Below are 288,358 nucleotides of genomic sequence, written 5' to 3' on the forward strand. Positions count from 1 at the left end.
TATATTACTTAAACAACACATAATTTCATAATAGGAGAGTAAGAAATCTTACCTTTCTTACTGGCTTCTTATCTCCTACGAAATAAACAGCTTACTTGCATGTGTAGAAGACTGATCCGTTTCTCTACGGGAAGGTTTGTCACTTGCGGAATGATGTCCTTCTTTGATCCACATGGTAGCATACTTTGTAGCCGGAAAATCTTCCAAAGCGGGGTCATTAATAGAGATGAACATTAGGGACGACAGAGTTCCTATATACATTCTGTTCCTTAATTTCGTTAAGATAAGTTTCATCTGACTAAAGCCACGCTCACACTCTGCTGACGATACAGGCACAACATCAATTCTTGACATCAACTCTTTCAACAAAGCACCAACCGACAATATATATATTTTTGTTTTCTTTGTATTCCCTGAAGTCCTTCATCACTACCCACAAAAAATTGCTACTATCAGATAGGTCCATTTTCACAAAATCACATAGAGTTTGTATTTGTTCATCACCAAATAAGATTAGTTCGTTCTCATTGCTTGGCCACTTCTTTTGGTTCAACACTTCACAAGCTTTTATGAAGTTGTTGGAGTCACTGAATCGCGCAACAATATTGTCAACAAGTCCCTGCAATAACTGTTTCCGAAACGATACAAAATTCTGTATTTCACTGGCTGAGGGAGACTTAATTTCCAAGTCCTTAAACGTCATTTTTGCTTCGTATTCCTGTGTGGCAGATTTAAGATATGGTCCAGGTAAGTCTTTCATTGCACTTAGGGCACGAATGGTACGCTGAACTTCAGAATTTACAGTAATTGCGTTTGATGACCTCATTTGTAAGTATAATGATAATTGTTTGATAGTATCTAGGATGTCTTTGAACAAACAAATCTGCATGACAAAAGACCATTTTGACATTACTTCATACATTCCATGCAACTTAGCTCGAGTTTTTGACGAATATGTATCATCCGTACTACATTCATTAAGAAAGTGAATAAGAGCAGAATAATCTCTCAATACAGCCGTGACTGTAGAACAGGACGAGGCTACCCACCGGATATCAAAACTACGACCAATTTTTTGTAATTCAAAATGAAGTTTCTCTGCAACAACTTCTAAACGCCGTTGATTCTTTGGACTTGCTGAGAAAAGGGTGTATAATGAATTCATAAAGGACTTAAAATGAAGAGAAGTTGATTGTTCGTTCATTACGTCATGAATAGCGAGCTCTAATTTGTGATTTAGGCAGTGTATTACAATTAAATTAGAATTAAATCTGTTCTTGAGAACTGATGCAGCGCCCTTATAGTGTCCCTGAAGATTTGCTGCACCATCAGAAACAAAAGCAACTAACTGTTTTTTTAAGATTTCTTCAGAAAGTCCATGTCGCCCTAAGCACAAAATGATAGCATCTGCTATTCAACTACCTGTAAGAGAGGGTAGTTCCAATATATTGAAGAAGTAATTGCATGCTTGTCCGTTAAACTGAGTACGAACATACATTATTAGGCAAGATTTGTTTGAGATTGTAGTGCTTTCGTCTACTAAAATGCTAAAAATATTGCCTGAGTGTACAATATGGTAAATTTAAAATTTCTGCATTTTCTTAGCCGTGAAATTAATTACATTTGCGCAAGAATGTTCTGAATGTAGCATTTGTCCCATATTAGCCCCGTTAAGGCGTTGTAAAGTGTACACACATCTTTAAAGAGTTTAAAAGGTTCATTTCGCTTACACAACAAATAGGCAGTGCGGAAATTATGTGAAGTCACTTCCACCTTCGATTTATTTTGCTGCTCCCACAAAGACATACTGTTAGACAACGATGATTTTAGCGTATCCCTTTGTCTCTTTTCCAAAACACTCGCGCAATCTATGCGATAGTTAAATTTTGCATGGTCTGATATTTTATCATTTAATTTTTTACTGTTTTTTGCAACAACTCCGTTCACAAATGCAAGTTCTACTCGCGTATTGCTGTTCTTGAGAACTCCAAGTTTTTGCACATCACTACAATACAAACAAATCACTTCCCCACTATGTTTTGCACTCAACCAGGGTTGACTTTGCTTCCATTTTTCAAATCTTTGCTTCTCAACACAACCACCAATAACTGTACAAGTTTCATTTTTATCTTCACTTAAATTAACACTTCTGAATTAATCGCACACTCATCACCTTGGGTCGGTACAGCCACACTTTTCGCTTTCATTTTCCGGTTACTACTTTCTGAATTATTTGAAAAATCGATTTTGAGAACAAAAATTTCCAAGCAAAAAACTTCAAACTAATATTTTGAAACAAATATTTTACAAAAAATTTTGAAACGAGAAATTTTTCAAACAAAAAATTTCAAACGATTTTGAAATGAAAAATTCTTCAAACAAAATTTCAAACTAAAATTTTACAAGCAAAAGTTTGAAGCGAAAATTTTTTCAAAATTTCGAAACAAAAAATTTTCAAAAATACAAAAATTTTGAAACGATAAAATTTCACAAAAAATTTCAAAAAAAAATTTGATTTTTTTTTAAAAATTACAAAAAATATTGAAGTGGAAAATTTTTTCAAAACAAATTTTCAATTAAAATAATTTTATGTTTCACGGTTAACCGTCAAACTTTATCCGGTAGCATATCAGATATCATATTGCCTTTATATTATGAGTCATAAGATTCAATAAGGTTACCTATCAGATTTCTAAAGCTCAAGGTAGAAAATCAATCACCACCAATGATCTTAGACTATGAGCTGCGACTAAAGTTCAAAGTGTTGTAGCATATCAGGTATCAGATTGCCTTTAGACTATGAGTCATAAGATTCAATAAGGGTACCTATCAGATTTTTGAAAGCTCAAAGTAAAAATCAACCACCACCAAAGATCTTAGACTATGAGTTGTGACTAATATTCAAAGTATTGTTTCGTATTAATCAGACGCCTCGTGCTAAAATTTTGTTTATCACAATTCCCAAATTTAAAGAATGGTCCTACGTGCCTCTCTCAATATACCTGTCTTACAAGGTACATTCGCGAAGTGCCCCTCGGATTCATGTAAAACTGATTTAAATACAAAGTTCTCCATGGCTCAATGTGTATTGTACTAATTTTAGCAGCCCATATGGGTAATTTGCATATTTATGAGCCTTCATATACCCGGAATTCAATCATACAATACTATAACGCTCGGTCCCTAAATTGCTTTTAGTTTCTTTAGACGTAAATGAACATGAATGTGGGCATATGCAAAACAAATTGGATCAAGTACTGCTTCTCTGACACATGTTATCCACACTGGCCGCCATCTTGGGTCTGCCATATTTGGTTCAACTTTCGGTTTTTCAAATGTGAATAGGTGCATGTGATGCATCAAATGCATATAAAATTTTCTCGGAAATTCATTGGTGTAGTGAGTTTTACGGTAGCTTGTACCATTTGCGAGATATATGTTAAACCCCTCTAGCCACTTCGCGAATAGACATTGCAGAGTAATATCAGTTACGCTTACGTTTTTGATGTTGGCAAATCAAAACAATTTTTAACTGGAAAAGTACTGTAGGCATAAACGAACTCTCTACAACATTGGTGTCATAATCTTACTACATTTTTGTGTGATTGTTATTATTTTCATGTTATACTATAACAAGGAAGTATTGAATTACGAAGAGAATGCCTAATGTAAGTCTAGATACGACCATATTTTGGTGAAAATCTACCATATCCTATATACGTCTGTGTGTCTGTATATGTATGTACGTTCAGAAAACATTTCGCCAACAATAAATCACGTAAGAGATCACATATACATACGGGGCCCTGCACAACTTTTCAAATGGTTGGATTTGTGAAGTGCCTCACATTTAACATGCAATATCTTGCAAATGGTACAAGCTATCGTAAAATTTACTACACCAATGAATTTTTGAGAAAATTTTGTATGAATCTGATAAATAACATGCACCTATTCCAATTTGGAAAACCGAAAGTTGAATTCAATATGACGGATCCAAGATGGCGGCTGGTGTGGATAATACGTGTCAGGGAAGCAGTACTTGATCCAATTTATTTTGCATATGCCCACATTCATGTTCAGTTACATCTAAAGAAACTAAAAGCAATTTTGTGACCAAGCGTTATAGTAGTGTATCAATTCCGGATATATGAAGGCCCATAAATATGCAAATTACCCGTATGGGCTGCTAAAATTACTACAATAGACTTTGAGCCGCGGAGAACTTTGCATTTAAATCAATTATAGACGAATCCCGAGGGGACACTTCGCGAATGCACCTTGTTAGAATTAACCACATACTTATATGTTCAATTAGGTCAATAACCTCCGGCAACTGTTTACTTTAGAAAGAAGTAAGCAGAACCAGCTGAGGTCTAGAAACGTGTACCCAAACTTAAGAAGTACCATAACAAATTTTGAAAAGGAAATGAATCCCTGTACACTACCGCACCCAGGTCAATACCGTCCACGTGGTACAACGTATTGCTTCCGTTTATATTTTGGCCCATAAGAGGGAATAATCAAGACCAAAAATGTATATTAATTTTATTTTAAGAATTTTGAAATTTAAGCAGAGTGATCCTACAAAGTTTAAGAAGAACGCACCAAGGCACTATTGTCCTGGACCCATAATCCCATCATAGGTCAATAACTGTGTACGTGACCATACTAATATTTGACAATGATTTACCCAAGCTGGATCACCCAATTTTTATATTCACATTCTACGAACAATTACCAATTATTGATTTGACACTAAGAAATGTACTCCTCTCAAAATTGAAGATTGTTGCACAAATATACCTGTGTAGTGTATTACAAAAAAAGTAATAAATCCTGTACTCATTCAATAATAAAGCCGTATGAATGAAGGTAAAATAGTTCAATAACCTTCGAAATTTGAATATTTGGCCATAAAAGGGACACCAACATTTGCAATGGGTCCTAGAGAACGTTTACCGAATTTTGTTATTTGATAATTCCCAAATTTAAGGAATGGTCCTATAAAGGGCTGGATTTAGAGGAGGTGCACCGGAGCAAGTGCACCCCACCTCCGTTCTGAATATAAACTATCTAAAGTGAGAAACTGGCAGTGGAAATAGCAATTCTTTCCTAAAATTTCATGTTATGTTTCTGTTTCGGAGGTTTATCGGGTTAAGCGGCGGTTTATTCTTTAAACCCTCATTTAAAGAATAAATTGGGTCAATAACCTCCGAAATTTAAATTTTTGGCAAAGAAAGCGGTTTTGCTAAACACAATAGTTAAGTCATTTCCTCATACACATCACAGATGCCCAAAGACATTTTAAAAAAATAAATTTGATTCAAATGTACTGATAGTTATTGGTGCACCCCCCTCAGAATATCCTGGATCCGGTCCTGGTCCTATGTACACCAAACAAACGATAAAAGGGATGATCAAAGTATAAAGGTAATGGACTCCTGTACATACACATATAATGTGCTAAATCCTTATGAAAGGGAATAAATTAAGTCAATAATCTAGCAGTCTGGTCATACTAAAAATAATCGAGCACGTGGTCATACTAATTTCTTGTAATTTCTACCCATAAAACAGAACGAGATGAAGCCCCCAAAACTTATAAAGGTATATATTAATAACTTATGCTACTACACCAAATTCTTAAATTTGGTAATTTCCAGACTTTAAGGGGTGGGCTAATGTACCTCTGCCAAATTTTAAAAGAAAAGCATCGATGTACTCATGCCTTATGAAAGAAAATAGACCCCTGAACACATTCATATGTTCATATAAATAATAAAATCCTCATTTAAAGAATAAATTGGGTCAATAACCTCCGAAACTTAATTTTTTGGAAAATTTTTTATGCATAAAAGGAAACGAGATGGAACACCCACATTTATGGCGATACATATTAGGCTTCTATAATACAATATTAAATGTTTAAATTGGGTAACATCCAAAATATAAGATAATAAAACCTCATCAAAGGGGGGTCAATAACTTTCGAAATTAGATTTTTGGTAATTTTTTACCCATGAAAGGGAATGAGGTGGACCATTAAAATTTATAGTGATATTTATTAGAAACGTGTACTATTATACCACACTTTTAAATTCGTCAATTTCCAAAATTTAAGGGGTGGGCCAATGTACTCCTCCCAAATTTTAAGAAGGATGCACCATTGTACCTGCCTTATGAAAGAAATGGACCTCTGTGCACACCCATATAAGCATATAACATAATAGGACTCATCAAAGGGGATAAATCGGGTCAATAACCGAACATGTAAAACGTATTGCTTACGTTTATATTTTGGCAATTTTTTACCCCTAAAAGGGAACGAGGTGGACCACCCAAATTTATAGTGGTACACATTAAGGTCCTATACTATTATTCCAAATGTCTAATTTTGGCAATTTCCAAAATTTAAATAATGGACCAAGGTTCCTCACCCAAAATTTTAAAGAAGTGCATCATAGTACCCATGTCTTGTGATAGGGAATGAACCCCTGAATACAACCATATAACCATATAAGGTAATAAGACCTCATCATAGGGGATAAATTAGGTCAACCACCTCCGAAATTGGAATTTTTGGCAATTTTTACCCATGAAAGGGAACGAGATGGACCCCCAATACTAATAGAGGTACATACCCTGGTCCTGGGCTACCATACCAAATTTTTAGATTTGTCAATTTCCAAAATTTAAGGGAGGGTCCTATGTATCCCTGCCAAAATTTAGGGAGTGGGCCAGGTAGCCGTGGCATAATCTAGAGGGGGTGGTCCTAAGTAGCCCTAGATCGTTGATACTGGACCTTGGGGCCCCTCATTGAGGATAATAAATAATGCGATAGGGTGACCCCCTTACTACTAAAACAAACATCGATATTTGGCATAAAATCTTTCGTTTCCTTTTAACACACCACGGCGATACAATCGGATCAGATATGCTGGGGAAAATGCTACGAAATAGAGCATTTTTTATCGACAAGAAATGCCATAGGATACGCCATGGCATGGAAAATGCTATAGCATTTGCTACTTTACACGGTAGGATGTCGATGATACGATTTTTGCTACGAGAAATACTGTGATAAATGCTTCCGTCTAAAACTAGCCTAATAAAAGTCTACAATCTTTTCAGCATAGGAATATTTAACAATGACGATCGAGTTGCGACAATTTACATTGCTTAGGTATTGTCATTTATTTAGTCTTCGTAAAATTCTACTTATAGGAAGCAATTGCGAAAACTGCAGAAGTAAATTGCAACTTTTGCGGTGAGGGTTAGTACAATGGTATGAAATATGCCCATTATTTTCACATGGGCCCAATGCCGTAACTATATGCGTGAAAGCAGCGCGAAATTTGCTTCCAGTTTGTAATAATTTGTGTAATAGTTACAATTTTTTCTGCGAAGGTTTGTATGCGTTGCGAATGCGTTGTCTGAGAATTATGCGTTGCTTCAAACTTCGATTACTTTTTTTTTTTTTTTTTTTTAACGGAAGTTTGTCTGTAATAAACCCTATAGAATCAAAGAAGAAAAAAGTACCTTATTTTTTGGTTCAACATAACCTTTGCTTGTTAAACTTTTCCGCAAATGATCTGATACCCTTGCTTAGGTGGATGCGCAATGCGCATCCGTCATAATTTTGCCGCCATAACGCTGGGAATTTGTGTACTGAAGATTTTCTACTGGTGGAGTTTGTTTTGTATATCTTCAGGAGCTGTAATAAGACAGGAAGTTGCTGAGTATATATTGCAGCGCTCTCTTAGGTGTTCTTTAGAGCAGTTTTGTGATGTGAAGTGTTACAAGTGTTTTTTGTCTATGTTAGAGGTATAAATGAAAATACAATATAATAATAGAAAGAACAATGGACGACACTATTTCACGAGCATGTCGATTGTGTTTAGCTGTGGATGGCGTGAAATTACCAATTTTCAGTGGCGAAGGCGAAAGAAGACAATTTGCTGAAAAGATTAGGTCATGCTTGTCATTAGAGGTATATAATTGCACATATCTTAATACTGTGTGTAAAGCGTTACGCAGTGTTAAATGTATTTGGTTGATTTTGAAATTGAGGAATAGGCGGAAGTTTTTGAATGTGACAAGAGACTAATTTTGACCAAGACTGCTTGTGTCATATTTGTAACAAAGCTATGGTCTTGTCTGGCACCTCAACATTAGTTCGATTCATCATTTAACAATAATTCGGTTTTGATGTCTGTTTTTTTAATTCACGGAGTTCCAGTTCAGGGAGGCAAGGTTCAAAAATACAGGTCCCCCCATCCTATGTAGCTGTAATAAAGCCAGAAAATAACGTGTCCTGCGGGGCTCTAACCCGCCTTCCCTCGCTATCGTTCGCTCGGCAATACTATGTGAATTAAATATTAAGGTTTAGAGATGCAAGGGCTCGGAAAAAACGCTTTTTTGGAAAAAAAAATTTCTGCTTCGCTTTTTTGCTTGGGAAATTTTGGGGTTTTTTGAAAATTTTGCTTTAAACTGATAAAGCGGACTTTGTTTCGCTTCTCTATAACAAAAATACTAATTTAATTAGTGGTTGATGCAGATAATGATATGAAACCGAAATTAAACCATGAATTTCAAAAAGATTTTTTAAAATTCTTAACATATTTACATTATAAATTCCAAAGGATTAATCAATTTATGTAATAATATTTTAACTTCTTATATACAATAAGTACTTTAAAAACACACAAATAACTAGCAAAATTGTATGTAGTATTTTTACTTCAAAATATCACACCCCCTCTTTTTGAAGCAAAATAAAGAAAAACATGAGAGAAATCTGCACATCAAGAGCTTCGTTTCGGGTGATTCTGTACATTCTTGAAATTTTTCAGTTAAGTTTTAACTTTCATATACATTGTATGAATATTTCGAACAAATTTAGGTCTATGTTTAGCAGAAGGGGTCCAGCTCTCTTCTCTAAAAAAAAGTTACAATTTTGGTAATTTCTGTTCACATTCGGTTAGATTAGAGTAGGTTAGGTTAGGTTAGTTTTAATTTGTTATATTAGTGTAGTGGTCCCGCATAATTTTCAAAAAAAAAAAAAAAAAGATAGAATTTCGTTTATTTATACTAATATTACGTTAGTTCAGGTTAGCTTAGGTGAGGTTAGATTTGGTTACGTTATGTTACGTCTAAGTACTTGCATCATCCATTTCTCCTGTAAATTTTGTTTTTTACGTGCTTCTGGACCCCTTGTACTAAACATACTCCCAAATTTTTCACTGATTGATCACATACGTAATAATATGTTACCACCTATCAGGTGCTTCGGATCTGCAAAAGCGGTAAAGCTCCAAATTTTGTAATGCACTGACTGTTCCTTAAGCTTGTTCACAATCGGGAAAGTATCGAATTTTCTGTTTATGGATCATATACGTAATAGACGGTTCATCTGAACGTATGGTTTCCTAGGCTATATAATATATAACCACTACCACGGTTTACCCAGTCCTGAAGGTTTTGTGAATTTTTAATAAGAAAATTCAACATATTGTTACGAAACTTTTTTTTTTAACAAAAAAACTAATGAATACATTAAAAAGTGTGGAAGAATCAGTCACTGTTCCAATTCACAAGAAAGACGACAAAATTAATTGTAATAATTATCGAGGCATTTCTCTTAACATTCTGTTAATAAGATTGACCCCATACGCAGATGAAATTATTGGAGATTACTAGTGTGGATTTATTCGAAATCGATCAGATTTTTACCATTCGATAAATACTTGAAAAGAAATGGAAATATAATACCCAGTACATCAACTGTTTTATTGATTTTAGAAAGGCTTACAACTCGGTTAGGAGGGAAACGTACAACATTTTTACAGAATTTGAAATACCGAAAAGCGCTAGATTTAAGTGTTTATATGAATCCCAGAGTAAAGTCTAAGTAGAAAAATGCGAGCTTCACGTTGAGATTGGCCTGAAACAAGGATATGCGTTATCGCCGTTATTATTCAGCTTTGTTCCGGAGTACGCTATAAGAAAATTCAAAGATAGGAACCAGGGCCTAGAGTTGAATGGTATTCACCAGGTTATGGTGTATACTGATGATGTAAATCTGATAGGAGAACAATGGAAAGAAATGCAGAGACCTTATTAAACGCTTGCAGGGACATGAGTAGATGCAGAGAAATCTTAATACAAGGAAGTTCACAAGGATCGTAATACGGCAAATTATGAATGCGTTAAAATATCAATTAATAGTTTCGACACAGTGGATACTTTCAAATATCTTGGATCAGTATTACCAGACCAAAATCATACCCACAAAGAAATTAAATGTCGACTGAAATCAGGAAATTCTTGTTATTATTCAGTTCAAAATATTTTGTCGTCACGAATTCTGTCAAGGAATTTAAAGCTTAAAATATATAAAATGATAATCATGCCTGTTATGCTTTATGGTTGCGAAACACGGTCGTTTAGGCTGAGGGAAGAACGCAGATTGAAATTATTTGAGAATAAAATTCTGAGACGAATATTTGGACCCAAGAGGAACGGGAACGGCGGAAACTTCATAAGGAGGAAATACATAATTTATACGGTTTACCAAATATCGTTAGAGTAATCAAGTCTAGGAGGCTCAGGTGGGCAGTCATGTAGCCAGAATAGAAGAAAGTAGGAACGCTTTCAAAGTTTTAACTGGAAATGCAATCGGGAAACGTCTATTAGGAAAACCTAGGCCCAGATGGGAGAACAATATTAAGATGGATCTAGCAGAAATAGGAATACAGAGTAGAAACTGGATTAAATTCGATAATGACAGAAGTCAATGGAGAGCTTTTGTGGCCTGAGAGAGAGAGAGAGAATACATTTAAGTTAAGCACAAATGCACAACAAATATGAGTGAGTGGTTAGCTTTCGCGCTTCTATCGTGAAGTCCGGGATTCAACCACGCATTCGACCATTTTGACAAAAGTTTTTCTTAATTCCATCTGTGAATGTAGAGATAGTGCGTGTACTGTGAGTCCTGGCCGACTTACTTTCTAATCGTTTTTAAATCTTTGTTATTATTAATTACCAGCAGTGATGGATTTGCGAAGAGGGTTAGGGTGGGGATGTCTTTCGGATTGAAGCCTCTACCCCGAAATTACGGAATTTCTAAAACAAACTAAATATTAGTTTTGCCTTTACTCATAAACTTCAAGCTGTCCTCAAAAAAAAAAAAAAAAAAAAAAAAAAAAAAAAAAAAAAAAAAAAAAAAGGGATTTTTATAAAAACTAAGCATTAATAATAAAAGCCCGTCCCAAAATACTTTTCTAAATCCGCCACAGATTATCAGTATAAAATGGTCTTCAAGGTTTCATCTGGAAGATCATAGCTGATATACAAACGAAACGAAATATTCGTTATGCCTGTACTTATAAACTTAAACTCCTCTTAAATAAAAGCTATGAATTTTTAGAAAAAACAGACATTATTCAGAAAAAAACACTCCCAAGTATTTTTCTAAATCCGATATTGATTATTTCTATCAAATGGTATTTAAGGTTGTGTCCGGAAGATTATTGTTAAATCATTGCACAGCTACAGTATAATGGAAATGTGGAAGTACGCTCTGACATATATATTGAAAAACGTACGCTCTGATGGATATATTGAAAAACATAAGTTTAATTATGTGCTAGAAGCTACACTACTAAGCTCTTAGAAGTTAAACACGGATGACTAAAAAGAAATGATCTAGAAAAGAAAAAAAATGTCGATAATTCAGAAGTTAAAATAAAGTTAAATAGCTTCTAAAATTGCCCTCAAATACTACGTACTTTTATGTTTACTTTAATTCATAAGCCATGTGCTCCATCCATCATGATGGTGAATTTCAGAGCGAAATATGGCATTTAGGTCATGGAATCTTATTTAACTTTAGCGTATACTATAAGAAAGCTATTTAAACAGAAAAATCATGAAAATGAAAAAAGCCAAAATTTCCAAAATTCTCGTTTTTTTTCAAAAATGCCAGCTTTTTATGTGCAAAAAACCATCGATTCAAAAAAGCCGGCTTTTTTGCATCTCTATTAAGGTTTGGTACAGAAAGGAACCAACCTAGCTACTAATCTGTATAAGGGGACTTGTGTTCTAGAACGTTCCCGTTCAGGGATATCACTTGAAATAATTGTTGGAAAGTCGTATTTTTTAAATAAGAATACCATCTTGCCCTTCCAGAAGCTATAGAATGACATTTATTATTTCCCCCAAATCCATTGACAGCTTCGGATTCTGTACTGTAATTTGTAGCGAACCGTTGTGAACGTCCTCGTTTATGCGTATAAGTACTGTCGCTGATGCGCCTGCTCCCTACGAATGCAGCATATCTTTAGCGCTCGGGATTCCTGCTACGCTTCTGCCCTGACTGTTTATTAGATAGCATTCGTGCATGTTACTGGCCACCTAGCACAAGTTGGTTAGTGCTTTGTTCTGTAGTTTATATGTCTTACGTTCACACTGTAACGAATCGTAATCACTACCATGTCAGTCACAGTCACTAACTAATTTAGGAGAGAAACTAGGGTAGCTCTTAGTTTCTCCCCCAATCTTTCACATATAAGATCCAATGTTACTTCACAAAATATAGCTGAGCGAAAGAAGCGGATTAGAAGCCTCGCAAGGTTCCTTGTTTTCTACTTCATTACAATTTAGATAAAAATTATGTACTCGGTTCTGGAGCCATGAAAAAAGTTTAAAGAGATTCTAAATGCCATCCGAGAAGCTAAATAATGCCCAAGTTTTTTGCTGGGCGACATAATGATACCCCAGTTATTATAGATTCATTTCAGGGGGCTAGAAGCAAATAACGTATATCAGAGGCTGACTGAGCATACAAGGACCCACCCGGAGAGTGATGCTTAAGAGCCCTGATGAAGGAAAGAAGGGACCCGACCATATACTTCCGAGGCCCAATATCGACCCCGGGCTCGATTTGTGACACCACTGCTGTATTCAGGGAACCACGACTTCTTCATTGCCACTTCCCACGTCCAAGAACTACATATTTCTTTTGTGAATATAAGGGACCCAAGCTCGAAACTTCGGGGCCCCATTTCTGGGGCCTCGGGCCTGTTTTCAGGGGACAATTATTTATCGTCACCACTCGCGATCAACAATTCCATGTCTATCACTGTTTCCTTACCGTAGGAGAATCAGCTCCGTGCCCTTTATATATAGTTATCTATTGCACATCACATTATTGAATACATAAATTATAGACGAGATTACATTTTCGAGTTAATAACTTACATGTATTTTTCAGACTTTTGATTGTTAATTTTCAACGTACAAGGCTACGGGTTGGGCAGGAGACCTGTTAGTTACATTACTGGTTACTATGAACGAGAACGGAGTTTCTAATTAGTTATAACTAATCGAACAAAATCTTAAGTGATTTTGCAGAGGACAGGGCCCATCCGGAAATTTCTGGGGGGCCAGGCCGCCTCTGACGTATATCACAAATTGGGTACTAGAACAGCGTCCTTACTTCTGCCATAAAAACTACAGTACGTACAAAAGGTACATGTAAGTAGGAGATATGAGTACCACTTCATAAAATGACTTTACTTGAAATAATGCCGTAATACCATGTTCTAGTGTTATTTTCTTAGTGCATATGCAAAATCTGCATGCAGATTAATAATGTGTCGGCAGATGGTAGACATCTAGAAGAGTTCTTGCAGATCTACTATTAACGAAATGCATGTAATACTAAGTTTTCACAATGTTAATTACTTTTATTTATTTATTTATTTTATTTTATTTTATTTATTACAGGAAAAGAATATTCCCATTTACAATAGGCTTACATAATTACAAACTTTAGAAATATTGAAACACACAACAAAAAGAGAAATAAAATAAACATGCAATTAACATCACGAACATGAGAAAACACAAGTAAGAGATATATTTGTATTAATTCCTCCAATAAGAAATGCAAATATACAAATTAGAGATGCAAAAAAGCCGGCTGTTTTGGGAAAAAACGAGAATTTTGGAAATTTTGGCTTTTTTCATTTTCATGATTTTTCTGTTTAAATAGCTTTCTTATAGTATACTCTAAAGTTAAATAAGATTCCATGACCTAAATGCCATATTTCGTTCTGGAATTCACCATCATGATGGTTGGAGCACATGGTTGATGAATTAAAGTAAACGTAAAGTACGTAGTATTTGAGGGCAATTTTAGAAGCTATTTAACTTTATTTTAACTTCTGAATTATCGACATTTTTTTTCTTTTCTAGATCATTTCTTTTTAGTCATCTGTGTTTCACTTCTTAGAGCTTAGTAGTGTAGCTTCTAGCACATAATTAAACTTATATTTTCAATATATCCATCAGAGCGTACGTTTTTCAATATATCTGTCAGAACGTACTTCCACATTTCCATTATACTGTAGCTGTGCAATGATTTAACAATAATCTTCCGGACACAAACTTGAATACTGTTTGATAGAAATAATCAGTATCGGATTTAGTAAAATATTTGGGAGGGGTTTTTCTGAATAATGTTTGGTTTTTCTAAAAATTCCTAACTTTTATTTAAGAGGAGCTTAAGTCTATGAGTACAGGCATAACAAATATTTCGTTTCGTTTGTATATTCAGCTATGATCTTCCAGATGAAACCTTGAAGACCATTTTATACTGATAATCAGTGGCGGATTTAGAAAAGTATTTTGGGAGGGGCTTTTCTCATTAATGCTTAGTTTTTCTAAAAATTCCTAATTTTTTATTTGAGGACAGCTTGAAGTTTATGAGTAAAGGCAAAACTAATATTTAGTTTGTTTTAGAAATTCCATAATTTCGGGGTAGAGGATTTAATCCGAAAGACATCCCCACCCTAACCCTCTTCGCAAATCCATCACTGCTGGTAATTAATAATAACGAAGATTTAAAAACAATTAGAAAGGAAGTCGACCAGGACTCACAGTACACGCATAATCTCTACATTTACAAATGGAATTAAGAAAAACTTTTGTCAAAATGGTCAAATGCGTGGTTGAATCCCGGACTTCACGATAGAAGCGCGAAAGCTAACCACTCACTCATATTTGTTGTGCATTTGTGCTTAACTTAAATGTATTCTTTCTCTTTCTTTCTCTATGGCCACAAAAGCTCTCCATTAACTTCTGTCCTTATCCAATTCAATCCAGTTTCTACTCTGTATTCCTATTTCTGCTAGATCCATCTTAATATTGTCCTCCCATCTGGGCGTAGGTTTTCCTAATGGACGTTTCCCGATTGGATATCCAGTTAAAACTTTGAAAGCGTTCCTACTTTCTTCCATTCTGGCCACATGACCTGCCCACCTGAGCCTCCTAGATTTGATGACTCTAACGATGTTTGGTAAACCGTATAAATTATGTATTTCCTCCTTATGAAGTTTCCGCCGTTCCCGTTCCTCTTGGGTCCAAATATTCGTCTCAGAATTTTATTCTAAAATAATTTCAGTCTGCGTTCTTCCCTCAGCGTAAGCGACCATGTTTCACAACCATAAAGCATAACAGGCATGATTATCATTTTATATATTTTAAGCGTTAAATTCCTTAACAGAATTCGCGACGACAAAATATTTTGAATTGAATAATAATAATAATAAGAATTTCCTGATTTTAGTCGACATTTAATTTCTTTGTGGGTATGATTTTGGTCTGGTAATACTGATCCAAGATATTTGAAAGTATCCACTGTGTCGAAAGTATTAATTGATATTTTAACGCATTTATAATTTGCCGTATTACGATCCTTGTAAATTTCCTTGTAGTTAGATTTTTCTGCATTTACTAATGTCTCTGCAAGCTTTTAGTAAGGCCTCTGCATTTGTTTCGATTGTTCTATCAGATTTACATCATCAGCATACACAATAACCTGGTGCAGTGGCGTAGGGAAAGAGGCCGGAGGGGCCGCCCCCCAAAAGAAGGTCCGACAATTGTACTTTGATGTTTGTATTTTTTATATATTTTTATGTTTATATATTTTTTGTTTGCAATTTTTCTATATGTATCTATAACAGCACTTGCTCCCCCCCCCCCCCCCCCAACACACATCCTGGCTACGCTACTGACCTGGTGAATACCATTCAGCTCTAGGCTCCATTTAACTCTGGTTCCTATCTTTGATTTTTCTTATAGCGTACTCGGAAACAAAGCTGAATAATAACGGCGACAACGCATATACTTGTTTCAGGCCACTCTCGACGTGGAAGCTCGCATTTTTCTACTCGGACTTCACTCTGGGATTCATTTAAGGTTAGTCTAAAGGGATGAAATAGTGTCGTCAGAAAGAAGTACAATTTTACGTTCGCAGGGGGCATAGCTTTCAGTTTTTACGAAACTTACAAAAATAGATGGCAGTGTTGTCGAACCCAATTTGGAAGATTAGTTAGAAGTTTACCTCCCCTTCTTTATTTTTTTCCCTCGCGAAGGATGGGGCAGAGGGTGTGGGATGTCGTTTGTCTGCGACCTTCGTAGGAATTTTCTTTTTCGATACTTCCATCCCTCTAAGTAACCTGACACCACTGACCACTGTCTAGTAAACTGCAGCTTGTACGGAAGAGGAGTTTGAAGCTAATCGTTCCATTTCTGGTAAAGAACGCTGAATAGCGAAAATGCCGATTGCTGAGAACACTTTTTTTTTCGGTATTTGCAGTATATTGCTTGTCTTTTTTCTTCTGGCGTATTAATAGTTTTCCGAAAACGTTTATTATGATTTTGTTCATATTTTGTACGTAACATTCCAGTATTAAATGCAGCATGTCATTTAATTTTAAAAATCGGTTTGGGTTTGAAGTTTTGTGTTTTTCGTTCTTATGCAACAATGCAACTTAGAAATTATAAAGGACGGAACCAACTATTAATTTCGAACCACGAGCGGGGCTTGAGTGTTGCGTGATTGGCTAGTGCAGTAGTTCTCAAAGTGGGGTCCACGGATCCCTGGGGGTCATGGGATCTAGCCAGGGGGTCCGCGACGCCTAAAAATTGAAATGTGTTGTAATAAAATGGAACTCACACCTGTTAGGCAAGAAGTATTTTTTTCAGTTACTAAAACAGTTACTAAAAAGAAAGCAATTAGAAATTATACCTACGTGTGTAAATTTAAATGTTTTCCTACTTTACTAAATTTCTGCCCTGAGGCTGGTCAACGGTTATATAGGACTACTTCAAGTGAGAGAAATTTCTTCTTTGTTAGGGCACTTTTTCAAGAGCAGTTGTACATTAACTGTACGATGCCTCGGAATTTCATGGATTTCATCTTCAAGTGGCAGAAAGCTCGCAAAGTAAATGTTAGTCATTTCTATGCTTATAAACATCAATCCTCCCCCAATTCAGGTATTAAAAAAAAACTACGAGAAACCTCTCCCAAAATATGTTCCTACGTCCGCCACTGCGAGTAACTTTTGACTCAAATTGGTTTGTGTGTGTGCTGTCAGTATGAAGAGTTGTCTGAAAAGGCATTGCAACCTTTGATGCCTTTCCCTAACACTTACTTACGCAAGCAGACCTTTTAACTTATTTGCAGTATTAAAACTTTAAAGCGAAATCGTTTTAATGTGGAATCGGACCTAAGATTGGTGGTGACAAAAATCATTCCACATAGTGATGTGAGGTGGAAAATTTTCTGCTATATTTTTCCGGAAAATTTGCCGTTTGAAAAAAAATCAGTACCAAGTAACAATTCCTCAGCAATCATAAAATTGGTTGAATTCATGTATAGAAACGTTGAAAAGTGAAAGATCCTTTAAAGAATTTGAAAATTTTCATGGCTCAGACAATTTTCAGTACTATGTAGGAACAAGTGAAACAATTTTTCATGAATCGAAATATTTTCTGTCTTATATTGAAAAATTGAAGAACTTTTTATGTCGGAAAATTTTCATCATTTTGAAGCAAAAAGTAAAACAACTTTTTGTCAATCGGAAAGTTTTATTGCTCTGTAGAAACAAGTGAAAGGAATTTTCATAGATCGGAAAATTTTCATCACGATGTAGAAACAAGTGGAAAAAACTTTTCTTAACCCAGACAATTTTGGATATTATGTATAGTGATGTTAGGTGGAAAACTTTCCACTATATTTAACTGCACATAGAGCTACAAAATTGAATTTCTGTAGAGGAAAGGTAGTCAGCAACAAATTATAATTTTAAAATTAGCTTTTGGGAACCGGAAAATTTGCTAATATTTCAAGTTGGAAGTAAAATTTTACACACTGTTTCTCTCTCTCTCTCTCTCTCTTCCTCTGCGAGCTAATTCGTTTAGCATACACGACTTTGGCTTGGAAGATCTGGCTTCGATTCCCAGCGGGAGCTCATGTAGTTCGTATTCTACGTTAGTCAGTTGGTCTCGTCTTATATAGTCTCCCTGCTGAAAGGGACGTTAAACTCAAAATCAACTCAATTCAACTCCTCTCTCTCTCTCTCTCTCTCTCTCTCTCTTTGTGTGTGTGTGTGTGTGTGTGTATGTGTGAGTGTGTGTGTGTGTGTGTGTGTGTGCGAAGTGCAGAGAACATACATCGAGTTCGTAGAGTACATATATCCCATTTTATTATTTAAAATTCCAATTTATTAAAAGTCATAAATATTTTCCGATTCATAAAAATATACTGCACTTATTCCTACTTCGTTGTTTAGCCGTAAAATTTATTAGTAATAAATAGAGACCGGATGTTTAGGCACTAAAAACCTGGAAAATAGGCAGGCAAATAGGCACTAAAAATTTAAAAAATAGGCAGTAAAATAGGCACTAAAATGTAACTCGAAATAATGAAGATAAATACTCAATATAATTAAAAAATAGATTCAAGTCATAGATAATGTTCAAAGACTATAGAAACATACTTTTTTCTTAATATCTTCTTTTATATATAAAAACGAAGCTTGTTATGCATTCCATATGTACTGGGAGAACCTGAAAGATGTGCACATACGTCAAGAGGTGATTCATGACATCAAAAGAAGACAAAAAGTCCTTTTGCATGTTGTCGAATTCCACGTCGTGTAGGAGTGACAAGGTGGCGAACTTGGAATCCAAAATCAAATTCTGACAATTGGAACGAGACATAAAGGTGTGCACATACTTCGGGAGGTGATTCGTGACATTCAAGAGGACTTTTTGTCTTCTTTTCATGTCACGAATCACCTCTCGAAGTATGCGCACATCTTTCGGTTTCGTTCCAATTGTCAGGATTCGATTTTCGATTCCAAGTTGACACTCTGTCACTTGTACATGACACGGAATTAGACAAAATATATGAGGACTGTTTGTCTTCTTTTGATATAACTAATCACTTCCCGAAGTATATGCACATCTTTGAAGTTCACTCTGTATATATATTGCAACGTACCACGTGCTTGTGTTTACACTTAATATACATATATATATGTGTGTATTATTTATGTTATATAAATTACATTTTTCCCAATGAAGGCTTAATTTGAAGAAAATGCATAGAATAGGCAACATTAGGCACTAAAGCAATTATTTAGGCAGTAAAGGTCGAAATAGGCAAAATAGGCAAAATAAAATTAGCTTAAATCGAAACTATAATCCTCCATATAAACTTTAAAACGTTATTTTTGATCATATCTTTAATATTAAAGAATAGGCATTTTGCCTAACATCCGGTCTCTAGTATAAATATTGTCTTAAAAAGTTTCATGAAGTGAAAATCTAACGATTTTTCATTTCAAGAATGTTTCAAAAACTTCAATGCGTTCTTCCCTCCAAATCCACCTTTGATCTTACAATATTAGATTTCGTCAGTTTAATACTCATAAGACGGTATTCTCATAGCTTTACTACTGTTATAGATCTACATACTGCAACATTTAGAAATAAGTAGAAATAATATAAAGTGCCTATTGTAAATTTTTGACTACCGAAATTCGAGTATAAGTAACTCATGAAAGCAAATACTGACCATTTTCTGGAAATAAACATTTATTTATTCATATATTCATTCAGAACAGAAAGTGAAATATAACTAATAAGGAAGCTGATTTGTGTAGATGTTCTTCCAATAAAATAATAAAAGAAACATGAAAAGCTGCACTATTAGTGCTGCGTTCCAAAAGCGATATAGTGGAAAATTTTCCACCAAACATCACTTACATAATATCCAAAATTGTCCCGATTATGAAAAGTTTTTTCACTTGTTTCTACAGAACAATAAAACTTTCCGATTCACAAAAAGTTATTTTACTTTTTGCTTCAAAATTATGAAAATTTTCTGACTCATAAAAAGTTCTTCAATTTTTCCATACAAGACAAAAAATATTTCGATTCATGAAAAATTTTCACTTGTTCCTACATAGTACTGAAAATTGTCTAAGCCATAAAAATTATCAGATTCTTTAAACAATCTTTCGCTTTTTAACATTTCTATACATGAATTCAATAAATACTGAGGAATTGTTACTTGATCACTGACATTTGTTAAGAACGGAAAATTTTCCGGAAAAATATAGAAGAAAAATTTCCATCTCACATCACGGCTAAACAACGATGTAGGAATAAGTGGAGTATGTTTTTATGAATCGGAAAATTTATCACTGATTTCACATTTCAATGCAATTACGGAAGAAAAAAAAAACAAAGAATTTCATTTCTCACATTAGTGACCCCAAAGATTTGAGAACGTTGTTTATCAAGTGAATTCCCTTTTTTAAAAAAAATGATTTTTAGTCTTGAAAGTTAGTGTATTTTCAATTGAAATTTCCTTCACTAGGAAACAATCTTGTATCTTTAGAATAAATTACTTATTGCATTATTTTTCTTGATCTTTTTCTTGTCAGTAATAATTCTAATTAGTATATTTTTAATAGCATGTGAAATTTCAAATTAGCATTGCAAGGGGGTCCGCGTTATCGGAAAGTTTGAGATTCTGGGCTAGTGCATATTAAACATGAAAGATCGATCCTCACAGTGTATTCCATTACCCAACAAATACAGAACATCTGCCTCTCATATGGGAATTCAAAAGAGTTGAGTTGATTTTAGTTTAGCGTCCCTTTCAGCAGCGAGGCTATATGAGACGTGGACCTATTGATTAACGTGGAATCCGAACCACATGAGCTCCCGCCGGGAATCGAACCCGGGTCTCCCACGCCAAAGGCGCGTACGCTAACCGCTTAACCACGAGGAGCTCTGGAATTCGAAAGAGTTAAGAAAAATAACAAAAGTGTATTTTTCGTGGCCAAGATACGCAGGTAAATTTATCATTATCATCATAGGGTAAACATTGGTTCAGTGTGGCGAACTTCCAAAATAGACAGGTGGCCAACTTATAGAGTAGTAAGTAACGAATATCTTATGAGAAAATGCAGGTTCAAGACGAACTAGGCCAAGATAAGCAGGTGGCCAAGTTGACAGGTTTCACTGTAGTTAGTTTGGAAAATGTGAGAACGAGTCTATATGAGACGTGTGGCTACATGCTTATCTGCATCCTAACTAGGGCTGTGCGATATTTCGATATATTGATCCATCCATAAGATATTTTCGAATATCTAAACATCAATACCGAAATATTTACGAATCGATGTTTTCGGTATTTCATATTTTCAATATTCAGTTTTCGATATTTTTTTTTTTTTTTTTTTTTTGATATTTCAATATCTTTCCATATTTCTGTTTTTCGTTTTTCTTATAACATGTTTGATGTTACCATATAGATAGTCTACCACTGATGGAATAGGTCACGAATTTCGTGTAACATGACTCGGAAGACACACTGCAATCAGACCCAGAAAGACCCATGACTGAGAAACCACAACCAATCATCCGGAGTGACCCGATGATTCGATAGAACCCAGAGATGGAACGTTGTCATATACATGAGAAGTGTGTGTGAGGCTACTGATGCAGTTCTAACAAATCTGATTCTCTCCTCTCTTATCGCCTTTTCACTAAATATAATTTTATTTTTCGCTTGTTTGCTTCCTTGTGTCAAGCGTTGCACTGAAAGATAACTACAATGCTTATAAGGGTACCAACATTGAAAATCGCAAAGAAAAGTCACATGTTTCTCTTATGAGAGATCGTTAATGATTAATCGACCTGTAAAGCTTCTTGTTTAGAACATAAAAAATACCGCTGAGGTTAATCGGTTTTTGTTAATTCTTTTTTTTTTTTTTTTTGTATAGGCTATAATCAAAAACCACATGCTTGAAGACGAATAAACATGAAATTATATTTGAAATATTCAAAACATGGTATATTGATTAAGAAATGACACATCAAGAATCGGGCAAATGAATGTTCTAGCCCAAGCAGTGAGCATCATTAATGAAGTATAAATAAAATTTTTGCAGTAATTCTGCAGAGCTATTTCGGTTGATTCTCAGTCACCAGGTGTATCCCAGTTTCCGGATATGATTGGGTCTCCGGGTTCGTTCAGTCACCGAATCAGACCGAGTCTGAGAAGCGAACCCGGACGACTCAGACAAAAGTCGAGACCCAAGTGGCCCATGTCCCATTCCATCACTGCTATATGCATAATCGAACAGTCCGATTTCTCAGTAATGCTTTAATTCAAGGTTTGGTTGCTTTCTGGATAATTTTTACTTTCCAGTAACGATAAGAGAAGAAAACATGGTGACTGTAATGGAAGTAAATGATCACGATAGAATTGGCGGAATGAGAATGCTTTTGGAAATGGAAAAGCCCCGAGAAAAATGCGGCTACAGTGTTTTCCACCACAAATTTGCGTTGGCGGGATCAAACCAGGGATGCCTGACACTAGAGGTGAGCGCTCTACCAGTGACCCATCGTATCGTCCTCCAAGCGACAAAGATTGATTGAAATTGGAGGTGATTACTTATCTTATTAAAATTTTATGATCTCAGTCTCTAAGCGTCTATATAGCTGGGAAAGTGTACAGATTCTTATACGAACAATACTCGAACAAAGAAAGGGCTTGGAAATTCAAAAGGGGAGAAGAGTAAAACATTTATTTTAGTTTGTCTTTTGATAGTAAATGCACAAATTTGTCATGTGTCCTCAAACGAGCACATACAGCGCACAAAGGGACTACAATAAAAAGAGCCGATTAAAAAAAAAAAAAAAAAAAGTTGATGAGGCTAAGTGCACTTCGAGAAATAAATGCATTTCATTCATTGTTAATTGCGAGTAATCTTGGGAAGATTAATAAATTAACTGATGAGGCTTTTGAATACAAATAATCGTGTTTGAGGAAATTTCAGAAATATAATTAATAACTTTTTTAATTAAAGATAACAAGCAAGTGTAAACAATCCTTGGTTTAGTTTTATGTATTTATTTAGTTAAATATTTTTACATAATTTCATAAGATCAGTATAGTGGTGTAAAGACAAAATAACTCTAAGGTTTTTTTGCTGTCAGCGGTGAGCGGTTTATCCAATCTAATCCAGTCCATTTACATGAGTTTTATGGATGCAGTAATAAGACATTGAAACAATATTGTTTCCCCTCAATAACACGGCTCGCTTCAAAACCGTATTGATTGTATTTATCAAATTTGAAACTAAAGTTTTCTAATCGCAGTTTCAGAGTTACATAATTATTCTAAATTGTTCATAAATGTTCCTGAGAAACCTTTGAGTGGTTGGTATTTGTTTCCGCATATAATGTGTAACAGAAAGATGTGTGTGATTGTATAGTTAGTTACATTGTGTGTGTGTGTGTGTGTGTGTGTGTGTGTGTGTGTGTGTTTGGTGTTTAGAGAGAAACTCACAAGACGGTCGTGTCCAGTGTCTTCAGAAGGATGTTATCCCTCCCCTCAAGGACAGTGAAACGAATTAGAGGGAGAAACGAAATTGGACACTTGGAAAGAAAACAGATGTGAAAGAAAGCGGGGGAAAACTGTGGGTTCGGTTAAACTGAATATGTCCATTATTATAATAGCCAGAATAAACAAAACATTTTGCATAAATTAAGTTGGTTCACAACAATGGTTGGTTTACAAACTTACAACAATGGAAAGAATAAATTGTAGTAAAATTTCCATTTAAAAACTCATAGAACACTTGGTCCTGTACTAAATGACAGAATTTCAGAGACTTAGAACAACCGATGACGCGAGAGGTATCTAATTCTTCTACAACAATTAAAAGCTTACAACAATGGAAAGAACAAAATATCGAAAAATGATTACCTTATGAATCATACACTACATTACGATATAACAAATGCCGAAATTTCAGAATCTTAGAATAAACGATAACGGGAAAAGCATTGGATTCCTTCAACAATCAAAAGCTTACAACAATGGAAAGAACAAAATGCTGTAAAATTTTCGCCTTGAGGTTCATATATTACTTCATTGTGTACTCAGTGACAGAATTTCATTGTCCTTGTGCAAACAATAACGGGAAAGGGATCAGATTTCTCCACAACAATTAAAAGGTTACAACAATGGGAACGAAAATACATAATAAAATTTTCGCCTTCATATTCATACATTACTACATTCTTTGCTAAATGCCAGAATTTCAAAGTCCTAGAACAAGCAGTAACTCGAGAAGCATTGGATTACTCTCCAACAATTAAAAGTTTACAACAATGGAAAGAACAAAATTTTAAAAAAATGTCAACTTGTGATTCATACATTACATCACGCTATACTAAATGCCAGAATTTCAGTGTCCTAGAACAAATGATAACGGGAGAAATAAAGGATTTCTCTGCAACAATTAAAAGCTTGCAACAATGGAAAGAACAAAATGTCGAAAAATTGTCACCATGGAACCTATAGACTACATCATGCTGTACTAAATACCAAAATTCTAGAGTCTTAGAACAAATGGTAAGGGGAGAGGCATTGAATTTCTCTGCAACAATTAGTTGAACTCAACAATGAACGAGTCAACAATTCGAAAATCTGCACGGAACAATTGCTGCGTATAGTCATTATCTTCAAACAGACTGACAGTGAAGAACATAGTTCAGTATTTGTAAAAGTTATTAGACATTTTTGTGAATATTAATTAACATTGAAAAGATAGGGCGATAGTAACGCCATCTCTTATCACAGAAACAAACTTTTTGTGGCTTTAGACCATCCTTAAACAGTTAATAAATCTAGCTTTTTCGGTATTCCAAATTCTGTAAGAATGTTGTACAGTGTTTCCCTCCTAACCGAGTTGTAAGCCTTTCTAAAATCAATAAACAGTTGATGTACTGGGTATTATATTTCCATTTCTTTTCGAGTATTTGTCGAATGGTAAATATCAGGTCGATTTCGAATGAATCCACACTGATAATCTCCAATAATTTCATCTGCGTATGGGGTCAGTCTTATTAATAGTATGTTAAAAGAAATGCCTCGATAATTATTACAATAATTTTGTCGTCTTTCTTGTGAATTGGAACAGTGATTGATTTTTCCACTCTTTTTAAATGTATTCCATAGTTTTCCTTTTTTGCTTAAAAAAAAAAAAAAAAAAAAAAAAAAAGTTTCGTAACGATGTATTGAATTTTCTTGTTAAAAATTCAGAAACCTTCAGGACTGGGTAAACCATGATGGTGGTTATATATTCTACAGCCTAGGAAACCATACGCTCAGATGAACCGTGTATTACGTATATGATCCATGAACAGAAAATTCGGTACTTTCCCGATTCTGAACAAGCTTAAGGAACAGTCACTGCATTACAGAATTTGGAGCTTTACCGATTTTGCAGATCCGAATCACCTTATAGGTGGTAACAGATTATTACGTATGTGTTCAATCAGTGAAAAATTTGTTCGAAATATTCATACAATGTATATGAAAGTTAAAACCTAACTGAAAAATTTCAAGAATGTACAGAATCACCCGAAACGAAGCTCTTGATGTGCAGATTTCTCTCATGTTTTTCTTTATTTTGCTTCAAAAAGAGGGGGTGTGATATTTTGAAGTAAAAATACTACATACAATTTTGCTAGTTATTTGTGCACTCATGTTGTTAGGTAATTTTAGTATGGGAGGGAAGAAAGGGGAAGAGGTAGGGGTCTCTTTACCTGACACGATTATGGGATAAGAAGTCGTATATTAGATGGCCTAACTGCACTGAGTTAGCTGTCGCAATTTTTTTGATGCGGAGTGTACAAGTTAATTTATCTTCATAAAAATTTTAAAACCTCGTGATATTGATTATAGATATTTTTTATTTATTTTCTTTTCTTTCTTTCTTTCTTTATTTGTTAATTAATTAATTAATTTATTCTTTTTTTTAGGAAGGTAGATGTTCTAATCTGAACATGGAGTTTTAACAACGAAAGCGTGTCTACTAGTAGTTTTGCTTTGCAGTTTTTTTTACATATCAACAAAATGTTTTGGAGATGACACTACTTCAAAGTTCGGTAAAGACATAAACTTCACGGGTTGAATATTCGTTTTCTCTCGTTTCATTGATATTTAATGGGATAGTGCATTCACTCAACAGAAATGCAGTTTCAAGTTCCTATACTGATTTTTACAACAGAATCCCTTCATCCCTCTTTCGACCGCATTTGCGAGATTGCAGCCTTTAAACACCCATTGTATATGTACTTTCTTACCAATATGAAACAGATGTGAGGCATTGTAATTACAAGGAAGCTCGCTTTGGGAGCAGGGAATCGAACACTAACTTAAAGGACAACATTTGGACTGTAGTAAAGGCCCGCGGGCCGGACTCGGGCTAACAAAGCATAAATCACTGCGGGCTCGGGCCTGGCTCGACATGTAAATTTTTAAATATAAAATCCTATTTTTCCTAAATCCTATCTTAAGTGATTTTGCAGAGGACAGGGCCCATCCGGAAATTTCTGGGGGGCCAGGCCGCCTCTGACGTATATCACAAATTGGGTACTAGAACAGCGTCCTTACTTCTGCCATAAAAACTACAGTACGTACAAAAGGTACATGTAAGTAGGAGATATGAGTACCACTTCATAAAATGACTTTACTTGAAATAATGCCGTAATACCATGTTCTAGTGTTATTTTCTTAGTGCATATGCAAAATCTGCATGCAGATTAATAATGTGTCGGCAGATGGTAGACATCTAGAAGAGTTCTTGCAGATCTACTATTAACGAAATGCATGTAATACTAAGTTTTCACAATGTTAATTACTTTTATTTATTTATTTATTTATTTTATTTTATTTTATTTATTACAGGAAAAGAATATTCCCATTTACAATAGGCTTACATAATTACAAACTTTAGAAATATTGAAACACACAACAAAAAGAGAAATAAAATAAACATGCAATTAACATCACGAACATGAGAAAACACAAGTAAGAGATATATTTGTATTAATTCCTCCAATAAGAAATGCAAATATACAAATTAGAGATGCAAAAAAGCCGGCTGTTTTGGGAAAAAACGAGAATTTTGGAAATTTTGGCTTTTTTCATTTTCATGATTTTTCTGTTTAAATAGCTTTCTTATAGTATACTCTAAAGTTAAATAAGATTCCATGACCTAAATGCCATATTTCGTTCTGGAATTCACCATCATGATGGTTGGAGCACATGGTTGATGAATTAAAGTAAACGTAAAGTACGTAGTATTTGAGGGCAATTTTAGAAGCTATTTAACTTTATTTTAACTTCTGAATTATCGACATTTTTTTTCTTTTCTAGATCATTTCTTTTTAGTCATCTGTGTTTCACTTCTTAGAGCTTAGTAGTGTAGCTTCTAGCACATAATTAAACTTATATTTTCAATATATCCATCAGAGCGTACGTTTTTCAATATATCTGTCAGAACGTACTTCCACATTTCCATTATACTGTAGCTGTGCAATGATTTAACAATAATCTTCCGGACACAAACTTGAATACTGTTTGATAGAAATAATCAGTATCGGATTTAGTAAAATATTTGGGAGGGGTTTTTCTGAATAATGTTTGGTTTTTCTAAAAATTCCTAACTTTTATTTAAGAGGAGCTTAAGTCTATGAGTACAGGCATAACAAATATTTCGTTTCGTTTGTATATTCAGCTATGATCTTCCAGATGAAACCTTGAAGACCATTTTATACTGATAATCAGTGGCGGATTTAGAAAAGTATTTTGGGAGGGGCTTTTCTCATTAATGCTTAGTTTTTCTAAAAATTCCTAATTTTTTATTTGAGGACAGCTTGAAGTTTATGAGTAAAGGCAAAACTAATATTTAGTTTGTTTTAGAAATTCCATAATTTCGGGGTAGAGGATTTAATCCGAAAGACATCCCCACCCTAACCCTCTTCGCAAATCCATCACTGCTGGTAATTAATAATAACGAAGATTTAAAAACAATTAGAAAGGAAGTCGACCAGGACTCACAGTACACGCATAATCTCTACATTTACAAATGGAATTAAGAAAAACTTTTGTCAAAATGGTCAAATGCGTGGTTGAATCCCGGACTTCACGATAGAAGCGCGAAAGCTAACCACTCACTCATATTTGTTGTGCATTTGTGCTTAACTTAAATGTATTCTTTCTCTTTCTTTCTCTATGGCCACAAAAGCTCTCCATTAACTTCTGTCCTTATCCAATTCAATCCAGTTTCTACTCTGTATTCCTATTTCTGCTAGATCCATCTTAATATTGTCCTCCCATCTGGGCGTAGGTTTTCCTAATGGACGTTTCCCGATTGGATATCCAGTTAAAACTTTGAAAGCGTTCCTACTTTCTTCCATTCTGGCCACATGACCTGCCCACCTGAGCCTCCTAGATTTGATGACTCTAACGATGTTTGGTAAACCGTATAAATTATGTATTTCCTCCTTATGAAGTTTCCGCCGTTCCCGTTCCTCTTGGGTCCAAATATTCGTCTCAGAATTTTATTCTAAAATAATTTCAGTCTGCGTTCTTCCCTCAGCGTAAGCGACCATGTTTCACAACCATAAAGCATAACAGGCATGATTATCATTTTATATATTTTAAGCGTTAAATTCCTTAACAGAATTCGCGACGACAAAATATTTTGAATTGAATAATAATAATAATAAGAATTTCCTGATTTTAGTCGACATTTAATTTCTTTGTGGGTATGATTTTGGTCTGGTAATACTGATCCAAGATATTTGAAAGTATCCACTGTGTCGAAAGTATTAATTGATATTTTAACGCATTTATAATTTGCCGTATTACGATCCTTGTAAATTTCCTTGTAGTTAGATTTTTCTGCATTTACTAATGTCTCTGCAAGCTTTTAGTAAGGCCTCTGCATTTGTTTCGATTGTTCTATCAGATTTACATCATCAGCATACACAATAACCTGGTGCAGTGGCGTAGGGAAAGAGGCCGGAGGGGCCGCCCCCCAAAAGAAGGTCCGACAATTGTACTTTGATGTTTGTATTTTTTATATATTTTTATGTTTATATATTTTTTGTTTGCAATTTTTCTATATGTATCTATAACAGCACTTGCTCCCCCCCCCCCCCCCAACACACATCCTGGCTACGCTACTGACCTGGTGAATACCATTCAGCTCTAGGCTCCATTTAACTCTGGTTCCTATCTTTGATTTTTCTTATAGCGTACTCGGAAACAAAGCTGAATAATAACGGCGACAACGCATATACTTGTTTCAGGCCACTCTCGACGTGGAAGCTCGCATTTTTCTACTCGGACTTCACTCTGGGATTCATTTAAACAGTTAATAAATCTAGCTTTTTCGGTATTCCAAATTCTGTAAGAATGTTGTACAGTGTTTCCCTCCTAACCGAGTTGTAAGCCTTTCTAAAATCAATAAACAGTTGATGTACTGGGTATTATATTTCCATTTCTTTTCGAGTATTTGTCGAATGGTAAATATCAGGTCGATTTCGAATAAATCCACACTGATAATCTCCAATAATTTCATCTGCGTATGGGGTCAGTCTTATTAATAGTATGTTAAAAGAAATGCCTCGATAATTATTACAATAATTTTGTCGTCTTTCTTGTGAATTGGAACAGTGATTGATTTTTCCACTCTTTTTAAATGTATTCCATAGTTTTCCTTTTTTGTTTAAAAAAAAAAAAAAAGAAAAAAAAAAAGTTTCGTAACGATGTATTGAATTTTCTTGTTAAAAATTCAGAAACCTTCAGGACTGGGTAAACCATGATGGTGGTTATATATTCTACAGCCTAGGAAACCATACGCTCAGATGAACCGTGTATTACGTATATGATCCATGAACAGAAAATTCGGTACTTTCCCGATTCTGAACAAGCTTAAGGAACAGTCACTGCATTACAGAATTTGGAGCTTTACCGATTTTGCAGATCCGAAGCACCTTATAGGTGGTAACAGATTATTACGTATGTGTTCAATCAGTGAAAAATTTGTTCGAAATATTCATACAATGTATATGAAAGTTAAAACCTAACTGAAAAATTTCAAGAATGTACAGAATCACCCGAAACGAAGCTCTTGATGTGCAGATTTCTCTCATGTTTTTCTTTATTTTGCTTCAAAAAGAGGGGGTGTGATATTTTGAAGTAAAAATACTACATACAATTTTGCTAGTTATTTGTGCACTCATGTTGTTAGGTAATTTTAGTATGGGAGGGAAGAAAGGGGAAGAGGTAGGGGTCTCTTTACCTGACACGATTATGGGATAAGAAGTCGTATATTAGATGGCCTAACTGCACTGAGTTAGCTGTCGCAATTTTTTTGATGCGGAGTGTACAAGTTAATTTATCTTCATAAAAATTTTAAAACCTCGTGATATTGATTATAGATATTTTTTTATTTATTTTCTTTTCTTTCTTTCTTTCTTTATTTGTTAATTAATTAATTTATTCTTTTTTTTAGGAAGGTAGATGTTCTAATCTGAACATGGAGTTTTAACAACGAAAGCGTGTCTACTAGTAGTTTTGCTTTGCAGTTTTTTTTACATATCAACAAAATGTTTTGGAGATGACACTACTTCAAAGTTCGGTAAAGACATAAACTTCACGGGTTGAATATTCGTTTTCTCTCGTTTCATTGATATTTAATGGGATAGTGCATTCACTCAACAGAAATGCAGTTTCAAGTTCCTATACTGATTTTTACAACAGAATCCCTTCATCCCTCTTTCGACCGCATTTGCGAGATTGCAGCCTTTAAACACCCATTGTATATGTACTTTCTTACCAATATGAAACAGATGTGAGGCATTGTAATTACAAGGAAGCTCGCTTTGGGAGCAGGGAATCGAACACTAACTTAAAGGACAACATTTGGACTGTAGTAAAGGCCCGCGGGCCGGACTCGGGCTAACAAAGCATAAATCACTGCGGGCTCGGGCCTGGCTCGACATGTAAATTTTTAAATATAAAATCCTATTTTTCGAGCCTAACTTTGTAAATATACCGTATAATGATATTTATCGGAACCTTCTTTCTGGAGAACTTTTAAAGCACAACTGCAAAATTAAACCTCTGCTTGCTGTAAATAAAAATACAGTTTTTCGTTAATTATTTAACTTTCTGTAATTCGGGCTAATGGCTAAAACATATTTCGGACTCGGGTCGGGCTTTACATTCTAATTCACGGGGCGGGCCGGGCCCGGGCTAAAACTTCCGGCCCGTGCAGACCTCTAGTCTGTCGCAACATGGAGTTGATAAGCGACTTTCAATTAGTTATTTGCGGCACGAGCCACCACACGTAGAAGGCGGCATTCTTTATGTACGAACGGCACTTCGGTTGAAAAAGCAAACTATAACTTACGTATGTGCTATTTACAAATTTTCTTCCTTAGTTTGCAGGATAACAGACTAAGACATCACATAGAGAAATCTGCACCTGTATCTACTAGACATTTTACGTGTTTAATATAAGGCATATTCTTCTGTAGTAGCATGTACACTCATGTCCAAAATTATTATCGCATGTCTATAAATATGTTGTTGAAGGAATATAATTTGATAACGAATTCGCCCGGTATTTCTTACAACGCTGGAATGTGTATAATCGACAAAGACATGTATGTGGAAAATTTAATGCCAAAAGAGCAGTAAATAAGAACAATAAAACGAAAATAAAACTTTCTTGTTCATTTAGCAACATTTTGTTTTACTCATTCTAATTTTCGTAGTTATAATTCTTTTCCTATGAAATTTACTACATATACCTTTCCCGATTATACACATAGTATCAGTATTAAAAGTACCCTGCAAAATCATTATCAAATTATATTCTTACAAAAAGAGAGCTATAGATATGCGATAATCATTTTGGACATGAGTGTATATCGACTCCAGCCCAAATTTATGTGGTGTTCACATTCTTTTTCTTGGCGAGGCCGTAAACGGTAATTTGATGTTCGGTTGCAACAGTTACATCCTGATGTAGTTTTTCGGCGTAAGTAACCCCACTTTGTTTGTCATTCAGGATATTGCCTTTCTTCCTTCTATGGGACCACCATGCCTCTGAAATGGCCGTAATATGTTCGTCTCGTTTATTTTATTTGGCACCGGTTTTCCATGTCCAACAAAATCTGACGCCCTTTTCTATGACGACCTTTCTGTCCTGAGAACCCTCTTGCCCCTCGAGTCTTTCCTTCGACTCACTAAACTTGGAGGACACTGTACCATTGTGCACTAGGTATGCCTATTTCATATATCTTTGGGGGTTCCTCGTTCGGCACACTATGTTGTTTCTAGTCAAACAACTACCATAATTCTCTTCAGGTGGCGGTTTGCTAACTTTATTAGAGCAATAGCACTGAGCGTAATCTGTTTTCCGCAGTCGTAGGAACCGAACGACAAGAATTTACTGTTTTGTTACGAGAGTCCGTTGTTCATTTAGAATTTGCAGTTTATAGACTTACATCCGTTAGCTCGACAACAGAAACAGTATGTTTTAAGATTTTTCAGGTGAATTTTGTTATTGGTCAGTTTTCCATTTTATCTACGTTGCGATAACACTTCAGATTCTTCCTGCAAGGACAGCTCAACTGTTGTATGTACCTAACAAATATCATCTGACTTCTGATTGTCATCTGTAACATATCACTCTTTAACCCTTGTGAATAACTAGCCTTAGCCATTATTTCTATTAATTTCATTACTCCTGGAAGCAAGTCAGCATCCATTATACGAGCCATTGCTTCTCGTAATTGACTCAAGTTTGTCAGTTTTACTTGCACAGTTGGCAACACTTTCGGAGTTCTTTTGTCTAGCATTAAACAGCTTACAAGTACGATGAATGCTCACTGAATTGCGACCACTTACTTAATACTTTCTTGATCCATCTTTTGTTCGAAAGATAGCCTGGACACAGCGTGCTAGGTATACTGCAAGTTGCTGACATGTTTCCACAGGGATTTGGCACTATGTAATCCCGCAATGAATTCACAGATGTCAGTGCAGAAGTTCTGGCGCGAAGAGCTCGTTCTACAACATCCCGTAGATAGTTTATAGGAGTAAGATCCGGGGAGTTAGGAGGCCACTTCATATGCTGCAGCTCTGCGGAATGTTCCTCAAGCCAAGCAAGTGCAGGTGTGGCTTGGTGGAACCGTGCATTGTCATGCTGGGAAATGCTGTCTCCGTGTGGGTAGAAGTGTTGCATTGTAGGATGTGCTTGTTCCGCTAACATCTCCAGATCCATAACGGGAGTGACGTTGTAGTCCATGCACACCAACCGTCTCAGTCAATACCAAGAGAAGCATGCCGAAACCATACAACCGCCCTTACCTGCCTGTACAGTACTCACCATGTACGACAAATGTATCTTCGTGTTGTTGGCACCACACACGCACGCGCCCGTACGAGTAGTGTAGCACAAACCATGATTCATTGCACCAACAAACCCTTGTCAAATCATCTGCGGTCCAGATAGCATGCTTCTATGCCCAAGCGCGGTACGCTTCATAATTGCGTGGAATATGTACCATGTGTAGCTGTCAGAAACTTTTGAGTGTTCAAAGCTCAAATCGTGGGACGTAAAACTCAAAGATTTCGTTTCATTTCTAGAAGTTGTCTATCAGTGTATATTATTACCTTTGTGATCTACACCCTGTAGAAGCATAAATTCTGTATTATCCAGTAAAGCAGATTTAATTTCGTTTCTTTCTCTCTTTTTTTTTTTTTTTTTTTTTTTTTTAAAGGGGGGTGTCATATTTTATGACGGTTTCGTATATGAGAATTACATATTTAAATGACTGCAGCGTTCAGATAGTCAGTATATCTCCTCCAAATGGTTGTTACTCTGTAGCAGAATGGAAGGAAAATAATTCCCTGTAAGCACAAATGTGAGAGACGTAAGGATCTAGGATATTGTTTTCGAACTTAGTTTTGTTTCACCTTCTAGGTTTTCATGGCCAGAAGTGTACAACTGTGCGAGTCACGTGTAAGGCCTTGTTGACTATTTCTAACCGGTATTTTCTAAAATTTCTTTTATATCCGGTTCTGAAACTTATGACATTGTATTACCCTTGAGTTTCTTCCACCCCACATATTATCACTTGAGTCTGTTCCTTCATTGACATATACCAACATTAAGCAGACTAAATTAAAGAACATAATATTTTCCATTGTATAAGCATGGCTTTCAGTAGACTTCAATTTGATTTAAACAACTCGCTCAGCAAAACAGCTCAATAATTTTTACAATAAACGAATTGTTTTGCTTAGCTAATAGTTTTAAAGATAAAGAACATAAATATTTACAACTGATAACCACAATTAGGAGGAGAGACTTTTCATACGAGCTTCTGCCAATAATATTACAATAAAATCGCAATGATTAACTATATCCCATCATAAAAAATGAACATAATAAATATGTGTAATAAATAATAAATAAATAAATTTTGTCTGTTACAGAATAGACTTTTAGATTTTTGAAACGGGATTGAAGGATAAAATTAAAATTAATAATTACGTATTAGTAGTAACAGGCGTGAATATAAAAATTATTACATTTTCATTAATGAAACAAAAGAAGGCCCATAACATCTGATCTTTCGAGAATATGTTGAAAATGTCTGCCTTCTTTTTGTAGGCAAAATTGAACACACCGTTTCATATTGACGGCTGTCAAATGTAATTTTAGTTGTGATGCACTACTTTATCTCCAGTTTGGTTGGGTTTGTGTACACTTTCTTTCTGGTAGCCCCATAGAAGCAAGTGTTAGGTAGAGACGTGTTCGGAAACCTCGAAGGTCACAATCCCTTTGAAATAATCTTTTTAAAAAAATCATTGTCATGTATGGTATGTGGCCCCATCCTCTTGATGATAACCCTGTGAGTTCAGTTTCATTCAACCTGTCAACAACTTGGGGGCGCGGTGGCTCAGTGGTAGAGCGTTCACCTCCGGTGCTTGGGGTTCCTGGTTCGATCCCAGCTCGCGCCGTGTGGACTTTGTGGTGGACAAACACCGTGCTCGTGGGTTTTCTCGGGGTTTTCCCGTTTCCTCCCACTTCATTCCACCATTTCATTCATTTCTCATCATCACCGTCTCCTTTAGCCTAACCGGCTTAACCGTGGGACGTAAAACTCAAAGATTTCATTTTTTTCAACCTGTCAACAAATTCATCTACCGGGGAAAGCTTAAATTAACACACTGCATCAACGCGTAAGGTACACTGATGGGTATATACTGTTTTTCTTGAAGCGTTACCTGTTATTCGGAATGATTTTAAACCAGGATGAAAACAAAAACTTTAAATCGTGTGAACTGCATGGTGACATTTCCACATATCAAACCATCTGCATTATTTTTATCTCCTTCTCACCTTTTATCAAGGCGTCTCATGTTCAATTCTCGGTCGAACCACGACGCTTCTTAACCAAGTAGCTGTTCGGATGTCTCTTTAAGCGAGTTTTCTCCTTGATAACCTCGGTATTACATAATGATGTTAAGCCTCTACATACGAAATGAAACCAAATTGTATATTTCTGCTTGCCTGAATGCTTACTGTTTTATAAAGAAGCCAAGGTTGCTTACATATATTGATAGAAATTGGGAAAATATATCGACTGCCTACGTAGCTTCTTAGCTTGAATTGGAGTTTGTTTTATTTTTATTGAATGATATCTACATACTAAATTTGTAATTTAATACCTCAGTTTTAGCGTATTGCTTATGATACGTTGACCGTAAAATTTTACGTGCAAAGCAATAACGGGAGTATCCCGATTTAAGAAATTTACTGACCGGACCACCCACCTTTTACAATGAAACGGAACAGTCCTGATTTCCGAATAAGCGAAGCGGAATGAAGTGGTCGGAATTTCCCTTCTGCTGCTCCAAGTCCAAAAGGAGGACAATTTCTCTCTGATGTAAGCCGAAAAGTGGTTTGGATTCAGCTTCAAACTTATGAGACCCCTTCCAGCATATCCCCCTTGTTGCATAATAACACCAAGGCGAAACAAGCTTATTTCTGTCCATATGTAATATAAATACACACAACAAGTTTTTTCTTCTTAAATCATGTTTAAACTAAAAAAAAATTTTTTTTTAAGAAAACAGTTTTTGCCAACCTTGTTTTAAACTAACAAATGTAGTCTCATAAATCTATCATTACTTGGTTATTTGCCACAAACTGCATGAAAATTGAACTTAGAGGTTCTATATAAACAAATGTAAGCCGTTACTTATTAAAAAAAAAAAATCATCGTGTATATAATGTGCGTAAATTTCAAGTGTTGACTAGCAGTGCCATTAACTTTCAGAAAATTATAGTAGTAATAATAATAGGAAAACAATTACGTTACTCTATTCGTCATTTGCGTCTTTTTCATTCCTTTGAACTGTGATTTCTAAATATATTAAACTGGCCATCATCCCATGCAAAATCTTTACAGCATCAAGTCGGTGGGGAAAGCTGGAAGATCCGCTCAGGTCGCATCTTTATGAACCACTGAACAAACAACGAGTACTGGCATCGAGATGCAATCTGAGTTCCGTACACAAGCTACTCCATGAGGCCGTTGAAAACCTATACTTGAGAACAACTTGAAACGATTTTTATCCTCTGTTATTGAGAAACAGCAGCTCTCTCAAACACAAACTACAAATAGCCACAACACTTGCCACCAAATACTGGGGGACTATTCTATCATTTACTTGCTTTTTTTTTTTTTTTTTTTTTTTATTTCTCCCTTTAAGGCTGTAAAGGAAAAGTATTGGCCATTAAAGTACTTGGTACAATCTTATGAGTATTTGAAGTTGAGATGCTTCGTTATTTCTAATTCATAGACGACACCATGTAGTAGTAGGTTGCTTTTATTTACACTTAGTTTGCTTTTGTAAGTAACTACTAATATGCCAATAGGTTTTCTTTACTTTTCAGGCTGAAGAAGATGATCCTTTACCACATATCATATGCCATAAGTGTGTGTATAAATTGGATACGTTACATGAGTTCCGCGAAACATCACGAAATTGTGATACATACCTTCGTGAGCATCTCATTAACACAACTCGTCAGTCATCATCTGTAGGAGGACTTGTTCCGGTTAGTAACCCAGATCTCTGTAGTGTTACTATTAATGTTTGACAAGAATTACAAATAGTTATTATTTTTTTTTTTTTTTTGTCTTGTAATGTAGTTGATAATTAGGGTAGCATTATTTTGAAACTTGGTTTCTCATTACCACACAAGAGCTTATTTCAAGATCAAGTTTGTTAAAGTAAAAATAACATAATTTAAGTAACTGATTTATATATATAATATAATATAAGAACCTTACTGTTTACAAAAGGATGGTCTTGAAATTAGTAGTTAATACGGAGACAGGCACAGTGTATATCAGCTTTGTCGATCCAGCTAGTTTTTTACATAATCATCACCTAAGCTGACACACTTTCTCCAATGATGGATCGCTTTTCGGGTATCTTGATCGGCATTTTCGAAAGAAAGAAGGAAAAATAACTTTCATCTCCGAAATCACATCTCGAATACACGAAGCACAAAGTTTATTTTGGGAAAGAAAGAAGTCGTTGAGTATCAAGTCGGAGAATGTGCCAAGTCAAGCAGATATTCGTAACGCAAAGAGCTAGCTAATATCAATGTCTCTGCGGGATAAAATGGAGACAGTTGTATTTCGGAGATGGAATGGAGATGGCTGTACTTTTGCTTACTATAGGAATGGAAAAGGTACGTGTTTCCATTGTACTTCTGTCCTAGTCATTGCCTGTATTTTTTCTTTTCTTTATTTCTGCGTAGATAGAGTTACCTTGGATTTCTCTTTCTAGCAGGGTCGGACTGAGAAGCTGTTGGGGGCGCAGACCTTAAATCATCAGGAGGGCGCACTGCCTCTAACATAGAGACATGTAATAATACTCTATGTAGATTAACTGACTCATCAGCAGTAGTATGTAAAGTTCTAGTACAAAAATATCCTCGCAGACCATTTAAACGCTCAAAGTGTAAGTTTCAAACCCACTTCGTTTTATTCCGTTACACTCAATAAAACATCTACAGCAAACGTCAAGTGAGGACCTTGTAGGTCAAGGGGTCTGACTTTTAGTCTAAAGTTTATTTATGCCGAGGAAATGGACTCTCCACTGAAGACGAACGTATTATTGAGCGCAGTTACATCGTTTCCCTGGAAATGGATTTTGGCTTGAATCGCCAATTTTTGAGACGCTCCTTTTTACGTTATAAAAGAAAATGACAACGTACTGGGCCGTCTTAGGTTGGAGACGCCAATTTTGTAACAGATCTTTTCCAGGAATGAGAACAATCTCGAAAAACACATCGAAATCCTGGATGGTATGACCAATTTTGTAACGACTTACTATTGATTAAAAAAAAAAAAAAAAAGTCAATTTTGTAACGTCTTAAGATTTAATAAACATAATCCCAAATTCTAGAGATAGAAAGAAAGAAAAAAATTTCTAGTTTACATACGCAACGGAATTTAACAATCTCAGGTTCTTGCTAAAGTAGTAGACCAACAATGAGACTTTAGTCAACGTTCCATCTAGCACACGTTCGTCACTTAATCTATAATTAAATGCTAGTAAGACTTCCTCAACTCAAATCATAAATTCAGATTGTAATTATTATTTATTTATTCAGACTTTGAATCAATTACAATTCAGAAGTGTTGAAGGAAAGATAAATTTTGTTCCAAATGTTGAGCCTTTACCCTGCACTACCTCAATTATATATTTTATCATTCCATAGCTCATTGCAAACATATTATTATTATAGCAACTATTTATATAATCAATAAATTTTCAATATGTGTTATTTGACTTTGCTACTTATCTTCAACATATATTTACGAAGTATATGTCAGTAGCTTCCCGGTACAAAGAAAAGAAACGATAAACACATAGTTGACACGTATACATTGTAACTAGCCTTGTTCGGAAGGTCAAGTAAGGCACTCTTCACCAAACTATATTCACAATTATACAACATTTCATATATTAACGATCATCACAATTATAAATTGATCCATCAATCTTTCGTTAAGAACCAGGAGAGGCAAAAGATTAAAAAAAAAAAAAAAAAAAAAAAAAAAATCAATATTTCATTCACTATAACATAATCGCTTCTCTCACATCTTACTTATTTGTCCCAATTACATAATACATTATCATCTTATTCAAAAAATGTGAATTTTATATCTGTAGCATATCATTCACTTGACCTACATGCTTAGCCGTGGGGCAACACTTTCAATATAACAATTATTACTAACGATGAACATGAATTATGTACAAAATGATTAAAAAAAAAAAAAAAAAAAAACTATGCAACGTGACAGGGCTAGCACTTTCCTTATTATAGCTTGAACATTTCATGGATCAATCCAGTGAAAACGAAATATTGATTATGTGCACTACTCAATGAAGAGTGACAAGTTGACCTGAACTAACCTTTCAAATTATGAACTTCCATGAATTAAGTAAAATCGCTATAAAACCGGAAGCATTTTCTGAGACTTATTTTACAGTTGTACAGGAATAAATATATTATAATCAAGATGTTGCATTGTGCTGGAATATACATATTAAATTTCGGTATTAGCGTTAGCGAAAAACCTACGGTGAAACTATGAGAAGCGTGACACAACACAAGTTCCTATTTGCACATGTTCGTCATGATATTCTTAAATTGTGCTATAAAGGAAAATTTTGTAAACAGTTAATATTTATCAATGTTTTTAAATTCACCAGACAAATGGTACCATAGATTTTGTCATCATCAGTCCGAATGGTTCGATAAGAAGAAAAATGAACCTTGGTTTACCTTATTATGGGTTGTTTACCGCATCCGGACTCCTCTGCCCATCACCTCTTCAGATGGATGTAGGGGTACGATCCAAAGCGTGTCCTGATGTGATCTACAACAATTTAATCATCTGCTCCGATCTCCACGTCGAAGCTATAGATGACTATTCATTGTGACGCTTATCCGAAAAATGTTAAATTTTTAATTTTGACTTCAGAGCCTCCAAATTTTCTGTTCAAATAAATGTAGGTTGGGCCTAAACTTAATTTGGAAATCTTTTTCGCCTAATGCAGCAATTTATGCTGGTTAAATTTCTAATATTTTGTGCAAGGCTCTGAATGCGTCACATCACTATACACCAACAGAGAAGATAGTGCGTCATTCAATACCTGGCCACTACACACCCCAGGCCAAATACGACATCCCACATTGCAAACTGAAAAATTCAATTGTAATTACTTCCTTTAATTTCAAAAACCTATCGAATTATCAATAAATACGAGCCATTCAACTATTTTTATAGTTCCCCCAAACTTTGAACAAAATAATTTTACATCTCTCTTACTTCTGTCAGCCATTTCCGTGTGGGATCATCCAATCATACACGCACGCCTAGCCTCCTACTAAATCTAAAATTCGCCATTTTGGAAATTATTCAACTTGACAAGTAACAAGTGAAGAACGCCACTCGACACTAAGAGTGGTTGTTGCAGCGTAAAATATATATGTATAGAAATTATGGGTGAGTTTAAATAAATAATAGTATTTTTGCAAAGTTATAATTATATTAATAACACGAATGAATAATAGGTTTTATGCCGAAATCGAAGGTTTGATATAGGTTTTAAAATATGAAATCACGTTTATAATTATTTTTGATTTAAGCGTAGCCTTACTTTAAATTATGATACGGTGCAGATATAGTATAATCTTACCATTTAGAGGTTTTCATTATATTATTAACATATCATAAGTAAACATTAAGAATTAACATTTACAAACAAATCAAATTAAACAAGTATTTGAATGAATGTCATGATTTTACCAAATGGGAATCATTCAAACAAATAATGGAAAAATAATAACAAAAATAACAATAATGTACGTTACCGGTAAACGGTACGTTACACTACAACTGGGAGGTAAACCACGACGCAATCCATTCATCGGTAAACCCTCGAATGGACTGCGATGTAGTTCACCTTCTAGTTCGATATTATGCTGCGGAGGGTCCTTTTCTGAACATAAACCTTATTGAAAAAGTCATAAAGCTTAGATCCCTTGTATTCTGGGGCCCTCAATTGAGCCGTCGGAAATCAGTGAACTATCAGAAGCAACTCGGAGCTACGAATGAACTGTGTAGTTCTTCATGACTTGTGATAAATTAGCACTTTTTGGAACAGTGGTAGAAAATATCACATGAAAAGATGTAAAAATATCATAATCTACTTTTTTGTAGCACCTGATATGCTGGGTTTTCTAAGTTCTACACATAGTTGTTGATATATTGAAAATACATCACTGTAGTTCACTTTGGTTTCAGACAGCTTAATTAGAGTGTACTATTGATGCAATGCCATATTATACATAACATTCAACTTTCATCGGTTTGATCTGTTTACATGACAAGACATCTTACATCAGGAGTTTTTTCAATTCTTCACTGTCAAGACAGTTGTTAATTGTGGCATCATTATTCACTTGAGTAAGTATATCCCTTTCACACTGCATTAACAGAAACAATTCAAGGTTATCTTGACCGAAATTCACCCTTAGTCCATATTTAATAATGTTGAGTTTGGAAAACACTCGTTCACAACCTACTTGTGTAAGTGGTATCATAGAGGAATTTGTACACTTTAAAGAGCTCTGTATAACATAATGAATAATGTGATATTCATATGTAATTCTAAAGGCACACATAGAGTAAGACAAGATTTCTTTAATTTGATTTCCTGCATCGCTGGTTCAGTATTATCCCACTGTTTCTTCTCCATACTCACTAGTTAATTCTTCACTATCGTACTCACTCTGAACACCTGGCGATATCTTGGACCAAACCTCTGCAAATGATTCTAGTTTCTCGATAAATTTCTCTGTTTCTATTCTGGGAATTAACCCACAGATTTTCTTCATTGCATTTGTGGGTGGTTCGTTTTTTAAATCAGAAAAACGCCTTGGATTAAAACACTAGTCTAGATAAAGGTTTTTGTGTTTCGAAAACCGGTTGTCCATACTTTGATTTTTATCAAGGACAGCATTGAAACACACTATCTGAAGCTTTTTTCTTCTGTATTCCCTATGATTTCGTGAGATTCCAATTCACCAGTCATTTTCTTTACCTTAGGTAGGCTACTCTTATTTTTGGGAGCTCTGTTTCAATCCAAAGATCTTCAAATGAAGGACACTTTCCTACTCTATCACTATTTTTTTTTTTCTGGCACCACTCTTACAAAAATCTTTGCTGCCAGACTAACTTCATCAAATTTATTCCTTGCTTTATTTAAACCATCCCGTGTAGCGGAAATGAACCTTCAACTTTGGGCATAATCAAGAGTCTTGGTTTGAAGGTAATCTGAGAACGAACTAGAAATTTGAAATATTAGTAAAAACATCATGGCCAGTAAGATTGTTCCGTAGGAGACGAACTTCTTCAACAATGAAAGAGCATCATTGCAAAATTTTTGACTGAATTCATTGGAGTTACCAATAAGGAAGAGTGTAATCACAAGTTCAACGAAGATTAGCTCCGATATCCTCTCAGTAGTAGCTTTATCTTCTGCCAAATAATGGATACGACCAAATATACGTACAATAGCGTGACTTTTAGTGTTCCACCTAACTGTTCCAACAGCTACAAGACTTGCACAGGGCTCTGTTGTGTATATACATATTAAGGTGTTTGTGCGAGTCTTTCAGAAATGTCTGTGTTTCCTGCAATAATCCGGAGAAGGATATGGAAGCTGGAAGGCATTGCGTCGTAACACAAATTACAAGGTTGAAAACATGGGCATATAACACCACGTGTAAATACGGTGGGGGATTAACTCCTAAAGTCTTCTCGTGACGCTGTTATATTGACCACTTATATTCGAAGCTCCTTCAAATGAATTGGCAATGCAATTTGTTACATCTAGTTCAGCTTCGTTCAATGTATCGGTCAAGATTTGGAAGAGACTGTCTGTAGTTACATAATTTATACGTTTTAGTCCTTTTACTCTTTTCTTCACTTCTGCTTCCAAAATATACCTATATCGAATTACTATTGCACATTGGTCAGAACTAGACACATCCATTGTCGTATCCATTAGTACGCAAAAGTGGTTAGCTTTCCTAATTTCATTGCAAAAATGTCCTGCATCTCTTTCTTAACAATGCAGATATTTTTTTCTATTGTACTCTTGCTTAAAAATGTTATTTGTTTTCCCTTTCCACTTCCTTTACCATCCTCTTTTATTCTAGATTCATGAAAAGATTTGCTTTGCCCAATAACTTTCTTCAGATAATTGCTCAAAGTATGATCGTAGAAAGTTCAAAGTATGATCGTAGATTTCTAGAAAGTTCCTATGGTTGATATCTAGATCATCTAAGCTGTGTGCTCCCTCTTCTTTCCCTCGGGAAAACAAGACCTTGTTTTCTTATTAACCCCTTTCTGCATGTTTTTTTTTTTTTTTTTTTTTTTCCTTAGCGAAAGAATAATCAGTATTGGAAATCCTCACATGGGAACTTGATAAATAAATTAAAACTTGAATTTTAGATTTTTCACTTAATTCCGAAGATAAATAAGTACTATGCAGAAAGGTAAATTTTCTTAGAAGTGTGCAGGGAATGGATGTTGCCATATATATCACATCATGCAGTAATATCTATACTATACTATAGGGCTACTTTTTCTATACTATACTCCCAGTTCCTTGGGAAAAGTGCGCACAATGTTTTGCCAAAAAAATGTTTTCACTGATAAAAATCCACTGCTTCACAAAAACCACATGTCAACGTTTAACCGCCTAATACAACTCACAAAGAACATGCCAGATGACACAAAAATCTCTTATTTATACTCGTCAATATCTCACACACCAGACGAAGCAATCATTTGGCGCCTTTGATAAATCACTAGATCACACAAAAGTTTAAGTGAAAAAAGGGGGTGTGCCATATATTGCACGGCATGCGGTAAGGGGTTAATTTAATCGCATTAATTATCGCTGAAACCTATTAAAAGAATGATAAGTTCCTCTAATTTGAAATGTGCAGAACATCACTATAGAACGAAATATGTAAAAATATAAAATTTGGGCGTGGAATCCAAATTAAATACGGTAGTTGAATATGATAAAATCACAGAGATAGTACTCACAGGGATAGGTTAATTTCTCTTTGTGGATTCACTGTTCAGAAAAAACGATCAAATGGCACTACGATTCAAAAGCCGTCGTGGTAGGGGCGTAAACAGGGTGTCTGTTGGTCACGAAAATAATGAAAAAGTCACGAAGTCAGAAAACGGTCATGAAAGTCAAGAAATTTAGCTTTTGGGTCACGATTTTTTTGTCTGTAGAAATATAAGTACAGACTGAAAAATTTTATTCTATAAAACTTCAAAATTCACGAACAAAGGTATCTATGGTCGGCTTTAGACGGTACCAAATCGCAAGAAAAGCAAACTTCTATCGCAGGCATGAAAATTCGGCTTAATTCGCACCCTAGTTAACTCTTGAAAATGTTACAACGTTTTATGGTTTGCTAAAGAAAAAGTCACGTAATTTCATTTTGAAATTTTAGTAGACACCCTGGTAAACCATTCATTGAGGAGGGTGTACGGGCCGGTGGGCCAGCAGATCAGTCCGACGCTGCTTTCTAGGGGTGCTCGGTGGCACTACATGAGATCATTTTCATTATGTATGAAAACTTGATAGAGACAGAAATTGAAGGATTAGTGAAGTTCAGTGCTACGGCTCTGTGTTTGAGGGAACGTTTGAGGAAACTTTTATGACTACCTTCATGTACGTGTGGTATATATATACCGGGTGCAACATTTATGAGGTTCCACATTTATAACAGAGAAACCAAGAGAGGGAGAGAAGCTAAACATTACACAAAGCAACTATAGGAAGGGGGACATCTAATTCATACATTTGGTAACATCACCAGGTGAACAGTGTTGCCAGCCCAATATAAAGTTATGATTTTTTAAATGGAATGACCTAAATTTAGTTTCATAATTCGAATCAGCGATGAAAACAAAGACAAAAGAGATTATACTCGCAGATCAGTGTTGCATACTTTTTGAGAAATAACGTTAAACATGTGTTAAATTTAAACGCCTTTAACATACACAAGGAATGAAGTAGTAACTATTTGTGCACATTAAATTAAATACTTGGAAGAACTCTTTAAGATAACTTCAAGTTTAAGAGGATCAGTTAAACAGAGTTGCCACAGCAGAAGGTAGTTGAGTTTGGAAATAGTGAAATAACTTGGAAAAGGTCCCTTGTACAGTATGGTTTAAAATTCATTGAGCAAATCGGTATGTTATAAGGAGCATTGTCACGTTTGAGATTGATAAGTCAAGTACTTACCGAGATATTCGGTACTTTCTAAAGGCTGAGAATCTTGTGATGTACAAGATGGTAACGCTGTTTCAAAGTTCATTGTTTTTCCTCTTCGTTGGAGAAATATTAAAGTAGTAATCGTTGACATTCATTATATTCCGTGACATGCCAAACTAAAGCAAAACATTTAAAATAAGGCAACAATATTTTTTCTGTTTCATGAATTTTGTAATGTGTGCCACGAATAATTATTTCGTGATCATTATAAACGTATATTTCTTTAATGTCTTTCTCCTGAACATAAATTTGAAAAGACAAATAAAACGCAGATATTAATAGTTCTCAAATTTTAATTAAAAATACATAGGCTAAGTTCTGTTAAATAGCAGCAAAATTTTTCAGATCATCACATATTTATACGTACTGTCCAATTTTAGGAGAACATACACAACTTATTTTGTATTTTATTTACCACGCAATTAACTACAAATAATTTACAAATGTTTTTTTAAGAAGTGAGTTGCATTTATGAGTTCATAGGTGTCGTTCCCTTATGAGGACTTAAACGTTATGAGTAAAAATACAGCACGTAGATATATGCCATAAAAGCTATAGTGGAACAAACACCAAACAACCTGTGTTAGGTGTCCATTAAAAACAAGAAATGTGTCTGGTCGGTTAAGAAACGGAGAACCTTGTGGGTCCATGAACGGATGCATCCGTAGTGAGCTGGCGCGTAAACGAGTATAGTGTAAAAAAAAAAAAAAATAAACCTTGTGCTGGATGGCCACAAAAAGCAAGGAAGTATTTAACCAACTCAGGGCAGGGCGAAATTAGTGGAAACTCAAACTCAAGGCAAAGGTGGGTATGCTTGTAAACAAAATAGTGTAAACATACTTGTGTAAAGAATATTCCATAGTTCTTTTGCAAATTATATGCGACATCGTGTTCCTTAGCGCAGCTTAATTTCTTTATAACTTCCCACGATTATGCCATTTAGGCTAAGGGGAACAAGGATTAAGGCAAGTGACTGATGATGGAAAAATTATTGGTATGAGAATGTGAAAGAAAGCGAGAGTACTAGACAATCCCATGGACACGATGTTATCCACCACATACTTAATGGACCGGAAATGGTATCTGGGACCCCACGCACCAGAGGTAAGCACTCTGCCACCGTGCCCTCGCAGCTTAACTTTAAGAAAGCGATTATTCTCGGAAAAATACGTACATACCATCTACAAATACGTAAAAATCATCTATTTGAACAGAACGAAGTTGGAAACTCTCATGGGCTTTTGTTCGTGTGGAGGAGGCATGCCGACGACTGTGTGTGTGCGCGTAAAGGAAGACAAGGGCGAGAAACGGGCACCAACCTGTGCTACGTATTCATTATGATGCAACACTCTCTTGGAGTTCAGTATAAACAAACGTAGGACTGTGTCCGTAGAGAATAAACACATCAGCACGTGAAAGTAAAACCGAAAGGCTTATATTCGCTTTGTGTTGACGCAAACAGTTACAAAATAAAAGGGTTCAGGTATAAGTACGTAGGTCATTTCAAAAGTCTTTCGCACAACCCATGTACGACCGTTTGAGTGGTTTGATCAAATTCATCTTTAGGTTAGTTGTGGGTCAGAGTTTGGGCTTGATTATTGTTTCTGTGTTTTCTGTTTTGCATAGCTGTATTGTGAGATATTCGGTGGTGATCCCGACTTGAGTTGGGTTACACATGACAACCGTTCCTATATCAAAATCGAAATTCTATGTGGAAAGAATCCAATCGAAATTTACAATGCTTTGCGAGAAGTTTGTGGAAATACTGTAGTGAATTATAGCACTGTATTACGGTGCTCAGCTCGTTTCAGTTAAGGTCTTGTAAGCACTGTGGACAGCCCAAGAAGTGGAAGATAATCAACTGCGACAGACTACACCTCCGAGATTATCGTGAATGACATTTTGAGATAGGATCGATGAAAACATGTAAGAAAATTGCATATGAGGCCAAAATATCAGTCACTTCAGTTTACAGAATCATTGCTGAGAAGCCGAAGATGAAGATGAGATGGGACTGTTGCAATTGATGAATCCTAGATACGAGTTTTTGAACCAGAACTGAAGTTTTCATCTTCACAATAAAACAGTTCAGACTCCACGCCCGAAGAAATTCCGCCGCCAACAATCAAAGGTTAAACTCACGATCATCTTCGCGTATGATACGAATGGAGAGATGGCTACAATATAGTGCCACAGGGGACGTCTATACCAGGCGTATACTACAAGCTGTTTCTGCAAAATGTTTTGTGCCCGAAAATTTGTGAAAGAAATCAGGACATGCTTGCAGCTGGTGTCCATTTTGAACGGTAATGCAAGGCCGCATACTGCTCTACAATTAAGGGTGACACTTGATAAGTATGGATGGGAAATAACTTCCCTTCCCAATATAGTCCTGATTTGAGCCCACCAGACTCCAAATTAAAGAAACTCTGCTGAAAACGTTTTGATTCAATTGAAGCATTCAGTGAGGTGACTCGAGTGATCAGACACCTCAACAATTGAAGGTGCCGTATCCAGAACACAGAATGTACCAAATGTTAGGAAGCTGTCATTAACAAGTATGGAGATTATATTGAAGGTCTGTAAAGGTATTTTGTACAATAAATTATTTACTTCCATAACATCTTTCAGTGTGCAGAGCTTTTGAAATGACCGTCGTACAATATATTGCAAAAAATATTCCGAACAGTTGTTAGGACATAACATTGTACGTAAGGGTACATTTAAACACTAGAAGGAAACATTAGAAACTATTGGTACCATAAGAAATAAGTCTATGTGCACGCTAAATAACAGTATATGAGTCTAATTTCTTAATAATGTTCACAAAATTTGCGGATCACAAACGAACGCAAGTAATGAAATAAATACAGTGAAACCTCTACTAACGGACACCTCTATAAAGCGGACACCTCTCATAACGGACATATTTTGTAATCCCCAAACACTGTAATAGGAAAAACCATGTTGACAAACCTCTCTAAAGCGGACACTCTCTAGTACGGACACGGACAGTCTTTTCTGTCTCTTATAGGTATTATTTACCTCCATATTACGGACACTTTCTCTAGAAACAAGTTGAAAAATACAGAAAAAATACATTTTCAAAAATGCATACATATATCACCAAGGAAACATTGTAATAACATTTTTCCTTGTCAACTGGCTGTTCAGAAACTCAGATGAAGGGTCTTTGTTTAACAACACCTTCATATCCTTTGCTTGCATTCCACTCCCACCCAACCTGTTTTAGAATCAAGTGATTGACAATTGCCTGCCATTTGGGATGACACGTCATTTTACTGTTTTGCTGGAATCAAGCAGAAGACATGTTTGGTAATTTTTGTTCACGTATTCGCATATTGTCTTAGTGCCTCTATTTGTAGACGGAAGCAATAAGGTGTAAGTTGTTGTGAGCTTTCGAAATGCCACGAGAAGCGCTAATGTTAAAATCGAATTTATTGAATTTTCGAAGAATACTGAGATGTGCGAAGGATAGCTGAAAATTTTTGTATCGGTAAAACTCAAGCACCTGAGATCATATAAACCTAGACAAGTTAATAAAGTTGTGGTGTGAAAATGACAATGAAAATTGTGTCTCATTGCTTTGAACAAAGTTGGTGTGCAAGTGAATGTTTTTATAGAGTGCGGAATGAAAAAAAATCCTGTGTTAGAGTCGATGCTAAAAGCTAAGAATTCAGAGGTAGCAACAGAAATGAATGTTTCAGATTTCAAGGTCTCGAACGAGTGGTTAGAGAAGTTTCGGATTAGACAAAATTTCTTTCAAAGCGATTTGTGGAGAATCCGCAGATATCGACATGCCCACAGTCATAGAACGGTTTGATAAATTACCTTCAATAGTTTGTAATTACATATCACCTTATTTACTAATTTACGTAAGAAAATATCGAAACCTCTCTAAGACGGACACCTCTCTATAGCGGACAATTTTTGATTCCCCACGGCTGTCCGCTTTAGAGAGGTTTCACTGTAATTATAATTGCATACCAAGTATCGCAAAAGAGCCAAACCTTACATTTCGTTAACACAATTCACTGCAGAATGAAGCCGTATAAAACATTTTAAGACATTAGGTACAACCCAGCTGTTGCGTATGTAAAAGAAAACTTGAGCCTGTGATTTTTGTGATATCAATGCACAATTCACATATTTTTACGTTTGGTGAAGTATCATAGAAGGAGTTTACCAAATGTATACTTTACTAAGCTAAAAAAAGCCAACCTATCTATCCTAACTAATGTTCAAGAAAAAAAAAAAAAAAAAAAAACTTAGTAAAACTTTACTGAACCCCTCAGTACTATATTACAGAAGTTAAACATATCACACATTGTTGTGCGTGAGCCTGTGTATAGTGCATTACGTCAGTGTTACTACTTGCATTTTGATCGATTTATTTACCTTTGAATTTATAATATGGTGCTGGTTTACTTTTATCGCGCCTAATTTCAAAAGATTTACAGGTAAAATTCAATACTTCGCATGAAAAGACATATTTATAAAGAACAAATTTTTGCATGCGATAGAATTACATACAAAGTAATACACCTGTGTAACTAGTGTAGGGTTACTAGTATACAATCCTTACAAGTATTTTACTACGGATAAAATAAGTGAGTGCATTTGAAAGATGGTTGTAGTAGAAACAATTTTACACCATGCTGTATTTGTGCACAATGTAAAGAAGTTGTATTTTATGTTTAGAACTGGAACGCTACTATTATGAAACCGTGACAAGTATTATTTATTGACACTCATATCATTGCCAAAATCCATTCGTTTTCATTATCCTCATTCTTGCATATACCAACTTTCGCTGACGCACCTGCTCCCTCCGGACGCACCCCCTCGCTAGATCTTGGGCCCTCCAGCTTCGCACTGCCTTGACTCGGTTAGATAGCATTCGTGCTTTTAGTGACCTCGTAGCAGAGGTTGTTTCGTATTTTTTGCATTGCAGTTTTACATTGCAGCATACATACGTATTTACACGCAAATCCTAGAAGAATTTTCATTTTTCACCAGTTGATTATGATCATCCCCTTGAAATTTAACTATGCCATTTGAGGTATTTTCGTATCGCCCAGCGCAAATCATTTAATAAATAAGAAGGAATTTATTAAAAACAATAAGAAGAAATTTATTAAATACAGAAGATAATGTGCAGTTTGATAAGCTGACGACAAAGTAGAAATGTAAACAATACATGAATTTTATGGTAAACTAGCAGCGTTCACCCCGCTTCGCTGGGGTCACCCCGGAACGCAATAAACTTTGTTACTTAGATAATTTTTACTTTTTCGCTTTCAAGTGATATGATAAAAACCATAGAAGATTGCAGTAAATGTTAACATTATATCGCCTGTCATTTATGTTAACCCGCCGAGTGACACGGTCATGTGGGTTGCATATAAATACGGTTAGATTTAGCTATGATGAGCTAACAAAGGATTTCTACGTTATGGACACTTGAATGGTCAATTATCTCAAGACACTGGTAATTGAAAATTAAAGTGATATGATAAAAACCATCTAGGGTCCAAATCTTAATAACCCCCCAAAAATGAAAGAAATTGGTTCAGCCGTATTAGCGTGATGAGCTAACAAAGGATTTGTACGTTCTCTTTTATATATATAGATATAATTATGTATATCTAGAATAATGCCTATTTCATTGGTGCATATAGGCTACAACTCATACACCTAACCTCCGCAGAGATTTATAATATGGTAGTAAAATGATAATAAATAAATAAAAAATTACTCAGTTAGGGCCAATGGCTAAAATTTTAGGTTCCTATGTGAGAGTTCATCTGTACTAAGTACACTACACAAAGAAATTTGTTTCGTGACCTGATGGGTAATGGGAGTGACTTGGGGGACCATTCCGATATGGATTGCGTCAGCGCAAAGCAATGTTTACTATTTTGTTAGTAATCTTCAGCATAGCAGTTATAATGACTTCTTGCATTTCTTGTATGTAGAATTTCTTGGTAATTGCTTCCGAATGATCCCCTTAGACGTGTGGTAGCGAACGAACGAAGTGAGTAATTATCATGCTTACGCCCACCAGCTACCATACAGTCAAAGAAATTGTGTTTGCAAACCATCCTTTGTATTGCTTCAATTCAAACAAAACGTATTTCATTCGTACGTGTTTAGAAAAGAAATGTTAACAAGTCGGTAATATTTACACATAGTATTGAATTGTTTCGATATCTCCCCTAAAGTTGCACGAGAATAAGTATATTCACCGCAAGAAAGTAGCTATTAGGTAACTCTCGTAAACGTATTTACATCATCTTGTTGAAATGTGAATTCGTATTACTAACTCAAGAACAATTTATATCCACAATATTACGTTTAATTAATCCCTTCAAGAACTCAAATGGGTTTAATTTCATCCAATAATGTTTTATTTCGTTGTAATCATTTCTTCACAATTTCTCTAACGCTGAGGGGGAAAAAAAAGGGAATTTTTGAAACAGCATTACCATCTTGTACAGCACAAAATTCTCAGCTTTTAGAAAGTACCGAATATCTCGGTAAATACTTGACTTACCGATCTCAAATAAAAGTGACAATGCTCCTTACGACATACTGATTTGCTCTGAATTTTAAACCATGCTGTACAAGGGACCTTTTCCAAGGCATTTAAATTTGACACATGTTTAACATTTTTTCTCAAAAAGTATGCAACACTGATCTGCGAGTGCCACCTCTTTTGTATTTGTTTTTATTGCTGATTCGAATTGTGAAATTAAATTTAGGTCATTCCATTTAAAAAATCATAACTTTATATTGGGCTGGCAACACTGCTCACGTGGTGATGTTAGCAAGTAGATGGATAGATGTCTCCGTTCCTGTAGTTGCATTGTGCATAGTTTCGCTTCTCTCCTTCTCTTTGTTCCTCTGTTTTAAAGGTGAGACATTTTAAATGGTGCACCCGGTATATATATATATATATATATATATATATATATATATATATACTAGCAGCGTTCACCCCGCTTCGCTGCGGTCACCCCGGAACGCAATAAACTTTGTTACTTAGATAATTTTTACTTTTTCGCTTTCAAATTGCAGTAAATTTTAACATTATAGCGCGCCTGTCATTTATGTTAACCCGCCGAGTGACACGGTCATGCGGGTTGCATATACATACGTTTATTTTTTATACCTATGATCAACTAACAAAGGATTTGTACGTATGGACACTTGAATGGTCACTTATCTCAAGACACTGGTAATTAAAAATTAAAGTGATATGATAAAAACCATCTAGGGTCCAAATCCTAATAACCCCCCAAAAATAAAAGAAATTGGTTCAGCCGTATTAGCGTTATGAGGGAACAAAGGATTTGTACGTTCTCTTTTATAATATAGATATATATATATATAGATATATAGATATATAGATATAGATATATATATATATATATAGATAGATATATATAGATATATATATAGATAGATACGAGGGCCATCTAGAAAATAAAGACTTTAGTTATACGAAATGTAAAACACAATATTTATTGGAAAAGACTATTTTTAAATGCCTGAAGTTTCCCTCACTTCTCTCCGCAATCACCACCTTCATTTAAACATTTGCCGCATCTGCTCACGAGCTTAAGCTTTCCTATGTTATACTCCTCTGCGGGCAGTTCATTAAGCTAGGTGGTCACTTCATTCCCCAATTCTTCAGCATTTCCAAAAATTTTACCACCTAGAAATTCTTTCAGTTTAGTGAAAAGCATTCCTTGTCTCTTGTTTTGGACGGCTCGCCGTAGTTTTCTTACTCTCACAATAATGATTTGCATTGATCTTCGTGCCTTTTGGCATAAAATCAACCAAAAGAAGACATTTACAATCCCAAAAGACGGTTGCATGTCCTTTCATATTGAGAGGATCTGAATTATCTCGATTTTTGGGGTGATGGATGATGCCACTCAAGTGATTGGCGCTTCCTCTCAGGGCTGATGTGACACACCCAGGTCTCATCATCGAGTTCCATCGTGTACACTTTTCGGTCATTGTTGAACATTTCACACCGTTTTGTCACATTTCTTTCGTTCGTTGCATTATCACCACACACTGCTTTCAGTTGCCGGTAAATTTATTTTCTGCGTTCAATCACGCAGTTCATTTCTTCCACACCAGCTGCAGAAGCGAAACTTCTTTCAGCCTCCACTACCAGCGTTATGAATACAGCTGTTACGGAAGCACAAGAGACAATATAAACTCCAGCTAACACTGAAAAGGAAAAAACGAATAAGCTGCGTAGCGGAATGTAAGCTGTCACCCTCTCCAGTGCTCGAAAGCGTGACAGCAGAAATTATTTTATCACTTATGCATGACAAATCTGCTTGCTTTCTTAAATTTTCCATACCATTCTCAGGAAGTTGAAAGATGTGTCAAACTTGTCACAGACTGCAGGAAAAGTGTGCGGACAAGAAAACTGAGATGGCTACATTAGATCTACTTTGCTCTCAAGACTCGTAATGCCAAAATTTAATAAAAAATCTGACTTTAAGTCAATGTCCTTGACTAAATTAACATAATTGAGCACACCGTAATTGGTAGGATGGTTGGGTAGGGTGTGAGTGGAACTCGAATTGCAGCCACCTCCTCGTGGTGAGTTCTGGGCTATTTCATGAAAAGAAAGCGCTGAGAAATGGGCGAAGAGCTGCAAAATCATTAAAAAACAAAATCACTCACATTAACGAATTATTAACAAACATGACCCCACACAACTAAAAGTACTTAGACGCTATAGAAATAAAAAGTATAGGTATATTTCTTGCTAAAGGTAAATTTTGGTGTTTATCGTAGAGATGCAAAAAGTCGGCTTGTTTGAATCTTTTTTTTTTCACATAAAAAGCTTGCTTTTTGGGAAAAAACTGAAATTATGGAAATTTTGGCTTTTGTCATTTTCATGATCTTTCTATCTAAATAGTTTTCTTATAGTATATTCTATAGTTAAGTAAGGTTTTATGCCATATTTCGCTTTGAAATTCACCATCATGATGGATGGAGCATATGTTCTATGAATTGAAGTACATATAAAATACGTAGTATTTCAGGGTGTCGGGGAGGGGTATCGGTCACGAAAGCCATGAAATTTAGCTTTTGGGTAACGATTTTTTTTTATTTGTACAAATATAAGTATCTATAGACTGGAAAAATTCTATAAAACGTCAAAATTCACCACCAAAAATGTCTATGGTTGGGTTTAGACGGTACCAAATCTCAAGCAAAGTACGCTTCTATCGCATACATGAAAATTCGGCCCGATTGGCAACCAAGTTCGCTCTTAAGAATATTCCTAAATTTTATGGTTTGGAAAAGAAAAAGTCACGAAATTTCATTTTGGAATTTTAGTAGACACCCTGTATTTTAAAGCAAGTTTAGAGACTATTTAACTTCTGAGTTATCGACATTTTTTTTCTTCTCTACATCATTTAATTTTTAATCATCAGTGTTTCACTTCTTAGAGCTTAGTACTTTAGCTTCTAGCACATAACTTACTTTTGTTTCAATGTATCCGTCAGAGCATAGATTTTTCAAGATATCCATCAGAGCGTACTTCCAATCTGTTATACTGTAGCTGTGCAATGATTTAACAATAATCTTCCAGATACAACCTGGACTACCATTTTATACAAATAATAAGTAGCGTATTGAGAAAAGTATTTTAGGAGGAGTGTCTGATTAAAAATCCCTTTTTTTATTAGGGATGAGTTTGAAGTTGATGAGTTCAGGGATCACTAATATTTCGTTTCTCTTGTATATTCAGCAATAACACTGCCCAACAAATAAAAACTTTTTTTTTTATACCTCCACGAGTAAAATAGGTGATTCTTAAGGAAACGGTCACGCAGATGTCGAAAATCACCATAAGAACGCTGTCACGTCAGGTTCAAAAGATACGAACAGATTTATTATTCGCATTATATACAGTACAAATTCTATTATTCGATACAGTTTTTGGGATATTTCTCAGCCCCTATTTAACCGATTTACAGAACATATTAAGGGTAATCTTCTAGGGCTATCTAGTTATGTCTCCCAAAATTTAAAACAGATTGGTTGAATAGAGACTGAGAAATAGCCCGGAAACTTTGTCGGATAATCTAGGTCCTGCTGTATTATATGTACATTAAAACATCTCGATACAGGTTGTTACATGATCACACCTATTACACTAGTTAACAAATTTAAACTTTTTGTTTGTTACATGAGAAAAATCACCTGATCTTAAAGGAACTTTTTGCGCTGAATTCGAATATGCACTCGGTTTCTCTCCATCACGTACAGTTTTCCCTAACAGAGGGATTTTCGGGAAATTCCCTCAAAAATTTCCCTTTTTCAGATATTTTATTCCCCTTGCTCCTGTCCCCTTACATATAGTAACATAGAAATTATACCTAAGTATACCTTGATTTATATTTAATAAACCCTAAAAGTTTCGTAAAAATCGCTTTGTTCTTTCTAGAGAAATAAATATATTTGTATGTATACTGTGTGCACTGTTTATTGCACCTGATAGTAATGCTTTCAGATCTCCTGAGTTGGGGTAAAAACGATTTGCTTTATTACTACAAACACAGACATAAAAATGAATATTTACAATAGTCAACAACACACTTGTATTGCTCTCTGTAAATTAGAAACGTGTATAAAAATAGAATGTACTTCCCACATAACTTGGGCACCCAACATAATTTGTGCGTCGTGCTACGTCACTTTACTTGCATGGGCCAAAGGGAAACGGAGGTTCATGAAATTTGCTGTACCAATGGTGTGGAGAGAACCCACCAACCATCTGGATGATTGTTATTTTTGTCTCACAGTAGTTAAGGGACATTCTAAAAAAAGCAAATACACAATAAGTTATCCCAACATTAAATCCGCAATTAGACCTATTCAGCACGGGGATGAACTTCCACTTCCCGAGCCCCCTACCAACTGGGAAGAGATATGGCCAAAAGACTCTGATGATGATCATGACCTTGATGAACCATCGACATCAACATGTACATCCAAGGATCCAACGTTCATCCCTGACTGTGTTCGCGAGCCACATTTCATCCGGCAATGTGAACTTAATGACCTAGTCCGTGATTTGCACCTGACAAAACAAGAGGCGGAACTTCTGGGATCAAGGTTCCAGCAGTGGAACTTATTGGATGCAGAAACGAACATATCAGTGTACAGGAAAACGCATGTTCAATTTTCAAGCTATTTCTCAATGCAAGATAATGTGTGCGTATGTACGGATATAAATGGGTTGATGGCGGAGCTAGGAATTCCTTACGTTCCAGAAGAATGGAGGTTATTTATCGACGCGTCAAAGGTCAGCCTTAAAGCTGTCCTTTTACATAATGGAAATAAAAAACCTTCTATACCACTTGCGCACTCAGTGAAGATTAAGGAATCCTATGACACCATGTCAACTTTGCTAAATCTTATAAATTACAAGGACCATTGTTGGCAAATATGTTGTGATCTCAAGGTAGTTGGTATTTTATTAGGACTGCAGTGCGGTTACACGAAGTACCAATGTTTTTTTATGTTTATGGGATAGCCGAGCTGATGACAAACATTATGAAGTGAAGGAATGGGAACCTAGAGTGAATTACGTACCTGGAGAATGCAACGTCAAATACGCTCCTTTGGTAGATCCTAATAATATATTACTACCGCCACTTCATATCAAGTTAGGACTTATGAAAAACTTTGTCAAAGCCATGGACACATCTGGTGAAGGTTTCAAGTATTTGCGAGATAAGTTCCCTAACCTGAGTGATGCTAAGATTTCAGCGGGAGTGTTTATTGGTCCCCAAATTAGGAAATTAATGCTTGATGATAGCTTTGACAGCAAGTTAAACAGTGCTGAGCTAGCTGCCTGGACAGCATTTAAGTGTGTTGTGCGCAACTTTCTGGGCAATAACAAAGCTGAGAGTTACACAGAAATCGTACAGGACATGATACAGAAATACAAAGAGTTGGGTTGTAGGATGTCTTTAAAAATCCACTTTTTGCACTCCCACCTCAGCTTCTTTCCTGCTAACCTAGGTGCTCTCAGCGACGAACAGGGGGAAAGATTCCACCAAGATATAATGGCAATGGAGAAAAGGTACCAGGGACGATGGGATCCTTCAATGATGGGGGACTATTGTTGGGGTCTTGTTAGAGAATGCAACATTTCTTACAAAAGAAGGAAGTAGTGTACGTTTTTGTAACCCAATGGAAGTTTCATATATTGTGATAGTTTTGATTGTCTTTTCATGACCTTTTGGTACATTTGTATTATTGTTTATTGTAAATTGTCACACTTGTAAATTATATTGTATTATATTTTATATATGTGTTTGTGGTAATAAAGCAAAACGTTTTACCTCAACTTAAGAGATCTGAAAGCATTACTTTAAGGTGCAATAAACAGTACACACAGTATACATACAAACATATTTATTTCTCTAGAAAGAATAAAGCGGTTATTACGAAACTTGGAGGGTTTGTTAAATATGAATCAAAGTATACTTAGGTATAACTTCTATGTTAGTATATGCAAGGGGACAAGATCTTGGGGTGTAAAATAAACGAAAAGGGAAATTTTTGAGGGATTTTCCCGAAAATCCCTCTGTTACGGGAAAATCGTACGTGATGGAGAAAAACCGAGTGCATATTCGAATTCAGCGCAAAAAGTTCCTTTAAGAACAGGTATTTCCGTTTATGTAACAAAACCTTTGTTAACTAGTGTTATTCATGAAACAATAACGTCTGTACACAAACACATATTCTCCTACATAGCAAAATAATGTGCAAAGGATTGAAAAAAATAAAATGAAATCTTTAAGTTTTACGTCCCACGGTTATGCTGGTTAAGCTAAAGGAGACGGTGATTATGAGAAATGAATGAAATGGTGGAATGAAGAAAGTGGGAGGAAACGGGAGAACCCCGAGAAAACCCGCGCACACGGTGCTTGTCCACCACAAAGTTCACTTGGCGGGGGCTGGGATCGAACCTAGGACCCCAAGCACCAGAGGTGAACGCTCTACCACTGAGCCACCGCGGCCCCTGCAAAGGATTGATGTCTGTGTCGAAACTCAGAAATTCTTGTACCAGGAGTAATTAATATCCATTGCTGTAGTCTAGAACAGAAGTTCGGATGCTTCTTTCGACAAACTTGAGTCGTGCTAAAGTCTTCCTGCTCTATTAAATGTATATCACTGTCAGCATGTATTGGTTTATAGTTCGGATCTTTTGACGTTGAAGTCACTGGCTCGGGTGAAACGTCAGGTTCATTCCAGTCATCATCTTCCATTGTCCATGTACAAAGTTGAGTTGATTTTGAGTTTAACGTTCCGTTCAGCAGCGAGACTATGAGACGTGGACCTACTGATTAACGTGGAATCCGAACCACATGAGCAGGGGGTACAGATACTGGTATATCGTCACTGTGAGGCACAGTCGTATGCCGAAGGTATATCAGGATACTGGATGACGTGTTTACTTTTTCTAAACATGCCGGAGATCTTAGTCATGCAGAAGTAATAGTCATTATGGTGGTTTGTTCGTATCCTCCACACTATCGGTACAACAAACGGCAAGGCCTTTACTTACCCATTAATCACAACCTAAGATTTGTTGTACAAGTTATGCAACATTAAAAAGGAGCCCATGGTTTGTCCTGGTCACCAATTCGACACCCAAAGTAAAAAAAATAAGCAATGTTATGTATTTTCTTCCTTTATGGTTTGGGTGTAAATCTATCACACACACAACAAAAATTATCCAGATCTGCGTACGGCGTGAAACAACTCGTTTCATTTTGTCCCAATAACTCACTTGATACAGAACACTCGAGATCTAAAACAATATGCTTCAAACACGCCTAAACAATACAGGCGCGAAAACATCTTGTCAGCAATACACTGCCGCGGATTAAACAGATCTTGTCAAATCTTGGATATTTGACATCTCACACAGGGATTTATTTTTCTTTGCAAGGGAAGGAGAACGCGATAAGACAGTATGGCTTAGGTTTTCTCACTTTGAATCATCGATGGACCATACGAACGAAAATTCATAGTGATATGCGGAGCGAGTGACGAAATAAATGAAATTTTTATAACCTAAAAGGGCTTACAATTAGTGTTGCCAATTTATGGATTTTGTCGCTAAATCTTGCTATTTGATCATATATTTTAAAGATTTGCTTCGATTACCACTGATAACTAGGGATTTAGCAACTTCTGAAATGTCGTACAGCGAATAAACTAGCATTATTTTCATTACAATTAAGTCCTCTAACGACTTTTTGCAGTATGTTTAGTGACATTATTGTTAACATCGTTGGCAACACTGCTTACAATTGTTGTCTGTTTAAGAGAAAAGAGGGCTTTGAGAAGCACAATGTCCTTATGGCAAAGTATTTTAAAGTTCCACTCTTCGATTCTTGACGGTTAACTGGGCTTCCTATACGTTCTTCATTTCGATAAATTACATGTATGAGCGAAATCTATCTCGTGTAATATCTCAACTTTGACGTGATGTGCAAAAATTATCATCAGTTTCCTTTTCTACGCGCCAAAATCATACAGAATCACTAATTTTCTCGGAAGTAAAAATCGTGTTGGGTAGTGTAAACTTCCGAATACAACCTTGAAGACTATTTTATACTGATAATCAATGGCGGATTTAGAAAAGTATTTTGAGAGGGATTTTTTTCTTATTAATGTTTAGTTTTTCTAAAAATTCCTAATTTTTATTTGAGGGGAGCTTGAAGTTTATGAGAAGGCATAACTAATATTTTGTTTGTTTTAGAAATTCCGTAATTTCGTGGAACATGCTTTAGTCCGAACCCCCTCACCCTAACCACCTTCGCAAATCGTCACTACTGGTAATTAGTAATAACAACGATTTAACTCTTTGAGGTTTCCACTTTTTGAGGTAAATTTTACTTTCACTCAAACAGCTACTGCTTCCTTACTATTTATCATAGAACCATGGTTCATACCTCTTTTTCAGAATAGGGCATTTTTTCCATCGGTACCACTCACTTGTCCGTATTATACACCAGAAATGGGAAAATCGGGGAAAACGGGATTTTTTCGATTTTTAAAAAGATTTTGCGCCTTTTTGCCCCGGGCCTGGGTTCACGTAGAAATCTGAGAATCTCTTGAAAAATACTAGTTAGGTACACAATGCGTGTATAAAATTTCAGTCTTGTATATTATAAACAAAGGGTAGAAAAACATTTTGAAAGTCTAAAGGTAGTCCATTTTTTAATATATATATATATATATATATATATATATATATATATATATATATATACATACTGGGCGCAAAATTTCAGGTTGCCATTGGCGACTAGAATTTCTTTAGAGCTGGCGATAGTGTTCAGTAGAAATAGTCCTAAATTCACAAGATGCACAGTTTCTGTTTCGCACCAAAATAATTATCACTGAGTGAGAGAAAACACAGAATGCGAAGTCTTCAGAACTTTCTAATTCTCCCCTCAGAGTGTCTTGGCAGAGTGGATAAAATATAAAGTTTTCTCTTCACTGACGTTGAATTTCACTGAAAAAGATTTACAGTGAAAACTTAACAATGAGATTCCCAAATCTGCTTCCAATTGTCACATTTTGTGCAGTTTTACGTGTGAATACGGTTTCATGTGAGAGAGGCTTCAGCAGTCGCAACAAAGTTCAGACTGCCTACGGGAATTCACGGAAGACTGACACACTAGACGATTTGCTGACAATTTTCATCAATGGCCCTTCACTTACGACTTTGATTCAAAACTCAATCGACAACTGGTACTTCAGTGCAGTGAGAGCGCTATACAAATGTAATACTTAATCTACTTGTCTGGTTTTGAACTTTTTATGCCCTGCTGTAAATCTCTTTCTTTGTCAAACCAAAGGCCTTGGGAAGGGGGACTCATAATTTGTGCGTAAAAAAGATTGACGACCATCATTTTTGAATTGGCTAGCGTGTCTGACTTTGAAATTTTGCGCCCTGAACACACACACACACACACCACTAAAAACCCACTATGTCATTACTATTAGGCCTAGCGTCAGGATTCAAACGCCATTTTCTTCAGTATTATGAGCCCTTTCCAACGGTACTACTCACATGTCCGTATCATATAACTGAACAGGGAAATTCGGAAAACCCGGATTTTTTTGAAAATCACTCCCTCGGAACATTTCCCCCTCTGGCCCGACCTGGGTTCACGTAGGGGTCTGAAAAATCTCTTAAAAAATACGTTGTTATGCATACAATACGTGTGCAGAATTTCCGTCCCCCATAGCAGAACATGCCGCGATCTGCCATGTGATCGCAGAAAATTTGCCACGCCCTTGCAGAAAAATTGTCAGAGGAATCATTAATGGACCAACCCATCAGTTCAAAAATTCGGAAATCTGTTTTTTTTTTTTTTTTTAAAAAAAGAAAAAGAACGGTCTAATATAATGACTAAATACCACGCGTTTCTGAAGAATACAAACAGTTTTAAATTCTTTTCTGGAACAATTTAAAGTTTGTACACGAGTCTGATGCTGACGCAAGCTTCTTGAAACATAGTATCTAGGTCAGAATTCTTGTTTAATTTGGATATTTTAACTTCTTCAAGAAATAATGTTTCTGTTGACAGGGTGGCCACTCACCTGGAAAACCTGGAAAACCGGGAAAAGTCAGGGAATTTTTTAATTCTGGAAAAGTCAGGGAATTTCGATGAAAAACATGGAATTTTTACTCGGGAGAAAATTTATGTTCTGCTGTATTCCTAGCCATTTAGCCGGTTTATTTATATACAAAATAGCTTTGGTCGCTGGGGGCTTCGCCCCCAGATTTCTCCTTCCTTCCAGGTTTCGTTTATCTAGCTCTGCTGGTTTGGGCTGCTCATACTTTCTTCATATTCTTTTGTCATTTAGTGCTGCCCATGAATTGAGCTGGAGCGAAATCGGGACCATTTTGTAATTAACACACTTGTTTAGTTCGATGGCTGCTTGATTTCCAGAATTCGCTCGGGGCTGCGCCCCTGCATCCCGTTTTGGTGGTCACGTGATTAATATTCTGCCGGAAATATTCAGTTGAGTATTTCTGCCGGAAGAGTTCCGAATGTGTGTCGAATTCCACAAAATGTGTGGAATTTTGGTTAATGCGTGTATTTCTATGTGGAATCAAAAACTGTTTGGATTCCACATGCATTTGTACTCAGTGGCGGCAGTACTTTTTGCGCCACACTATTAATTGGCCATGCTTTTTTACAGATATTTGACCTTTTGACCACCAATTTGAAGTATTGGCATTCCCCTCCCCCTAGTTTTTACACCCAATTCCGCTACTGCATGTACTAAAAAAAATCAGCTTCAAACAAATTTTTCTGATTTCTTAAAAGCACATTTTAATAGTGCTCATTTACTTCAGTTCCGTTGTTTTGTTACACAATATTTCCCATCTATGTCGACCTGTTCCCCGGTTGCATAACCACCGCACGCCACTGCTGGCACGACAAAACCTTTGGGACCCGGGCCTACCTAAAGTTGTTAATGCCGGCTTTCTAGACCGAAGTCCGCTACTTCTTAATACAGGTAGCTCCATAATGTCCTCTCCATTCATTTGTGACGTCAAAGAACGATAGCATAACCTTGTACTGCAATATGACAGTGGTTGCTAATAAGCACACCTGGTGAAGGTATTTATTTGTTGTTAAATCCGGAGAAATATTTGATTGCAAATTAACGAATAATAAGTAGATAATGAGTAGAACACTTTCTTGATTTGAATTTTGCAATTTTAAACCGATTTTATGTAAATTCTGTAATGGTGTTTTTCCAAGAAAATAAATTTAAGAATTATTGACTACTTATTTTTTAAACATATATTTGTTTAAAAAAGAAATCAAAATTTCAGTCAAGGGAGTTGAGGATTGTCGCAGGGTGCGGGCTCCACCTCCATTGGCCATTTCCTAGCTATGGGCCTGGATCAAAATACCATGTTTTCGAGTAATTCTTTTTCTTAACACATGGACTTCTTTGCCGTATAACTCACATGATTTGTGTTTAATAATGGTTTACGGGTTTGCAGGGCCGGCGACAGGGGAGGGGGAATAGGGGACAAATGCCCGGGGGCCTGGAACCACAAAAGAATAATTAAAAGCAATAATTTTACTGGAATTTAGGGGTTCGTGTCCCTGAGTTGCCCAAGGTTCCTATATATACCAATTTTAGATCTCTCTAGAAATTTTTCTGGAAAACCGGGAAAATTTCTGGAAAAGTCAGGGAATTTTGAAATTCCAAATGAGTGGCCACCCTGGTTGAGCAAGCAGAGAAGGACTTTCCGTCTCCATCAAACTTCTTTCAGTTTGTGAGTACATTCCCATTTTAGGTTTTGATAGATATAAATTAGGATAGATTATTTTTGAATACAAGCTTTTCATTAAATCTATGCAGGATTTAGTAACCAGCTCAAAAAATGAAGGAAAGTTTTTTGAATTATACTCTCTTTAAAGTTGCAGTAACAGATTTCCGAGACAAGTACTCTATTGCAGTAAAGCTAATGATGTTTTGTTTGGGTATACCATTATCTGAAGCCATATGTGAAAGCTGGGGTTCAATGTTTACTGATATGATGGAGGAAAGGCCAGCAGGAAAGGATGGATTTAGGGATGATATTGGAACAACAGACCAGCTTACATACATTATCCTAAATGGACTCTCATCAGGATATATATATATATATATATAAATAAAAGAAAATTCCTTTTACGGATACGCTGAAAACTGTTTACCATGCTTCATGTAACGCTGTAATAAAAACATGATAGTATCATCTTGATTTTTTTTTTTATTTATTTATTTTGGAATTCCTGCAGAAAATTTTTGACTTACAAAAGCTCATCGCAGAAAGACGAAGAAAGTTCTGCCATCGGGTTTCTCTGATATCTTGAAAACAAAGGCCAGAAAAAAATTCTGAAAATCTGAACGTGACACACATATATGTACAAACGTGGATAAATTATTAGCAATTTTTTAAACTTTATTTGTGGATTTATTATATTTCCTAAATTTTGTTGAAGAGAGCTAGTCATTTGTGAGACACCACATGACGATGTTATCACTGAGGAACATTTATAAGTTGTGTACCAATTCTTAAGTAATAATTGATAAAGTAATCTGACGCAACATGAGGACACGTGGTTTCGAGACTAGGATGTTTGAATGGAGGAAAAGCCCAGGGGGTAAGTAAACTCGTCTTCGGAGATAAAATCTCTGATAATGTTCAGTTAAAAGCCTTTCTTGATAGGAAAAAGACTTGCTGGAACATAACTACTGGTTCATGGAATATTTTGTATACATGTATGGTGTTCAAGTGCGATTTTGTGTGTTTGCGTGAAGAGGACTCTTGGAATTGTTGTGAACTGTGGTTTTGGAGCAATGGGTAAGAGAAAAGATATGTTGCCAAAGAAACGAGCGACAATTCTTACTCTGTTGAACTTGAAAAGCATGTCCAAGTTAGAGATTAGCAGAAATGTAGGGGTAAATGCATCTTATGTTACAAGATTTGCACAAAACTTAAACCGTGGGAATGAACTGTCACTAAAACGTAATGGTGCCTGCGGCCGAAAATCACTGCTCTCAGCCTATGCAGACGGACTGCTGGTAAGGAAATCAAGAAAAATCATCGAGCAACTTCTACACAACTACGAGGAATGCTCGCAAATGCTGGTGTCCATGTTTCATCGAGAATTGTTCGTCGCCGATTGTTTGAGAAAGATTGAAACCTAGGCGTCCCAGCAAGAAAAAAAATCTGACTTCGGCGATAGTGAAGAAACAGTATCAGTGAGCCAGAGATCATCAGGATTGGACTGTAGATGATTGGGGAAAGATAGGTTGATATTTTATTTGAGTGTAATAATACATCATTTAAGTGTAATTTGATAGATTGCAAATGTACAGGTTGTCTGTATTGTTGGTTAGTGAACAAACTTTAATGTGATTCATGTGAACTTCAGTAATATTAGTCATTAAAACGTGGTCATTTGTCCACACGTTGTATTCAGAGATGAGACCGTAATTCCTGTAGAAGAGAACTCCCAGTATGTGAGGAAATCCAAGGGCGAAGCCTTTAGGGCAGATTGTGTAAGACAAAGTGTGAAATATCCAACATGAGTGATGGTATGGAGCTGCATTAGTGTGAAAAGAATGGAACGTTTCTATGTAGTAGAAGAAAACATAAACGCAGGGCAATATCAAAAAGTCATCACAGAACATCTTTTGCCCCAGTTGCGTCAATGGTTTCCATCGGGGGAACCGAGTTTTATGCATGATGGTGCGCCGTGCCATCCAGCTAAGGCTGTTTCCAAGACGTTGGAACAGAAAGGTTTCACAGTACTTCCGTGGCCAGGAAACAACCCAAAGAGTCTCTGTAGGCCTTCCTGAAGAAAAAAGTTACGGAGCAGCATCCAACTTCAAGAAACCAGCTGATAGAAGTGGTGAATAATGTATGGCACGGTGATCCAGAAATGAAGAACTTCTGCTGTACTTTAATAAACCAAGTGCCAAAACGAATCCAGACATTACGTCGAGTCCAGGGTTTCCATACAATGTACTAAAATACTGTACGTAGAACGTAATGAAATACAAAATTATTCATATATTAGAACGTTCACACACACATTCTTTCTTTAATTTGTAATTTTCTTCAATTTTCATGTGAAAATCCTAAAATTGCTAATAATTTCTCCACGTAATATATATATATATATATATATATATATATATATATATATATATATATATATATAGGGTGTATCAGACCACTCGTCCCAGGCATTTTTCCCAGCTCGTACTGCACGTAGACATTTCAAACGAAAAAAAAAAAAAAAAGAATTACCAAATCGTATGTGAAGAATCAAATGATCATGCTTCCATATCCAGTGGCGTAGGGTTAATATCTACGGGGGATCAGCTCGAAAATTTCAAATGGAAAGTGTTGTCAATTTCGATTTCTTTGGAAGCAGTATTGAAAAAGAAACAACTTTTACAGGAAACACTTTTCTTTAAATTCTATGGTTTGGGATCTACGTCTGCTATTTGTTGTAGAATTTCTACTATCAGACCACCCGTTCCAGGCATTTTCCTCAGCTAATAGTGCACGTAGGCACTTCTAACAAACAGATTTGGTGCAAGACAGACCGTCACAGTGAAAGCAAAGAATAAAATTACGTGTTTCACGTAAGTTAGGAGATTCGAAAATAATATTCTCGATATGTATGAAGAGAGAGAGAGAGCAGAAATGGCATGTGAAACAGTTAAATGATAGCATAATGCCATTATCACGAAAAGAATACTTGAAGCTAGTTTGACTTAACCGAAGAACAGGAAATGAATCACACAGGTTCAGCAAAGATAAACAGAGTTCTGTGAAAAATTTTTGCTACGAGTCTATGAAGTGACATCCCGATTTTTGTTTCGTAGAACTCCTGTGTCTACAAGTATATTGAGAACAACAACTTTCAATAAGGAAGAAGTTGCAAAGTTCTTTTCGAATTAGTGCGCACTGATGGAGAAATATTCTTTTCCACCATCACAAGTATTGAAACGTGGATGAGACTGGCGTATCGTCATATCATCCGAAAGTGATACGTGAAAAAGGGAAAAGAGTTGTGAGAAAGTTGACGTCGGGCGAAAGAGGTAGAAATATAACGTTCAGGTTCTACGTGAGTGCTACTGAACAGTTTGTACAACCCCTCTTCATATTTCCGCATCAGAAAATGTTTGAGAAACAGATGGTTGATTCTCCACCCGAGAGCATTGCTGTAGCAGAAAGTGCTGGTGATACTTTTTTAACTTGGTTGAAACGCTTGTGAAATTCAGTCATCCTTTCTCTCAGAACTCAGTTCTGCTAATTCATTATGAACATGGCAGCTATAAAGAACTGAAAGTAATTCAATATGCGAGGGATAACAGTATTCACTGCTCAGTACTCCTCCACATACCATTCATAGGACTCAGCCCATTGACAGGCGTTTTATGAAACCGTTTAAAGGCGCATATAATTAAGCTTGTTCACTATGGATGCGCAAGAATGCTGGAGTAAGGATAACAGAATACGATGTAGCGCAACTTGTTTCAGAGACATACCGAAAGATGTGTCGCATGGACATGACACTCAAGTGATTTTGCGTGCACTGGGATATATTTACTCACTGAACCCTCAGATATTCACAGACACCGACTATTTGTCTGCAAACGTGATTTGTGTTGCAATATGTTACATTAGGTCTACCTGTGAAGACCCACAACTTTCAACTTAGGCAGCGGTTGAGGAAAAGGGGGCTACTTCCTGCTCGTCGTCTGCAGCGGATCCACGTTTTTCACATATGACCGAGGAATCAGAATCTTCTCGTCCATCAACTAGTAAAGAGCTCTTCATTAGTGAACAGTTATCATTACTACCGGAAAATCGCAAGAGATGTCTAGCGTCACGAACCAGAAGAACTGGATGGTGTGCGACACTAATATCTTCACCATATAAGACGCAAATTGAAATTAAAAAGTGACTTCAGCACACGAACTACCAAAGGAAAGTAGCAAGAAGCTAATAAACCACCACACCGACAAAGAGAAAATACGACCACACGAACACGAAAGCACCACTGAATGCATAATTTGTGGTGAAACCTTCGTGGTTTTCAGTCTATTTCAGCTCATTTAAGGTATGATGCTTAATTTCACATGTTGTATACTTTTTTTCTTTCTTTTACACAGAACGATTCATTCATTGAAAATATGTTCTGGCGGAGTTTCTTATAATTCCTTGTAAGCAAACTATAATATTCTCTTCTTTTCTTCTTCGCTGAAGTCCGGGACATTTAATCATCCCGATAAATATTTTCGGGACGCCGGGATAAAGATCTCTATTTCGTGACGATCTCGGATTTTCCGGGACGAATGGCTACCCTTACCAAAGTGGAAGACGAAGATAAAAAGATAAAATGTAAAAACTATAATCTCCAAAGTTGAAATGAAGTTCTAAACTCAAAAATTTTAGTCCATAAGAAGATAAACAAACAGTGTCACTGTTCTATTAACTTAAGAAAAAAAGAAAGAAAAAAAAAGAAGAAAAACTGCACCAATATTACATGGAACATGAGACACAAATGAAAACATCTTTTTCTTTTGCAGTCAGTCCTGCACAAGCCCTGGCGTATTTCTCTGCACCATGCTTGGTATTTATTTAGTAACCATGGAGTCACACATACTGAAATTACACTTACAAAACAAAATGTTCGTAGACGGACACGAAATAAAGCGTACATTGCTGCAAACAATCGGCAATCTTCTGAGTTAGCACGGTACTAATAATGGATTCTTACTTCTAGTGAAATAACATCCTTCCACGGAACCTTCCCGAAGCAAACAACACTGCACATTGCGTTGTGGTGGTCTCAGCGCTGTCTCCCGGAGTATTCGTCAAATCGGACTTGTATCGTGGCGGACATGTCTTTGACCAGGTAATGGCAACTGCGTTGAAATGCAGAGTATGAGAATTAAATCTGTCATATCTGTAGTTTCGTGTGGAGAAGAAACAAACTTGTGAAACAGAAGTTTAAGAACTTATGTTATTAATATAAACTTTGCCGAAGATTATTAACTTATATCATCATAAAAGAAATACGAAAAACTTTTTGAAAAGAAGAAAAATTACACACAACTTTGCAAGCGGAAGCGAAGAAACCTAACGCAACCAGACTAAAGATGAATCATTTACAGCATAGTGATCATGGTTCAGTGGTCAAGGCGCTTGAGCAGTAATCTGGAGGTTCTTGGATCGAATCCACGTCGGGCAATTCTTTTTTACTTAAGGAATTTTGATGATGATTGATCGGCGATGACGCACGTTTTATTATATTAAGATATTTGAAAACTTGGATGTTTCAATACTTGAACTATCAAATTTTTAGGAATAATAATAGTAATAATAATAATAATTATCTCGTAGAAGATTAAAAATTAGAAACTTACTATCGCTCAGGTCATACTATTACAAGCAGAAATGTGGTATTAGGCAAAAAATATTTCGGTTTTGTTTAATGTTGCCAATGAGAAGAGGAATTTCTCATCTCGATTCTAAAACAAACCAAACAAAGTCGGGATGAGACTTAACATTTTACATTCGAGAAGGGACAAGGCTAACTCAAATTATCGTCTCGCTTTGGAGATGAGAATTGAGACGAGGCGAAAAGTATCATAAATATTTCTCGTCTTATCTCGATTCTCGAAATAGTGTATGCCACTCTTTAAGTAACAGTTGCTCTGTAGACTGAATCTTAAACGTTATTTTGTTACTTTGTACTTCAGAGCTCACTGAATTATGGTCTGTGTATATATTTTTGTAGGAAAGCTTTTATAATTACATCTGCATATTCTACAAGTTAGTTTATTATTAATTTAAAACTTTTAATACCATTATTATTATTATTATTATTATTATTATTATTATTATTATTATTATTATTATTACTTGAGTGTTGTTAGTTTAATGGTTCACCCTGTCCCGCCTAGTGGGCATTGTGCTGAACAAACACCGTGTGTCTACGTTTTCTCCGGATTCCGCTTCCTGCCACTTTCTTCATTCCAAAATTTCTTTCATTCTCATCATCGACGTCTTCTGTAGCTTAACCGGGATAACCATTACTTAAAAACAAATTTCTTACGGCTCTTCTGAGTTCAGTATCCCTACTTTCTACATGAAATTTGCCTGGAAACTTTCCGTTTAACATTTAGCTAGTTGTAGGGACGTATGCAGCGGGTATGTCCTGATAGTCCTGAAACTTCTCTCCAATCCCGACAATTTTGTAACTTTTGCCTAAGGCTAGGGGCGATTTTACAGATTTTAATACAATGTGTCCTCACATAAAATTTGTCTTCTATGTTATTATTATTATTGCCAGGGACTCTGATAATAGAAATTCTACAACAAATAACAGACGTAGATACCAAACCATAGAATTTAAAGAAAAATGTTTCCTGTGAAAGTTGTTTCTTTTTCAATAGTGCTTCCAAAAGAAATCGAAATTGATAAAACTTTCCATTTGAAATTTTGGAGTTGACCATCCGTGGTAGTATTGCCTTACGCCACTGGATATGGAAGTATCACCATTTGATTTTTCACATACGATTTGGTAATTCAAGTTTTAGTTTGAAATGTCTACGTGCATTACGAGCTGAGAAAAATTTGTGGGACGGGTGGTCTGATAAAAGCAATTCTACAACATGCCAAACCGTAGAATTTAACGAAAAGTGTTTTCTGTAAAAGTTATTTCTTTTTCAATAGTGCTTCCAATGAAATCTAAATTGATAAAATTTTCCATTTGAAATTTTGGAGTTGATCCCCCGTGGTAGTATTGCTGCTACGCCACTGGATATGGAAGTATCACCATTTGATTCTTCACATACGATTTGGTAATTCAGTTTTTTGTTTGAAATGTCTACGTGCACTACGAGCTGAGAAAAATGCCTGGGGCGGGTGGTCTGATACACCCTGTATTCACATGTCCTTATACACCTGAAACCAGAAATTCGGGGAAACCGGATTTTTTTCTAAAAAAAAATCTCTCGTAACATTTGCGCCCCTCGAGCCTGGACCCTGATTCACTTAGAGATCTGCAAAAAGATTGAGAAATACTCAAAGGTGCACACAATCCGTATGCAAAATTTCAATCGTGATATCTTGAAAACTAAAGGTGGGAAAAATTTTTGGAATTTGCCTTAAGAAAAAAAGTCACGCCCATTAGGCCCCACTTGACGCTGCCAAGTTGACCATCTGGGTCCAAAGCGCATCTGGGGCGTAATTCTTTTTTGTCTAATAGATAATTGTGTGTAGTTTGTGATATCTGAAGGTAATTCTCATGTCTTGTATACAAGTTGTCCAAAAATTATGGCAACTTTAGAAAAAATTTCGAAAATTACACGATTTTGAAATTTTCCCCCTCTTTTCCGTAACAATATTATACATATATATATATATATATATATATATATATATATATATATATATATATATATATATATATATATATATATATATATAAAATATGCTGCTTACAACTGAGTAGGCATGGCTAGGTTCTTTAACGCAAAAATACTTTAGAGGTGTTGTGAATTATTTTAGCTGTAACAACAACGAAAAGTTGGTCGTTTTCGCAAAGTCCGCCATATTTGGTCGCAGTTTTCTTAGAAAACGTATATTAAAAAAAAAAAAATAATAATTTTTCAGTATAAATGAGCTATATATGTGCTGTAAAGGCTCACCAAGTTTTATGTTCAACCACGCACTGGTTTAGATTTTATGGCTAAAAGTTTCCTCCGAAAAATTGTGTTCACGAGGCAAGTCGCGGGATATTAAAATTTGACGGAAGACGATGCTTCGGTCGCCAATAATTCACACCTGAACCCGGAAATTCGGGGAAACCGGATTTTTTTCTGAAAAAAATCACTCGTAACATTTGCGCCCCTCGAGCCTGGACCCTGATTCAATTAGGGATCTCCAAAAAGATTGAGAAATACTCAAAGGTACACACAATCCGTATGCAAAATTTCAATCTGATACCTTGAAAACCAAAGGGCGGAAAAATTTTTGGGATCTGCCGTAAGAAAAAAAGTCACGCCCGTTCGCCTCCACTTGACACCGCCAAGTTGACCATCCGGGTCCAAAGCGCACCTGGGGTGTTCTTTCGTCCTTGCTTGACTTGATCAATAAAAAACACTTTCAATACGTGACGCGTTCCCAATCAATTCAGGCAGGTAAAGAAAAAATGTACCGGTGAAGTCATGGATTTTGGTAATTATTTGTTTGTGATTTCCTTGTGGAAAATTAAGAAACCCGAATTTTTTGTTTTCTCGATAAAAATTTTTTTACTGAGATATTGTCGCCTCAAGTTCATTGTCTGTAATTGCCGAAGACCATAAAGTAGTATTTTGTACTACTTTCGACGAAGCATATCGTCAGCAACAAATTAACAAAGAAGTAATTCTTTTTTGTCTAATAGAAAATTGTGTGTAGTTTGTGATATCGGAAGGTTATTCTCATGCCTTGTATACAAGTTGTCCAAAAAATTTCGAAAATTATACGATTTCGAAATTTTTACCCTCTTTTCCGTAACAATATTATATATATATATATATATATATATATATATATATATAATATGTTGTTTACAACTGAGTAGGTGTGGCTAGGCTCTTTAACGCAAAAATACTTTAGAGAGGTTGTGACTTATTTTAGCTGTAACAACAACGAAAAGTTGGTCGTTTTCGCAAAGTCCGCCATATTTGGTCGCCATTTTCTTAGAAAACGTATTTTCAAAAAAATATAATTTTTCAGTATAAATGAGCTATGTATGTGTTCTAAAGGCTCACCAAGTTTTATGTTCAACCACGCACTGGTTTAGATTTTATGGCTAAAAGTTTCCTCCGAAAAATTGTGTTCACGAGGCAAGTCGCGGGATGTTGAAATTTGACGGAAGACGATGCTTCGGTCGCCAATAATTCATTTTTCACCTTTGCGAAGTTCGCAGAACATATGCTGATACAGTACATTAGTTACCATATATTGATCGAAACCAGAAAAGGACAACATTGATTCGCAAAATGAGATCGACTATGAACACTGCTGCATAGTCAAAATCTGTTACCCAAGCACTAATAACGCAATGGAACAATTTGTGTATAATGGAATAATATGCTAGCATGCTTAGAAACACAAATGTTTATATGCAAATATAAATACTTACCACTAGTGTGTCCTCCATGAAAAGCGATGAATGGTTTCCTCAGTATCAAAAACACTTATTTTGTGTGACCCTTCCTGTGCTGTCTACCGGTGCAGGTGTATTAACGATTTTTAAAATGTTTGTTAATGGGATAGAACATGTATTTTCTTTCTTCCTGTGCTCAGGGGGAAATCTATAACCTCCAGAAGGCCCATGCGGTAACATAAACATGACAGTTACATAACGAAACTCATAGTTTACCGTTAAAACTTCTGCCACCCACCATTCATTGTCATAAAGACAAGTAACAAAGCAACCAGACTTAATATCATTCAACTGCACAAAGCCATCCCCAACATACTTTGTCCCAATGTTCTCTGGTTCGTGGAGATCATGATTGACTGTGCGAGATAAGTACATTTTGTCGTTCTGGGAAAGCAAACTATGATATTTCTGAATACCTATAATAGGACGAACCATTTGCCACGCCGACACTTTCTGTTTTCAAAAATCTTCCACATCCAAATCTTCGTAATAATATAATTTTAATTAAAGGTACATAATCTTCCACAGTTAATGCAAAATCTTGTGCAAAATGTTTTACAATTCCCCCAATGCCATCACGCGGTCCTTTTCCATGTCCAGCTGCCGTGAAAGGCCATTGTTTAAATTTATACGAGTGATTTTTCAGTTCCAGAAACTGAAATTGGTTCCTGAAGTGGCTAGCTGCTTCACCGGACACAACTGTCAACTTCATTATTTCTGCTTGGCTTGCCAATTTAACGTGCTCCTCATTTTTTTTTTCATAGCGTATATAGCATGGGCGGTGTCATGTACTTTATCGTCACTAACAACAGTGTAGGATCGGGTTTCATTGCCACTGTATGTAACTGAAGTGAAAATTGAGATTTGGTTAGATTTCCAGTGGTAACTTTGTATTTCCCCAGGCAGTATTACAGACCAATTTTCTGCAAAATCAACGTGCATTACTAAATAACTACTATCGTTACGCACCGTAAGTTTTTCAGTAGCTACAGCTTTCCTTTGAATTTCCTTCACTTTCCTATACACAAGAACTTTAACTGTGACTGCACCAATGTACGCGACGAAACTTTGCAGAGGAACGGTTTTCGTTATAATATTATTGTTTTCCCAAATTGCATAAGAAACCCTTCTGTTAGGTATTCTTCCAATTCCAGAGAAGCGATGTGTATTCCTTCTATGCCAGACCAATCGGCATATTCTTGTAGCTTGCAACTTTGACTGTCAATTGGGCATACCACAAGTGAAAAGAGCTCCTGGAACACTTCTTTACTAGTTTTTTTGTTTCTCAGATTATTTAAAGCAATAACGGCAAGTTCGAAGTTCGCACAGTAGACACAAACACAAAAGTCTCTACAGGGTTGGGGTACAATCTATTTCGGCCGCAGGCTATAAAATTTTGAGTGGCTCATTTTCAATTCTGGATTTTCTCTTGTAAAGACTTCATATATTTCCTTAATTGACCGGGTTAGGTATCGCGTAACTTTCTTTGTCTTACCATCTTCTACCACAGTGACAACATCGCTTTTGTTTGGGCTTTGACGGGAGCAGTCAAATTCGTCACATAGATAATACTTCAAAGCTCTTTCAACTGTGTTCTCATCAATTAAATGGCCACAGTATGGGTCGGGATTTCTGTAAATTCCTTTGGATTTTATTACTGTTCTTGACTTGTCAATTAGGTATTTTGTCACGGAAGGGAATAATTCTAGTGCCTTTGACCTGGAAATGGAAGTTGGTATTATCGTAGCCAATCGTACCTTTTCATTGTAAGATGTTATTGCGCTAAAGGCTTTAGTGATATTTTCTTCCCATGCTACACATAAAGAACAGTTACCGGGACTGAGTGGGGTGGTTTTAGTTGGTGTAAGATCGACGTTGTGCACTGAACCTACTGTTTTCGCTACAACTTTTTCAAATTCTTGAGACAGTTTGCGACGTATTTTTTTTATTTTTTTAATTTTTTTATTTTATTTTTTTTACGCACATGAAATTCGTTGGTGACTTTTGAGACTTGTCGGTGACACAAGTTGACTAATGTCTCCCTATTTCCATTACTTGTACGGCCAAATTTAAAGAATGTGTGAGAGTTGCAGGATCTTCATACCTCTGCTCATCAGTACCAGGTGATATTACCGTCGGAGTACTAGGCTGAATATTTGATATGGATGGTTCAGAAAGGTCTTCTCTTGCACTTACATAATACTCAACACACCGCGAACACGAAGTATCAGCATCCGAAATAAGAAGATGATTACAGCGTTGAAGTACACTAACCAGTCCTAACTCGCCAACAGAACGAAATTTTCTTGACTTTGGTTGATAAATCACTTTTTTGTGCCGTTTTGCATAGTCCGCATACTTAACACGGTGTTCAGTAAACGTACTCATTATAAAGAATTACGATAAAAATAGGACCGGTTAACAGCTTAAAAACGATTGTCTATAACATATATTTGTGAAAGTATACAAGCTGTTTAGTCACTCACACAACGCACCGAATATTTTCATTGATACGGTCATTTTTTTTTTTTTTTAAAGCAATGACGTAGTTTTACAGGCCAAGAACGCCCAAGTATTTTTCCTTTCAAGATTTATCTGTAAATTCTTCCTCCAGAAAATTATTAACCACGAAGAACTGAAAATTACACAATCATATAGACGAGAGAGACTGAAATTATAATTCTACAAAGCACTTCAACAACTTTGCGTACATACTTTGTCTTAGCCACAATGTATATATTTACAACATGTTCTCACGATTACGTAAATTAATGAAAATTCCAGTCTTTGTTTAAATTTTAAGAGCCCGTATAGTCGAAAACACAAGTTCTTCAAAATGCGAACCTTAAGAACGTATTCAGTTAACATTCGAAGGCACTACAAAAATTACAATAAGAAGCGAATGAGCAGCAAAACTAACCACCCACAACACACTCCACGACATTTACACTTGAAATGATCTTATGAGCAAATGCAAGACCAAGATCAAGACCGGGGTGGTCTTGGTCTTGGTCTTGCGCATCCAGTCTTTGTCTTGCTTGCACAAGCCTTGCATGTCTTGCACTTAAGAAATCTTAATCTTTTCATAGGTAAATTTTACTCTGGATATAAGGATAATAAACTTATACAATGTGCCAATACTAACGGAAATACAATATATGTTTCCAAATGTAATATAGTTTTAAATTCGTGTATGATGATAGTGTACAACATAGGTGATGGATGACCTTATTTTTTTTTTTTAATGTGCCCATGCCTCACTATTTATAAGATAAATCACAACGTTTCGTAACCTGTTCATATTTTTTAACAGATCCAGCACTCCACTAGTTTCCAAACTGAGAAGGCTACCCGTGAGACGCAAGAAAGAAAATCAAGACGGCAGAGATTATTGAAATACCATGAATTGCAAAATTATTTTTACATACTAAAGGCGTCAGATTTTTCTCTTCAACCACGATTAGCTAATCTTTGTATTAAACAAATTTCAAATTAAATATTGGGATTTTGTTTTACTGGTTCCAATACGTACTCTATGGGGCAGAAACATGGACATTACGCAAAAGCAATAAAAAAAAATTGCAGGCTTTCGGAACATGGGCATGAAAAAAAAAAAAGAAGAGAATTAGCTGTGTTGAACGGAAGACTAATGAGGTGTTAGCAATATTAGCGGTAGGAGAAAGAAAAATTTTAGATATTGTTAAGAGGAACTGGTTAGGATATTGGCTGAGGAGGAACTATCATGAGGGACGTGCTAGAGGGTATTGTGGAAGGAAAGAGAGGGGTAGAGCGAAGGAGAGTAGTTGAAGAAAAATATAAACAGAAAATTGTTACATCAAGACGAAGAGACTAGCTGAGGACCACCGTACGTCGAACCTTCTCAGTTGCAGCAAGTAACCTGCTAATAATAGCAGAAGAGTTATGATGATGATGTTGGTATGTTCAGCAATATTGACAAAACCAGAGAGAAAGTTAAAATAATAATGATTATAATAAAATCTCTTAATATTTTGGAATAATTTGTGTGAAACCTGAGAACGACTCAACTGTCTGTCTTTTGTGTAAACTCAATTTATATAAATACTTTTGACCTGTATTAGAAACACTAAATTACGGCATCAAACTCAAAGTTATTTGAAGTCTCACATGTGAGTATGGATTACTAGCATCAATTATCCACTTCGTTCGATTAAACTAAACAATAATAATAATAATATATTTCGTTAGTCAGTTACTTTTTACTTGAACGATTCCATTTCAAATCGTCCAGGCAAACCACAATTGGTCCCCATTATAGTCTCAGATTTCATTTATTTTTTTTATATCGGATCTACATGCAATATTATTAGACCCATATTTTTTCTTTTTGCTGAAAAAAGTTTTTCCTTCGATATACAGCCTTCCAAAATAGCTGCCCTCCTCTCGGATTCCTCGAAAAAGTGAAAAACATGTCAAATTAAAAGTTTTATTGTAGAGAAAGAGTGTACTTAGTAACATAATCGCAATATCAGGAAGAGTATAAAGTTGTATGTTTCGGTGGAGGGCCAAAATTCGTCAATTGGTCCAATAGGAACCGCGCAATTCACTCGCAGTGTTGCCAAGTTTGGTGAATTTTTTTTTGCTAATTTTAAACATTTTTTTTTTCTCCTCACGAGCAATATCAACCTCCGCTTTTAGCATCGAATTCTATTCCATAAGGTCTCGTGAAAATGTAAAGGACTTACGTTTCTGATTATTACATCCCACGTTATAGCATGACGAAAAGCTGAAAATTTCAATAAGACAATATGTTTGGACGCCATTTTCTCAAAAACTCCACCTTTTAAAATCTGTTTTTTTTTTTTTATTTTTTTTTTTTTTTTACATGTATTGGAGAAGTACCTAAGTATTTAATATCCGTTAACCGTTCATGTGGCTGCGGCCCCTAACATTCGCAATTAATTATTGAAATTTCGATTTTTGTACTTGGAATATACATATTTCCTATGGGCATTTAGGTCCTATACACAAGGCGATTTGAAAGGGAGTATGAAAATTTTGAGAGATGAATCCTGACATCAAATCCAGTAGAAAAGTTCCTATAAACATGAGTCGAATTCCGCTTCGTTTTCGAGTTACAGGGTTTCCAGCTCGGGACCGAAAATCAGACCGTGACAATGGAAAATAAAATATAAAGTTTCGCGTTAAATCAGAACTGTGTGTTAAAGTTATGATAAAGTTCAGAAAATTGATTTGTATCAATATGATAATTTTTACGTGCAATTTGGTTGGCAGTGCTGCCAACTTGGTGAACTTTTATTTGTTTCCAAATGACACTACGTGGTTTTTATTTGATATTTGGTATTCATTAATGATTGTAAACATCACATGAAGCACAATTTTCCCCACATCACCACAGTTTTCGAAAACTTACAAGGGAACCTTCCGAAAATGATAGTTGCAGTGAGAGATGTGACCTATGCGAATTGAAAGAGCTGTATCAGAGATGAGCATTCCCAAAATATTAGCTGCCCATAGTAATAGGTTCAAGAAATATAAGGAGTGGAAGTTCGGGAAACAGCAAGGTTGGACAAGGGGGGAAAAGTGCAAATTCTGCAAAAAGGGGGCACGGCAAAATACAATGCTGGCAAGTGATAAATAGAAAGAGACTTGCCACAATAGGGAACAAATGAAAGCCACCAGTGGGGTTAACAGTGTTGCCAACTGCAATGAAAAGTACATGTTTTGCAAAGAGCATTATATGAAGTTAGTGCAATATTCAGTGTCAACCTGTCATGTAGAACATATGATATGACGTGTATAATCAGTGATACAATCCAACAAAAGAAATAGATAAAAACAGAAGTACGAAAAATACGGAAAAGACGGAGTTGGCCATAATGCGCAACATTTGATCACGAGCTGTACATATTAGAATGAACAAAACAAGAAAGCACCAACTATGCAGGAAACCGACGTACCTAGAATCGAAAAGAAAAACGAGTTCGAAAGTTGGCAACACTGGTCATGAAAATTCAGACAATTCTAATATAGTTAGGCCACTCCCTTCGCAAAAAGAAAATTCCGGCAACAGGCATTAGCCTTCGCATCATTTGTGCATGCTCGTCAACATTGTACGTGCAATTGTTCTATGAGACAATGGTCCAAACAGAAGATACATTTGCAGTGAGCACAGCGGAATACTGCCAATCCGTCATATATGGTACAACGATAGCCTGTGAATGTCTCGAAACAGTACACTAGAGGTGTCGGAATCTTTGGTGGTCTTTCTATCACATATCCACATCTGTAGAAAGCATACATAATCAAAGGCTTGAATAAACATGCCGTAAACTGGTAATGGGTTAAGGCTTGAAGTTTCAGAAAATTCTCGCAGGACCAAATGTTAAAGTGAGTATCTGATAACACAAGCTCTGTAACGTAGCGCACAAAGTTCTTGTATGGCCTAAAAAAATAAACATCAAGTGGTTGTATCAGACCCGTACAACCAGGAGGGATCAGCTCAACTTTGAAATTCACTCCGGATGGTACATGCTCGTAGAGCAAGTTGGTGTCTTTGTTCGCTGTTCAAGAATCAACAAGTAGCACAACATCAGTTAGGTTTCTTTCTGCCGAACTTGGCCAAAACACGTTGGAATAAAACACGCTTAAATCACTCTTCCGCATGTTTGCGATTGTATTTGGGAAGGCCTTAATATTCAGAAGAGTTGACAAAAAGTCAAAATGGCCGCCAAAAATATCTGCTCGGTGGCAAGAACAACGTGCATTTTAGGCGGCCATTTGGAAACCCGTGCTTCATATAAAAATGTTTCTTATAGGCGGTGTTGCATCTATCCAAAGAAATATCATCCGCTTCCTGTTCCCATTTGAAATGTTACGTTTGACCCCTCGAGCCTTATGATGGGGGTCCCTGGGGGACTTGCTTCTTACAAACTTGGCCCTTGACATGAGTAAATTTCTGTGCAATTGGATTTGCAACATCTCTTTTCGCTTCGCAGCAATTTGAGATCACACTGTTCGATGCCATGTTAAGACACAACATATATTTGTGGCGGCAATTTTGAAAACCATGCTTCATATAGCAAATGTTTCCGATAGGTATTGTTGCACATTCCATGATCTATCGAAAGAGGTACCACTCGGTCCCTGTTGCCATTTGAAAGTTTGAAGGTGGCTCCTGGGCTCTATGATGGTGATCCTGTGGGCACTTGCTTCTTACAGACTTTTATCACCCCCTGACATTGGTACATTCCTGCACAACTGGATCCGTCACATTTTTGTTCGTTTCACAAATCTTTCAGGTCACAAAGTTTGGTGGGACACCCTGTATATTCCCACATACGACCCGACCATGACATAATGTTCACTACTTCTATTATCGATTGTTGGCTCAACCCAACCATTTCATGTTCCCCGACTTCACATTGCCTCAATCACTCCATCATTGATGCATTCCGAGTGATGCCTGTTGCCGGAATTTTCTTTTTGTGAATCGAGTGGCCCAACTATATTAAAATTGTCTGGATTTTCATGACCAGTGTTGCCAACTTTAGAACTCGTTTTTCTTTTCGATTCTATGTACGTCGGTTTCCTGCATAGTTGGTGCTTTCTTGTTTTGTTCATTCTAATATGTACAGCTCGTGATCAAATGTTGCGCATTATGGCCAACTCCGTCTTTTCCGTATTTTTCGTACTTCTGTTTTTTCTCTTTTCTTTTGTTAGATTGTACCACTGATTATACACATCATATCTTATGTTCTACATGACAGGTTGACACTGAATATTGCACTCACTTCATATAGTGCTCTTTGCAAAACATGTACTTTTCATTGCAGTTGGCAACACTGTTAACCCCACTGGTGGCTTTCATTTGTTCCCTATTGTGGCAAGTCTCTTTCTATACATCACTTGCCAGCATTATATTTTGCCGTGTCCCCCTTTTTCGCGGAATTTGCACTCCCCTTCCTTGTCCAACCTTGCTGTTTCCCAAACTTCCACTCCTTATATTTCTTGAACCTATTGCTATGGGCAGCTAATATTTTGGGAATGCTCATCTCTGATACAGCTCTTTCAATTGGCATAGGTCACATCTTTCACTGCAACTATCATTTTCGGAAGGTTCCCTTGTTAGATGTATTTCATTAAAAAGTTTTATCTCGTGCCTTATTGATAGTTCGCAACATTAGGTGTGAATTTCACTTGATGTTTGCCATCATTAGTAAAATCAAAATGTCGAATGAAAACTACGTCTAGTAAGTTATAATAATAATAATAAGAAGAAGAAGAAAATTTATTTTTTATTATTGCAAAACATCTCGTAACTCCACGCATGAAGTTCAAACTTGTTCAAAAAATTCTGCTGCAACCACGAAACAGTTCATTACATGATTCGGTGTCGTGAACATCGTCCTAGTGTTCTCTAGAACCATGAAAATTGTTTTCACTGGTAACATGACATTGTAGTGCACTAGTTAGTGTTTGTGTGAATAACGATGAGAAGTCCTATTACAGTAAGAACCTATTAAATGTTTTGATTATTCTAAAAGGCATTAGAGGATTGTGTACATAAAGATTTCTAAAAAAAAAAAAAAAAAAAAAAAATATCTTGCGGTAAAATATATGTATTGCGTACAGCGCGTCTGCCAAAACGTAGTATTAGGAGAGGAGGATTATTTGTGTAAAGGGTGCTTTGAATATTTACCGTGAACAAAGTGAATGTTGAGTTGAGTTGATTTTGAGTTTAACGTCCCGTTCAGCAGCGAGGCTATATGAGACGTGGACCTACTGATTAACGTGGAATCCGAACCACATGAGCTCCCGCCGGGAATCGAACCCGGGTCTCCCACGCCAAAGGCGCGTACGCTAACCGCTTAGCCACGGAGGAGCTCCAAAGTGAATGTGTGTGATATATTTGTGACCACGGAAGAAGCTGTAAATATGAAATTATGTGCCAGCAAGATAAAGAATTGGTTCCTCTGAATGTATATTTGGAAACCATTAACCAGACAGTTAACATGCTAAACATGAATGTGTCGCCATTAAAACGGCCGTTATCTGTGAAACCGTGTCTACGGTGAAGGATTCACCTCAAAATTTTTCATACTGCCTTTCAAATCGCGTTGTGTACAGGACAAATAATCACCCTCCCCTAATAGTACGTTTGGGCAGACACGCTGTATGCAATCCATATATTTTACCGCAAAATAAAATTTTTGTCTAGAATTCTTTGCACAATCCTCTTATGGCTTTTAGCATAACCAACACATTTAATACGGTCCTTACTGTAATAGGACTTCTCCATTATTATTCACACAAACACCGTAAATAGGTGTTGCTTGTTGCTTCAATGCTTGTTCGGCGCACTCTTGCTACCAGCTCCCCCCTCCCCCCGTAGCTACGGCTCTGGGTGTGGGATCTTTTCCGTCGCGATGTAGGTTTTGTACATTTGCTAATCTTACGCATAAATATCATTCTCTGAAGAACAGTTGCACTAAGTTGAACTTCATGCGTGGAGTTACGAGAGGTTTTGCAATAATAAAAAATTAAATTTTCTTCTTCTTCTTCTTCTTCTTCTTCTTATTATTATTATTATTATTATTATTATTATTATTATTATTATTATTATTATTATTATCATAACTTACACAGACGTAGTTTTTATTCGACATTTTGGTTTTACTAATGATGGCAAACATCAAGTGAAATTCACACCTAATGTTGCGAACTATCAATAGGACACGAGATAAAACTTTTTAATGAAATACATCTGAGTTTTCGAAACTGGTGATGTGGGGGAAAATTGTGCTTCATGTGATGTTTACAATCATTAATGAATACCAAATATCAAATAAAAACCACGTAGTGTCATTTGCAAACAAATAAAAGTTCTACCAAGCTGGCAACACTGCCAACCAAATTGCAAAGCACGTAAAAATCATCATATTGATACAAATCAACTTTCTGAACTTCATCATAACTTTAACACATAGTTCTGATTTAACGCGAAACTTATATTTTATTTTCCATTGTCACGGTCTGATTTTCGGTCCCGAGCTGGAAACCCTGTAACTCGAAAACGAAGCGGAATTCGATTCATGTCTATAGGAACTTTTCTACTGGATTTGATGTCAGGATTCATCTCTCAAAATTTTCATACTCCCTTTCAAATCGCCTTGTGTATAGGACCTAAATGCTCATAGGAAATATTTATATTCCAAGTACAAAAATCGAAATTTCAATAATTAATTGCGAATGTTAGGTGCCGCAGCCACATGAACGGTTAACGGATATTAAATACTTAGGTACTTCTCCAATACATGTAAAAAAAAAAAAAAAAATAAATAAATAAAAAAATAAATAAATAAATAAATTTTAAATGGTGGAGTTTTTGAGAAAATGGCGTCCAAACACATCGTCTTAATGAAATTTTCAGCTTTTCATTATGCTATAACGTGGGATGTAATAATCAGAAACGTAAGTCCTTTACATTTTCACGAGACCTTATGGAATAGAATTCGATGCTAAAAGCGGAGGTTGATATTGCTCGTGAGGACAGAAAAAAATGTTTGAAGTTAGCAAAAAATTCACCAAACTTGGCAACATTGCGAGTGAATTGCGCCATTCCTATTGGACCAATTGACGAATTTTGGCCCTCCACCGAAACACAACTTTATACTCTTCGTGCTATTGCGATTATGTTACTAAGTACACTCTTTCTCTACAATAAAACTTAATTTGACATGTTTTTCTCTTTTTCGAGGAATCCGAGAGGAGGGCAGCTATTTTGGAAGGCTATATATCGAAGGAAAATTTTTTTTTCAGCAAAAAGAAAAAATATGGGTCTAATAATATTGCATGTAGATCCCATATAAAAAAAAAATAAATGAAATCTGACACTATGATGGGGACCAATTGTGGTTTGCCTGGACGATTTGAAATGGAATTGTTCAAAGTAAAAAGTAACTGACTAACGAAATATATTATTATTATTATTATTATTATTGTTTAGTTTAATCCAACGAAGTGGATAATTGATGCTAGTAATCCATACTCAAAAGTGAGACTTCAAATAACTTTGAGTTTGATGCCGTTATTTAGTGTTTCTAATACAGGTCAAAAGTATTTATATAAATTGAGTTTACACAAAAGACAGACAGTTGAGTCATTTTCAGCTTTCGCTCAAATTATTCCAAAATATTAAGAGATTTTATTATAATCATTATTATTTTAACTTTCTCTCTGGTTTTGTCAATATTGCTGAACATACCAACATCATCATCATAACTCTTCTGCTATTATTAGCAGGTTACTTGCTGCAACTGAGAAGGTTCGACGTACGGTGGTCCTCAGCTAGTCTCTTCGTCTTGATGTAACAATTTTCTGTTTATATTTTTCTTCAACTACTCTCCTTCGCTCTACCCCTCTCTTTCCTTCCACAATACCCTCTAGCACGTCCCTCATGATAGTTCCTCCTCAGCCAATATCCTAACCAGTTCCTCTTAACAATATCTAAAATTTTTCTTTCTCCTACCGCTAATATTGCTAACACCTCATTAGTCTTCCGTTCAACACAGCTAATTCTCTTCTTTTTTTTTTTTCATGCCCATGTTCCGAAAGCCTGCAATTTTTTTTTATTGCTTTTGCGTAATGTCCATGTTTCTGCCCCATAGAGTACGTATTGGAACCAGTAAAACAAAATCCCAATATTTAATTTGAAATTTGTTTAATACAAAGATTAGCTAATCGTGGTTGAAGAGAAAAATCTGACGCCTTTAGTATGTAAAAATAATTTTGCAATTCATGGTATTTCAATAATCTCTGCCGTCTTGATTTTCTTTCTTGCGTCTCACGGGTAGCCTTCTCAGTTTGGAAACTAGTGGAGTGCTGGATCTGTTAAAAAATATGAACAGGTTACGAAACGTTGTGATTTATCTTATAAATAGTGAGGCATGGGCACATTAAAAAAAAAAATAAGGTCATCCATCACCTATGTTGTACACTATCATCATACACGAATTTAAAACTATTACATTTGGAAACATATATTGTATTTCCGTTAGTATTGGCACATTGTATAAGTTTATTATCCTTATATCCAGAGTAAAATTTACCTATGAAAAGATTAAGATTTCTTAAGTGCAAGACATGCAAGGCTTGTGCGAGCAAGACAAAGACTGGATGCGCAAGACCAAGACCAAGACCACCCCGGTCTTGATCTTGGTCTTGCATTTGCTCATAAGATCATTTCAAGTGTAAATGTCGTGGAGTGTGTTGTGGGTGGTTAGTTTTGCTGCTCATTCGCTTCTTATTGTAATTTTTGTAGTGCCTTCGAATGTTAACTGAATACGTTCTTAAGGTTCGCATTTTGAAGAACTTGTGTTTTCGACTATACGGGCTCTTAAAATTTAAACAAAGACTGGAATTTTCATTAATTTACGTAATCGTGAGAACATGTTGTAAATATATACATTGTGGCTAAGACAAAGTATGTACGCAAAGTTGTTGAAGTGCTTTGTAGAATTATAATTTCAGTCTCTCTCGTCTATATGATTGTGTAATTTTCAGTTCTTCGTGGTTAATAATTTTCTGGAGGAAGAATTTACAGATAAATCTTGAAAGGAAAAATACTTGGGCGTTCTTGGCCTGTAAAACTACGTCATTGCTTTAAAAAAAAAAAAAAAAATGACCGTATCAATGAAAATATTCGGTGCGTTGTGTGAGTGACTAAACAGCTTGTATACTTTCACAAATATATGTTATAGACAATCGTTTTTAAGCTGTTAACCGGTCCTATTTTTATCGTAATTCTTTATAATGAGTACGTTTACTGAACACCGTGTTAAGTATGCGGACTATGCAAAACGGCACAAAAAAGTGATTTATCAACCAAAGTCAAGAAAATTTCGTTCTGTTGGCGAGTTAGGACTGGTTAGTGTACTTCAACGCTGTAATCATCTTCTTATTTCGGATGCTGATACTTCGTGTTCGCGGTGTGTTGAGTATTATGTAAGTGCAAGAGAAGACCTTTCTGAACCATCCATATCAAATATTCAGCCTAGTACTCCGACGGTAATATCACCTGGTACTGATGAGCAGAGGTATGAAGATCCTGCAACTCTCACACATTCTTTAAATTTGGCCGTACAAGTAATGGAAATAGGGAGACATTAGTCAACTTGTGTCACCGACAAGTCTCAAAAGTCACCAACGAATTTCATGTGCGTAAAAAAAATAAAATAAAAAAATTAAAAAAATAAAAAAAATACGTCGCAAACTGTCTCAAGAATTTGAAAAAGTTGTAGCGAAAACAGTAGGTTCAGTGCACAACGTCGATCTTACACCAACTAAAACCACCCCACTCAGTCCCGGTAACTGTTCTTTATGTGTAGCATGGGAAGAAAATATCACTAAAGCCTTTAGCGCAATAACATCTTACAATGAAAAGGTACGATTGGCTACGATAATACCAACTTCCATTTCCAGGTCAAAGGCACTAGAATTATTCCCTTCCGTGACAAAATACCTAATTGACAAGTCAAGAACAGTAATAAAATCCAAAGGAATTTACAGAAATCCCGACCCATACTGTGGCCATTTAATTGATGAGAACACAGTTGAAAGAGCTTTGAAGTATTATCTATGTGACGAATTTGACTGCTCCCGTCAAAGCCCAAACAAAAGCGATGTTGTCACTGTGGTAGAAGATGGTAAGACAAAGAAAGTTACGCGATACCTAACCCGGTCAATTAAGGAAATATATGAAGTCTTTACAAGAGAAAATCCAGAATTGAAAATGAGCCACTCAAAATTTTATAGCCTGCGGCCGAAATAGATTGTACCCCAACCCTGTAGAGACTTTTGTGTTTGTGTCTACTGTGCGAACTTCGAACTTGCCGTTATTGCTTTAAATAATCTGAGAAACAAAAAAACTAGTAAAGAAGTGTTCCAGGAGCTCTTTTCACTTGTGGTATGCCCAATTGACAGTCAAAGTTGCAAGCTACAAGAATATGCCGATTGGTCTGGCATAGAAGGAATACACATCGCTTCTCTGGAATTGGAAGAATACCTAACAGAAGGGTTTCTTATGCAATTTGGGAAAACAATAATATTATAACGAAAACCGTTCCTCTGTAAAGTTTCGTCGCGTACATTGGTGCAGTCACAGTTAAAGTTCTTGTGTATAGGAAAGTGAAGGAAATTCAAAGGAAAGCTGTAGCTACTGAAAAACTTACGGTGCGTAACGATAGTAGTTATTTAGTAATGCACGTTGATTTTGCAGAAAATTGGTCTGTAATACTGCCTGGGGAAATACAAAGTTACCACTGGCAATCTAACCAAATCTCAATTTTCACTTCAGTTACATACAGTGGCAATGAAACCCGATCCTACACTGTTGTTAGTGACGATAAAGTACATGACACCGCCCATGCTATATACGCTATGAAAAAAAAAATGAGGAGCACGTTAAATTGGCAAGCCAAGCAGAAATAATGAAGTTGACAGTTGTGTCCGGTGAAGCAGCTAGCCACTTCAGGAACCAATTTCAGTTTCTGGAACTGAAAAATTACTCGTATAAATTTAAACAATGGCCTTTCACGGCAGCTGGACATGGAAAAGGACCGCGTGATGGCATTGGGGGAATTGTAAAACATTTTGCACAAGATTTTGCATTAACTGTGGAAGATTATGTACCTTTAATTAAAATTATATTATTACGAAGATTTGGATGTGGAAGATTTTTGAAAACAGAAAGTGTCGGCGTGGCAAATGGTTCGTCCTATTATAGGTATTCAGAAATATAGTTTGCTTTCCCAGAACGACAAAATGTACTTATCTCGCACAGTCAATCATGATCTCCACGAACCAGAGAACATTGGGACAAAGTATGTTGGGGATGGCTTTGTGCAGTTGAATGATATTAAGTCTGGTTGCTTTGTTACTTGTCTTTATGACAATGAATGGTGGGTGGCAGAAGTTTTAACGGTAAACTATGAGTTTCGTTATGTAACTGTCATGTTTATGTTACCGCATGGGCCTTCTGGAGGTTATAGATTTCCCCCTGAGCACAGGAAGAAAGAAAATACATGTTCTATCCCATTAACAAACATTTTAAAAATCGTTAATACACCTGCACCGGTAGACAGCACAGGAAGGGTCACACAAAATAAGTGTTTTTGATACTGAGGAAACCATTCATCGCTTTTCATGGAGGACACACTAGTGGTAAGTATTTATATTTGCATATAAACATTTGTGTTTCTAAGCATGCTAGCATATTATTCCATTATACACAAATTGTTCCATTGCGTTATTAGTGCTTGGGTAACAGATTTTGACTATGCAGCAGTGTTCATAGTCGATCTCATTTTGCGAATCAATGTTGTCCTTTTCTGGTTTCGATCAATATATGGTAACTAATGTACTGTATCAGCATATGTTCTGCGAACTTCGCAAAGGTGAAAAATGAATTATTGGCGACCGAAGCATCGTCTTCCGTCAAATTTCAATATCCCGCGACTTGCCTCGTGAACACAATTTTTCGGAGGAAACTTTTAGCCATAAAATCTAAACCAGTGCGTGGTTGAACATAAAACTTGGTGAGCCTTTAGAACACATACATAGCTCATTTATACTGAAAAATTATATTTTTTTGAAAATACGTTTTCTAAGAAAATGGCGACCAAATATGGCGGACTTTGCGAAAACGACCAACTTTTCGTTGTTGTTACAGCTAAAATAAGTCACAACCTCTCTAAAGTATTTTTGCGTTAAAGAGCCTAGCCACACCTACTCAGTTGTAAACAACATATTATATACATATATATATATATATATATATATATATATATATATATATATAATATTGTTACGGAAAAGAGGGTAAAAATTTCGAAATCGTATAATTTTCGAAATTTTTTGGACAACTTGTATACAAGACATGAGAATAACCTTCCGATATCACAAACTACACACAATTTTCTATTAGACAAAAAAGAATTACTTCTTTGTTAATTTGTTGCTGACGATATGCTTCGTCGAAAGTAGTACAAAATACTACTTTATGGTCTTCGGCAATTACAGACAATGAACTTGAGGCGACAATATCTCAGTAAAAAAATTTTTATCGAGAAAACAAAAAATTCGGGTTTCTTAATTTTCCACAAGGAAATCACAAACAAATAATTACCAAAATCCATGACTTCACCGGTACATTTTTTCTTTACCTGCCTGAATTGATTGGGAACGCGTCACGTATTGAAAGTGTTTTTTATTGATCAAGTCAAGCAAGGACGAAAGAACACCCCAGGTGCGCTTTGGACCCGGATGGTCAACTTGGCGGCGTCAAGTGGAGGCGAACGGGCGTGACTTTTTTTCTTACGGCAGATCCCAAAAATTTTTCCGCCCTTTGGTTTTCAAGGTATCAGATTGAAATTTTGCATACGGATTGTGTGTACCTTTGAGTATTTCTCAATCTTTTTGGAGATCCCTAAGTGAATCAGGGTCCAGGCTCGAGGGGCGCAAATGTTACGAGTGATTTTTTTCAGAAAAAAATTCGGTTTCCCCGAATTTCCGGGTTCAGGTGTATCATAAGGACATGTGAATACAGGGTATATCAGACCACCCGTCCCAGGCATCTTTCTTATCTCGTAGTGCACGTAGACATTTCAAACAAAAAACTGAATTACCAAATCGTATGTGAAAAATCAAATGGTGATGCTCCCATATCCAGTGGCGTAGCGGGAATATTACTACTGGAGGTCAACTCCAAAATTTGAAATGGAAAGTGTTATCAATTTCGATTTCATTGCAAGCGCTATTGAAAAAGAAACAACTTTTATAGGAAACCTTTTTCGTTAAATTGTATGGTTTGGCATTTACTTCTGTTATTTGTTGTAGAATTGCTAATATCAGACCACTTGTCCCAGGCATTTTTCTCAGCTCGTAATGCACGTAGACATTTCAAACTAAAAATTGAATTACCAAATCGTATGTAAAGAATCAAATGATGATGCTTCCATATCCAGTGGCATAGGGTTAATATCTCTACGGGGGGTCAGCTCGAAAATTTCAAATGAAAAGTATTATCAATTTCGATTTCTTTAGAAGCAGTATTGAAAAAGAAACAACTTCTACAGGAAACACTTTTCTTTAAATTCTATGGTTTATTAAAATGGTATCTACGTCTGTTATTTGTTGTAGAATTTCTATTATCAGAGTACCCGTCCCTGGCAATTATAATAATAATAATAATAATATAATAATAATAATAATAATAATAACATAGAAGACAAATTTTATGTGAGGACACATTGTATTATCTGTAAAATCGCCCCTAGCCTTAGGCAAAAGTTACAAAATTGTCGGGATTGGAGAGAAGTTTCAGGATCATCAGGACATACCTTCTGCATACGTCCCTACAACTAGCTAAATGTCAAACGGGAAGTTTCCAGGCAAATTTCATGTAGAAAGTAGGGATACTGAACTCACAAGAGCCGTAAGAAAATTTGTTTTTAAGTAATGGTTATGCCGGCTAAGCCACAGAAGACGTCGATGATAAGAATGAAAGAAATTTTGGAATGAAGAAAGTGGCAGGAAGCGGAACTCGGAGAAAACGTAGACACACGGTGTTTGTTCAGCACAATGCCCACTAAGCGGGACAGGGTGAACCATTAAATTAACAACACTTAAGTTAATAATAATGGTTAATAATAATAATAATAATACACTACCAAATTCTACCATGTAGTTGATTGGATTCCTCAGGGGCACACCAAGATAAGAATTTACAAGGTAGAATGAATAATTATTTTCCGTCAAGGTAATAGAAGGAAATTTAGTGTAAGTAGAAAGAAAATTATGGTGAGTAAGTAGGAAATCTGACTGTATTACTTAATAAATATCAAATTCATTCTTTAATTACTAGAAAAAAATGATTAATTAGATGGTTATTTAGTGCTCCTGTTGCAGGTGATACAAATAACCATTATATTCTTCATTGTCAACGATAAAATCCATTTATTGCTAATTGAAACATAAAATACCCACTAAAATACCCATTTTGGGTAAATACACGGGTATGTACCCAGAGTATTTACCCGCTGAAATAAATACCCAGGTATTTTACATCCCTAGACATGGACGTTCAGCGTTTTCACTATTGTTGTCTTCGCGCATAGGATACCCCACAGTTCCTGTATACCACTTCCTGACATACTGTATCAATCGTGCCTAGAAATGACATAAGTGGAAACCTCCTAATCACACTACAACTTTGGACAATTCAGAAATTTCTTCAGTTGCAGATACGATCTCAACAGCTTTCCAGTATAATGACTGGTCGAATATTAAAACACATGTGCATTGTTCACGTTTCTTGCACTCTTTTACTGCATACAGAAGAATAGAGTAGATAGTATTAATATCTGATGCTAAATTACAGAAGAAAGGGAAAGGCACTACACTGCTTATATCAAAAGTATTATCTTGATTCGTGTAAACGGCGTGCATGGCACCATTTCACAGTGGTTGTGGCGTAACTTTCGCAAGATGCATGGCTATCCAAAGATTGTTCGAGAATTCTGCCAACTTGAGAGAGACTGAGACTGACTGAGACTGAGAGACTGACTGGATTTCGATTCTCGACAAGCCGATGCTTGTTTTCTCCTTGTAAGGAACTATTTCTTGTTTGCCCAAGGAGGACACAATTTCTGCTGCTGGAATTTGCAGATGAGGGGCCAGAATACCAGTTACCGATTCTTCAGGAGGCGTACTTATTGAGATACTGCCCATGCTGTGGAAGGTTCCATGGCCATCAAGAATTCTTGTGTTAAAATCAACGTTGTCTAAAACAAATTGCGTGAAATGACAAGTGGGTTGTGGATCAAAATTTATATAAACTAACTTCTGTGTAGCTAACACACATACCAAGACAGTAAAGAATATCTACTAATTTGCGGGAACTGAAATGTCGTAAGCAGTAGACTCCTACAGCTAAGTGAATAGGAGACGTAAATGTTCTACAGTGACACATTGAAATAATACTGTGACAGACCATGTCCTGTTTTCTGGCCAAAATCTTTGATCACGTTTCTTGCTTGCAGTTATTCCCTCAACTAAGAGTTTCAGAGTTGGTGGGACACATTGATTCTTGTGAACCAACAGGTGATCTGCCTGGGAATAAGGTGAGTTGTCATGTATCTTCGATTGAATGTCTTCTCTGATAATTTTCGCTACCATTGAAACGATCCGAGCTCTTTCTTGTTCCTCGTCGGTATCTCTCATCTCATACCAAACCTATGCAATAGCTTCTTTCCTTCATCTTTAAACGTTAGAACAGTGTTTCTACCATAACCGTGGAGCCAAATCTTTCCATGAGTAGACTTTTCATTTATATTGTTGTATGGCAATCACTTTTGACTGAATAATTTTGAAGCGTTGTATGGAGCTCTGTTACTGAAAATTGGCATTCATCATCACTTTTTATATAGTCAGACAGTTTTTTTTAAAAAAATGTTTCTCTCTTTTCCACAGATTTGCCGGTTTTATTTAAAGTTATAAGTTTAAAAAAACCGCTAAAGCAATCTCTACGATATTTAACTTCTGCTGCAACTAGTTCGACCATACTAAACGAAATCTTTAAGTTTTACGTCTCACGTTTATGCCGGTTAGGCTAAAGGAGACGGTGATAATGAGAGGTGAGTGAAATGGTGGAATGAAGAAAGTGGGAGGAAACTGAAGAACCCCGAGAAAACCCACGAGCAGTGTTTGTCCATCACAAAAATTCGACCACACTATTCACCCTAGCTCACACAATTTCACTTAGTTCATTCCTTCGTTTCAATCCTTGTTCAATTATGCTTCAGCGAACTTATGTTGTTGTCACCTCATGGATTGATTTTCGGTACTTTCGAGGCTTTCTCGTTTCCGTTCGAAAAGAAGCGTCTTTCCACAAAATAAGCAATGTTGTTTGAAATCAAAAGTCGAAGTAGATGCTTTCCTATTTTTTTCTCGAAGTATTTTGTACGTTAGCTTCATTACTTGAGGAGTTCTCTCTGCAGTATTTGATTATCTGATTCTCATTAATAAAGTTCTTTCGGCAAGTGACATGTAAACGAATATTTTCAGCACTACGAAAAGAAGTTTCTAGTTCATCATTGTGGGTCACACTAGCTTTGATAATATTTGGGAGACCGTTAGCAATGGTCACAACCTGTACTTCGTTGAGTGCTGTATTGTAGATTACACATTCTCCGGACTGCATAGCCTTTCCGTCCAGTGACCCCGTTAGGATCTCTACAATGACTGGGAGACAAACCGAAGCCCGAGAAAACTGAACTTGATTGGGGAAAAATATTTATATCAGGGGCGGATCCAGAGGGGAATCTTATTTTATATAACTTTCTTATTTTATATATAAACAGGGTGGAAAAAAATCATGAATTTTTTCAAAAAAATCATTTTTGTTGATTTTTTTGATTTAAATCGATTTTTTTGATTTAAATCAAATCTTTTTCTTCGTATAATACAAGTCGCGAACTGAAGAAAAAACATTATGAATTAGTATTAAATGTTAATTATGTCATTTAAGTGAAAGTATTGGGTTTTAATTTTGAATTAATTCCCAATCGTTAACCTATTTCAATCCCAAACAATGTTTCTTAAGCATTAAGGAAAAAGTACAGCAATGTATATCAACATGACACTTTTCTTTTCACGAAAGTTACTGATATTTGGCAGGGGCATATTCTTAAACAATTGGAACTAGCTAGCGGCACGAAATACATATAAAGTACATAAATTTCGCCTAAAATTCGCCTAGTTTTGAACAGTGACATTTCCAGCCGTTTAAATCCAAATTCAGCCCCCAGGGGGCGCGGAGGCTCAGTGGTAGGGCGTTCACCTCCGGTGCTTGGGGTTCCTGGTTCGATCCCAGCTCGCGCCGTGTGGACTTTGTGGTGGACAAACATCGTGCTCGTGGGTTTTCTCGGGGTTGTCCCGTTTTCTCCCACTCTTCATTCCACCATTTCACTCATTTGTCATTATCACCGTCTCCTTTAGCCTAACCGGCATATCCATGGGACGTTAAACTTATCCAAATTCAGCCCCGCAACTTGGGGGAGAGAAGGGGATATATATATATATATATATATATATAAATGATCGGAAATGGCAGTTATTAGTGTCGAATCCATAGTTTTCTGTGTCGCTGAGATGAACAGCCAATGCCGTTTAAATACAAATTCAGCCCTATTAGTACTCCTAAGGGAGGATGGTGACATGTAAAGATAATTGAAAATGACAGATATTAATGTCGAATGCATAGTTTTTGAGTCCATAAGGTGGCAGTTTTGGTGCCCTTTATGTCTAAAATGAAACGTACTCTCCCCATGGAAAGAACGAGCATTCTGCTAGTCTTTAATAACGAACGGAAGTTTCCACATATTCAGTCCTTTAATATGTTTCTCGTTGCTCAAATTTACTCACTTGTGTGGTGTGTGTGTATGTGTGTGTGTGTGTGTGTGTGTGTGTGTATGTGTATGTGTAAATAAGATCCTCTCTCTTTTTGAGTTATTCTAAAAGTATACAAATAATAAAAGGGATTTTACCAGAAAGCAGAAAACTGAAGTGGAAAATTAAAATCTGTTGCTTTAAGTATTTTTCCTGTTGGCGAAATACATTGTATATATGCTGCAGACACATGTTACAGCAAGCAGGATTAGAGCCTTTCTATCTAAAAAAAAAAACTTCGGCCTCACCCCGGTCGACCTCCTACGGAGGAAACCTTCCCTTTGTTTTGGGGAAAGAATCCTGTCCACATCCAACTATTAAAAGGATGTTGGCTGCAGCAACTTGTCCCTCCTATTTTCCGGTTTTTGCCAATATTTCCGAACAAATATTTTTTTTCTAATGGGTTCAAATTTCCGGAAATTTTACATACCACAAGGAAGATATCTCTATAAAATATCTTTGATTTAATATATTAACTAAAATGGATCTGACCCCGGTATTTTAACACTTCCCTTCCATCAAGTGGTAACTTCATACATTGCTTAAGATAATTTTAATGCTTCTATATTAATTAAGCTAACTAGGATTATAATTTAGTTTCTTTTGTAGTCATAACTTCATTCCATCATGATGCTAACTTTAAAGTGTTTGGATGAGTGGTGCACATATATTTGCCACAAAATTTTCCTATTCTAATACAACAAACATAAGTACTCAGTTATCTTTTTCAAACACAAATTTTCCCAAACTTTCCGGTTTTTTTTTCAAGCTCGGGATAAACCGTAAAAAACTTTAAAAAAAAGAATTACCAGTTTTTTTTTTTTTTCAGACCTGAAGACTTGATGCCCTTTGTAAAGTGGTTCTTGTCGAATGTTGTCTGACTTACGCCACTTTGCCGTGCAAGGTAATCGAGAATTCGAATTTACGACGTTCTTGGTGCTGCCATCTCTTGCCCTGCCATCCAACTGGTTATGGTTTCAAGTTCACGGAAATGAAAAAATAAATAAATAAAATAAAATAAAAAGTTACGGCACTTTGCCATCCAACTCCTCAATTGAAGTATAGATACAGCTTCGTTCAGATTGCAGTTCAGTGGGCTTTCCTTTGCTGTATGTCTAGTTTGAACACTCCCAAAAATATTGAAGTAACAGAGGGTAAGAGAAGTAAATATCAAAGCTTTCCGAGAACTTCTTGCCTCTTCACTTCATTCGCATATTACTTGAGGTAGTGTGTACTTGCCTAATAACTGCGCAAATGTTACGTTTTATTGTTGATACAAACCATTCCATTTCAGTCTACTGCCTTTGCTTACTCTATCCGGGAATTTGCACGAAAATACCAATGTAATGGAACCATTCCATGCTTTTCAGGTTCTATTGGTGCTGTCAACACTTAAACTTAAAGGATACCTTTGCGGTATTATAGGATATGGCCGAATATTTTTGTGTTTCAGACAGGGCTTCCGAGTAATAACCGAATGAACTATGAACGCGAAAAGTTCTAAGGAAAATGTCAGAATACATGTTATTTCCCATATCCGAATATAAAATGTAATTGCAATTCAAACGAGATGTAGACTATTTACACTCATATTAGAACGCATGTATGTGAACAAACATTTTCTACTTTGCTAAATTCAATTTTCTACTTTTTCATTATTATGAGTGAGAACATATTTTTTTCTTAGTTACTTGTGGCCCAGACAGAAAATACAGGTGGTTTACAGGCGCCTGTGAAACATGCATAAACGGGCATATTTTTACAGACGCCTGTACATGCGCCTGAAAATAGAACACTTTTAAACGCATGAGACAGGAATCGATTTTTTTCACGATCATTGCATGTTCATTTCACGGAAACAGGTAGTTTTCATGTTGATAGGGTTGCAATCTTGCAACGTGAAAAATGCCTGTAAACAACATGTAGAAAATGGAAAGACATACGTAATCGGCATATTCCATGTAGTTGACATATACGTTTACCTCATGAGGATCTGACGACAGCTGCCTTTTATTTGATAAATGTAATTGACATGTTAAATACATGTGTTAGCGAATTAGTGAGCGTGTTAGCGGAATATATATGTAAAGTACACCGCATTAAGTAATATACATGTATCAGGACCTTGCATATGTGCATGACAAACTGAAGACTTGTTGCCTGAATATTACATGTTTCCTACACCTGTAACATTAATGATTCACTCCAATCCACCTTATTTACCACACGTATCTGTTTAATCCATTTATTGGCAATCATGATCATTGCATGTTCCCGTTCACCTGTACATTGCCTGTACGCTGCACGTAGGGGAGTTACACACTTCGCATGTACACGAAAATGATAAATGCAAAATAACGTATTCTACATTATGCGTTTTCCGTGCTATACGCTAATACATGGTATTTACATGTAATGCGAATGTCACACATGTATATTACATGTTGTTAAACAGGTACCTTCCTTGTACTTTTCATTCTTACTGTATTACGTATGTTATCAACAATCCATTCAAGGTACTTTATATGCACATATTTCCTCCATTTACTTGCATATGAGTGGCTACGTGTACATTGCATGTTCTCATTTTAATGTACAGGCTTTGTACAACGCGTGTTTCCGTGCAAAATTTCCAACAGAAGTTTAATACTTTTTCGACATGCATATCACCTGAAGACAATGTGCCTGTAATATTTTTTCTTTACATGTGTTTTTCGCCGAAACAGGTGCCTGCATAATGCCTGTCAAAATCTGACAGGCTTTTACAGGCAGTTCCATGTGCAAAACATTGTATGTTTCCTCAAAAAATTTCATAATAGGGAGTAATGAACAGTCTTCACACAGTACCTTAGGAATGCAACAGGGCATGCCTCTGTTGTTTTCTTGCTGCATTCTGCGAGGCATTGCTCCCAAATGATAAGCGAATAAAACAAGAGAATTAACATTTTTATCGGGAAATTTTCGAAATATCTCTGGTATTTCTCTTTTTAGGAATATTTAAATTAGACTTCTACCGAAGGAGAGGTCACTAATAACAACTCAAATGAGATATAAATTGTCTTTCTACTTTAATTAAAAGTTACATGCGTCTTATTGAAAGTATAAGATTTATCTAAATGATGAAAATCTTGTTAAGGGTGGAATTTTAAAATGCATTTTTCTGCCATCCAATGGCGGTCGAGATGAGAAAATTTCCTTCAGGACTTATTTTGATGTACTGGATACAGTTAAGGAAAACAAATATTTTCCTGACCCGTTCGGACGTTTGCGTATGTGAGACACCAATGAATATTTACATTAGAACTTTTACCTATACTTTTGATATAGTTCACTGTGATCTTTTCCAATTTTGGATTGCTACCATATATTAAGTAAATGATTGTAAAATGTCTCCATATATTTTGAAACTCTTGATATGGAGGAGCAATTTGTTCAACGACTTTGTTAATAATTCAAATTTAGACAGAGCTCTCATGCGAATTTTGTAGCTCAAGAAAGTGTAAATCTCCGCAAATGAATAACATGTTAGTTGCAGGTTTTGGTACAGGAATTTTTTTCATTTATAAGCAGGGTTGATATGTTTAAAACAAAATGTTTAAAACAAGTGTTTAAAACATGTTTAAAACAAGTGTTTAAAACATGTTTAAAACGAGGGCTGTTGTTTTATTCAGTTTGTTTTAAACGTTTTAAACAAATTGTTTTAAACGTGTTTGTTTCGATGCTGGTTGGACATGTTTAAAACAACTAAAATATCAGATTGAAGAAGCTAATTTAATTTTCTAACAAACAACCCATCCTCCGCAGGATTTGTGCATGGAGTAAATTACAAGCAGAGTTATATTCTTATTATAACAGCAATTACTGAACGAAATTCTGCACATCAATGTGTGTATAACTAAACCAACAGAAATTCAAGTGAAGTATTTGAACATTTCTTAATTTCCAAGAATAATGGAGGTTAAACACACTATACACTATTTTAAGATCCAAATTCACAAATTCAAAACTTTTTTTTTTTTTTTTTTAAATACCACTATCACTTCCATAATAATGAACATTTCTCACATCATTAGTTAGAAGAAATACTCTGACACATACAATACAACTCATAGAAAAGAGCAGTGACTAGCCTACAAGGAGCAAATGCATTTTAACTAAACAGTTTTCAAAATACATCTCTATCTGCAACATGGGTAGTTAATAATGATTAGTGTCTACGGCATAAAAACACAATTAACTCTAGACACCCGCCAAGGATTTTAACAAAACGGTAGACTCTCATGTTCGGGGCTCTGGTGACCCCCTAATTATCACCGAGTCATGAGTTATACACCATTGGAAAGCTTATAGACCACAAATTCCAACGAGGTAACATTCGTGAAATTCCCGCCGTATTCGTAGAAAAAGAACAGATATAAAAAAAAATCATTAAAAATATGAAAATATTGACTTTGCGGGGCCCTGGCAACCCTTGCAGTCTCCCTACACTGACAAAATGATGCTAATGTGTAGGCCACGTACTTGTGACAATAATACAAGAAATGGTAGCCATTGCTGAAATTGCGTAATGAATTCGTTTTATGTTGGAAATATTAAAAAGAATATACGCAGAAAAACATTCATTGAATTAGACATTCTCTCCCCTCCCCCACTATAGTACCACGTCCATATGCAAATCATTTTTGCTGCACACATCATGTATACGAACAAGAATTATGCTTCTAGACCACTTCAGTGAAATATATCTTGTGTTATATGGGACAGTCCCGAAAATAAATGTAAATTAACCGAATTTGACCCCCTCTTCCTCTATAAACAACAAGTACCGTACACATACAGGTTACTATCATGTAGGGGACTACTTCATTGCTTCACATACTAATTTTTAGGGATGTACCACAAAGGGGGGAGAAATACCCGCCAAAACCTGATGAAAAATTAAAAAAAAAAAAAAAAATTCATCCTCCCTCTCTTGGCCATACATACGTACCCTTGTATACATAAAACGCAACTGACGGAAAGCTTCATCCCTCAAAAATACTTTGGTACCAAATCATCTTTCTAGCTTAATTAGGGACTGAGCTAAATGTAATTTACGTTAAAAAAAAAAAAAAAGGTTAACTTTGCCCATAAAAAAAAAAATGGCTAACTTTGTCCCCTTCTCGCTTCCCCATATACGTAAGAAGTCCAAATACACGATATTACCATGTAGTGGCTTACTTCATTGCTTCACGTAACAATTTTTATGAATCTATCCCCCAAGAGGGGGAATGGCCCCCAAAAAACTGTTGAAAAAAAAAACACGATATTTACCTCCTTCCACATACATAAAATGCACATCAGCAAAGCCGCATCTTGCAGGAATTAATTGGTACCAAAACCATCTTCCAGCCTTAATTTGAGGTTTAAGACTGAGCCATTGAGGTTTAAAGCCCTGATAGAACGTAACACAAAGAAACTAAACTACATATTCTGTGAACGGAGATCGGGAAAATCCCGATTTCTTTCTCCGGAATTGAACATTTGGGCGGATGGAAATTAGGGAAGTTCCCGAAATTTGATCTAGCGGTTGAATATAATGACAAGCAATACCTAAGAGTGTAAAAATGTAATATATATGCCTATTTAGATTATTGTTTTAAACAAAATAAACATTTTAAACATTTTTTTTTGTTTAAAACAAAGTACTTTGTTTTAAACGTTAAAAACGTTTTAAACAAAAAAAAACATGTTTTAAACAAAAAACGTTCTTTTTTTTTTAAATCATGTTCTTTTTTCAACTTTGTTTATAAGCACTTTCGGATAAGTAACTTTTTGATCTAGAAAAAGTGTGTGTTACTGTCTCATGAGTCGTGTTGTCATTCTGTTGTTGCTGATGTGTTGATGTCATTTTTTATTTTATTTTATTTATTTATTTATTTGTTTATTTTTTATACAGATTGTGAAGACAGAAGCAGATGAATGTAATACTAACAATGAACATTCCAAGGAATACAACACTCCAGAATCTGGGGAAAGCAGGTTAGTGTTACAAATAAAGAAATGATTTTGGAAGTCCTGTAAACAAAACATGTAGTGTGACAAATCGAACAGTTCGGTCAGTATTTAGAAAGAATTCAGATGGAAGTAGACTCCTCGGAGGAATAAGCGGTTGGGTCACATTGGCTGGAACATGATACATTATCTTCACTCATAACTATTTATTTATTTAAAGGAGGTATCAAAATGTAATTTTTCTTTGAACGGTATTAACCTAATTGTAGTGCAACTCGAGCTTTAATACTTACAAATTTCAAATTCATCATCAAACACGAACTGAATCCCATTGTTTAGTAACCTTGTTCTACGAGAAGAGTTGCCTACTCACGGTTTTCTGTATCCAGCAGAGAAACACTTAATGACTCATGAAGTGGCGTCATTTGTTCATCCTTTTAGAAAAAGTTATTGCTTAATATAAGGAATCAGTCCTAGAAGATCGGCAAACTAACTGATTTAAATGCAGATTAATTAAATTAACAGTTAGGGTAATGATTTAAAACTGAGTTTAGTTACACCTTGAAACCAACCTTTAAGCACAACTCTAATGATGCACGAAAACATTCACACTGCAAGCATTCTTTTACTATTTCCGCTAATTAATAATTTAATTGTAGAATTAATTTCTTCCATATTTATAGTATCACAAATGCTTATTTAATTCACTTTTCAACTTTCTAAACTAAGCTCCACATTTTCATTTAGATCGTATCAGAAACACAGTAGGCAGCGAGAGCTGTCAAAGTCGATGCATGCACCCATCTGTTAACCAGAAGAGTTCAAACTTCCAGATCTTGAATGCTGCAAATAACCAGACGGCAACCTGTGGTGTCATTTGTTATCTTAATTATGCAAATATAATATTTGATTCATACTATACTATATACAGTGTGTCCATAAAAATCCTATCATACTTTTACGTCGCTTTGGATAATCGTATTTAAATGAGATTGATCACATTTGAAAGAAAAACTTAAATATTTTTTACTGTACCTCATAGACATTGAATGTGAGCCCCACGAGTGGCGATGTAGACATAGACGATGTTCGTATTCACCCCACACACACTCCAACATATTTGATGAAATGGACTGAATGGCGGCACTGATACGAACTTGCATTTCTTGCAGGTTTTGAGGCAGTAGGGGTATATAGACACAATCCTTTACGTAACCCCATAATAAGTCACAGACCGCCAAGTTAGGCGACCTCAGCGGCCACTTGTAGAATACATTATCATTATTTCCGGCACATCCAATCCAGCTTCCTAGAAGCCACTCACTCAGATGTTCTTGAACATGGAACTGCTAGTGAGGAGGTGCTCCATCTTGTTGGAAAATACTCATTGCCTTCTTCCAGTTGTGGAAATAACCAATTAGTGAGTACCTCACTAGCAGTTCTGTCACAGTGGCCTCTCGAAAGGAAAATGAGTCTTAGACTTGACGTTTCAATACGACACAAAAGACATTTGCTTTAGGGAAATTATTTTCAACTTCCGAAATGGTATGTAGATTCTCTCTCCCCCAAATCCTAACATTATGCCTGTTCACTTTTCCACTAACGTGGAATTTAGCCTCATCACTGAAAATTGTTTTCGCTGGCATTTCTTCATTATCCTCGATCTGTACCATAACATTTCTGTGTTTGATCCCGTTTATTATTAACATCATTGTCCATTGTTGACATGCACAAGAATATTTGAGTTTTTCTTTCAAATGTGACCAATTTCATTTAAATATGATTACCGAAAGTAACGTAATACCACTTTAAAGTACGATAGTATTTTTATGGACACGCTGTACTATAAAACTAAACATCAAAACTAGAGATGCAAGGGTTCGGAAAAAACCCGGCTTGTTTGAAAAAAAAAAAAGTTTTTTCTGCTTCGATTTTTTGCTTGGGAAATTTTGGGCTTTTTTCAAAATTTTGCTTTATATTGATAAAGCATACTTTGTTTTGCTTCTCTATAGCACAAGAACTCATTTGATTAGTGGTTGATGTAGATAATAATGTAGAACCTCTAAAATAAACCATGAATTTCGAAAAGATTTTTTTTTTTTTTTTTTTTTAAATTAACATATTTACATTATGAATTCCAAAGGATTAACGAATACATATATATAATAATTTTTAACTTCTTACACACAAAAATAAGTCCTTTTTTTACAATTGTATGTAGGATTTTTACTTCAAAATATCACACACCCTCTTTTTGAAACAAAAAGCAAAATATGAGAGAAATACATTTATATGATAATCTTAAAAGCTGCACATCAAGAGCTTGTTTCGGCTGGTTCTGTACATTCTTGAAATTTTTAGGTTTTAACTTTCATATACATTGTATGAATATTTCGAACAAAGTTGTCATTCATTGATCACATACGTAATAATGTTACCACCTATCAGGTGCATGGAATCTGCAAAATCGGTAAAATCCCGAATTCTATAATGCACTGACTGTTTCTTAAGCTTGCTCAGAATCGGGAAAGTACCAAATTTTCTGTTAATGGATCATATGCCTAATAGATTGTTCATCTGATCGTGCGGTTTCCTAGACTTATAACCACCATCACGGTTTACCCAGTCCTGAAGGTTTCTGAATTTTTAACAACAGGAATTCAACATATCATTACGGAAAAAAAAAAAACAAAAAAACTATGGAATACATTTAAGAAGAGTGGAGAGAATCAATCACTGTTCCATTTCAGAAGGCAACAAAACTGACCGTAATTATCGAGGCAATTCTCTTAACATTCTATTAACAAGATTGATTCCATACGCAGATGAAATTATTGGAGATTATTAGTGTGGATTTAGGGAAATCGATCAACTATCGACCAGTTATTTACTATTCGGTAAATACTCGAAAAGAAATGGGAATATATTACCCAGTGCATCAACTGTTTATTGGTTTTAAAAAGGCTTACGACTCGGGTAGGGTACATTGCTCAATATTCTTACACAGGGTGTCTACTAAAATTCCAAAATGAAATTTCGTGACCTTTTCTTTACCAAATCATAAAATTTACTAACATTTTCAAGAGCGAATTTGCGCGCGAATTAGGCCGAATTTTCATCCATGCGATAGAAACGTACTTTGCTTGCGATTTGGTAGCGTCTAAAGCCGACCATAGACATTTTTGGTGGTGAATTTTGACGTTTTATAGAACAAAAATTTCCAATCTGTACTTACATTTGTACAGTTTAAAAAAGTGTGACCCAGAAACTAAATTTCGTGACTTTCATGACCGTTTTCTGATTTCGTGACATTCTTGACTTTCGTGACCGATAGACACCCTGTTACAGAATTAGGAATACCGAAAAAGCTAGTTAGATTGATTAAAATATGTTTAAATGAATCTCAAAGTAAAGTCCGAGCAGAAAAATTCTTATCCATTAGCTTCCACGTCGAGAATGGCTGAAACAAGGAGATGCGCTATCGCCATTATTGTTCAGCTTTGTTCCGGAGTATACTATAAGGAAATTTAAAGATAGCAACCAGGCCCTACAGCTGAATTGTATTCGCCAGGTTACGGCGTATGCTGATGATGTAAATTTAATAGGGGACGATAGGAGAACAATAGAAAGAAATGCAGAGTCTTTATTAAACGCTTGCAGCGACATTGGTTTAGAAGTAAATGCAGAGAAAACTAAATACATGGAAGTTCACCGGGATCGTAATATGGCAAATTATGGATGCGTTAAAATATCAAATAATACTTTCGACAAAGTGGATACTTTCAAATATCTGGGATCAATATCACCAGACCAAAATCATACTCACAAAGAAATTAATCGACTGAAATCAGGAAATTCGTGTTATTATTCAGTTCAAAGTATTTTGTCGTCGCGAATTCTGTCGAGGAATTTAAAGCTTAAATATATAAAACGATAATTATGCCTGTTGTGTTTTATGGTTGTGAAACATGGTCGCTTGAGGAAAAAACGCAGACAAAGTATTTGAGAATAAAATCTTGAAACGAATATTCGGACCCAAGAGGAACGGAAATGAGGGAAACTTCACAACGAAGAACTGCATAATTTATACGGTTTACCAAATATTGTTACGATCATCAAGTCTAGGAGGCTCAGGTGGGCAGGTCATGCAGCCAGAATGGAAGAAGGTAGGAACGCTTTCAAAGTTTTAACTGGAAATCCAATCGGAAAACGTCCATTAGGAAGATTTAGGCGCAGATAGGAGGTCAATATTAAAATGAATCTCGCAGAAATAGGAATACAAAGTAAAAACTGGATCCAGTTGGCTAAGGATTGAAGTCAGTGGAGAGCTTTTGTAAACGCGGCATTGAACCTTCGGATTCCATAGGCAGAGAGAATATATTTAAGTTAAGCACAACTGCACAACAATCATGAGTGAGTGGTTAGCTTTTGCGCTTCTATCGGGAAGTCCGGGATTCAACCCCGCATTCGACCATTTTGACAAAAGTTTTTCTTAATTGTATCTGTGAATGTAGAGATAATGCATGTAATGTGAGTTCTGGCCGAATTCCTTCCTTATTGTTTTAAATCGTTGTTATTACTAATTACCAGCAATGACGGATTTGCGAAGGGGGTTAGGTGGGGATGTTTTACGGGTGAAGCTTGTACCCCGAAATTACAGAATTTCTAAAACAAATGAAATATTTGTTATGTCTTTTCTGATAAACTTCAAGCTCTTCTGAAATAAGAATTAGATATTTTCAGAAAAACTAAACATTAATAAGAAAAACCCCTCCCCAAATACTTTTCTAAATGCACCAGTGATTATCAGTATAAAATGGTCTTCAAGATTGTATCCGGAAGGTTATTGCTGAATATACAAACAAAACGAAATATTAGTTATGCTTGTACTCATAAACACCCAAATAAAAATTAGGAAATTTTAGAAAAACCAAACATTAAGCAGAGAAACACTTCCCAAAATATTTTTCTAAATCTGTAAAACACGTTTTTATTTTTATTTTTTTTTTTTTTTTAGGAATGAGAAAATCTCGAAAATAAATCAAAAATCCTGAATTGGATTACCACTTCGTTAAAAATTCTTAAAATCCAATAAAAACAGAGTGATGAGTATTTCTAAATATTATACACTATGATAATTTACAAATTTTTGAATAGGTAATAAAGAAAGGAAAAAAAAAAAACTAAGTTCTGTAATACTGCTTTGTTCCAATGAGATAACGCACAACTGACTCGGTTCTCGAAAATGACATTTAGGTTCTTGCTTAAGCAGTAAACCAACAGTAAGATTCCGTATTATTACAATCTCTATATGTATCACTGTTCACATTGCTATTTAACAAATTAGTTTATTCGAAATCATAAGCTCAAGTTAGGATAACAATTTTATTATCTTAGGTCGGTTTATCATTACAAAACGGAGACAAGTTTGAAAAAAAAAAAAATCTAGTTTGATTAATAACTTAAAACAATTGTATCTCATAACAATTTCGTAAAGTTGCATATTCATACTTCAATTGATATATTTGATAATCACAAGACAGTTTCAGCGAATCGGTACATTAGTTACAATACATCAGACAAGGATTGATCTTAAGTAGCCAACTACGGAACTTTACAATAATTGCTCTTCGACTAAATTCGTATCATGAATGGTTTCACAGACAAGAAAAGAAAAAAAAATCTACCAAATACTGATCCATCCCCTTTTTAATTATCTATGAAAAAAAAACTGAACGTTCCATTTCTGAAGACATAATTATCTAACTGTCACTCATATTCTACAATGTCCTCCAATCTGTGTTGCTACTGTATAACTCCAACTGAGTTCTAAAACTGTAGCATATATCAGATATGGCTTAAGCATTTAGCCCGCCCTCGGACAACACATTAAATATTTTATTTATGCACTACAAAGAAAAGAAAGGAAAAGAAAGAAAAAAAATAATGGACAGCGAATTATGTACATATGGTATGATTGATGATAAGAAACGTAAGTACGTGACAGGATATTCTCAATACTAGTATGGAACGTTATTGTTTTATTTATTTACTTTTTCTTTTTACAACATGCAAGAAAATTCATACTAATGTGGTGGATCAATTCATTAGTTTGTCAGTCATATAAATCTAAGAGCCACAAGGTGAAATCAACCTTCATAAAATATTCCGGAGCTAAACTAATCATACCGTGAGTTTACAGTAACTAAGAACATGTACCGAATACGCAATAAGGGTAAATTCGCTTATATTTAAATGCATTCCGTATTAAGATTCATTCTATCATGCAAAATTTTGAATTGACTGTAAAGATTAATAGTAACGTGGAGACATTTATGGCAGATAAGCGAGATGCGTAACGCAAATGAAATTTAGCTATCCATAGTACTCATATTGATCATTTTCGCAAGATTACTTCCAAGAGTTATTAGTTTTTTTTTTTTTTTTTATAAAAAAAATTTTCAAACTGTTGAATTTCACAATACACTCCTACGTCACCGACGCCATCTTGGAAGACGAACTTTTATCTCCATAAAGATGTTATTGTTCAAAATAAGAAAAATCTGGTTACCTGGAAGTCAGGTACAATTACTTACAGTCTTAAGGACTCATAAGATGAACAACTTTCCAGTCCGGGATGGCAGGGAATCTTGGTCATCTGCTGGTTCCTCAAACTGGTTTTTATGTGCATTCCTGATCAGAAGGCGATGTCACAATGGAGTTATACTTCTCTACAATATGCCGAACGAATCCCAACAAGGAAGAGTGTTTACTTTTGTCATACCGCAACGAATAGAGATGGCGCTTTTGTGCTCTCTCCATTCGCTCCGATATGTACTGTAATTTGAATAATCTGACAAAATCTTGAAATGTTTTGATTTGATTTACTACGCTTCTATACCAAATCTTAGCTGACTTTTCTAAACATCTTGCAATTATATATAGGCGGTCCCTATCGGTTAGCACATACATATTCATTGTCTGCATCAAATCATCTAAAAAAATTTGTGCCACTCCCTGAGTTAGCTGTCCATCGAATCGTGGAAAATGATGTAATTCGCGCAGGTAAGATCCCGCACCCATCTTGTATGAGGGACTGTTTTCCCATTGTTTACTTGTCTTTTCTAGGTCTGAAGTGTCCATTCCTACATTATCATTTACAACTATGTCTGCCTTTTTACATTGCATGACGCACGGTTCGCGACACGACGTCCTCTTTCTACCGGTTTTATTCCTAAGCCGTTTATTTTTATTTTTATACTTATTTCTCTCTTCATCCGAGTCAGATGATGAAGATAGATTTATGTGTACGACGTTTTCTTCTCGGTTAATTCGCGTCCCATCTAACATGAATACCGGAGTCTCATTGTTTTCATTAGACATGTTATTCTCGGTTCTAACAGGCTTCGATGTTTTTCCAATCAAATTTTGGTCAATGGGGCTCGACTGATCTGAATTATTTTTATTTAGGTGATCATATACTAAGGTCTTTAAACTTTCAGTGTTTTGTTTGCATAAATCGCGCCCATGTCGATATGCATCAACTACGTCCTTTTCTAACACTTTCACCATGTTCGTTGTTCTCTCATTTAATTCATACAACTTCCGGGTTTCTTCAGCTTGTTGCTCTTTCACAAATTTTGTTTCTGTTTCTACAGTTACACTAACTTTACTAATTTCAACTTTCAATGCAGATATTTCTTTGGTAACAGTTTCTAATTTACAATCCATATCTTCAGTCGATTCTTTAAGATCTAATTTTAAAATACCTACATCAGACTTAACCTTATCCATATCTTTAGTAATATCAGTTATTTCCCTAGAAAATTTCTCCTGAACCTCGACTACAGATTCTCCAAACTTAATTTTTGTTTCTTCAATTTCAGATTTAAGCTGCGATACTTCATTTCTTAACTCCCCTTTCATGGACGAAAAAGATTCCTTCAGAAATACAATGTCATTACCCATCTTTGACATTTCTGATTTTAATTCACCTATATTAGTTGTCATTTCATTACTAATTTCCGTTCTGATAGATGACATTTCTGTTTTTAAGTCACTTATATTTGTTGCTATTTCTGCTCTAAATGAGGACATATCTAATCTCAACCCTGCAATAATCGTTGTTAACTTATCTAAAAGAGGACCACCCCCTATTTCGATTTCTGGAACAGATTTCTTTGGCTTTTCTTTTCTACCAGTAACAACAATGTCATCCTGACCTACAACAGCATTGATTTCAGCTTGTACATTCATTTCAGTATTTACTTCTCTATTTCCTTGCACTTTACATGTAACACAATACCATTTGTCCTCCGATTGTCTTAGAATCTCTAATTCAGCTGATGACATATTCAAACATTTTATATGGAACCATTGATCACAGCTTTCACAACAAATAGCTACATTGTCTTTAGCACTACTGCTATCACAACAACTGTACTTTTCTGGTTCGTGTCGTCTCACTGATACTTCACTCATTTTTCTACATAGTAATTGGGTCACGCATCTCCAATATCTACCATAATTATCCCCACTATAATTACAGAATCTCACACCAGTATTACATACTACAGCGAAGTTAATAATCATCCTTGGTTTTGGGTCGCCACTTTGTAAAACACGTTTTTATTTTTTTATTTATTTTTTTTTTTTTTTAGGATTGAGAAAATCTCGAAAATAAATCAAAAATCCTGAATTGGATTACCACTTCGTTAAAAATTCTTAAAATCCAATAAAAACAGAGTGATGAGTATTTCTAAATATTATACACTATGATAATTTACAAATTTTTGAATAGGTAATAAAGAAAGGAAAAAAAAAAAACTAAGTTCTGTAATACTGCTTTGTTCCAATGAGATAACGCACAACTGACTCGGTTCTCGAAAATGACATTTAGGTTCTTGCTTAAGCAGTAAACCAGCAGTAAGATTCCGTATTATTACAATCTCTATATGTATCACTGTTCACATTGCTATTTAACAAATTAGTTTATTCGAAATCATAAGCTCAAGTTAGGATAACAATTTTATTATCTTAGGTCGGTTTATCATTACAAAACGGAGACAAGTTTGAAAAAAAAAAAAAATCTAGTTTGATTAATAACTTAAAACAATTGTATCTCATAACAATTTCGTAAAGTTGCATATTCATACTTCAATTGATATATTTGATAATCACAAGACAGTTTCAGCGAATCGGTACATTAGTTACAATACATCAGACAAGGATTGATCTTAAGTAGCCAACTACGGAACTTTACAATAATTGCTCTTCGACTAAATTCGTATCATGAATGGTTTCACAGACAAGAAAAGAAAAAAAAATCTACCAAATACTGATCCATCCCCTTTTTAATTATCTATGAAAAAAAAAACTGAACGTTCCATTTCTGAAGACATAATTATCTAACTGTCACTCATATTCTACAATGTCCTCCAATCTGTGTTGCTACTGTATAACTCCAACTGAGTTCTAAAACTGTAGCATATATCAGATATGGCTTAAGCATTTAGCCCGCCCTCGGACAACACATTAAATATTTTATTTATGCACTACAAAGAAAAGAAAGGAAAAGAAAGAAAAAAAAATAATGGACAGCGAATTATGTACATATGGTATGATTGATGATAAGAAACGTAAGTACGTGACAGGATATTCTCAATACTAGTATGGAACGTTATTGTTTTATTTATTTACTTTTTCTTTTTACAACATGCAAGAAAATTCATACTAATGTGGTGGATCAATTCATTAGTTTGTCAGTCATATAAATCTAAGAGCCACAAGGTGAAATCAACCTTCATAAAATATTCCGGAGCTAAACTAATCATACCGTGAGTTTACAGTAACTAAGAACATGTACCGAATACGCAATAAGGGTAAATTCGCTTATATTTAAATGCATTCCGTATTAAGATTCATTCTATCATGCAAAATTTTGAATTGACTGTAAAGATTAATAGTAACGTGGAGACATTTATGGCAGATAAGCGAGATGCGTAACGCAAATGAAATTTAGCTATCCATAGTACTCATATTGATCATTTTCGCAAGATTACTTCCAAGAGTTATTAGTTTTTGTTTTTTTTTATAAAAAAAATTTTCAAACTGTTGAATTTCACAATACACTCCTACGTCACCGACGCCATCTTGGAAGACGAACTTTTATCTCCATAAAGATGTTATTGTTCAAAATAAGAAAAATCTGGTTACCTGGAAGTCAGGTACAATTACTTACAGTCTTAAGGACTCATAAGATGAACAACTTTCCAGTCCGGGATGGCAGGGAATCTTGGTCATCTGCTGGTTCCTCAAACTGGTTTTTATGTGCTGGTTGCTATCATGGCTTCCAGCAACTATTGACCAGCGGGGGTGGAATCAGAAGAGGTTGAATTTAATTTTGTGAGAACTCGGCAATCTAAAGAAACTATTTAAGGTATTCCTAAATCACATTTTTTTTATAGGTTAATATCACAAATCAAATAATTTCAGAATATAATAAATTTCGACTTCGAGTTCTCTCACCCCCTTTGCTGCTGGTTTGTATTTGTTTCTTCTTCTTCTTCTTCTATACCTAACTACTCGTGCATATCCTATTTTATGTATAATTATTAATTCACACTATAGTTAATTGCATTAATTTAGAAAAATCAGTATATCAACAACTATCATTAAAATCATATTTGCTTTATCCCAATTTAGTGATTTTACTGTTTATAAATATAATCCTAATACGTCTAATATTATTAATCAATTGAGTTTGGTAGTACCCAGCAGAAAACTTCACTAAAGCTTCACTGAATTGTCATTATTATTAGGCCTAACGCTAGGCCTAATGCTCTATTGATAATTAAGTATAAAAATACAATTTTGGATTGAAAATCTTGGTGAGTAATAATAATACCATTTCCAAATTAATAAAGTGTGTAATACAAATCCCCCTTCTTCTATTCAACAATTTAATATGATTTTGAAATGTACTGGTAATGTTTCATTATTATTATCGTAATTATATTTGTATTACCGTAATGTAGTTCTTCGTCAGCACCACACACATTGTGACACCGGTTAATTTATTTATACATAATTATATTCCGCCTAACAATATAGGTTTTACAAGTCAAACGTGTGCTCAGATATAGAATAATAGCCTAAATCTATATAATTACGAAATATCAGGGAAAGCAAAGGTTTGCCAAGGTGTGCCAAACCGACCTAACAACAACTAACCTATGTAATTAACACAAACACACGAACATAACAATAATAAAATAAAATTGGCACAGATACACAATACGGGAGCCATCAAACATGTAACGAGTAAACGAGTATCAACATGCATACCGGTATTAATATAATGTAATCGCTACCGGTAAACCGGTACGTTACAAATCCGCTACTGATTATTTGTATAAAATGGTATTCAAGTTTATGTCCAGAAGATTATTGCTAAATCATAGCACAGCTACAGTATAACAAGAATGTGGAAGTACGCTTTGACAGATACACTGACAAACGTACGCTCTAACGGATATATTGAAAAACAATATTTTAACTTATGTGCTAGAAGCTAGAGTAGGCCTACTAATCTCTAGGAATTGAAACACGGATGACTAAAAAGAAATGATGTAGAAAAGAAAAAAAAAAATGTCGATAACTCAGAAGTTAAAGTAAAGTTAAATATCTTCTACAGCTGCCCTCAAATACTACATATTTTGTTTACTGTAGTTCATAAAACTTGTTCCATCCATCATGGTGGTGAATTCCAGAGCGAAATATAGGAAAGGTAAGGTCATGAAATCTTATTTAACTTTAGAGTATACTATAAGAAAGCTATCTAAATAGAAAAATCATGAAAATGAAAAAAAAAAAAAAAAATCCAAAATTCTCGTTTTTTTCCCAAAAAAGGCGGCTTTTTGCATCTCTAATCAAAACTTACTATAATAAAACTATTTTTTTTTCTTTATAAAAAAATTACACCACCATATTTTTCAAATCAATTCGTTCGGTTAAAACATCTTTCTTAGGTATCCTAGGGCAGTGGTTTTCAGCCGCCGGTCCGCTGAATCTTAGTAGTCAGCTTTTTCGTTTATAGCAACATTTCTATATATCTTTAATATCAAATTGAATATTACCTGAGTTTCTCACTATTTCAAATTTTTAAGTATATCCAGATTATCATATTGTCTATGTAAAATAGTACTGGACTGCTCGATGGTTTTAAAAATATAATGAGTGTATGAAATCAGGGAGAAGAGTGGTGAAATAACCTCGTTCGTCCACTTCCAGTCAATCCAATATGAACACATTTCGTGTTTTGTTTCTTACGCTTGTGATCGCTGTTAGACTTTTGATTTTTTTGTTTTAATTGTTGTAAATACGTGAAAAATGTGCAATTATATTGATTGGGCAGCCCGGTATATGCATAACTCAATATTTAAATTTAAAAAAAGAATGAACCGCACACTGACAACAAGCGTATAATTCTGAGCTAGAATTGAAAGTTAGTCAAACCGAAAATATACGAAGGGATTAAATGTTTGCTCTGACGTCTACTTGGGTTCTAATATAACACTCCAATATCGCTACGTACAGCTCAGAAAGCAAATTCAAAACCGCATGGTACAATCTCTCGGCGAAACTACCAACAAATGGAAAACCGATCGCCATCTCTTGTCATTTGTAAATTTTTAACCGCATGGAGGAAGAAAGAGAGAAAAAAGGCCAAAATCGGGAAATTTTATTGAACCTATGGAACTCTTATACTTCAAAAAGAAAAAGTTTTTAAATCAAGAAAATGTTTTGTTGGCTATTATACTGTATTCTATATCCTTTAAAATTATCGTAGAATATGCACGCTCGCATTAGAATGTTATTCATATAGCGCTTTCTCACCGTTCTGATTCATTGTAAATGAGTACTCCTTTATTGTTGCGACAAGCTTGACGGGTTAACTTGGACGTGATCAGATAGATACCTGTCGTTGTTTCTTTATACACTTACTGTTTTTTTGTCTCTCGGTTAAAAGAAACGTTGTTCAACAATTAAAAAAATTGATTTTAAAAAGAAACTCAAAATTGTATCCGTAAACTATTAAAATATTTCAATAAGAAACCCGTGTCTACAGTAGATTAATATCGCTATAACAAATATTTTTTTTAATCCTTCAACAATACATCAAATGGTCCAAAAATACTGTTGAGTGCAAAATTGCATTGATGAAAAAAAAATACAAAGTTAGCATGCCGTTATGACAACCTGTTATGTAGAAAGTAAATTCAGCACGCGGAAATTTGTTTTAAAAAATCGGGAATTTTAAAGCATTTTGTGAGGGATTAGTAACGAGAACCTGACAACATTGATCGTTACTTACTGTCCAATAAGTGAGAAGGGAGGAGCGAATGAATACAGTTGTTTGAAATTGTTTCAGTTATTGAAAATTTGTGTTCATGCATAAGCCAATAGCAGAAAATGGATGGCAAAAGAGCCGAACAACGTACTATTGTGAGCTTTTTCTAAAGGGTATGCGATACAAAGAAGAAAACTGGTGATGGAAGTATATCTGCGTCGACTTCAAAAACTCACGAAGAGCGCCCATGTGATTAAATAAACCCACGAGAGTGAAAAGAAAACTAAAGGGAACTTTATTAGGCCCTATGAGAAGGATTATTTGAAGTTTGGGTTCATTATGGTACCTGACAGTGAACAATTACTACATCGTCCTTATGTGTTGGGTGTTTCGAGACACTTTCTAATGATGCTATGAAACCTTCAAAACTTGTTCGACATTTTAATTCTAAGCATGGCCACCTCAAAAACAAACCATTAAACTTCTCTGAAAGAATACGTTCTGAAATGTTACATGAGAAAAGTTACAACAGAAAAATCTCTTGTGAAGTCATTCTATTATGTTGCCCTTCGAATAGCGAAAACGAAAAAGCCATTCACAGTTGGTGAGGAGTTGATAAAGCCTTGTATTGTAGATATCACTAGGGAAATTTTGGAACCTCAGGCTGCTGAAAAACTGAAACAGATTCCTTTTTCGGACAACTCTATACAGCGAAGAATTGTTGAAATGGCTGCCGATGTTGAAGAGCAGGTGATAGAACGCGTAAAAAAGTCACGATTTTTTGCTATTCTAACTTGATGAATCAACTGACATCAGCACCATGCTATTTTGCTCTGCTTCATAAGATATGCAGGCCTCCCGGCTATCCTATCTTCCTATTTTTTCGTATATTTTGGAAATTTTTGTATATTTGTCCTATATGTGTCCCATATTTTAATCTTATCCTATATTTCCTCTATTTTTCAGTCATTGAATTATTAAAAATACAAGCCAAGGGCAGTTCCAGTGATGATTTAAATTGCTACAAATTAGCAATATGCTAAATGTGTCTTAGCATTTTTTTCCTGAGGATTAGTCACTAATTCTCAGTATTATTTTTTTAATTTCCTTTTTCCTATCCTCCCATGTCCATTCTTTTTTTTTTTTTTCTTTGTTTCCTATGTGCTTGTTCCCCAGCGAAGCTTAACTGAGAAACCTTGCCATGCTCCAGTTTCTTATAACGCAAGCTGTATCAGCGTTTTCTTTCAGTAGTGTTTGCAGCAGTATTGGCTGGCCATTGAGGTGTGTTGGTATTCACCAACTTTCCCAGCGCCTTCCAATATTGCTGTACATAATATGCAGGGTTCCCACGCGTCCTGGAAAACCTGGAAATAAAAGTGTGTTGTGAAAACACCCGGGAAAAGTCATGGAAAGCAGAAAAAGGGTGAAAATCCTGGAAATTATTTATGAACTGGAAAAGACCTGAAATTTATTTTGTATAACAGTTGTTAGAAGTTTATATATAATTTGCAAAGCTACGATGAATGAAATTCATTTACATTGTTTATTTGAGAGGGAAATATGTTGATCATTTTTGTTTAATCAGTAAATCGTCATTTATTTCAATCAATTTCTTTTTTCCAAAACAATACAGCAGGTCTATTAAGTTTTTAAAAAGCAAAACGTTATATACACTCTTATTCTGTATTAATCTAAATCTTGTTTCCAGTTGCCTATTGGGGTGAAGGGTTGCCTTTTCTTACAGTACATTTATTTATTTATTTGTGCTTCAGAGCATAATATTCTATTGTATAAACTAAACTGCACTATATTTTTTCAATGTCCTGCTGGGAGTCCTGGATATGAAGTCGGTGAAGATTTGAGAGAAGAACTATGCTACCTTGACTTGCCTGGCGTACCATCAATTCAGAAACATTCAATGCTGTCAATAATTACGTAAACACACATGGATTAGATTGGGGCAGATGTGTTGGTGTGTGTACGGATGATGCAGCATGCATGACTGTGTACCACTTAGGTGTAGTAGCGAAGATAAAAGTGTTGCACATCCAGACATCTTATACACGCACTGCATGATTCACAGGGAACAGCTAGCAGAAAAAAAAAAAAAAAAAAAAAAAAAAAAAACAACTGCTGACTTGAACGTAGTCCTGAACGACGCGATCAATCGTAAATGAAATTTGTGGTCGTGCCCTGCTTTCCAGACTCTCTGAGTCGCTTTGTCTGACAACAGACTCGCAACATAGCATTTACTATTTCATGCTGAAGTGAAATGGTTAGCGAGAAGAAAAGTCCTGTCTCGCCTTTTCAAATTGCGAGAAGAGGTGAAGCAATTTCTTCGCGATCAAAAGTCAATCTCGGCAAATCGCTTCCTTGATCAAGAATGATTAGCCAAACTCGCGTACTCTCTGGAATAAAATAGATGCATAGTGTCTCTTTGGAGACAACGTTTGCAAGAAAATATCTTGGAGGTATTCCCTCCTCAAGAATTCCTGAATGCCACTGCCATGAATGAAGAAAGTATATTGACTTCATACGCCAACATCTCAGCACGTTGATTGAAAGCTTCAATCACTACCATCCTAAGAGTTAGAAAGAGGATCCTCGGCAAGGGAATATTTGGATAATTGATCCTTTTACGGTAGGCGTGGACTGCCAGAGGCTCACTCCTAAGAAGGAAAGTTTAGCTGAACAATTTTCTCTCAACTCTCGACTCCAGATTCAAAAACCAATAGCTGAATCAGTTTTGGTTATCTGTGAGTGAAGAATATTCAGATCTCAGCAGATAAACTTTGAAATTATTTATTACTTCCTCTACGACATATTTGTGAATCAACTTTCTCTACTTGTATGTGTAGAGACGAAACGTTTTCACTAATGCGATATATGCAAAACGTTAAAAAAAAGAAAAAAAAAAATTGGTTTGTTTCAGGAAACCTCAAACTTTTCGTTTATTATCACGTTTTTGCGAAATTAGACTTTACTTGCGATAAATGCGAATAAAAGCGAAAAATTGGAATTATTGCTAATAATAACTAAAAAGCGCATTTCCAATATTATTTAACTTAAAAACGGTTGCATTTTACGGAAAACGTGCACGACGCTAAATTAAGTTCTCCATAAAATCCGTAAGCTTCCATGGCGTGATGTCACTTTCTGGGATTTTCACTTTCTATCCTCTTTGTGTATCACTAAGGCCAGCCGGGACCCTTATGCTCACGTTATTGTCGGGAAAACGAAAAACTTGCAAAATAAATAAGCTCAAGCAGGAAAATTTAGGTCTGCTACTGGAGAGTTAATTAAAAAAGGATATTGCTTTTCACCAAGCTGAAGTTGAAGTAAATTTGAAAACCTGGGCGTCGATAGTATTGATGAAGCTGTAAAATTACACACAAGCAACTGACGACAATTCTGTGTGGAGGGTACGAAAAGCTCTGCGAGTTACTTGATTCAGAAACTGTTTTACTTCATAAAGATGTAGACATCAACAAAACTGAATTGTTGTTTAAATTGTTTACTGTGTTTTGTGGTGAAAATGTTCATGATCTGTTGGTTGCTTACGGTGAATTTAAAAGTAAGATTATTGAAGTTCTCAACAGTGAAGATAAGGAAGTTGGCATTATATCATTGTTAAACAGCTTAAAAGTTAACCACAGGTCATTTACTGTCAGCTCGTTACATTCAATATGGTTGTCAGTCTCGAGTGGTGATGCCGAGAGACCCTTTTCCAAGTATAATATGATTGTTATAATATGATTGACATGAGAACAAACTTAAAAGAAGAATTGGTAATGTCTTGCTGCATGTCATCCTTTAAGTAAGGATGAGGTTAGAGGTAGTGTTTAAAATTTTGCCTCAATTTCTATATTTTAATGAATACATTAGCTAGAATGTGCACATAACTAAGGTATTTTCTCATTTTTGCATTAGATACCTTACTACCAAAAATATGCTGTTTCCAAGTAATATATATATATTAGGGATGGCCAAAAATTTTCGGATCCGGATATCCCGGATCCAGTGAGATCCGGATCCGGATCTTGCCGGATCCGGACCTAGATCCGGATCTCGGATCCGAATCTCAGATCCGGATCTCGGATCCGAATCTCAGATCCGGATCTCGGATCCGAATCTCAGATCCGGATCTCGGATCCGAATCTCAGATCCGGATCTCGGATCCGAACCTCAGATCCGGATCTCGGATCCGGATCCGAAATTCGGATCTCGGATCTGGATCCGAAACTCGGATCTCGGATCTGGGTCCGGATCTCGGATCTGGATCCGAAACTCGGATCTCGGATCTGGATCCGAAACTCGGATCTCGGATCTGGGTCCGGATCTCGGATCTGGATCCGAAATTCGAATCTCAGATCTTGATTCGTATCCAAACCTGCATCTGAAATTGTGATGATAAAATTGAATATCTAAAATTCGTCAAAACTTTTTTCAGATTCACTAATATAGTAGATTGCTGTGCTTTTAAATGTTTCCATAACACGTTTGTGCTACCTTTGTTCTTTATTTCATTTTGACCTTGCAATATTTACATCGAAGTCTCTTTAGTAAAATATTTCCAAGTTTGCCTTCTTCCCATTTGAGAGTATACTGAATTGTCTGAAAACTGATCTAAATGGTAACAAATTCTTCTGTTTAGCTCCTCTTCGAAACTTAATGTTAACTTCACATTGAAAATATTTATTTTATTCTTCGAAAATAAACTTTCTTATTTTCTCATATACAAATGAAATATCTTTTAGATAGACCCTTCTAATCGCAGGAATACTGGACAAAACAAACTCTTTATTAATAGTAGTTTCTGACTCACTAGAGTCCAACCATCAACAAATGTAATAATGAATATCTTTCACTTCGAAGGTACAGCAAAAAATATAGACTGGTTGGCGTGGAACAACAGTAGATTTGTAAACATACACACAAGAATTTCAGAAGAGCGATATGGTTGTGTAGTATTATTAGTATTAATAAAACTGTTCGTTGTATGACTTTATTACCTAACTTATGGCTTGCCCTTCTGAGGTCAGGAGTTTGTTGAATGAGTAAATATAAAAGAGATTTCTGTTATTTTTTCTTCACCCTCCAGGTTTCTTTAATCATACATTGCAGGACGTAACCAAAACATATCCATGCATCGTATCATTGAAGCGTTTTGTGTTTTGTATATTAAAGTGTTCAAAAATATTTAACATATTCTCATTTCTTCATGTGATCTCAGGTTTAATTCTCGGTGGAACATACATGAGAAAATTGAAAGCTGAAACAATATGAAAATAGTATTTAAAAGTCAGGAAATTGATATTAAAACTTTAGCTATCTATTGGGATTGTAAGGCTGTAGTTAAATTAACCACACGTTTCGTGAAGATATATTACGTCGTTATTGTTTATTTACTATAAGCTACCAGATACATCCTCAGAGGCCACTTTACACTGTAGTAATCAACAGATGAAAACATTGGAAAAGGAATGGAAGGAAGGTCTCCAGAGCCTTAGATCAAGGTACTAACCTAGCATTTGCCCAGTATAACTGAGGAACAACCCTGGAAAATCCTCAGTCAGGATGGCTGGTCTCCGAATTCGAACCCGGTATTATCCAATTGCGAAGCAAGAATCCTAACAAGTAGCCTGAGCTCACTCCGTATTGTGCTACGATCTTGGTACTAGCATATGTTTTGGTTTCCAGATCTCAAATATTTATATTTCAGCCTGATTCTATGTCTGAATCCGAAATTTCAAATCTAGATAAGGGGCACCAAAATTCATAGTTTATTCTCGGTGCTCATATTGTGATTTACTAAATAATTATTAAATCTAATTGTAAAATATACATTTGATATTTTGAGCAGACTGAGCAAGATAAATATACGTAAAAACTAGTCAATACTTGTCTTAACTGTTTATATTTTCTTAACTGTCAATGAAATAGGTGTATTGAGGAATATTAAATATTCGAGTTTTGTACTCCGGTTTCAAATATATATATATATATATATATATATATATATATATATATATATATATATATATATATGCATGTATTCCATCTCGGTCCTGCAACAGAGTGGACCTAGATTCGACATTCGAACTCTCATCTGGATCATTTTTTTTTTTTTTTAAAGTAAGCCAAGCATTTGATCTTTAGAGTAGAATGAAGGAAACAAATAGACTTGCCAATATTCGTCTTAATTTTCTATTCTCTTCTTTACTGTGAAGACTTCGTGAAATTACTTTCGGCGAATTTTAGATATTCAAGTTTATCATAATTTGGGTGGGATGTGGGTTTGGATAAGAATCAAAATCTGAGATCCGGATTTCGGATCCAGATCCGAATTTCGAATCCAGATCCGAGATCCGAATCCAGATTCGAGATTAGAGATCCGGATCCAGATCCGAGATCCGGATCCAGATCCGAGATCCGGATCCAGATCCGAGATTCGAGATCCGGATCCAGATCCGAAATCCGAGATCCGGATCCAGATCCGAAATCCGAGATCCGGATCCAGATCCGAAATCTGAGATCCGGATCCAGATCCGAGATCCGGATCCAGATCCGAAATCCGGATCCAAAGGATCCGGACCCAATCAGATCCGGATCTTCGGATCCGGCCATCCCTAATATATATATATATATATATATATATATATATATATATATATATATAAACAAACTTGTGCAACATTAAAAAAAATAAATGCAAAAATTGTGATAATTCTTGCGAGAAAGTTTCGTCTCTATGTATGTGTAATTAAGACAAAATATAGGAACCGAATGGACGTTGAAGCCTCTTCGTCTTGCAGTATCTACATTGGACCTACGGATCGACAAGATTTTGGTAAATAAACAGCAACAAATGTCGGATTAAGTCCACGAGAATGACATTTGAGAGGAGAGAGATTAAATTGATATGAGTACAAAATGTCACATTTAACAGTAAAATGCAGATCTGAGTGTACAACATAAAATTTTCAGGATCATAATTTTAATAATAAATGATAAAAATAAAACCTAAGTTTAAAAGAAGTGGCGGACCAGAATAGTAGAAAACTATAAAATTTTCCCTGTCTTTTGCCGGTCCGCAAGTGTCAGAAAGATGAAAACCACTGTCCTAGGGATGCGTGTGTCACAATACAAAGTAGTGGCTTTTATTATTAATTATGATTCGAAGTAATGCCAGATTGTACCAATTTGAATATACATTGAAGTAGTCCTCGTATTATACTCAGTAACTTCTTGGACACAGTTCACTTTACATTTCCACAATTGAGACTAATGCTACGTTGCGGAATATTCCAAAGTAATAACAGGGCGCCTAGGTCATTTCAACCAAATAACTAAGTCCGAAGTATGCGGTAAAATATTGTAAACATAATTAACAATCTGTCGTTAAAATGTTTATTGTAAGTACTTATTTTACTAAATGTTCGAAGCCAAAATATTCTTACTGAAACTTAAGACACTTAAAAAATTGACATAGTCTTGTTCATGGCAGTTGCTTCCTTCATACACCTCGCGAGAGTCGCACAAAACGCTTAGCAAACCAAAGATTACGTAATACTGTAGTGCAAATACTGTGGTTGGCTAGTCCGTACTGAGAATTTGGCTGATTTCTACTGTTTACAGCTAATGAGAATTTAGCTTTCTTAGAGCATAGGAAAACTGCCAAACGAAGGAATGTAAGGGAAATGTGACCAAGTAATGTAATATACAACTGCAAGTTCATAGTTTCCCATAATTCCTTCACAAATGATTCTGTTGTCTTGAAAAATGTGCTGGAGCTTTGGCTTCTTGGGTTTAAGAAAGGAATTGGAGTCCTAGCTAACGTTACAAATTGTATATCAATAACTAAATGAATAGAAATTAATAAAAACGTTGAAAAATAAATATTTAATTGTGAAGAATAATAAATATTTAATTTCATTGGTAATAGAGTTAATCTGAAAATCATGTTGGTTGGTCGCCACGGAGCTCAAGTATCACCGGAACAAAGTGTGACAAACCAACGGAGAATGGCTCAAATGCACTGTTAATGTTCTCTGCGGTATACTTTGCAGATCCAGTTTGAATTCGTAAAAAAAAAAAAGGATTGCCTCCTAATTGAGTGTCCCAGCCTGTTTGCGACGTTAGAATTTTGTGGTCTTACTTATCTCTTTCTTGTGTTCCTGCGGTTAGATTTCCACTAGACGTCAGAGCGGATACTTCATTTGCACCAGCCTAATAGTATAAAGAAATTCTTCTTTGAAAGTATCATTTGTAGAAGATCTATAGGCATGGACAGATCATTAGCAACTTGGCATTGAAACATATGTTTAGAAATAAATTTCTGCTTCTTTAAGTTTAAGTACATACAGAACTAGTTATTCATAGTTATACATTAGTACTTTGTACAATCCGCAGAAAAAAAAAAAACCCTGCAACATGAGCATGTAAATTTCTTGTGAAACGACGAAGTCTCTTGCTCCAAAATAAGTGTGCAGGGGAGGACGCCGAGGTTTCTCCTAGCGTGGTTCGTGCCACTTAGACGTTATGTTGATTCCCTGCGCTGTTACGCGTAGTTTCACAATTAACTTACATGCTTATGTTGCAGGTTTCTTGCTGCGAACTGTACAACCCACTTTCGTCTACAATTAAGACTATAGTTTGTTTTGATATACTTCCAATATTTTGCATAAATCTGAATTTTCAACGCCTTCTAAATATTAAGGATTCGTTCTTTCAGTTTGGTTTTTGTCGTAAAACATTTAGCTTTGGCTCTGATTTCACCACGTATCGCGACGACTCGATAAGGTTCATGTCTGGACTATTTCTCTGTCGTTAGTATTCATGTCTAGGCTGTTGCCCTGTTGTTGATCTCAGAAATATCTTACGAAGTAAGTTCCTCACTCGCAGTTTTTGATCGACGACAAGGTGTGCCATCTTACATAGATATTTCATCACGAGACGGAAACCACTCCATTATTGATCTCATACAGTTTGTGATGACATCCTTATGTTTTTTACCGTTCGCTTTTACAATGCATTTTCAAAGCTTCTACTGAAGTTCATCTTAAATAATGAAGTGTTTTTTTCTCTCTCTCTCTCTCTCTCTCTCTCTGCCTAAACGATAGTCGTCACTGAACACAGCCTAAGAAAGATACTTACTTGTTATATTCATTTGTGAAACAAATTAAAAATGAAGGATTATCTGGAATACGTGTTTCCAGTGAATTACTTCCTATTGTTTTGTTTTTAAATTTAGTATTTCAATTTTAAAATTAATGTACTATATTTTTCTTCATTTTAGAATGGTCTAATCCCAGTATAAGTTGGCCCAGCAAAGCCGTTTCTTTGTCATAGTTGTTATAAATTTTTGTCCGTTACGGGACCGCCGTGCCCTAAGACCACCTTCAGCTATTTTTCTTTGCGTAATCCTTAATGAAATTTTTGTGTCATACTTATCTACGATCATTTTTGTTTAGTTTGATACCTGGTTCTGAAGTGTTTTTTTCCTTAACAAAAGTCGACCATAGACGTCTGTTGTAACTTGCTTTAAGATCCATTTTTTCTTCTGCCGAGTGTGGATGCTCTTTGATATTTTTAGTTCCTTCGCAGCACGATTAACACACGACACACTTATCTTCAAAAATTTACTTACTAGGATCAGAGAAATGGGACTTATAATCTTGTAATGTTAGTACATCTCTACGTACGTTACCCCACATGATAACTTTTGAACGGAAGCGAATGTTTTATTATTATTATTATTATTATTATTATTATTATTATTATTATTCGCAATGATCTCGATCAAGTTCGTTAATAGACCTATGTTAACGTCTTCACGGGTAACTGACTTTCTCGCTAGCTATCCATATCTCATCTTCTGCTATGGAAACAAAAGTAGCAGATGTTACAGACCTTGGCGTTACATGGCAACATATCCTCCAGTGGTTGACATCTACCTGACAAAATTGAAACTTCTACTGTTTACCAGGGTTTATTTCAATCTGAATTTCATTTGTGGACGTATCACCTTAACCTTTGCCTTATCTAAAAAGGGTGGTTCGAAACGGCACTTTCAAACTTTGTTTTGAAAATCGCAAACAGCCTAGTGTGGAAAAAATTGTGTACAGATGTGTATGTTAAACGTACTAAATTTGGGTCAAATCGGACATTTTGAGTTGCCATTGCGTCATCTTTCTGCACTCATACAAAACTAGGCATTTTTACGTTTTACAAGGGAATTTCCTTCTTATTTTCGATAAACGAAGTTACAACCATAAGCATTATACTAAAGTTTTCCTTCTCTGATTCTAAATATTTGGTTATATAAAATTTTCAAAAATATTGCCTCTTACTGATTTCCATCATCCTAAACAGCGACCATTTTACAACTGGTTCTACATTAAAATCAAATTTCTGCATTAATAATTTCTCTCTTTTACTTTTATTGTTAGAATAAGTGCAATACTTAAACAACATTATTCTTCAAGTACGTACTCATCCATTATTGCGTTATTTTAGTGCAACATTTCATCTTGACATTTTAGGAAAATTTCTCTATGCTTGTCGCGTGTAAGGTTGTTTTGGTTGGTTCATTTGGAGTATAGCGCTCCGTTGACATGAACGTCCACCAGGAATCAAACTCGGATCCTCCGCGCCAGAGACGGTACGGTAACCTCATAAACACGAGAGTTCTTGCCTCCTTGGACGGGACATAATATATGAGCAACCCACTAGTCGAGAAAAATAAGTCGCTTTCTTAGATTATATATTGAGTTAGTATTTGTTAATGATCCGAAAATCCTGGAGAGGTCAGGGAATTCGTGCTCCCCAAATAAGTAGAAACCCTGTTTTAGAAGCGGGAAAAAATGTTATGCATGGGCGTCGAAAAATTTATAACTCTAATGTATACTCAGCTATATAACTGAAATAACTATCAAACTTGTAAATTTTTGAAAGTACTTGCACGTCATCTTGGCAGCTCCCAATATGTAACAGGTTACAAATAAGAAAATAAATTTAAACAGGTGTAAGTATATTCAGGATGTCACCACACTTTCTTCCTTCGATCCTGACACAAAAATTCTTGATAAATTTGAAAGTAGTATGTAGATATGTATAAATTAGGAAATGTTTGCAAAAATGTCGTAGAATGCCTTATTTTATTTACAATATCTACACGCAATTTCATTCGCTTCGGTCTACCAGACAGTTTTTTTTTTGGGGGGGGGGGAATACGAATCACGTACTCCCTAATCTTACGTCCAGAATATCTGTGTACAATTTCATTCACTTTGGTCTACTACTTGCCTTTCGGGCGTCAAGTTTCAAAATTTTGAGTGGGTGCTTTTGCCCCTAAAACAGTTTTTCCGAAGAAAATTAAAAAAGAAAAAAGTGTTTATTTTTTGCTTATTGTCCGTACACAAAGTTTCGTTGCAGTTCATGTCCTTTAGGCACTTCTGACATACTGTTATTAGCATTTTTGATATTTCGTAATCAAAGGTTTGGAGAGGTCCGTGCCCCACCCAACCGTTTTTTCTAAGAAAATACGAAACACGTATTCCCTCATTTTACGTCTACAATATCTGTGTACAATTTCATTCACTTCGTTTCGCTTTTGACCATTGACAATCTGTGGATCTTACAAAGTCGAATCCACGTCCCCCCCCCTTCGCAATCATGACGCTGTATAAGGACGCAAAACTCAAACAAACAAACAAACAAACAAACAAAAAAAGATGGTTCGTACTTTAATACATCAGCTCCCCAACAATGGTTGCGGCATTGATTAAACGTAATGTGCTTGAATTAAATAAATTTAACTTGAATATATCTAAGTTTCTCAGCAATTTCAATTAAGTTGCTTTTCAACGATTCTCTAAAATTTCATTGGCGCACTATGGGCTATAAGCCATTAACTTCCGGCCACCCCTGCTACAAACTACAGACTTAAATATTCGATAAAGCATTTCGCTAATAAGTAGTTGCCACAGTACTATTATGAATGTATTTAATTCCAACGGTAATAGCTATCTTAGTAATACTAAAATTATTATTAATAATGATAACGAGTAAGTAGTAGTTAATTACGAGTATGAGAACTATTTGCTACAGAAAGATTTGAATACAATAAATATACAGATGGTGATCAGAAAAATGGAAACCTGAACGAAATTGCAACTTACCAGATTAATATGGTGTCGGGCCACCTTTCGCCTTCAGAACAGCCTTGATGCGACGTGGGATGGAGGCATAGAGGTCGTGAATGGTAGCAAATGGAATTTTACACTATTCCTCGTGCAGGGCATCGGCCAGTTCTGTGAGAGAGGATGGAGGTGGAAATCATCGCCGGAGTCGTGTTTCCAAGACGGACCACAGATGTTCAATTATGTTGAGATCTGGGGATTGGGCGGGCCAGGGGAGGTGTTGAACTTCATCCCGATGTTCCTCAAACCACGCTGCAACAACGCCAGCTGTGTGAATGGGTGTATTATCATCCTGGAAGATGGCGTCATTGTCCGGGAACAACATGCGGAACATAGGATGCAAGTGGTCTCCTAAAATTGCGACATAATCGTTAACAGTGATTCGTCCGCTAAGTGTGACCACACGACCCAATGAAAACCATGATATGGCGGCCCACAGCATCACCGAGCCGCCGCCATGTTTCACAGTTGGGCGGAGACACTGCAGATCATAATCTTCTTTGGGCGTTCTCCACATATAAACATGGCCCGTGGTTGGGAATAGGGTGAAGGATGACTCATCCGACCATATCACACGTTTCCAGTCCTCAACGGTCCAAGTTGCATGGTCGCGGCACCATTTGCGGCGTGCGAAAGCGTTATGGTCCCTGATGAGCGGTTTGGCCCGTGCAACACGACCCCGTAAGTTCATGTCATGTAATTCGCGGCGGACTGTGATTGTCGAAACAGGGTGGGGGAGGTGCTGATTGAGTTCCTCCGTCACTTGCTCCGCAGTGGCACGACGGTTCTGCGTGACAATGCGCTTTAATACCCGGCGTGACCTGTCACTCATGATTTTCTTCCGCCCACTGTTCCGCTTCCCCGATGTGGTTTTCCCGTGTGTTGTGTAGGCCGTCATCATTTTCGACACTGTCCCACGCGACACACTTAACACAGTAGCCACTGCCGTCACACTCACTCCACATAACCGCGCACCAACAATTTGCTCTCTTTGAAAATCTGAGAGGTCTCCCATTTTACACTACCTCCGTCTGCTGCAGCCACAGGAAACTGCTGTTCCACTGCGCCTGACGTAGTATGGAGACCGACCTAACACACCACCACCAGCGGTCCGGCGCTGCGGGCGCCACGACACCACTGCCAACCCATACATCTGACGTGTTGCCAACTACAGGTGTTTCCATTTTTCTGGTCACCATCTGTATGTGCAAAATAATTTACTTCAAAATAACACAAGGAAAGCAAAATTTATGACGTACATAACTAAAACAGAATATTATGTTACTACTATGAGATCAGTGGTGTAGAAATAGAGAAAAACAGACATGAAAGATCTGGGAATCACATTTGGTAGGAAGTTAAAATTTTGTCACCATAGAAATACATATATCATGGAAAGAGCAAGAAAGGACAATAGGCTTTATTTATTTATTATTTCAGAACGATGGAATATGTATTTATACAAATTACTTGTAAGAACTAACAAGTAGATCTCAGCACTTCGCCGTTGCGTTAGCAAAAGAAAACAACTACTGTCCTAATGTAGGGTTGAATATAAGACACTGACAAAAATTTTAGCTGCTAATGAGCACTAGACATATGGGAAAAACGAAATAGAAGCATGAATGTGGGAAAAACAAGTACAATATAATTTGATAGTTGCAAGACCGATATTTTTTCGAAATAGATGGAGGAACAATAGTTATGACTTCAACTATGTAAATCGAATTAGGAGGGATGTTGTTATGGCATTCCGGATCATGACCACCATCTTGAAATCCGCCATATTGGATCGACGTCAACTTTTTCAAATGGAAAGCGGGCCATGTGAGGTATCAAACAACAATGATTTTTTCCACCCAATCTCATACACTAATTAGTTTGTCCATATCTAGAACGGCTTACAACTTACAGTTCTTTGAATGATGAAAAAATCGTTGTTTGTAACAGATAACATAACTACAGTGGCAATGAACATAACCTCAGAGACAGCATTCTTACAGAACAAAATTACGGCAATGCAAGAAATGAAAGTCCTCAGCATTCATAAAGTGGTTTTGACCTCGCCATTTCGTGTGTGCGTTGATACATTCAAACTGAAACTATAAGCAATAGGGGCAGCACGATGAAGAGAATAGCAATATTTTTTGTCAATGGCATTCCTGGTCGTAGCAGCTACGGTATAAGGTAGGAGCTTACGTGCATCGTGTACCATTCTACAGCGACAAACTCTTTGTAAGGAGACAAGTGCAGGAAATATATTATTCTCACTGTCAGTTTTACCCGTGAACTTGGAAGTGTTTGAAAAATAGTTACTTCGTTTATTGCATTGTGTCTGTAATTCTGTAAGGTGCGTGCGTGTGTGTGTGTTAGGGAGAGTGTGTGCAGGCAACAAATATAGACTAAAAAACGACACACCATGGCGTTAAATAAGGCAAACATTGCCATGTACCTCTTAGAGCAGTTGCAGACATTACGGTTCAAGCACAAAGCAACAGATATATCAGAACAGGAAAGAGTAATAGCAGGTGACATAATTGGATTCCTATCGGATGAAGAACTGGAATTCGAAATGGAATACACTCTGGATATTCTAGAGGAGGCACATCATGAGATAAACAATCAAACAACAGATTCCGAAGATGGCGACAGAACACCAAGTGTCGTAGAAACTACGTCTGACGCATCACTGCCATCACCTTCGAAATGAAAGAAAGGCGTTTCAATCTCGGTTGAGAAGACGAAACAAATGATTAACTACATGACACAACATCCAAACCACGGTAAAAAGACAGTATGTAACCAATTTCGCATTAGCGAGTGGACCTACGATCGTGTTGTTTAGAATAATAATAATAATAATAATAACAATAATAATAATCATAATAATAAAGGACTATCACGCGAAGTCAAGCGTTCCCTTTTACAGGAGGCATTATACGTGCAGTAGTTTTCCAAACTGTATCAAACAGTGATCTTCAGCGAATGACATGCCACGTTACGCATGATATTTGGTATTAACAGTTTAAAGCCTCGGAGGCCTCGCTACTGAACTTCAAACGACATTATAATATCGGGCTACGGAAAGTGACAATCTTTAAAACGAGACTTCAACATGAGCGCCAGCCTCACTTAATGCAGACTGCTAAAGAGTACGTTCACAGCATCAAACAGACGTTACCTAATTTTGAATTTAAATATGTCTGTAATGCTGACCAAAGTGGTTTTCAATTTGAAATGCATCGCCCGAGAACTTTGGATATAAAAGGCAAAAGGAAAATTGAGGCTCTTGCAATAAGTGTAAATGCTATGACACATTCCTACACAATCATGCCTTTAATTAATTTAAAGAGAGAGTTAGTTGGTAAGCTGTTCATTGTTCTCCAGGAAAAGAACGGACTAGTGCCTGTAACATTGCAAACTGTATTTAATAGGTTAGTGCAGAAACTTGGCAATATACATGTGACAGCATCAACATCTGGTAAAATGAGATTACATGAATTGCGAGAATGGTATGTGAATTGCTATTGGCCGAATACAGGGAGCAGGAATTCACTTATGCTGGATAGCTGAGAATTATTTAATAATGAAGAGGTGCGAAGTACAATAGCTCCACCTGGAAAATCAGTGGGAGTGCGACAAATTCCAAAAGGTACCACCGGCAATTTATATATATATATATATAGACAATACAAAACATTGGCGTACCATATGTGATTATGCAATAAAGGACGAACATTTCCATTCAAAACTGCATGACAGAGATACTATTGTCACTCTGCATTCCCTTGTGTACAATCAATTTCAGTCTCCTCGCTTCAGAGGAAGCATTCAATAACCATTTTGTAAATCAGTATATATTGATGAGCCTATCGAATGGTTCGAGGTGGCGAAGAAGCACGCTTTCAATATTCCCGGCATTAACTTTTGTGATATTTGTGACGTTTCATTTTTTATTAGGTGCTCATGGTGCCCTGCAAAATTCTGTTTTGACCATTTTATGAATGCCGAGGACTTGCATTTTTTTGCATTGCCGTAATTTTATCCAGTAAGAATGCTATATCTGGAGCTATGTTCATTGTCACTATAGTCATCTGTTATCTGCTACAAACAACGAATTTTTCAACATTCAAAGAACTGTAAATTGTAAACCGTTCTAGATATGGACAACTAATTAGTGTATGAGATTGGGTGGAAAAAATCATTGTTGTTTGATACCTCACATGGCCCGCTTTCTACTTGAAAAAGTTGACGTCGATCCAATATGGCGGATTTCAAGATGGCGGCCATGATCTGGAATGCCATAAAAACATCCCTCATTCGATTTACATAGTTGAAGTCATAACTATTGTTCCTCCATCTATTTCGAAAAAATATCGGTCTTGCAACTATCAAATTATATTGTACTTGGCTTTCTCACATTCATGTTTCTATTTCGTTTTCCCATATTTCTAGTGCTCATTAGCAGCTAAAATTTTTGTCAATATCTTATATTCAACCCTACATTAGGACAGTAGTTGTTTCCTTTTGCTAACGCAATGGCGAAGTGGTGAGGTCTACTTGTAAGGTTCTGTAATATGAAACAGTATATCTAAAACTATGACTAACAGATTGACAGTATTCTTGGCACGGACACGATGGTAGCTCCACAAGAAAATTTTAGGTCCAGTGCCGTTTAGGAATTGTGCCGCGAAATGATTTTTAGGACTTCTGCCGTTTAGGTCGTGTTGTGCCGTTTAGGACTTGTGCTGCGACCCCTTTCAATTTAGTTATTCACTAACAATTTTAGAAATGTTGCGACTAAGCTGGATACGGGAGTATTTTTTTTAATTACATGAGGCCAGCAGCGAAAGGTATGAAATTCAGTATATAGTTCATATGAAGAAATTAAATATATTTCTAATCTACAAAATGAAGTTCCTAACAGCGTTAAGATTTTTTTTTTTTTTTTTTTAAAGAAAATAACTAATTGTCCACATTCTGCTTGAGTCGAATGTATTACAGACGTTACCAGCAAGCAATGGAAAGTGTTAAAAAGTTTTCAAAGACACGTTTGGTTCAAGACTGGCATCATGAAACAACCCTGTGTTGAGTTTTATGTACGAATTCTGTCACCTCCGATACTTCAGCTGGTTTTGCGTTTGGCAATGAACATTTCGTAAGGCGTAGAAAACTGCTGCATTAAAGAAAGAAAACGAAAATTTTACTTTAACGGGACTCGAAACTCCGTCCGTCAGACCACAAGTATTATGCCTTAAACACCTGCGCTATTTTGCTCACCTAACAGTTCACATGAACCGTGAAGTATTGGACAGTTCTTTTACCTTGTGGAAAATCTTTGATAATACGAGTAATTTATTCTCGTTGCTGTCAATACTTTGATTGAATGGGAAATGTATTCATATACAATAAAATTTCCTGACGAGTAAATAATGTTTTCGTGTTTTAATTGTTATTTCTTTCTTTTCTATATTTATTTTCGTTCTTTTTCCAAATACATTTATTTTTGTTCTTTGAATTTACCGGAAGAACATCGAATGTTAATCATCACAGAAGCAGAACCTCTAGTGAAATGTGTTCTACTTAAAAGGTATTCATTTTGAAATGATTATGCATCAACCCGTCATGATACACAGTATATTCTTACGTTACCCCTTTGTCAATTTCTGCGAAGAGGAAAGCGAAAATTCTTTCTCCCTACGAATCCTAAAGTAAAATTTCACAAATCATGACTCGCCTCATACAGCTTCACTGTTGCAAGGAGATACGAATACATGGAAAATAAAATAGAAGTAATTTATTCCTGTCTATATCTCCCATACGACTAACGTTTGGGAAACCAAACAAATACGGTGAAACTGCTCCAAGCAATGCGACACGACTGAAACAGAATTATCACTCGATTGATCTTGAGAGTAGATATACATCGCTCAAGGACACATATAAACGTGAGTGCACCAAACGATTCTGTGGTGTTCTATTCAGTATTACTATTAGCCAATCTACAGGAGCTGATATTTTTCATGTATACATAATATTTTTGCTTTTGCTTTATTAAGTTGCGCTCCAAAGGCGTTTTGATATAGGGTTAATAGGTGCTGTACACATTCCAGATCTGCTTCACTGCGCAATAGTATCATCTATCTACGATTGCACTGCAATACTTATTATACACAGAAATATCAAGGAGTAGGCAGTGTGCTACATATAAAAGTGATACTAATGATAAACTGAACAAAATACTAAACATTGTGTCTCCTTGAAGAATACCATTACAAACTGAGATGGGAGAATCTAAACCAATATTTAGCTTCTACGTTGTAATTCATTTCGAATATACCCCTTTGATAAGAGAAATGAAAATGTCATCAATTCCGTATTTAGTTAAAACTTGGAAGAGATAATTGTGATTAATTCTGTCAAAGGCCTTGGAATAATTCGTGGATAAAATTGCTAGATTCATGAAAAGAAATAAAATTCTGACAAGTAAGGGACCATATGGTTGTCGCGCAAATCAGATGCAGACATACGCCATCTGATTGAGCATGAAAAGATATGGAGAACACAGAAATTTAAGGTGCTAAGGGCCATAGGGAGCGGAGCAAGGAAAGAGGAAACATTGAATGTCGGCAAAATTGAAGAAAGTCAGGAATGACGGGAAAAGTTAATTTCTTGCAAACAGGGAAAGAAAGTGAACCAAAAGAACGAAACTAAACATAACAAGGAAGGTATAGCACAGTATAGCAATTCATGCACAAGGAAGAATATTAGTAACACAAAGGACAATTGAAAAGATTCTGTACACGTGCGTAAAAAGGTTTAACGATAGTCGTGAGTGAATAATGTACATGAGGGAGGACAAATATAGATATGAAAGTGAAGGGGGTACACATGATAACACAGAAACGAAAGTGTTTGGGAGCATCGTTCCATGATGATGATGATGATGATCGGTGTTCTGCCCGAAGGCAGGTTTTGACCTGAAGGTCCCTGGGCTCGATGAACCCATGGTGGTTTGCTATTGCCTTCCATGGGATGATAATGACGTATAAAGGACGGGAGCTACAGTTTAACGAGGGATCCGAACCTTTTGTGTCCCCACCGGAAATCGAACCCGGAACCCCTTGAATATAAAGAAGCGTGTGACCAGCTTGCTTTCATCCGCTGTGCTCACTGCGAGAAATGTTTGTGTGTTGACCACGCATTCATTCGTGATCTTCACGTCAACTGCAATTAAAGTACAAATGGTGCGTACTGTTCTCTATTTTCTTCCATTTGTATTCACGCAGGTGTAATATTCACTCACGACTACGTTAAACCTTTTTACGCACGTGTACAGAGTCTTTTCAATTGTTTTTTGTGTTACTAATATTTTTCCTTGTGCATGAATTGCTATACTGTGCTATATCTTTCATATTAATGTTATGCAGCGCTGGCATGGCAATCCGCTGGCGGTCCGGATGGCAACCCTGATTATGATCTTTCTTCGTCCTTGATGCCCTTGTTATGTTTACTTTCTTTCTTTTGGTTGACTTTCTTTCCTTGTTTGCACGAAATTAACTTTTCCCGTCATTCCTGACTTTCTTTAATTTTGCCGACATTCAATGTTTCCTCTTTCCTCGTTCCGCTCCCTATGGCCCTTAGCACCTTAAATTTCTGTGTTCTCCATATCTTTTCATGCTCAATCAGATGGCGTATGTCTGCATCTGATTTGCGCGACAACCATATGGTCCCTTACTTGTGAGATTTGAAAAGAAATTATATCTGAGTTTTACGTCCCACTTTTATGCCGGTTAGGTTAAAGGAGACGGTGACGATGAGAAATGAATGAAATGGAATGAAAAAGTGAGGAAACGCGAGAAAACTCACATGCACGGTGTTTGTCCACCAAAAAGTTCATTTGGCGCGAGCTGGGATCGAAGCAGGGACCCAGTGCAGCAGAGGTGAACGTTCTACCACTGAGCCACCGCTGCCCCGAGATTTGACAAGGTCTTATAAACAGGGTTATTGTGTCCAAGATCATATTCGTAAGGACTTAACAGCTTTTCAAGATGTTTTCACTCTGATCGTGAGACAACTACTTAATAGTTTTAAGTCCGTGCACAAGAGGCTTATAGGCCGAAAACTGCTAACAATATCTGCTAATGAATATTTGAGGACTAAAACAGTAATGCCCGTTCTGAGAGAGTCCTAAAATAAAATGTCTGCCGTATTCATTAAAAAAGACAGCGAGGAAGGGAGCTAAAATAACCATAAATGTAACACAAGATTCTAACGGTAAATAATCAATGCCTGTGGATTTTCCAAGCTTGTATAATCATATGGACAGTTTGACATAGTCTGTTGTGAACGGACCTGAAAGACGCTCTCGATCATGATCCGCTAAAATAGATGGAATATACTACTAATAACCAAAGCAGTATATGTATTTTAAGTTTGTGTTAGTTTCGGTTATGTAACACAAATATATAATCTTAAAATATGTATACTGCTTTTTCAGTTGGAGTTTTATTAGTAATCTTGAATTTTCCAAAGCTATAATAAATAATTTACAAATGGAATATACTCTAAAATAAAAAAAAGAAAAATCAGTACATAAGTAGTAGGTGGAGCATAGAATTATTTATGAGTCAAAAAAACGTGATGACTTACACCCTAGGCATGTTTACCCTTAAGGTTAATTTTTGCCGACTGTCGTTACCGATTTTGTACACACTAAATGTCTGTTCTGCTAGAAGACATGATTTTCGTTATTATCGTGTTCCAGTTCGTCCCTTTTGATAGATAATTTTCACTGTATGCTTTATTTATATTTAGTCTGAAGATATAAGAATTGTTAGAAATATTTGATTAAATGTTTTATTCCTGTGATGATTAGGTAGACAACTTTAGAGTTCGTTCATAGAATGAGAAAAATATTATAGTTATTTAATTCTATATTTTTTCTTTAGCTTTAATGTCCCATGATTATACTCTGATGTAAGGGAGACGATGATAATGAGATGCATGATAATGATGGAATGCAAAAATGGAGAAAACGGATGAACTCTAGAAGACCCACTCTTTTTGTAAAATTTTTGATCATTGGAATATTCTTTGAAGACAATTTTGAATTATGTGGAAATATTAGAAAACTTGGAGAATAATACTAAGAAACATTATCAGAACAAAACATTATGGTTTAATGATATGACAGAATCTAGCTTTTCTTTTTTTAAAAAAAAAAAAAAAAAAAAGTTACTGTCGCGCATGGAATTTGAATTGACGGTTAGTGATGAGCGCAAGAGTCTTGGTCTTGCAGTTTTTGCAAGTCTTGCATGCAAGACCAAGACCAAGACTTGCGCAAGAGTCTTGCACAAGTACCGGCACTACTTGATTTTTTTATATATAGAATGTAAAAAAGAAGGAGATGGATTTCTTGGCTTCAGTAAAAATGCTGCTGGAGTGAATGTGTTCCCAGTAGTTTATGCAATCCGTGTGATTCGATCTGCCCCTGTAGCTATTACTCGTTTTCAAGCCACACAGGTGTCATCTCGCACCATGTGAGCTTTTTAGGTGGACAAACACTGTGTGGTGGGTTTTCTCGGTATTTTTTCGTTTCCTCCTACTTTCTTCATTCCACCATTTCAGTCGTTTCTCATCATTACTGTCTCCCTTACCCTTGGTGCACAACCGTGGGACGTTAATCTAGATACTTCATTTCATTTCAAAGCATATTAGAGGTGTTCTTCTTCCTAAACTAAAGAGAAATGTACTATTGAACATCGGTAATACCGTACACCATAGGTGTCGACTACATAGGTATGGCCTTGACTCCGAGACTTTAAGAATCTGTTTGAAATTTTCAATGTGTACTCTTAAAACTCATATCGAAACTACATTTTGATGACATTGACAAAAAACTTAGTGCATGTGACCGCAAGTTTGATTTCATGGGCGGATGCTTATACATTGAATAACTGTTTATTAATATAACGTTTAGCCTCCTTAGGTATACGGCACATCGAGGATTGAACGATATAACATTATACTACAACAATATATTATATAATTGAAAGTGACTATTTTTGTGACTCCTAATATCTTGAACCAGCCGACCGATCTCGATCAAATTTTTAACATAGATGAGGTTTGGGTTTAGGAGTGTTTTCACCATTTCACTTTGATGGTAAAACTTAGGGGAGGGGAAAGGTGCAGTTATAAAATAATAAATAAAACTTAACTCTTGAACCAAACGACCAATCTCGATCAAATTTTTAACATGTATGAGGTTCGATCTTGGAAAGTTTTTTTACAGTCTGTTTGACTTTGATGATAGAACTTAGGGGAGGAGAAAGGAAGGGATATATATATATATATATATATATATATACCGATCTTGATCAAATTTTCAACATAGATAAGGTTCTGACTTGCGGTGTTTTATTTATCAAATCACTTTGACGGTAGAACTTAGGGTAGGAGGTGGGGATGGAAAATGTACAAAAATAAATAAAATTTAATAACTCTTAAACCATCGTACAGTACTCTATCTCATTTCCAACATAGATGAGGATCGGACCTGAGGTGGTTTCTGTCATATCACTTTGACGGTGCAGTTTAGGGAAGGGGGATGAAAGATATTTAAAAATGATCGAAAATTACCGATATTAAAATGAAGTCTATAGTTTTAGGAGTCGCTGAGATAAACAGTGATACTTCCGATGCTATTTAAATCCAAGTTCATCCCCGTAGCTTGGCGGAGGGAAGAGAAGATATATAAAAACGATCGAAAATGACAAATATTATTGTCGAATCCATAGTTTTTCAGTTCGCTTAGTTGAAAACTGACACTTCCGATACCGTTTACAACCAAATTCAGCCTCGTAACTTGGGGAGAGGGAGATACATAATAATCATCAAAAGTGACCAAATATTAGTGTCGAATCCATAGTTTTCGGCGTCGCTAAGGTGAACAGTGATACTTCCGATCCCGTTTAAATGCAAATTCAGCACCGTAACTTGGTGGAGGAACAAGATATATAAAATTATCAAAAATTACCATTATCAGTGGCGAACTCATGGTTTTTGAGGTCATTCAGATGAACAATGACACTTTCGATGCCGTACCTCGCAACGTGGGGGAAAGGAAATATATAAGTTTATTGAAAATGACCGATATTAGTGTCGAATCCTTAGTTTTTTGGATCTGAGACGAACAGTGACACTTCTGATGGCGTTTAAGTTCAAATTCAGCCCCGCAACTTGGGGAGGAGGAGGGGAGAGAAATATAAAAATAATCGAAAATAACGGATATCAGAGAGCGCTTTACTAATAGTAACAAGTGACAGAGTAACAAAATATAATAATAATTATTATTATTATTAACTTTAACCCAACGAAGTGGGTAATTGATGCTAGTAATCAATGTTCACAAGTGAGACTTCAAATAACTTGGAGTTTCATGAATTTATTTTGTATTTCCAATACACGTCAAAAGTATTTATATAGATTGAATTTTCACAAAAGACATAGACAGTTGGATCGTTTTCAGTTTTCACTGAAATTATTCTCAAATATTAAGAGGTTTGATTATAATAATTATTATTTTAATTTTCTCTCTTTTTTAGTCAATATTGCTAAATATATCATCATCATAATAGCTATTATGCTATTATTGGCAGGTTACTTGCTGCAACTGAGAAGCTTCGACGTTCGGTGGTTCTCAGCTAGTCTCTTCGTCTTGACGTAGCAATTTTCTGTTTTAATACCTTCCTTCAACTAGTCTCCTTCTCTTCCTTCCACATTACCCTCCAGCACGTCCCTCATAATACAGTTCCTCCTCAGCCAATATCCTAACCAGTTCCTCTTTCTCCTCTTAACAATATCTAAAATTCTTTTTTTTCCCTACTGCTTTTTTTTTTTGACCTTCTCAACCTTCTCATTCGTTGTCCGTTCAACACAGCTAATTCTCTCCTTTTTTCTCCATGCCCATGTATCGAAAACCTGTTAATTTTTTCATCACTTTCGCTCAATGTCAATATTTCTGCCCCATAGAGTACATTAAAACAAAATCTCAATATTTAGTTGGAAGTTTGATTAATACAAGGATTAGCTAATCGTGGTTGAAAAGAAAAATCTGACGCCTTTAGAGTGTAAAAGTAATTTTGCAGTTCATGGTATTTCAATAATCTGTGCCGTCTTGATTTTCTTTCATGCGTCTCAGGGGTAGTCTCCCAGTGACGACACCAGCTTTAAGTTCTTAGGGGAGCAAAGGAGGGGCAGATACATTTTCGGGGAGGCGGCTATTTGCCATACCAAAAATGACATATTTATTACGTTTGACTTATTTTACATTACATTGTGTATTTCGTGGCTGTTTTCATATTAGACCTAATATGATTATAAATTAAACTTATTTCAAGTAAAATTTGTAACTAACAAATAAGTAACGTCTGCACATGAAATATTTTTCAATGAAACTTTTGAAGCGTAAGCATAAATTGAATTACTTTCGCGTATGCTACAAGTAACACATTCGTCTAATACTATATGCTACGTCTCTCTCTCTCTCTCTCTCTCTCTCTCTCTCTCTCTCTCTCTCTCTCTCTCTCTCTCTGTATATATATATATATATATATATATATATATAATATGGGTGATTCCACGAAAAAGGGAAATTTTCTGTCACGGGCATTTCTTCAAACTACTACTAAAAAGAATCACCTCACTTTTATTTTGTTTGGTAGTAACCGTCACAAAGTAGGTATGCCATGTATAACAGTTTGCAAATATAACACGAAACATACGTAAAAAATTAATTATTACCCAATTTCTCAACACCGTGGGCTGTCACAGACTACAGTTGACTGATTTTACTCAATAAATTACAACTGAAGTCGCAAATCAAACATCATTTAATGGTAATTAAATGGAAGAGAACACTTCAATGTTTCGGTTTTGTGGAAAGTAAACCTTTATAACGATTATTTTTGAAAGCTTGACTATGCGTCGTTTCTGTCACCTCTATTTGGTCTCAACTCCATGGCATGAAAAAAAATTGTCATTGCTCTCAACAGATAGCATGGTCGTCCACATTGACAACACCCACAAGAAGACAAGGCAGATATGTTTAACTGAAGAACAGAAAAAGTTGTGTGCATGTGTTAAAAGCTATAGGAAAAATATTTTTGTGTGTGGAAAGCAGGTGCGTATATTAATTGATACTCAACACCATGGTATTTATTACTGAATGTATTTGTATGGTATATACCTTCTTTCCCTTGAGGAACCTGCGCCTTAAGGTAGGAAATTCGTACACAATTACTCACATGTACTGGTTAAAAAGTGGGCTGGTAAAGATAAATTATATTCGATTTTCTCAACTCCATGGTTCTCAACTCCGTGTCCATCTGAAAACTAAGGAATCCACGGTGTTGAGACAAGTTCACGGAGTTGATAATCCTATAGTGTTTGTTATGCTCATGCTCTTCCAAATATTTGTTCTTTCAATATATTGATAGAAATAAAGCTCGTTCATGGTCTAGTGACTAGTATGCTCGCCTTTCGTGCGTGGTTCTGGGTTTGTTTCCCGGTGGAAGCTCAAAAATTAGTGGAGTTTACTTCGCACAGTGAGGCAATTGAAAAACTCATTTGAGTAGAGATGTACTGAAACCTGATCGCGCAGACCATCGCAACGGTCGTAGGAGCCGACACGCTGACCACGTGTTATTCACACTCAAAGGCCGGCTGGTGGGTCCTAGCCCATTTAAGGAGTGTTTCGCGGAAGTTCAGATTTGGTGCTGTAAGGTAACCGGAGGTAAAACTTCAGTCAAGTCAAGATGGATGGTATCTGTTTTTAACTTATTGACGTCTCAATCTTATGATCAGCTAATTGTTTTCTTTTCAGGGATTGTCGAAGAGTCTGAGAGCAATGTAATGTACGGACAGTCAATTTTATGACGCGGATCGGGAGGAATTTCTCCTGGCCTACTAAACCTGACGTTTAAAAAGCGTTGGCAGTTGTCATTCTGTGTAGACTAGAACAGCCCCTCCCTGTTTCCTCAAGACATTTCCTTCATTGGAGTGGAAAATGAGGGCTACTTAACAAAGAACATCGAATTATCCAAAGAAAACAGAAATGATGAGTGCCTTACACTGTCATTTAGTGTGCATTATACAGGGCGTTTCAAAACAATACCGACAACGTTTGGGAGGTAATTCCTAACACCAACTGCACGGTGATTCCTAAAACCAACGGTATTGCACTTTCGACGTGTTGACTTGATCACACAGAGAAGACAGACGGTTTACATAAGCTCAGAAAGCAAATGAAGTAGACAATAGACAGGTTTAATGACTACTTCATCTGTTTCGTAAGCTTATGTGAAAAGTTTGTCCTCTCCATATGATAGTCAACATATTGAAAGCGCAATAATTTTTCAATATTCGATAAGTGTATGTGTATTCCTTTTTTTCTTATTTACGTCCCATATTCATATATATATATATATATATATATATATATATATATATATATATATATATATATATATATATATGTATACATACTCAATTTTGGAACCTTCATTAGATATATTTTCATATGTTTGCAGTATTTTCTGGAGTATTTTTGTATAACAAATTACGTGTCATCTAGTTTGTTAGAATTTTATTCAACATAAGGAGAATAATTCTAACTTACAAAAACTATTGGAAAATTATTTAAATTTTTATGTAAATTATAAGCTTAATCACTTATAAACCAAAACTTATCACCCAGATGTATCACGTTTCTCAATTCCATAGCAATTTTCAACTCCGTGTTAACTAATCTCAACTCCGTGACCTATGGTCTCAACTCCGTGGGTGCTGAAAAGTTTATTATTTTTTATTTACTACACCAATAACGATTCAGCTCTGCTGAACACCTAATTAACATGGACTTAGTAGTAGTAAGTGCATGTGATATTTTTATCGAAATAGGCTACCATCAACGGAACAAAAATTTTCCAAGTGAAAATTTCCCTTTTTCGTGGAATCACCCATATATATATATATATATATATATATATATATATATATATATATATATGAGAATGAATTTACGAGGAGCTGCTGAAAATGTCGTAGTCCAGTCCAGAAGGGGTGTAGGTATAAGGTACAAAAATGAAACCGTAGTTTAGAAAAACATCTCTCTGTATGTACAAATACAAATTTTCATGTTAAGAGTCGGCGGGACTCAAGTGACCTTGACAAATCGAAGATATCAGCCTTCCTCAGTTTCTCCTTGCAATGCAAAATGTTTCCTTATTTTGGCAACAGATGGGGTTGCTGAAATGCCGTCAAAGCAAATGGCACCCCTCCTTTTCCTTCGTTTTCCCCTGCATGTGGTCAAAGTTGAACAGCGCAGGAGGGGGATGGTTACGGCTGTAAATGGGACAAAAAAGTGAAATTCTTTTCTTTTGGCTAAAAGAGAAACAGAACTGAGGGACCAACATGATATCAGCCGTCGGCTCCGTGTCTAGATAGCCACTGAAATATCTACAACGGTCACAAACATATCATAGAGAACTAAAGCACTTGTCACCTGTCTCTTTCTCAAAGGATTCTACCTATGGTAAATAACAATAGTGCGGGAAGAGTCTGATATAAAATGAAGAACCATGCCAATATTAAAAAAAAAAAAAAAAAAAAAAAACACGGGAAAGTCGATATTCTAATTTATTTAGAGCCTTCGTTTTTTTTTTTTTTTTTTTAGCTTGGAATTGAAAGGAGAAAACCCAGACAATGATCTGAAATGTATTGACAATGTGACTCTTTTTTTTTAGTGGAATCCATTTTCTTATTTTCTTTTCAAATTATGACCACCAGATTTACCCTCTCTCTCGTCTTCACATTCGAATGGTCCTGGGTTCGATACCAGTGGCTGACCATCCTGAGGGTTTCCTATTACAACAGGAAAGGGCCGCAATGTTACATTCAGCCTTGGGGACCGGCTTAGAAGGACAGGAAGGAGCATATTGCCCTGCTTGATGTTGGTTTTTATTTGGGGAAATAGACCACTTCATTAACAATAGAATCAAAAGACGTGTCACCTTCTTCAGATGTGTCACTCATGTCCAAAATTATTGTCGCATGTGTATAAATATGTTGTTGTAGGAATATAATTTGATAACGAATTCACCGGTATTTCTTATAATGTTAGTGTGTGTACAATCGGCAAAGACATGTGTGGGGCAAATTTCATGTCAAAAGAACAGTAAATAAGAAAAATAAAAGGAAAATAAAACTTTCGTGTCCATTTAGCAACATTTTGTTTTACTCATTCTAATTTTCGTATTTATAATTATTTTCCTATGAAATTTACCACACATACATTTCCCGATTGTACACATAGTATCAGTATTAAAAGGTACCCAGCAAAATCATTATTACATTATATTCTTACAAGAAGACAGTTATAGATATGCGACAATCATTTTGGACACGAGTGTACAAGGACGTAACAGGTGTTTGTTTCAAACATTAAATGTATTCGTGTAAATTGAACTTATTTCCTGACGTCATAGAACTAAGAACTGTTGCAGAGCGACGTAAGTCCGGTGACAATACAATATTCCATTGTTACTTTCATATTTTGTAATATATCTATTTATTTTAAAAGCAAATTTTAATATGTTTTTATTTTCAACTTCCTTATCCTAAAATAAATACAGTACTAGCCTTTAACCAGCCCTGGTTTCCCTGGTTGCATATCACTTTAGGATTTGGAAAATGTGTCCAACGAATAAAAAAAATGATAAAACACCTTTTAAAGACATTCTTTTGTTAATCAATTCCCACTAAAAAGTTAAAAATAATTTTATTTATGCAAGACTAAATAAAAAGAATGGGGCGCATCATTTTAAGAATTTATAAAGTAATTGTAAGCCTATATTACTGATGAGCAACATCTACATTTGAATTTGAATGTTTTATGGGCTTTAGACAATTGATTCAGACCGGGATACATGGGGGACAGAATGTTGGAAGCAAGTAGTCCAGTCCCTAGTTTGAATGCCTGGAATGAGTAAGGAGTCTTCTCCCCTTGGTAAAACCTGCCGGAATAGGAAGCAATATCAAAGAAACACTGCTTCGAAAAGAGAGGAAGCGAACATGCATAAATAGATAGTCAGAGTCGGATTTAGGTTTAGTGGGGCCCCAAGCTCTTGAAGGTAATGGGGCCCTTTATGTGTCCAGATGAATATAGGCACCGTACATACAGCAATGAAGAAACTAGAGATAATTTAGGAAGCAGACTAGCAGAAGGAGCCCCATTAATTACATGAACGTAGGCTACACAGCAGGAAGCACTGTTGCTACGTATATATAAATTTTACTAGCAGCGTTCACCCCGCTTCGCTGCGGTCACCCCGGAACGCAATAAACTTTGTTACTTAGATAATTTTTACTTTTTCGCTTTCAAGTGATATGATAAAAACCATAGAAGATTGCACTAATGTTAACATTATATCGCCTGTCATTTATGTTAACCCGCCCCGCTTCGCTGCGGTCACCCCAACCCGCCCCGCTTCGCTGCGGTCATCCCGGAACGCAATAAACTTTGTTACTTAGATAATTTTTACTTTTTCGCTTTCAAGTGATTTATAGCGCCTGTCAGTTATGTTAACCCGCCGAGTCACAGGGTCATGCGGGTTGCATATAAATACGTTTATTTTTATACCTATGATGAACTAATAACAAAGGATTTGTACGTATGGACACCTGAATGGTCAATTATCTCAAGACACTGGTAATTGAAAATTAAAGTGATATGATAAAAATCATCTAGGGTCCACATCCTAACAACCTCCCAAAAATGAAAGAAATCGGTTCAGCCGTATTAGCGTGATGAGCGGACAAAGGATTTTTTGTACGTATGGACACCTGATTGGTCAATTATCTCAAGACACTGTTAATTGAAAATTAAAGTGATATGATAAAAACCATCTAGGGTCCAAATCCTAACAACCCCCCAAAAATGAAAGAAATCGGTTCAGCCGTATTAGCGTGATGAGCGGACAAAGGATTTTGTGCGTTCTCTTTTATATATATAGATTTTTTTTTTTTAAATTTTCTTATATTTTAGAAATGCATATCCAGTTTTTCTTTAGATTTTGGGGTCCCCAAGAGAGCGGAGCCCTAAGCTATAGCTTGTTTAGCTTATACGTAAATCCGGCACTGTAAATAGTATACATATACAGGCGCGGATCCAAGGGTGGCTATAGAGGCTATAGGTCCCCCTTGACGCTCAGGTATACACTGGATAAAATGGGCTTCAATCCTGTTTATTCTGGATAAAGAGGCAAACTATGGTTTAGCTCCTTCCTTGATCATATCCTGGATACGCCACTGTATATATATATATATATATATATATATATATATATATATATATATATATATATTGTGTGTGTGTGTGTGTGTGTGTGCAGTGGCGGCGGTTTTACGTTAAAACTGGGGGGCAACACATGATCTGAATATTTGTTTATAACTGTTAGTTTTCCTGGTTGTTTCTAAAACTTTAACGAAAGGATACCATCTTTTTGAGTTAAAATATCGTATACCGTATTTCATATTTTATTAAGTAAATTGACAAGAACGACGCAAGTAGATACTAGCCCTTTTTACTCTTCAACAACGAAAGTGTAAGAAGAGATTTGATTTCTTGCTCATGAACACCTTAAAATTCTGTCTGGAAAATTGTGTGATCAGATTATTTAATAACAAATTTGCAAAACAAATAAGTAGAAAGGATAATATTAATCATAGTAGTGAATAATGAGGCTTGTTTTGTAGAAGTTATATTGAAACTGGGGATTAATAAACAACTTATAGTTTTAATTCCAGACATGCTATTAAATGTAGGTTATTACTCTTAGAAAATGAAAGACAGTAAATACTACAACCAGATGCTACGACATTTAAATAAATATTTGCTTTTGCAACTTCCCGAAACATGTTCGTTGCTATTAGGTGCAATTTTCACTTTCTTGGAACACACCAAAACATAATACTTAGAATCACTTCATACTCCAGTTATACAAAATAATCCTAAAACCTAGAATTATGTTGAATTCACTAAATTTAATTGTATGTACACTCGTACACCCCTAAACACACCACTTCACTTGTATATTACACTACAAAACAATGGAAAAGGTAGAAGTTGTTTCTTATTACGCTCTTTTTAATCAATATTCGTTATTTTAGGAATAAGAAAACACATTTTAGGATCTAAATGTTTGTGCAATTAAAGTTTTTTTAATTTATTTTTTTTTTTAGCGAAATGTTCTCTCAATTAGTTTCAAACGTCTAACATATCGAGCCCTTGTAAGAAGTAAAAGTATGCTGGAATTGTTGTGCTCCAATAGGTTGATTTTGGGGTTATTTTCTGTGGTAATTAAAATGCAATTCCTGTAGTTTCCTTTACTCCACGGGAAGACAACCAATACTTACTCACTCAACGGCAATTATGTAGTACTATTTTATCTATGAACCAGTAATACGTACAAAAACTTTACATTTCCAAATGAAACTATATACATTACTGGGTTACTTAAAAAAAGTGCGGGGGCAACTGCCTCCCTTTGCCCCCCCTAATCGCCGCCCATGTGTGTGTGTCTAGTATGTTGTACGATGGAAACTGATGAAAGAGCTTTACACCATATTATTCTTGATTTTTTGACAGGTAAACAAAGCATATTTCGGGGATTAATCTATCCTAACGATTATAATAATGTATCTTATTTTACTCTTGCATGTATATTCTCAGTCCTGCAGGAAGTTTTCATTTCTTTCTTGGAATAGATAAACGAAGACTTTGGTTCTGTTTCTCCTTCACAAATCTTTATCGAAAGGTTGACTTTATCGCTACAAACACAAATTACTTCTTATAAAAACCACCTACAAATGCACTGTACTGCTGAAACAGAAACCATCAGCCAAAGGGGTCATAAATTTTGCCATTCCTCGTGTTTGAAGTTTCCGTTCTTCACAATGATTTCCTTCCTCCCGCCCCTGTTAAGAAGTTCAAAGTAGGTTTTCAAAAGGACTGGCTCCCGCAGAGAAGGAAAGTGGGATGAGGAATGACTATAGTGCCATCTAGCGGTTAGACGACCAAGTACGTGAACACGAAAAAATCTGATTTCTGATTTCTGTAGATTCAATGATGAAGGATATAATTTCTCATCGATTGTGAAATGGATGTCTTTGAAAACAGCGAAAAAATAGTACACTAGCGCACAAATACAAAGATAGTACTGCATTCTCAAAAAAGTCCGAAGTTTTTAGCTCTTTTCCTTACTGTACAAAAACAGAAGACTTTTCCCTCTAATTTTGATCATTTTCTTATGGGAATTTGGATTCTAATTATCTGTATTTATAAGAAGAAAATATCACACACAGCGTTCAAATTGCACCTTTAAAATGAGATGCATCATATTGAGTGAGCTATTGAGACATTTTTGCGAAAGAACGAAATGAAAACATGATTTGCCTATAAAATGGTTGAGATCCCATGTTAAATTGAACACCAATATTCCGGCCGCTGTGGCGCACTCCTTCTCCCTCTTAATAATGAAATTCTTATTGTTTCTCAGGGCTCTGAAGTGATTGTGTGCGCTCAAACAGCAAAATTTCACGAACATCCAGATCCTAACTGCTATAACATTTTTGTTCCACCAAGGAAAGTCACCGAAGTAAATTAATTGGAAAATCAGTGAAGCACCACGGGACTCTCCTCTGTTATATACAGTAGTGAAGAAGTAAGTGGCTTAGTATAAACGTGGCGATTTCTCAACAAATTATCCTTTACATCCAGGATGATTAAAAGCAATGTCTCTTCCCGAAATCATGGATGCAATTTGTGACATTATTCTTGAAAATTGCAGCATTTCAGCCAGTAGTGGATATAGCTCGGGGCCGGAGGGCCTAGGCCACCCCAGTTTTTAACTGACAACAATAATTTAAGCTATTATTTATATAGTTTTTATATATAGTAAACTCACGATATACTTATTATAGTCTGAGGTCTGGCTCCACCCCGCTTTCTCAGTTTTTATCTTCTCAGCAACCCTTGTGTCAAGAGATTCTTAGCATTTCTTTGGAACTCGTCGGTAGCATAATTCAGAATGGTTTCTGTATGCGCAAGTTCTCGGCATAATGGGTTCCCAAAAAATCTGTCAGAAGAATAAAAGAGTGACGGCATTAAGAGAAGTCTTCTTCCAGTTTCACCGTGATGCTGATCAATTTCGCTCACGAGTAGTAACCATAGATGAAATATGGTTCTACCACTATGATCCTGAATCGAAACAACAGTCAATGGAGTAGTAGCACTCATTTCTCCATCGCCGCAAGAAGTTCAAGACACAGAAGTAGGGTGAGAAACTGTTCGCAACATTCTTCTGGGATAAGTATAGAGTCGTAGTCATAGACTACCTCCGCAACAGTCAAATATTTAATCCAGAATCTCTACATTACTGACAAAACTCAAAGTTCAACGCCGCGGAAAATGAAAAGAAGGGAATTCTGTTTCTTCAGGAGAATACACTTGTCCACCAAGCCCTTGCGAACACAACTGACATTGCATAATCTAGGATTTCAATGTCTAGATCATCATTCTTATTCCGCAGATTTAGCTCCGTCTAACTATTAGTGTACTTATTTCCCAAACTTAAATAACACTTGGGGGGTGCGGTGGCTCAGTGGTAGAGCGTTCACCTCTGGTGCTTGGGGTCCCGGGTTCGATCCCAGCCCCCGCCAAGTGAACTTTGTGGTGGACACCGTGCTCGTGGGTTTTCTCGGGGTTCTCCCGTTTCCTCCCACTTTCTTCATTCCACCATTTGTGGTGGACACCGTGCTCGTGGGTTTTCTCGGGGTTCCCCCGTTTCCTCCCACTTTCTTCATTCCACCATTTCACTCATCTCTCATCATCACCGTCTCCTTTAGCCTAACCGGCATATCCGTGGGACGTAAAACTTAAAGATTTCATTTCATTTTTAAATAACACTTGAAAGGACGCCATTTTAGATCTGATATAATGCTACGAACAGTGCTGCGAGGAAATTTCAGATTTTTAAACTTTTCTGCAAAAACTGGAGCACTGTACGAGGTAGTATATTGACTCTTGGGGGGAAGTGTAGAAGTAAAACTTCACCATTCCACGTGCTCTCCTGGGTTGGGCTACGAATTTTTCAGCAGTTCCTTGTCAACATGGCAGACGTCACGTCGGTATATACCAATTACTAACGAACAGGGTGGATTGATTTAAATCAGTCTGATTTAAATCACGATTTTAATCAAGATTTAAATCACTTGATTTTTTAAATAAAAATCGTTGATTTAAATCAAATTCCGAAATGAATTAATTTAAAGTGAAAGTAAGTAAAATCCCGTTTCTGTTCTGTTATTTTGATTATGGAAGATAATAATCATAATACAATGAGACTCGGTGTATGCAAGCACAGTATAAAAACGAGTATCATATAGAGAACGATCAGGGAAAATCCCATTTGAACGGGTAACGGGTGAACCCTGCTTTCTTCGCTTTGTAACACAGGGTTTTAAAAATTCTATTTCAACGGAGAAATCATCATGGACATTTGAGATGAAAACTCAAAACTCTTTTGTGTCCACGTCTATTTGTTTGTTTCCAGATAATAGGGGCATATTTAGAGGGGTCTGATCTCCTCTCCGAAACAAAATAATAATAATAATAATTTTAAAATTTTGGGCGAAATTTATGTACTAAATACATAGAAGTTCCTCGGGATCGTAATACGAGAAATTTTGGATGCGTTAAAATATCGAATAATACTTTTGATAAAGTGGACACTTGACTCCATTGCAGAACATGCCGCGATCTGCGATGTGATCGCAGAAAATTTGCCGCGCCTGTGCTGGAAAAATTGTCAGAGGAAATAAAATAGCCAACAGAAAAGTATAAAAACGTGCGTGCTATGTATAGATGTCTTAAATGCACGGACAACTCGCATTTGAATTGTTTTTCACGTCGTATAAAGCATATTTTTAACAATCACAAGTGTTTCTTCTGCTGGAACTGATCATCTTGATTTTTTTTATTTTAATTTTGGAATTCCTGCAGAAGATTTTCGACTTACAAAAGCTCATCGCATAAAGACAAAGAAAGTTCTGCCATCGTCTAATATATAGGATCAGAAAACGATATTCACGAAGAAATTAAATACCGACTAAAAGCAGGGAATTCGTGTTATTATTCAGTTCAAAATCTCTTATCGTCGCGAATTCTGTCGAGGAATTTGAAGCTTTAAGATATATAAATCGATAATTATGCCTGTTGTGCTGTATAGTTGTGAAACATGGTCACTTACGCTGAGGGAAGAACGCAGACTGAAAGTATTTGAGAATAAAATCCTGAAACGAATATTCGGAACCAAAAGAAACGGAAATGAGGAATGGCGAAAACTTCATGATGAGGAACTGCATAATTTATATCATTCACCAAACGTTGTTAGGGTCATCAAATCTTGGAGGCTCAGGTGGGCAGGACATGTAGCGAGAATGGAAGAAAGTAGGAACGCTTTCTAAGTTTTAACTGGAAGTCCAATCGGAAAACGACCATTAGGAAGACCAATGCGCAGATGGGAGGACAATATTAAGATGTTTCTCGCAGAGGTTGGAATACAAAATAGAAACTGGATTCAGTTGACTAAGGATAGAAGTCAAGAAGCTTTTGTGAACATGGCATTGAACCTGCGGGTTCCATAGGTCATAGAGTTAGTTAATTTCAGGCGAAATTTATATGTACTTTATATGTATTTCGTGCCGCTAGCTAGTTCCAATTGTTTAAAAATATGCCCCTGCCAAATATCAGTAACTTTCGTGAAAAGAAAAGTGTCATGTTGATATACATTGCTGTACTTTTTCCTTAATGCTTAAGAAATATTGTTTGGGATTGAAATAGGTTAAAATTAAAACCCAATTCAAAATTAAAACCCAATACTTTCACTTAAATGGCATAATGAACATGTAATACTAATTCCTAATGTTTTTTCTTTAGTTTGCGACTTGTATTATACGAAGAAAAAGATTTGATTTAAATCAAAAAAATCGATTTAAATAAAAAAAATCAACAAAAATGATTTTTTTGAAAAAAAATCATTTTTTTCCACCCTGCTAACGAAAGATCAGCACTCTGACAATACGTTTTATTGGGAATCAATTTAATTCCATAAATTTATTATTATCATTTGCAGGAAGGGAAAAGACAACTCTTTTTATCCCCTTCAAAATATTAAGCCCTGGTAGTTGCAAACTAAGCTCTTAAAAGCACATCCTCTGAATATTGAAAGCCGAGAATAATGTTTCAGAAAAAAAGAAGTATAGAACCTTTAAATAAAACAAAATATGAAACTGAAAACTTCAAACCTGGATAAATACAAACAAGTTACTTAACTGGTTTTACCTTTCTGTTGTTTCCAATCGAAGTTGATCCAATGAGAAGAAAAAAGTCGACCAAATCTACTATTGTTCGCTAGGCACAATAATTAAAATCATAAGAAAGAAGTATAACTAAAATTTACCCCAAATGGCGCTAAATTAGAAAACAGAAATATGCGTGCATACCCAGACGCTCAAAGAAGAACGCTTGAGGACTAATCTGCCACATAGTAAATGAATGGAAAGTAGACTACAATTTGACAATGAGATTGGTTATGATACTCATATAAAATACTACATGAGGAATGTTTAAAGATTGTAGGAGTCTGGGGGTGGGCAATCTAGGTGGCAGTCAGGGGACAGAAGTAGCTACTAGGGGGGCGCTCGCCCCCCCCCCTTGCTCTCCCTCTGGCGTCGTCACTGTAGCCTCCCCAGTTTAGGAACCAGTGAAGTCTTGGATCTGTTAAAAAACATAAACAGATTACGAAACGTTGATTTAGGCATATCTTACAACTAGTGAAGCGTGGGCACCTATTAAAAAAAAGAAAGGTCATCACCTATGTTGTACACTACCATGATACTTACACAAAGATAAACTATATTACATTTAGATGCATTATATTTCCGTTACTATTGGCGCATTGTAGAGTTTATTATCCCTTATGTCCATAGTAAACTTTACCTATGAAAAGGTTGAGATTTCTTAAATGCAAGACTTGCAAGAATCTTGCATGGAAGACCAAGACCAAGAGTTCCAGTGCAAGACCACCCCGGTCTTGGTCTTGGTCTTGCATTTGCTCATCACTACTGACGATCGTGGGGAGACGAACCTCTGACGGACACGCGTTAACCAACTGTTCCACGAAAGCAACTTAACATCCATTCAGTTGGTAGATACAAGGAAACCACTGAGACAAAATGCCTCATCGTTTAGCATAATTTGTGTCTTATTTCTACAGGGTGCGGCACGTAAAACCGGCCCGTAAAGTGAACACATAAAATGAAATGTAATGTATTGAATATGATTAACTACAACACATAAATGAAATGTAATGTATTGAATATGACTACTCACCTTCACAGCAGGTGCTGAAAGTGTCCTCCGCCCACTTCAACACACATGTGAGCACGATTGAGGAGATTCATATATACCCTTGTCAGTTCTTGTGTTGTAATGCTATTGGTGACATCCTGGATCCTGGTCTTGAGTTCTTCAATTGTGTGTGGATTTGTTTCGTATACTCTTCCCTTTAACAGTCCCCATAAGTAAAAGTCACACGTGGACAAGTCTGGTGACCGAGGAGGCCACAAGCCTTTGCTGATTGTCCTCTCTGGTGTAAATATCTCATGCACAAGGGACAATGATGCAGCTGATGTGTGGCATGTTGCACCGTCCTGCTGATGGGCCCAATAACGCGTGTGGCGGAAATGGCACACCAAACACCAATCTTCTCATCATGCAAGGGTACCTGGTGGATTGCGTGTGGATTTTCTGTCGACCAATACCGGTTTTGGGAATTTACGTACCCAGACAGGTGGAACCACGCCTCGTCACTCATGATGAGCATTAGTGGATCCAAGAAACCACTGGCAACATTGCTCAACAGAAATGCACCCTCTTCTGCAGGTCAGGCTCCTTCAGTTCTTGCACAACACTTATCCAGTACGGTTTTAACTTCAGTCCCCTTAAAACACGTCTGCAACTTCTCTCACTCGCATGAACCTGTTGACTCAATCTCCTGGTTGACTTTCGAGGACTTCTTGTCATTATCTCCTCCACCTGCATCTTTAATTCAGGTGTGCAGACAGATGGTCGTCTGTTCCTGGGAGCATTTTGAACCGATCCTGTACGCTGCCATTTTTCAATCAATTCCTGAATGGTGCTTTTTGCTGGCACAGAACGTCCTGGAAATTTCCCCCGAAACAAATTCTTTGTTTTCACAAAAGATCCAGTGAGAATGAACCCTTCAACAATGGCAACACGCTCGGGTATCGAATACGGCATTATCACACACTGACACTCACCCGGCTTAACACAACGAGGCCTTTTTCTCAACTGGTTTCGACAAGTTTCACTGGCTGAGGCTGCACGTGACTGCTACAGGTCACGTAAGTCGACCCGACCTCGACACGCCATCTCTTGGTAGGAAGGTAGATTATTTAAGTGTTGCCAAAAACACAATATACCAGAATATTACGACGGGCCGGTTTTACGTGCCGCACCCTGTATTTAATCCTTTGTTTACGTGTAAAATCTTTTAATACCTATGATAGAGCTATGCTATATATATAGTAACTAACATTATGAACAATTTACGTTATATTTCTAACAGAGCATAAAATCCCTCTTTCTTTGCAAATTTATCTGCGCGTTTACCATATTTACGAATATGGAACTTTGAATTTGGCCATCAAAGTTTCGGAGATTACTTTTTTAGTTATAACTTGCTTATTTCTTAATTTTCTATTGAAATATATATATTTGGGAATGTGTTTCTGCATATTTCCAAGAAAACTTATCAATTTTGATCATAAGAAAGACAGTTATTGCCATTTATATAATTTCTAAAGTAATGGACAAAAATTTACTTGTGACGTAGTTAGTGATATGAGGTGGAAATTTTCCGTTCTAAAAAAATATCAGTAATTAAGTAACAATTTCTCAGCAATCATAAAATTAATTGAATTCATGTATTGAAGTGTTAAAAAGTGAAAGATCGTTTAAAGAATCTGAAAATTTTCATGAGTCAGACAATTTTCAGTACTACACCCTCCATTCCAAAAGAAACCGAACTTTTGAAAACAAATAGTACCACTAGTGCCATCTGTTGTAATATTTCACCGGTAGATGGCGTAGTCCCTCATTGACAACTGGTATAAATGTCATGACATTTGGATGCACGGCAACAAAGTTATTGCGTTTCAACTGTCAGTGTGTTGTGTACATCGGTCGGAAAATGAGTTTCAAACAACGAGCTTCAATTGAGTTTTGTGTTAACCTGGGTAAAACTTTTAGTGAAACGCACCAAATGCTACAAAATGCATATGGTGATGAGTGTCTATCCCGTACGCAAGTTTACGAGTGGTTCAGGCGATTCAAATCGGGTAGAGAGACGCTGGATGATGACGAAAGATCAGGCCGTCCCAGAACCGGATTATCGGAAGAAAACATCGAAAAAGTGCGTGAATTCATCAAACATAACAAAAAATCGTCGGTGAAAGTTATTGAAATGGAATTAGGAATTCCTCAAACAACCGCATACCGCATTTTGACCGAAGTTTTGGGCCTTAAGAAGGTTAATTCGCGGTTTGTACCACACAAACTCACCGAAGACCAAAAGGTTGATCGAATTGCACATTGCAAAGACATCGTTAAAAGTGCTCGGCAGGATCGAAACTTCTTGAAATCGATTGTAACTGGTGACGAGACGTGGTGTTTTGAATATAAGCCCGAAACAAAGCGGCAAAGTGCTGAATGGAGAGCACCGGATGAAGGAACACCCAAAAAAAGTCGCTTGGTGAAGTCAAAAGTTAAGGTGATGCTGATTTGTTTTTACGATTCAAAAGGAATTATCCACAAAGAATTTGTTCAGCCCGGCCAGACAGTCACTGGAGAGTTTTACTTGGGCGTCATGAAGCGTTTGCTGGCAAGAATTCGTCGTATTCGGCCCGAATATCGCGAAATCGGCAGTTGGACTCTTTTGGACGATAATACACCATCACATCGTTCGCGACTTGTAACTGAATTTTTGGTCAAAAATCACATTATTCGGTTGCATCATCCTCCCTATTCACCAGATCTCGCTCCGTGCGATTTCTATCTGTTCCCGAAACTGCATTTGGCGATGAAAGGAAAGTGGCACGCATCGATTGATGCCATTGAGAAGGCGACGACCGCCGTCCTAAAGACCATTCCAATAAAGGACATGGAGAAGTCGTTTGACAACTTGTTGGAGCGTGCAAATATGTGTATCGATGCAGAAGGGGAATACATTGATTAATAAAAATGATTTGTTCCAAAATGTACATTGCTTTTTTGTTTTTTTTAATACGTTCGGTTTCTTTTGGAATGGAGGGTGTATGTAGGAACAAGTTAATTTTTCATGAATCGAAATATTTTCTGTCTTACATGGAAAAATTGAAGAACTTTTTATGAGTTGGAAAGTTTTCATCACTTTGAAGCAAAAAGTAAAACAACTTTTTGTGAATTGGAAAGTTTTATTCTTCTGTAGAAACAAGTGAGAGGAATTTTCATAGGTCGGAAAATTTTTATCACGATGTAGAAACAAGTGGAAAAAAACTTCATAATCCGGACAATTTAGGATATTACGTTTAGTGATGTTAGATGGAAAATTTTCCACTATATTTAACTGCACATAGAGCTACAAAATTGAATTTCTGTAGAGGAAAGTTAGTCAGCAACAAATTTTAATTTTCCAATTAGCTTTCGGGAACCGGTAAATTTTCTAGTATTTCAAGTTAGGAAGTAAACTTTTATACAGTGTTTCACTCTCTTTTCCTCTGCGAGCTCCTTCGTTGCTAACTGGTTAGCATACGCGCCTTTGGCATGGGAAACCTGGTTTCGATTCCAAGCGGGAGCTCATGTAGTTCAGTTTTCACGTTAATCAGTTGGTCCCGTCTTATATAGTCTCGCTGCTGAAAGGGACGTTAAACTCAAAATCGACTCAATTCAACTCCTCTCTCTCTCTCTCTCTCTCTCTCTCTCTCTCTCTCTCTCTCTCTCTCTCTGTGTGTGTGTGGGTGTGTGTGTGTGTGTGTGTGTGTGTATGTATGTATGTATGTATGTATGTATGTATGTGAAGTGCAGAGAACATGAGTTCGTAGAGTACAAATATCCAATTCTATTATTTAAAATTTCAATTTATTAAGTGTCATGAATAGTTTCCGATTCATAAAATCATACTCCACTTATGCCTACATCGTTGTTTAGCCGTAGAATTTATTGGTAATAAATATTATCTTAAAAAGTTTCATGAAGTGAAAATCTAACGATTCTTCATTTCAAAAATGTTTCAAAAACTTAAATGCGTTCTTCCCTCAGAATCCACCTTTGATCTTAATATTAGATTTCGTCAGTTTAATATGCATAAGACGGTTCTCTCATAGCTTTACTACTTTTATAGATTCACATACTGCAACATTTATAAATAAGTAGATATAATATAAAGTGCCTACTGTAAATTTTTGACTACCCAAAATTCGAGTTTAAGTAAGTCATGAAAGCAAATACTGACCATTTTCTGGAAATAAATATTTATTTATTCATATATTGGAATAGTGGAATATATTGGAATATATGAATAGATTTATTCATATATTCAAATAGTGGAATTTTCTGTTTCTGAAATTGATAAATTTACATTTTAAATATTAGAATGGGATATTTGTTCTCTACGAACTTGTATGTTTCCTGCACTTTACACGCACACACACACTCTCTCTCTCTCTCTCTCTCTCTCTCTCTCTCTCTCTCTCTCTCTCTCTCTCTCTCTCTGTATATTTTTACTTCCCAACTTGAAATATTAGAAACCTAATTGGAAAATGAAAATTTGTTTCTGTCTAACTTTCCTTTACAGGAATTGAATTTTATACCTGAATCTGCAGTTAAATATATTGGAAAATTTTCCACCTAACATCACACACAATATCCAAAATTGTCCGATTTATGAAAAGTTTTTTCACTTGTTTCTACATCGTAATGAAAATTTTCCGATTCATGAAAATTTCTTTCACTTGTTTCTACAGAGGAATAAAACTTTCCGATTCACAAAAACTTGTTTTACTTTTTCCTTCAAAATGAAGAAACTTTTCCGACTCATAAGACTTCAATTTTTCCATATAAGACAGAAAATATTTCGATTCATGAAAAATTGTTTCACTTGTTCCTACATAGTACTGAAAATTGTGTGAGCCATGAAAATTTTCAGATTCTTTAAACGATCTTTCACTTTTTAACATTTCTATACATGAATTCAATCAATTTTAGGAATACTGAGGAATTGTTACTTGATCACTGATATTTGTTAAGAACGGAAAATTTTCCGGAAAAATATAGAAGAAAATTTTCCACCTCACATCACGGCTAAAGAATGATGTAGGAATAAGTGGAGTATGTTTTTATGAATCGAAAAATTTTCCGGAAAATTTTCATCACTGGACGTAGTGTTATTAGCACTTTTGATATTTCGTGATCAAAAGTTTGGAGAGCTCTCTGCCTCACCCAACCGTTTTTTCTAGGAGTGTATGAAACACGTATTCCCTCATTTTATGCCTACAGTACACTTTCATTTACTTCGTTCCACTTCGTCTTGCCTTTCGGCCGTCAACTTTCAATTCAGAAAACTGTGGCCATTGAAGAAAGCAGTGCTGTTCAATAGTAATAGACCGTGTTTTCTAGTAGAAAATTACAAGACAAATTGTAAAGGCACAAAACGACTGCCAAGAGGAGAGTGCACACTTGTTTCACAGCAACAACTATAAATATCCATGTTCTCATACCTTTCGGGTCCTGTAATACAGCATCTCAACATTCAATGCAAATGAGACCAGTTTCACTAATAGTAAATTTTCTCTTCTGGTGCAGGTGTCAATGGGTGATCGTCACCGGGTAAGAAGATTAGAATTCACCCAGCAACACGTCCAAGAAACCACCAGGATTACTGGAACAATTTTTTTTGGAGTGACGAAAAATATTCTGCAAGGACGAAAGAGATTCGCGTTTCGTCTTGCGACCAGGCAACACAAGATTATCCCCTGGACATGTTTTGCAACAACATAGACAACGAAGTATATCCGTGCCCGTTTGGGTTTGGATGAGTGCATATCGAGTCGGAGAATTGATCGTGACAACTCCAAGGGTGAATGCCGAGAAATACACATCAATCCTGGAAATACATTTACTTCATAGTTTTAGGGCAATATATCCCCTAGAACTACTATCTACATTTCGTGTTCATGACAACTTCAGTGTGCATACTCCGCATCACACTAGCAATTAATTATTACAATATCCAGAAATCGAAGGTTTGCAGTGGCCATCAAAATCACCTGACCTCAACCCCATTGAAAACTTTTGAGCCATAATGGTTAGAGATTGGAATCCAGGTCAAAGACAGGCGGCATTGATAGACATGTCTTTGACGTTTGGGAATCGCTGCGACGACGTCGCCCCGAAATATGCAGCAGGCTAGTTGGCAACATGCGTCAACGACTGCAAGACGTTTTGGACAACGATGGGTGATAAACATATTATTAAGAAGGGTACGTATGAAACATCTTTGTTAGTCTTTTCATCTGTAGAAAGTAAACATTCAATCTCCCGACGTCTGTACACAAACTGAAAACAAAGGAAAATCAATTGAAAATAAGTATGTATTTCGTAGAAATTAGAACATTTCTTTCATTATGCATAGCATGTGATATTTATACAAATGTACAGAAAATCTCATAGTTTCTATTTGGTCTAGGAATTAATTCGTGCGGGTGGACAAGAGATGGCGCAACGAACGGAGCGTCCCACAGTTCCGTGTATCCACACATGTGTTGCAAACCCCTGTCATCGCGTACCGTTCGTAGTATAGGGCAGTGGATTAAAGCGTCAACAACACCAGTTTGTAGTTAAGTGAACATGGCGCAATTTGTGCCTGATAAAGTGTTTTTGCGGGGTGTCCTGCTGCATTACTTTAACATGCAGAAAAGTGCGACTGAAAGTCATCGTATTTTGGTGGAAGTGTATGGTGACCATGCTCTAGCTGAGCGAACGTGTCAGAAGTGGTTTGCACGGTTTAGAAGTGGTGATTTCGGCTTGGCAGACCAAGAGCGAGCTGGACAGCCAAAAAAATTTCAAGACGAAGAATTGACAGCATTGCTCGAGCAGGATTCGTGTCAAACGCAGGAACAACTTGCAGCAGCATTAGACGTTGATCAAACAACAGTCTCCAAACGCTTGAAAGCCATGGGAATGATTCAAAAGATGTCACATTGGGTTCCACATGAATTGAAAGACAGAGACGTTGAAAGACGAAAAACCATTTGCGAATTGCTGGTGCAACGACAGAGCAGAAAGGGGTTTCTGCATCGAATTATTACGGGTGATGAGAAGTGGATCCATTATGAGAACCCTAAACGAAAAAAGGCCTGGGTGAAACCAGGTGAACCAGGTCCATCACAACCAAAACGAGATATTCACTGTGCAAAGGTTATGCTGTGCATATGGTGGGATATGAAAGGTGTGGTGTACTATGAGCTGCTGCAACCGAATGAAACTATGAATGGAGAACGTTATCGACGACAATTAATGCGTTTGAAGCAAGCTCTGGCCAGAACACGACCAGAATGGGAGAACAGACATGATAAACTTATTTTTCAACATGATAACGCTCGCCCACATGTCGCAAAACCGGTCAAAACCTATTTAGAAAATGTCGGATGGGAAGTTTAACCCCACCCGCCGTATTCACCAGACGTTGTTCCTTCGGACTACTACTTGTTCGATTGCATGAACAACGATTTGATTGGACAGCGGTTTACTTCTTCAGAAGATATCGAAACATGGGTCTCTGACTGGATCGCTTCCAAGGATGAGGACTTCTTTCGCCACGGAATCCGTACATTGCCTGACAGATGGGCGAAAGTGGTGGCTAGCGATGGACAATATTTTTCTTAAGGTATTTATGTATTTTGTGTTTGTACTAAAGCTTCAATGTGTGCGTACCAACCGCACGAATTAATTCCTAGACCAAATACTTTTAATAGTTTTTTTTAATTTCACGCCGTATTTGTTAAATAGTGGAAGTTAGGTTGATCAGAGAATTATGGTGATTGATGGAAATAACTAGATTGATGTGGAAATGTATAATAAAAAAAATAACTACAACAAATTATTTCCCTGTCATATATTTCTACTGCTCCAATGAACTATTTAATAATGTCTTGAGTGGACAATTATTCAATTATTATAAGGTACTACGGAAAGGCGCCCCAAGACAAAAAACAGTTAAGGTATTATTATACGCTCGAGACCACTCGGCTATTGCCACCGGCATCCACTAAACCAATCAGTAGTTTTATAGTGAAGCAGAATGAGATGGAACCCAAAGCATTTCACGTCATCTTATATTTTTCTTTGGAATCCATGCATATATACAGGATACACGAATTCACACAGCACTGCAAGTCTAATTACATCGTTGTGAATGCATAACATTACTCTTTATTTTAAATACAGAAGATTGTTTACATCGAACAATTTGTGATGTAGTGCTTCAACGTGGCGTTTCATGCTGGAACTATGTGTTTGTTGGTGAGAGCACTGCTGTGTTTGACCTTGTAGGTGCGTGATTGTTAGTAGTGAGTGTTACCAAATGGCGACGAAAAGCAACCGGTGCTGGGAGGGTTATGTTATTGCCCTTTTCCATGTTTTCGTGCATACATATTGTGAAAATGTATCGGAAGAATGGGGTTAGACAACTGCGAAATCTATTGTGGTTCGTTACACACAACAGGAATCCCTTGCGAAACATTCACACATGAAAACCATCAAGAGAAGGGCTGCAGACAGAGTGACATCCATAGTGTTAAGCGGGATCCATCGATTTTCGTGCCAAGGGAATTCCCTAACTCAACGTGATAGAGGTCAAGAACTTCACCTCGCGCCGTCAACTTGGAACAAAACAGTTTCCAAGTGACTCCGGTTGAAGTGTGCGGAAGGCCCAGGTATAACACACCTTCTACCGCGTTACATTGTCGAACGGAAGACTAACTGCATGAAACTGTATAAACAAGTACATGACTGGTTTCAAATGGAAGAAAGTGGTCACAATGGATGAATCTTTTGTCCATCTCACTGCTGGTGGTCACATGCTGTTATATGGACTGCAAATGGTGCATCGGAATTTTTCGTCCGCGCAGGGAAAGTTTTCTTTGCGGTCGTTACGGGATTCGGATATGAGGGTAAGTTGATGATAGTCAAGGTGGACAAAAACGTGAAGGTGAATGCCCGATACTTCCAAGACTCCATTCGGACACCTATCTACCGGAGAGTCATCCCACAATTGTTGTTGTTGTTGTTGATTTTAGTTTAGCGTCCCTTTCAGCAGCGAGGCTATATGAGACGTGGACCTACTGATTAACGTGGAATCCGAACCACATGAGAATCCCACAATTGTATGGAATGGAAGCAGACCAGGTGATGAGTCATATGAACAAAACGTCGAGTCATACCACCAAAATATTACTACGTGTTATCAGAAAATAGAGGACTCAGGAATTCATCATTCAGTTTGGAGACATTTCTATGAAGAGCCCAGATACCAGCCCGATGGATTTTATGCGCCTTTGGACTGTTGAAACGACGTCTTCAACATAGCCGTCTGCACACCTGGATGATTTATGGAATTCTTGTGCGAAGGAGTGGGGCAAAATACCCATGCTTGTACTGGGCCGGAGGTAGTTGCAGTGAAAACTGAGATGTCTTGCGATAGTCCACAATGCTAGGGGTCCAATAGAACAAGAGGGGCTGTGGCAGCGGTGTATATCTAAGGGTGAGTACCTGTCAAAATGGTCGGATAGAAAGCGAACGACCTTCTGTACTATACTCGTTTCAAGGGCGTTTGATCAATGTTTCAAACGTAGAGATAATGACCTGGCCGAATCGAGGTAGATTTGCTGTTTTCTTATTCTAAAACAATACTTAGCAAATTGTAGGTTGCTCAAATCGTATGCCAGATAATTGTCTTGTGGTTGTGAACTGAGATATGAAGCAGTGGTATAACCAGGTACTGGGCAGTAAGAGAGAGAGAGAGAGAGAGTTTTCTTTTTTATGAATCCGACGTTATTCAAATTGGAACCTAGCCTGAAAAAGACCTGAACATGGTTACAAGAGTGCAGCCAATATATATTTCATTTACTGTACTTACATACTTGCATAATGCGAACATTGACGAATGTTGGAAGCCAATTTGTGAATCCAAAATGCACCATCACCCCTTACACGTTCGCAATGCAAATTTACTACAATGACGGACCGATCAAATTATTTTAAACTATAATGTCTGAAATGCCTGGTAATTGAACTCGGCTTGCACACTATCGTTGTTGAATAGGACACTTTTGAATCCCACGTTATTTCCCTGCATGGAACTGACGGATTTCCTCATTACGTTGCAGTTATTTTCAAGAACGATGCCTTTTTGTTGAGGAAAATTCAATCTACACTACTGTGGATTCGAACCAGTCAGCCCAACCGGAGTCATGTGGTTTAACCACTACACTATGCACATGTTGTGTTGAGTTGCGAGAAGATACGTTGCTATATTATGAACTTACGAAGCTTTTTCATCATGATATGTATATTGTGATTGATGACAATTCTATTTCTTTACTACTGTTTCGTTTTTTTCTCTCGCAGCAGAGTTCAGACTGTTTTAACAGAACGCGTGTATAGTATGATAAAATAGCTAACATAAAATTGCTAACAAGGTGATTGTATTACATTTTGTGACTGTAAGTGCCCAATAAACAAAATGATCCATCGCTGTTTGTTACGTGTAATAGATAATTTTGTGGTTGGAAATAATTGAATAAGGACACTTCGAAGTAGTTGTTTCGTAGTCTTGTGGTTAGTGGCTGTCTAAAGTTCCGAAGGTGCTAGGTTCGATTCTCGTTTTATTTCTGCTTTTTTCCTAATCAGACGTTTCTGACATTGTTCATGTTTGTGAGAAAAAATATACGTTTCTACGTGAATTGCAATTTGGAGGCAAGAAATCATGTGATGTTTATGGGAAAGTAGTACGCTATTTTTATTAAATTATAAGGAATATAAGTTAAATGTGTCGCGGAGTGTCGTAATGACATATTGGAAAACTCCTTGCTTTCCACGCAAGTCCCGCGTTCGAGTTTCTATTATTTTATCCTTTTTGCAATTGAGTGGTGAAATTTCACTTGGTTTTACTGTGATGCATATTTCTGTCACATGAAACTCAATGAAGACATGTATTAGGAAGTATGGTCGCTGAAAATGCTTTTTGAGAAACGTGCCGTAAACTAAGTTGCGAATACACCGGCCTTGAATCACATAATACCTAATGTAAAATGAAATCTTGCAGGTTTACGTCCCACGACTATGCTCAGTAGGCTAACAAGCAATGTACAGAACTAGGCACGAGCAGATCCGACTCAAACTTCGCCCAGAGAACACATAATAGAATAGAAGAAAAAATGCCAAATTGGAGCTGCCCCCATCCAGAAACACCGGAGATATGCTCCGCAACATAACGCACCACAAGACAATATAAGGTAAACATCGCAAGATACCAGTTTATGTTGGAAACGGAAAGGATGGGCAGCACCAGGATATCAAGATTTTTGATATCCTATAACACTGACTTGGCGGTCATCTTGAAAGCCGCCATCTTGTATATAGCGTAAGGTATTGAAATGAGAAGCGGGGTGTATGATATATCAATGTAACTTCCATGCACAGACACTGTTGCAGTTACTTGTCGCGTACCATTTATCGTGGAGTCTTGCCCTATCATTCTGCCCTTCGAATACACGTTTGTTTTGCCCGAGTCTTCTACAATTCGTCCCGTCCATACCATCATACATGTTTTTCGCGGTTACATCATTGGTTTTCCTTTTGCATTTTACCTTACGTTGATATATCATACACCCCGCTTCTCATTTCAATACCTTACGCTATATACAAGATGGCGGTTTTCAAGATGGCCTCCAAGTCAGTGTTATAGCATATCAAATATCTTGATATCCTGGTGCTGCCCATCCTTTCCGTTTCCGACATGAACGGGTATCTTGCGACGTTTACCTTATATCATATTGTCGCGTGGTGCGTTATGTTGCGGATCATATCTCCGGTGTTTCTGGATGGGGGCAGCTCTAATTTGGCATTTTTTCTTCTTTTCTATGTTCTCTGGGCGAAGTTTGAGTCGGATCTGATCGTGCCTTGTTCTGTACGTTGCTTGTAAGGGAGACTGATGATGAAAATAATGATATGGTGGAATCAAAAGGGCGGGAGGAAACGAGAGAACCCTAAGAAAACCCACCACACCGTGTTTGTCTACTACAGAGACCACTTGGCGCGAGATGGGATCGAACTAGGGTCCCCACTTACAAGAGGTGATAGGTCTATCATTGTGTCATAGCGGCCCCGCAATACTTACTGTAAAGCAGCTATTATTTACGCACATTGCATAACTACAGTAAATTCGTTCAATACTATAGTATGTAAGTAAATCTAATGTATTTGGACACTTATCTGGAAGGAACCGAAATTTTTTTGCAAATCCAGAGTTGCGGAACTTCGACCCCTTGCCCTTACTGTGGGAAGCCATTGTCCCACTTTCCCCCCTTTATTTCCGTATGTTAATTCCGTACGCAGGCCTAAGCTATTCAAGGGCTGTTGCTTCACAGATTCTTATTATTGATTATAGTATTAATTCAATACCAATTTGGCACTTTTTGGCAACAATACAAAGTATTTGTTGTAAACGTGCCCCCTCGGAATGTGTAAAGTTTAATCCATTTGTCTCGCAACTATTCTCAGGACAGAAAGTGCAACAAAACCTTACCTCAATTCTTATAAATATTTTTACAAAGTTTGAGGTCCACACAGCGCGAACCCTTTGCCTGGTTATCCCCTGCTCCCAGTGATGCTTTTTGTGTCTTACCCTTACAGTAATTTTTCCGTTGGTAATATATACGTATGCTAAATTTGTATGAAATTCCTCCAGGGGTCTGTGGTGTATCGTACGAGCTACCAAAAATTTTATTTTCCGCAATATTTTTAAACATTATGATAGTACCACTCGACTGTCGTCGCTGTGCAAAATTTCATCATAATCTGACGTAGGACAATGAGTGGAATTAACGTTGTAAGATTTGAAATCAAATTTGCAATATTGCAAGTAAAAGAACATGTAATAAGTCTCATATTTGAAAATAAATTCGGCTCAAACTGCCAAGGACTACATATAAGTCTCAACAGAACTTGTGGAATGCTTACCATAAATGTTGCTTAAAAAAGTGTGCTTTGCGTGTACTCGAACTCGAGACCGTAGACGTAGAAGTCCAATATACTAACCACTTACCTAAGAAACCTAACAGAAAGCATTCCTTTGTTTAAATTTATAACCGAGGGACACTATTATGTGCAAATTAATTTTTTTCTCTGTCTCTTATGTTTCACAAATATCACATGTTTCGGACATTTTTGAGTATTAACTATGCTTTATGTCTGATTATCCAGAAGTAGTTTTTAGCTGACTGTTCTTCCAAATAAAACTTAACTAATACAGTAGTAACCAAGTGTGGCGCCGTGGATGAGTGAGTAGAGTCGTTGCTTGGTAATCTTGAGGTTCATGGTTCGAATCCCATCCAGGGCTGTTAAATTTTTTTCATTCTTTGTTTCCCATTAAGATGTTTCTCCCCCTCGGTAATCATCTGATGCTCCCAACTGAGTTCTCCACTTGAATTCAACAATTGGTAGTGGAATGCTCTCAGGTTCTGGTGATCTTTTACATGTCTACTTAGAACATCAAAATTTCGGACAAAATATGGATGCTATCTGATCATTTTGTCTCAAATTCTAAATTCGCACATGTGACTTCATCTCTCTTTCATCATGTTTGCATCTATCATTCTCTAATGTCGCCAGCTGTGACATATTATGAATTAGGAGCAAAACTTCAAATCATAAAAGCACTATGCCAATGGGCTCACTCTCACTAAGCATTTGATTAAATGTATGTTTTCACACTGAAGGAGGGGGGGGGATTCGCTCTTCCTACGCTCCTAAAGTGACAGACCATTTATTCAGGCTCTGCAAAGTCATTTCAGATCAAACGACTGAAAGAGTGTTCATTTCAACAGCAGCAGGATTGGACTGGAAATTTTTGTTACACTTTGTCTTCGGGAATCGGACAAATATCAAGTATTATGTTTGCCATAAGAACTACACGTCTGAGATTCATCTTATTTTGGAGAAATGATGCTGTAGACGGTAGTGGGAATTTCGCCCAAGTGTACGTGAATTTTCAGTGCCTGTCGATTATGCCACCCACGTTCATTAAAAGGTAATTCTGTTGGCAATACTTCCCGAAAAATGCTTTGGACTCAACTGGTGGAACACTTTGGCGCAAATCTCCATATGGCTCTCCGTATGGCTTACTGTACAAAACATTTTCATCGGTTTAACGAGGACTGCGTTCTTCATCCAGACTATCCGTATTTTGTGTGTCAACAATGTGAAATCTCATCCAAATATGAGTACAATGTTTGCTCTGTCCTGTATATGAAGCTAACACTAATATTTTAATCTATAACCACACTTTTGGTAACACATTATTAACATAAATTAACAAATACTTTATCATGAAGTACAGAATTTTTCTGTTCTCTGCACTAGCTCGCATTTAGTACATTATTTTTTAAAAAGGATTCTTGTTTCATATATTTGTCACTGAGCAAATTTTATTATTCTTCTTTCCCACATTTGTAACTCAGTGACATTTTTTAATATTTTCCGGAACTGTAAATAAAGGCATTCTACATTCCTAAATTTAAAGTCCATGATCTACTTTACGAACAGTAATGTGCGTTGTGGAATTGTTAGTGACACTATCATAGTACGTAAGGTTTTAATGTAGATGTCGGTATTACCCCAACAACCGACCGATACTTGGGGAAGACATCGTTCATTTTAGTTTTGCCTCCGCAGCCACATATTGCTTTCGTGTAACATGTATTGTATCTGTCAACTAGCTGAAATAATATACTTAATCATTTGCTATAATTCGTTTCTTTAATAGTTCATTACAATCTTGTAGTAGCGTTAATGTCCTTAGGGTGTCGGTAGTGCCCCAAATGACCATTCATTAAAAATAATGTAGGGTAACTACACACACACACACACACACACACACAATTCCATTATTATATTAAGGTTCTCTAGCATGGGGAAGATCTAGTAATGACGTCACCGATCCAGAAACTAGAGGTAGTTCGATAACTTATCATTATGCAAGCAGCTATCCATTCATAAAAGAGTACAATGCACATACAAGCAGGGTTACATGCAGGCCAAAGAGGCAAAGTCTATGCGTAATGAAAGGCCAGTTAAAAGGGCACAGTATAATGAGAGGTGACTGGAAGGGCTCAATACAGTTACATACCATGCACTTACATATGTATATAATATTTGCGTCAAAATATACTCCATGCACAATGTGATGGCAGTTCAAAAGTAATTGAAGTAATAAAAGTGGAGAAAATGAGGATGTCCGCCATTCCTGCTCATTATTTTGAAATTTGGGAACATTGATGCGAATTTGGTTTGAAATCGAAAGATGTTTCCCCAAAATTGATAATTATCTTGAGTATGTTTGGTATGTTTGGCTTTCAAGAGAAGAGCACATCGATGTAATCCTGATATAATATTTTCGTTTAGATACCACAGTCATAAATTCCTTGCGAAATAAATTAGAAATAGTAGCATACTAAAAGGACTGTGTATTCTAAGGTCAATAACATTTCTTGATAGGAGAAACTGGTTTTAAAAATACGAAACTTTCAACAAAGGTGGCGGAATATAATTATTCTAGTGATACTTTTTGTCTCGAAAGTTAGGATAACAGAACGTAGCAATATGAAATTGAACTTTTTCAATACACAAGCATATAATAAGGGAGAAAACTACAAGACGTATGTAACTGTTTTGAGACTGGCTGGATGAATTATTGATGTATCCGCGAGTAGAATGAGATTCAATAAATTAGAAAGTGAAATTACTTTATTGTTATGATAATGATAACGTTCTACTGAAAAGAAAAGATCAAAATAGTTCCCTCTTTAAAAAATGGAATGAATTTTATTGCAGCTTTTTACAGGAAATAGAACTTGTTGCGACAGAACTTAAGGAAAAAGAAAAAAATATTCTAGAATCAGTTACATATGCTCCTGGTTGTTCAGGTTTTTGAAACAACTTTATCTCAGTTCACTCAGTCTGAGGAAACAACTAAATTCACATTCAAACTCAATTTTTACTGTAAAATAAATTCACTTCTTATTTCAGTTACGCTCAGCTTGACGTTCAGTATCGAAAAAATTACAACTTCAGAGGTATTTCAAATCTGTAGTGACGATTTGCACAAGCAGTTGTAGCAAAATGTGAATGACATTTCCGGTTGTATAGATACAGTGAACTTCAGTTTATCCGTGACGGGCGTGCCAAATTTCATGTTAACGGAATGCTACGAGAGATCTACACCTGTTGGCATAGCTACACAATGCGTTTTACGATACAGTGACAGTGCCATAATCAAGATGAGCAGGAAACGTGAATCCACTGTGTCGAAGAATGACATACCACGTATATTAAGAGAGAGAGGAAAGTAGGGAAGTGCGGTGATTCCTATGGGGCAAAAGCAGTCTCTGTCCTGCTACGAGCCGTACACCAAGTACTATACGGAAAGTGCAGGTTCTCACCTCTAGACCCCAGGCCTAAAGAGATGTATTCTTGCAGTCTTGGAAAATTGCCTACGACATTTCACAATAACTTACAGTGATATTGGTCCACCGAGATTTGACAAAAGGATGTGTTGGAAAGCTCTTGCGAAAACTCTTTATAAGCACTATCTAGCGGGCAACGGGTGGAAATACATTGTCACTCTGAACGAGACATAGGTGTACCTCGTTGACTGTACGGGACTGTGCAACTTTGTACTGAACGTGTTGGTAAAGACTTGTGGAGATGGTACCAGTAAATGCAGAGAAAATTTTGGTAAGGGATTCGTGATGATTGTTGGTTTCCGTTGGGAAGCTAAAGGTACTCTGTTGCCAAAAATGCCAAGGTTAAACTCAATTTTTATTAGACCGATTTTGTGATACCAATTTAGCGTTATGACATTCCTCTTCTGTGTGGCTGCATCAAGAAAAATCATCCAGCCATTCCTCTCATTCGACGGTTCTCTTCCTTCAACGAATGGGAGAATAAACTGGCATTCGTGCCATTTTCTTCATCAACATTCCAGTGACATCTCCTGATATCTCACCGATTATTTTATTAGTCTCCTCAAACGAGCGTTGTCACAGCAGAGACCACCGTAGCATTGACTGTCTGTGGAAAGTGTGTGAAGAGGAGTGGTTGCGACTGGACATGTCTACATTGCGCGTCAGCCTCCTGCAGTGGAAACTAGGATGCCCGGCCATGGCCAGAATGCAGGGCCACGTCATCGGTGTTGGCGTCATGGGATTATGTAAGGTAGGTGCATCTCGAATTCGTCACTATAGATCGGAAACTACCTCTATATACTTTAGCTTGAAATTTTAATAGTAATGAAATCTCTATATATGAAGAAATTTAAACACTGAGTATTTGTTTATTGACGGTTTTACACAACCGAAAAACACTTCAAGAATCAGAATGAAGTTTCAATAGGCAACATTGAAAGATTAATTTTCTGTTTACTAGCACTCAATGTAAATTGTTGGGCATGTTGATAGTCATCATATCCTGATACTTTTCATATAGATATGTCATTCCTGAATTTCATAATCCAGTTCTACTGTGAACTTCCAATCTATTAGTGTGTTAGTCCACTCTGAATCATGAATTAAATGTTGATCATGCTATTTCTTTATTGTCAGCAGAATGCATCAGTTCTCTTGTACTTCATTTACTTTTCATTTCGGTTGCTGCCAGTACTGCTTTTTTCCTGTCCATTGTATGACGAACATTCTTCTGTAAAAGAACAACCGCGAACATCTCTGATTTTGTTGATTTAGAAGTGTCCAAGTTTCTAATTCATAAAGTCATATTTCATTCAAAGTTCCTAATAAACTTTTTCTTTCTGTCGGTATACCCTTCGATGTGGACATTTTTTTCTGTTAGAAGTCTGCCGTGTCTTTTCTTAGTCCCAGCCTTTTTTTCACTTCTTCCGTCGTGTGGTATCGTTATATATAGGTACTTCAGTGTACTTACTTTTCAATTTTCTTATCGTAGAGGAAAATCTTCCTTTCTGTATTCTTCGGAATTTTTATTTCGTTCGTTTTCCATCGAACTTCAAGAGATGATTCGTTACATTAACAGGGTTCTTACAAATCTGGAGAACTAGGAAAACAGGGAAAATGAAACGAAGGTCAAAATGTCATGGAAAATGGTGCATAACCTGGAAATCAGGGAAAATTGGGGATTTTTCTCAGAGAATGAAACCACTGCCCGTCTTACCTATTTTTTAAGATAAACCAATAATTCAGACATTGTTATAAGAAGCACTACAAATAAATGATTTTCGTTGAGTTTTAGGAGTTGCATTTATAGTATGTAAACTTAAGCAAAGTCGTTACTACTTGATGTACAGTTGTACACAACATTATTTCTAATATTTAGAATGTAATGTATGAAGATATTTTGATTTGTTACACTTCACGTTATAAATGGTGGCATTTCTTTGTGTTGGGAATATAATAGTGTAGAAGTACTGTTAAGTAAATGAGGGTAATTTGCTGCTACTCAATGCTTTTTCACACCATAATAGACTAAACATTTTTTAATATATGATAAAATTTAAATGCAGATGTCCAATGAAAAAAACTGAGGACAAGCTCTAGAAGTTATCTTTAAAAATTGTGTGGTCCCTGATCCAAAAAAAAAAAAAAAAAAATCCAATATATTTCATTCAATCAAAAATTTTCCTGTACGCCTTATATCTGGAGAACTACATATAGTGTAGCCAACCCAAACTATCACTTAACTTAGTATGATATGCTTATTCCGTAAAAAATACGAAAACTCGATTTATTAGCCGTTCAAAACCTTTGTAGCTCCTGATCCAAAAACTAATTATTGGCCAAGATCACAATCTTTTTGATTTTTTGTCCTAAAATTCTTGTTACCTTTTAATATGTTGTATAATATGTATAACATAATCAATTTAAGTTTTATTGTGATAACAATTAGGATCTATTGCAATAACTGAAAAAAAAAATCGGTACAAAAAAATAGAAGTTAGGGAATTTGCATGGGCAGCTGTAATGTTTGCTCCCCATAACTTTCATTATGTTAAACTTTCAAATATTTTTCGCGTTTGAGGGAAGGAAAATCACAATTTGTATTCCCACAGTTGTATATACATTTACACATTATTTTGAAAAGTTTCTCATTTTATTGAATTCGAAGAAATATTAAGAAATTCCATTTAAGTATTGTTTTTTCTGGTCGTATACTAAATTTTTAGGAACGCGTCTTATTATTATTTTTTTTTTTTTTTTCGAAATTAATAGAAGCAGTTTGTTAACATTTTTTGACCTGAGCGAAGCGAAGCTCTTATACTCGGGTTAGCCGTTTGGTTGTCCGCGAACTCCTCCTAGACCGTTTGGCCGATCTCAACCAAACTTAGCACGCTGATAGAGTATGTCGTGCTGAGTGACAACATAGGTCGAAATCAAAAATCCGATGTACCATCGAGGAATAATCACCGAAAAACGCTTCCTCCTAGACCGTTTGGCCGATCTCAACCAAACTTAGCACGCTGATAGAGTATGTCGTGCTGAGTGATAACATAGGTCGAAATCAAAAATCCGATGTACCATCGAGGAATAATCACCGAAAAACGCTTCCTGATTACGTAGTTTAAGCTCGCTCAGCTCATTTCATTGCAATCGGGTATATCCATTGCATTCCTAGTTTTAAGAATTCTTAAGTTACAGGTGCTCATTGGGAAGAAGGGTGGCCAATTTCTTAGTTTCTTCTTTCTTTTTTCTTTTCTTTTTCTTAAGAAATTTAATGTTAATGTGTAATATTATTTGAAGATGTCTTACAAAGTTTCTGCACTAGCTCAAATAGCAATTCTTTGGTTAGTTTACACTGGTTTGCTTGTCTATTATTAGCCTTTTGTATGGCTCTGTGTCAACTGTATAGTGTTTCAAACGGAAAGGTACTGGTCTTTGCAGCACACAGGTTGAGGATCAGTGGTCCAAGTCTTTATTTAGCTTTTACAGGCATTCATCATCAGTACACTATTACCTTATCAAATGTCGCGGGTCAGGGAAAATGGCTGGTCTTGCACCTGGAAATCAAGAAAAAGTCAGGGAAAATGATAAAAGTAATTTTGTAAGATCCCACGTGGGGAGAAAATTTTCTTGCTTCCAGACCTGATAGGGTTGTTAGAAAACTATGGTATTTTGAAAATAGTTTGAGAAATTATACAGATAGTATCATTTATTTTCAGTTGCTGTGAACAAAGGAGAAAATTTTAAAGCGAAAGTCAGGCACAGTTAACTTTGAGATAGCAAATAATGTTTAGTAATATCTTCGAATTTCAGATATCGCAACACGGCTTTCTTTAGAGTAAGAAGAATATTTTCAACAATATTCTATGTAAGATAACCATAATTTTTATATAAGCAGCCATTTTAGATCATATTGTCTAGATTTTTTTCTTTTAATTGCACGTTAAATCCTTAACCCTTTGGAATTCTCTTCATTATTCGATTAAAAAGGGACTAATAAAGCTTTTTACTTAGCTTCTTTTTTGCTCTTTCAAGTCTAGAAGCATTGTAGAACACGTTACATATGGTTTCACGCGTTTCTGCGGCGAGACATGAGAGGTGATGACGTCATAACTTTTAAAAATATTTCTTTGTTAAACCTATTTTCGTTATTTTTTGGTGGGCTTACTTTTGCACCTGGAAGATTGAAATTTCACACAAGCATTCAGTCCAGCGAGTAGTATTTATCAGATTTTTTTTTCAGATCTCTGTGTTATCTCAGGGGGTCCACAGGGATAAAAAGATTTTTAAAAGGGGATATTTTTCTTACCAAAAAATCCCTTTTTCGCTATTTTCACGCCTTAGATACATGATGGAGACATGTGAATGGTACGGTTTGAAAGGCAGTTCTTTTCTGAAGAGAATGATGTATGAACCATGATCCTAGGATAAATAGGAATGTCTCAGGAAATTTTTACCTGAGATCCTGTTTTATACGGGAATCTGGGGTATTGGGAGGTGTATTATTATTATTATTATTATTATTATTATTATTATTTTGGTGAGCTTACTTTTGCACCTAGAAGATTGAAATTTTGCACAAACATTCAGTTCACCGAGTAGTATTTATCAGATTTGTTTCAGGTCCCTGCGTTAGCACAGGGAGGATACAGGGGGGCAAAAAGTTTAAAAAAGGGATATTTTAACCAAAAAATCCCTTTCTTTGTGATTTGTCCGCCTCAGATACATGATGGAGACATGTGAATGGCACCGGTTGAAAGGAAGTTTTATTCTGAAGAGAATGATGGGCGAACCAATGTCCTAGGGTAAATAGGATGTCTTAGGAAATTTTTACCTGAGATCCTAATATTTGTGTGTGTGGGGGGGGTGGGGGGTAGGACTATTTTTATAATTTTATGGCAGGCTTAGTTTTGCACCTAGAAGAGTAAACTTTTGCACAAGCATTCACTCTACCGAGTAGTATTTATCATATTTTTTCCAAATCTGCGTTAGCACAGGGAGGATACAGAGGGGCAAAAAGTTTAGAAAAGGGATATTTTAACCAAAAAATCCTTTTCTTTGTGATTTTCCCGCCTCAGATACATGATGGGGACATGTAGATGGTACCGTATGAAAGTCAGTTCTATTCTGGATGGGCGAACCATGATCCTAGGGTAAATGGGGATGACTCAATAATTTGTTTTACCTGAGATCAGGGTTTTTTGCGGTAATCTGGGACATTGTGGATTATTGATAAATAATTTCCGCCCTTACTATTCAAGATAGAAGCTTGAAATTTTGTACACCCCACACTATTTTTCAGGTGATTTTCAGGTCTCTGCGTTAATACATGGGTGGTCCAGAGGGGCTCAAATTTTTTAAAAAAATATTTTCAGAGGAAAATCCCGATTTCTCTCAAAATTTCCCGCCTCAGGGACATGATAGGGAAGTGTAAATGGTATAATTTGAAAGGTTGCTCAATTGTGAAGAAACGAGGTATGAACCATGATCCTACAATAAATAGGGATGATACTGTAGCCGCTTGACTGAAAGTCTGTAATTTACCTTTAAAAAGCCGGAATTTAAAAAGGTTAAAGAGAAAACTGGTAACCGTCTCGGCAGTACTGAGAATCAGGTTCGGCGCTATGTAAGGGATGTATAGGTATTCTTGCACTATGACTCATTAAGAGAGTGTTTATGTCCGGTTTTCAGTGTAGTGTGATCCAGCAGTGAGGTACTCCCATTCAAATGCGCTTTTATCATTTTACGAATTACGCAGTCATCGTTTACTCATAATCTACTTCAGTTCGGGCTACTTGACTAGTTTCAGTATAGGAATGATGACAGTGTTACAGTGCAGATCACCGAAATTTTTGGTTCGATTGTAGACCATGATATTTTTTGTAGGTCTAAAATTTACCATTGCTTTTCAGCACAGACTATATTATATGATCGTGAATTCACACACTCATCTTGAAATTCATTTTAAGGTATTTGTGTTTGCGTCGCGTTTACTATATTCCGTCGTCTTTATATATTTGATTTTTATTTCATTAATTGTAATAATAATTACATTAGGTTACAATGAGTCATTATGTTTCCTGGACAGCTATCATTTACTTCTTACTTCAGTTCGTTTTGCCCGACTCTTGTCTTTTTCTGTGCACAGTCACTTCTTTTTGCTTGCGGAAAATTAGTATCCTTTCACAAGTTTTTTCCTTGTTACTCATAGTCTTCATTCGTCCTAGTCCGAAATTTCCAAAGACGATGTCGTCCTTTCCCGATGACTCCTTTCTAGTGTTCTTTGTCAATTGACGTACGCTTTTTATTTAACTTGAATATTACTTTTTATTAATATATTTTGCCTATCTAGTTAACTTCGTACCTAAAATTGGCATGCATAATTTTGCTATGGTTTTATTTTTTTTTATTTTATTTATTTTTTTTAATCCTGCTACAAATCGTTACTACTATTATTCGTTTCTTTTATCTTCAAGTTCACACTATTTTCCCATTTCCTTATTCAGGACAATTACTCGACTACTCTATACGTTAATCATATATACAGGGTATCTCAAAAGCCCCCTGACATAGGGTAACTCTGTTATTAACAGTTACAAAATGTAAGAGTGAAAACCTCCAAATATGATGTTTTCAATCCAGGGCCGGCGCTAGCAGTTTTGCCGCCCTGGACGGTACTTTCACATGCCACCGCTTTAATCTACAAACCGTCTTGACAAAAGACGTTCAAGTGTCACGTAAAAATAAGATGCCCCATTTAAAAGCATGTATAAAATGGAAAAGTAAAGTTTTTTAAAAATTCCCCTCTCAAATGCTTACGTAATATTTAAACGGCTCCTTATGTTTTAGTCACGACTAAGAATTTTAATTTTTAAGCTTTATATCAAAAGGTGTTTCCAATGGAGTATGAAGATAATGTGGTGAATCAGATATTACGGAAAAACTAAGTGATTAGCCTAAGCCTTATAATGTACTAAAATACAATAGAGATACATAAATTTAACATATCATAATTAAAAGAAACTTCTCTTGCTTTGATATAAGTAAATTCCTTTATCACCTTTCGCATAGTCCAATGTTTCTACTGATATCGCTAGACAACTCAAGTGTGTTTCAGACATCCGGAAAGGTCAACACTGATATTGGAAGCAAAATCATGTTCCTTCATTAATTTTAAAGTCTCTTTTGATGAACTTTTAGGCTTAACTATAGCGGATAACACTTTCAGTTTGTCTTTCAAATCACTAGGGTTAATATAATCCTATTCTTTGAGTGTAAAAATGCTGGCAAGTTTAGTACACTTTTCAGTCAGAAATTCAGGTGGCATATCTTTAAGATTACTTATATTGTAAAGAAAATCGAAATACTGGCTGTGATGTTGCTCAAACCTTTCTCTTAATGCTAACACAATCACCCCTAGAATTTTGTAATAAAAATCGATCTTGTTTGTGGATCTTCAAGAGCTTCATTCTCTGCCTTGTACTGAAACTCTCTCTTCATTCGACTTCGAGCTTGCACTGTATTACCTATTCGTGTATCATCCATATCTAATGCTGATGCCAACTCCATCACATCAACTAAGTAAGATTGAAACTTTGCACCATTTCTGTTCATGTCAAAGTACTCAGATATATTTTCAAGAAACCCGATTGCATCCAACACATGAAAATCAGTGCTTTGGAGACTTTTGCTTACTATGTTTATGTGGAGTAAACCAGATAACGAGTGAGCAAAGGAAAGGAAAGTCACGCAGCTGGTTTGCTATACACAGAGCATCTTTGGCGACCATTCTATCTGTTCTATTGTCGTAGCTTATTTGAAGTAAAGCATCATAAACCTTCCCTCTTTGATATCTAAGTAAAGTCAGAGCATCAATTCGGCTCTCCCACCTTGTTGTGCTTTATGGTTTTAAAGTGAAACTGCCAATACGTTCCTTTGGTATAGCCCAACGTTGAACTGACGTAGTAAAGTCATTAACTATACAAAGAAAAAAAGAAAGAAAAGAAAGAAACGGCATATTGGGATGCTGTTGCTGCTTGGTTAACGACAATGTTTAGTGAATTACTACTGCAAGGAACATAGTAGGTTCGGGATTTTTTCTAAAATTCCCTTCTGAATACCTGAATGCCTTTTATATTGGAATCATTGTTTTATCCTTGGCTTCTCATGTCTTCGATAGGAATGTTAATTTCCTTTAGCTGTTTAATTATTACTTTTGTCAGTCCTAGACCAGTGGTGTCTGTTCCCGGTACGAAACCAAGAAAATGTTAGCAAATTTTTGCAAGGCATTTTCCATTACTGTATGTAATTTGTACAAAAGTATCGAGTATTGTCATTTGCTGTGTCAGAAATATCTGGTGTGCAGTCTAGTATTATACTATAACATTTTGTATCTCTCAAAAGACAGGATTTTACTTTTAATTTGTTCACTAAGAATTTGAATAATTTCGTTTAGGACATCTTTTCCTAAGTAATAGTGGTATTTATTTTGTCCTCCCATGGTTCTCTTAATGTCTTCGACCATGACGCTGTCAAACTTTGCAAAGGAAAGCAACCAGCGAAAAGCCAGTTTCGGAAAACTACCATTATTACTTGTGTTAAGTTTACCTGATGTTCCGCATACCGGTAGACATTGCTCACCTAAAAACTGTAATATTGCAACTACTCGTTCTATTACGTTCTTTCAATGTTGTGCTTCGATATTTAACATTTTCTGGTGTTCTGCATCAATTGAGTTGATTTTTAGCTTAACGTCCCGTTCAGCAGCGGGGCTGTATGAGACTTGGACCTACTGACTGACGTGGAATTCGAACCACATGAGCTCCCGCCGGGAATCGAACCCGAGTCTCCCATGCCTGAGACGCGTACGCTAACCACTTAGCCTCCAAGGAGCTCTGCATCAATTGTAAGACCACTCTTCAGTCTTATCGAAAGCTCCATCCACCTTACTTGCGCTTCAAACTGAATAGAAACCTATTATGACTAGCCAAAGCTTCAGAAATGTGGTGCCAATTATTATAGTCATCAACTATGAAAGATATTTTACTTGTGGAAAATAATTTGCAACAAAAACCGAAAACAGCATTCTTACTTTCTGAATAAACTAACCACTTTCTGAACACACATTCGCTATTACATAATCTGTACTTGTGACAGCTATCTGCGAACCGACGGTTGAAATTATCTCTGGGACAGTTGTCAAACTTTGTTAATTGCCTTGGAGGACCTTTGTTGATTAGGGTGGTTCTAATATTCGGAATGAACAGTTTGTAAATTGGTTAAAAACTCGATGCTAGAGCCTAAATGTCTCTAGATGTTGTAGGCTAGAATAGCCTGTCTCAAGTGGAAGTGTATCTTTTGCATACTTGAAGTGAAGCGTTAGAACATTGTTGAATAGAAAAAAAATATAAAAGACACCTTGATAACCTTATCCACCCTAGTTGAAAATCTTATCTACGCCACTGCAAGGGAAATATTGAACGAGATACCTGTGGCTAGTAGTTTGACAATTGAAAATGAGGGGGGAATGCTCTGAATTTCCTGCGTATTTTCCTGAATGTGAATGAAGTAAGTTCAGTTATATTTCCAGGTGAAGACAATTTTATTTTTCCATGTTCCTATTACGAAGCATTATATTTTGATAATATTCTTTTCTTTTTCAAATTTTGCCGTCCATTAGACTTGCCGCTCTGGGCGGTGGCACGGCTCCACCCTTCCCCCTCGCGCCGGCCCTGTTTCAATCTAAATTGAAGGAATTTTTCAAATCAGACGAGCCGTTTGGGTTGTACACTCTTAACGCGCGCAATGTTAAATGAAACTGCAACGTTGCCATTTACCTGGACCTATAACATAAGTGAATGAAGTTACTGTCTTTTATGTTAGGGTGTCGATGGCAAGCTCACACTTCAAACAGTAACTTCATTCACTTATGTTGTGAGAAGTGCATAAATAGTGTATAGCCCAAACGGCTCGTCCGATTTGAAAAAAATCTTCACTTTAGCTTGAAAACTTCATATTTGGAGACTGTTTTTCTTGTTATATTTTGTTGTAACTCTGATAATAACAGTTACTCTATATCAGGGGACGTTTGAGACTAGTTCCCTTTCACACGAAATGTTATATACGTATATTAATACACATTTGTGTTCTAAGGTTATGAACGTTATTATAAATAGCACATATAGGTAACTTCATTACACACTTGCTATAGGAATATTGCAAGAGAATAATAATTTTGTTTCAGTTTCGCATTTTCATACAGAAATAGTTACTGTAGAATAGATCTTCCTTAAGAAATCAACATAATCAATTTTATTCAGTACCTCGTACAAGAATGTAAAATATCGTGATAAGTATCGTTCGTAAGACTGTAGGTTAAAGCTTGTAATTAGGAAGTTCAGTCATGTTTTAGATAGTCGAAGTTAATTTCCAGTGAAGGTTGAGTTTCTTAGATATGCGTTCTCTTACAAAGAAACGTTTGTCTCCTTCGGAAACCTACTCATTTGAATCATCGTCATATTTATTTATTAAACTTGCTTTTATTTTACTTTAAATGTTAGATGCAAATACGAACAAGTTACAGATCTCTTTTCGCCTATCAAAGATCAGAAAATCACTAGTACACCTACCAAAACAAACAAACAAACAAACAAACAAACAAACACACACACACACACACACACACACACACACACACAGAGAGAGAGAGAGAGAGAGAGAGATACAGGTACGAGCTACCTTAATTTTGCGTCACATGTCACTGTTAGAATATGTTTATCTGTCTATTCTCAGATTTCCAAATTAGCAAATACGCAAATTCACATTTAGTTGTTCATATAAAAATAGATTCAACGAGATTGTGGTTCAAGTTCATTGTAAATTTTCTTTATTTCTATCTAAAGTGAGCTCACGCTCACCTCTTCTATCTTGAGATAAAACTCTCGAAAAAGAGCGCACTCGTTCTCGTTCTTGTGAACAGGTAATGAGAAATTATTAAAAAGATCAGAATGACAGTCTTTTATATATTCCATTACTTGTTTGGATGTTCAATATTAGAGTAGGAATGATTTAGAAATGATGATAATGAGCTTGGCATGTTCCATATTAAGTCGAAGGTATGTCTCATAATGCCCCAGTGTTGAAAAAAATCAAATCCCAACCAACTAGCTAGAAATTAAGAAGTTACGTAACCGTGTGTCAGTTGCAACATTGATAATTTTTCACAGTGTTGTGACTCACGGCATGCTTATTACTGTTTTTGGCCAAAATTAAGCAAAACCATATACGGATACTTGTCAATTTAATGTAAACACCTGAAGTTAAGAGCATACCAATATCTGGATTAGTAACGGTCAGGCGGCGACTATAGCGTCGGGCTTGTTAGTGATTGTGTTAGGGCAAACGCCATACTACATGAGGAGCAATAGAACAGTAGTGTGCAGTGATCTGAGGTGGCGGTGATGATGTAAAATGGGCTCAATGAACATCTCCCACATCATGTTCTACAATTTTAGTCCACCGCGAGTTACATGACAGCTATATGCGGTCGGGTTGCACAGTCGAAACCGTTGATAAGGAACCATAACGCTTTAGCACATCAGTGGTGCCAGGAACATGCAACCATAAACCGTAGAGATCCGTTTTGAAGAAATGCTGGATTCATATGCGTAATTTTCCGAAATTCATAGAACTGGGTGATGCACTGTACGTGAAATAGTACTATTTCACGTAATATTCCATTCACGACCTCTGTGACTCCATTTCGCATCATTCTGAGGGCGAAAGGTGGTCCAACGCTATATTAATCTGGTAAGTATAATTTTCTTCAGGTGTTTGCATTAAATTGACATGTATCTGGATTTCCTCAATTATTTTTGTGCTGGATACCAGTTAGGATTCTCTCGTGCAATTTTTAAAGAATTTTGAAGTTAATGGTTTAGTGTAAAAGAATGATTTGTTTGCCGTATATAATTTCTGTAGTTGATATTAAGTATATGCGATATATTCAAAAGTTCTAGGACAACTTTCTCCAAAAAGATGGTGGTTTCGACTTTTCCAGTATACTCCTGTACATTGAGACCTTTGCGTTGAAGGTACTACCCGTTCATGACTATCGTCGTGAAATTCACAGTATTGAATATAGTTTAATCTTTTCAAATGGGAAGAGTATCAAATAACAATGGAAAACTCCTGAATGTATTTATATAGTCAGATTTTATGTATCTTTAGTCATTTGAGAATTGTTACCGTTATTGTTCATATAACCAACGCAGAGTTTGATCCAATTGAATTGCATTCGTAGGAAATAGCGGAATGCAGGATCTTGTAGTCTAAACTTCCTGTTTCCGCCACCTTGCGTGAATTGCATAGTAAGCGGGATTTGATTTTCTGCTCTCATACTTTTGCATACGTACTTTGCTTTCTGCTGCCTACAAACTATACTTAGTTTGCATTTTGAAAACATTTTCACAAAATAATTTACGCATACGTCTTGATGGCATATAATGTTACTTAATGTATCAAAAATTTAGTTCGATAGATAGGCAGCCTTTATTAGGGACACTAAGTACGCGAGAACAGACTAATTATGCTTTTGCTGTAGACACAGTCATTTGAATACTCCTACTAATATTCCTCTGAGCTAGGTTTTATGAATGACGACAGACAGTAGTAATATATTTATAATAACTTTGATCAAAATATCAAAACCTGAATTACCAGTTTGGAAAAGGAAAATAGCAAGTGTTGTCTAGTACCTGTACGTTCATCTAGCTGTGTTGGCCTAAGTGGGCTACAATCTGTAGTACATTCGGAGAGAGAAAAAACGTTATTAATACTACGGTGAAATTTGTTCAAAGTGGAACGAAGATTTGGTGGAATCCTCCTATTGTGTACAAATTTCATACATAATATTGTTTATTTTTGCATAATATGGAGTCTGTCCAACTCGAAAACGGAAAGCAATAATTGAAGAATTCAATAGAAACTGTGTATACTAACAAAATAATTTCAGACTCCACGATAGAGAAGTCTATTTTAATATACTACTGCATTTTCACTATTTTCATCTTGTTCGTCTGTTTCGCGCTGTGTACGGGTAACTCAGTACACATTTTTTGGGAAGAGTTCGAATAACCCAGGCCCCGGCAAGTAGTGAAAAGATATGAGAATGTCCAAACAGCATTCCTGTTAGCTTTGTCAGTGCTAAGTACCTTTGCGTATAATACTCCAAACCTAGAGAGTGGGAAAGAATGGAAAGGTGTAAATTCTACGAAAATATTCTAGTTAGGCCTTCTGACTCAACAACGCAATCAGTAGACGTTTTTATACCTTACAGAAGCTGAAAAATGACATGAAATCTTTTGAGTTTTACGTCTTACGGTTATGCCGGCTATGCTAAAGGAGACGATGATGATGACAAATGAATGAAGGTGGGAGGAAACGGGAGAACCCGGAGGAAGCCCACGTACACGGTGTTTGTCCACCACAAAGTTCACTTGTGAGCGGGGTTTGAACCCGGAACCCCATTGCACCAGAGGTGAACACACTACTACTGAACCACCAGGTTCCCTCCAGAAGCTGAAAAGAAAGACAAATTAATAATGACGCTACTTAAATATGGGAAAAAATGCAGTTTCATGCATTGAAACGGAAAGATAAAATGATGGATGAATGGAAGCAGAAAAAATTTCCTTGTTACACCTTGAGAAAAAAAGCTAAATATTAAGTAAACCTTGTTCTTAGTTTTCAGATGTATAAAATCTAAATAAATATACTGCCATCTAGTTTAGTGTAATATAGGGTAGTGCAATGCAGTATCAGATCTAGTGTACAAGATTAATAAATAATCATGTGATCGGTAAATGTATAATGTGATTTTACAACACACATCAGTGTAAGAATAAAATTCGCGATAGTCTGCTCTCCTAAACAGTAGATATACCTATATGTATGTACTTAAAAAAGTCTTCATCATCTTATTCACTGCCGTTATTAATACTACGGTGAAGGTGAAATTTGTTCAAAGCGGAACGAAGATATGGCGGAATCCTATCTATTGTGAACAAATTTCATACATAATGTTTATATTTGACAGGTCACTTACCGCAACTGCCATGCTCTACGGTCTTCAGTTAACCTGTTCGTCTTCACATACGATTTTTCTGCGTTCATACCGTCCATCAATTGTAGCCTCATTCGCGCCCTCCGTCTCTTTTCTGCTATCATACCCTCTGGCATGATGCAGTTGCTTCTTAGCCAGTGTCCCAGCCGGTTTCTTAGTAGTATAATTTATTTGATTTATTGCAATCGCTGAATGTAATTTTGTATAATGAGGAAACTTGTCCGATATGGAAAAGAATAATTCGGTCTCTTGCGATTCCACTTTGATCAAGTATTATTGTATTTTATCATTTATTATTATTAGATATTGGTTTCCCTGTTAAGTAAGGAAGATTTCTGACTCGTTATGCATATACAAGGTGATTTTAAAGATCGTTTACAACACTTTGCAACACTTGAAAGACAATTCTACTCATAGAAACAAGAGAAGTTTCAGTAGACATGCGCTCAAAGTCGCTTCGTTTCAAAGGTGCAGACTGTCAAAATAAACTTTAGAGCTGAATATATACAAAACTATTAGCTGTGGAGCTGAGGCGGCATTTACCATCTTAGATTCTAATCTGCTGTATCAGAAAAGGAATAAATCAAAATAATTTAGTGGCGGCACAAAGTCACCAGAGGAAGTTAAATTTTACCGGATATTCCGTTAAGGAAAATTGGATCTAAACGCTTATATGCGGAACAGCGCATCCATGTAAAAAAAAAAAAAAAAAAAAGGCTCCAAGAGCATTCTAAAGGTAAGAGTTAATTTTATTTAACTTCTACAGGCATTATATCAATTGTTTTATGTACTTTATTATTATACTCATTACACAATTCTTGTAATATATCAATCAATTTATAATTTCCTTGAGTACTAAATTTTTTCCATATGATTTGTTTAAGAGTTCTATGAAAACGTTCTACGATATGTTGTTTTACGAAAGACACATGCTGAAAATGGAAAGCTCAAAATTGAAAAATTCACAAACGATCACCTCTCTCTGACTTACGGTTCCCGAGATAGAGATACAGCACCTTCAATCTCCCGAAATCCGAACTTTTTGGCCAATAGCTGGGTAACGGTGGCCAGTTAGCCAGTGGCCACCGGTTATTATTTGATACCAAAATGTTCACCATCCTCTTAGGTATTGATCAACACCAACCAATATGATCTCACTCTGACTTATGGTTCCCGAGATATGGCTCCTTAAATCTCCCACTTTCAGATAGTTGTTGATGTTCTGTCGAATGGAGGGCTCAAAATTGAAAAATTCGCAAATAACAGACACACACACACACGCACACACACAGAGACATACATAATTCAGTAACGAAGTTAGTTGAAAATCCGTGGCAGAGCATCAGTATCTCGGAAAAAAAAACTCAATATGGCGACAATTTTTTTGCGTATTTGCATGATTACATAACAATAATAGTGAATGCGTGTAGTGCACAAAATAAAAGAAATTTATAATTTAACGTTCTGCAGTTACGTCCTGTGGATTAAAAGAGACAGGTAGCCAATGAAAGTGAATCTTTATAATTATAGAAGGATTGGTGGAATAAGATGGGGGGAAAAATGGAAGGTAAAGAGTACTAACATGACACTGTTTCCGACCATTAACTCAACCTAGGATAGAACCCGGGACCATGGTATATTTGAGATGTAAATGTGAGCGCTCTTTCACTGAGACACTGTAGGTCTCTACCTTGGCGAGCAACATGATTTAGTTTGATTTATTCCTGTGGGGTAAGGTGAAACGTTTGGTACTCGAAACCTCTGTCGTAACAGTCGAGGACTTACTTTCCCGTAGTATTACATCTGGGGCGGTATCTCAAATATGCCAGGCGTGTTTGACCTTACCAGGGGACACAAGATTCGCCAATGTTACCTGCGTAATGATGTCAGTATCGGACAGTTTCAACGCCATCTGAAATTTTCTTCATTTCGCCTTTTTCGTACAGGCTAGTGACTACAGTATCATTCAAATATACAGTATATTCAGATGGAAGTTCCAGGGAATCTACCCTTTACGGTCACAACGCTGGTACGAGAGAGAGAACTGATTTTACGTGACTTCTGATCTATTCTTCGTACAGTCCGTGTTATATTTTTTCTTGGGCAAGCTGCTACCACTTTTTTTGTGGTATTGTCATTTTGGCAGTGTTCGCCTCGAAAGTTTCTGCCCCATATTTTCAGAAGTGTCAACTACCTTCACCCAGATGTATTATTATTCATATAGCTACTTTTCTTTGCTTTCGTAAGCAATTACCTCCCAGTTGTTGTGAACGATCTCCTATTGGCGGCACAATGTTTCCATGTTAGAGCGCTCAACCCTGGTGCAAAAGTTTACAGGTTGGATGTAGTGATGTGAGGTGGAAAATTTTCCATTTCGGAAGATTTTCCGGAAAATTTCCCGTTCTAAAAAAAAAAAAAAAATATCAGTACTCAAGTAACAGTTCCTCAGCAATCATAAAATTGGGTGTATTCATGTACAGAAACGTAAAAAAGTGAAAGATCGTTTAAAGAATCTGAAAATTTTCATGAGTCGAACAATTTTCAGTACTATGTAGGAATAAGTTGAACAATTTTTCATGAATCGAAATATTTTCTGTCTTAAATGGAAAAATTGAACTTTTTATGAGTCGGAAAATTTTCATCATTTTGAAGCAAAAAGTAAAACAACTTTTTTTGAATCGGAAAATTTTATTGCTCTGTAGAAACAAGTGAAAGGAATTTTCATAGATCGGAAAATTCTCATCACGATGTGGAAACAAGTGGAAAAAATTTTCATAAGCCGGACAATTTAGGATATTACGTATAGTGATGTTAGGTGGAAAATTTTCCACTATATTTAACTGCACATAGAGCTACAAAATTGAATTTCTGTAAAGGAAAGTTAGTCAGCAACAAATTATAATTTTCCAATTAGCTTTCGGGAACCGGTAAATTTTCTAATATTTCAAGTTGGAAAGTAAACTTTTACACAGTGTTTCACTCTCTCTCTTCATCTGCGAGCTCCTTCGTTCCTAAGCAGTTAGCATACGCGTCTTTGGCATGGAAGACCTGGCTTCAATTTCCAGCGGGAGCTCATGTAGTTCGGATTTCACGTTAATCAGTTGGTCCCGTCTTATATAGTCTCGCTGCTGAAAGGGACGTTAAACTCAAAATCAACTCCTCTCTCTCTGTCTGTATGTGTAATATATATATGTGTGAAGTGCAGAGAACATGAGTTCGTAGAGTACAAATATCCAATTCTATTATTTAAAATTTCAATTTATTAAGTGTCATGAATATTTTCCGATTCATAAAATCATACTCCACTTATGCCTACATCGTTGTTTAGCCGTAGAATTTATTGGTAATAAATATTATCTTAAAAAGTTTCATGAAGTGAAAATCTAACGATTCTTCATTTCAAGAATGTTTCAAAAACTTCAATGCGTTCTTCCCTCAGAATCCACCTTTGATTTTACAATATTAGATTTCGTCAGTTTTCTCATAGCTTTACTAATTTTATGGATTTACAGACTGCAACATTTATAAATAAGTAGATATAATAGAGAGAGAGAGATTATGTAAATTTTTACTTCCCAACTTGAAATATTAGAAAATTTTCTGATTCACGAAATCTAATTGGAAAATTATAATTTGTTGCTGCCTAATTTTCCTCTACAGGAATTGTATATCTCAATGCGCAGTTAAATATAGTGGAAAATTTTCCACCTGACATCACTATACATAATATCCAAAACTGTCCCGATTACGAAAAGTGTTTTCACTTATTTCTACATCGTGATGAAAATTTTCCGACTCAAAAAGTTCTTCAATTCTTGCATACAAGACACAAAATATTTCGATTTATGAATCATTGTTTCACTTGTTCCTACATAGTACTGAAAATTGTGTGAGCCATGAAAATTTTCAGATTCTTTAGACGATCTTTCACTTTTTAACATTCTTATACATGATTTCAATCAATTTTATGAATACTGAGGAACTGCTACTTGATCACTGATATTTGTTAAGAACTGAAAATTTTCCGGAAAAATATAGAAGAAAATTTTCCACCTCACATCACGCTATACAACGATGTAGGAATAAGTGGAGTATGTTTTTATGAATCGGTAAATTTTCCGGAAAATTTTCGTCACTGGTTGGATGCTAGGACAAATGATTTGACTGTAGACAACATCGTTTATTCCTTTTCTTTCTTTTTATTTTTTGTAGGGTTATCCCGTTTTCTTTCACATTCTAATTCCACTGGCTCTTCTATTATAATAATTACTTTCCATAACCACTTGCCTCCACGAATGTGCAGAGTTTCTATGAAAATATCCATAGACGATTATATTAGATATTTTCATTAATTTTGTCCTTATGTTCATTTACCACTGTAGTTACTCACACATCATACAAAATATTCGCCACAATCTTGATTTTTTTTTTTTTTTCGGGATGCCGAATATTCGTTACTTGCTTAGACATCGTTCCATACGTCATCAATCGCACCAACTGTTCCTAAGGAAATATCCAGAAATCTCACATTTTCTTTGGTGAATACCGTTAGCCGCCATTAAGTTACTGTGCATCGTCTGTTTTCGAATAGAGAAGTCACAGCTGTCAGACTAACTTTCCGCTGAGCTCTACAGCTAGTACTTTCGAATATATTCAGCTCCAAAGTCTATTTCCCCTGCTTATGTCAGGATGTATCTCTGAAACAAAGCGATTTCAAAGATAGGTTTGCTGAAACTTTTTTTTCTTCTAGAATCGAATCACCTTGCAAGCGTTGTAAACTATCTTTAGAAACACCATATGCAGTAAAACCTCTGAATAACGGAAACTGAGGGGACTGTCCATAAATAAGAAGTGTCTGTATCAAAGTTTGTTTTTCAAATTTAGATTATTACTCACAGTTCATGCGGTAATTGTATGCAATATACGGATAGGTACACTATAAATGTAAGTATAGGTTAATTGCGAAATACTATACTCAATGTTATAATTACTGCAGATGAGGGGGTACCTCTTTACAAAGAAATAAAAGTATTACTAAGTATTGCTAATTTATATGGGCGTGTAGTGCAAAATATGCTGTATATGGGGTAATTTTTTCAAGGGAAAGAAGAATGAATTTGTTTGGAAGGGAAGAAGTTTTGCCTTAATATCTTGTCCATACGACTGGCTTTGCAAATTTGTGTTCATTGACGGTCGTATAGGATTTATTGTGAACAGAGAAAACAGTTACTTCAAGTACAGTTCATCAATTTACTGCACTTTGACAAAGACGTTTAATTTCGTGTATTTATTTATTTATTTATATATATATATATATATATATATATATATATATATATATATATATATATATATTATTTTTTTTTTTTTTTTTTTTTTTTGTTCGTAACCTGATGATATAGCATAACTCATTTGCCCTGAAAAAATCTTCGAGGGTAGTTTATTATTGGCAGAGTTTCCTTTGGACGATTTTCTTAAATGACACATGTTATTCTGTTCATATTTCATTAATCTGTCAGTGTTAATCAAACATTTCAGTAATAAACTTAATATGAGGCTTAAAAAAAAAGTACCGTTTTGAAATTCGGTCACTGCAGGTGTGCGGTCCGCATCCCTCGCATGCGTGCTGTATATGCAAGCCATAGACGCCATTATGAAAACATTCGACCGTGTTTACGTTTGTTGTGAGTAATTAAAGTGTCTCTACCAATTGAGAATCCCGCCGACTATGAAATACGCGCTGTGATAACTTTCCTTAGAGCTGAATGCGTGAAAGCGACCGAAATTCATCGCCACATTAATTAAGTGTATTTTTTTAAAAAAATATGTTGAGCGATGTAATGGTACGGAAATAGATTAGAACTTTTAAAGATGGCCGCACGAATGTTCATGATATGACAAAATGGGCAACCTTATGTCATCAGTAAAGACTAGGTGCAGAAAGTTCACGAGAAAGTGAAAGGGAACAGACACTTTATGATTTCATCGTTATCTGATAAGTCAAGAAATGTTCTATGAAATTGTGACTCAACACTTAAATTATCGAAAGTTGTGCTCACGCGGGGTACCGAAAAAGTTGACTGAGTTGCACAAAATCAAACATTTAACCAGTGCGTTGAATTTCCATGAGCGGTGCAGTGAGGAGGAGGAGGATTTTTTAAGCGTAAATGTCAAGAATACGACACATGGGTGGATTATGTTACACAGAAATCGAAGCAGCAATCCTAACTGAAGCGTATGCGCCTTTGGTGTAAGAGACCCGGGTTCAGTTCCCGGCTGGAGCTCATGTAGTTCAAATTCCATGTTAATCAGTAGGTCTACGTCTCATATAGTCTCGTTGTTGAACGAGACAAACTCGACAACACCAACAAAGCAACAATCCATGGAATGGCGACATTCAACACCACTCCGAAAGTGAAGTAAGTTCAAGCAAACAGTTTCAGTCGGAATGTGTACTGTTTTTTGGTCACGAAGAAGGTATTGCTTGTGGATTTTTGTCTCGTGGTGACAAAATAAATGTGAACGACGTATCATGAGACCTAAAAACTGCGCCGCGCAGTCCAAAACAAAAGGCGTGGCACACTGAGTAAGGGGATCGTTTAGCTTCATGACTGCCCGTCCACACGCGGCAATCCAAGCTCAAAATCTCATCGCATCATTTGACTAGAAATAACGTGATCACACTCCGTATAGTCCCAGTCTAGCGCCCAACGACTACATGTTCCTGCAGCACCACGACGGCGATGAGGAGGGTTTTGCAGTGGCTCGCAAATCAGGCGGTAGATTTCTATGAGAATGTTATTTAAAAGCTTGTAGTAGGATACGAGAAGTGCTTTAATATTGGTGGAAACTATGTAGAAAAGTAGATTAAGGTACAGGCTTTTAGGTAACAATAAAATATTATTTATTTATTTCAAAACAGCACTTAACCTAAAAAGGACTCCCGTATATGGTATACCGGTAATTCAACTTTGTGAAAATCCACAAGGGATAGTTTACTTTTGGGGGTGACTTTTCTTTGGGTGACTCTTCCGAAAGACATAATTTTATATCGTTTTCCACAAGATGTTTCAGTACTAACTGCAACATAACATGATTTAGTTTTAAGGAATTGGAGCGATAAAGTTCGGTGCGGTGGCCCATACCTTTTCTTTCAAATGGCAGTACAGAATTATATTCCAGCTGAATATGTTAACGATAACTTACAATACCACATTTATTCACTTGTGCAAACTAAGGGCGCTACAGTTTCAGAAACATCCAAATTTTTAGGGGCCTGTACAACATTGTTAGCAGAAGTGAGACCAACGAAGCAGCGCGCATCCGATGTACCTTAGTGTCCAATATTGTGATTATGATACGACGTGTTTCAAATGAATAGGAACAAAGTTGCAAGGAATTGAAAATGAGATTGAACGATTTTTATTTCAAAAAAGTGATACATAACTATCACATCTAAGGACTTGGATATTGTTCAATAGACTAAATAATTATAATGGCATTTATAGCAATTTGGTATCTCAAACTGTTTCGGAGATAAGATAAACGTCGGTCAAGTTAGTTACAGTCCTTAAAATTACGCAGTATAACCTTCATTTTCAGACACTCATAACTTTGCACTCGTTTATTCGAAATGCGTCATATAAATTCATATAAATATACTTTGGAGTGTGCATTTCCTCGTCCGCCTCACGTTCGATATTATTATTATTATTATTATTATTATTATTATTATTATAAACACCTCTAAATGGATATTCATGATACTTTATCGTCCTTAGTTTAAAACATTGAATAATAAATGTGGTGTAGCAATATTTTTATTAGTATGTAGATTCCAAATGATTAATAACCTAAAGTGGTATTTGAAAATACAAATTTTTATGTTTTAATACCACTGTTAATCTGAACACAGTATGTCAAATAATGTCTGCCTGTCGATATTTGAATCGTACAAAATTTCAGCATTTTTAACTACTAGTTTAAAAGATACAAGGGTGTTTCAAACTTAATGGTTTGGAAACACCCGAATAAAATGCAACATATCTTATTGAGACCGCCGGTAACGTGCTAACCAGCTTTGATTTGTTGTGACGAAGGTATATAACGCACTGAGTTCCGTCAGCGAAAATGGGTTCTGTTTTTTAAAGTCTTGAGTTCGAGAACTGAACACAGGTATTTAATAATCTTAAGGTTTGAGCCAGGGAAAATGTAGTTCATTCCAGTGTTCATGAAATTAGGCCTTAACATCTCCAGTAATGTAAATTGGCACACTGTCTTCTTAGAAAATGTTTTATTAATATGGCCAATAAAACTAAAGTTTAAAGTATATTACCAGTAGCAGAACTAACTGTAAAATTTTCCCTATAGAAAGCCCGAAGAGATTTGATCTGCATAGGAGCTACATATACGAAACGGGATAAGTTCTAGATTGCAATGAGGTTTCGCCCACAACTCAAGTTTTTCCACGTCTCTTTGCTAAGGTTACGCTGCAACTTTTTCAGATACACACAGTTTGGGCGAGATGTTACAGGTCTACAGAATGGCTTGCTCAAGATGTCTGTCCCGAATTTTTACATATGATCTTGCTTTGACCTACGCGATAAACAACACTTTTACGAAGACACTTATATGTCGGATGGGGAGGATTGCTTGCTACAGTGAAATTTAGAACTATGTCGGTAGTAATTCACTACAAGAAGGGCCACCTCTACCGAATTGATCTAAATGGAATAGCCAGATGAAGAGTGTTCTGGGAGAAGGCAACAATTCTCCAGTAGTGAAGTTGCCGTACTAGTGATTAGTACGGCAACTTGGACTAAGTTCCGGGAGTGGTCAGAGTGACTTTAACGGCTGGAATACTGCGGTATGGAAAACAGTGGCAAAGCACCACTCTATTTTCCCCTAGTTTGCTGACAGCAGAAAGAAAACATACGTACAATGGTCTTTCACAGTCAAAATATAGTTCCGGAGGTAAAATATCCCCCCCCTCCTATCGGATCTCCGGAAGGGAAACGGCTTGGGAAGGACTATTGGGCGAGAAAGTGAAAATGTAGGGCAGATAGGTAGGAAAAGAAAGACATGGAAGAGCATAAGAATTAGGATAGGGACATGGAACGTGCGTACCATGTTGCAGGGAGGGAAGTTATTAAACCTTAAAGAAGAAATAAAATAAAATAATGTTGATTTGGTAGGAGTTTGTGAAGGTAGAGGTGAAATTGAACAGAACAGGGTATAGAATGTTTTACTCAGGTAGTGAAAAGGGCGGTCATAATAGTGTAGGAATAATTATTCCTAATCGCTTTAAAGAGAGGGTAGTGAAAGTAGAATATGTTGATAGAGCTAGCGGTGATACTGACATACGCACCGACCTTTCACATACAATTGAAGAAGTAGAGGAAAATGATGAGGAAATAGAAGAAATTATAGACAGGGAGAAGAGTGGCGCATGTGTAATTGTAATAGGGAATTACAATGCAGTTGTGGGAGAAAAACAAAAATGTAGTGTCGCAGGCAAATTGGTTTAGGCAAAAGAAATGAAAAGGGGGAGGAACTGGTCAATTTCTGTGGACAGAATTCACTAGTAATTGAAAAGCATGGTTCAGCAGCATCAGCACAAAAGAACATAAACATGGAAATCCTCAACAGACGGCGAAATATATCAGATAGACTATGTTTTGATTCAGGACAGATATCGGAATAGCTTGAAGAATGGGAAGACCCTTCCCGGGACTAACATTTTCTCTGATCATATCTCGCTGGTCGAAGTGGAAATTCAGCTGACAAATGTAGGCAGAAGAAAAGTAGGTAAGATGATGTTGAATACTGAAACGTTGAAAAACGAGGAAGTAAGAAATCTTTTCGTTGAGAAATTCGAAAAAAAAAAAAAAAAAAATACTCGTAAAGGATAGGTGCAGGCAGTAACAGATGGTAGGAACATTAAACTTTGCATACAGCAGGCTGCAGAAGTAGTAGATTACCGCGAACACGAAACTGTTGAGAGACCGTGGGTTACAAAACAAATGTTGCAGAAAATGAGGGAACGGAAGACGTGGAAACAAGTTCAGAGAGAAAAGGGCAGAAAGATGTACAGTAACCTACACAGCGAGTTGCGAAGGGGAACAGACAGAGCAAGGAAGGAGTTTTTGAGGAAATGTACAAGGAGGTGAAATCTATGAAACTTCGGAGGAAACAAGGGGTATTATGGTGGCAATAGAAAATAGTGGGAAGGTAGTCAGCGAGAAAAATGAAATATTAGGAAGATGGAGGAAATATGTTGAAAACTTACGAGAGTAGGAATAGACCATTTGGCCTTGATGTTGAAGTAGAAAATGAAGCTCGCGAGGATGATAAAGGGTAGAGTATTTTTCTTGATGAATTAAAAAAAAAAATAAAGCTATATACCAGATTAGGAATGGAAAGACAACTGGGATAAATAAGTCAAGTTCGTTAACAATGTGGACACATGGACAAGAAAGAATTATTCCGACTGTGCAGTGAAATATATGAAACTGGAGAGTGGACAAAAGACTTTTCTGAAGATGATCATGATACCCAATGGCTAAGAAGTCTAACCCGAAGAGATGACAGGATTATAAAACTATTATTCTTATCTCATACAGCAAAAATTTTGCTTCGAATTGTGAACAGAAGGTTATATGGGAAAACAAATGACAAAGTTGAGGGGAAAGAGTTCGAATTCAGGGGAAGTAAGGCAGAGATGCAATGCCATTATTGAAGGTGATCGGTGAAAGTTTTACAGAAAAAGAGAAAGAAGTGTTATGTGATATTTATTGATCTAAAAAAGGCTTTTGGCCGCATGTTGTTGGGAATTGTTGTTGGAAGTTCTAACGAAGGTTAGGTTGGAATGGAAAGATCGCACTCATAAACTTACACATGAACCAACAAGTGTGTTTTAAAATAGGGGAGGAAATAGCAGAGCAGAGTGCAATTAAAAGGGAAGTTTGGACGCGTGTATTACTTTATCTAGAAGAGATTGTGAGAAAGAGCCTATAAAATGAAGACGGCATTTCATTAGGAGGCAGAATGATTAGGTTTATACGGTTTGCAGATGATATGGCTCTTGTTGCAGAATCTAAAGAGAAAATCAATAAATCTTAGAAAACTTGAGGAAGGACTGTGAACAATGTGGGATGAAAATAAATATTAGAAAGATAAAAGCCATGGTGATAGGAACGAAAGGGTCAGTGTCAAATATAGATTAGTTACGATATGAAGTGTGAACGTGGAATAAAAGCAAGGATAGGAATGGCAAAAGAAGCCTTTAAGAGGAAGAAAATACTATTTTGTGGAACCTCGAATAAAAATTTAAGAAAAAGACTGATAAAATGCTTCGTGTTTAGTACTGTGCTGTATGGGTCAGGAAAATGGACATTACGCGAAAATGAAGAAAAATGACTGGAAGCTTTCGAAACGTTGGTGTAGGGATGAATGGAGAGAATTAGGTGGGTCGAGCGGAAAACTAACGAGAGGGTGTTAGAAATTGTGTGTGAGAGAGAAAAGAACAATTTTAGGTATTAAGAAGAGGAAGAGAAACTGGTTAGGAGGAGGGGGCCGATGCAGACTACAATCAATGATGCTATTAAAATAAAGAAATAGTACGTGAAGACGAAGAGGTTAGCTGAGGACAATGGAGCATGGAAGTTTCTCAGTTGAAGCAAATGACCTGCCAATACTGGCAAAATACCTATGATGATAATCATCATCTTCCTCTTCTTGCTTTGAGGTTGCTCCAAAGTGAAAGGATGTGATGCAAGATGATCTAGGTGATCATTACACTGAAGTTCAGCACTCAACCCAATCCAGTGATCCAAATGTATATTGAAGCATTCAGGAACTCTATAGGGTCGGACCCCATATGTTGGATGTTCCGTGGAAGCTTTCCTCGTTATTTAAGGGGGAAAGAAACTTCTTTCTAGCGCAGCCATTCTCAAATTCTTTGCCAGAAGAAAGTTAGGATATTACGAAATGTAATACATGTTTTATGGAAAAATTATTGTTTTTTCGGTGTGCCGCAGAATTTAAAATTACATTTAGTGTGAAAAACTTGAGAAAAATTTACAACCACTATTGTAGCCCTTCCAAATATTACTTAGGTATGAAGGTGGCATTGGTAAGATCGGATCCAGTAAGACGGACTCTCGTATTCAACGCCATACCATAACAATCTCTGTAGCGTCCGTCCAGTGATTATTACGGTCACTTCTGATTTATGATTCTGATGGTTAACTCTTTCTAAAGAAACGAAGAGAGACCTCATCACTGAAAAAAGAATGCCCTTAGAAACACAGGCGTCTTCCTGTACGGAGGATACCTTCTCCCGCCGGTCTATCCTGTGCTAAGATCCTTGCACAGAATAAGGGAAGGAATAGGAAGAATGAACGGGTGTTACATGTCCTTTTATATAATAATATATATGTTATTGCATAATGTAACTATACATGAAACAAAATTAGAAGTTACTTGACAGTTCAAAAGCATGTGGAAGTATGTGTGGGAGGGAAACTACATCACCAAGTTGTTGAGCTCACCGAGAGAAGGATCAATAACAAACGTTTTGGTGGTAGTTACTGGTAGAGGGTTTCTGTAGAAATGAACAGTACATTGTTGCCGCCTTGTAATGCGTCTTCAGGAGTATTTGTCAACCGAGATAGAAGCTCAGAGGAGGCGTTAGTGAAATACTCACTGCGTGCCAACAGGGCAACGTGTGCTCCTCCAAATTCCAGTTCTTGTCTTGTTTTGTTCCAAGTATAAATGAGAGTTCATTTGTATTAAAGATAATAAGGTTTAAAAATGTAATCTTCCTAATCCAAGTCTCTTTCTTTCCTTCTTCTTCAAGGTGACTACACTATTCTTTTTTAACTTTGTATGTAAAACATACCTACTTTCATGTTGGTAACAATGCAATATACACTGCTTAATACAAATAATTTATTTTTCCCATCTATTTACTTACACTACATAAGAACTTTCAACCATAATCTTCAATAAAATAGATCAAATCATAGAATAAGAAGGACTGTTGCTAATTTTAATGGGCGATATTGAATGTTTTTGTAAGGAAAGAACAGGAAGGTATGTAGTAGGTAAAGAAATTAGAATTTGTGGATAAACTTTTGCCGATAGAACTCGTTGATGCTAGGAAATACTGTTCAATCAAGGAAAGAAGAAAGATTTCGAAGTTCCATTCCATAAACTGATGTATCAGATAACGATACTTGATAATTTTTGGAACATTTAAAGGTAGCTGAGGTTTTCAATGTGGCCGATGTATTCTCAAATGAGGATTTAATTGCTGTGCAGAAAAAAAAATAGGATTTGTGCTGTGCAGGAAAAAATACAATCAGAAAGAAAATGTAAAATATAAGTAGATATGTAGTGAAAAATTTGAAAGATTCGTTCGAACTTTGGAAAAAATGTATTTGAAAAAGAAAAAGGAGTTAGCTAATTAGGATTAGGAATTAGATGTCTGGACTTTCGGCATTTATGGCCATGTTACCCCTTTACATATAAAAGATACGTCCGTTGGCAATAACACTAGCTGCGGAATTGCGAAGGAAGAAAGAAATATGGAAGCGGCATGGCACCATTATGTTAGGTACCATTCCGACATTTGTTTGGTGTGAATGAGTAAAACTTTACTCAGGATGGCTGGCCTGAAGAAGCTTGTACACTTTTTCGGTCAAGTGTCCCCACAGGGTATCAAACCAGAACCACTGGCACCAAAGGCGAGAGCGTTAGCAACTACGCTAGGCGGGACCACAGGAGGTAGCTAGTAATGGAAACATTTAGAATCTCTCGGACGTCACAGATAGCACGATCTTGAAGGGAGCAGAACAAAAAGCCTGGGCTACTCATGGAATCTCAAGGAAAATGAAGGAAGCAAAGTTAATAGTGAAAAAGGATAAAGAGTGCATGGAAGATTAAAGAGTGAATTAAGAGAAACCAGTAAAACCAAAAGAAGCATATAATTAGACACACTCGCAAAAATCCCGGGAGGATGAGGGGGACATGTACCCCCAATCTTGGACATGGCGGAACTGTCCCCCCAATAATCTGACATGAAAAGTGCTTTTTGCAGATAAGTGTGATGATTTGTGTCCGACTGCCACAAAGGAAAGTGAGATGTAATTGATTTCCCTTGGCTTTTTCATTTTTATTGAAAATGAAGGTGTGCGACTGTACGTGACGTAACCTGATGTGAAATCTTATCTTCTCTCCCCTTGACCTTAGCACACGAAGAGTATATAGAGTAGTATATCTACCCTATGTCAAGTAGAACCCATCTTTCAGTAAATGCGCATTTCATATATTTGTAGTATCAGCCTAGGCATCTACTCATGCTTCGTAAGCAAAGAAAAGAATTTAATTGCTGGAATACTTTTCTCCGTAATCTTAAGGTTACATGTGTTAACTAAAGTGTATATGACATGCGTCAGACTTCTGTAACGATTCCTGTAATGCTATTGAGATCATTTTGCTCAAATAAGAGTATTGTTGCGTCATACATAATTGATTTTCTTTCTTCATAGTTTTGGGGAAGTCATTATTGATATTATTATAAAACAAGTGTCCAAAATTTTAAGGTGGATCATTGTGGATGCCTAATTAGAAACATACTAATTATAAATATGCATGTATTCAGATTTCAGAATGTGTTCACGGCAGTGATTTGTAATACGGATATGAACTGCTACCAATGGCGAAGGGTACTATGAGGCTCTGAGGCCGGGCCTACCCTGTTTTCTACCATTTTCTTTATCTTTGATTTCTTATAAAAATAGTCAATACTTCAGTATTTCGGTATTTTCAGTAAAAATATAGTAGGTGGAAACACTTGGAGACCCTTTGGTCTGAGCCTCAGCAGATTGCTAGAAAGGTTACGGGCTATGCTGCTCGGGGAGCGAAGCTATTATCGCTGGTGATTGCGCGTATTCTTGGAAGGAGCGGAGGCTTGCCACTAGGAGTTTAATTTTAGCGTTGAAGGCATCTTTCAATGCTAGTATGTTATTAAATTATTTCTTTAACATAGAATAAGAAGTTTCTGTGTAGAAGTATGTATTTCTATTAGCGATAACTTGTCTAATTTAGGTATATAATCTCAGGAATTATTCAGAATAGCTGCTAGTTTTTTCCTACATGGGGCCTCTTCCATAATAGTTAAACATATATATACACATTTACCAAACGCTACAGTACAGGATAAAATAATATTTGTGTGTAATTTTAATTGAGTTTTCCATTTCATAGAATCAGTGGGATATTTACGATTTTGTTTCTAAGGGTTTTGCTGTTTCGGAAGGACTTTGCTAACTTTATCCCTGGAAATGTGAAAATTCTGCAATATATAAAAAACAAAAGATTGCGATAAAATTTCAGTGGATGCTTAAACCCTGAAGCCACCCTCTTAAATATGTCATTGCATAGAATACAATATTAAATATCTTGTGTTTATCCAAATGAAAGTCCTTCTGAGCATTAACATTTGTAGTGAAGTCATTATCACGTTATGCATTAATTCAATTCTGTATTGTACTTACTTTGGGAGATGCAAATACCAAACGCTTATCCAAGAAATTTGACAGCTAACAGTAAGAATTTTTTTTTCTTTAGCTCTCCCTCCATGCAGGAAATGAAAACAGCAAGTGAGGAAGAAATTCCCTTCATCCCCTCCTGCAAATCCCAGACAGAAGAAAATATGAACTGCACTTCAAAATATTTATAGTGGAGCTAAGTGGGAATATTAGTTTATCTGGCCTACCCTACTTGTGGGGTTACGCTTTGCCACTGACTACTACTTCACCTCCATCGTGCAATATATACTACAACGGTTCACCTCAGAAATCAGATTTATCTACCATAGTATGAAAATCTTTGAGTTTTACGTCCCACGGTTATGCTGGCTGGGCTAAAGAAGACAATGATAATGAGAAATGGATGAAATAGTGGAACGAAGAAAGTAGGAGGGAACGGGGAACCCCAAATAAACCAACGCACATGGCGTGTGTCCATCACTAAGTTCACTTGGGGAGAGCAGGGTTTGAACCCGGGACCTCACGCACCAGAGGTAAACGATACCACTGAGCCACCGCAGACCCTTACCGTAATATGGGCTTCATATCCCTTCCCTAGAATGTCTCAAATCTGGCCACCTCCCAGTGTTGAAGACAACCAGTGGCGCATTTAGGATTTTGTTTCGAGGGGCTATGCCCAGCACAGGGAAGGAGTGGGCAGTTGCCCCCTGAGTTTGAGAATTAAATGTATTTTAATTTGTGCATAAATTGAAGTTTTAATGGCAAGAATTGCAGACCGATAAATTCTATATGGTGTAATACAAAAATTTAAGAGTAAATCTAACCTTTTATTCTATTCATAGAAGTAAAAGGAAGTATCCTCTTGGCCTACCTTATTTTCCGGGCTAATTATTCCTCCGTTTTGATTTTCCTTAATTCAAACATTTCCTTCTTTTTAAAATAACAAAACGATATAATTTTTCCTTTGCTATAATAACTAAAGTCTCGTTTATGTTGATATCCGCGCAAGTTGGTGTGGAACGTCAGTTTCGCTTATCAACTCTTAGTTTTGGTGTTACTGATGACGGCGGACTTGAATCACAACTGACAACGATGGAAAGTATGATAGGAGAAACGAAAGAAGATAACATCAAGAAAGAAAGAAGAAACAGAAAAGTAGAAAGGACGAAAGAAAGAAAGAGAGGACGCAATTCTTACATGGAATGAAATTTGACAAATACAGCATTATTTCTGAACAAAGAGCATAAGGAAATGGAAAGTCAATGAATTTTTTAGAAATGGTAAGAAGGATTATTGTTGTAAATGGATTACGAAAAACTGACAAATGTATTTCGCGGGGAGCTTGATCCCGATAGCCCCCTAAATATGCCACTGAAAACAACTCTGCTCCCCTGATCCTCTACAGCATTGTTTTTGGACATGGCATATATATATATATATATATATATATATATATATATATATATATATATATATATATATGGGAATGGTCTTACCCCCCATCCCACCCCACCAATGTTGAAGACAGATTTGCGCCGATGATTAGATAGCAGGGTGCTGAGTAGAGAGACAAAGGATAAAGTACAGAGTGAAAAAGTTTAAAATCAGTCTGAAATATTATACGCATATAATATATTTTCTAAAAGATGAACTCATACGCATATATTACCTTACGTTTATGTCACGTATTCATTAAAATTTTTAGAAGATAGCAGACATAGGTTTACACAATTATCTCGTCATCGCTCAGGCTATTATACTACAGTAAACCCTCGTTAACACGAATTCCAACGGACTGAAAAATCAGGAGTTCGTGTTAAAAGAATTCGTGTTAACCGGGGTCCCAAAATTTATTATTCGAATACATTTTCTCCATACATTCACACTACAGTATACAGACTATACATACCACTACAGTATATTATGTATGTCATAGAAAACACTAGAGATGGTATCGAGACGAGACTGTAGCCTCGGTCTCGTCTCGGTTTCAAATTCGAGACGAGACCAAGACTATTCTCTGTCTTGATACCATCCAAAGAATTGTATCGAGACGAGACTGAGAGTTTCGGTCTCGTCTCGATTTCGAAAAGCACTTCTCGGTCTCAAATTCGAGTTAAGATCGAGATCGAGACTAGTTTCAGTCACGGTACCATCCTCTGAAAAGTGAAAAGACTACAGTAAGTTTATTATCACATCTTCGAAGATTAAAAAGAAAAGTTTCCACGCAGAAAATCCAGGTCAAGTTATAAAATTGATAACTCCGCTAGCAGGGTGAGTACCGCTAGTAACGGAAAGGTATTTATGATTGCTGTCACCAGTTTGGAGTTAAAGGGGAGAGAAGAAGTTTTGTCTCGAGCTGTCGCCAGCTCGTCTGCCAAGCACCTGCATGTTCAGCGCTTGACGGAAAACAGAATCAACACCTCATAAGAGAGGAAAGATACCTGTTTCTGGTTTTTCTCTTATTTACAAGGCAATTTTCGTCTGTATAAATAGTGTATGCCAAAAACTGATCTGGAGTGAAATCTGAAATAAGAAAAATGATCTAAAAAAAAGGATTGAAAGTTCGTGTTAAATGAAAACCTTTACTGATTCGAGGGACTAAAAATTAGTTCGTAATTCGTGCTAACCAAAATTCGTGTTAACCGATAAAACTTCCTATAAGATAACGTACAGCGATGCCGGGACCGAAATTTTGTTCGTCCTAACCGAGTGTTCGGCTTAAGCGAGTTCGTGTTAACGAGGTTATACTGTATAACTAGAATTGTGACATTTGAATATAAACTCCTTTTGCCACGGAGGCAAGAGATAAGAAAAAAATCTTTTAAAACGCTGGCAAATGGATGGTTCAAATTTTCTGCGAAGAATTGAGTATCTCACAAATCCCTTAAGGTAGAGAGATGCCGTATCTATAAACTCATCAAAAATAAAAGAATACTTGTTTAATGTTTTCCAAAGTTTTTCACAAAAGGGAGGAGCAGAGGGAACATTTCTACCCAGTTATATCATAAATACTGTCACAAGTTTGAATGTGAATAACAGAGTATTAACACCAAGGCAATTTATTTTGGTCATGTTTTACATTGATATGTTGTACACCTGACGCACGAATCATTTTTCGAAATGTCCCCCTTTGGCCTTGATGCAGGCATGTAGTCTGTCCGGCCACTGGTCAATGGCATTACACACCACGTCCATGGGAAAATTGTTCACTGCTCTTGTCAAGGATTGTTTGACTGTCGACAGATGGATGCTGTTTATGGCAGACCTTTGCCTGAAGGACTGCCCAAAGTTTGTAGTCCAATGGTTACGGTCCGGGCTGGTAGAAGGCTAATCAGCGGTAGAAATGAAGTCGGAACGTTCCGTGCCAGCCAGTCCTGGGTTGTTTTCGCATTGTGGCCTGGAGCGTAATCCTGCTGGAAGGTCCACCTTTCTCTAGGGAACATGGTAGCAGACAGTGGGTTTCACTACAGGTGTTAACACTGTGTCCTGGTACACCTTGGCAGATGTTTGACACCTTGTTCGCAAAAATGCAACTGGGTTGTGCCTGAGTAGCTCACTCCCCACCAAACCATTAGTGAAGCAGGATGATGTGCCCTCTGAACCCTTGGAACTGCCTCAGCTGCAGTAGATGACGTTCCATACACACAGCCATTTTGGGCGTTGTAGGCCTGCTCAATTGTGAACACCTTTTCGTTACTGAACAGAATCTTCCTGTGCAGATTGTTGGCGTAACGCCGCAACAGTCTCTTTGATTTAAGGACCCTCTGTGACATTAATGTTTGGGTCAGAAAGTGACCAGTCCGCCTCTTATACTCCCGTAGATGTAGGTCACTCCTGAGCACACGAGACATGGAATTTCTGTTGATGTTCTTCTCAGCAGCCATCACACTTTGCGTTCGAACAGGATTTCTTCGAATTCTTGGTGCGACTGCTTTCTGGACCTGCGGGGTTCGTACCGTTCGTGGTCTGCCACTCCTTGCGCGATCAGCTGCCGTTCCAGTCTCGGTGTATCGCTGTATGGCTCGATACACGAATCTCTTTCTGATTTTGTAGGGGTTTCAGGAAGTTGAAAATCTCACCTGCTGTCTTCCCGAGCTTGTGTAGTGCAGTTACTGCTACACGATTTTCGTAATCGTCCCACTCCATCAGAACTCAGTACAATATCAATGTATGTCATGAACAATCACACACACACTACATGCATCTTTCGCTTTATACATATATGGCAGCACTGTGCCACTCCAAACTTTGTGACAGTATTTATAACTAAGTATAATACTAAATTTTCTTTTTATGATTATTTATAGTGTGTCGAATGTGATGGTCAGAAATGTGAAATTCGGTATAAGAAAATTTTGTACTACAGTATTTTCAAAAATTCTCTTCATAAGAAGGAAACGAGGATGGACCATTTCTGTAGTACTCAAATTCATTTTAATTATTATTAGCCAAATGCTGATGATTCTCTTAAGTTAGAATTGTGAAATTCCACATAATACGACATTTAATTGAAAATATGGTAATATATGTTTCAGTTTTAAAAGAATTCCCTCTTAAGGGGAAATCTGGGGATCCTTTTTATAATATACAAATTTCCTTATTTTATTCAGTTAGTAGCGAATGTCAAGATTTACTGAGATTTGAAATTTCTGTTCAGTGAGATTCTCTCACTTGAAGATAAGAGAAATTTTGTTTTTTCGAAAATTCGCTTCCTAAAGGGACAACGGGGAAATTTTTAATATTGAAGTTGCCGTTTTTCATTCTGTGAATCACAAGTGCAGTAATTTGCTTAAGATCAAGGAATCGGTATATAATATCTAATTAAAAATAAGGGAATACGTGTTGCAGTGGTTTCGAAAACTCAATTCTTAAGAGGAAAAAAGTAGAATTTCTCTTCCTTTATTCAGTAAATGTCCTATATATATATATATATATATATATATATATATATATAAGAGAGAGAGAGAGATGAGTTGATTTTTAGTTTAGCGTCCCTTTCAGCAGCGAGGCTATATGAGACGTGGACCTACTGATTAACGTGGAATCCGAACCACATGAGCTCCCGCCGGGAATCGAACCCGGGTCTCCCACGCCAAAGGCGCGTATGCTAACCGCTTAGCCACAGAGGAGCTCGAGAGAGAGAGAGAGAGTCGTTGAAGGTATGAAATTTCGTACAAAATAACTTCATTAAAAATGACCGAAAATATGTTTCACCATTCTCGGAAATTCCACTTTAAAGTGGAAAACGTGCATTTCCTATTCTTCCCATGTGAAAGAGGGCACACTTCTGGTAGTTTAAATAATGAAAGCTTGCTTGTAACAATATTGTTTATGTGGCCCATTTTAATCTTTCCACGGAAATATCTCGAAAACAATTGAACATAAATGAACTAAACAAAAACTCAAATAGGAAATACCATGGGGCAAATCGAATGGTAATATTGCGGTGCCACCCAGGGCTGTCATTCATGGGGGCCCGGAGCTCATCTTTAAAATTTTAAATGAAAACAAGGGGCGAGTGATACCTCGTTCGATAGATCTTGTAAAACTAAAAAGCGTTGTGGCAAAAGATATTTCATATCGGTCACAGTATTCAAAATAGCTGCCAAGATATGTCGCCTGTATCAGGTGAAATGTCCAGTACCACTAATATGAAAACTGTTGAACATAAATGAACCGAACAGAAATTCAAATGGAAGATGTGATGGGACACACAGATTGGTTTTGTCACCACCCTTCATGAGGACCCGAGGCCCAACTTGAAAATTGTAAGTGGAAACATGGGGTGAGTGATAAATCATTCGACATATCTTTAAAAACTAAAGAGCGCTGTTACAAAAGATTGTTCATATGGGTCACGGTTTTCGAAACGACCACCAAGACATGATGCCTATATCAGATAAAACGTCCAGTACCACTAATAGGAAAACACCAGAACAAAAATTCGAATAGAAAATTACAGAGGGTATTTATCATTCAATGTCTCGAGAATGTTGCAACAGAGGAAAAGATTATTAGAGTGAATGTAAAATAATGCAAAGGAGAAAATCTAATTTCTAGAAAATAATACCTCCAACCTCCCTCCGTAAGTGGGTGAAGTAGGAAGGAACGGTGAAATTGCAAATGAGAACCTTAGCTTTTGCAAATTGTATCTAAAGCAAAGTTATCTGAAATGTGTTTTTATAAGAGACAGATATCTCTGTAATCGGATAAAGTATGTACAATTCTTGTTAAATGTTACCTTTCATTTTGATTTGATGCAAAAATGAATCAGCTGAAATGCGAAACAAATTTGTCGAACAATGCAATTTTAGAACAATGTGTACAAACGTTTGGTTTGTTCAACATTTGTCTGCACGATATTGGTTTGATTCTTTTCCTTCTTTGTCTTCTTGCATGTGATAGAATATGAGCTTCACTGAAATGTTGTCCACAGTTACATCCGGAATAACTTTCAGCATTAATCTCAGATGGGATCCTCAGTAACGAAACAGTACATACTGATACAGTTGCTTCTCAAACATCTTGCACGCATTGAGTTAAATTATCAGGGGCGGGCAAAATGTTTGGAAGTTCCTTAGTAAAACCTTTGCTTCTCATTTCAGTTGCTTTTTTCCAATCACACTTTGCAGTACAAATGGGTATTAAACTTGAATTTCACCTTATTTTACCTTATTTTTTATTCATTACGGTACCAGTCACTTGTACACACAAGTGTTTCAGACAAACCATACCTACTGTAAGTAAAAGTGGAGTTCCCATTGGAGATCTTATCATTCATTCCCGCTTAACCTACTTACGGAGGGAGATCGAAAAGATACTTTTCTAAGAATTACATTTCCTCTTTTGTATTATGTCAATTATACTTTAATAATCTTATCCCTTGCATTCTCGAGCCATGCAATGATAAATACCCTCTGTGATTTCCTATATGTGTTTACTCTGTTCATTTATCTCAAACTGTTTCCATATTAGTGATACTGGACGTTTTACCTGATACAGGCACCACATCTTCGCGGCCATCTTGAATACGGTGACCGATATGAGAAGTCTTTTGCCACAACGTTTTTTAGTTTCTAAAGATCTATCGAACGAGGCATCAGTCTCCCCTTGTTTTCATTTGAAATTTTAAGATGGGTTCCGGGCCCTCATGAAGGACGGTCCTGGGTGGCACCCCAATATTACCATTCGATTTGCCCCATGGTATTTCCTATTTGAGTTTTTGTTTAGTTCATTTATGTTCAATCGTTTTCGAGATATTTCCGTGGAAAGATTAAAAATCCACCCTATATATATATATATATTTAATAAAGATTAAAGGGAAGCTAGAGAAAACAAGCATGACAACACATAAACTAAGGTTGGAAAGGCGTTTCGAGAGCGTAATTAAGTTGTAGGTAGGAGAAACGAATGCATTGAGATGATGAAATCATGAAATTAATCTGTATATTATATATTGTAGAAGAAAAGTGAGAGTGTCATGGATTTGCAGTATTGAAAGATTAGTTCGACAGAGCTCTTAGCGAAATGAAGTAGCAAAAGAAAGGGGTGGTAAATACAGAAGATTATTCACTTTATATCCGATCATTTTCTTTTAGGGGTACTCCCTTAAGAGATACCGCGCCGCCACCACCGATCATGTTCTATTGGACCCTCAACATTGTGGATTATCACACGGCACCGCAATTTCCATTGCAGCAAGCTCCGGTGCGGTCTGCAGACTTTCCATAGACTATCCAGGGTGCACGGGCGTCGATGTTGAAGATGTCGTTTCAACAATTCAAATCCACAAAAAGCTATTAGACTGCCATCTGGACTTTTCATGGAAATGTTGTCAAACGGAATGACACGAATTCCTAATTCCTCTGCCATTTCTTGATAAAAACGTAGTGATGTTCTGGCGGTATGACTCGAAGCCTTATTCATATGGATCATCACCTGGTTCGCGTCCATTCCACACAATTGTGGAATGATAGATAGGTGTCAGAATGGATTCGTGGAAGTATCTTGCATTCGCCTCCACGTTTTTGTCCACCTTGCGTATTATCAACTTACCCTCATATCCGAATTCCGTAATAACCATAAAGGCACGCGGGAAACGGTCTTTGCACTGACTAGCAAAATTGCTGCGTCCCTTGCTGTCAATATTAGTGTATGTGATCATCCGAATGTAACTACCAGCAGTGAGATGGGCATATGATTTACGATTTCAACTGTCTTCCGTTTGAAGCCCGCCAGGTACTTTTCAGACAGTTTCCTGCAGTTCGTCTTACGTTCGGCAATGTGATGCGCTAACAGGTGATGTACAAGGGCCTTCCGCACACTGTTTAACTGAGGCGATTGCGAATATTGTTCATAGCTGACGATGCGAGGTCAGCTCCGTTGAATTGGGGGATTATCATGGCACACCAATCGGCGGATCCTCTTAGCACTACGGGTGTCACTTTGCTTGCAGCCCTTTGCCTGTTGGTTTTCATGAGTGAATGTTTCGCTGGGGGAGCCTGTTGTGTGTAACGGACCACAATAGCTTTCGCAGTGGTCATTCCGAGTGTTAACTCATTCTCCCGACACTGTTTCACAATTCGTACGTACGGAAACTTAGCACGGAAAAGGCCATTACGTAACTCTTCCAATACCGGTTGATTTTCGGCGCCATTTGGGTAACACTCATGTGCCCGCCCACAAGGTTAGACACAACACTGCTCCCGCCAGCAAACCCATAGTCCCAGGATGATACTCAAAGTGGCAGCACCGAATCGAAAATGGTCGGACATACAGCGATTAGCCTTCTGTACACATACAAAGTTCATTTAAAATTTGGGAATAAGGGGAAAAAGAATTATTCTGAATTTGTTATCCATTATACGAAATAAGAGTGATACCATAAGATTGTTTTTAAAATGCAGTTAAGATTCCATTAGTAAAGAAATAAATACAAAAGTATGTGGAAACTGCAAAACATAAGCAAATGTACGAATAAACTCGTAATATACGAATAAACCACTAAGCAAATCGAAAAACACTGTGGAATGAAATTTTAAATTTAATGTTACGGGTTTCTTCAAAGCATGGGTGGCCAACCTTCTTAGGTTTGGGGCTACTTTTCATTTGAAGAATTACTGGTGGTCTACTTAATTCTCACTACCCCGATAGAGAGAATTATGAAACGATAAAAATGCTCGTATGGACAATGTGACAAAGATCGTCACAGGCTGCCTCCCAAGACTTGCCGATCGACAAGTAGATCGCGGGCGACGCGATGGTAGTCCCTGCTATAGGTTGAAGGAAACTGATGATTAATAAATTGAATGATTATGGAGTGAAGCATGGAAGAGAACGGAAAAACTTCGACAGAACTCATGGACACGGTGCTCTTTATTATTCAGATGACTTTCGACTAACGACACCCCTCTATAAGAGGTGAACGCTCTACCAAGAGAAAAAGTCTTGCTATAGGAGGTAGGAGGGTACTAAAAGTGCAGTTAGCTTGAATTGAGCATAGATGAAACATTTTTAATCAGAAGAGATAAATGTGTGTAAATTGTTGATTTACATTTACTAGAAAATGCTCATAACTGCTTGAAGTGGGCATTTCTGATGTAGACATAAAGGATGTTTTGAATAAATTTGAAAGATCACAGACTTGAAAGAAACTTCCATATAAGCCTATGATTAGAATTTAAAATAGAAAAAAGATATCACGTTTATGGCATATCTTTAGTTCGGCTTCCGATCATTTTATGCTTTTCATGTGCTCCTCAACTTTAATATGCTAGAGACGCCTATGCTTAAGGAACAAATCCCTTTAATATTAATCCAAATCCCAGGTGTAGAATTCTAAACTTCAATCAGGATCGTTGTTGTAAATTTTCTGCTGCAATTTGTTTTAAGTAGCTATTACTTACTTGCATGCTGGATGCGGAGGCTTCATGTCCGATTGGTTCCTTATTGTGCCCGTAAGATTATTGTTGATATTTCCGCGTCAGTATTACTTTTTAAACGTATTACTATGAAGTTTGTCACTACAACACTCCTTTTCGGGGAATTTGGCTTCAGGATGCAAGCATGTTACGTAGAATTGACCTACTTGGATGAAAGGCGATTGTTGAAGGCAATACTTATAACACGGCAGCTGTTTAGCAGATAAGATCATTTGTTTCGTGTTGTTAGTGTCATCATCATTTTCCTGGAAGAAAGCAATGTTCTTTTGAAGTTGATGCACTTCTCTCTCAAATAACAACAGATATGTAAAATTTGATCACACAAATGGATTTAACGAACTTCTTACTGACACATTACAGTCCAAAAATCCCCATTTCTATTTTTAAACATTTGTTCTCTATCCAGTAAGGTAGATTTAAAATTTACTTCCATGACCCATAAGCACGCTAAAACACATGGAGCCACGGAGACCGTATTCTGATATACAGTGGTGAACTTAGAATGGGTGGCACTACCTTCGTTTCGAAGATAGGTATCCTGAGACTTCTGAATTACTCTGTATATTAAGCTCATGTATTCTTTTCTAATAATAATAATAATAATAATAAATTAATGGTCTTAGACTGTAATTTCTTACCTTAAAAATATAGTAACAGTTTATTGATACATGTTATGTATTACTTGATGCTTCATAAAGTATACTGCTAATGTTTTGTTTGTACTAATTATATTGACATTCGTATTCGTATAAGTGAATTAGTTAATTCTATGTATAATTTAGTTATTAATGATACTTGAACATTTCAGGTATCAAGAATTCTTTGAAGATGGAAGCCAAGGACGGAATTCATTATTACAGCAGAACACACACATTCCGTTCGCCTTCGTTAACGTACAGAAGAGTATCAGGAATACTGAGGAAACTTGTATCGAGGAAGATACGGTGATTTTTGGAAATTCAAGTGAAGAAGTTGCATTTAATGATAGTGCTGTGGTTCAGTATTTCCAAGACTTTTCTGAATATCGTGATGACTTACAGAGACATGAACGTCCTACGCTGCCATGCAAATTCTCAATTACAAACGGAATTATTATTAAAATACCTGTGTTTGTTGAAAGAGCTGTTCAGACAGACTGTTGGTATGATGCTTTAAATCAGCAATCAGTTGAAATTAAACCCTATGAGGAATTGAATCGTGCTGTTCATGATGACACAAATTCTAGGAAATTAAGCACAGTCGTTGAAACAAGGAAATTAGTGGAGACAAAACACTCACAGCTTAAGACACACAGAAAAGACAAAGCAACTGTTCAGTGCAAAATATGTTCGAAATTATTCCCAACACGAGCACGAATGTTACTTCATCATTGCTCCTCATCTCATACGTGCAGTATTTGCAAGAAGCAGTGCCGTTCGGATATACTTCTGCAGGTCCACATGAGGTCCCATGATGGCGTTATGAGCTATTCGTGTAAAATCTGTAGTGAGAGCTTCAACAAAGCTCAGGATTTTGAAGATCATGTAAAACTTCACCCAAACTCAAAGCCATACTGGTGTATGAAATGTGATCTTAGTTACAAGAGTATTCATCATTTACGAATGCACCATGCTCGCATACATAGAATTGAAGTAGAAAATGATTATTCTGAACACTGTTTTAGTGATGCTGAGGGTGGGAATGCAATGGAAAGAGAAACTAGGAGAATTACTGCTGAAATCAAAAGCGATTTTAGATGTAAATATTGTTCTAAATTATTTTCTAATGAGCATAATTTAACCAGACATAAATGTTCAAGTGTATTTAATTGCAGCATTTGTGGAGATTCTTTTAATTCTATATTTTTTCTCAGAATGCACCGAAAAAAGCATGATGGAATGATGATATATCCGTGTAAAACTTGTAAGGAAACGTTCACAAGTAACAGTGAATTCCACTCTCATCTAAATGTCCATCCGAGTCCCAAGCCTTATTGTTGTAGTGTCTGTGGTAATTCATATGAAGGAGAGTTTAATTTACTGTGGCATGTAGCATCTAAACATTCAGACAAGGACGCTGACGATGTACCTAACATTACAGGTAGTAAAGGCTTGGATATTCATGAAGGAAATCAGGATGAATCATCTATTCTAAGTACAGTCTCGAATGACCAGGATGATGATTACATTTGTAAATGCGGGAAAACATTTCCTTTGAAAGAGTCATTGATAAGGCACAAAGAATTATGTCCAATTGGCCGTAGTTCAAACAAAGTTGGACATGAGTCGCACGTGGGTAAACTTTCATGCCAGTTGTGCGAACAGTTTTTTGCCGATAACACTCAGTTACAAAATCACATGAAGTATCACCTTCTAGGAAGAACCGATAAAAATGTATCACATACAGAACTTCAGAGTAGCAATCAGATTGAAAAGACAGATGCCGATGACATTGATGATGATTATGAACCCGAATTTAATATTGAGGATCAGTGTCAAGGTGATTTTGATGATGGTACCGAATCAAGTACAGGTGAAGCAGATCGTGAAACCTTGGAAGAAAACAAAAAGATTCTAGATTGCAAATTATGTGGTAAGATATTTAATTCCGGTCGTCATTTAGGAGGGCATATGTCTGCTCATAGGTTTAAGTCTTTTGAAGATACAACTAGAGATGTTGCAGAATCTGGCACTAACAATACAAAGGAACGCTCTTTTCAAGGGGGAACTTCTCCAGGAAAACAGTGGTATTGTGAGTTTTGCAGAAAAGCATTTAGTACGAACGCTGCATTGAGGTTGCACTTAATAGATCATACATCAGCCAAAGAATCTTGCATCAATGTTCCTATGCGTTCTAAAGATGGTACTGATATGGATGTCGGCGAACCTGTAGATGAAACAGTGCAAAGTAATGGTGGCATATATAAATGCAAAATTTGCGCACAGAAGTTCAAATCAGGCCGTCATCTGGGAGGACACATGAAAATGCATTCGAAACGAGTATCTAATATTTCAATTAAAACTCGAAATAAAAAGTATGCAGACAAAACCATAGCGCTTAAAAAGCGTTTGGATAGAAAACAGTACATTTGTCGAATATGTGGTAAGGATTTTGCTAAAATCAACCACCTTGCAAGTCACTTCAAAGTACACGGCTCGGACAGGAGGATCACAGAGAAGGATTATCAAAACAGTGTTAAAGGAAAGGACAGAAGCCCTGGTGACAAAGATACTTCTTCATTTTTTGAACCTGGTCTTATTAAAACAGAATCTACTAGTGCAGATGGGGAATTTAGGTGTGTGTTTTGCCAGTGTAAGTTCTCAACTAAAGAGGAGTGTGAATTACATGAAAACGAACATAAAAATAAACCTTTCGGGTGCAATGTTTGCGGAAAAATATTTAAAACGGAACGATCTGCATCACAACATAAAATGAGTCATTCAAGTAAAAAAATATTTCCATGTGAAACATGCGGGAAGTTGTTTACGAGACAACCAAGCTTATATATGCATACTGTTAGGAATCACAATAGAAAGCAAAATCGAAGAATATTGAGTTCTGGTGCTGCGGCAGCTCGGAAATTACTTTCAAAGGCGAAATCACTTGAGAAACGACAACCATCAAGAAAGAAATTGGGACCAGGTACTGTCGTTGGAGGTAAGGAGCAAGAGAAAATACTAGAATATAATATTGAAAAAGAATCTTCATTAATGGACAGGGATAACAATTTACTTCGCTCACCACAAACTCAATGCAAGGTATTTGATCGTTTTAGTATTGTAAAAGATGGAGCAGGACGTTTTATGTGTGAATTATGCCACCAATCATTTACAGCAAAGTCATCTGTGCAGAGACATTGGGCTGCTAATCATACAGCAAAGCGAGAGCGCTTCGTGAAGGTGGCAGACAAATTATATTACTGTAAAAACTGCCGAAAACCGTTCACGAACTTCAAGAAATTCAGTTTTCACGTTAAGAAACTTCATCATAAAGCTGTTAAAGATGAACTCACAACTCTTTTGAAAGAAAATCAAGTTGTAACTGAGTACATAAAAGAAGAATCTGTATATGATCGGGTGTTCCGGTGTGAGAAATGTCCGTTGAAGTTCGATACATCAAATGAACTGGAGGATCATATGAAAGACCATGAGCAGGTATTATCTGTTTCAGATATAAACCAATCATTAGAACAATCTTCAAATGAACGTAATAGAATAGAAATTCAAGGAAGTACAAATATGTCTGAAATCAAAAGAGTAGGCAACCAGCATGTCTGTTGTCTTTGTGATAAAGGATTTGGACAGAATGAAGACTTAGCAGAACATATGAAGGTTCATGGTATAAAAAATTTCAGTAATTGGATGGCTAGACAGATAAAGCTGCTTAAGAATTCAGCCCGTTCAGTTTCAAGTCGATCTAATTCTATTGAATCAGAAACAAGCGGAAAAGAAACCGATGCACGTATATCAAACAGAAATGAAGATTCCTCAGTTCAAGGATGTGTAACTAGCTATGAAAGTGGAGAAAAGACGTCTTTTTTGTGCACTGAATGTAAAATCACATTTGAGTCATCCGAGAAACTGGAAGAACATGCAAAGGAACATGAAGGAGTTCATACGTGTGATATTTGTCAACGAGTTTTTCGTAATAAAGTTTATTTAAAAGAGCATCGTGTTGCTATTCATGGTAAGGATAAATTGTTCTCATGTGATACTTGTACCAAATACTTCGATAATTCTGAATCCCTTATCGAGCACGAGAAACAACATAGTTCCAGTTCTCGTGATAAAATCAAAAGTGAAGAAATGAGTAATCATTATACAAGATCTTTCGAGGTATATGATAGTATTAAAGATGATTTAACATCTGCAGCTCAATCAGATAACCAGACGTGTAGTAGTAAAACCAATAAAGATACAACGGGAAAGCAATGTAGAGATGATGGCAATGTTGAAGGTCAATCAGAAAAACAAAATAAAGGGAACTTCTCATGTGAATATTGTGAAATGCGATTCAATCGAAGAGAGAACTGGGAAAAGCATCGACAAATTCATACTGCTGAGAAACCATATTTTTGTGAAATATGTGGCAAGTCGTTCCGCATGGAATCATCTCGATACGTTCATATGAAGCAGGTACATAAGCGGAAACCGATAAATTATGATGATTTGCGGTCTCCGAGACTCGGTGTGGTAGTAGAAACGCGAGAGAAACATACGAAACATAAGTCCCAAACAGAAAGTAGAAGTCTCAAATCACCAGTGGACGTGAAACAGAAGAAAGTTGGTGGGAAATACCGCATTTGTAATTTATGTGGCAAAAAGCTGTCTATATTCACAAATTTAAGGAGGCATATTGATTCAGTTCACAAAAATACTAAAGTCCACAGACGCATTAGACCCGTGCAAGGATCGGGGAAGGATAAGGTAACCAGGAAAAAACCACCTTATGTGTGTGATATTTGTAAAAAGGGCTTTTTCTTAAAGTCTAAATTAACTCGTCATAAAAGTCATGATCATTCCAGATGTAAATCCAAATCTTCACATTCTGTAGTCGAATCCTACAAGGGTCAAGAGGAGAACTGTTCCATCAAAGAAGAAAAAATGTCTGTAGACGAGCAGACTTGTGATACTGATCATGGGAATAGTTCATCAGAATGTAAGGTAAATTTGAATGTGGATAATGAATCCTCAGTGATCACCATAGTTGGTACAGAACATCTAGCGTCCTGTCAGGATGGTGCTTTAACTCCTGTATCTTACATTGTTGACGAGGGTAATATGCAACAGTTTGTTATGCCCCCAAACCAAGTTATACTTTACCAGCCTGATTCACAGAATGTATCGTATATTCCAGAGGAAAGCGTGAGTGAAATCATTACAGAAGGTACCGAACAAAACAGTGAGTCAGTTGAAGTGGGAGCTGAACAGCAAGTTTACCAGGAATATCTTGCAGATGTAAATGAAAGGGTGGAAGATTATAATGAGAGTGGCAAAGATTCGTCAAAGAAAGATAGAAATGGAAGTAGTATAGGTAGTTCCCAATTCTTAGTAAGTGAAACTGAAAGTTACAACCAAGTATCAGGTGACCTTTTGTGGCCAGAGCAAGTTGTAGATGGGAGGGACAGTACTGAAGGTATCATTATTACTAGTGATGAACCGCACGATATAATGATAAGTCAAGAATTGATTTTAGATGGTTGAATTGAAGCAGAAGAGTGAGTTAGTATTATGTTACACATAACTATAAGTTGATGCATTTCTTCACTAACTCGATTACTTTCAATGTCTTCATAGTATAAGAGTGAAATAATAATAATAATAATAGTAAAAATAATACTTAAGGAAGTGCAGATATATTAAACAGATATTTGATATGGAAATAATTATATCGTTCTTCAGTTACAAATACGTTTACTTTAGTTTCCAGTTATTTTGCTTCAGCGTAACAGTGCAACCTAGTGAATCTTTTTTTTTTTTTCTTTCTTTTAAAGAATTGATGTAATGAAAATCTCTGCATTTTCTGAAGCACTTAATATTTTTAAAAAAGCGAAGAGTTGCATTTTTATAGATGGTATTTTGTGAGGTTTTGATGCTTTCCTTGTATATATTAATTTCCTAAAATGTGGATTTTTGTAATTGTTTATTGACGATTCTGTGTGTGATAAGCAGTGAAGAAATAATCAATTGTAATATGTACGATCGGCTTACGAAATTAGTGGATTAAGCTGAAGTTACATCATCAGTAATAATATATTTTGCATCTTCCGAACAATTGTATATTCTTGATATAATTTTTCAAAGTAATATATTCTTTCATAAACCACACAAGTAGAAGTTAATTCTATCAATACATACAGAGGTTTTTTTCTTTAAATAAAGATTTTTTAAGTAAAAGAAATCGACTAAGCTCTTGGAGCCGATTGTACATTGAACAAATATTATATACATAGAATTCAAAATTTAATTTTTTATGTATCAGTGTTGTATATTTTGACATGCTTTATCTTGTGTCTGTAAATATTTTGTTGCATTGCTTTTTGTTTAATATATTTTAAATCAGTTGCTTTAGAAGTATTAAAAATTTCGTTAATTTTTCCTCCAAAATACGAGAAGTAAATTGCAAGAAAAACGGTGTCTTCATTTGTAAGACATCTAATTTATTGTACTGATTTCGCTACCTTAAATTACTGCAAAACCCCAAATTAAATTGTAGAATCATATAATATATTATTTTAACACATTCTGTTTGGCACATTTTGTTAGATACTAACACTTGAGACCCTAAAAGGATTGTTGTATTCCTAGTGTAAAGACTTAACATTATACATTGTTTTAAGATTACTATGCCGCTAAGTAGTGGGTTAATATGTGTAATTGTAATCAACATTTTAATAACTTACTACTGATTTTAGTGTTACGTGGAAAAAAACGATCAAACTGCATGAAATGTAAAAAATATTTGTGAAGCCGAAGTTCCTCATTACTGTCTATTATCTTCAAAAACAACAGGATTGGTTTCCGAAATGATACTAGGAATGTAACAATTCTTCTAGGATTCTCGCTGTTCATTATAGGTGCACAGCAATAAAGAATTCTTGTTTTAAAAAAGAGTTTTTACATTACTCTCGGTCTCACCCTAGGAAGATTGTAAAACGGAAATGACGTTAAACGAGACGTCTTGAGCGCGACGTTGCCACTTATTATGAGTAGAAAGCGTGGAGACAAACGCTCAAACCTTTACTCCACACAAGTTCAGTGGGAGAGAGTTCGCAGTGATAAGGGGGGATTAAGAATTTCATGTCTGGCTTTTTGCAATGCGGTCTATTCTGTAGGAGACTTTTATGTTATAAGCAACTTTATTTAACATTTCTGTTACTTCAGATTTGTTCTAGCTTGAATCACGTTCAACACCTTTATTTTGTAACCACTGTACAATTTGTTTTTTTAGTACATGATTTCATAGGGATTTTTTCGTCTTTACTGGGGTCATTATCAATAACAATCACCAAAATTTGGTGGTACATTCGGAAGTTTTTCTTGGAAATGTTGTTCATATTTTGCTGCATCTGCGCGATAATAACTTTTTTTTTCTCGCGGAAAACGAGGTCAGCTCTAGGAATTAACCCACTCTGTCATGCTAGGAATCACTATTGCCCCCCCCCCCCCCCCCGTTTTTTCAGAGGTACCTTGACGCCTAAGGACAAACCTTCTCTCCAGCTTCACTGCCTGGTTTCGAAAATATGAATAAACGTTTAATAACATGGTATTTTTCACCAGTAGAAAGAGGTTTCACTTTCTTTGTTTCGTATAACAATGTGGGAATTTTCAGCCACTGTCTCCAAAAATAGCACTATAGCAGATAAACACAAAATTAACTAATAACAACACTAATAATAACACAACTCATGGAATAACTATAACAAGAAAATAACAAAATGAAACAAAACAGAAGAAACGCGCACAACAAAATTTACTGAACTATCACAGAACACAGTGAATCAAAACTGTCATCCCGCTTTCGCCGACGTGGCAGCAACTGAGCTCATGTTGCCAAACTTAACTTATAAGGTTAACTAATAAAGAATGAGTTTGCATACCTCTATTTTTATTCTAACAGTCAGTCCTACTTTCTTTGTGTATCTTTTGCAAAAGTAGATACATTTAAAAAAAAAAAAATCGATACCCTGATATTTGAGTGAGAGTAAATCTGACAATTTTACTTGTCATTCTTGTCCTTTTGTCGTCGGATACAGTTAGGGTTGCAAGCTAGCTGATGTGCAATATACTAGCTGAACGTGCCAGCTACGCTGGACACATGAACAATTATAAAGTGCCGCGCAAGTCAATTCTTAAGTTTAATTTCTTTTTACCACAATCTTCAAAAGCATTTTAAATTCTGTCACTAACCGAATTCATCAAAGCCGTTTTTGGTTTTAAACCGGTTCGTTTTTCTACTTAAAAAACAGTTCGATTTTCTATTAAAAATCGGCTTCAGTTACAAACGTAACAGTTTTTAAATTCGAAACAATTTTCTCTGAAAATCGGAACTGTTTTATAATCTTCCCGGTTTTTGAAAAATCTGTCGATTCTTTTAAAAACCGTTATTTCTTTTCGCACCAGTAGTATGGAATACCACACAGCACATGGATGGTCCGGGAACCCTCCCCCGTAAGTCTCGTTTTAGGCTTCATTTTTTACAAATTTTGGCCTTTATATTCCCCCACCGCTTCAATGACTTGCTCAAGCAAATTTTGTTTTGCTTAAAGACTTTCAATAGAGAAAGGGCAAGAGCATGTAAGCAGGTTTGACATCATAAATAACAATAGAATACATAAAAAGTACAGTGTACTGAAAATAGGAATAGCATAGGCTATTGGCTAGGTATATAATGAAAAAATAATAATGCAGGATTTAAAAAACAAAAAATTCGGGTGGTGTGTATCCCCGGATCCTCCTTGGCCACACTACTGCTACAAAAATTAACATAGTTTAAATTTTTGTTATACACCTTTCGCAAACCTCTCGTGATGAGGAAGGAATCTCATAAATTGTGGATGAAATTAAAAAGTATTAGGACAAATAAATTTACAAGACAATCCGAGTAAATTTTGAGATGAGAACTAATCCTTCCATAATCGAGACGAGACGAGAAAACCTTATTTCTCGTGTCATGAGCAACACTATTCATCTAGCGACCCCGAAAACGATGAGTTCTACACTAATCTTAGTGAATTTGGACATTTTAATTTTCATCACCACCCTGTCGATGAGGGCTAAGCTTAGACTTGAACAGCTTCGGGAAATTTACTATTCATGTCAGTGACCCCCAAACTATGGATTCGATACAAATATCAATCATTTTCGATTCTTTTTACATATCAACCCATACCAACTCGTCATATACTAAAAGCGCGCCCTCCCACTAAGAAGAAAATCAATACGTACGCCAGGAACTTTTACGTAGGGGGATGATCAAAATAAAAGGAGGTGTATTTACAACGCAACATATTCTGTAACGCAACTATTAGTGGTAATAAGTGGTTTAATGGTCTTCTTCCTCTTAACCTTCATTTATATGTATCAATTTGCTTTAAAAAAATATATAAAAAAATGTATTTATTTCTCGGAAGGGACTGCGGCGCCCAGAAGAGAAGGATTAGGTATGTCTATTTTGTTAATTGTCTTGATCGAAACTCCGAAACAATGAAATCATGTGTTTTACAAAACCAGACATGAGAATGTGTTTACTTCGTATTTTAAAAGGGAACAAATAAATCAGCAAGCCTTTTTTTTAATTCATGAAATAAACATATAATATTGATTGATAGAATTGGATTCCTTTTCTATCTAGGCGTGTGTGTAAGAAAATTGAATGTTAGAAGGGTCTAGAATCTGAAGGGAATTATCAAAAACGCTAAAATTGCTAGGCTGTCTGCTTATTCTTAAAAAAGTTGAATTTCAGCTTTCTAAGTTGAGCGGCTGGTGAGATACTTCTTTTTTTTTCCCTCCAAAAATTCGGACTCCTTCCTACTCCTTCTTGGTATACTATTATAGGGTCATTCCATAGTAACGGACGGGACATTCATAGATATTTCAAGTACAATGAAGTTTAATTTTGTAGTTGTCCTTAATAATTATAAATGTAATATACACAACAGGGAAAACGTAAGTAAAATAGGCTTTCTGTAGCTTAATTTCAGAATATTGTCAGAGATATGAACTGAGTTGTTAATATTTTTATGGAGCGTAACGGACGGGACACACATTGGACGTGGTTCGCAACTGTCAAATAGGTAGTGTAAATTTCTGCGAATTGTTAAGAAGTTTGCAAATATTAAGTATAGTACGAGGCGTCTTGATCTTTCAACTACTGCTACACAACATATTGTGTCAATTTGGTTTGTTGGACATGAGTTCTGCTTGAATGATTAACCATAGTATAGCGAACGGACGGGACAATTTGTCCTATGTTTCAAAAGCCATATTTTATACATACTACGTTATAATTTCTAATACACGTTTTACAATATGTGTGATATGAACATAGTTTTACTGATGTAACGTTATTTGTAACTAATAGGATTATCTATTACACAACAACTTTGGCAACATAAAGACCATAGACGTATTCTGTAAAAAAAAAAAAAAAAAAAAAAAATCAGTTTTCATCGTCAGAGTACACATCAGAAAAAGACAGTTTCTGTTCTACTGCTTCTTTTGTATTAAACATACTCAAATCCAAATCAGAACTACTGCTGCTACTACTACTATCGTCCTCGTCTAACACTGTATATGCATGGAGCTCTGATAAAGCTGTTCGTCCAGCTACAACCTGAAATGGATTGATGCCCCTAAAGTAATGTTTGGTTTGAATGTGTGGTATAGCCTTAACAGTTTTCCACCTGTTTTGTAGGACAGATTTCTGCATGTCTATTGTTCGAGTGTCAACAAAATAGAGTTTTATCCCTTTACAATAAGAAGAAGCAACATGAAAAAACTCTTTGGCTGAGCTGACCAGCACCGTTCTTTCTTTAACCCTCTGCCAGACCGTTCTTTTTAAAGTCCCACCAACACCATCTACAGCTCCTTTACCGTGAGATGTTGCAAAGAAATTCCATTCCCCCTGTACTCCGAAATCGTTTTCCATGCAACACATGTTTGCAATGTTAAACTTGTTTTTAAACTGCGCGGCACAGCCATCAGAAAATATAGACACTTCAGAAACATTGAAATTTGATCGAAGATCGTCAATAATTATCTTCAGAAAACACCACACACTAACCTTATCATGAAACACATGATCACTCACAATACCGTAAGAGATTGTATGATTTTTAACCCATGCAACACATGTGAAAATTGTAACTTGTTCATGATTCCAATGTGCACTTTATACTACTCTAACCCAAGATGAAATACAATTCTCTGCGAAGTCCACTTGTAACACTGCTTCACATTCTTCCACGCTTCTTTTTTAATATTCAAAATGTTGTTCTTGTGTCTTTTTCACAAAATAATGAGTCTTGAAATTTGTCAGTTGACCCTGAAGTTCATTTATAGCATCAACTACGGACCCCTCGACAAATACTTGCTTTAGGCGGCCATCTATATCCTCCCATTGCTTCCATTTTATTCTGTCACCTAAGTTAAAGTCATCGGGTTCGGGCAATAAGGAAATGATTTACTTACAGCTTTCGCATAATCCTGTCATGCACTTTTCGGATCCCACATTGCAGCATATTTCTTGCATAAGGTCACTGCTGGTGGAAGGAAAGCAAGGTATCTTCTTCGCCAAAGCTTCAATAATGAAGGTAAAATTTGAATGATATTTACACACACAAATATTATGAGGCATTTCCGATTATGGTAACACAAACTTCGGTCGTAGTTCATAAAATTTGCTGAGTTTAATCTTAACCGCAGGGTTTTCAATTGTAAACAGACGGTAAAGCTTCTTTAACTGTCATCATCATGTGACGTTTCTGTAACTTCATTCTACCACCATCACTGCACTTAACACTTTTAAAGTCCTTTTTCCCAGGGGACTGACGGCTTACATCATCTCTGCAGTAAAATGCTTCAACCGTACGTACATCTTCAGCAGACATTCTTTTCCCAGATGGTTTTATTGTTTTGGTCAACGAATTCACGGATGAATCGCAATTTCGAAGAGTATCCGAAAGCAGTTTCTTGAATACAGCTCTTTTCTTTCGTGGGCTTTGTGGCAGAGCCTTCCTAACTCTTTGGATTGCCTTTCCAAGAGATTGTGGACACGAGAAGGAGCCTAGGTCACTTAACACACTAATATGTTCTTTCTCTAAACTTTCCTTTTGTCTTGCTCTGTATTTCTGTTTTCTTACCCTTTCCATAGACCTCTTTGCATTCAATAGTCTCTTATTTCCTGCCATTCTCGCCTTCTCCTTAGCACGGGCTTCTCTCTTTCTCTGAGCTTCCTTCCTTAGATGCGTTTGCCATTCTTGACTGTTTGTCTTCAGCTTCTCCCTGTATTTTCTCATTCTTAATCTAGCCTTCTCAGCTTCTTTCTTTCTATCCATTTTTACCTTGAAAAGAATAGCAGCAAGTTGTAGTATCATCTTCCATGAACTCCTTTAATACACATCATTAAATGTAAAGCAAATGAATTATAAATAAAGAAAACAAATTAAATTACATTTATTATCTCTCCACCTCTCTCTCTCTCTCTCTCTCTCTCTCTCTCTCTCTCTCTCTCTCTGGAAACTGTGAATGAATAAAGACTTTTTTGCTTTTTTTTTTGTTTTACGTACAACGGTTATGCCCGCAAGGCTAAAGGAGATAGTGATGATTAGAAATGAATGAAATTCCAGAATGAACAGTGAGGAAACGGGAGAGCCCCGAGGAAACCCACACACACGGTGTTCATCCACCACAAAGTTCACTTGGCGGGGGCTGGGATCGAACCCAAAACTCCAAGCACCAGAGGTGAACGCTCGACCACTGAGCTACCGCGGCCCCCTGAATAAAGAATAGGGTCCCTAAAGCACATTTGAAAAAGAAATATGACATATACTTTTTAAGATAGCCAATAGAGGGGCCATTACGTGGTTGAACTATTTCAGTCCGCGTGATTTACTAACCTTACTAATGCATAATAAAAGAGCGTTTATTAAAACGCACGTTCAGAAATGTAGTCGTTGGTTTAATTCTATTTATCTCTCTCTTTCTCTGTCTTTATCGCTCTCTATATATTCATAACAGTTCCAGTACAAACCACATAATTACAGTACGAACTGAAGTATTGTAAGCACAACTATACTTTTATATTCATCAGATTAGTAAACATTAAATGAAATGCTGATATTCTTTTCTTTCTTTTCAAGAACTTATAATATAATTTACATTAATGTAAACCAAGAATAACCTTGACCCTACGTCTGTACGAAAGGGAACAATGAGAATGCACTCAGTCTGAAATCCGTAACGGACGGGACATTTTTTTTAGTAGAACAATACGTGAACTTCAATAGCACATGATCACACAACAGTTAGTAATTTATAACTTTCTACCTGAATACTCTTTAATACCAGCAGCACAAATATTAATTTTACGAACGTCAACATAATAATAAACTTTCTTACCTTTCAGCGTAACTGACGGGACACAACACAATCGATATTTCGTTCACACTTTCCTAACAGCTCCAATGATGTATGTGGCTTGAACAACGTCAAATAAACTCTACCTTCCTGCCTTCTTTCCTCACTAACAAACAACTAAGAAACACGTGAACACATTGATTGCTGCATGGGTGCAAACATTAGACTATTCTCACTCCGTAGTTGCTCCCACGCGGACCCTTGATTTCAGCGAAGCCAGATGACGTGATTTTATTTCACCGCGAAAAATGTTCTCGTATCATTACCTGGAGACTTTCTCCCACATGACTACGTACTGAATGTTTTTTTATATCAATGTTTGTAAAATGGTACCCAGGCTCAGTTCGACGTGGAATGACCCCATAATCAATGTGATAACGTCTCAATCGGAATTGGGGTCTAATACAAACCGAAAATCTCATTCTGCTTTGCTATTTGGCTATACGTAAAATTGGATTACACACACTATTAAGTTATTTAAGTAAAGATACTGTTATATGTAACTACATAAAGTGACTTGCGTCATTCACTTCCCACTTGTTCTGCGAATAGAGGCAACCGTAGGATCCGTAACCTTGTTGTACGAGACAATGCATGTATAAAGGAACAATAGTCTTTCATCCTTTCTGACAGAAAAGTGCACTTTTTGCTACTGGCTTCACTGGTTTGATGCGTTTGACGTACTTCCGTTTTATAATCTTCCTAAGGTGAAAAAGAGTAAAGTTTTTGCCATCAAATTTATAAGTTTTATAGATTAATTCTTTGGAGGTATTTTTCCCCGTTTATTAAGGAGAAGAAAGAACTTAGTATAAATGACTTTTTAACAAATTGGCCCATGTGAGTGTGATCTTTGTTATAAATCCGATACTCACTACAAGAAATTCTAGGTGTAGTATGTAGTAGATATTGGGTAGTGTCTTGGTTAATACTACAACACAACAGGTATGACAGTCTCATCCAGAAAGTTGGCCACTGACTTCACTTTGGAAAGTATTGTACTATAAAATTTTTGTTTCATGCCAAGATCTCAATTATTTAATGCAGGCAACAAGAATACGATACCTTTAAAGGGAACGTTTACGATAAGAATGTGAAAGAGATTTGGATATGACTTTAATAATCCTCACATTCCATTAATACTCTAAAATCAACAACTCTTTCCGGCTGAGAGGCAGCATATGCACTAGTCACAAATATCATGAAACAACACTACGCTTAAGGTTGCCACATAGTATCAAACTACAGTGCAAATCAAACTACAATGCAAGCATGACTAGCAGTTTTCTACCAAATAAATTACATTTGTGTTGCTAGAACACAATGAACTTTTTTCTTTTTTATCATTGTACATTTGCATGTTGCATGTTGTTAGCATTGACCTACCATCGTTAATTATTTGAGAAATTGTTCGGATCAAGAAGTGGTGAACTGTTCATCAAAAGAGGAAGAAATAGTTACGTTTGTTAAAAGTGGTGCTTGTTGAAAATACGTCAAGTAAATGTGACCGGGTTTGCCAAAGCCGTTGAAAGGTTCAGAAAGCCATAGTTCACTTCGTGTGGTATAGTGATTTATATATTTATATAACCATGTTATTGTTTCATCATGATATTTAAAACTGTTGGTGGGCAATGCATATAACTTACATGTAGACCACATTTGCTTCAAAAATTAAAAACAATGGTTCATAACTGAGAATGAATTGGTTTGCAGATTGTTGCAGTTTGAGTGAGTTAGTTTTTTTTTTCTTTCTTTCTTTCTTTCTTTCGGGTTTGTATATAATTAAATGAATAAATAGATAAGCTGTGGCCAAGGGCGCCCATGTTGTGGTTTCCAAGGGGGGAGGGGCAAGTACAAGCGACATTTCAAATATAGTTTCAAATTTTGCTGTAACTATTCTAAAAATTCAATTGAGTTTTCGATATTTCGAAGTACAATTTCTTCACGGGGGGAGCGCCCCATCTTGCCCTTCCTAATGGGCGCCCTTGGCTCTGGCACCAAGTTTCTCCTTCCGTTTCACTTGTAATCTGCTTTCTTTAAAATACCTTAGTTAAACATGTACTTCTGGCTGGCATAAGTTGTTTCTGATGGGCTCCAAAGACATGTGCTACATATGATCTTTACAATCAATGATTATGTATTGACCTATAACGAAAGAGAAAATTCCAGTTTTCCATTGTACAAGCTTTGCTTTCAGTATACTTAAATCTGACTTAAACTACTCGCTGAGCAAAATAATGCGTTTATTGTAAAAACGTGTAACAGTTTCGCCAATTATACACTTTGCTTCATTGTAAACTATGCAGTTTTTGTCTAAATTTCCGAAATAAGGAACTTCAAATAATAGATAGGTCAAAAGTTAGGAGGATAAGGAAACTTATTGCATAAAATTAAATTTGAATCATAGACTAACGTATTCTTTTATAGCTGCTATACTGTTCGGAATGAATAATGTAACTTCTAGAACCTTGCACTTCCGTTGACATGTCCGTTGTTCCGTTGACAAATAACAAAATTACTTTATTCATTCATTACAACACATCGAAAACGAATACACAGACTCATAATAAGTCTTCACAGTAGATAACTTCAAAACCTATTGCAGGAAAGATACAAGTTGCACACTGACAGAATGTATAATTTCCCCTAGCTTTTAACCGTATTTACTCAGAATTATTAAATTTGTTATTGGAAACAGCACTTCTTTCCACTTTTTGTTTTTCGCACAGCACACTAGCTTGGAGTGAAGATAGTTCGAAGGTACAATAGTACATATATACACAACTTAGGCAAGCTTACTGTACAATTATATTAACGAGACATGATATACATTGAAGGAAAAGCACAGAAAAGATTTTTGCATGGAATCAGTCGTTGGTAATTTACAGTATACATCTTTCGTAAAACAAATGCTACTTAAGCAAACGAGCAATCTTATCTACAGGCTGAGAAGAAAGAACTTAGAGTGAAGCTGATTTCAGCATAGACGCTTTACTTAAAGCATGAGAACTGACGGAAAATTTAAATTAGTTCCTTGAGCAACAAATCCGAATCTTTTGTGTTTGAGTATTTCATTTATCATTATTATTTTAAAGATTTCACCTACTCCTAACGTAAGTGACTAATATCCCTAGCGAAATCTGCACAACAAAAATGCAGTGTCTCTTAGTAGCCAAGTGGCTAAAGCGTGTGGTTATTGCTCGCACTCACTCAGGCTCTATTCCCAGTGGAGGTTACTAGTTGGTTGATGGGTTTGGAGTTGGGCGTTCCTTTCCTTTTCAGCACCAGAGCTGTGAGTATAAAACACAGACTTACATATCAATATGGGATCCAAACCACATGCAGTCTCATCGGAAATTGAACCCTGATCTTTTGTATCGAAGGCGCGTGTGTTAACCATATACCATAAGATGACTCGATTGGGACTGACTTATTTCACGTTAAGATGTAGGTTTATTCTTAATATAACGCCAGTGTAAATAGAAAAATACAGTGTTGCAAAGACAGCGAAGATGCGTTACTAATAATCGTTGAATTATGTATATTATTCTTCTGCACGAGAAGCCTTCAGGAGAAATACAGGGATATTTACTAAAAACCATCCGCGATTTAAATAATAAAAGATTAGAAGTATATTCGTTGTATGGAATGACATCAAATCTGGTTGAGTGCTTTTCTACTATAGAGTAATCGAATTTGACGAAATGGATACTTATCCTCTTAGATCTGTGACAAACCTTAAGTTCACCTGACATAATTCATTAAACTTAAGAGTAAATAGTGCTCCTTTCAGGAAATGTGTTCTGAAATCAATATCTCTTCTCCCCTTTAAATTTTGTACAACATTGATTAAAAATTGTTCATGCATAAATAACAGCTTGTGTTCAGTTTATTTAGTTTCTCATTAATCTATATATAAAACTTGAATTTTGGTTTACGTTATGTGCAACACTGAAGTTGTAAAGAACGAAATCTGCTGTTTATGTATAGTTTCCCGAACCACCCAGGATTCAATTCGGTGTAGTAGGCAGATGCATAATCATCATCAAGACCACCTCGCTTAGAACAGACCCATTCCCATCAATAACATTTCATCTCCAAGTGAACTCTACAGGATTACATCACTAGTCCCAAGTGTACTTGAAATTGGTCAAATCATGATTATTTCTTAAAATATGCTCATTTCCTATTAATTTTTCATTCCGAGAACGATTTCACAGTTATTTATGTGTAATATTGCCACAATGAATGTAGTTAGCCCAGAAGCTAAAAACAGATCTCACATTGTAGTCATGGTGAGATGTCACCTTTGGTGATAGAAATCCTTCGTATGAGGTAAGCCTTGCTTGGATACTGTTTCCTTGTAGCCCTAAAATATAGCATGTGGTGTTATTCAAGAGTTTTCATATTAATCAAAGCCAATGTATTAGAGGATGTTACAATTAAAAGCCAGTAAGTAACTGCATCTTCAAATAGCACTTTGCAACTGTGCTTTTTTTCTTTCTTTTTTTTCCGTTTAGTTCAACAAAACTTTGGAACTATATATGAAGCTTTGTAGAAGTTACGGTATATAATGTTACACGGTTTTTGATTAAAAGAAAAAGAAATAAAAGGAAAGTTAATTATTTCAAAGCACCAAATCAGTTAATTAAAGCAAATTCAGAAACTTTCCATTAAGTATAACTATTTTTAAAGAAACCAATATTTTTACTGCTTCTTAACAAAATACAAGGGCTGGATAAGAAGTAATAGTAACATTATAATAATTTGTACTTGACTTTATGAACAGAGGAATACTTGTTACATTCCTTCAATGTAATTTTTTCTCTCATACGTGTGAAAGACGTCATACAGTTAACGCGTGAATCTGTTGATGTCCCACAGGGACCGCCATATAACACGGGTGAAGACTTCTTTTGTGTCGTAATGCTTCCCGAGAAGTGATTACTTCATTTTGTGAAAAAGTGGTCACGAAATCACTAAAATATTGTTATTGACTGCACCTACGTGCCACTTTAATGTTAATCCATCCGCGTTGTTAGTCTTTCAGAAACGTGTTGTTAATGGCGCATCCACTTTCACGCACTGCTTTTTTTCTCTTTTCTTTTTTACTGAATAACAGACAATAGTTACCACTCAACACACTTCATTGCCTCACAATTTCAAGATACGGAACTCTAGTACAGACACACATCCCGTTGACGAGAGCAGTCGTGCCACTACTTTTATCCAACCTTTAGACTGAAAAGCATCCTTTATAACAAGCATTGGCTAACAGCTAATTTATTTCTTGATTTTCTCATTGATAAAGGTTAACGTATGCAGCTTTGGCTCGAGAAAGCAGAGTTCGATTATCAACAGCTGATGCGGTTCGGATTCCACCGTAAGCAATAGCTTGACTCGTGTATGGCCTTTGTGCTGAAAGGAACGATAAACTGCAGAAACGAATCAGCTAACTATTCCGCAAACAGTTGATTTAAATGAAAAGTAAGACAAACAATTGCTCCACAAACCGGGAAATGTCGGGAATTTCAGAAATTAGGGAAATCTGCTAACCGAGGAAATATGTTTACTAACAATGGATTTTTAAAAACTTTTAAAAATAAAAATTTTAAGCTTGTATAAAATGTGGTTGAGCGTTTGTTCTTAATTTGGCAACTTCAAACTTAGGAAGTTACATGTTTTCCACTATGTATGATAAACTTTCTGCACCTGTGCGCATTATGTTTTGCTTTTCGGTTATGCAGTGGAATATCATATTGGTAAATCACCCACAAAATGCATATGGATCAGTGATACAATGTTAAATTCATTTTCAACGGACGCATAATTCTAACATTTCTCTCTTTCATTCCCACTGGTTCCGATTTTGTCAGAGCTTCCTGTCCTGGACTAAATGAAGGTAGCTTACCATTCAAAAGAAGGGTTTTGGAATATAATTACTCATATTCGAGCTTCTGTGCTTTTATTATTAATGTAAACAAACAAATTTCAGAAGTGCTTATAAGTTGGCGATGGATTGAGTCAATACTTACTGGATAGCCGGACTAATTTAATCGCATCCTTGATTCTTAAATACGGGAAACATCTATAAATACTATGTGCTTATAATGCAATGTTTATTAACTGTTGTACATTTATAGGTACGTATTTAAATCATTCTTTATCAATAGTTATAATTTATTAATAATGATGCGTCTCATAAGTGAAAACATACTGTTGATTCTTATTTTAAGATTATACTATATTAGAAATGATACAGTAGCTGGTGAACAATATTTATGGTGCATGAGTTCAAATAAAATTTAATTCTCTCTCTCTCTCTCTTTCTGATTATTCTTTGAGCCAAATTTGTGTGTGTGTGTGTTTTTTCAACGCTGAACACGAAATATTCAGAATTTAAAAGATGATGATTTTGTCGGGTAGGACGTGTAAAAAATATATTTTGTAACAGGAATGCAGCTTTTGGAAGGGGAGCGCGCACACACACACAATCTGAGGATTGCAGGACTGTCCATCCGTGGAGACACTCCTAAGAGCACACCTCTCCAAAGATTCGTACCAAAGACTTTATTTCTTTCTTTAGAAGTGCGCAGTGAAATGAAAGAAAAGAGAAGGAGGTAGTTAGAATTTGCGATTCAAATTTCGTGAAATACTCATTTGTTTCCAGTAGATTGTGAAAGTAATGATGATTCATGATATGCAGTTCCTGTTATCTTTATGCCCTCACTGTGAGTCAAAAGAAAGTAAGATCTCCATGTTCATATATTTGCTCACTGATCCATGTCGTACAAATAGGAGGAAATAAATAGTAAATTTAAGAAAATACCGATACGTGCTGGATATGAAGGCTTATGTTATAATAGTTCAGATATGAGCAGTTATGCATAATTTGTGGTTAAAACTTGCAACTGAATACAGGACTGAACTCTGTATAGTTTCATAATGTATTTGATTGTAAGAAATCGTGTAACATTATTAAAATAAACGTTATTTCGTGTGAGAGAAAGAAATATAGAACACCCACCCACACGTAGATCACAATGTTAGATACGCTAGAAACATTAAAAGTTTTTTAACGATTTCTTGAAATAAACATTTCTTTTTAAAAATTATTTTTCTCCTGTAAATGAGAAAAAGTATGCCAACCTGTTAGGACTTTCACATATTCAGCTTTGTCAAATCGCCTTTGTTTCACGGTTAGAAACCTGTTCATACCGTCCAGATCCAGTTTGCGACACACTTCATTTTCAAAACTTAGCAGGTCAACGCACTTAACTTACATTAAGACATGTAAAATGTTTTGATTAATTTCAGTTTTAAAAAAAAAAATACCTCTCTGCAGTTGCTAATGTTACCAGTAAAGTTTAATACAGCTTAAAGGATGTTCTTAAATCAGGGAGCCTACTTGCTAATCAGGATTTTTCAACAAATAGAAATTTTGCGAGATCTCTTTGTAATTCAAGTTGTTCTTATTTCTGCACTCAGAAGTGTTCTAAATTAGAGTAGCTATTGGAACAGATCATGAAATACTGTTTACCCATTCGGCCGAGACCTCTAGTTGGCAGAGTGCCAAGAAGAGTCTGTCTTAATGAAAGGCATGGACTGTAAAAGAAAAAGAAAAGGAAGGAAGGCGTTGGTTATTCATGTCGTCGGTAAAGGTATTGTTTGCAGTGTTAGCAACCCGGCGCAGTAAATCTATACCTGAAAAGATTTTATAAAAAATAATATGAGAATGAAATCAAAGTGGGCCTACAGCACTGAAAGCACGATTACCGATTATTATTGTCCGTAGGGCAGACTGGGGATCTACGTTGCAAGATGAACCAAAAAAAAAATCAAAATTTGGAAGCGGGGATAAACACAATACTTTGCTTTCACTGGTTGGCGGTATTGGCTCCATCATAATAAAATAACAAAACGATGCGCGTACACACACACGCAAACATAACCACGAAACAGATAAGAAAAAGAACTAGAAAAATACAGTAAACTCCACACGCACAAGCTATGTGTACTGTATAGAAAGACAATAACTGAAGTTCTCCCGCGGGTTGTTGGCGCGATCCACCAAATGTCGAAGCCCCTAAAACACAATGCTAGGCTGCATTTAAAATGCGCGCGCTCTGTTCACTGCGTGACATCATCACCTAACAATAATGTATTGCTAACCTGGGACCAATTTCCGTAGGCTGGCAACTATGTTTAAACTTCCAACCTTCTTTCTCTCGCTCCCAGAGGAGAAAACGAACACATGTTTGTCCGCACATACACATTTTTCCCATACCCATTTTTCGTAATGGACTCTTCTACTTCTGTCATGCGCAGAAGTGTCGAGGGACCTAATGCCCGAGGGTAAACAGTAAATCACAGTTTTTGTGTGTGTGTGTGTGTGTGTGTGTCTACGAGTTTTATACCCTTCTCTTGTAGTTGTTCATCAGTAATTGTGGATTTGAAGAATGAAACCCGCCCTCTTAGATTTCTGACACCTGAGGAAGCAATTAATTATTATGGATAGATTATTATATCTGGAGCTTCATTAAATATTGTTTCTTTTAATGATTTTAACGGATCTTCAGTTCTTCCATCACAAGATAGCTCATCCTAAAATTTCCTCACTTCTGCTGTTTCAAGAGAAATTTAGCTGAATGTCCCTAGCTGTTTGCTAATTTATTAGCTTCCGAAAGGGTATAGCCGGATAAGGCGGTGAAAAGTGGCCTTACAAGAATCAAAGTTTATCAGTGCAGTCTGGGAGCAACACATCCGCACTTGTCGAATTAAGATGGAGAGCTCTTTTTGAAGCATCATATGATAAGCAACGGGAAAAATATCTCAACATATGGAGAATTAGGAATTAAAATTTCACTGTTTTCGGATACGGTTTCCATCCAAGATCCTCTTGGTTATGAAGCCTTCGGTCGACGTTAGTTACTTATCGTGCGACGTTGGTTACTAGAATGCTACTTGCCGAACCATGTTCTTTTCGCATAACTAAAGAACGTCAATACTTTCGAGACATGAAAATTTAATATTTATCTGTTAAGAATAGTTATTTATAAGAAATACGAAGTTCCTTCGAAAAGTAAGTTCCATTTGGTAATAAAAAAGAAATCTAGTATAGATAAAGAAATCAATGTATTGCACGAAAATTAATAACACACTACTTTTCCACGTAGCTCCCGTAATTTTCCAGGCATATTTCATAACGTGGTATAAATTAATTATTCTGCGTCATAGAATGTTGCCGCCTGTGTTGTCAAGCAGGGCCGCCCACGGGGGATGTATGGCGCAAGCTGCGCCATTGAAAAAAAATTGGGGGGGGATTTTACTCTATTTTCGAACTAGCAATTTTACTGTCGGAATAGCATTAAAACACGATTTTGAAAAGCTAATTTTCAAAAATTTTCCGGGGTGGACCCCCGTACCCCCTGCTTGGATACTGGATGAATGAAGTACCGCGCAAGTAGCCGTATGAAAGGAAAGGTTGGTTCGTTTTAAGAGAGAAGGGCCGCCCACAAGAGGTATGAATGGCGCAAGTTGTGCCATCGAGAAAAAAATTGGGGAAGAATTTTACTCTAATGTCGAATAAGTAATTTTGCTGTCGTCAGAGTAACATTGGAACACGATGCGATTTTTTTTAAATCTCGAGAATGAATCCCCCTACCCCCTGCTTAGAAACTCGATGAATGAAGTACCGCGCAAGTTGCTATATGAAAGGATGGCGCCAAGTTCTGGTGAACAACAGTTACAAACACTCAAGGAATCACTTTCAAATTTAGATTTGAAACTTGCCTATGTTGTCTGTTGAAAATTATAAAGTAGTTTGACATAATTGTGAGCTAGTGGTAACCATACAGACAACAGCCAAGTTTCAAATCTAAATTTGAAGTGAGCCAGTGAGTGTTTGTAACTGTTGTCCACCAGAACTTGGCGCCTATTTTTGTGATTTCAATTCTATTTTTGTGATTTCAATTCTATTTTTGTGATTTCAATTCTTTTTAAGGCCACTTGTACTTGACTCTTTTACAGGAATGTTTTTTGTTGGATATCACTTCTTTTTGTAGTCTAATTTCGAGGATAACATTTTCTTTTGGTATCAAACTCAATAACTTGTAACTTGCGTCTTACTTTTCATGTACAATGGAATTATGACAATATTTTGTAAAGAAAAAAATAATACTACTAATTGTAAAAAAAATAATACCTGTGCCATATACAATGTGTAGAAGTTTTTATATCCTTCAATATCCTTATAGAACATATTTAGTATTGTACACTACCAAAACTACTAATAAAAGTAATGCCATTTTTATAATTACTACTGTCCCTACTACTACTACAAGCATTCTATAATACTACTACAGGAAATAAAAACAACAACAAAAATAACAATTACTAGTACTATAAAAACTACTACTACACTGGGCAATTGTTTTTAGAGGACTTGAGTTTTGAGGAGGGAAGAGATTATTAGTTTTGGGGGGGAGTGCGCCATCAGCTTTGGGGGGATGGGCACCCCTGTTGTCAAGCATCTGGTAACATGTTCTTTGAACTTTTCATCGTTGTTGAAGCGCTTACCGCCAAGGAAAGACTTCAGATACAGAAAGAGATGGAAGTCGCTAGAAGCGAGGTCAGGAATGAACGGAGGATGGCCAGAAACGTCCCAGGCAAAGCTTTCAAGGAGTTGTTTGGTCACATTCGCAGTTTGTAGTCGGGCGTTGTCATGAGTGAAAACCACACCTTTTGAGAGCATTCATCTACGTATGTTCTGTATTGCACGGCGTAGTTTCTTTAAGCGTCTCACAATAAACATCTTTATTAATTGTTGCACCTCGCAGTAAAAATTCAATCAGTAAAAGGTCTTGTGTGCCCCAAAACACTGTCAGGGTGTCTATCAGTCACGAAAGTCATGAAAAACTCACAAAATCAGAAAACGGTCATGAAGGTGAAGATAGTCACGAAATATAGCCTTTGGGTCACGGTTTTTTATTTATTTATTTATTTTTATCTGTACAAATTTAAATATAGACTGGAGCTTTTGTTCTATAAAACGTCAAAATTCACCACCAGAAATGTCTATGGTCGGCTTTAGACGCTACCAAATCGCAAGCTAAGCATGCTTCTATCGCATGAATGAAAATTCGGCCCAATTCGCTCTTGAAAAATGTTACTAGATTTTATGGTTTGGGAAAGAAAAGGTCACGAAAAAGTCACGAAATTTCATTTTGGAATTTTAGTAGACACCCTGACTGTGTACATGACTTTTCGGAGTGTGAAGAATTGCTTCGGTTTAACTTTTGTTGGGGACGAAATCTGCCTCCCTTCCATGGATTACCATTTCGTTTCAGGGATGTCATAAGCAACCCAAGTTTCATCCCCTGTGACTGTCAGCCATAAAACGTCGCATCATCATGATAACGTGTCAGAAAATTAAGTGCGCTGCCCGTCAGTTGTTTTTTGTGTTCTTCATTAAGAAGTTCAGGCACCCAACGTGCACAAAGTATACGAAAACCCAGTTTTTCAGTAACAATCTCGTAAAGTATTGCTCGTGAAATTTGTGGAAATTCAAGACTAACAAGGCAGGGTACCCAGGTGTAACACGCTGATTGTGATACGATTGCACAAACATAAAGAACATCGAAAAAGAAGCGACACGTATTTTTTTATATCGGCCAACAAGCGCATTGAAAGGGTCAAATAGGGGCATAAAAATGGGGTCAAAATAAGATTATGTGGAATATAGCGAGAACGAGAAGAGATAACGGAAAAGTTTAAATGTACAAAATACTACCCATAGTCGACGCAGTTCAATGAGGTAGAATGCACTTATAAAGAAAAGAGCAGAACATGCGGAAATGGACCAATCACGTGTACAACATTGTCACAATGTGTTACGGAAATGACCGAAAAGGGTGATAAGGAGCAGGAAGAAAGAAGAAACGAAAACAGAAAATACGTGTTTTTGATTTGGGTGCATATGTTGCCCGTATGCGAAAGAGAGGCAGATTTATCTCAATGCCCGAAGATGGGATAAGACGCAGGAAGGATGCAAATGCCGTTCATATAGACAGCCAGCGAGACAGCATTGCGCGGTGGGTTGCATATATCGCGTAATGAGAACAACGATGAGATGGGTGTTGGAAACGAAAATATGTGTAGGCAGTAGTAACAGAAAAAGAAAATTGTTACTATTACTGTTATCTTGTGCGCGTATTTTCGTAGTGATATAATGTAGATACTCATGTGTGGTACTGATATTAATGTTGCTGCTTATCTTACGCATCTGGACCACCTGCTATTATATTCTATTGTGCAATGAATTTTGGTTCCCATTACCCGATATATGCAACCCGCTGCGCAGTACTGTCTCGCTGGCTGCCTATACGAACGACGTTTGCATCCTTCCTGCTTGTTATCCCATCTTCGTGCATTGAGATAAATATGCGTCTTTCTTTTGTTTTGTTTTTTTTGTTTCGCATATGGGTGATGTGTGCACCCAAAGCAAAAACACATATTTTCTGCTTTCGTTTCTTCTTTCTTCCTGCTCCTTATCACCCTTTTCGCTCATTTCCACAACACATTGTGACAATATTGTACACGTGATTGGTCCATTTCCGGATGTTCTGCTCTCTTCTCATGGGTGCGTTGTATCTCAATGAATTGCGTCGACAATGGGTAGTATTTCGTACATTTAACCTTTTCCGATATCTCTTCTCGTTCTCGCTATATTCCACATAATCTCATTTTGACCCCATTTTTATGCCCCTATTTGACCCTTTCAATGCGCTTATTGGCCGATATAAAAAAAATACGTGTCGTTTCTTTTTCAGTGTTCTTTATGTCTGTGCAATCTTATCACAATCGGTGTGTTACACCTGGGTACCCTGCCTTGTAAGAGCATTAATCGTAAACCTGCGGTTGTTCTTAATCCTTTATTCGACTGCACTCACCAGTTCATCAGAAACTAGAGAGGGACACTCACATCGTTCTTCGTCATGCAGCGAACATTTAACGATTCATTTCTGGAAAAAAAATCAAGAACTGTAATATAATTCTTCTCTCAAAATTCACCTTTGATCTCACAAAATCATATTTCGTTAATTTAATACGCGTAAGACGATGCTTTCTCGTAGCTTTAAAATACAATAAAATGAAAGCATTTGTTCTTATTTTCTGTTACAAGAATAATCTTAAGTAGCTGGAACTTATATTTAGTTATTTCATTACATAGTTAGGCGTATATGTGAAGAAATAGAATTTTCTGTTTTTGAAATAACTGATAAATTCATAAAGATTTCTTTTCACTTTCTCGTTACATTTTAAACAGCGGGATGGGATATTTGTACTATACGAACTCGATTTGTTCCCTGCACCATACATGCATACAGACAGACAAAAAAAAAAAAAAAAAAAAAACTGTATGTTTTTACTTGCCAACTCAAATATTAAAAAATTTTCTGGTTCCCGAAAGTTAATTGGAAAATTATAATTTATTGCTGTCTAACTTTTCTGTACAGGAATTCAATTTTATTGTTCACTGTGCAGTTGAATGTAGTGGGAAATTTTCCACCCAACATCACTATACATAATATTCAAAATTTTCGGATTCATGAAAATTCGTTTCACTTGTTTCCAAAGAGAAATAAAACTTTCCGATTCATAAAGTTTTACGTCTTGCTTGAAAATAATTAAAATTTTCCTACATATAAAAGTTTTTCAATTTTTCCATACGCGACAGAAAATTTTTCGATTCATGAAAAATGGTTTCACTTGTTCCTACATAGTACCGGAAATTTCAGATTTCTATGCATGAAGTCAATCAATTTTATGATTAATGAGGAATTGTTACTTGATCACTGATATTTGTTTAGAACGGAAAATTTTCCGGAAAAATATAGGTGAAAATTTTCCACTTCACATCACTAATTAGTGTAAATACGAAATCTGGTGAAAGAGCATAAAAGTTAGAAGGATCTAAAGTTGACATTATAATCTATGAAAATTCTTACTTGCACGCTAGCCTATCTAGTAGCTTCCGCGTGTCTTTGATGCATGAGATCCCGGAATCGATTCTCGGTGAGAGTACAAAATTTTAATTTCACAATCATTGACTTTTATTAAACATCCGTCTCCTTTAGCATAAAAGGAATAATCGTTGGAACTAAAACTAGAAACTTGCAATTCTCGAACTTCTACTTGTTCTACTGAGAAATTACAATTCTTATGCCTCACAAAATAGAAATTTTCTTCAGAATGTAGATTTTGTCCAGTAGTTTGTTTCTCCAATTCTAACCGTGCATACATGAATGTATCCGTCTCTGACCCCACATTTGAAACTCTCAATGTTGTCCGCTATGAACTTAAATGGCCTGGGATCAAATCTCAGACTCTTGATACCAGATAAAAGCGTTCTACCAATGCACAATTGTGACTTGTATAGGTTTGTTGTTAATTAGCTGCGGATATTGCGGCACGTTAAAGAGGAAACACAGAAAAAAACAGACATACATCAGAAGTACTGAAGAACTGTATGAGCATTTGCATGTAGTTACTGACAAGGCAGGGTACCCAGGTGTAACAGCCCGATTGTGATAAGGTCGCACAGACATAAAGAACATCGAAAAAGAAGCGACACGTATTTTTTTATATCGGCCAACAAGCACATTGAAAGAGTCAAATGGGGACATAAAAATGGGGTCAAAATGAGATTATGTGGAATATAGCGAGAACGAGAAGAGATATCGGAAAAGTTTAAATGTACAAAATACTACCCATAGTCGACGCAATTCAATGAGGTAGAGCGCACCCATGAGAAGAGAGCAGAACATCCGAAAATGGACCAATCACATGTACAACATTGTCACAATGTGTTACGGAAATGAGCAAAAAGGGTGATAAGGAGCAGGAAATAAGAAGAAACGAAAACAGAAAATACGTGTTTTTGCTTTGAGTGCATATGTTGACCGTATGCGAAAGAGACGCAGATTTATCTCAATGCACGAAGATGGGATAACACGCAGGAAGGATGCAAACGCCGTTCATATAGACAGCCAGCGAGACAGCACTGCGCGGTGGGTTGCATATATCGCGTAATGAGAACAACGATGAGATGGATGTTCTAAACAAAAATGTGTGTAGGCAGTAGTAACACAAAAACAAAATTGTTACTATTACTGTTATGTTCTACGCGTATTTTCGTAGTGATATAATGTTGATACTCATGTGTGGTACTGATATTAATGTTGCTGTTTATCTTACGTATGTGGACCACCTGCTATTACATTCTACTGTGCTATGAATTTTGGTTCCCATTACCCGATATATGTAACCCACTGCGCAGTACTGTTTCGCTGGCTGCCTATACGAACGGCGTTTGCATCCTTCCTGCGTGTTATCCCATTTTCGTGCATTGAGATAAATCTGTGTTGTTGTTTTTTTTTTTTTCTTTCGCATATGGGTGATGTATGCACCTAAAGCAAAAGCACGTATTTTCTGTTTTCGTTTCTTCTTTCTTCCTGCTCCTTGTCGCCCTTTTCGCTCTTTTCCGTAACACATTGTGACAGTGTTGTACACGTGATTGGTCCATTTCCGGATGTTCTGCTCTCTTCTCATGGGTGCGTTGTATCTCAATGAATTGCGTCGACCATGGGTAGTATTTCGTACATTCAAACTTTTCCGATATCTCTTCTCGTTCTCGCTATATTCCACATAATCTCATTTTGACCCCATTTTTATGCCCCTATTTGACCCTTTCAGTGTGCTTGTTGGCCGATATAAAAAAATACGTGTCGCTTCTTTTTCAATATTCTTTATGTCTGTGCAATCTTATCACAATCGGTGTGTTACACCTGGGTACCCTGCCTTGTGAGTAAGAAAAGAAAATAAATCCTTTAACACTAATTTCTTTCGGTAGTTTGTAGGTAAATGAGTCCAGGCGAATTTGTCTCACAGCAGCAATGAGTTGAAAGTGGCTGCTTTAAACAGTTTGGATCTCTACCGAAATAAAATTACGCAGGTTTGCGGAAAGTTCACTCAACTCTATGGCGCAATATCTTACGTCTGATCCTAAGAATTCCAGCAGTTTGTACACCTACTAGGCTTAATTATCAGCTGTTAATGACGTGAGGTTAGACCCGCTGCGACTGACATACCTTGCGACACTAACACCATCTCATACGCGAAAGATTTAACTACATTTTAAACTACATGATATTTTGTTGCGGCTTTCACAAATCGAAAGCGCCATTCTCAAGGAAGGCTGTTGCCTATAATAATAATAATAATAATAATAATAATAATAATAATAATAATAATATTACAATAATTTGGTAACATTTCTTCGCGCATGTTTCGTAGGAAGGCTCATTTTATAGGGAATTTGTCCTATCTTTAGTTTATATCTAACTAAACTGCTGGGTAACGGACTTCAAAAACGCACTAAAAAGTAGAAAATATCTTTTAAAAAACAACAGACTTCAAAAAAGGTCCAAGAAAACAATAAAATAAACATTTTTAAGGTGGATCACTAGGTGTTCCCGGTGCTATGCTAAACGCTGCTTGAATAGTGCGGTATTGCCAGATAGTATCTAGTGTTTACTGATGCCAGATAATAAAGGGAGTAACCATAGAATTCTGCTTAGATACTTACTGGAGAACTTACCTTTCGACCCTTACCGCGATTCCGCTTCTCGAACTGCAACGCTAGAATCCAGGAATTTTCTTTCTGTGACTACTGCAGTAAACGTACAAATTGGGAAACAACGCATTATGACGTCCTGCGCAAGTTTCGTCTCAAAATCTATCTCCTTAAATGTAAATTAATATTTAAATAAAATATGAAACAATACGAAAAACTGTCAAACAATATATCTATTTCGTGATAAAATTGTTACTTTAAACTACTTTACACACACAAATAAACATTTCATGAAACGGAGCACTTCTAGTAAGATTTAACAGCAAGTGCCATCTTGTGTACTCATTGTAAAACGAATCAATTTTTTTTTATTATTTGTTAGATTTTTCGATATCAGGAGAGACAACCAAATGAATCAGTGTCTTGTGTTGTAGCTGAAACAATACAATCTTATAGTACAATATTTATAATATGTAACTTTTCATTGCACAGTTGTTAAGGGAATGAGCTAAAATATGTACTGACTTCCGGGTGGTGATCCACCTTAAAATAAAAACTTTTTTTGTTAAAAAAAAAAAAAAAAAAAAAAGTATGAACCAGCTTTAAAGACTAGAACGCAAAAAAATAATAAGTGTTTAAAAGCAAACTACGATAATACAGATTGAAAGCAGAAATAATGGTAATAAATTTATATATATATATATATATATATATATATATATATATATATATATATATATATATATATATATATATATATATAATATTGAGGTGTCAAGCCAAACATTTTACCATTGAAATAATTTTACATTAGGGAATAATAATTATTATTGCCTAATATGTATTATAGTTTCGACTAATATAATTATAACATATATTATAATAATTTGTTCCACTTCGAAAAATTGTCATAGATAATACGAGGGTCGTCCAGAAGGTAAAGAACGTTTTGTCATGGTTAAATAAAAACAGAAGATATCAGCACCAAACTTTATTTACAAAGCCACAGGACCTTACTCTATTTTTCTATGTAACTGCCATAGTTGTAAAGACACTTGCTATAACGTGGGACGAGTTTTTCAATGCCTATTTTATACTCATTTGCCGCCAAAGATTTGAGCCAGGCTTGTCACTGCTTGCTTGAGTAACCAAGGTGCACTGTCACTACTTCATGTAGGAACGATCGTAAAATTTGTAGAAAAGATTTGTGTAACGTGCTCAAAATGAGACATCGGTTTTCCTGAAATTTTGCTTCGACTTTTTCCTTAAATCCTTCCATAACAAATAATTTCTTCCCACTGCGATCTTCATCATGCATACTGCTCCTTCCTTGATTAAACTTAATGCACTATTTCCTCACCGATGACTCGTTCATTGCAGTACCTCCATAAACATTCTTCATTTGCTTAGTAGGCTTAACTTTTTCAATAGGCTTAACTTTTTGTCCGTTCAGAAAACGAATGACACTCCATACTTAACATTTGGCGGGATTTTCAGTTCATTTTGAATCACTGCGAAAACAATTAGCGTGACCACACAGCATTGAGGCTCGGCTCTCACTCAGATGAAGGAGCTAACTGCTGCTCACGCGATCGCAGTGGTGGGGGGCGGTGCCGCGCGCGATGCACAATCGTTCTTTACTTTCTGGACGGTGCTCGTACAAATAAATTGTTTTTTCTTTCAATCGCATTTATTATTTGCTGTTCAGTGCCTTTCGTTGAAGTCGGTTCATACATTTTTAAAATTGTGTGTGACAATGTACCATAGATGGCCATTTTCCACTGGACTCGCTCGCGCTCGCCTGTCTCAACTGGGCTCGCGCTCATCTCTCTCGATTGGGCTCGCGCTCACCTATCTCAACCGGACTCGAGATCACTAGTGCTCGCGATCACTTCTCCCAACTGGGCTCGTGCTCGCACTCACTCGGGCTCGCGCTCACTTGCACTTGGGCTCACTTCTCTCAGTTGGGCTCGCACTGACATTTCGTTGACGCTCGGGCTCAATTAGTGAGCCCGAGCCCAGTTGAGCGCAAGTGCCATGCTCGCGAGTTTGTACATCTTAATAAGCTGATTAATGGCGTATACCCCCCTCCAATTTCAACCCAGATGAAGTCGTTACAATTAATCGGAATTTTCTAACTTTTCCTATTTTTGCGACAGCCTAAACTATTATCTAAATCAATTTTTGTTAAAATAATGTGTCACTTTTTATATCGATTTTCATTGTTTCTGTTTGCAGAATGTACGTCGATAGAGGTATTATTTAGTTACAAAATAATGTTTTTATCCTTATATCATAGAAATACCTGGCACGTTAATACTAAACTTCGTAAAACAGGTGCTTTAACAAAATGAACTAACTAGTCCCACAAGTCATAGGTTGTTTATGCAGCTGAAATTTGCAATACTGTTGATAAATTAATTGATTGTCTTTCAGCGTCCTGTTTCATCAACGAGGCTATATGAGACATGCACTTATAGTTTTAACGTGGAATCCGAACCACTGTCGTTCAATACTTTCCCACCGGGAATCGATCAGCAAAGTCGCGCGTGCTAGCCACTAGATCAGTGGGAGGGCTTATAATACTGTTGTCAATGATTTTTTATTGAGAATAAATTATAGGTGATTTTTTTATCGTTTAGTCAGCGCAACGAAGATGTCCAAATTACAGTATGATATACTGATTGTGAATGTGATAGTGCAAGTATTGAACCATTGTGTAGTCCACAATCCAGTATACACCTTCTGAACCCCTGTCACCAAGGCATTCAAATGAAAGTGTTAGTGCTCTGAAGAATGTTAACCCTCCTCCCGTCCCATCCCCATTGTTAAGAAACCAACCATCCAACCCCGAGTCAGTGAAGCAGAAATCGACCTTGGCCGATGATAATTTTTTCTCAGGAACTGCATGAATTAGTAAGTACAACTTAATTAGTAAATCCCAGGTATGTTAAAAGCAGACTTTCAAGTTTTATTGTATTGCCAAGTCCCGAGGCTCATTCGTTGTCGTGCTCTATAGATAATAGCTATGTATCCGAGACCATGCTTCAAAACCATATACTGAGAAAAATGTACGTGGCGTACGTAAAATCGTATGTTACATTTGTAGATCCTGTAGTTTTTGAACGTAACGTACTGCAAACGTATAACTGAAAACGCATGCTTTATAATACTTTCTGTAAGTGTTCCATCTGTACGTACTTTCCGTATGAGACAATATAGGCGGTCAGGATCTCATGTACAAATGGACGTATATAACATACATATATGTACAGGGCCGGATTTTGAGGGGCATGTGAACCGGTGCACGTGCACCGCCTTCGTTGTGAATATACACTATCTAACTAACTAACTCTATGGCCTATGGAACCCGCAGGTTCAGTGCGGCGTTCACAAAAGCTCTCTACTGACTTCTATCCTTAGCTAATTGCATCCAGTTTCTACTTTGTATTCCTATCTCTGCGAGATCCATCTTAATATTATCCTCCCATCTGCGCCTAGGTCTTCCTAATGGTCGTTTTCCTATGGGTCTTCCAGTCAAGGCTTTGAAAGCATTTCTACTTTCTTCCATTCTAGCTACATGACCTGCCCACCTAAGCCTCCTAGACTTGACGACCCTAACAATGTTGGGTAAACCGTATAAACTATGTAGTTCTTCGTTATGAAGTTTCCGCCATTCCCCATTCTCGTTCCTCTTGGGTCCGAATATTCTTCTCAGGATCCTGTTCTCAAATACTTTCAGTCTATGTTCTTCCCTCTGAGTAAGTGACCATGTTTCGCAACCATACAGAACAACAGGCATGATTATCGTTTTATATATTTTAAGCTTCAAATTTTTCGACAGAATTCGCGACAAGAGATTTTGAACCGAATAGTAACACGAATTCCCTGCTTTTAGTCGACATTTAATTTCTTCGTGAATATGATTTTCATCTGTTAATATTGATCCTAAATATTTGAAAGTATCCACTTTATCAAAAGTATTATTTAATATTTTAACGCCCCCACAATTTGCCGTATTACGGTCCCGACGCACTTCCATGTATTTAGTTTTCTCTGCATTTACTTCTAAACCCATGTCCCTGCAAGCGTTTAATAAGATCTCTGCATTTATTTCTACTGTTCTCCTATCATCCCCTATTAAATTTACATCATCAGCATATGCCATCACCTGGTGAATACCGTTCAACTCTAGGCCCTGGTTGCTATCTTTGATTTTCCTTATACCGTATTCCAGCACAAAGTTAAATAATAATGGCGACAATGCATCTCCTTGTTTCAGGCCATTTTGGACGTGAAAGCTCGTGGACAAAAATTTTCCTACCCGGACTTTACTTTGGGATTCACTTAAGCATATCTTAATTAATCCAATTAGCTTTTTCGGTCGAGTCGTACGCCTTTCTAAAATCAATAAATAGTTGATGTACCGGGATATTGTATTCCCACTTTTTTTTCGAGTATTTGGCGAATGGTAAATATTTGGTCGATAGTTGATCGATTTCGTCTAAATCCGCACTGATAATCTCCAATAATTTCATCTGCGTATGGGGTCAGTCTTGCTGATAGAATATTTGAAAGGATTTTATAGGATGTTGACAGAAGAGAAATGCCTCGATAATTATTGCAGTCAGTTTTGTCGCCTTTCTTGTGAATTGGAACAATGATTGACTCTTTCCACTCTTGTGGCAATTCTTCCTTGTTCCTGATAAGGAGAATGAGTTTGTGTATCTTGTTCCACAATTTTTCGCCTCCAGCTAAAATTAACTCAGCCGGAATTTCATCCACACCCGGAGATTTGTGTTTCTTTAATTTCTTTATAGCGGCTTCTACTTCTATTCGATTGGGTTCTGGAATATACGGTTCTGCGGTGTGTATCTCCTTTTCTCCACGCGCATTAGTTTTTGGCTGCGTGTTCAGCAAGTCGTCAAAGAAATCTTTCCATCTATTTAAGATGCTATCCGTATCAGTGAGAACTGTTCCGTCAGTTTTCTTTAATATATAAGCACGAGGTTGATAACCTTTCTTAAATTCGCCTATCCCCTTATACATGTCCCGAATATTTTTATTTTTACTATTATCTTCAAGTTCCTTAATTTTAGCTTTCAAAAAATCGCGTTTCTTTGTTCTAAAAGTTTTGGAAGTTTCCCGCCTGGTATCTGCGAAATTTTGTGTAGTTATTTCATTCGGATTTTGTAGCCACCGTAATTTTGCCTGTTTTCTCTTCTCTGCTAGTTGAATGCATTCTTGGTCGAACCATGGTTTGTTCCTACGTATTTCCGCGTGTCCCAATTTTTCTATTGCTGAACTTTTAATGCTATCTCTAATTTCAATCCAAGTATCCTCAACACTAGTGCATTCCGAGTCTTCTAAAACCGAGAATCTATTCGAAACTTCAATCTGGTATTCCTTTCTTACATGGCTCTCTTCTAATTTCTTTAAATTAAATCTCTCCGTTTTCGGACATTGAATATTACCTTTATTGAACGATAATCTCTCCCGTATTATCGCTACTACCAGGTAGTGATCAGTGTCACAATCAGCCCCTCTAAACGACCGGACGTCAATTATGCTAGATTGTCTTCTTCTATCTACTAAAACGTGATCAATTTGATTATGCGTTTTTTCCGTCTGGTGATGTCCAAGTGTATTTATGAACGTCGCGATGTGGGAATTTTGTACTCTTCACGATTAGGTTTTTGGATGTTGCAAAGTTCACGAGTCTAACACCGTTGTCATTACTTTCCTTATGCAAACTTTCGTTCCCTATAATCGGTTTGAAAATATCCTCTCGTCCTACCTTCGCATTGAAATCCCCTAATAGAATCTTCATATGGTATCGCGGGAGTTGATCAAATATCCGTTCCACTTCTTAGTAAAAACTATCCTTTATATCGTCACCCTTATCTTCAGTTGGAGCATGTACATTTAAAACAATAATATCACACCACCGTCCTTTGAGAGTAATAAAAGAAAGTCTGTCAGTAACAAATTCAACCCGTTTAATTGCTGGTAATATTCGTTTGTGAACGAAAAACCCTGTTCCTAACTGGTGATTTTTATTTCCTTCTCCGTAAAAGAACGTAAAATTTCCGGAATTCTCAGATCCATTTCCTTCCCACCTAACTTCCTGAACTCCTACTAGGTCCATCCTGTATTTCTCTAACTCACTCGTAACAGATTTTAACGCGCCTGCCCTATAAAGACTTCTAATATTCCATGTTCCAAATCTCATGTCCATTTTCTTTTGCCGAGGTCGTGCCAAGTTATCAGTCCTTGTCCGAGGCTTTTGTGAATGTTTCTGAACAAGTACCTTTTTTTACAGGATGAGGGTGTTAGCCTTACCCAAACCCCCAAGCTGGAGGACCACTCCTAGTCGGCTGTCCGCGACTGCTTATTCAGTATATTCGGAGCTAACCTCTATATCTAGAGGCCTTCTCCTCGATCCGCAACCTGAGGACGCGCCATGCCGTGGTGACAGGAACCCAGAATATACACTATCTAAAATGAAAAACTAGCAGTGAAAATAGCAACACTTTCCGAAACTTTCTTCCGCCATGTTTCCGTTTGGGGATTAAAAGAAAGAGGAGTTTTATAAAAGCAATTATGTAAGTTGGTTTTCTGAATGTTCAAGGAAACGGATTCACCAAGCAAAGCAATATAACATTTGTCGAGTAGGGAAGAAACAAGCCAGGAAGAGAGCAGTATTTTTCATGTATATCGTTTGCGACCCTCCTTAAAATGTCGCGGACATAAGCTCACCTATGCAGAGGTGACACTTTGACCTAACCTCATGCTCACTCGGTGGCTCACGCGAGCGTGAGTTGCGAACTCGTGAGCGCCGATTTCGTGAGTTTGGGCACAGCTCTTCCCGCTAGTCTACTGGCTAGCACGCGCACCTTTGGTGCACAGGGTCGTGGGTAGTACTTCCGATATTTCGATGTATCGATCGATAGTTTGAAATATCGGGATTTTTCGATGTCGATTTTTCAATAGTTTTCAGTATTTGGATAGTTTTCAATGTTTCCTTGTTTTCAATATCAAGGTATACCGATACAACTTTCTCAACATAACGAAAACTATTCATATAACACGACCTATACTTTCAATACTTCAACGTTCTGTTCCACGGGATTACTACACAATACAACCAAATACAACCAAACACACGTCGATTTATCAGGATCACCCAAGTGGGATTTACAATATTGTAATATTAGTTCGTACGCGACGCCTATACGACTTTTGCTTCGCACGCGAACTACTAAGTGGGAGTGAATTATTGAATTCCGTCTCCTGGGATCGATAGCTAAAATAATTATTTCGAAAAGTTCGTTAATGAAGATGATTTACCCGTGGGTAGAGGTAGAAATTAGCCATTTTCGGTTCAACATTGATTACTATAGAGCAAAGACAGTAACATATAGCGAGACATGGTTTCTTGCAATTGATCCAGCGTCCCAAGACGACCTTTCATCTCCATCTTTAACAATGTACTAAAATCGGAAGTGATATAAATTTACTACAACTTTGTCTCAGTATTGATCTACATAGATCAAAAACTAAATATAAAAAAAGAAAGTGAGTGTTTTTTAAAGAATCGATTTAGTTTTCTAAGAAAAGTTCTCACATTCACTCTTAACCTTCTGTTCAAAATGAAAATGGCAGAAATCAACCACGTCCGGTTCTAACATTGATCACTATACAGTAAAAACTGTAATAGAGATAAGCAGTTTTTTGCAAGTAGTTAAACATCCCAAGAATACCTTTAGTTACCATCCTTATCTTTCCACCGAAATCGGAAATGATAGAAGTACATTACAACTTGCGGATTCAATATATATTGCAAAAAAGGTAAGAACTAGCGAGAAGTAGGTTTTGAAATCTGGTTAGGCGTCTAAGAATAGTTGTCATCTCTCGTAACCCTTCATTCTAAATGAAATCTTCGAGTTTACCGTCCCACGATTACGCCGGTTAAGCCAAAGGAGATGGTGATGAAATAATGTATGACATAGTGGGGGGAAGCGGGAGAATTCCGAGAAAACCCACATACCAGAGGTGACCGCTCTACCACTGAGCCACGGCGGCCCCCCTAAAAAGTCAAAATTCAATAATAATAATAATAATAATAATAATAAGTAAAAATGAAGCTCTCCAAGAAATAGTTGATTTTGCAAATCTATGGCTTGAATCATTGGTCGAAGTTATGTGAAATTTTAACCTTATACTTGCAGTAGACATTTGCATAGAGGCCGGTCCGTGTGATGCGCTTCGCTTCCTTCCCTAAGTTTTCTTTCGCATGTGACCTTCGACATCTTTCACCTTACCAATCTCTATCTAGATAAATTTCAACAGTCCAAACAGTTATTCTGGTAATTTTAGAGACACTCTCGGTAGTTTCAATATTGTAAAACTCAAATTAATCATTCTCTGTAAATTTACTTTTAAAAAAAAAGATTTTGTAACAATTCAAATCTTTCTTTACAGGATACAAAGTGAAAATGCATTAAAATTTGTAGAAAAACGAAGATATTTATAAAATAAGTTTTTTTCTATATGATTATTTTGTATTGTTAAAATTTTGTTCATCGACGGGGGGAGGGGCGGCGAAACATTAAATCCAGCCCTGGTCGAACACTAAAAATAAATCAATCATAAGTGTTTGTCCGACTAATATTACATAAATGGTATAAGTTATCTCCGTTTTGGATAAAATATAGATGAAATATAGCTTTAGGAACACATGTGAGCTAGGTGCATCTTTCTAAGTTGTTCCACTCTCTGAACAACGATTAAAGGATTATACGAAAATGAGAAGTGGTCGAGGACTGGCACATTTACCCTATAACACAAAACATTTATTTATGGCTGTTCTGCTTAGTTATATTTATACAAAAACAAATGCTTTCTAACTACATGAATTTTATTTCCAAGTAAATAGTCGGTGTATATGAAATTCTATATACTTATCAAGATGTAATAATGTCTCTCAAATAGTTTACTCGCCCAGAAAATATGTAAATTCAATTTTGATTTGGAGCAATCAGCGGTGCCCACAGGCTGGTTTTGGAATGTTCGTTGCACCCGTTAGACTTTTTTTTTGGGGGGGGGGGATGAGGACATATTTCCTTTCAAAATGACAGAATCGCACTTTTAATTATACTATAATTTTCCTTTTAAGAACGGCAACTGTGAAGGTGAACGAATGTATTCTCTGTGACGTGAAAGGATAAAATTATGACGGAAGGTGGAAGAAAATACTATCTAGACTGAAAGAATGGACAAGGGCTATTAAGTGATGTTGCCTACCATGTATTCGACATGCAAACCAGTGTGGAAACTCATTGGGGAGGGGGAATCTCTAAGAATTTAAGCACTCTGTTTTGGGGGCGAAGTAGTATACTCGGGGGGAAATTGCTCCCAAGTAGTTTGAGAGATGGGCTCCCCTTGGCTGAAGGCGGGGGACGGCTGCAGTTCTTATGTAGTTAACTGCTAGCCCAAATTCAAGATTCCCCTCTCTAGAAAATCCCTATTAAACAATGGCAAGCGAAATCACAAGAGAAAACTATAGTTAAAGGGACAAAGGAAAATATTCAAATCAGTTTTGGCGGTAATGTGTCTTTAAAAATGTAGATAAATAGAAAACAATTTAATTTAATCTGTTATTTTATGATGAATATTCTTGACCGGATTTCGAGGCCAAATACTCCAGTGTGCCTGACAAAACATCAGGACATTCCATGATTATTTTCTACTTGCTTCTAAGAAATACCCGATGACAAAGACACTAAAACTTCTATCCCAAGTTGGCCAATAAAAAGAAAGGTAGCGGACCAAAGATACTCTCTGCTTATCTATGGTCGTTTCACAGTAAGTGTTATCTTCAGATAGAGAAAAAGAAGCTTTTGTGTAGAGAACAAAAATCTACAGTGTTTTCAAATTACAATATACTTCTCCCTGCTATTGGAAGAACCAGGTGCCTACTTTGATCCAACCTCACTCAACCTCATGCTCACAAACTCATTTCGACCTCACATTCACTTGACCTCACCGGTCTGATCTCACGCTCACATAACCAGCTGACCTCACGTTTACTCAACCTCACTTCGTGAGGTTGAGGTCGAGTGAATGTGAGTTTCGAACTCGTGAGCGCCGACCTCATGAGTTTGGACACCTTTGCACTTGTGTTAATGCAAAAGCGGACATAAGCTCACCACTAATAATATAATTATATTGTAAGATAATTAATGCAATAAAGAATACAATAATGATAACTAATTACATTTATAGGTTAACTAAGTTAATTGCAAAGGAAAATAAACCTGAATAACATAAATAAGCAATGGAAAAATGACAAACGGAAAATATGACAAAAATGAAAACTACTTTGAATACTAATATGAAGTAGATTTTGAATATTAAAATATAAATTGAAAGCGGATTTGGACAAACAAAAAAATACTACTTCCTTTCTTGCTTTTACTGAAGAGAGCAATCCAACCCCCTCCCCTATACTGAAACTTTCGGTATAAGAAATTTTGCAGCCCAGAAATATCGGAGAACGATTTTGGGGAAAGGGTATCTTTTTTTTTTTTTTCCACTATGGTTGAAAGTATCTTAGATATATTTCATTTCGCTTTAGAAAAACGTATGATGGGTATAAAGAGGTATAAAAATCTAGACTTTGACTAGCAGTAGGCCTAATTCAGTAGAAAATAGAGCTATTAATGTTTTATATCAGTTGTCAGATATAAAAATAAAATAAGGATGTTGCAGGGTTTAATCTGTTAAACGTGGGGAGACTTTGAGGAACTTGAAATAAAATGCTCCTGATATTTAAATCTGGGCTTTGATTACCAGTAGGCCTAGGTCCTCAATAGAAAATAGGCTATATGACTAATGCCATAGGAGTTATCAGACATCGGAATAAAATATTAAGTGTGTTGCAGAGTTCAAGTCTTAAGGCTGTCAGGCTGTCATCACACTTCCAGACCAATACTCATCAAATTAATCTCTTTCTTATTTACTAAGAACAGAACTTATGAACCAAAAAAAAAAAGCTTAGTGGTAGTAAATAAGAAAGAGATTTGAGTGTTGGTCTGCAAGCACGACGGCAGCACTAAGAAGCAAGAACTAAATACATCTGAGTATGATTTCGTTTTTTTTAATTATTATTATTATAAAGAATCACCAGTCCTGTTAGCAAGCAAATTCTATTATATAAGTATTCATGCCTAATTATGAAATTATTGTAATGCAGTTGATGAATTGTCAGGCTTATAAGAAAAATTTGTTTCCATAATTTCCAGGGCGAAAATTAGGCTTACTGTCACCCATGTTCACACATTAAACTTGCAACATCTCTATTTTATTCTGATATCTGATAACTGCTATACGACATTAGTAGCTCTACTTTCTACTGAGTTAGTTGGCCTATATGTAATTGTAGTCAAAAGCTAGATTTTAATATCCAGGGCATTTTGTAACAAGTTCCTCAAGGTCTGCCCACATTTAATACAACACAACTCCGCAACGTCCTTATTATTTTTTTATACCTGAAAAGTCATATAAGATAGTAGCTCCATTTTCTGCTTAGGAAGTAACTAACATCTGAATTTCAATATTCGGTTAATTTTATTACAAGTTCCTCAAGGGAGCTTGTGTTTGCTATCGGTAAGCTTTTGTCCGCCCCTGTAATATAAGACTGTCTGTGAGCTTATGTCCGATGCCCACATTATGCATAAATATCTCTTGTTTTTAACTCACACACACATTCTTAGGTTTTTATTTTTATTAATTTATGTTTTTTGTGAGAAGACAGCTTTAGAAGTAGAAATTTAAGGAGACATTACAGGTATTAAACATTCGTGAAATTACACAACTTATAATAACAAGAGCTAAACGTTTCTCGAAAGTCTGCTAAACCTTTGGTAAAGGAAGTAACAGGGTCTGATATCAGTGACTATAGGTGTTGGTTAAAACCATTTTATAATAAAACAGCTACCTTTGCGGAAGATAAAAGCAAACCAAAAGGTAAAAGGGAACTTTCTCTGACCCCTTTATATCGGTTTGAATGTTAACACAACGAAATAATAGTACTTCAGAACAGTGGCGTAACTAAAGGTTTGGGGGCCTCCCCGCAGACAGCGTGCAATGGGGCTCCTTCTCTACGTCCAACTTCACAATGTGGGGTCCCTGGTGGCGTGAGGCCCACCCGCAATGCAGAGTCTTCAGAGGGTAGTGCAATATCAATGGTCTCATAGACTCCAGTAATACTTGCAGGAGTTCCGGCCTATCCTACAGGGACGTGCTAATCAAAGCATTAAAAATTAGCGATTTTTGAGAAATTTTGGTAGTGTACCCCTCCAGAGCAATAACGTATATATATGAAGAAATACTACACTGGCCTGTTATTGCAGAAGAATGTGACAGAGAGGAGGAAATGTAGAAAAATATTTTTTAATTTTTTAAATATACTTTTAATCGAAGGGGGTTTGTAAGAGAACACGGGTAAAAATTAAAAGACTTGTTTGTTGCTTCAAACTAAAAGAAGACTTTCCTACTATATTAATTGTCGTATGCAACAATCAGGGCCGGACTAAAGCGGCTTGGACCGTTTGCTCCCAGTCGGGTCCCGCGCTAGAGTGTAATCTACTATCTAGTGCCGTCGTAGCAGCATAATGAGCCCCTGTGGAAAGTAGTGTGGCTCCTATGACTAAATTCTGCAAGTAATACATGCAATCAGTGGCGTATTTACGATTTTGTTTCGGAGGGGCTTTACTAACTTTCGAGGGGGGAACCTTTGCCTGAAAATGTGAAAATTCTGCAAGATATTTCATATACTTTGAAGTTTCGAATAGATTCTCGACTTTAGAAGATTCGGAGTGCACTAGTGTTGAGGATACCTGGATTGAAATTAGAGATAGCATTAAAATTTCAGCAAGAGAAAAATTGCGACACGCGGAAATACGAAGGCACAAACCAAGGTTCGACCAGGAATGCATTCAACTAGCAGAGAAGAGAAAACAGGCAAAATTACGCTGGCTACAAAATCCGAATGAAACAACTACACAAAATTTCGCAGATACCAGGCGGGAACTTCCAAAACTTTTAGAACAAAGAAACGCGATTTTTTAAAAGCGAAATTTAATGAACTTTAAGATAATAGTAAAAATAAAAACATCCGGGACATGTATAATTTGATCAGCCAATTTAAGAAAGGCTATCAACCTCGTGCTTATATATTAAAGAAATCTGATGGTACAGTTCTCACTAATACGGATAGCATCTTAAATAGATAGAAAGATTTCTTTGACGATTTGCTTAACACGCAACCAAAAACTAGTGTGTGTGGAGAAAAGGAGATACACACCGCAGAACCGTATATTCCAGAATCCAACCGAATAGAAGTAGAAACCGCTATAAAGAAATTAAAGAAACACAAATCTCCGGGTGTAGATGAAATTCCGGCTCAGTTAATTGTTCCACAATTTTTCGCCTCCAGCTACAAGATACACAAACTCATTCTCCTTATCTGAAACAAGGAAGAATTAATTACCACAAGAGTGGAAAGAATCAATCATTGTTCCAATTCACAAGAAAGGCGACCAAACTGACTAATAATTATCGAGACATTTCTCTTCTGTCAACATCCTACAAAATTCTTTCATATATTCTATTAGCAAGATTGACCCCATACGCAGATGAAATTATTGGAGATTATCAGTGCGGATTTAGACGAAATCGATCAACTATCGACCAAATATTTACCATTCGCCAAATACTCGAAATAAAGTGGGAATACAATACCCCGGTACATCAACTATTTAGTGATTTTAGAAAGGCGTACGACTCGGTTAGGAGAGAAACATACAACGTTTTTACAGAACTTGGAATACCGAGAAAGCTAATTAGATTAATTAAGATATGTTTAAATGAATCCCAAAGTAAAGTCCGGGTAGGAAATTTTTGTCCACGAGCTTTCACGTCGAAAATGGCCTGAAACAAGGAGATGCGTTGTCGCCATTATTATTTAACTTTGTTCTGGAATACACTATAAGGAAAATCAAATATAGCAACCAGGGCCTAGAGTTGGACGGTATTCACCAGGTTATGGCATACGCTGATGATGTAAATTTAATAGGGGATGATAGGAGAACAATAGAAAGAAATGCAGAGATATTAAACGCTTGCAGGGACATGGGTGTAGAAGTATATGCAGAGAAAACTAAATAAATGGAAGTACGTCGGGACCGTAATACAGCAAATTATAGGTGCGTTAAAATATTAAATAATACTTTTGATAAAGTGCATAGTTTCAAATATCTAGGATCAATATTAACAGAAGAAAATCATATTCACGAAGAAATTAAATGTCGACTAAAAGCAGGGAATTCGTGTTACTATTCGGTTCAAACTTTCTTGTTGTCGCGAATTGTCAAGGAATTTGAAGCTTAAAATATACAAATCTATAATTATGCCTGTTGTTCTGTATAGTTGCAAATCATGGTCGCTTACTCTGACGGAAGAACATAAACTGAAAGTATTTGAGAACAAGATCCTGAGACGAATATTCGGACCCGAGAGGAACGGGAATGGAGAATGGCGGAAACTTCATAACGAGAAACTACATAATTTATACGGTTTACCCAACATTGTTAGGGTCGTCAAGTCTAGGAGGCTTAGGTGAGCAGGTCACGTAGCTAGAATGGAAGAAAGTAGAAACGCTTTCAAAATCTTGACTGGAAGACCAATCGAAAAACGATCATTAGGAAGTCCTGGGCGCAGATGGGAGGACAATATTAAGATGGATCTCGCAGAGATTGGAATACAAAGTAGAAACTGGATGCAGTTAGCTAAGGATAGATGTAATTGGAGAGCTTTTGTGAACGCGGCATTGAACCTCCGGGTTCCATAGGCCATAGAGTTAGTTAGTAAGTAAGATTTCGGGGGGGCTTAAGCTTCGCCTAAATACGCCACGGCATGTAATTAATACATTCTGCTCGCGGGACCTTCGGTCAATGGCTCTCTTACTCTTGGCTCGTGAAGTGCTCACAATAACATATTGTAATACATGTACATCCATAAATATAAACAAGGAAGCGTATAGCCTGTTGGCCTCTATCTAGAATTTGAGGGAGTGAATAGTTTCTATTAAGTTGCTGGAAACAAGCAATATTTTCTAAAGTTAATTCTGCAGTAGTTTCTGTATTTCTTTACGTTTTGAACTTCTGATTTTTTTAAAGGCCTATTAAGTGATATGACACCTCCATGAATACTGGGATAGTATAGTCTTAATGCGATTTCTGTACATGTTTTTCTGGAACCTCGAGCCTCGCAATAGTGTTCTCAATCGGGCTTGCATCTTCTACGTCCATTAGATTACTTTTTTCGCTTACGTTGGAGCAAGAAAACTTTAATTTTTTAACGGTGTGACTTCCTTCAGGAGCAGCCTCTACTTTTAATTATGCATTTGAAGGCATATTGTCCTGCTAAAATACATTAAATATGAATTTCTTAATTAATTTCTTAATTTAGGCCAAGTTTGAGTGTATTAAAACTGAAAATTTGAAAGTATGCGTTGATTATAGCTTGTATTTTGTTAAAACAACACCAAAGAAAATTAAATGTTATTGAAAGCTCAATAAAGAAGTTTATGAATGAAATTTACGTCATAACATCAGTTTGAATCGAGAAGTTATGTGTAATACTTTTGAAAATGGTAAGCATAGTGTGGTTCTAGTTTTCGATTCATCTTTACATTTCCTTATGTATATTAAAAGCCGGTTCTTTAATGGCGTAACATAAAGAATAGGGATGCGCACGAGACTAGTCGAGACAGAATTTTCCTGACAAAATTCAAGTCGAAACCCAGCTCTTCCAATAGAGAAGAATATATTTTTCGAGTCGAGATATCACTTTCACATCACATTTTCAAGACGAGACCGCCTCAAATCTTGTCTCCTGCGCATCCCTAAGAACGGAAAAATAGTACGTTATATAAAATGAGGTAGTATTAAGGACTGCGTTAAAAGAGGAAATGTAATTTATGTCAGTTTACGAAGCTATCGTGAAATTTAGAATGTTCTGTGTTTGTTTGTTTGGAGCTTAATATTCTTTTTCATCAATGAGTTTATGTTACTCTCTCGTCTGGAAGATGAGAATACTTAACACTTATTCACAGTGAATCAATATGAATAAGTGCCTGGCAACCCTTAGATATTTCGTCAGGTATGTGCTAATCTTCAGGGTAATAAGATTTGATAAATCCGCAATGAAAATATTGTGTCAAACAACATCGCTCAATCCAAAGAGTAGTTTGGATTGCACCCGTAGCCGGCTAACAAAAGACTTGTATAGATAATTGAATTCAAATTTTCAGTATCCATTTACTGAATGCCCATATCGTGTATGCATGCATTTGCATGCATTATTTAATAAGTAAACAAAGTACACACACAATTAATTATGTCAGTGATAAACGGTGTTTATTGAAAAAAAAAAAACTCTCCAAACAATGAAGATTAATGTTAGACTGGTGAAATGGTTATCCTTCGTTTTAATTATCATTTGGCCATGAAACAAACGCCTGACAGATATACAACCCCTATATACAACTATGTAATGTTGGAATATATAACTCGTAGAGTATGATGCTTTAGTTTTTCAAAAATTTCAGTACTTCTAGTGAAATGAAATCTTTAATTTTACATCCAACGGTTATGCCGGTCAGGCTAAAGGAGACGGTGATGATGAGAAATGAATGAAATGGTGGAATGAAGAAAGAGGGAGGAAAGGGGAGAACTCCGAGAAAACCCACGAGCATGGTGTTTGTTCACCACAAAGTCCACACGGCGCGATCTGGGATCGAACCAGGGCCCCAAGCACCGGAGGTGAACGCCCTACCACTGAGCCTCCGCGCCCCCACAGTACTTCTAGTCTACCCCTATAAATGCAATAAAGAACTAATGGCCATGTTTTTTTAAAATAAAAATATTCAATTAGAACTGCACAATTTACACAAAATTTGGAATCGACAAATGAAAACGGCACGTTTCTAGCACTTGTGAGATCTCATTGTTGAAAGGATTGGAGACAAACATATAAACTTTTCTGTGAGGAGAAACATATACGCGTAAATCTAGTATTTTAATATATAGATAATAATTAGAACAGTTTTATTTTCGGGTGCTATTTTTTAATATTCGCAATATTGAAATTTTTGAACTTACAATTTTCGCGTGTTTGAAGAAAAGATATATCATTACTAGTAAAATTAACCTAATACAAACATTTTTTTTTCAATTTTTCCGGAAAATCGAAAAAAAAACTTTTTTTTAAAAAAAAGGGTTCAAAATTTCCGGAACTTTGACAACACTAGTTCAGACACACTTGTACTTTGCCCAGCATTAGACTCTGATCTTAGTTCCGACGCAGTTCGCTGCCTGTTCTGTTTTACCAGTCTGCCCAGCCTACGACGTTCGACATCTGTAATGAGGTGGGGGCGCCCAACCCCTCGACATTTGGACGCCTTTTCCCCTTGGTTTCGCCACTTGTTGACAATCACCACAGCACTCCTCGAACACCTGACAAGTCCTGCAGTTTCCGAAATTCTCGTGCCGAGTGTTTCTGAGCGAGTACTTTCTTCAAAATAATATTAAAAATTGTAGAAAAATTTTCGAGACATTCGAGTCGAGTCGAGATTTTTACCAGCTGTCTCGACTCGAAAATTCTAGTCGAGAAATACGTTTGACTCTACTCGTCTCGAATTTTACAAAGTGTGTCTCGACTCGAATTCGAGTCATGTCTCGACTCGTGCGCATCCCTAAAGAGGAACGGGAATGGGGAATGGCGGAAACTTAATAACGAGGAACTACATAATTTATACGGTTTACCAGACATTGTTAGGGCCATCAATACAATCATGTGGGCAGGTCATGTACCCGGAATGGAAGAAAGTAGGTATGCTTTCAAAGTCTTAACTGAAAGACCAATCGGAAAACGACCATTAGGAAAACCTAGACAGACGGGATGACATTATTAAGATGGATCTCACAGAAATAGGAATACAAAATAGAAACTGGATCCAGTGGACTAAGGACAAAAGTCAGTAGAGAGCTTTTGTGAATGTGGCATTGAACCTCCGGGTTCCGTAGGCCATAAAGTGAGTGAGTTAGTCAGTTAATATAATAATAGAATAGTACCGTGTGAAAATATGTGCCTTTCAGAATACTAACTGTGCCCCAAACAAATGTTTTTTTTTTTCTGAAAGAAATATTGCTTATTCTGTATTTCTTTGTTAACTCCATTTATTTCATGCAAAACTGAGTCCCAAAATACTAAATCAATTACAAATTTCAGATCTTTGATTTCATTAAGTTTTATGCAACTGATTTGACTTATGAATTAGAGGAAGTGGTTATAATTTCACCAAATGCTGCGAGAACTTTTTTCAGTTCAGATTTCCTTCCACTTTCTTCATTCCACCAACCATCCCATCATCGTCCATACGACCTTCCAAATTTACCAGCGTTAATCTTACCTCGAAATGGCGCCCCCTACATGCTCTCAACCAGCTACGCCCAGGGGCAAATGCCCTTAATCCCCCCCCCGTAGATCCGGCCCTGAAAAATGATTGATTTGCAATGTAGCAATATTTTTTTTTAAAGTACTAGCAGCGTTCACCCCGCTTCGCTGCGGTCACCCCGGAACGCAATAAACTTTGTTACTTAGATAATTTTTACTTTTTCGCTTTCAAATTGCAGTAAATGTTAACATTATAGCGCCTGTCATTTATGTTAACCCGCCGAGTGACACGGTCATGCGGGTTGCATATAAATACGTTTATTTTTACCTATGATGAACTAATAACAAAGGATTTCTACGTATGGACACTTGAATGGTCAATTATCTCAAGACACTGGTAATTAAAAATTAAAGTGATATGATAAAAACCATCTAGGGTCCAAATCCTAATAACCCCCCAAAAATAAAAGAAATTGGTTCAGCCGTATTAGCGTGATGAGGGAACAAAGGATTTGTACGTTCTCTTTTATAATATAGATTTAAATTCATCATTGCTGGAACTGCGTAAATTAGTTAAAATGTTTTTTTTATTATGTATATCAGTCATTGTATTTCTTAATTGGTCGTATAAAACATCTGATTATTATTTTTATTATTTACTTAGTAAACTTTACAATTTAATCAAACTGTGGCCGATCGTGGTTTGGAAATTCCTGTTCCATAACATTACAACAATACTATTTGGTAGATGCAAGTTCTCGGAATTAAATAATGTTAAGCAGAGTTGCAGACTTTTAATAGTTTATATTATATCGCTATAACGGTTTGAGATATCAAATTGCTGTAAACGGCATTGAGATCCGGACATCTATTGAAAACCATCTATGCAATAGAATGAGGTACTTATCTAAATAGCTTTCTAAGAGGGCTTGTGAAAAAAAAAAATCAGATGTGTAATCCATTGTAACTTTGTTCGTATTCATTCGTAATCCTTCATATCAGAACCACAGTATTGAATACTAAAGTACTTCGGATAGGCATTGCCCGTCAGTCTCATTTGCATTATTACTGCTGTAGAGATAATAATAATAATAATAATAATTACGATAGTGCAGTGTTCTTAGCTGACCACCTTTTACGTGACGATTAGAAATATTTAATAACCTGATGAAATGACATTTGATAAAAATACAATTTGTTTGGTTGGCAACAGTATTAACCTTGTGGTATCACGGAGTATACCAAACTATGCTTTCTGCCGGTATTTGCATGGTAGAAACTTCCAGCGTTTTATGTTTATTAGTTTCAAAGTTACAAGGACTTATAAATGGTCCCTCTTTTATACATATAATTCTGAATATTACGACTGCGCCTGAGTTTGGGTGCCACTACGCTCGTGAGGGGGTTTGGCCAGGATGTGACCGATAGGGATTTCAGGCCGAGTACCACCGTCACTAACGAGTCCACGATGCGGTTATTAATGCAAGTTGAACTTCCCTCACCAAAAGTCTCATATATCTTTGTTCGATTATTCAGAACGTCTCTTATATCCTCGGTGGCGGGGAGCGTAAGATTTACTGGAATGTTAACTTAAGCACCCAATGTTTGAATAGGAGAGATAGTGTTTCATTGTACTGCGCTGAACCAACTGCACGGTAAACAAATTGACATAAAACGCACACAAATATATATTCGAAGCTTACCTGAAATACCAATCCTTTTATTAAAATATTAAACATTTATTCTACACCACTATTAAATAACTAAATGACCACAGAAATAATTATGGAAAATAACATATGACGGTTTGCATTACTTGGTCAATTTCAGTAGAACAAAAATAAAAATAATATAAGATAGGCAGATTTATTATTATTCTCTATTAATTTTACAAACACAAAAATCAATTTCACTAAAAGAAAATAACCATAACGGGTGAGATTACAGGCCCTACCGGAATTTGTAATACGGCGACGGAAGCGCGAGTAAGGCGTGCTTTACACTATAGGATACATCCTAGGAAATATCTTACGATTTGTCCTAGAATCAAAATCTGAACGTGTATGTCATCAGTAGACTTCGGATCGATATGCACTGGAAATATGCAAATATGCACCAAGAACTGTAAATATGCACCATTCAAAAGCTAAAGTTAAATGAGGAATTGTATTATCTGTATAGGAAAAAAGGTGTATTACATGAACTACATATACTTGGTGTATAACTATGATGCATTCATGCTACAATACACAGCTATGTAGTTTTCGGTGTTTTCTGGCAAAAACCTGCATTTATCAGTCAAAACATTACTGTTCGCGGAAAATGTTCCTTCCGTGTCACGGGACGTTAAGAGACAGTATTTTAAAGAAGCAATGTTACGTGCCGATAAATCAAATTCGTGCGTCGTTGTTCCCAGGAACACTTTATTTACATTAGACAAGAATTTTATGCCAGAATTTTTCGAGTCTATTGACTGCGTTTCGAAGAAATGCTTGTCCGATTGGTCTTCGTGGCGTCTGTTTCTTTATTGAATCAAACTGATCAAATGCACTGCAATCGTAATCATCGCTCTTGTGTGTTCTCGTTATGATCTTTGAAATTGAACTGAAATGAGTATTGATAAACGCAAGGTCGCTTTCAATGTTTTTAGCCCCGCAAACATCCAAGGCTTCTTGAACACATTTGGTTTCTTCGGGTTCAAACAGCTCACAGTCAGTATGTGAAATTTATATATATATATATAACTAGCAGCGTTCATCCCGCTTCGCTGCGGTCACCCCGGAACGCAATAAACTTTGTTACTTAGATAATTTTTACTTTTTCGCTTTCAAGTGATATGATAAAAACCATAGAAGATTGCAGTAAATGTTAACATTATATCGCCTGTCATTTATGTTAACCCGCCCCGCTTCGCTGCGGTCACCCCGGAACGCAATAAACTTTGTTACTTAGATAATTTTTACTTTTTCGCTTTCAAGTGATATGATAAAAACCATAGTAGATTGCAGTAAATGTTAACATTATATCGCCTGTCATTTATGTTAACCCGCCGAGTGACACGGTCATGCGGGTTGCATATAAATACGTTTATTTTTACCTATGATGAACTAACAAAGGATTTGTACGTTATGGACACTTGAATGGTCAATTATCTCAAGACACTGATAATTAAAAATTAAAGTGATATGATAAAAACCATCTAGGGTCCAAATCCTAATAACCCCCCAAAAATGAAAGAAATTGGTTCAGCCGTATTAGCGTGATGAGGGAACAAAGGATTTGTGCGTTCTCTTTTATATATATAGATATTATATTTACAAAAAAAAAAAAAAAAAAAGAATGCGCAAAGTATCTGTCAATAAGGAATAAATATACTCAAAGAAGTGAATAAACATTTCTGGCATAAGCATATAATGAAACCTACCTAGCGAAATTGAACAGGATTCGCAAAAACTTCCGTTAAAGTTAACGAAGATGTATGTTTTCAAAAAAATAAGTAATGTACACTCATATCCAAAATTATTGTCGCATGTCTGTAAATACTTTGTTGTAGGAATATAATTTGATAACGAATTCGCCCAGTATTTCTTACAATGTTAGTATGTGTATAATCGGCAAAGACATGTATGTGGTAAATTTCATGTCAAAAGAGCAGTAAACAAGAACAATAAAGTAAAAATAAAACTTTCTTGTCCATTTAACAACATTTTGTTTCACTTATTCTAATTTTCGTATTTATAATTCTTTTCCTATAAAATTTAATACAAATACACATTTTCCGATTACACACAATATCAGTATTAAAAGTACCCTGCTAAATCATTATTAAAATATATTCTTGCAACAAGACAGTTATAGATATGCGACAATCATTTTGGACATGAGTGTACATACATATAATGGACATAGCGAGACAAAATAAAATGTACATAGCCCTACCGTATTCAATTACAGTATTTATTTGTGCTACGAATTAATACACGAAAATTACAATGAACAAAAAAAAAAAAAGCCTACCTACGGTTTCAAAAGCCAAGACAAAAAGTAGATGCTATGCCCTTTTCAGCGGTCCTCCCTCTACTGTTGGCTCCCTTTTGAACGATTGTGTATATTATGCTCCTTGTTCCATGTCTCTAAACCAGCTAGAGAACGAGTTATTGGTATTTGGAAAGTACTATGTAAATTGCACTTCGTTCAAAATGTCGCATGGTATCTAGGGCCTTACATGCCGGTGGACTAAAGGTTAAATATGTAGAGTAACAAGTAAACGAAGACCTTTACAGACAACGTAGTTCTTATACCTAACCTCTTACAAAATGTAAAAAAAAAAAAAAAAAAAAAAAAAAAAAAAAAAAAAAAGATACATTCCGGAACTTGAAAATTTCCGTTAAAAAATATTTTAACATCTGTTCTTGGCAACACAGGTTCGGCCTAATCAAGAAAATTTAACCATATTCTTTTACCTTTAAATTCATGGGACCTTACCTTTAAATTCATTTAAAATAAATTTCCGTTTAATAAGGAGCCTGTTGAAGGCAGTTTTTACTGTATTAAAAGCCTGTATTCAAAAACCTTATGTTCTTGTTTAAAAGAAAATAAATCCACTTGAAATTACTTTTTGTAACCAATTATGTATAAATCCTAGAATATTTTCTTCTAGCGTAACATTGTCCGTTTCAAACAGTAATAATTTACAATGTATAATATTGATACTTTAAAATGAAATAAAGTGATTTGAGCGAGACAAGGAGCATGAATGGGGAGAAGGTAAAGTGATCGAAAACATAACAGAAGACTTAACAGGAAACATAACAGAAGGAAAGTTATGTTTCGAGAAACCAAGGTGCATATCAAAGTAACACAAGTTTATATTTCAATGCTCTCATAAACTCCTTAAAGGAAAACTTGGGAACTTATCTCCTTATATCAAAAAGTAACTGCTGTGACAAGTTTTAGATTTTGTAAATCAAATATTTTAAATATTTTAATTAATTTAGAGCTCATTTCCAAAGGGTTGTTCATTTCTTCCCGAAATACATTCTTCAAGGATTTCTTTGGGATGAACTCTGTCAAGTATGGGGAAAAAAAATTGGGTTGTTTCACAGTTGTATAAACTCCTTATTGGAATTGAAACTGCTATAAAAGTGTAATAAGGCCAAACAATTTAGATCTGCTTTGTGAATCAAGCTTGCTTACTTTGAAAATATTACTTGTTTAGCATACACTTTGCATAATATATTTTCTTCTCGAATTATTAACTTCTCTCAACTTCAATCCATTATTTCAGAAGATAATTTTTAGAGGATTTTTCGGGCCCATTTAGTTGTGCGACATCTTTGTCCATTTTTGTCCACCCAAATAAAAAATGTACCATTCAAAATTTTGGCCAAAGGAGGACCATTTCAAAATTTTGGCCATTTCGATCACCATGAGTGTGATATCTTTAAATTTTAATTCTAACTAGCTTAGAATTTTCCCTTTTTTTGTCGATTTTTGTATCACCAAGATAGTTGAAATTCGGATTTGGAAATGTCTCACTATAGGTGATCAAAGTGGTCAAATTTTTAAATGATCGTCCCTGGTTCATTTCAATAGTACAGAATTTATTCTTCGTGGTACAAAAATATTTAAAAATTAGACACAATTCTGAGCTAATTAAAATTCGAATTTGAAGATGTTGAGCTACAGGTGATCGAAGTGGCCGAAAATTTGAAATGGCTCTCCCTCGTTTATTTGAATGGTACCATTTTTTCTGGCTGGACAAAAATTGACAAAAAATTGAACAAGATTCTGAGATAGTTAAAATTCAAGTTTGAAGATGTCGCACTACAGGTGATCGATGTGGACACATTTTGAAATGGCCCTCCCTCGTTTATTTAAATGATACAAATTTCTTTGTTGGGTGGACAAAAATGGACAAAATTCTGAGCTAGTTAAAATTTGAATTTGAATATGTCGCACTACAGGTGATCAAAGTAGCCGAAAATTTGAAATGTTCCTCCCTCGTTTATTTGAATGGTACAAAATTTTTTCTTGGGTGGACAAAAATTGGACAAAATTCTGAGCTAGTTAAAATTCGAATTTGAAAATGTCGCACTACAGGTGATCGAAGTGGCCGAAATTTTGAAATGGCCCTCCTTTGTTAATTTGAATGGTACAAAAAATTTTCTTGGGTGGACAAAAAAGGGTAAAATTGGAAAAAAATGTAAGCTAGTTAAAATTTTAATTTGAAGATGGTCACAATACAATTAATGGACCCAAGTTTTTCTTTTGATATTCTTATACTTCCACACGGCTACACAATTTCAACCCCCTCCCCCTTCACACACACAACAGTAACAACTTTAGCTGCAGAGATGAGTGACGTGGAAATTTTGTTGTAGGTGATTTGACTTCGTTATTTATATCTTCTTCTAAAAAGCTGACATGCATCATTGCCGGGAGGATGAATCACTCATCCTTTTGTTATTCTCCTTTCACATGACCTTGGAAAATATTCTAAACAGATAACAATGAACCATTTAAAGATCTTGAGTCTATTTATATTAAAAACTTGAAATTCTATTTGTAAGGAAAGTTGTTGGACGTTAAAAATTATCAAGTAGGTCGTTTCTGTAAATATGCATTTATATGCAATAACGACATAAACATGCACTAACCTCCGAAATATGCAAATATGTGCACTATAAAACTCTGCTCTTTTACCCCAAAACACCTTAAAAGAATTTCTGTTTAAAGAGCATATCAATATTACATCAGGAAAAAAAAATGCAAATATGCAAAAATCCGAAGTCTAGTCATCAGATCGCATGTCATTTCCTGTGTTCTGAACGATCCTATGAGATTTATCTTGTTTAGAGCACGCTCTATTTCGGAAAGAAAATTCGTAAGATTTCGATTTAAGCGACATCAGGTGAGAGAAAGTGAAAACAAAACAAGTGTAAAAACAACTGATGAGGTATCTTCTGATCGTGCAGGTTTACTTTAGGTGTGCCACTCGAAATAATTGTTGACAAATTATAATTTATAACTGTTTCCTAAATGATTTACGTTGACCTACATTAAAATTATTCACATAGCATAGATAAAATCCCTCAAGGGGACCATCAAAAGCAATTGTTGATAAACTACAATTCTTTTACGATTTGCGTACAAATACGGAGTCCGGATATATAGTATAAAAACTATAGTGCAAAAAAACGCAGACCAAGTTGTCCTAGGTGGCCGCTGGAAAGTACGAATGCTATCTAACCGAGTCAGGGGGGCAGGGCGAAGGCGGAGCCCGAGCGTCAGTCAGGGGGTGCGAGCGAAGGAAGCAGGCGCGTCAGTGAATGTAGTGAAAACGAGTGGGTTTCGGCAATGATACGAGTTTGAATAGCAATTGTCATGGTATCGTGGTAGTACCGCTCCACTTGTAAACATAAACTATAGCTTGTGTAAACTATACAGAAATAAACCGGTGGTGGAAAATAGTATCACCGGTCATCTTTCATATGCATTCACTTCGGTAAATGTTTCGCAGAAGGGATCCAGAAGTAGGCAAAACATACAAAATTTACAGGAGAAATGGAAAATGCAAGTACTTAGTCCTAAAACAACCTAACCAAATCTAACCTAATAAAATTAACTAACTTAAACTAACCTAATATTAATAGAAGTAAACGAAATTCTATTACTTTTTGAAAATTAGCTGGAGTCATATACTAAAACAGTGTAACGTAACATAACCGTAACTAACCTGAACCAGCCTAAACTAAACTAATGTAAATAGAAACTACCGAAATTGTAACTTTTCTTAGAAAAATTAGCTGGACCCTTTTTGCTAAACATTGTCTCTCACCTATTTTATCCGTCGTTAAAACATTTATAATGATTTTACACTAGTAACCCTACAATTGTAAACATAAAATACAGCTATATTACTTTGTATTTAATTCTGTTGTTTGTAGAAATTTGATCCTTATAAATATGTCTTTTCATGCGGGGCGCGGTAATTTTGGCACCAGTAGTTTGGACACGGTAATTTTGGCACCAAGAAACGAAGCAAACGGAAATTTTGGCACCATTTATAATAGAAGTACAGAAAATGTGAGAAAATACTCTGAATGTAATAGATATTTAAATTCACATGTTATTAACTAGGACTGTTCCAGCGCGACGAATCAAACCAGTGACGAATGTACAGTCAGCGACAAAATTTCTTTCTCTTCTGTAAAATTTATTTGCCTATAACTTTGGAATTGATGGACTGATTTGAGAAGTTTTCTGTAATTTATGGAAAACTGTATCTTCTTTGAGTTGCTGAAGACTGCACTATGTTCACTGTACTGGGTTTGTATTTTACTTTCAAGTGCAAACAGTAACAGCTGATTCGAACCATGGAAATTGAAGTACAGAGAAAAAAATAGAAAATACTCTGGATATAATAGATATTTACGTTCACATGTTAATGACTAGGACTGTATCAGCACGAATAATGAAACCAGCGACGAATGTACAAACACCAGTAAAAGGTAATATTGGTAGCTTCATTAGGTATTCAAAGCAAGTCAAAATGGAAATTATTGAACTCTTAACTAAGAAAACTTAAATACACACTTACGCAAGAAAAATTAATAAATCAATAAATGAATTTCAATAACACATGATTTGCAATAATATATGGTTCACAATAATCCCAATTGTAAAACATTGCACATTTTCTTTACATCTTTAACTTTTGTTGTGCACAACATTAAATGAAACAGCATGCAAAAATTCTTGCATGCTCTTTGTTCCAGCATTGTAGGTCAAGCACAAATTTTGAAGTATTTTCTGCAAACGCTCATAGATCCGCTTCGTCTTCTTGGCTGGACGCTCCCCTACAGCAATCTGCAAAAGCAGTGTCAAGACCATGGCTTCATCCTGCTGGATGTATTGGATTAATTTCCAGATTGACGGATGAGAGACTCCAACCAGATGTGTGAACTTGTTATTCCAGGACTCGCACATATTGTTTGTTCTCGGTTCGTTATTTAGTGTGACGTCGTGAACATTCCATACTTGTGGAGGGAAAATAGGGCGCACATTTCTCAGGCGGATGTTATCGTCGTTTCTTCCAAAGGCCCGAACACGCCGGTATGTACCGGAAACGTAGGTCTGGTCGAAGTAATCCACAAGCCCTATTGCTTCTTCTGCAGCCTCTTCTCTAAGCAGTTGCATTCCTTGACGTACATCTTGTATTGGAAGAAAAGCAAGGCCGTTCAATTTTCCACAAAATATACGAAATTCCTCATCCTGTTTGTAGAGATTTGTAAGCCCAAGTTCTTGAATTTTCCTCCACGTAGACTGAGCTAAGTGGAAGAAACAACGTCATACACGAATGGAATCACCGAACGTTGTCTTGATTGCATTCATTGCTGCTACAGTATTTCAAAATCCATGACAACGTTTTCAGGATCAGGGAAAAGAGACAGTTCGTTGCATCGTTGAATTATGGCTCGAAACAATTCCTCGTACGAAGCTTGAGTCTTTCGTTCCATCAGAGCATATACTGTTGTGATGGACGTTTATCCTGTCGGCACTCGGATTACATACGCTTGGGTGAAGCGTTTAGGAGCCATATAAAAGTTACCGTCGGTAAATTTCAGAAAACTACTCAAGTCAATCCATCAATTCCAAAGTTATAAGCAAAATAAATTTTACAGAAGAGAAAAAAATTTGTCGCTGACTGTACATTCGTCACTGGTTTGATTCGTCGCGCTGGAGCAGTTCTAGTTAATAACATGTAAATTTAAATATCTATTACATTCAGAGTATTTTCTCACATTTTCTGTACTTCTATTATAAATGGTGCCAAAATTTCCGTTTGCTTCGTTTCTTGGTGCCAAAATTACCGTGTCAAAACTATTGGTGCCAAAATTTCCGCCTTTCTTTCATGCACAGTATTGAATTTTATTTGTAAATCTTTTAAAATGTAGTGCGCCAAAAGTATACCAGCACCCTTCTGACATTTTTTTTTCTCGAGGTATCCAATTTAATAATATAGCGCCTGGTATTAATACAGTGGGATGTGCAGTATGGTTAGCATAGTAATTCTTCAACTTTGTACTTTTATTAAATAGAACTATTCCACAATGTTGATAAACGTCATTCGGTCAGACAGGAAAACTCTTCACGTGTATGGCACAAAAAGGGTAGGATTTCCTACAAGATATGTCATAACATTTTTCCGAAGATAAATCCTAAGATATTTTCTAGGATTGATCTCGTAGTGTATAACACGCCTAATTGCGTTCACGCGGTTCGGGTGATCACCATGTACGAACACTATTCACTTATCTTCTAGCAGCCATAATAGAATAAAACTTCGCCAAAAAAAAATATTCCTTACTTCGAAGGTGATGATTTACGTTTCCTTTGTAAGAAAGAACGTATCATATCAATCATGTCCCATGAGACTTCCTCGTTTATAATTGTTTTCCAATCACTGTAACATTAATGACGAATTTCAATATTCCACGTTTGTGTAGCATAAATTATATTCCACATTTTCATATTAACTTACAACATATAAATGTTATCAGTATCAAATCTGGGTACTGAGTGGGGAAAATTTTGCTCTAGTCCACCATGATTTGAGTTACGCATCCCAGTGCCGTGCTTGGCACAAACAGTTTCTCTCCAAGTTCATGATGCGGAGGGATACACCTTTTGACGAGAAAATTTCTACAAAAACATTCACTTTTTAGGTAGTTACTCCTCTCATGGGAACTGATTGATTAGTTGTTGCGTTGTTGACAGTATACTGATACAACTTGCACAGACATTAAAATGAATATTCGTTGCTTCGTATTTCAGCTTGTACAGAAGTGGCTGGAAGCGTCACACTGTTCTAAATTCTTTTTCCAAATTAGGCTATGCGAAGAGCGATGTGGGCGACACACACACACACACACACAAACACTTGTGAAGAAAGGAATTTCGCAGTTGTGCGTTTCCAAGAATTCCGTCTCGGTGAGCAGGGCTTCCAAGAAATTTATCAACATATGAGGGTTGTTCAAAATTAACATAACAATATTGTTATATTATTATGTAATGGCAATTTCATCATTTTCCTTGTAATATTTATGCATCACATCAGAATTCAAAAAATGCCTTCAAAGTGAAAAATCACTGGACGCCCCAAGCCAGGAGCGGAGTGTAGTCCGATTCACTGGTACTGCCAGGTGCCAGTGTGACCTCGTCGTGTGTAACTCTAGAGATAACAAAGTGTTTTATATTATTTAGTCTTTCGTTTTCAAATGAAACAACACGTGATATTTAGAATTTATTTTATGAAGTGTTCTATTACAAAAAATATACTTGGTTACTAGCTTTTTTTTTTTATAATTAACTAAATGAAAATAAAAATAATATGATATGAAAAGACCTCGAAGATTGATAGTTACGTTACTATGAGGCGAAAATCACAAGACAAACCTGAAAATGAGCTTAATGTTGATTAAAAGTAAGCATTATATTATAAGATGGTAAAGCTACAGTATTACTATAATTTGATATCATTTGTTTGATGTTATCTTGTATGCGTATGATACTTTATTCCATATATATATCATTATTAAGGTGGTCCTAATTCTCGATATTCTTTAGACGTAAACCCTAAAATTGTTCCATATCGGATCAACACGAAAAAAAAATGCTTCATTGAATAATACTAAATGATGCCTCACGCGACCTAAAGTTTTGAATGCACTTGCAGTATATACTATAGTCAAGGTGACCAGAATTCTTACTTGTAAAAACGGGACGCATACGGATCAGCGACGGGTAGGGGGGGGGGGTAAATATATCTGATTTCCTGATTACATTTTGGGACTCAGCAGTGTTTTCAATTTACAAAATACACAAGTAAGAGTGATTACACAGCGTTTCTAACTTAAGTACTACCCAACAATACTTTTAACTACTAATAATCTAAAATACTTACGTCATTATTGAATATCTGTTATTCTCTACTATATCATTACTTTCACTACATTATCTATAGCGTAATTTTCACTGGCGTTTTTTTCAGAATGAATGGATCTTATTTAAAAGTTCTTTGTTTGTTTCCACTTAACAATTTGTAGAAATTGGTACAAGACTGAACAAAAATAATCTTACTGGTCAGCACAGCTTCCAAAGTATATGTAAACAGTTGGGTTTTTATCACTTGTCCACAAAGCATTCATGTGCGAGAATGCACGTTCAGCTGGAGCATTAGTCCCGGGTAAACAGAGAAGGAACTTTACAAGTTTTAGAAGATTTGAGTACGGTACGTTATAAGAACAGAGATGGGAAAATACTTCTACCCAGCAGTTGTCAGGAGATACTTTATTTGAGTTCCACTTAAATGAACCTTTCCAATGAGTGTTGGTACGGAAGAGTGTAGAGTTTGTATTGACCATTTATATTTTGAATAATAATTACGGGAAACCTGGGTAATTTTTGCTTAAAAACGAGACATTAGACGTCCCGTTTGAGAATCAAAAAACGGGACGATGATTGAAAAAAGGGACTGTCCCGGCTAAAACGGGACGTCTGGTCACCTTGACTATAGTATATGACAAGTCTGAAAAAATCCTTGTAATTAAGAAACGGCTGAATGGAATGGCACCATACCTTGGATAGATGTAGTGGATCTAGAACCAACCACACCTCGTTTTGTGTAGCACTATCATGACGGCCACCTTGAAATATGCTATCTTGCATTTAATATTTTCAATAGAACTAAATAATATAAGAATTAGTATCAGTAGTAATATTAGAATTTTAACCTTATGACCTACCTTTCTAAGAATTTAAGAGATTGTCCATCGAGACACATCTAGCGTTGTTATACAACTAAACATTTTAACTTATATTATGATAGAAACAAAAGTTTTAAGGGCCTGACTTTATGATCTACTTTTCCAGATTTTAGGGATGCAAGAAGGACTAACTTCTAACGATACCAGTGCAACATTAGTGTCATACAAATAAACAATTGAAACTATAAATCATTATATACAACTATATGGAAAGCTTCACCTTATGACCTCTTCAACATGGAAGAGGAAGGAGAGCATATTTATTCGTGCATCGAATTATCATACTCGTATTGCAGTCATATGACTAAATACTTCAATCTAGATAGCACTGCAAACAGAAACTTGAGTGATCTTATGAACTTCAAATCTAAGAAAGGACAACTGAGTAGATAGTTCCTTGTCAATTTTGGATAAAGCACGTCTACATGATTTTGGGAGGAAAGTATGATTTTGGACAAATTTGAGGAAAACAGCGTCCTTCCCAACAGATGTTTTAGAGGTAAAACATTGGCCAAAGGTATAAGGTCATTATTCAAACATTGTTTTAATTCCTCAAGGTAGAGGTAGTCTTTTGTCGAATCTGACAAGGATACTACCTTAGCCAGTATGTCAAGGACCAGTATATAGGATGAGCCAAGAGGTACATAAGTTGTATCTATATTTGATGGAGGTTATGGGCAGAGTTATGACTCGGGTTGTATCGCTAAAAGGTTAAGAAGAGTACAGGACATGTTTGGGTAACTTGAGGGCATTTTCGCTGAGATCGGTCATCGACCGTTGATCGTAATTCGATTCGCATTAGTTCCCACTCTAGTGATCTATAAATATATGCACAAAAGTACAACCAGAAATAAAAACAGTAAAATAGCAGCTATGTTGTTTGGAATAGTCATACATCAAAACTTTTTGAAATACTTTCGAGAAGCAGTAAGAAAAGAACATTGGCTTGTAGGAAGACTTCCATTTGTGTCATCGGTGTTTTCTTTTTTTAGGTAGTTTTGTTGTTAATTATTTAGCACGTAACTTAAATTTAACAAAAAGCAGAGGAAGAGAGAATAAACAAGATTTCTTTTTCTCATTTCAGGTCTCTGGCTCGTAAATCGTCCAAGAAGGTAAATCAGCATCAAAGAAGTAGTCAACGAAGTGGAGGTGTGGGCACACCGCTAAGTCCACAAGACGTTACAGTTCCATTGTCCACCAAGTCTGTGAAGAACCAAAAATCTAACGGTGGAAATGTATCAGAGAAAGTAAGTGATTCTGATTATGACGAAGTTTCTGGTTATGACACAGATTCTTTCGACAGAGCAGAATCAGAACCGGAAAAGACTTCGAAAACAGATAAGTCACGAAAACAGAAAACACTCTCTAAAGTTTCTTTCAAGTGTAAGTACTGTCAAGGGAAATACAATAATAAAGATAAGCTTATCGATCATGACTGCTCTAAGGCTCGTTGTGCTCCTTGCAAGAAGAAGTTCACTAACTATCGTTCTTTCTGCGTGCATAACCTGATGCGTCACAGCAGGCTTCTTTATGGTTGTGGTTCATGCAAAAGTAATTTTGTGAATGTGAACACTCTCAAGGTGCATTTGAAAAGACACAAGAAAGTTCCAAAGTCATACAGATGCACAAGCTGTGAAACTGTAGTGCAAAATCTAGAGCAGTTATATTCACATATTTTTGTTACACATTCTATTGAAGATGAAAATGAAACTAATGTGAATGACAGTGCATCAAAAACAGAAACCTCTACAAAACGAAAACATGAGGAAAAAGATGGAAATACTAGAAGTAATCGAGGTCGTCGTTCCATCGATAAAGGGAAAACTATTCATGATAGTAATGAAGGTGAGGAGACAAAGTCGAAAAGATTACGTTCAATGGGTAATCCACCTCCGAGAGAGACTAGAGAGTCCATTACTCGAAAAGGAATGGTCACACGTGGAGGGAGGAATAGAGAAGTCGCTAGGTCATCAAGTTCTAGTGATACTTCTAAGAAAAAGAACGGTGATTCCGAGATGAATAAACTTCCAAGTAACAGGCGAAGTCGAGGAATTGATACGAGTTACGAAAAGTATTACAAAGAAAGCGATGATGAAGAAGAGTCAGTTGCATCGACACCTTCATCTACACAGAGAAATAAGTCAGACAAATCGTCTCGAAAGAAAACATACCATTGTGCAAAATGCAAATATACTACTAGCACTTACAGTGACTTAGTAAGCCACTCAAAACTACATGAAGAGAAACCTAAAGAACGTGGAGCGAGTTCCGAGGTTGACTCTGCAGCTATTGAAGGTGATGAAGAACAATACACGTGCAGTGTTTGTGGGAGGGAATTCGGATCTTACGCCGGTGTTGTAAAACATTTTACTATGGTTCATATTTCAAAAACAGATGAATTACAGGAGACAGTGAGCATCGACACAGAGAATATCGAGAGAAATAGTAATAAGGAACCTACAATAAACTCGGAACAAGAAGAGAAAGTGAACAAACTGAAAAGAGGTGGAAAAGAGGGTAAATTTATTTTACAAGAGTCTCAACGCAAAGGAAAGTATAAATGTGACAAATGCATTTTTACATGTGCCACAACTGAAATTCTCTCTCAGCATCGTAAAGAACATGAAACAAAGCAATATTCTTGTGTTAAGTGTGGAAAGCGATTCTATAATCAACAAGCTTTGAAAAAACATACACTTCTACATTCTGATGGCATGAAGTTTTCATGCATTGAATGTTCCAAATCCTTCTGGACCAACAGCTTATGTGTAAATCATATGCGGAAAGTTCATAAAATACAGATTGGCGATAAACTGTCTTGTACCGTTTGTGAAAAGGTATTTTCTAGTAACAAACTTCTTTCGAAACATGAAAGATCTCATGTGTGTTCCTCATTGAAAACAGAAACAAATCAAATCGCATATCAGAATAATATTTTGTCTCCAAAAGATCTCAACTCTTTAGATCCTATTTCATCTTCAAAGGATTCAGGTATTAACTTGGATGTATTAACCAACAGAGGAAATTGCATTGAAATTACATATTCGTGTAGAGTATGTTCTAAAAAAGTTATTCATCTGAATATGTACCTAATGCATTTAAATTCACACATCAAGAATGGAATATACTTGTGTGTTCAATGTAATATTCGTTTTCCTTCATCACAAAAGCTCCAAGTACATAATTTAGAAACACACAAGGGCCTTATAGCCTGTAAGTTATGTGGAAAACTTTATCTAACACATTATTCTCTACTAAGACACTTAAAAGATGAGCATACGCAGTTAGAACAAGACAAATGTACTTCGGAGTTACAGGAAGAAAATCAAAATTTTATAGAACAAAAGTTTAAGAGACAGAAAATAGAGAGTATTGAATTGGAAGACGCGTCCAGAAGTAACTCTTCACTAAGCAAGGGTGAATATGACTCAGGAAATGAGCTCCAGCAAAATTCTGAAGAACTGAAAGAAGGGACCAATGTTTCAGAAATCACTGAAGATGAATCACTTAGCAAACACGTTTATAATAATGAACTTAGTAATAATAGCACACAAAGAGATAAGGGTACGGAGTTAGGTCAGGACGAATATCCGTTGGAGTTAGAAGAAAGTCAAAATCTTACGAAGCAAAATGTTAAGACTGGATTAGAAGATGTGATTAAAAATTACTCGTTACTGGGCACTGGTGAATGTGATTCAGGAAACAGTCTCAAACAAAATTCTGGAACATTGACAAGAGCTGATTTAGAAATCTCCAAGAATGGATCTCTTTGTAACCAAATTCCTGAAAACAATCATGAAAAGAATAAAAATACACAAAATGATAAGCATACGCAGTCAGGGCAGGATGAATATCCATTGGAATTAGAAGTAAATCAAGCACATTCAGAACAAAATCTTAAGGAAAAAGTAAATAGTACTGAATTAGAAGATGAGGTTAAAAGTTGCTCTTCATTAGGTAAAGGCGAATGTAATTCAGAAGATAAAGTGCAGCAAAATTCTAAGGAATCGAAAGTAACAGTTAATCCCTCAGAAATCATAGCAGATGGATCACAGGTCAGACACATTTCTGAAAATAATTTATACAAGAATGGAAATATACAAGAAGTAGGTCAGAATATTTTGCAGTTTTCTGAAAACGTAACTGTTGATCGTGGTGTATTAAACTTACAACCCAATATTTCAGAATAATCGTACCCATCTGTTGAAAATTAAGTAATTGTCAGTAATAATGTACAAACCTCTGGTGGCAAATTTGTCCTGACCAGTAGAAGTATACTAAGATACAGATCAGAAGATGGTGTAAAAATTGGACTCCTAAACATTAGATCTACGGTGATAGTGTATCGCAATACAAATATTTTACTTACGAGAACAATTTTGAAAATTTAACAGGCGTAAAGCTTAATTAACCTTCAATGCAGTGGAAACCTTTTCAATGTTAGAATTCTGTGAGTTTTTATTGTTAACAGCATTTTAATTAATTTTAATGTTAATTTATCTTTAATTTTAATGTTGGTGTATCTTGCGCATGTTTTTGCCTCAAAAATACACTTCTATCTTTACTACTAGTAAAATTTCAAGGGAAAGAGAAGTTCCACTGCATCAAAGTTAGAAAGAAAATCGTGAAAAATGTTTTTAAATTGGCAGTGTTCAATTTAGTTAAGGATTATGCCACTGAGATCTACTTTGCTACTGTTAAAATACCTACAGTTTTATACCGAAGAGCACCTGCAAAAACATAAAATCACTCAAAAGAGTGGATGGTGAAAATAATGCCTTAGCTAATCTTTGTGAGAGTAGTGCTACATATTCTTTCCGAATGTGTTATGTTTGTGTTTTGTCGTAGTGGTTTGTGAAAATAGTCATAGCTTCTTAGGCGGCGACTTTGGAAGTAATCGTAGAGACAAGAATAGGAAAAGAGTATTATATGAAATTAAAATTATATGATCATCCATTTACTGTACTTCAGAATCTGTTTTCTTAACAATTAAACTATTTCGATACTGGGACTGGAACAACTATTAGCAGTTATTCTCATGTCCTGTTTCTGTGCTAAAGGTGTAAGTATGAAGCCACGTGGTGTAAAAAAATTGTCCATCAAGTTCCAGAATTACGAAACATAAGCGAAAATTTTTGTATGTACCGTAAAGCATTGTCATTTTAACAATAACACAGCAGCTGGAAAAAGCAAAATAAATCCTAAAGATGAGTTTAGAGAGATTAAAGTGATATGATTGTTTTGGTGTGGGTTGTATGTTTCTTAAATGCAAAATAACGAATATTGGTCAGTTGTATTACGTAAATGCCTACAAGTAAAAATAAAACAGGCAGTTTATGTCTCTCATATTACGTATAGTTTGTACTGTAAGGTAGTTAGCTATGTTGTTTATAAACAGAAGGAATTCAAATCTGATTAAGTCATAACTCGTGCCTACTTGTGTCTAAAGTAATGTTTAGAAAAGGATACCTGTCACTGCTTCAATGTGCAACCAGATTCCATATCTAAAAAGAAAATGGAATAAATATTATGGTAATTAATTTTTGACAGCATTATTAAAAGAGCAGATGTATTGCATAAACATGTTTAAAATAAATATTAGCAAATTTACGTATGTATTTATTAAGAGAGTCCTACCAGTCGTCTAAAATTATTATTTACATAACACAAGCAACAAATTTTATGCTATGCTATAATTGATACTATATGGAAAATATCTTAGTTTTATTTATATACTGTAATATATTTGGTCTAGGAATTAATTCGTGCGGGTGGACAAGAGATGGCGCAACGAACGGAGCGTCCCACAGTTCCGTGTATCCACACATGTGTTGCAAACCCCTGTCATCGCGTATCGTTCGTAGTATAGAGCAGTGGATTAAAGCGTCAACAACACCAGTTTGTAGTTAAGTGAACATGGCGCAATTTGTGCCTGATAAAGTGTTTTTGCGGGGTGTCCTGCTGCATTACTTTAACATGCAGAAAAGTGCGACTGAAAGTCATCGTATTTTGGTGGAAGTGTATGGTGACCATGCTCTAGCTGAGCGAACGTGTCAGAAGTGGTTTGCACGGTTTAGAAGTGGTGATTTCGGCTTGGCAGACCAAGAGCGAGCTGGACAGCCAAAAAAATTTCAAGACGAAGAATTGACAGCATTGCTCGAGCAGGATTCGTGTCAAACGCATGAACAACTTGCAGCAGCATTAGGCGTTGATCAAACAACAGTCTCCAAACGCTTGAAAGCCATGGGAATGATTCAAAAGATGTCACATTGGGTTCCACATGAATTGAAAGACAGAGACGTTGAAAGACGAAAAACCATTTGCGAATTGCTGCTTCAACGACAGAGCAGAAAGGGGTTTCTGCATCGAATTATTACGGGTGATGAGAAGATGATCCATTACGAGAACCCTAAACGAAAAAAGGCCTGGGTGAAACCAGGTGAACCAGGTCCATCACAACCAAAACGAGATATTCACTGTGCAAAGGTTATGCTGTGCATATGGTGGGATATGAAAGGTGTGGTGTACTATGAGCTGCTGCAACCGGGTGAAACTATGAATGGAGAACGTTATCGACGACAATTAATGCGTTTGAAGCAAGCTCTGGCCAGAACACGACCAGAATGGGAGAACAGACATGATAAACTTATTGTTCAACATGATAACGCTCGCCCACATGTCGCAAAACCGGTCAAAACCTATTTAGAAAATGTCGGATGGGAAGTTTTACCCCACCCGCAGTATTCACCAGACGTTGCTCCTTCGGACTACTACTTGTTCGATTGCATGAACAACGATTTGATTGGACAGCGGTTTACTTCTTCAGAAGATATCGAAACATGGGTCTCTGACTGGATCGCTTCCAAGGATGAGGACTTCTTTCGCTACGGAATCCGTACATTGCCTGACAGATGGGCGAAAGTGGTGGCTAGCGATGGACAATATTTTTCTTAAGGTATTTATGTATTTTGTGTTTGTACTACAGCTTCAATGTGTGCGTACCAACCGCACGAATTAATTCCTAGACCAAATAGTAACGTTTCAATTTAGATTTATGAATTCAAAATGTATTTAGAATATATGTCCATACTGCCATATTTATGCTTATTATAGTTGGAATGCTGTAGAATGATCTACTGTGAAGCCTAACCATTGACTGGCTTAATCTCCACTTGACATGTTTGTACATCTATATATTAATAACGGTGTCTGTGAACAAAAAAATTTCAGATCCAAATTGTGACTGTTTGTGACCCTTAATCTCTTGAACCACCAGACCGATCTCGATCAAATTTGTGACGTAGATGCAGTTCTAACCTGGGTGTTTCTAGCTATTCACTTTGACGGTAGTACTTAGAGGAGAGGAGGAGGGGAAATTATAAAAAATAAAAAACTTAACTCTTGAACCAAACGACCAATTTCTATCAAATTTTCAACATAAATGACGTTCGTACCTGGGATGGATTTTACTATTTCACTTTGACGGAACAACGTAGGGGGGAAGGAGGGGGAGATATACAAAAGTCAATAAATATAAAAATAAAAGTGACCATGTTCGTGAGTTAATAACTCTTGAACCACCCGATCGATATCAATCAAATTTTCAACATACATGAAGTTCGAACCTGGGAAGTTATTATTATTATTATTATTATTATTATTATTGCATTTTGATGATAGAACTTAGGGAAGGGGAGAGGAGGAGGGTAAATACATAAAAATCAGTAAAACTTAATAACTCTTGAACCGCCTGATCGATCTCGATCAAACTTTCAACATAGATAAGGTTCGGACCTACTATGTTCCCATCATTTTACTTTGACGGCAAAATGTAGGGGAAGGGAAGAAGGACATATATGTAAAAAAAAAAAAAATAAAATAAAATAAAAATTGAAAAGTGGCTGTCTTTTGTGACTTCATCACGCATAAGCCACCGAACTGATCGTAATCAAATTATCAACATAGATGAGGTTCGGACCTGGGATGGTTTTTATCATATCCCTTTGACGTAGAACTTAGGAAAGGAGGAGGGGAGGGGAAGATATATAAAAATAAATAAAAATTAATAACTCTTGAACCATTTGACCGATCTCGATCAAATTTTCAACGTAGATGACGTTCGAGCCTGGGAAGTTTTTTTTTTTTTTTTTTTTTCACTTTGAATAGTGTGAATTGTTCTTCATGAATTCGAGGTTAGAAAAACGTTATTCTAGCATCTAACATCTTAAAGTTTTGATCTCAATCTTTCAGCTTTGATCTGCAAATCAGTGTCGTCGTGTGAGTGTGGCAAGCACCGACACACTTTACTTCATTTTCCAAATAAACAGAATTTAAGTGTTTCAGTGGAGATGCGTTTGTAAAGTGAAACAAATGTGCAACTGCTGTGTTATTAAAGACTGCAGTAGTGGTGGTGAAGGATTCATATGGCAATTTAAAACCTGTGAGAGCCTTGTTAGTTTCAGCCGGTGATAAAAGCTTTGTGTTAGAAAACTGCACACAACGTCTCAGTTTACAAAAACAGCCTGTGTACGTACACTTCTCCAAAATATAATTGCATGCCCGAATTTTTGTAAGTCACTTAAAATTGTAGTTTGGTAACAGCGCAATCGACATAATGGTAGGGGAAGTCGAAGGAAAAAAATAACGAGACTTGCCAACACAGCTCACAGCTTGCTGTTTCAAATACTCAGTTCCCTTTTTATAACTTAATGTAATGATACATTTAGAACATCAGTACTTGGTAAACGCAGAAAACTTGGTTATAAGTAAAGCACACACGCTTTTCGACCACAATATTCGTTAAAAAAGGGAGGGGAAGTTGTTAAGAAATTCGTTCTCTATCCATAAAATAGAAATGGAACTTCATAGTTATTTTGCTAGCCATGCGTGCTAGGTTCTTCCTTTGTGTGCGGATTTAGTACTTTTGAACCTGGTTCGAATCCCACTCGATGTTCTTACTTTTTTCCATTTTGTTTTCATTTATTTTTGCCGTACACATTTATAGTATATGTATTACATGGAGATGATGGATGGACAACTGTCTAATTTATCCAAAAATAAGAAAGTATACGGGTGTAAAATCTTTTCTGTATATCCCATTGTGATTCCTCCTTAGTGCAAATTACTTCTTGGAGCGATCCGTAAGATTTTCGTAAACCTGAAAATAAATGCCGAGTTCTAGTGTTCAGGAGATCACTATCAGCCCTAATTACCTCCTTAATCACTACCAGAACGTAGTTCATATTATTATTATTATACTCGTCTTTAGCGTGGGTGACCCGGATTCGATTCCCGGCAGGAGCTTATGTGGTTCGGGGCCTACGTTAAGCTGTAGATTTACTTCTCATATATTCTCGCTGCTGAAAAGGGTGCTAAACTCAAAATCAAATATATTATTATTGTTATTAAGTAGGGAATAGAAAAAAGATTTGAGGGTACTAAATTTGGTGACACATTTTATTCCCTCCCAGTTTGTTGTTACACTCAGGGCCGTAACTTGTGCGGGGCTTCGGGCAACTGTCCCCCAGGGAAGCTCCCCGCCGTTCGATGGGGGCCCATTTTGAGACTTTTTTTTTTTTTTTTTACTCCATATACGATACGAACATGAAATTATAAATGAAGCATCAAACAGTTCATTGCATTACATAAACAAAACAGGGCACAAAAGTTAAATAAAACAAAAATAAGTCTAGGGCCCATTTCAGTAAAAAAATGTCTACTATAAGGTGCCCTAGAAATAATATGTATTAGTATGGCTTTGAGATTTGTCAGTATTGTCCCCTTAATTAATTTGTCATGTATGAAACGGGCTTAGAGGCGCAACTAATGGTCCCGCAGACCTTACCGTGCGAGAGAGCCCACAGGCTCCCAGGGGTCCATAAGAGTAAAAGAAAGATGGAATGAGGGTGCTCAAGAATTAGAAAAACAACTTTCCTTGGGGGCCTAGTTTGCTCTCCCCCCCCCCCCTAGAAAAAATCTTAAGTTACGGCGCTGAGTACAGCTATGGACTGTATGTTATCTTGGTGTATCAGAACCATTTGAGATAAAAGGATCTCACATTTTTTCACTTAAACGTCTTAATAGCTCTCAATAGTATCACCGTTTGCTAGAGTCTATCTCACAAGAATACCCCCAGTTTCATGAAACACTGGCCATCATCTTACAATCTCTCATGAGTATTTTGCGAGTGGAGATGAGGTGTGTTCTCTGTTGCTTTCAAATCGATGTTTTTCAGGTTCAAAGTAGTGGTGTTGTCAACGGCTAGAGCATCTGGGCTCCCGGCTTAGTCACCACCGAGCCGAACTGAGAAGTGCGCCTAGCCAACAGCTCATCCAACCGTGCCGGCTCGAGCCGATGGTTCATTCCAACCGAGCCGGCTCGAGCCAATAGTTTACCTGAGCTGAGCCGAACCGAGCTGGTGGCTCGACTCAACCGACCCAGTAGCTCATCTCAACCAACCCGGTTGTAGCCAATAGCTCACCTGAGCCGAGCTGAACAGAGCCAATGGCTCATTCCAATCTACCAGACTCGAGCTGTTGGCTCAGTTGAACCAAGCCGGAGTTCAAGCTGAGCTGGTGGCTCAGGGCTCGAGCCGAGCCCGTTGACAACACTATTTCCAACTCGATAAACTTTTTGCATAGCTATCGGGAAGAATTAATCGATTTAAGCAGTGTTTAGTAGTTTTCATCGGTTCAGGTGAGTAGGGCCATGGTTTTCTTGCCCTTTCTTTGGTTATGACCCGAGTGCTCTAAATCATATCCTTAACTTTACGAGTTTTCTGAGCATACAGAAAACCAACTGAGAAAGATGATAAGTTTTCATCTATCGCTTGTTGAAATCGAGGAAAGCAAGATCGCCTAGAATAGACCCGAGAGGCACACGTAGAAGGCAAGTATATAGAATATTCACCATTTGCCAACATTATTTTAGTATGAGCAGTGATCGGAAAGCAACTTTTCAAAAGTAGCTGCTCTACAGCTACATGATAAAAAATTATAGCTTGCTACAACTATTAGTTTTCCAGAAACGTATTCGCTACTTAAGCTCTTGTCACAAATACAGTTTACTTGGCATCATGCATTATATTATATGTCATGGCATCTACATGCGTAACTGAACTTAAAAGTTTGGTTAAAATATTACATAAAAGTCAATTTGCATTTCATAGTAAAATATGCATTTCGTCTGTTCTTTTTAAAGTGATATATATATATATATATACTACCCCCTCCCCCCCCCCAAAATGTATATGCTTTCGCTGCTAGAATGGCAAGAGTCATTACTATCCCTTTGACCAGTCTTCAGTACGCAATTTATTTCAGAAAATTTTCTCGTAATATTGTTGCAAAATAATTGGAGACAGAAATCAGAAAACAATCGTATTTTCTCCCTATCATCATATAAAAATTTACTAAAAATTGTGAGGAAATGTTGGAGTTACAAAATATTTTTGCGTCCTGAAAATGATTTATTTGTAGCTTTAGAGCAAAATTTGCTACAGACTATAAAAATATGTAGCTCAGCTACACATACAAGCTACAGGTTTTGACTTGTAGCGCCGCTACATCTAGAGCTACAAAATTTGTAGCTTTGCTACAAATAGCGCGCTACTTCAGAACCGACTATGAGTTATATTAGTAACAACTATCACAGTATAACTTGTGTCGTATACTGTATATAAGGAAATGTTGATGACAAAGTAACGCGATACATTTTAAAAGTAACTTAACCAACAGATTGAACCCTAGACAAGATATTTCACGTTTCTGTCAAATTATATTTCTATATCATCATTTTGCTTTTAATGAGCCTATATTAGGCCTATTCAAAGTTACGCTATATATATTCAAAAGTTTGAACTACCTTTTAGAAAATTAATTTCCGATAATTCATGAATCTTCACGCTTACCCTGTGAAACATGAGAGAACATCAGCGTGTCGTTGTTGCCCAAATTGATACTCATTAAACACTTTTACTGACACATTATCTCCAACAGAACAGCAGAGTGCATTAACAGCAGGGAAAATGTGAGTTAATTGTCACTTGAATATCTTTTTTCCAGTGAAAATCCTGCGATGCTGTATGGATGCGAAACATGGTGTTGTAAACAAAGCCTGTGAAGTTTTATTTTCAATAATAAAAAAACATCTTTCTTTTTAGTGTTTGTTTTTCAAATGTCCAATAAAAACCATGGCCCTACTCACCTGAACCGATAAAAGCTACTGAACACAGCGAAAATCCATTAATTATTCAAGATAGCTATACAAGAAATTTATCGAGTTGGAAATTTACACCTGACTTTACAAGAACTTTGTTTTGTAATAACCCTCTTCACAGACGAACCAAGGATTTCTTTAAGGAGAGAGAAAATACAAGAAGACTCACTAAGCCAGACATACAGTCGCTTCCATAACAGCGACAATCGATCTAACCTCTAGCGACCAAACTCGGTCCGCTTGAATGCGTTGAATGAAACGTGGCGATTCTAATTGTACAATTGGTTTAACTTGGTCGGCTCGCGGCTTGTTCACCACAGAGCCGGACTCAGAAAGACCGATTATATATCACGTCTACCGAGCCGACTCGAGAGGATGATTCATCTGAGCCGAATCGTTCAGAGTGGATGGATAGCTCATTGCAACCTAATCGGCTCTGTGGTGCGCATTACCGAGCTTTTATTGGGTACCTCTCACCTCAAAAATCCATCTAGATATGTGTCAATTGTTGAGGAACCGTGCAACTTCTAATGCTACTGTGAGAATTTGTGCAGATTTCTAAAAGGTCAAAGTTTCATTGTTAATGAACTTCGCTGCAGTGCACATACAGTAATACTGACCTAGAAAGCATTGATGTTATCCATGACAGTATTGCAAAATCAAAACCTTTGGTGTGCTATAGAAATTATAGGCATTTTGTATCAGAAGTTACATCATCCTCTGATGAGTTCTTGAAGATACACCAAAGAAGAAATGTGTGGCAAAGCATGAGGAAAATATTAACGAGGCAGGTCCCCAAATCTGAATGCTGAACACAGTCGGCAGCAGAGATGGAGTGGGTCAAGTTTTCTGAGTGGGTCGTGGGTCAACAGCATGTGACCCACCACCCACCGTGACCCAGCCCCCATTACACACTGCGACCCGCCACCCATCATGACCCACTGTGACCCACCTTCTCAGTCTGATCTACCAACCCACTCTGCTCACTGCATTGTAGACAGTATCTTCTGAAGACTGGTAAATTTGTCTTCGTTTTACTTTCAAGACCTTCATTTCCCTTCCTTTTCCACTTGGTTCTGTCTACTTACCTGAGGTGAGTATATCTAACAAAGTGAAAAAAGAACTTCAGGCACTTTTGGATATTGATATTTTTAATTGTAATAATAGCAATAGGACATATACTACTACTTGGCTTTCGAGACCTGTGAGTCTTTAGAGGAGCTAACCAGAGTTGGCGTGGGTCAATGAAAACTTGACCCATAACCCACCGTGATCCACTCTGACCAACGACCCACCATGAAACACTCGCATCCACTGTGACCTACTCTGACTCACCAAAATCCATCGTCATCAACTCTGAACACGATCCACGGCCTCTTCTCTACTGATTAAAGAGTTTACACTTGTAATAAAACAAGACTGTGAAATTGTCACTAATCGGAGTTCGAATTTCTTCAAGCACCACTCTGTTACAATAACGGTGAACCTGACCTTTAAAATATCAAATGGTAAAGTGTTTATCAGTGAGGAAATTGAAGCACTTCGAGGTGGGGGTAAATTGGTGTGTGCCTAAAATATACTTGTACTAAGAGAGTATTCTTGCAAGTATTCTTGCAAGTGTTAATTTCTCAACGCATTCCAAAAGAAACTACTATTCGCAGGAAAATACCCCTGTACAATATGGAAAAGGTTATGGTTTCTCAGTTCACAGTATTTTTCTCACTAGAGACTTGAAAAATCAGTTTTTCATAGTGTATCAAGGTGCTTGGGTACTCTCTGTGAGAGCATCTCCATAAAGTATGCTAATAATTGTAATTTGTGTAATCACTAACGCTAATTTAAGTTACAAATATGCATAATTGCAATTATTATGAATATTTATTCAAAGTAGTTTACCTAAAGCAAAGAAAAGACTTATTAAAAATTAGGTACAAAGTTGAATAACAAAAATAAGCCATTAGTAATACAAGTATACATTTTCCATAACTCGTAATTTTCCACCTTAAAACAAATCTGAAATCGGGTTTATTTCCTATTGGTAACTTTTTCGTGGTAAATCATCCGCAGCGGAATGATGTCCGTCCTTCAGCCAAGAAATAACTAGCTCGTCTACTTTGAGCTTGTCTAGCGGTGGGCCATTAACATTGATGAACAACAAGTTAGACGATGTTTAAGCACTTAGTCTATTTCTAACATCAGTCATCTGCAAATTCATAAGGGGAAATCCCCGTTCGCACTCTGTCGTGGAAATTGATAATACTTCTACCCGATTCTGCAACCCCGCCAAGTGAACTTTGTGGTGGACAAACACCGTGTATGTGAGTTTCCTCGCGGTTCTCCCGTTTCCTCCCACTTTCTTCATTCCACCATTTCGTTCATTACTCATCATCACCGTCTCCTTTAGCCTAACCGGCATACCCCTGTACAATATGGAAAAGGTTATTGCTTGTATTAGCCTTGAGCCGCACAATCTCTGATGTTAATCCTCCGTTTTATCGGCCTTATGGTCTAACGGCGCGTCCGTGTGTTTGTAAGGATGCTAAGCTAGTTCTTAGAGAAAGTTTATTTCCTACGTAATGCTGGACACTCCTGTATACACCCTAGGTCGTTTCGTGGATTCCTAGATGTTTAAAATGCGTTGTTATCGTTCCGTTTACTAACGAACGACCAGAGAATGATGTGTTCTTCCGGCAGTAAGCCGTGTTTTGGTCGGAAGATTCGCTGTGGAGTTAAAGTGTTATGTGATTTTAGAAATTGTAATGATATGTATGGAAGCTAATGTTGTATTTGTAGATGGTCATAAATGTTCTTGCTCGCGAGCAGTCTTGGGAAGTAACGTAATGCAAGTAACGCGTTACTTTTTAAGTAATGTTTCCTAGTAACGCGTTACATTTTTTCCAAAGTAACTGTAACGGTAACGCGTTATAATTTTTTAAGTAACGTACCTATTTTGCGTTACTTTTTTCGCGTTACATTTCGGATGAGTAACTGTAATATATGTATTTTTTTTTTTCGGAAACAAGTGTTTCTTTCCTTAAGTGAATTTCTCAGAATGAAACCATGGAACATGAACTACGTATGTCAGTGACCGACAGTCACCGACACACAGAGAAACATAAGTTCGTAGTGCCACTTGCTGTTTTTAGAAGATGAGGACAGCTTCAGGGAAATCACGTGTACTGATGCAAGCACCTGGAAGATTTTGTCGTAGATTTTGACAGCTCCAAATCAATACATTCAGTGAGTGAACTAGGAGTGCAATGATGCCGGTAGTCTATTTTACTTTGATTGGTGTTGTTTTTGTAAAGATGGAGAACGAAAATATTTTACCGTTCGAACGTTTGAAAGAATACTTTTTCTTTAAAGCTGAGGATGATGGTAGACAGAATTTAAAAGTAAAATGTCTGAAGCGCGCCGGCGGAAAATATTTATCAACAACTAGCGTCAAGGTGACCAGAATTCTTACTTGCAAAAACGGGACGCATACGAATCAGCGACGGGGGGGGGAGGGGGGATATATATCTGATTTCCAGATTAGCACTGTTTTCAATTTATAAAATACACAAGTAAGAGTGATAACACAGCGTTTCTAACTTAAGTACTACGCAACAATACTTTTAACTACTAATAAACTACTTACCTTATTATTGAATATCTGTTATTCTTTACTATATCATTACTTTCACTACATCATCTATAGCGTAATTTTCACTGGCATTTTTGGGATGAATGGATCTTCTTTAAAAGTTCTTTGTTTGCATTTAACAATTTGTAGAAATTGGTACAAGACTGATCAAAATTAATCTTACTGATCGGCACAGCTTCCAAAGTATCTGTAAACAGTTGGGTTTTCATCACTTGTTCAAAAAGCATTCATGTGCGAGAATACACGTTCAATTGTAGCATTAGTCCCGAGTAAACAGAGAAGGAACTTGAGAATCAGAAAAATACGGGACAATGATTGAAAAAAAGGGACTGTCCCGGCTAAAACGGGACGTCTGGTCACCTTGACTAGCGTGCCATAATTAACGATATACAATAAGGGGTTTATACGAATAAACTGTGTTCTGATGAGCAGGCCTACTTTATTACTAGAAAATAATTTGCTGATGGTATGTAATATTGGAGTTCTTTCAGATTAGTTTGTTCATATTAGAATCCCGTTGATTATAGAGTTTGAAACTCGCTTTAAAAAGCATATATCGATTTTAGAGTTACTGGCAAGTTTTGATTCACCCCCATTTCATGTGTTCTCACTTTATTAGTTGTAGTGTAATGTTTCTCTATATTCTGTATTTTTAATTTTACATAACAACATTGTTATTATTATATAATTAGCTTAACATAATAATAATAAGCAAACATTTTTTTCTAACGCATAGGGATGAGCACGAGTCAAGCTAAAACTCGACTCGACTCGAATTCAAGTCGAAAAAATGAAATCTTTGAGTTTTACGTCTCACGATTATGCCGGTTAGGCTAAAGGAGACGGTGATGATGAGTAATGAATGAAATGGTTTAATGAAGAAAGGGGAAGGAAACGGTGGAACCCCGAGGAAACCCACGCACACGGTGTTTGTCCACAACAAAGTTCACTTGGCGGGAACTGGGATCGAACCCGGGACCCCAAGCACCAGAGGTGAAAGATCTACCACTGAGCCACCGCGACTCAGTCCAGTCGAGTTTGATAAATGGCTCGTTCGTTTTAACTCGTCTTGAAATTATGGCCTGATTAAACTGGAAAGCAAAAGCCATGAGAAATGTATAAGCAGTAATATGGAATACTTTTAGTGTTGCGCACGGGAGGGGACACTGTTTGCATCTCATCTCGTCTCGATAGCGAGACCACAAGAGATTTTTTATAACAAGCTCAGCTCGGCTCGGCTCAGCTGAGAAGATGGCTCGAGTTGGCTCGGTTGGGCTCAACTGAGCCGAGGGTTCTAGCCGATTCGGTTGGGTGAGCTGTTGGCTCGGCTCACTTCTCAGTTCGGGTCGATAGTGAATGAGCTGTGAGCCGAGCTGCTCAAGTCGTTGACAATTCTAAACCCGGGCCGAGCAGTTTTGAAGATATTTGGCCAGTGCCCTATAAGTTTTAACAGTGTTTGGCTCGAACCCGAATACTCAACCTAGACCCTCAACCCAAATTCAGAAGCTCGTGAACAATGTCCTTGACTCCTAGACTTCACGACTACCGAGGTTGGCAACCAAGTATTTTTTTTAGTATTCAAATACAAACCGCCTATCTTCCATGTTTATATACAGTCTTGTTATAAGTAATAATAATAATAATATTGTAGTAGTAGTAGTAGTGTCATTGATAATAATTATATTGTCTATGCAATATGCTTGGAGAGAGTACGCGAAACTACACACCGGATTTGGCTCGACTCGATTCGAAACTCGACCCCAATTCGAATAGAGTTGGAGGAAATTTTTCGAGCCGAGTTCTCGGGTCGAGCTCAAAGATGTCTGTTTCTAGTCGAATCGAGTTTCAAAGAAAATTTGCTTGAACTCGCTCGTGCCCATCCGTACGAGTAACGCACGCATTTTATCAATGTTACAACATTATATGAAAATGTTCATATATCAAGTAAAAAATTGTCCTTGCATTTACATAAAGCGATTCAGAACGTGCAATAATAATAATAATAATAATAATAATAATAGCAGTAGTAATAGTAGTATGGAAAATTGAAGTAACATATTTTTCAGATATTTAGTTTCTGATCTAATAGTAACACGTTACTTTCGAAGTAGAGTAACAGTTACTTTTTTCGGGCAAGTAACGCG

At 36.3% G+C, this 288,358-nt stretch overlaps 1 protein-coding gene across 1 annotated transcript; it reads left to right on the forward strand.

Moving 5' to 3' along the window:
* Nucleotides 1-7,583: 7,583 nt before the first annotated feature.
* On the forward strand, nt 7,584-215,859 carry LOC145686343 (uncharacterized). The gene is made up of 4 exons (XM_081759574.1): nt 7,584-7,993; nt 37,224-37,388; nt 101,036-101,118; nt 209,059-215,859. The coding sequence occupies exons 1-4, from the start codon at nt 7,865-7,867 to the stop codon at nt 214,430-214,432; spliced, it is 5,751 nt and encodes a 1,916-aa protein (XP_081615700.1). The 5' UTR covers nt 7,584-7,864; the 3' UTR covers nt 214,433-215,859.
* Nucleotides 215,860-288,358: the final 72,499 nt, after the last annotated feature.

This window comes from Thermobia domestica, chromosome 5, assembly GCF_964235325.1.
Source record: "Thermobia domestica chromosome 5, izTheDome1.hap1.1, whole genome shotgun sequence".
Taxonomy (NCBI): domain Eukaryota; kingdom Metazoa; phylum Arthropoda; class Insecta; order Zygentoma; family Lepismatidae; genus Thermobia; species Thermobia domestica.

What these genes read in the sequence shown, in the direction of transcription:
- LOC145686343 (XM_081759574.1), top strand. Translation starts at nt 7,865, where the DNA reads ATGGACGACACTATTTCACGAGCATGTCGATTGTGTTTAGCTGTGGAT. An exon ending in GGTCATGCTTGTCATTAGAG is followed by an intron (nt 7,994 to 37,223) that starts GTATATAATTGC and finishes TTTACTTTTCAG; the next exon opens with GCTGAAGAAGATGATCCTTT. An exon ending in CCAGAATCTGGGGAAAGCAG is followed by an intron (nt 101,119 to 209,058) that starts GTTAGTGTTACA and finishes TGAACATTTCAG; the next exon opens with GTATCAAGAATTCTTTGAAG.